The 288,358-nt window shown below is 41.3% G+C and overlaps 3 protein-coding genes and 2 long non-coding RNA genes across 12 annotated transcripts; 1 reads left to right on the top strand and 4 right to left on the bottom strand.

Moving 5' to 3' along the window:
* Positions 1–100,826: 100,826 nt before the first annotated feature.
* Positions 100,827–117,775, bottom strand: LOC147584538 (uncharacterized). Of its 2 annotated transcripts, none has more exons than XR_015255552.1 (3): positions 117,041–117,774; positions 115,372–115,523; positions 100,827–101,596 (listed from the first exon to the last, which is right to left on the bottom strand). It is a non-coding gene; the product is annotated as an uncharacterized LOC147584538 (long non-coding RNA). The 2 variants fall into 2 exon arrangements; XR_015255555.1 differs by lacking the exon at positions 100,827–101,596 and adding an exon at positions 113,841–114,304 and having other exon boundaries at positions 117,041–117,775.
* Positions 117,776–145,736: 27,961 nt separating this feature from the next.
* CDO1 (cysteine dioxygenase type 1) lies at positions 145,737–159,611 on the bottom strand. The gene is made up of 5 exons (XM_025924509.2): positions 159,201–159,611; positions 155,608–155,685; positions 153,515–153,669; positions 147,890–148,059; positions 145,737–146,490 (listed from the first exon to the last, which is right to left on the bottom strand). Exons 1-5 carry the CDS (start codon positions 159,368–159,370, stop codon positions 146,461–146,463), a joined length of 603 nt encoding a protein of 200 aa, XP_025780294.2. The 5' UTR covers positions 159,371–159,611; the 3' UTR covers positions 145,737–146,460.
* A 7,106-nt stretch (positions 159,612–166,717) lies between these two features.
* ATG12 (autophagy related 12) lies at positions 166,718–179,876 on the bottom strand. 2 transcript variants are annotated; one of them, XM_025925036.2, is made up of 4 exons: positions 179,457–179,833; positions 175,625–175,761; positions 169,821–169,883; positions 166,718–168,490 (listed from the first exon to the last, which is right to left on the bottom strand). In XM_025925036.2, the coding sequence occupies exons 1-4, from the start codon at positions 179,617–179,619 to the stop codon at positions 168,431–168,433; spliced, it is 423 nt and encodes a 140-aa protein (XP_025780821.2). In that variant the 5' UTR covers positions 179,620–179,833; the 3' UTR covers positions 166,718–168,430. The 2 variants fall into 2 exon arrangements, with proteins under 2 accessions (XP_025780821.2, XP_086562030.1); XM_086705904.1 differs by lacking the exons at positions 166,718–168,490; positions 175,625–175,761 and having other exon boundaries at positions 169,822–169,883; positions 179,457–179,876.
* A 99-nt stretch (positions 179,877–179,975) lies between these two features.
* AP3S1 (adaptor related protein complex 3 subunit sigma 1) lies at positions 179,976–255,174 on the top strand. 6 transcript variants are annotated; one of them, XR_015250728.1, is made up of 8 exons: positions 179,989–180,173; positions 206,014–206,105; positions 207,992–208,103; positions 229,342–229,413; positions 245,496–245,603; positions 248,690–248,730; positions 253,099–253,146; positions 254,455–254,596. XR_015250728.1 is itself a non-coding variant. In XM_025923409.2 (7 exons), the coding sequence occupies exons 1-7, from the start codon at positions 180,105–180,107 to the stop codon at positions 254,581–254,583; spliced, it is 630 nt and encodes a 209-aa protein (XP_025779194.1). In that variant the 5' UTR covers positions 179,988–180,104; the 3' UTR covers positions 254,584–255,174. The 6 variants fall into 6 exon arrangements, 5 of the variants coding, with proteins under 5 accessions (XP_025779202.1, XP_025779196.1, XP_025779194.1 ...); XM_025923409.2 differs by lacking the exon at positions 248,690–248,730 and having other exon boundaries at positions 179,988–180,173; positions 254,455–255,174; XM_025923412.2 differs by lacking the exon at positions 253,099–253,146.
* Positions 255,175–255,740: 566 nt separating this feature from the next.
* Positions 255,741–287,905, bottom strand: LOC147584537 (uncharacterized). Its single transcript, XR_015250746.1, has 4 exons — positions 287,793–287,905; positions 276,751–276,968; positions 270,300–270,431; positions 255,741–256,058 (listed from the first exon to the last, which is right to left on the bottom strand). It is a non-coding gene; the product is annotated as an uncharacterized LOC147584537 (long non-coding RNA).
* Positions 287,906–288,358: the final 453 nt, after the last annotated feature.

Genomic DNA, 288,358 nt, shown 5'->3' with positions numbered 1-288,358 from the left:
GGTAACTTGACCTTGTCTCTTAATTCTTGCAACCTGTTGTGTTTACCTGACCAGTGTCCTTTCCCTCTTGTTTTGCTAATGTCCTATCATTTAGCCCTCTGGGAACCACTCCTCACACATGCTGACTACATATGGTTTTGTTTCCTGAGATACTGACCCAGTCCCCCAGTTCGATGTTGGACCCATGATCCAGGCACAGCTAAGTAAAACACAAGCTTACAGGTGGTTGGAGCAGGGATGGGCCCCTGCTCCACCGGGCCAATCAGTGTCATTCTTATGATTTTACAGGAAACCACTGGGAAGATGGTGACCTCTTTCCTTGAGGTTATTAGCCTGGTTGAATTAAGCCTAAAGTTACTGATGACCATCTTTCCAACACAATGCAAAGAATGCCTTGCCTGAGACTGATGCCCACAGAGGAGGAAAGCAGAGCAGACATGGAGAATAAGAAGGTGCAAGACAGGTTGAGAACAATATTGTTGGAGGTCCTGGATCCAGCAGTGGCTGCTCCCAAAAGCAATTGCTTTTTTGCTCAGACTAATTTGTTTTAGATTTCTGCATTTGCAATTCGATGTCCTAAAGTAAGATTAGACCAATACAAAAAAACAAAAAACAAAAAACAAAACCCTATCTCAACTACTTTGAAAGAATAAAAATGTCACTTCTCCAGGGCACCTGGGTGGCTCAGTTGGTTAAGCGTCTGACTTCAGCTCAGGTCACGGTCTCATGGTTAGTGGGTTTGAGCCCCACGTCGGGCTCTGTGCTGACAATGCCTGGAGCCTGCTTCAGATTCTGTGTCTCCCTCTCTCTCTGTCCCTCCCCCACCTCATGCTCTCTCCCTCTCTCTTTCAAAAATAAATATTTAAAAAAACTAAAAAAAGAAACCACTGTTCCTTTAGCAACCTCCAGGATCTCAACATAGGTTTTTCCTTAATGTTACACTTATTTTTTCCCTTTAAATGAGTGCTTAGAAGATAGTTTCTATAATATGCAACATGTACAAAATGTTTGCTGATTGTGTTTTCATTGGAACTTTTGGAAGACTCAGCCCGTGGTTTAAATTTAAATTTGGGAGATGAATACCCTCATTTGGCAGAGTTCATGTGCATTCAGTAGTTGTAAGAATTTAAGTACGCCTTCCCTGAAGAATTGTTCTCCTCTCTTCCTTGGAGCCTCCTGGACCGAAGCTGTTAAATTGAGATTTACAATTAGTGGTGCGATCGTAAAGCTCAGAAAGACGAGGGCTCTTAGAAACTGTGAAGAGCTCTCCCAAGTTTTCGAATACTCGGAATTAAAACCTTCTGAGTGTTATCCTTCATTTCCCCACACAGTCCGGGAGTAAAGGAAATCAGATCCCAGCAGTATCCACAATGAGAGCGGAGCTAATCTCCACTCTATCCTGTGATCTGCTCTGAGGCCAAGCCCTTGGCTCATACTGTGTGTGTGTGTGTGTGTGTGTGTGTGTGTGTGTCCTCTTTCAACAATGTGCTCTCCTCCAGAGAAAAGCCCGTATTCCTACACCATCAATACTGAAAGGATCATCTGGTGTTTTCAAAGCGCATGTCGTAGCACTAAGAAAGCTTGCAGTTTTCATTGGGATGGGTTTCAATTCCGGCTTTAGGAGAGTGAATTTTGACAGGAGATCCTTCTCGGTTAATGCTAATCAGTGGTTAATCGGACAGAGCTGTAGAGACTGCAGGTGGCTGGATCATTCTTGCCTCTCAATTAGAGTCTTAACTGACGAAATGGGCAGCGTCCCAAAGGAGGCGATTCAAACGACACCCTGCTGTCCTCGAGCAAACACATTCTCCAACTTTGGCCTTGATGGGTTTCGCCTAGAGATAGATTCTGTGCCGCCCCACCCCCCAACTGCCGCCCCCACGGAATCAAGCAAGATGCATTACTATTTTATGAGATGCTGAAAACAAAGCACTTTTCAGCAAACAAGCAATAGGAGTGTTTCTTTGGGCTTGCTGCCTGGCTCATTTTGTTTCTAAACACTGGCAGTGTTACATCAGTGTAAGACGATACACCAAGTCTGATTTACAAATATTTAATCATTGGAATAAATACAGATAACACTACATCTAAAGTTCTCCAGAGAACCGAGAAACAAGAAACACATCTGCCTCCTCCCGGGAGGATCTAGGACTTAAATACTTGCAAGTAACTTTTGCTAAAAATTCTTTTTCTTTCCCCTTATACTCTGGCGTCTGGCTTAAATACATCTTGAATGAGTGAATAAATGAGTGGATAAATTCTACTTCACCGTGGAGATCTTCCTTCTGTTATTTTTTTTTTAAAGATTTTATTTTTTGAGTAATCTCTACACCCAGTGTGGAGCTTGAACTCACAACCTGGAAATCGAGAGTCACACACTTCACTGACAGCCAGCCAGGCGCCTCTCCTCTCTTTTGTAACCAAATTCTGGCATTTGAAACACATTTTCCAGTATTTGGTCAATTTTAACAACCTTGGGGTCAAATAGCTTGCAATTAAACCTCTGATGCTTAAGGTCATGAGTAGACGCCTTTGGTTTATCTGTCAGGATGTCTTTTTAAAAAATTTTTTTTAGTGTTTATTATATTTTGAGAGAGAGAGCAAGAGAGAGAGAGAGAGAGAGAGAGAGAGAGCCAGGGAGGGGCAGAGAGAGAGGGAGACACAGAATCTGAAGCAGGCTCCAGGCTAACCCCAGGATGTCTTTTTTTTTTTTTTTTTTTTTTAGTTTATTTATTTTGAGAGAGAGATAGAGAAGGAGCAGGGGAGGTGCAGACAGTAAGGGAGACATAGAATCCCAAGCAGGGAGCCCCGGATGCAGGGCTTGAACTCACGAACCAGGAGATTATGACCTGAGCTGAAATCAAGAGACACATGCCTAACTGACTGAGCCACCCAGGTCCCCTGGATGTCTTTCTTTAAAGGAATTGTCCTTTCCTTCAATTTTGTCCCAGAAACCTAAAGAGTAGTGACTGAGAAGAAAAATACAATATTCACCTTCTTTCTTTCTGGCCAGTAATCGCACAGCCTGACAGATTTTCCCTGTTCGTTGATTTGTGGAACTTTTAAGGACGGGTAATATTTTTTTGTAAGATGCTGATCTGCCAAATCAAGCCAGGCACAGAGTGTCAGGTCAGAAGCAGAATTCCATGTCCCCAGAGGGACAATATGTTCTGAAGAAACAGAGCCAAAGTTTCCAGAGCTTTGACACTGTTCTACACATTGTGTCCAAGGATGCTCTCCTCTGTAATTTATCTCAGTAATTTCACTGTGAATTTTTAATCCAGAAAGAAAAACCTTTTTCAAGCACTTGCAAGTTATTTGTTTGGCCATCTAGCTCTTTTGCATGGTGACTGCCTTTCCATATGAGGATTACACCTCTGGTGCTGTGTGTGAGTGTGTATGGTTTTCAATGAGGGCATTTGTTTCCTTGGTTTTAGAGGAGCCTTCCTTCCTTGGACTATTTCAGTAACTTCCAACATCCATCACTACTGGGTTTTCCAAGAGCTCAACTTTGGCTAGCAGATCTCGACCCACTCTTTTTAACCTATACTAAAAAAAAAAAAAAAATCCCAAATCTGGACACACCAACCTATTGGGGTTTGGAGTTACGTCTTGATCATTTGAAGCATGAGAGTCGAACACTGTGGTCAACTTTTCTAACTTTTCTCTCCGCTGCCGTGCCACTCATTCTACTTTTTTCTCTCCCATGTCCTCCCTTGAGAGTCAACTCAGATTCCTATACAAAATTTGGTATTTATTCCGTGCAAATTATGACTTCACTTCAAGAGTTAAAATTCTTCTTGTGAAATTCTCACGTGTTTTTCTTCTCCTGCACAACTTTGTTAATGCCGTGTTCTGGCCTCCTGGCCATGTGGTCTGGGCATTTGGCTCAGTCTTCCTCTTCATGCTTCGCTGGCCCTGTCCTGAGACATCTAACTGTCCATTGCCAAGCAAACATCCTAGCTTCTGAGCACTTTGATCTTCTCAACGCCAGGGGTTTTCAACAACAGTCCACGAAAATCTATTCCCATGGACCACAGTCTGGGCTATGTCATGATTTATAGCTGATCTTCAGGGGATATCCTGTACATTAAGAGCGTATATAGCCTCTGTCAGCACTCTCTTATTCTTCCTGCTCACTCTTCTGCTCTCCATACGTCTAATCTCATCCACATCCAGTCCTTGGAGCCACTTAAGTGTCTCCCAATTTACCACATCCCCTTAGATGACATATTTGGTCCATCGCTGTCCTTGCTGACCTGCCTTCACGTCCTTCTGTTTTACTGGATTCACAAAACCACAGTCCACGAGCCGGGCCATCATACTTCTCATCTGCTCCTACCCATCGGTGGGTGTGTATGGCGGACAAGATTGTACAACGGGATAACCTGGAAATACTGGTCACAGATGATCTCCAGTCACCACGGTGAGCTACCACATGCAACAGTCAGCGGATGACGTTGATCCTGACTTCATTGAGAAGTTGCAAGTCATTGAACAGACATGCCCTCAGCTGACCACCCTTGCCGCCTACAAACCTACAAACATACCCTAACTGCACCGCCTCATCTTTTTCCATGCTCCCTCAGTAAAAGAGGCATCCTTTCTGCTGAAAAAGGGTGATCTTTTCATTTTAGTTTTTAATGCTAACCCAGTACCATCTCCTCTTTACCTGCCTGCTCCTAACTCATTCTTCCTCAGCAAATATTTACTAACCACTTAGCTTTTTGCCTACATTCCCATCACCTTCTCCTGGCGGCGGGGGGGGGGGGGGGGAGGGGCAGAAATCACTGCTTTCCTTGAGAAATGCTTTCACCACCCCCCCACCCCCCCCACCCCGCCATCTAGCCAGATAGCTCAGCAAGGGTTCCATGTTCTCACATAATCCTACATGCCAGTTATAGCTGATTCTCAAGGAAAAGTTCCTGGCTCAGCACCGGGAATAAGTTCAAGGTGGGATCCCAAGGACCTGAGTGAGCACTCAAGGTGTCATGTGGTCAGAGCAGTAAAGCTCTTCTCTTTCTGAGCATGGGGTGAATTGGTTTGTTGTTCTAAACAGAGGAGAGAAGAAAACCAAAAGCAGAGAGAATAGGAGAATCAGGATGAGCAAACCAGATGGAGATCGGCTGAGACTAGGTAGGAAGTGTTGATGGAACTCCAAAGCTGGGGGAAGAGGGCAGGCAGAAGTGGTGAGAAGGGAATGGAAGGAGAGGGAGGTGAACACTGTTCCCAACACGGGAAACCTATTCCTTTATTTGAAGGTGCTTCTGTTGTCCTTTCACCAATCATCCCCCATCTTCCCACATGTCCCCCAAAAACATCTTTTGAGGGGATTTTGTTGTCGGTGCTGGGATTTAAAGAGGGGACTGACTCTCACATCTCTGTCACTGTGATGCAGCACAGGGACCTCTCACATGGAAGAAAGGATCAAGACAAAGAGATCTTGAGATTGTAAAATGTGCCCACTTGCCCCCCACCCCTGAAACTTACAGAAATTATGGAAGAGCTTTGGACTTCCATGGGCTTGGGGTCCAAGTCAACTTTACCACTTGTTTTTTCTGAAAGACAAGAAGAAGGTCCTGCTGATGCTGGGTTATATGTTATATGCCCAAGTCCGTAAATGGCAATCGACACACAGTTACAAAGCAGTGATTCTGAAAATAAGACTTGCCAAACAATAATGGGATTTGGGACTCCTCTTTGTACAAACCCTTTAAAAAATCTTTTTAATGTTTATTTATCCTTGAGAGAGAGAGAGAGAGAGAGAGAGAGAGAGAGAGAGAGCATGAGCAGGGGAAGGAGAAGGGGGGAGAGAGAGGGAGACACAGAATCCAAAGCAGGCTCCAGGCTCTGAGTTGCCAGCACAGAGTCAGACGCGGGGCTCAAACCTGCAAACTGTGAGATCATGACCTGAGCTGAAGTCGGACGCTTAATTGAACCACCCAGGATTCCTGTGCAAGCCCTTTTAAAAATTATTATGGGGGCTCCTGGGTGGCTCAGCTGGTTGAGCACTGGACTCTTGATTTTGGCTCAGTTCATGATCCCACATTCCCAAGATCAAGCCCCATGTTGGGCTCTTGGCTGACAGTGCAGAGCCTGCTTGGAATTCCCTCTCTTTCCCTCTCTCTCTCGCCCTCCCTCTCTGTGTATGCATGCGTGCACTCTCACTCTCTCTCAAAATAAATTAAAAAAAACTTAAAAAATTATTATGGGTGACTCATGCACAATTATATAGACTTACTTTACTTTTTTGTTTTTTATTTTTTAAAAGTTTATTCCTTTATTTTGAGAGAGAGAGAGACAGAGACAGAGAGAGAGCATGAGCAGGGGAGGGGCAGAGAGAGAGGAAGACACAGAATCCCAAACAGGCTCCAGGCTCTGAGCTGTCAGCACAGACCAATGTAAGGCTTGAACCCATGAACCGTGAGATCATGACCTGAGCTGAAATCAAGAGTCAGATGCTTAACTGACAGAGCTACCCAGGCACCCCTAGACTTACTCTACTTTAAATGAAGACCAAAATTAGCCAGTTAGCAGAGTTTACTGAAGACCAGTACATGACATCTAGCTGCCACTGAGTGCTGTAAGATTCCCATTGCCCTTGACACAGGAAGAGCAGAATTTCCATTGATTCTCAGACTGCACTGCATTATCTGCACCATCAGTGCTGACCTGAGTGGGTCATGGTTTCCATTACTGCTGTTCCTGAAATAATTAATATAAATTAAGGATGTTTTCCTTCTGTGGATCATTTTGTTTTTATGTAATTGTAATTTTTTCTGTAATTGCTGAAATGTTACCATTTTTATTTTAATTTGGGTCCTCTCTAAGCCTGGGTTATCACCAAGTTCTTTTTTTCCAGTGGGAGATGGGAATAGCTGGGGTAGGTAGGCTGCAGCAACTTTTGTCCTGACTATGTTGGCAGAAGTCTAAGAAATTTTAAATCTCCTGAGCTTAGGGGCTTTCATTGGTCCCTTTGTAAGAAGCTTTTCATTCTATGCTTTAAAGATGTGGATTCTAAAGTATAGAAAAGTTGTGCTCACTTTCACTTTGGAAAGGTGGATTCTGATGCATCCTTTTATTTGTTTCTCTAGGGTCAGTAGTGATGTCTCCTCTTTTATTTCTAACTTTAGTAATTTGAGTTTTCTCTATTTTTTTTAACTTGTAATGTTTATTTAGTTTTAAGAGAGAGAAAGAGAGAGAGACAGAGTGCAAGTAGGGGAGGGGCAGAGAAAGAGAAAGACACAGAATCAGAGGCAGGCTCCAGGCTCTGAGCTGTCAGCACAGAGCCCAACGCGGGGCTCGAACCCACAAACTGTGACATCATAACCTGAGCCAAAGTTGGATGCTTAACCTACCGAGCCACCCAGGTGCCCCAAGTTTTCTCTATTCTTGATCAGTGTGGCTAAAGATTTACCAATTGCTTTTTAACCTTTTCAAAGAACCAACTTTTGTTTTATTGATTTTCTCTATTGCTTTTTTTAATTCTCTATTTCATTATTTTCTACTCTAAACATTATTATTTCCTTCCTTCTTTTGTTTTAGGTTTAGTTTGCTCTTAAGTGTCTTGAAGTGGAAGGTTAAGTTATGTATGTGAGATCTTATTTATTTTTTAATGTAGGCATTTACACCTATAACTATCTAAGTACTATATGAGTGGTGACTCATAAGTTTCAGTGTGTCATGTCTTCATTTTCATTCATCTCAAAGTATTTTTAACTTTCCGTTGTGACTTTTTTTGACTTATTGGCTATTTATGACTATGTTTTAAAATTTCCATAGATTTATCAATGTCCTCAATTTCTCTGTTACTGATTTCTAATTATATTCCACTGTGATTGAAGAATATACTTTGTATGATTTCAATTCTTTCGAATTTATTGAAACTTGTTTTAAGGTATATACTAGACAATGTTCCATGGACACTTGAGAAAAATATATATCATGCTGCTATTGGGTGGAGTATTCAATAGATATCTATCAGGTGTAGTGGTTTTTAGTGTTACTCAAGTCTTTTATTTTTTGTTGATCTTCTGCTGTGTTGTTTTATCCATTTTTTTTTCAGAGGAAAATGACTTTATTATTCACAACACAGCAAGCAGCATAAGTACCAGGGAACTGGGGTTCCCTGAGCCCCATTTCCCAAAGGACAATGTAAAGAGTGTCACGTGATACCCACAGAAGTAATAGAATGCATTACAGGGAGAGGTGCCCCAAACTTAGGGAAACTGTGTCTTTTATAACGGGCAGTATGTCTGTGTGAATTTTGTCCCAAAGGGAGACATTATCTTGTTTACTGGAGAGTAAATGAATCTGCTTTTTGCTCCAAGGAAAACATTATCTCTATCTTCGAAGACTTTTCACTATACGAACATTCTCAAGAGATAGTTCTGAAGAAAAGTAATCAGTACCTAGGCAAGGTATGTAAAAAAAGTGAGAGACCCATGAAGAATTGTTTCTCAACACTGAAAAAGAAAATACTCCCTGGTTCCTTCTCCCCTCTAGTTACTACACTATCACTACTCTTTCTTCCATAAGCAAATGTCTGAAAATGTTTCCATTTTCCCATCATCCAGTCACTTCTTAAGCCATTGCATTTTTAAGTTCACTGTCACTCATGAATACAAGAGACCCTTTGCCATTTTCATCTAACTTGTCTAACTTATGACAACTCCCTCCTTCTTGAGACTTTCTTTGCTTTGCTTTCCTAAAATGAAATGTCTGCACCCTTCTTCTCTTCTCCCTCCTTCTCCTCATTCTCCTCCTCTCCTTCTCCTGAGATAAAATTCACATATCAAAAATTTACCTTGTTAAAATGTGCAATTCGGTGGTTTTTCATATATTATCTATATCACACAATCGTCACCACTAATTCAGGACATTTCCTTCAACCTAAAAAGAAATCCCCTACTTATGAGCAATCGGTCTTGATTCCCTCCTACCCTTGTCCCTACACATTACTCATCTGCTTCCTGTCTCTATGGATTTACATATTCTGGAATTTTATATAAATGGAATCATGCAATGTATAGATATGGTCTTCTATAATTGGCTTCTTTCATTTTGCGAGATGGTTTCAAAGCTCACTGGTGTAGCATGTGTTGATATACATTCTTTTTTATGGCTGAATAACATTGCCTTGTATGGATACACTACATTTTGTTTATCCACCCATAAGGTGACAGATACTTGGGTTGTTTCCACCCTTTGGCTATTAAGGAACAATGCTGCTATGAACATTTGTGTACAGATTTTTTTTTTTTAATTTTTTTTTTCAACGTTTATTTATTTTTGGGACAGAGAGAGACAGAGCATGAACGGGGGAGGGGCAGAGAGAGGGAGACACAGAATCGGAAACAGGCTCCAGGCTCTGAGCCATCAGCCCGGAGCCTGACGCGGGGCTCGAACTCCCGGACCGCGAGATCGTGACCTGGCTGAAGTCGGACGCTTAACCGACTGCGCCACCCAGGCGCCCCGATTGTGTACACATTTTTATGGAAACATATATTTCAATTTTCTTGGGTTGAACCCATTATTGAAAAATAAAGTACTGAAGCCTCTATTATTATTGAATTGTTGATTTCTCTCTTCAATTCTGTCAGTGTTTGGGGCTCAGTTGGTTGAGTATCTGACTTAGATTCAGGTCATGATCTCACATCTCTTGAGTTCGAGCTCCGTGGCATGCTCTGTGCTGACAGCTTAGAGCCTCGAGCCTTGCTTTGGATTCTGTGTCTCTCTCTCTCTCTGCTACTCCCCCACTCACGTTCTGTCTCTCTCTGTCTCTCAAAAATGAATAAACATTAAAAAATTTTTTAAATTTTTTCAGTGTTTACTCCACGTATTATTTGTTAGTTTCATTTATAATTTTTATATCTTCCTAATGGATGGACCTATTTATCATTATAAAATGCCCATCTTGTCTTTTCTTTTCTTTTTAATGTTTATTTATTTTTGAGAGAGAGAGACAGAAAGACAGAGTGTGAGTGGGGGAGGGCAGAGAGACAGGAAGACACAGAATCTGAAGCAGGCTCCAGGCTCTGAGCTATCTGCACAGAGCTGGATGTGGGGTTCGAATTCACCAACCGTGAGATCATGACCTGAGCCCAAGTTGGACACTTAACGGACTGAGCCACCCAGGAGCCCCTAGAATGCCCATCTTTATTTCAGTAATATTTTTAATTGTCTAATTTGTCCACTATTATTATAGGCACTCAGTTTCTTTGATTGCTATTTGCATTGTACATCTAGTGTCCTTTTACTTTCAACCCATTTGTATCTTTGAATCTAAAGTATGTTTACTTTAGATAGTATATAGTTGGATCTTGTTTTTTTAATCCAATTTGACAATTTCTGCCTTTTTATCGGATTGTTTAATCCACTTACATTTAATGTTATTATTGATATACTTTTATTTACATCTGATATTTTACTTTTCGATCTCTATATACCTCATGTCTTCTTTGTTCTACTGTCCTCTTTTACTGCTTTTTTTTTTTTGCATTAAGAGAATATTTTTGTTATAACATATTATCCCTTTAATAATTTTTTTCATAGCTTTTGGAATATTTTCTTAATGACAGACTTACCATATGCGTTTTAACTTAACAGCATCTACTTCAGATTTATTCTAATTTAATTCCACTGAGATATAAAAATGTTACCCTATATAATTCTCTTCTTTTTCCCCTTTTTGGGCTATTATGATTATACATGCGCGTGTGTGTGTGTCTTACAAATTCAGCAATACATTATCATGATCATGACTTTGACTAATGTCATGTCTTTTAAAAAAGTTGAGAGAAAGTTGACATTTACAGAGTTTTCTATACTAACTTTATATACCATATATAGTTCTCTTCATTTGTTCTTGTGCATTTAAGTTACGATTTGGTATTACTCTCTTACTCCAATACAGCTTTACTGCCACCTGTATCTTTTGTGCTGTCATTTTCAAATATATTGCATTTCTGTAAGTTATAATTCCAACAATACAATTATATATGTATTGTTTTATACAAGTGCTTTTTATTTTTTTATTTATTTATTTATTTATTTTTTTAAATTTTTTTTTTCAACGTTTATTTATTTTTGGGACAGAGAGAGACAGAGCATGAACGGGGGAGGGGCAGAGAGAGAGGGAGACACAGAATCGGAAACAGGCTCCAGGCTCCGAGCCATCAGCCCAGAGCCCGACGCGGGGCTCGAACTCACGGATCGCGAGATCGTGACCTGGCTGAAGTCGGACGCTCAACCGACTGCGCCACCCAGGCGCCCCTACAAGTGCTTTTTAAAAAGACTTTTCGTTTAGGGGCGCCTGAGTGGTGCAGTCAGTTGAGCATCCGACTTCGGCTCAGGTCATGATCTCACGGTTTGTGAGTTCAAGCCCCGTGTCAGGCTCTGTGCTGTCCAGCTCAGAGCCTGGAACCTGCTTCAGATTCTGTGTCTCCTTCTCTCTCTGCCCCTCCCCTGTTCGTGCTCTGTCTCTCTCTGTCTCTCAAAAATAAATAAATGTAAAAAAAAAAAAAAAAAAAGACTTTTCGTTTAGAGCAATTGTAGATTCACAGCAAAATTAAGAGAAAGGCACAGAGATTTTTCATATAGTTTCTACCCTCACACACGCACAGCCTTCCCCATTAACAATGTTCCCTAACCCAAATGGCACATTTGTTACAATTGATAAACTACATCATTATCACCCGAAGTCCATGGTTTACCTTAGGGTTAACTCTTGGTATTGTACATTCCATAGGTTTGGATAAATATATAATGACATGTATCCATCATTGTGGTATCAAAATCACGGAGTATTTTCGCTGCCCTAGAAATTATTTGTGTTCCACTTATTCATCCTTACCTGCCCCCTGCCCCCAACCTTTGGCAACCACTGATCTTTTCACTGTCTCCATAGTTTTGCTTTTCTAAAATGTCATATAGTTGGAATTAGCACACAGCTTTTCAGATTGGCTTCTTTCACTTAGTAGTAATGTGCATTGAAGTTTCCTCCATATATTTTCATGCCATGAACTTTCCAAGCTCATTTCTTTTTAGTGCTGAGTAATATTCCATTGTCTGGATTTAATACTATTTTTTAATCTCCTCACCTACTGAAAGACATCTTGGTTGTTTCCAAGTTTTGGCCATTGTTAATAAAGCTGCTACAGACATCTGTGTGCAGGTGTTTGGGTGGATGAAAGTTTTCAGCTTCTTCGAGTAAACATCAAGGAGCATGACTGCAGGATTATATGGCATAATTCATTTTATAAGAAACTGCTCGGAACACCTGAGCGGCTCAGTCAGTTGAGCATCAGACTCTTGATTTTGGCTCAGGTCATGATCCCAGGGTGGTGGGATTGAGCCTATCATTGGGCTCTGTGCTGAGTGTGGAGCCTACTTAAGATTCTCCCCCCCACACTTTCTCTCTCTCTCTTTTCCTCTCTCTGTCCCTCTCCTTTGCTCGTGCTCTCTCTCTAAAAAAAAAAAAAAAAAAAAAAAAAAAAAAACCAAATATATATGTATATATTTATTTATTAAAAAATATATATGTATATTTTAAAAAGCCTGTTTTCAAAGGTAGCTTTACATTCTGCATTTCTACCAGTAAGGGGTGGGAGTTCCTCTTGGTCCACCTCCTCACCAGCATTTGGTGTTGTCTGTGTTCTGAATTTTGGCCATTCTAATAGGCGTGTAGTGGTACCACCCTGTTGTTTTAATTTGCAATTCTCTGATGACATGTGATGTTGAACATCTTTTCAGATGCTCACATGACCCCGGTATATATATATCTTTACTGAGGTGTCTCTTGGGTCTTTGGCCCATTTTTAAATTGACTTGTTTGTTTTCTTACTGTGGAGTTTAAAGAGTTCTTTGTATATTTTAGATAATAGTTCTTTATCAGATATGTCTTTTGCAATTATTTTCTCCCCATCTGTTTTCTCATCATCTTGGTATTGTCTTAAGTTTTTAATTTTAATGAAGTGCAGCTTTTTGGTTATTTTTTCAAGGATTGTACCTTTGGTGCTGTATCTAAAAAGTCATCACCATATGCAAGGTCATCTGAGTTTTACATTTGATCTATTATCCATATATTCTTCTCTATTTTTTAGTAGATTATATTATATTCTTCTATTTGATCTATTATCCATTTTTTATAGATTTATCTATTATTTATATTTTCTTCTATGGGTTTTGTAGTATCATACTTTAGCATTTAGGTCTCTGACCCATTTTGAGTTAATGTTTGTGCAGGGTGTAAGGTCTGTGTCTAAATTCAATTCTTTTTTTGCATGTGTACGTCCAGCTGTTCCAGCACCATTTGTTGAAAGACTCTCTTTGCACAATTGCATTAACAACCCCTAAAGAAGATCTGGAGTATAAGGTTAATTAATTCTGATAGTACGCTCAGAAATCTCATAGCTTCTGTTTGAACTTTGCAAATGAATTAAGGGAAAGTGTTCTTGTCTTAAAGTATCCAGACTGAGCTCCTAAGGGAATATTCTTCCATAAGTAGTTAAGAGTGTATGTTTTAGAGTCAAACCTTATTGCTGCACCATTTTCCAGTTCTGTGGACTTGGGCAAAGGGATTAATTGTATCGACCCTCAGTTTTCTCATCTTTAAATGAGGTCAATATTTTTCTAGATGCTTTTTGTAAAGTGCTTTCCAGATTAGTAAATAAATAATCAGCAAATAAGAATCGTTGCTAATATTTATACTCAAAGAGTGGCTCTTTAGTGAAGACACATCATAAAGGAAGTTTAAATATTGTTTTCTTCCCCTAGAAACTATAATAATTCAGAATTCCAGAGGAACCTAATATTACACTTGAGCCCAGATCCATGGGAACCACAAATTTCCCAGAGAACTCTGGCTGAAGAACCATATCCTTATGGAATACGTGAGACATTGTGTGGAAACTAAGAGCGGTCTATGTGCACAATATTTTGGTGATACTCTCGGTACAAAATGAAGGTAGGAGAGGACTATGATGAAAGACAAGAGGCTGCTGTTTCTGAAGTTTATTTCTGATGTTCGTATCATTCTGTTATTTTGCACCCAGCCTCCCTACCTCAGCCCTCCTTTCTCTGACTGCTTTGTCACTCTGGCCTGCTCTTTGTAGGGTTTCCTACAAACTACAAACTAGGGTTTCCTACAAAGAAGAGGTAACTGTAGCTGTTGTAGAAATTCTCCAGTTTCTACTCTTAATTAGGTCAAGGTTATGGATCAACCCTGAAATTTATCCATTCATTGAGCAGTTGTAATCTATTTAAGAGTCTCTATTTTGTGGGCACCTGGGGTGACTCAGTCAGTTGAGCGTTTGACTCTTGATTTCACTTCAGGTCATGATCCCAGGGTTGTGGGATCAAGCCCCACAGCGGGCTGAGCATGGAGTCTGCTTAAAATTGTCTCTCTTTCTCCCTCTGCCCCTCTCCCCTGCTTGCACTCTCTCTTAAAAAAAAAAAAAGCAAAAAAAAAAGAGTCTCTGTTTTTAAGGAAACTAATTGTATTAATTTGATTAATTAATTAATCAAATCTGATTAATTGATTAATTTGATTAATCTGATTAATTAATTAAGAAGCTAATGGGGCAGGATTGTTCTAGGCACTGGAGATAAATTGGTGAACAAGATAGACAGTGAGTTCATGAGGCTTTTATGATTTAATGTTATGAAATCATTAAAGTTGTTACAAATATTTTTTTTTGAAAATTTTTATTATTATGGGGCATCTGGATGGCTCAGTGGATTAAGCGCTGGACCCTTGATTTTGACTCAGCTCACAATCTCATGGTTCTTGAGATGAAGCCCTGAGTCAGGGCCTGAGCTGACAGCATGGAGCCTGCTTGGGATTCTCTCTCTCTCTCTCTCTCTCTCTCTAATCTGTCATAAATAAATGAATACAAATTTAAAAAATTTTATTACTATGGAAAATATAAAAAATCCAAAAGCAGGGAGAAACTGCAATACTCCAATTATTAACACATAGCCAAACTTATTTAATTCGTAACTTCCGTACTTAAAGACTTGTAGAAAGGTGCAGTAAAAATGCTCTGACTCTAGCCTATATGACCACCTTCTCTGGTTTGGGATTTTAAAAATCAGGATATAGCTCATAATTCTTCCATCCTTGGCATCATGAAAATAGCTTTTCATTTTTCTCACTAAGCCAGCCTCTCATGAGAAGCCCAGGAGCCGCCAAGGCTTAATCATCCAGACCCACATGGAGAGCCCCTAGAATACTAGATTGGCCTTATTCTCTGCTGCTTTGCTCCTGCCACATGATAAATTTTGGGAATAAGGTTAAACTTGGTAATATAACAACGTGATGTGATCCTGGCCTTAGGGCATGAGGACTCTCTCCGTGCAGTTAATTCTAGACATGGGAGCTAGGCCTTAAAAACTCACCACAAATAAAAACACAGTCACATAGTCATGCCCTCCACCTACCGCACTGAGCATAATCACGGAGCAAATGTGAGGGTTTCACTCCCCATGGCCTTGACTCTGCTTTCTTCTCTAGGAAGTCAACATTTTACGATTTCACTTGCTCCTGGTCTCTCCCCTGAACCCAAGCCTGTCATCTCAGTAGATGCAGTGGCTTAGGTTTGGGCATGTCCTGCTTCATGCAGGACAGTCACCTTTTGACCACCAAGTTTTTCTGCACCTTTGAGGTGGAGGTAATCTTGTCTCTCTAACCCCCAGGCCCACACCAGTTTCATTTCTCCAGATGAGTGACACTTCTTTTAAGGGCAAAACTACCCTGTTAGCTGAAACAGTTTGAAGAGGAAAAAATTATGCAAAAACTGGCATACTTTGATGTCAGCTTTTTCAAGGAATAATAATGATAAAAAAGTAAGAGAAAAGACTAATGGAAACTACAGCAGAACACTAGAATGATTTGTCCAAGCATGGTAAGATTTGGGATATTATTTCTAAGCATTTGTTTCCTAAGTTATGTAATTTTCCACATTTTCTAAAATTAACATATATCAACAGTCAGAAAAAAAATAAGGCAAAAATACTAAGAACCTCGCCAAAGTTATAGCATTAACATTTTGTAAACAAGACTAAAATGGTAGTAAACCATTTAAAGGTTTCATGGCCAGAGTCTTGTTCAAAAATCTAGTGTGATAGACATTTCACTGCGCAACAGGATAGGTCTAAAAAAACCTGGACATAGACACTTTTGGAATATGATTGTGCATATGTTTTAGCTTCTTCTCGTTTTAGAGATAATACGTGTGCACTTCAGAAATTTTGGGACACAGAGAACAGTACCAGAAAAGAATAAGCATCGCCCTAACGCACACACCATGGATCTGTCCTCCCTAACTGTGCAGGGACCGGCCACGCCTTCAGGATCCCCGAGGTCACGCCCCCTGCCCCCTCCCAGCCAATGGCTGAGCTAATCGAAGCGGGGGGGGGGGGGGGGAGGTGCTAGAGTCAGGTCCCGTCTACCTGACGCAAGACTCCCCTAACTGACAAGAATATTCATTTACTGTATCGTCTGAAGTGAGCTGGATCTTCTGGACATCTCACAGAACATCACCCTGATCCATTACGTCGATGACATCGTGCTGAGTGGACAGGTTAATAAAGTGGCGACTAATATGCTAGAAGCCTTGGGAAGACAACTATGCTCCACGGGGCGGGGGCCACGCCCCGGGAGACTAGAAACCTACTACTGGAGTAAATTTTTTCGAGGTTCTGTACTCCGGGGCTTGCCAAGACACCCTTTCCAAAGTAAAAGACAAATTTCTGAATCTTGCATTCCCTGCTTTACAGATGGAAGCATAACGCTTGGTGAGCCTTTTTGGGTCCTGAATGCAGCACGCTACACGTCTGGAAATACCTCTCTAGGTCCCTTACTGAGGGATATGTCAACCATGACTGGGGCCCAACCAAGAATGAGCTCTGCAGCAAATCTAGGCTGCTATGCAAGGGGCTCTTCTGTTGGGCCGTATGATTCAGGACACCCTATGGTGTCCATGACTTCAGGGATGGAAAAAGCTGCAGTGTGGCAAGGTCCGTGAGGGAATCACAGTGTGAGCCCTTGGAGCTCTAGAGCAAGGCCATGCCACCTGCAGGGCAGAATTATATGCCTTTTGAGAAATAGCTCCTGGCATGTTCCTGGGCCCCTGTGAGAGCTGGAGTGATTGACCATAGGGCACTGAGTGACTCTGCATGCACAATTGCCCATTATGAAGTGGCTTTTGTTAGACACACCAAGTCATAATGTGGAATAGGCCCAGCGGAAGTCCACAGCAAGATGGAAATGGAATGTCTGGGATTGAGACCAAGCAGGACCAGAGGGCATGAGCAGGCAGCCCCAAACACCCACGTCACCCACCCTGGTTACACCGGTGCCCCTCCTTCACCTTGCACATAGGACCACTTATGCGAGAAACTCATACAAACAGAATGAAGAGGGAAGAAAAAGCCAGCCTTTGGGATGAGTTGGCTTGGTCTGAATCTCAGCTGAAAATGGATAGCAGCTGCATTTACAGCCACATTCAGAGCTGGACTTGAAAGACCTTAGAGACAAAAATCTTTCCAATGGGCAAAGCTGGGAGCAGTGCATCCTGTCATTGACTTTGTGTGGAAGAAAAAGTAGCCCAAGTTGGGAATATATAGATTCCTAGGTGCCAATGGGCTCCGTTTCAGAGGCCTGGAAGGGAAAACAAAACAAAACAAAACTGGAGGACTAGAGTCAAGGGGGTCTGGGGCAATATTAGCCAACCTTCATCACGGACCATCCCAGAATTGGCACACTGTGCCCACTGAATGGAGTGGCCCAGACAAGGCCCGAGACAGAGGACGTGCATGAACTCAGCAGCATATACGCCCATTACCAAGACTGATTTAGGTACTTCCGCCTCTGAAGTTCCAACCTGCCAGCAACAGAGACCAAACTAAGTCCCCTAAATAGCACTGCTCTTTTAGGAGACCAACCCATCATTTTATGGCAAGTAAACTAGGCCGGTCCCCTTCTTTGCTAGAAGAGCCAGCCAGTAGTTATCTTCAACAGGAAAGATAACTATTTGGGCTATGGGTTTGTTTTTCTTGCTCACAGAGCTTCAGCCAACACTACTATCTAGGAACTCACAGAATGCCTGATTTACAAGCATAAAATCTCATACAACACAGCACCCAACCAGGGGACCCATTTCACCGCAAAGGAGATATGGAAGTGGGCTCATGACCATGGGATCCACGCATTACATCATCTACAGCACCATCCAAGAGAAGTGGCTTTTCACTGGTGGCCTTCCAAAGGTGCAACTGAGGTGCCACCTTGCTGACAGTACTCTGCAAAATGGGGTGCCTTCCTTTGGGATGCACTATAGACACTAAATCAGAGAACTTTGTATGGTGATGTGTCTTCTATAGGTAACAGAAGCATCTGAGACCCAAGGGATGGAAACAAGAGAGGCTTCACTTGTCATCACTGTCTGTGACCACTGAGAGACTTGGTGCTTCTTGGGCAACTCTGTGATCATGGATGGTAAAGTCCTGGTACCCAATGGGGCACACTCTTACCAGGGCACACAGCAAGGGTCCCACTGAACTATATGCTATGGCTACTGCCAGGGAACTGTGGACTCTTTATAACCATGTTCCAGCAAGTGAAAAGAGTCACCATCATGGCAGGGATAATGGACCCTTACCAGCAGAAGCAGACTGCCCGTCTCATGCTCTTACAGGAGAGCAGGGCAGAATAATGTGTAAGTCCAGGTAATCCATTTAGGTATTTCTTGGCAGACATTGCCCAGATGAAGCAGTGAACAGACGTGTAGCAAATGCAACCCGAAATGGGTATAATTACCAAGGCCTCAGACCCTGTAGGAATGAGGGTTTGGGTCACAGCACCAAGTAAGTCATCAAGACTTTCCCTCAGGAAGAGAGGTCCACAGTTCCTTGAATATGTGGAGCAAAGGATCTGAGCAGCACAAGGGGTGGACTGGGGAACTCATGAAGGTGTAATGCTCAGATCTTCCTTCATGAAAACCTGCTGTCCAAGCCGGGTCAATGCTCTACCCAGGCTGCCCCAGCCAGTGAGTGGGCATGGTGGGGGTACTGAAGGTGGTCCACTTCTGCCTGACGCAGGACTCGTCCAATGAGCAACCTTCTACTCCAGGGTTGCCTGGCTTTCTCAGAGCCGTACTGCAGACTAAAACTCTTCCATCCAATCTTCCTTCCCTGCCCCTCTCACAGGTGTTGGACCCGCATCTCAGCCTGAAGTCTCTCCCTGTGTATTCCGCCTCCCTCTCCCTTTTATCCGCTGCAGGCATTTCCCCCAACAAATCTCTTATTTTATTTTATTTTATTTTATTTTATTTTATTTTATTTATTTTATTTTATTATTTTTTTTCAATATATGAAATTTATTGTCAAATTGGTTTCCATACTCCAACAAATCTCTTGAACTTCTAATTCCATCTGGCATCTGCTCCCCAGAGGACTTGAACTGACATATTGGTGTACAAGAATAAACACGCACAATACTGTGAAGTATTTGCTTTGAGTGATAAAGTATTGTTTATTTGGGGGCCACACTCTCTACTGAATGAATGCCTATATAGGAGGGATCCCAATTCTACAAGCTGTTCAGGCTAGGGCACATAAAACCACCCTGATAGAATTCCACTGATATTACTGGCCGAGGAATAGGTTTCCACATTTGCCCTAGCTCTGTGGCCAGCACCCCATATTGAATATTTTAGGGTAAATTTTTTCATACTTCTAACATTTGGGTCTCTATTATCACAATATCTGAAATATTGGACCAGAGTCTACATCTAAAGTTGATTTTGCATTGGGGAGCCTGGGTGGCTGCATCAGTTGAACGACCAACTTCAGCTCAGGTCATGATCTCACACTCCATAAGTTCGAGCCCTGCGTCTGTCTCTGTGCTGACAGCTTAGAGCCTGGAGCCTGCTTCGGATTCTGTATCTCCCTCTCTCTCTGCCCCTCCCCTGCTCATGCTCTATCTCTATCTCAAAGATAAATAAAGACATTAAAGAAATTTTTTTAAGTTGATTTTGCATTGGGGCGCCTGGGTGGCTCAGCCGGTTAAGCGTCCGACTTCAGCTTAGGTCATGATCTCACAGTTCATGGTTCAAGGCCCGCGTCGGGCTCTGTGCTGACAGCTCAGAGCCTGGAGCCTGGTTCAGATTCTGTGTCTCCCTCTCTCTCTCTGCCCCTCCCCAGCTCATGCTCTGTCTCTCTCTGTCTGAAAAATAAATAAAAACATTAAAAAAAAAACTTTTTAAGTTGATTTTGCATTAAGTATTGAAGAACTGGAAATAACAAGCAGCTGTGGTCACAAACATGAGATATTTTACATTCATTCCTGATTCGTGATGCTAACAAGACAAGATTCTATTTTCGTTTTTGAAAAGTTATCAAGTTATTATATTGGGGCTCCAGGTTACAAGAGAGGTGGAATCTGAGGAGCAAGGGGTGGCAAGGATCAGGGATTCAGGTGAGGGTCAAGGGTAGAAGTAGGAATTGAGGATGAGGGTTTCTATTACACACATTATTTGATAATTTAAATTTAAGCTGAATGTTTAATGGTGATTGTTTAGTTCCAAAGCTGCTGCTTTTTTTTTTAAGTTTTTATGAGGGAGAGAGAGAGTGTGGAGCTTGAGGGGGGGCTGCAGAGAGAGGAGAGAGAGAATCTCAAGCAGGCTCCTCACTATCACCATAGAGCCCCACATGGGGTTTGATCTCACGAACCATGAGATCATGACCTGAACTGAAATTGAGAGTCAGATACTTAACCGATGGAGCCACCCAGGTACCTCTAGTTCCAAAGCTTCTTACACAGAGTTGAGATTGCAACAATTTTTAGATAAGACACACTTTTTTCCCCCATGTTTATTTTGAGAGAGAAAGAGCATGAGCAAGGGAGGGGCAGAGAGAAAGGGAGAGAGAGAATCCCAAGCAGGCTCTATGTTGGTGCTTGTTAGTGCAGAGCCCCATGCAGGGCTCGATCTCATGAATTGTGACATCATGACCTGAGCTGGAATCAAGAGTCAGAGGCTTAACCAACTGAGCCATCCAGTCGCCCTAGGATGAGACACACTTAACTACATCATCAATGTTGGTTTGAATGGGCCAAGGGTTCCAATTAATATATAAGGTTTATATTAGTAATATATTTGTATAATTATCAATAGGTTTCAGTTTGTTGATCCTTTTGTATTTTCCCCCCATTACTTCAATAAGACCATGGTAATTATAATCTTGGCCCTCTCTTAATTCTTTGGAATCCCCAAGTTCCTTTTCCCAGTGGGAGGTAGATCTAGGTGTGAACAAGGGGTTCCCTTATCTGAACAGAGTTGATTAAGGTAAAAAGAAGTTTGAGACTATTGATCCAAGAGACTTGCAGTTTTGCCTTTCTAAGTATTTTATTACCGTCCTTTAGGTAGACTAGTACTAGAAGAGGGTTAGGGTGTGCTCAGTGTTATTTGGGGAAGCTCCATTATGATGCAGTCTTTTCCCTCAAAGCCCCGCCCTATTTGTGATTGGGATCTGCACGGTAGCCCTGAGGCACTCAGTGCTGAAGGGACCTGTAAATCACTGTAGTGCACTGCCCCCTTTGATGGCCATTTTCTAATATGACAATACCTTTCTTCATATGTGGCCTGCCCAGAACCTACCCTTGTTAGAATCTTCAGGAAACACCCATAACCTACTATCATTAGAATTATCAGGAAACCGGAAAGTTTCATCTGTTTTGCTGCCAGGGCTGAGACTTCTACCTGCCCAAATGATGAATTTTGACAGCCAGTGACTTGATGTGTCCCTGTCTATTGCTCGGCTCAATCTTCTTCATGCAGACACCTGGATTTCACGAACAACCCTCTGAACACTCTTCACGTGCACAGGTCAAAGGCCATCGTTCCTTCCATCTTTGCCTACATGATTTTGGCTCAAAGACCTCTAGTGTCCACTTATCAAGGGTCGGGACTTAGCTCTGCCCTTTCTTTGAATTATTCACGCCCACAGTCATCTCCCCAGTTTGTCTAGATTACATGAGAATGGGCGGCCACCCTCTTAAGTCTCCAGAACCACACTTCTGTATCCCCCATTTCTCTCCTCCAGACTCTGAGGACAGAGACACTGTCTTCCTCTCTCAAGCATTAGAGACACTGCTGTTAGGTGACCAGACGCAATTAGATGACACAATTACTAATAAATGAAAACACAACTTGAAGTACAAATTGCATTCATAATTTTATCTGAGCTAGGTAAAGGAATGGACAGAGAAAGTTCTGGAAAGAAACATATCAAACTATGAATCACTATTTCTCTTGGGTGATAGGATTGTGGGTAATATTTCTAACTGCCTCTTAGCAGCATTGTGTACTTTACAAATTTTCTACCGTGACCATGTATCTTTGCTCATCAAGCAAAAGAAAATGGTGTGAAATGCTAGAAAACAATACAAAATGTGGTGTTGCCAATCACTGTAAGCCAGGCAAAGTTGTAGTGGCAGAGGGTGTGCACAGTTCCTACAATAAAGGCCTTTGTGTGTTTTTTTTTTAAGTTTATTTATTTTGAGAGAGAGAGCCTGAGCACAAGTTGGGGAGGGGCAGAGAGAAGGAGAGAGAGAATCCTAAGCAGGCTTAGTGCCACCAACACAGAGCCCGATGCAGGGCTCGAACACATGAAGCACACACGAGATCATGACCCGAGCCAAAACCAAGAGTCAGACACTCAACCGACTGAGCCACTCAGACGCCACTACAATAAAGGCCTTCGTAGCTAGATGTGATCATGTCCCTCCAGTGTGGTTAACACACTGTGAAAAGAAGCGGTGTGTCTTTTCCAGTGGTCATTTTTCCAGGGGTGTGGCATGCCACTTCTCCCTAGCTCCTGATGGCTGTGAGGTGGGGGTGCTCAGCGATGGGGGTGGGAGTCAAGAGTGGGTGAATTTCAGAGAAGACGGTGGAGCTCAGGGATGGGGGGAAGAATAGGATACAAGTCATGAACGAGGTGATCCCCAGAGACGAGGTGGGGCTCAGGGGTGGAGAGGCTGAGACAGAAGCTGGAAGTAGTGAAGAGATGTGTGGAAACAGACCTCTTCATTCACTCTTTCACACGCAGGCGGAGATCTGTTTTACACACGGTCATTAGAAAAACAAACAAGCAAAACAGAAAGACTATGCTTTAGGCCCACATTTTGGTAAGGCAGTCCTGGCAATGATATCAAAATGTCACCTTCCATTTGGATTTCAACTCCTTAAAACAAAATGGAATGGAATGTTGGTTGTTCAAAAGCGTACCTCAGGTAGCCTTCAGGGGAAGACGAGAGCGCTGCCTGGCCTGGTACAATGCTACCTCCTCAGGGGGGTCAAGATTGGAAAACAGGGGAAGAGACAAGGAAGTATTGACAGAAATCATTATAGGGAAGAAGGAAACCCTCTGTTTTAGATTATCTATTTATTTATATATTTATTTATTTAGAGACAGGGTGAGTGCGGAAGGGGCAGAGAGAGGGAGAAAGAGAGAATCCCAAGCAGGCACCACACTGTCAGCACACAGCCTGATGTGGGGCTCGAACTCACGAACTTTGAGATCATGACCTGAACCTAAATCAAGAGTCAGATGCTTAACCAACTGAGCCACCCAGGCACCTTCAGTGTTAAAGCTATTCTTCAATGTGTCAGCCTTGAACTATTTCCTCCAACCCTGTTCTAATTTCTATCCCTGTTTTTATTATATGATTTTATGAGTTCTTGTTAGAGTCCACTCCCAATCGTGAGTACAGTGAAGATGAATATTAGTACCTTAATCAACAAATCAACAACCCACCAATTAATATACATGCTTAAATAAAACCAAACTGACATAGAAAATGCAATCTTGATTATACCTTACCGGTGATTTAGAGTATTGAGGTTATATTAACTATATTAATATCTGTAGCTATTTAATATTCTAAAACAATAACTTACTAGGGGTGCCTGGGTTAAATGTCCGACCCTTGATTTTGGCTCAGGTCATGATCTCACAGTTCATGGGTTTGAGTCCCGCCTCGGGCTCTGCACTGACAGTGTGGAGCCTGTTTAGGATTCTCTCTCGCCCTCTCTCTCTCTGCCCCTCCCCTGCTCATGCTCTCTCTCTCTCCCAAGATAAATAAGTGAACATTAAAAAACAAAATAAAACAATAACTTACTAGCCAATACCATAATAATATTGTGAAGCAAAGAGAAATGACATGTTGGGTTTCATGCAAAAATATGGCAATATATCCCCACCTCCACAGCTGGTTAGCCAATGGAATAGGAGTAGTTAAAAGTAATAATCACGGGGCATCTGGGTGGCTCTGTTGGTTAAGTGTCCGAATGTGGCTCAAGTCATGATCTCCCATTCATGAGTTCGACCCCTGCGTCAGGCTCTTTGCTGACAGCGTGGAGTCTGCCTTGGATTCTGTGTCTCCCTCTCTTTGCCCCTTCCCTGCTCATGCTCTGTCTCTCTGTCTCTCTCTTAAAAATGAAGAAAACATTAGGGGTGCCTGAGTGGCTCAGTCAGTTAGCATCTGACTTTGGCTCAGATCATGATCTCGCAGTTCCTGAGTTTTGAGCCCCCCCCCGGCTCTGTGCTGACAGCTCAGAGCCTGGAGCCTGCTTCAGATTCTGTGTCTCCCTCTCTCTCTGCCCCTCCCCCTGCCTGCGCTCTGTCTCTGGAAATAATAAACATTAAAAAAAAGAATACAACATGAAAACAATAACAATAATAATAATAATTGTAACAATGATAACTCTACATCTTCCTTGACTTACATTGAAGCACTGTCCTGATAAACCCATCAAAAGTTGAAAATATTGAAAGTCAGAATAGATTTAATACACCTAACCTACTGAACATCATAGCTTAGCCCAACCTACCTTAAACATGCTCGGAACACATTAGTCTATAGTCGGGCAACATCATCTAACTCCAGGCCCATTTTAGCATAAAGTGTTGAATACCTTATATGATGTATTGAACACTGTACTGAAAGTGAAAAACAGGTGGTTGTCTGGTACAGAATCGTTCGAAGTTGTTTACCATCATGATTGGGTGGCTGCCTGGGAGTCTCAGCTCGTTGCTGCCCAGTATCGCGAGAGACTATCATACCCGTACCGCTAGCCCGGGAAAAGATCGAAACTCAAAATTTGAAGCATGGTTTCTATTGAATGTGTATCGCTCTCACACCAACGTACAGTTGAAAATTTGTAAGTCAAACCCTTGCAAGTTGGGGACCATCTGTGTAGGTGTTATGTCCTTAGAGTCTTTTTAAATTCTTACAACAGCTGTGAACTAAATGTCATCACATCCATTTTGTAGACGCGGATTGTGAAAACGTAGAGATTAAGTAGCCTCAGTAATGGGCACACATGGAGACCAAAGCCAAATCGGGCTGACTCCAAAGTCTGGACCATTCACCTCTACAGCCATGCTATCTGTCACCTGGAACTCTGAGACAGCATGCAACTGTGACAATAATTGTCTGTATCGTTGACAAACTCTCTCACGGTTCACAAAGTTCTTTCAAATTCATTGGTTCAGTTTTTTTTTTGTTTTTTGTTTTTTGTTTTTTTTCAGTTTGAGACAGAGCTGGTGGTGACGGGCAGAGAGAGAGGGAGAATCTTAGGCTGGCTCCACACCGAGCATGGAGACCAAGGCCGGGCTTGATCCCACAACCCAGGGATCATGACTTGAGCTGAAATCAAGAGTTGGACGCTCAACCAACTGAGCCACCCAGGCACCCTAGCTGCATGATTCTTTACATGAGGGCCAGCAGTTAAGATATAATCATGTCCTCACTTTCCAGATGAGCTAACAGAAGACCGGAAAGGTCATCTGACTTTCCCAGGATTATTAACGAGAACTGCAAAGTTAAGGAAATCCCCAAGACCACTTCGGACAACAATTGTGAGTTCAGGGGTCTCAGGTTTGATGATTCCCCAGGAGGACTCATAGAATTCCCTGGAAGCTGTTATATTTGTGGCTGTGGTTTGTTACAACGAAAGGGTACAGAGTAGAATCAGCTAGGACGAGAGGCACACGGGGCAGACTCCAGGAGAGGCCCATGAATGGTGAGCCGTGACCAGTGATTTGTTCAGGCAAAGTATGTCACAATACACATGGGGTAGTGCCAACAAAGGCCGAGTCTTCATGTCCGGAGTTCTTACTGGACCTTGGTCACATAGACACCGTTGAGTCTGACCTTTTAAGTTTTATCGTAAGGTCTGAGCACCTCTGATCTAAAGAGGAAAAAAAAAAAAAAGGCAGAAATCTGCTACAGACTCTATTGAGTTTTCATGTAGGTTTGGGGCTGTCTTATGGAAAACATAACCAGCGTCCTCATTTTGAGTCAAGACCAGAAGAGAGAGGAGAGAAGATGAAGGAGTTAAGAATGGAGTCAGAGAAGATTCCAGCGGCAGGGGGCAGGGGGGGCCCTCCTGGAATCTGACAGCAAGCCCTCAAGCCCAGACAGTAGCAAGTTGTAGGGTGCTAGATGTTTTGCCTTTTCAATCTTTTGTTTCTCTTGACAATGACTTCTCAGAGAAGTCTCTCTGCTGGAGTGCCTGCAACAGCAAATAGAAAAAAATAGAGGAGAGAAAATGATTTGTTTTCTTCCATTCTCCAAAGGTTCAACAGAAGGCAGGACCAACTAACACGACCTTGGCACAAAGACAAAGAACATCTGGTTCAGCGGTCACACTTGTGATTCTATAAACACAATGAATCCGGGGTCAGGTAGGATGTGGCTTTTTGGGTACTGATGAATGGATCTTTATCAGCAGCCTAGGGACAGAATCTGAAAGGTGCCAAGTGTGGATAACGGGACACAGCTGGATTGAGGGAGAAGCTAACTTTGCTGTTCTCTAGAACAATCAAGAAAATGTCTGGAATTCATAAATAACAGTGGCGGGGAGGGGGGGGGGGGCGGGGGGTAGAGCACAAATGGCCAGAAATGGCCAGAAAGCAGAAATCCCTCTGCTTGACGTCTAGCAGAGTCTGCGGAATTTGTGTGGGTTATTCGAGAAATTCTTGTGGTACTTATGATATATTCAGGCAGTATTTTCCAGAGCTCCGTTTGCCTTCCGGATGCTAACGACTGCTGGATGCAACGCGTATGCAGGAGATTTTAAATGGGTTTTCCTTTCACATGGTCTCTGGGGGTGTTTGGAAGTGAGTACCCTAACCAGAAGTATGCTGCAGGGAGGCACTAAATGCCCAGCCCCTTTTCTGCTCAGGAGACATGGAGATTAATCCCCAGTGCCCACGTGCCTCCCTGACACCGGCCAGACCCCAGAAAGGGTGAAGAGCGTTCAGCGGCGCTGGCCACTGAGGCTGAGCTAGGCCCCAGAAGGCTTTGTTGTCTTTTACCTCTGCCTCTTTTACCCTTCCCGGTCCTCAAGGGCTCTGGCCACAGTTTGCTCAGTCTCTCAGCAGCCTCAGAAGCAGCCAGTAGAGAAAACCATCAGAGCCTCAGCCACATGTGGAGAGACTCAGCCAAGTACACAGCCTGGAGAATACTAAGCATGCCTGTGTGTGTTCTAGCACTCAGCCACCAGCCTGCCCCTCACACAGCCCTCTGACCGCAGAAGTATAGTCTGGGATAGTGAGAAAAGAGGACCTGGGCTGGTGGTTTCTTTTTCTTTAAACAATTTTTTATTTTTATTTTATGTATGTATGTATGTATGTAATTTTTTAAATTGACATCCAAGTTAGTTAGCATATGGTGCGACAATGATTTCAGGAGTTGACTCCTTAGTGCCCCTTACCCACTTAGCCCACCCCCCCTCCCACAACCCCTCCAGGAACCCTCTGTTTGTTCTCCATATTTATATGTCTCTTCTGTTTTGGCCCCCTCCCTGTTTTTAGATTATTTTTGTTTCCCTTCCCTTATGTTCCTCTGTTTTGTCTCTTAAAGTCCTCATATGAGTGAAGTCATACTATATTTGTCTTTCTCTGACTGACTAATTTCACTCAGCATAATACCCTCCAGTTCCATCCACGTAGTTGCAAATGGCAAGATTTCATTCTTTTTGATTGCCAAGTAATACTCCATTGTGTACATATATATATATATATATATACACCACATCTTCTTTATCCATTCATCCATCGATGGACATTTGGGCCCTTTCCATACTTTGGCTATTGTGGATAGTGCTGCTATACACATGGGGGTGCATGTGCCCCTTCGAAACAGCATACCTGTATCCCTTGGGTAAATACCTAGTAGTGCAATTGCTGGGTCGTAGGGTAGTTCCGTTTTTAGTTTTTTGAGGAACCTCCATACTGTTTTCCAGAGTGGCTGCACCAGCTTGCATTCCCATTATTTTATATCTATTTATTTTAGAGAGAGAGACAGAGTGCGAGCAGAGGAGGGGCAGAAAGAGAAAAAGACACAGAATCTGAAGCAGGCTCCAGGCTCCGAGTTATCAGTCCAGAGCCTGACATGGGGCTCGAACCCACAAACCTCTAGATCATGACCTGAGCCGAAGTCAGATGTCTAACCAACTGAGCCACCCAGGCGCCACTGGGCTGGGGCTTTATAAGCCATCACCATGCTATCCACTCTAACCCGGAGGGGTGGGTCTCAATCCTGGCAGCACATTACTATCACTAGCCTGACACAGGGCTTGATCTCAGGACCATGAGATCATGACCTGAGCCGAAATCAAGAGTCAGACACTCAAATAACTGAGCCACCCAGGTGCCCCTAGCTGTATCCAGGGTTATCACATGTAAATTCACGTGTGTCTGTGACCACAACCAATGAGCAAAACACTTTCACTCCCACAAGGATTCCTGCGTTGCCTTTCTATAACCACACCAACTCTGCCCACCCCTCCTCCCTCTCCCCTCGCCCCTGGCAACCACTAGTCTGTTCTGCCTTTCTAAAACTTTGTCATTTCAAACTCTTCTATAAATGGAATCATACATTATGTAACCTTTTGGGATTGGCTCTTTTCCCTCAGTGTAATTCCCTGGAGAGTCACCCAAGTTGTCCCGTGTATCAACAGTATTCCATGGTCCAAGAGTGCGACAGTGCACTGAACTATTTTCCCACTGAAGAATCTCTGGACTGTTTCCAGATCTTAGCTCTTAGGAATACAGCTGCTACGAGCATTCATTTTTGCGCGAACCTAAGTTTTCACTTATTAGGAATAAATACGCAAGAGTACAATTTATAAGAAATTGGCAAATTATTTTCCTATGTAGCTGTGCCATAGCATATTCCCACCGGCCAAGGGGCCCAAGTTCTCCAAATCCTTGTCAGAATTTGATGTTTTCACTATTCTTTTTTTTAATGTTTTTTATTTTTGAGAGAGAGAGAGAGAGACAGTGCCAAATGGGGAAGAGCAGAGAGAGAGAGAGACACAGGATCCAAAGCAGACTCCAGTCTCCGAGCTGTCAGCACAGAGCCCAACACGGGGCTCAGACTCATAGACTGCGAGATCATGACCTGAGCCGAAGTCGGACACTTAATCACTGAACCACCCAGGCGCCCTTCACTAATCTTTGTTGAAGCCACTCTGATAGTTGTGTAGTGACATAGAACTGTAGTTTTAATTTTTTGTTTTTCTTATGTCTAATGACATCGGAAACCTTTTCATGTGCTAGTGGTCATCTGGATGGCAGTGAAATGTCTGTCATGTCTTTCGTGAATTTTCTAACCGGACTGGTTATTGCTTTTACTGTTGAGTTTTGAGAGTTCTTTATGTATTCTAGATATTAGCCCTTTGTCACGTTCAAGTACCTTTTAGCACGTTACTCATGAAATACAAGATGACATTTTCACCGTGGCAGTGATAGAATAGTAACAAGCAGAAAAATAGGAAAGTACCCCTCTAATTCCCACTTTCTAATCCTACTCATGCTCCCCAGGGCAACCATTTTTAACAATTTTAGTTCAGATCTCTTTTTAAGCTTCACATGCACAAAATGGGCTTGATTGCTATACATTTTTCTGCAACTTGCTTTTCTGACTTCACATCTTGCCATGACAGAAAATACATAATTGTGTGACCGTTTTGCCAATCATTCAGCTTTCCCATTCTCCTGTAATCCAGAAGAAACAACAAACAACACACCGCATCTCCAGAAATCTGGAAGTTTAGAACACTGCTTCTCTCAGTGTTTGAAATCTTAGGTTGGAACAGAAATGGGAGAACATTCGGATGAGGACTGCCATGCCAGCTGATGGGAAGAAAGTCTTACACCACCCGTGTGGAGACAAGAGACTCAATTTCCGTTAATGGGCTAACTGGATTCCTTGTCTATTAGAACTACTGTTTCTTCTCCAGTAAAACCACAAAATTGGACACAAAGCTTTCTCGGTGCCTTGCCATTTAAAAACATTTTTTTTCGTGTTTACTTATTTTTGAGTGACCTAGCAGGGGAGGAGCAGAGAGAGAGGGAAACACAGAATCCGAAGCAGGCTCCAGGCTCTGAGCTGTCGGCACAGAGCCCGACGTGGGGCTCGAACCCATGAACCGTGAGATCATGACCTGAGCTGAAGCCGGATGCTTAACGGACTCAGCCACCAGGTGCTCTGTGCCATGCCCCTTTTAACATACAGCCACTCAGTTCTCCATGGAGGGGAAGCAGGGTCTAGGGTCTAGTGCAGAATATCGATGGCTATGTTCCCTTTTTTTCTACCCATCCACAATAGAAACCGACTCCAGGCCAAAAAATGAGCCATTCTCTCTCACTGCCTGGGAAACATGTATTTCCAAGTGGAAATTTGAGACCCATGCAGTCTGTAACATAAGTGAAACTCGAGGAGAAAGATTTTTGTTCTCTGAGCTGCTCTGCTATTGTAGGAAATAGAGCAATATAGTAGTGACTGTGTTTACTAATTTGTCTTTCCAAAAAAGGTTAAAGGACTTTAAACAAAATCATTACCCTCTCGAGGCGCCTGGGTGGCTCAGTCGGTTAGGCGACCAACTGTTGATCTCGGCTCAGGTCATGATCTCACGATCTGTGGGTTCGAGCCTTGCATATCAGGCTCTGTGCTGAGAGCCTGGAGCTTGCTTGGGATTCTCTCTCTCCCTGTCTCTTGGCCCACCACCATTTGTGTCCTCTCTCTCTCTCTCTCTGTCTTTCAAAAGAAATACACTTTTAAGAAATTAAAAGAATAATTGTCCTTTCAGAGAAGTAGAATAAAGAACATGTGTGTGGGGAACTTTTACTTTGTGGAAGCTGCCATCGTCAGCAGCCTAGATTAAATACACACCCACCCACCCACACCCACACACCCTGATTTGATATATTTATTTACTTAACAAATATTACTGAGTGTCTGTGAGTGCCCTACCATGCAATTAGATTTGTATCTGCTAGATTTGAGACCCATGCAGTCTGTAATATAAGTGAAACTTGAGGAGAAAGATTTTTGTTCTCTGAGCTGCTCTGCTCTATGCATGGTAACCATACATAGAGGGTTCTAAAAACTTCAGTATCAGGAAGTGGACCAAACACTAGGCATTCTTGCCCTGTGGCTTATTAATGCCTTCTGAAAACTTCCACCAAGGAGAAAATCTGCAGGACAAGGTGGACTCCTATGAAAAGAGCAGAGTATCCACCAAAGAAGGTGCTTGCAAGCAAGCCTGATATTTCAAAGCTGTTCTCCTGGCCTTGCAGGGTGTTTAATTACAGACGAGCAGGGAGGTGAGACGGATGAGCCAGGGTTAACGGAGGCAAAAACGTCAAGCAGCCTGGGACTGAGCGCTGGACACTCTGGCAATCAACTCAGTCCTGCCCCTTTCCCCGTCGCCTGACATTTTGTCATTTGCTGAGCGGATGATCACAACCTCTGTGATGGGTTGATCTGACCTTGACTGAGAACGTTTGGTTTCCGTGATGTCATGAGGACAACTGCGAACGTCTGTCGCCCGCACAGATCCTTTTAAAGGACAAGGTGGGGCAAGAGTTGCTAACGTCCTAGGAAAACGTGAGAAGCTCTTGTGTCCCATGTTGTGTGGTTAATAAGTCCTGAAATGCTAACCGTCGTGCTCCAACAGTCCTACATAATGAACATAGGTTGTCTCGAGTTGGCTCGGTGTTTCCTCCTTCTATGTGGAACATACCACATTAAGCTCGCAGGGAAAGTTATTGGCAAACATCGCATCTATTTTTAACGAAAGGCAAGCTGCTGCAGATCAGGCCAGATGCTTGGCTAAAAACTGCCTGCCTATGTTCCAATCGCTTAATATACAACCGCTTGCAATACTGAAGTCCTCAGTATTTGCTTGTTCTTCTGGCCTGCCCTCCGGCTATAGGCATGAATTTGCCTGTGTTGGATTTTTTTTTTTAGATAATTCCCTTTTTAGATAATTATCCCTTAGAAAATTCCCAACCCTAACACTGAAGAAGTCAAGAGTTACTCAGGAACTGGCTGCTTTTGGAAGCTGATAGACAAAAAGTGTTGCTAGGGGGCAGCAATCGGACTCTTTGAGGGGGAAGAGCCGTTAGGTCAGAACATGTATTTGTTAAAAGGGTTTGGGGACTGGGTGGGGGGACATGGTGAGTGGACACGGTAGGTCTTTAAGAAGGGTGAGACAAGAGCTTGAACACATCTGTCCCCTAACGTTTTAATTGAGCTTCCAGCTCATTTGGAAAATTCTGGATACAGAAAAAGTACTCCTATGAATGCCACCGCAATTTCCATCTCCAAAATGTAGAATAATTTCATGTTTAACTCGACGTCAGGAAAATGTTTGAATGTTTTTCCTTATCGTTTTCTAGCGCTAACTGATTTCAAATCATCAGTTAGTTCAGAATAAAAGAGGAAATGATGTCTGATTATTCTTAAGAATTAATTGCAAAAACAGACTTTTTGTTGCTATTGTTGCCTGTAAAGTAATTCAATGGCATTCATTCTTAAGAATCTGATTTGTATTTCTCACATCCTTTTCCCCATTTTCTTTTGTTAAAAACTTACCTGTGGGCACCTGGGTGGCTCAGTCGGTTGAGCATCTGACTCTTGATTTCAGCTCAGGTCATGATCTCGCAGTTCATAGGTTCAAGCCCCGCATCAGGCTCTGCCCTGACAGTGTGGAGCCTGCTTGGGATTCTCTCTTTTTTCATTTTTCTCTGCCCCTCCCACATGCTCTCTCTCCCTCTCTCTCAAAATAAATAAATAATAATTTTAAAAAACGTACCTATTCTTCAAGGTCTTGGCTCAAATGCCACTCTCTTTCCTCATACGTTTCTCCTTTCCCGTGGCACACAGATGATTTTGTCTTAGGTAGGTAATTTTAATTTTAATCTTACCTGCTGTAAAGTAAGTTCTGTAAGACCTCATCTGTCTCATTTGCTTCTATGTCTCAGGGTCTAGAATAGGTGCCCAGAAAATAATTGTTTCCCCACTTCCTCGTCTTTGCCACTAAACTTTATTCAGAGTCGCCCTACAGACTGCTGAACCATTACAGCCCTGCTCAGCCAACCCAGAAAAATCTCCAAACTGCAGCAGATATACCCCAGGTGTACTCAGGATGGTCCACTGGGGTAAGGGAACATGATGGTTAATTTCATGTGTCCAGCATGGCCAGACTCTTCTGCCCAGATGACTTGCTCAAACGTCAGTCTAGATGTTCCTATGAGGGTTTTTGGGGTTTTTTTCTAAGTAGGCTTCATACCCATTGTGGAGTCCAACATGGGGCTTGATTTCAGCACCCTGGCTCAAGACCTGAGCTGAGATCAAGAGTCTGATGCTTAACCCCTGACCTGTGCCCTGTTATGAGGGTATTTTTGAGATGTGAGCAACATCTGAATCAGTAGACTGTGACTAAAGCAGATTACCCTCCATTCCATGATGAAGGTTGGCCCCATCCAATCAGCTGAAGGCCTTACAAAATAAAAAAGAATGAAGAAAGAATTCTGCATCCACAACGCCTTTCAACTCAAGATTGTAATATCAATTCTTCCTTACTAGACTCTTGCCCTATGACATTCAGACCTGTCAGTCCCCCCAACTGTGTGGGCCAGAAACTAGGGTCGGACTTCTAAGTATTAAGTCTGGCTACCTGTTGATATGTCATTAAAATGAGGACGTTTTTATTTTTTAACTAGAAATCTAACAATGTAGGATCTCCCCAGGAGTTATATGCAATGCTGTACCTCAGAAGAGGCTCCCAAAGACAATAGGAAAGTTTTCCTCTGCCATATAGTATTTATGATATTATTCACGCAGAGGTTGGGTCAAAGAGCATACTCTTTTTGAGTCTGTTCATAGTTTCTGCTGAGACTATTTCTTAAGGAAAATATGAGCTCCATACATTAACTGTCAGTTTTGTCCCAAATATATTATACTTACATTTTAAGGAATAAGTTCTTACTCTAGAAAAATGAACACTTATTAAAATGTGGTATAGTGAAAAGAGCTTGAGCCTTGAATTCAGAGCAATCTGGATTGAAATTCCAGTTCACCATTTCCCTGCCATGTAATCTTGGGCACGATGTCTAGCTTCTGTGAATCTAGGTACCCACATGATGTTCAAACTTTTGGTTTCATTTTTTTGGGGACTCAGTGAGATAATATATGTACCATTCAGCTTAGACACAAAATGCCCTCCTCACTTCAACTAAAATTTTAACCCCCATACATGATCTAGCCTTCTACATTTTTATGTTTTTCTTCATTGCATTTCTTATTTATTTACTTTATTATCTGTCTCTTTGACTACATTGAATGTAAAATGGTGCAGCCACTTTGGAAAGAATTTGGCACTTCCACAAATAGTTAAACATAGGATTAATTTATGACACAGAAATTCCACTCCTAGGTATATGCCCAAGAAAAATCAAAACATGTGGGGGCACCTGGGTGGCTCAGTCAGTTAAGTGTCTGACTTTGGCTTGCGTCATGATCTCACAGTTCCTGAGTTCAAGCCCCACGTCGGGCTCTGTGCTGCTTCACATTCTGTGTCTCCCTCTCTCTCTGTTCCTCCCCCACTTGCACTCTGTCTCTCTCTCAAAAATAAATAAAAGATTTAAAAAAAGAAAGAAAAACGTGTCCACAAAAAAATTTGCATGTGAGTGTTTTCTGCAGCATTTTTTAGAATAGTAAAAAAATAGTAAAAAATAGTATAATTTGGGTGCAAGCAACCCAAATGTCCATCAGTTGATGTATGACTAAACAAAATATTGCATATCCACACAATGGAATATTAACCAGCAATAAAAATGAGTGAAGTAATGGACACTTGGGTGGGTCAGTCGGTGAAACGTCCGACTTCAGCTCAGGTCATGATCTCATGGTTCATGGGTTCAAGCCCCACGTCGGGCTCTTCACTGACCGTGTGGAGCCTGCTTGGGATGCTCTGTCCTCCTTTCTGTCTGTCCCTACCCTGCGCATGCTCTCTCTCTTTCTCTCTCAAAAATAAACATTAAAGAAATGAATGAAATACTGATAACATGCTACAATACGAATTAGCCCTGAAAACATTATGCCACACGTATTAAAAAGAGTAAAATGAAAACACAGATGACACCAGATGCTGGCGAGGATGTGGAGCAAGAGTGACTCTCCTTCATTTGCTGGTGGGAGTGCAAAATGGTATGGCCACTTTGGAAGATAGTCAGGTAGGTGCTTACAAAAGTAAATATACTCTTTTCATATGATCCAGTCATCATGCCCCTTGGTATTTGCCCAAAGGAGTCGAAAACATGTTCACACATGAACATGTTTTATTTATTTTTAAAAAATGTTTATTTATTTTTGAGACAGAGAGAGACAGAGCCTGAGTGGGGGAGGGGCAGAGAGAGAGGGGACACAGAATCCGAAGCAGGTTCCAGGCTCCGAGCTGTCAGCACAGAGCTCAATGTGGGGCTCGAACTCACAAACCGTGAGATCATGACCTGAGCTGAAGTCAGACACTTAACCGACTGAGCCACCCAGGCGCCCCTATAGCAGCTTTACTAAGAACTGCTAGGACTTGTAAGCAACCAAGATGTTCTTCAGTGGTGAATGACAGATAAACTGTGTTACACCAGACAATGGAATATTATTCAGCGTGTAAAAGAAATGAGCTCTCAAGTCATGAGAAGACATAGAAGAAACTTAAATGCATATTACTAAAAGTGAAAGAAACCAATCTGAAAAGCCTATGTGCTATAGGATTCCAGGTATCTGATATTCTTTTTATTATTGTTATTTTTTTTAGAGAGAGAGACAGAGTGAGTGGGGAAGAGGGGCAGAGAGAGAGAATCTTAAGCAGGCTCCATGCTCAGTACAGAGCCTGACACGGAGCCCGATCCCACCATCTTGGGATCATGACCTGAGCTGAAATCAAGAGTCAGATGCTCAACCAACTGAGCCACCTTGGCGCTCCTGTATGGCATTCTTGAAAAAGCAAAACTATGAAGACAGTAAAAAGGTAAATGATTGCCAGTGGTCGGGGTGGGGAGAGGGATGAATAGGTCCAGCACAGAGGATTTTTAGGGTGCTGAATATACTTTGTATGATACTATGATGGATCCGTGTCTTCATACATTTGTCTAGACCCATAGACTGTACAACATCAAGTTTACCAGTTGTAAACTATGAGCTTTGAATTAAAAATGGCATGTCATTGTAGGTTCATCAGTGGTAACAAATGTACCATCCTGGTGGCAGATGTTGATAACAGGGAAGGCTAGGCAGGTGGGTGAAAGGGGGTTATGGGAAATCTCTGTAGCTCCCTTTCAATTTTGCCATGAACCTAAAACTGTTCTGAAACAATAAAGGTCTTCAAAAATTTATGCTACGTGAAATGAGCCAAGCACAAAAGGCCACATATTTGATAATTCCAATTATATGAAGAGTCTAGAATGGAAAAACCCATAGAGACATAAAATAGATTAGTGGTTGCTTAGGTCTTGGGGGGAACGAGGTAACTAAAGGGTTTGGGGTTTCTTTTGGGAATAATGAAAAAGTTCCAAAATGGACTGTGGTGATGGTTGCACATATCCGTGGATGAATGATAAGCTTTAAATTGGTGAACTATATGCTGTATGAATTGTGTCTAAATAAAGCTGTTAATAAAAACTATATGTCCCCTTGCTGATTTCATTGCAATAAAATGTAAAATAAGGTTACAATGTACATTCTCTTTTCTGTATGACTTAGGACTTGGTTACTCTTGAAGAAGACTAATTAAACTTTCAAAAATGTCTTGATGGTTTAATGGATCAGATAAGTTGATTCTTCCACAAAATATTTATGATCACAAAAATATAAACGTATGTGTCTGACTGAATTAAATTGTAATAAGTACTATCTTTTAAAAGGATCATGTCTTGTAAACACGAGACAATACTGCAATTCACTTTGAATGATTTCACTTTCTGCAAACTTTTAAAGACCATCTGTTCAAATTTTAATACCAATAGCAATTCTATTACTCCACACTGTTTCAACTTGAATATTCTTTCCAAGATCCTTAGGGCTTGGAGGAATATTAAATTAACTTATGGATAAACTTCAGTTGTCTGAAGTCTTTGGTTATCTGGATACTTCTAAAGACAGTAAAAGTTAGAAAGACAGAAATTACAAAAGCAGTATAAACAAGTAATAGGTATTTTGTCTTGGTAAAGGTGTTTATTATGATGACAAATGTGATATCATACATTCACAGTCTTATATAAATCAGTGACACAGTTAATATCTCTGAATGCCAAAATTTAAGCTTTAAAATCTTCATCTCATTTATATGGATTTGTGTATGTTTAAACCCACTTGGAGAGTTACATTAGAAATGGGAAAACCTGGAATCTTGTGAATAATTAAGATGAAAATAGAATTGAGTGACGGGGAAATGGTCCTTGAATATTCAGTCTGTTCTCTAAAAAAAAAAAAAAAAGCAAAAAAAATGCTATGTCTTATTTGGTGGCTTTTATGGAGAACAGACCTTCTTATCTCATAGACAGAGCACTTCCGGAGAGGCTCATAAATCTTCGTCATTTCGTGCTGACTTCTTGGTTCACTTTTTGACTAAAATCTCTTATTTCTGGAAAAAAGGTTAAAATGTATCACTTGTTACTTACTGTTTGATTTACTCGTTCCTTCTGATTATTTGTGTGGCTAAAATTCCAGTAATTTTTTTGTCTTAAATACCTATAATGTATATACTAATGCTATACAATGTTTCTTTTTTTTTTTTTAAGTTTATTGTGAGAGAGAGCATGTGCGTGAGAGAGGGGCAGAGAGAGAATCCGCGCTGACAGTGCAGAGCCTGATATGGGGCTCGAACTCACAAACTGTGAGATCATGACCTAAGTGGAAATGAAGAGTCAGATGCTTGACCGACTGAGACACATAGGCGTTCCCTAAAATGTTATTCTGGATATTGAATTTCTCAAATCTAGGCTCCAATTATGCATAATGAAAATGTTAAGGCATTATTTTGTCTAAGGGTGTTATTTTGTCTTTCGGGGCAAAGAGAACTACACTGTGCTAACTCACAGCATTCTGAGGTCCCGTATTCTGACTTTGGAATAGATACATGTCATTTATTTAAGGAACAAAGCGCTTTATTAAAAAAAAAAAAAAAAAACAGGTCTTGGTCTGGTCCTGAATAAAGATGCTATTTTGTCTATTTTGGGGGTTTCTCAGGAGGCTTCTAGGACATGCCAAATATTTGTTCCAGGAATTTATAAAATGCATATTACTATAAATGATTAAGAATATGTGTTATATGTGAATATGTGGAGCGTGCACAGATATATTGGTAATTAGCTCTACATGACAGTGAGAGCCATCCTGTTGCCAATTTCACATTATGAGACAAAGAAATGCTCTCAAATAAAAAACACATTACCTCTATAGATTAATTATATGCAAGTAAAATATTATGGATGTAAATATATTCTTTTAAAAAAATGTTTACTGATTTATTTTGAGAGAGAGTGAGAGAGCGTGTGTGCAAGTGGGAGAGGGGCAGAGAGAGAGAATTTCAAGCAGGCTCCTTGCTGTCAGTGCAGAGCTGGATGTGGGGCTCAATCCCACCAACTGTGAGATCATGACCTGAGCTGAAACCAGGAGCTGGATGCTTAACAGACTGAGCCACCCAGGGACCCTGAATGTAAATATATTTGTATTTTCAGGAGACCTATAGTCATATATATTAAAAGAAATTCCACTTTTTTCATTCTAATGATTCTGGAGAATATTAATATATTCTATAATATTAATTAATAGTTGATAATATTAGCTATTGCCCGGAGCCATTCAGTTGTGTCATCAATAAATAGTTCCTGCTTTTCCGTTCTCGTTGCCTAAAATCTCCTGCTACAAACCATGGATCAGAGATTCTAGGCAAAACTTCAAGAGATCTTCGGGAAAGAACTCTTGGCTATTTGAGTCCACAGGAAAAGAGTCATGGATCCAGACTTGCACAAAAAAGCTGGCTTCATTATTACAAAGATACACCTGTCAAACTTCACAAAGACTGACCTACAACTTCCATAACCATCAACCAGAAGCACTCAACCTCATAGAAGTAGGCTCTTGAACTAAGATTACCACACAAGATTTAATCACCTAGGGCTAAAACAACCAATTTCATTATGATTGATATTTTATTTATAACAAGCACATTCAAATTTAGTTTTTTTCTTCTTAATAACACATTAATAGCCTTAAGAACCATTTCCTACAAATCCTATCACTAATGATTGGTGAGATGTTTTCCACTATCACTCTTTGAGCTAATACGAATAGGAACTCAATCAGTGAAATTTATTAAGTGCCTCTTTGCACATGATATTTTTCTTTTCCTTTTTAAAAATTTTTAATTTTATTTTTTGAGAGAAAGACACACACAGAGCACAAGCGGGGAGGTGGCAGAGAGAGAGGGATACACAGAATTTGAAGCAGGCTCCAGGCTCTGAGCTGTCAGCACAGAGTCTGATATGGGGCTTGAACCCATGAACCGTGAGATCATGACCTGAGCGGAAGTTGGACGCTTAACTGACTGAGTCGCCCAGGTGCCCCTGTTCTGCTTGTTTAAACAAGGAAACTATGATTGTTAATTTTATGAGTAAAATTGGCTAAGCTATAGTACCCATTTATTCAAACAGTAATCTACGTGCTGCTGTGAAGATATTTTGAACACGTGATTACTAGCTACAATCACTTGACTTTGAGTAAAGGAAATTATGCTTGATAGTATGATAGGCCTCATTTAATCAGTTGAAGATCTTAAGAGCAAAATCTGAGGTTTCCCAGGAAGAAGAAATTCTGCCTCAAGACTGTAGTATCAGCTCCCGTCTGAGTGACAAGCAGGTCTGGCTGCCCTACAAATTCTAGACTTGCCAGTCCCCCTAATCATGTGAGCCAATCTCTTAAAATGAATTTCTTTGTATCCATATCTATCTTCTTTCCATCCATCCATCCGTCCCTCCATCCATCCAACCATCCATTCTATTGGTTTTATTTCTCTGGAAAACCCTGACTGATCCAAGAATGATTTGTATAGAAGTTAGCTAAAATTAGAAGTACTGTCCATGCCTGGAGAAAAGAGGTTTTCTCTACGGAAAGCTGACTAAAGCCATTTAAAAATCAAATCTATTAACTTGATCCCATAGGACCACCATGTTGTACAATAAGGACCCAAAGTGATAAGCCTACACCAAGGCCTTTTTCAAAAAAAAATAAATAAATAAAGCTTTTTGTTCTTTAAATAAATTATATGTATCTATTGGTTTCAAGGTCAGAATATGAGATCTCAAAACGCCTTGAGTTAGCACAGTGGACCTCTCTTTGCCCCAAATGTTCAGCTTAATTGCCGACCAGACATCTTATCCAGTGAGAGATGAGGCTGTCTGATGGATCACCTGCCAAGGAGTGAACCTTATTTTCCATATCAGACCCCTCTTCCAATATTGAATGCTCCAGAGAAACAAGGATTCCAAAGTCAGCAAGACAGTATAGAAAAAATGCATTTGTTTTAAAAGCCTAACCATATGGAGCGCCTGGGTGGCTCAGTTGGTTACGCAGCTGACTTCAGCTCAGGTCATGGTCTCACCGTCCGTGAGTTCGAGCTCCACGTCAGGCTCTCTGCTGACAGCTCAGAGCCTGGAGCCTGCTTCGGATTCTGTGTTTCCCTCTCTCTTGGCCCCTCCCCCATTCACACTCTGTCTCTCTCTCTCTCTTTCTCAAAAATTACACATTAAAAAATTTAAAATCATAACTGTACATGACCACAATACAAGTTTGTCTTCTTCAGGAGACCACATTTATTTTTGCTGCAACCACCAACCCCCGTTAAAATGCTATTTCCTTTGTTCTCAGTGGAAGAAGCTTTTTCAAATTCATATTCATGTGTATTCAAAACCTTCATATAAAAAAATATCTGGAAACCTTTTCTCACAACAGTGCTGTGCAGTTAGTTAATTCCACGAAATACACAAAAGAAAGGGAGCAATGGGAGTTTGAATGACTTACCCAGTTTCAAAGGATTTCTACCTCTCAGAGCTCCTCTCAGTACCCCAGTAGAACAAGACTTCATTTCTAGCCTGTTGCTTTCTTTCTGTTGTTATTTGCATTTAACACACTTATGTTCAATGGGGCACCTGGCTGGGCTCTGTTGGTTGAGACTCCGACTTTGGCTCAGCTCGTTTTCTCACGGTTTGTGAGTTTGAGCCCCACGTGGGGCTCTCTGCTGTCAGCGCAGAGCCCGCTTTCCAATCCTCTGTCTCCCTCTCTCTTCCCCTCCCTCCTTCTCTCTCTCAAAAATAAATAGACATAAAAAAAAAATACAAATGTTCAAGCAGTGAAGAAAAGTTTAGAAGACAATTAGCATGTTCATTTGCTAATGTGCCTCCCATCGAGTCATTTCCAGATCTGTATAAGCATTTTTTTAAGTTTATTTATTCATTTTGAGAGAGATAGAAACAGCACCAGTGGGGGACAGGCAGAGAGAGGGAGAGAGAGAGAATCTGTTGGTGCAGAGCCCAATGTGGGGCTGGAACTCACAAATTGTGAGAACATGACCTGAGCCGAAACCAAGAGTCAGACGCTTAACCGACTGAGCCACCCAGGTGCCCCAATCTGTATGAACATTTTGAAACAAAATCAGAGAAATGGCTTCTCTGCTTTACCATTCCCTAGGTTTTGATGCCTTGAACATCAACCACAGAAGTTTCTCTATTTAGAACATACTTTATCCTTTCCAAGGTATACAAATGCTACATTAAACATTCTACATCCTATCATAAGAAAAAAATCACTAAATCAAATACATGAATAAAAGCATGAATAAAAGCAAGTTGCCAACAATATTTATGTTAGTATATAATGGATATGTTGGTATGTGTATTTTTTTTAAGTAGGAAAAAATCTGGAAGAATACAGAAGAGTTATCAGTGGTTATCTCAAAGGAAGGTGCTAAAACTAAGGTTAAGGGTAAAAGAGAATTTCTTTTTCAATTCTACATCAAAAACAGTTGGGAGATAACTAATTAATACTCTTCAGAAGAGTCAAGGTCACATGAAGGGTAAGGAAAGACCAAAATACTGTTCCAGATTGAGGGAGAGATAGGAGCAGTGGTAACTGAAGGTAACATGGTATTCTAGATTGAATCCTGAAACAGAAAAGACTTTAGTACAGTCTGTAGTTTAATTAATAGTATTGCAGTAAGGTTTATTTCTTAGTCGTGATTGAGTGCATCATGGTTATGTAAGATGTTTGAAGCCAGATGAAGGATAGAGGGGAATTCTCTGCAACGCTTATGTAAATACAAACTTATTTCAAATTAAAGACTTTCGTTCAAAAGGCAAAAGGGAGAGGGTGGCCTGGGTGGCTCTGTCAGTTAGCCTCCAGCTTTGGCTCAGGTCATGATCTCACTGTTCGTGAGTTCGATCCCAGTGTCAGGCTCTGTGCCGCCAGCCTGCTTTGGATTCTGTGTCTCCCTCTCTCTCTCTCTCTGCCCCTCCCCTGCTCACAGTCTGTCTCTCTCTCTTTCAAAAATAAATAAACACTTAAAAAAGTGTCTTCTTTAAGGGAAAGGGGGGAGCTCGTAAAAAACCACACCTCCGAATCCCACCTCATACTTAATGAATCAGATCAAGCATGGAAGTCTGCACATTGAATATGCTCCTGGGTAATCGTGTTGCATGCCAGAGTTTTGAGAACCCCTGTTCCGTGTATTTTGAAAATTGTTTTAAACATTGAGAACCACATTTGAAAAAAAAAAACTCACAAGAACGTATTTATGCATTACTTGTATAACTAACAAGAATAGTAGAACAACGTAAGTGAGTGGTTCTCAATCTTGGCTGTAAGAGTCACCTGAGGAGGGGGCGCCTGGCTGGCTCAGTTGGTCGAGCATGTGACTGATGATCTTGGGGTCATGAGTTCAAGCCCCATATGAAGTGTGGAGCCTACTTAAAAAAAAAAAAAAGGCCGGGGCGCCTGGGTGGCGCAGTCGGTTAAGCGTCCGACTTCAGCCAGGTCACGATCTCGCGGTCCGTGAGTTCAAGCCCCGCGTCGGGCTCTGGGCTGATGGCTCAGAGCCTGGAGCCTGTTTCCGATGCTGTGTCTCCCTCTCTCTCTGCCCCTCCCCCGTTCATGCTCTGTCTCTCTCTGTCCCAAAGATAAAAAAAAACAAAAAACAAAAAACAAAAAACGTTAAAAAAAAAAAAAAAAAGGCCAAGAATCACCTGAGGGGTTTAAAAGCAACAACAACAACAACACCCCAATGAACAGGGCACACCCCAAATCAATCATGTCAGAATCTCTGGGATGGGACCCAGGCACGAGTAGTGTTAAACGTTCTCCAGGTGATTCTTTTTTATGTTTATTTATTCATTTTTGACAGAGAAAGAGAGGAAGAGCATGGAAAGGGGAGGGGCAGAGAGAGAGGGACACAGAGAATCCCAAGCAGGCTTTGCTCTGTCAATCAATGCAGAGCTCGAGGTGGGGTGCAATCTCAGGACTGTGCGATCATGACCTGAGAAGCTGCAACCAAGAGTCAGAGGCTTAATGACTAAGCCACCCAGGCGCCCCTCCCTAGGAGATTCTAATATGAAGTCAAGGGTAATAACCACTGACTTAAACATTCAAATCCAAACAGTCAAAGGACAAAGGCAAGAAGAAAATATAGCCCACATAGTTGGCAGACCTTATCTTAAAGAAATGGGAGATACTTTTTTTTTTTTTTACTTCTTACTGCACTTAAAAAAAAAAAAAAAACGAAACTTCCCCAATTCTCAGTTTCTTGTGCATTACTTTATATTCAGAAAAAGATTATTTTTAAAAAGAATGATTCCTTGTTCATAACAAAAATAAAGTTCTCTCATTTTCCATAAAGGCTTCCATTCTGTTGAGGCCAAGGACAAAGCACTAACGAGTCTTCTAAAGATTGGTTGGTGGAGGCATCTGCTCGGTAATTCTAGAAGGACAAAATTGCCCAATCCACCTATTTACACGACTACAGCAGAAATACTCATGAATTAACTTAATCCAACACCCAGCCGGGTGACTGGACCAAGAGTTGGCATCTGACTCAAGGTAGCTTTGAGAAAACCTCCCTGGGATTTTTGGCATATGAGAGAAAATATAGCTAATCTCTCTTTGGGAGCCTGAACCATCAGATATTAAACTTGCTGAAATAAATTGAGTACTTTGCTTTTTGCCAGTTACTGCTAAGTACAATAATACCTCCATGTTCCCTTTGGCGTATGAAGATCAGAGAATTATGAAGTATGTATCCCATAAATTCATTGTCAACAGAGATTCCCTTCTGGGCAAGAGAGTAGAAGTGGAGGCTGAGGAGAATAAATTTCTTTCTTTTTTTCTCTTATTTTGTATATGTATTTCAATGTTTTTTAGAAAATTTTCAAAGACATTGGATCAGTTTGCTGCTGAAATAATTAAAACTCCATGAGGTCAGTGACTTTGATCATTATACTTCCTGGAATTCTGTTGGAAGCTTTGAAATGTTCCCTACAAAAAGACAACGGCCTTCATTTGTTACAGAAATCCTTTTCTTGAAATCATTACAACTTAGAGTTGATGAAAAGAAGCTCAGAGGGAGAAGAGACATTAAAGTTGGGGTGTTTTACATCTGGCTGGCTCTGCTGGAAGAGCATGTGACCTTGATCTCAGGGTCGTGAGTTCGAGGTCCACCCTGGGTATAGAGATTACTAAAAAAAATAAGAAAGAGAGAAAGAGAGAGAGAGAGAGAGAGAAAGAAAGGGAGAGAGAGAGAGAGAGAGGGAGGGAGGGAAGGGAAGGAAGGGAAGGAAGGGAAGGGAAGGGAAGGGAAGGGAAGGGAAGGGAAGGGAAGGGAAGGGAAGGGAAGGGAAGGGAAGGAAGTCGGGATGCTTTAGGGAGATTTTCTCATTCTGTGGTCCAATGACTCCCAAGGATATATACAGACAGAATTCACGGAGTCCATAAACCTGGACGGGAATAACTGTCCCTTTATTTTCACTAACACCTATCTGAAATTAGAATCTCCTTCAGTTAAGAGTGTAGACAGCAAACCACAGTACTAGACAAGAGAGTCTATCTCCAGTGGAAATCACAGATCTATTCATACACATTACACTTGTTGCAGTATCTCAAAATACTATTACTGTCCATTGCTACTTCAAAATTAGAGTAGGTCATGGGCCTGCTAGACTGTAATTAATAAATTAATAAAGAAGCATGTATTATCATATTACAAATTTGACTTAATATTTGAGTATCTATTTATTAGTGATTGTTTTTATTTGTAGCTTTCTGGGTGGTGTTTTTAATGCATTTAAAACATTATTCTTGTTTGTTTGACTATAGCTGACACACAATGTGACATGAGTTTCAGGTGTACAACATTGCAACTGGACGTTATGCTGTGCTCACCACAAGTGTAGCCACCACCTGTCACCATTCAACGTTATTACAATACCATTGACCATATTCCCTGCGCTGCGCCTTTAATTCCCATGACTTATTCATTCCATAACTGGAAGCCTGTATCTCATGCTCCCCTTCACTTATTTTGCCCATTCCCTGACCCCCCGTCTCCCCATCTGTCCTTCCCTCTGGAAACCATCAGTTTATTCTCTGAATGCATGGGTCTATTTCTCCTTTTCATTTGTTTGTTACAACAGTATTCTTAAAAGGGGTGTGTAGGCATCACCAGATGTCCAGAGAGGTTCATGGCACAAAATAAGCTAAGAAGCCCTGCCTTAGAGCAAAACGAAACTAAACATTTAACAAATAAAAGCAATAATGGTCTTTTAGTCTCACTAAAAGAAAAGAGATGCACATCAAACAAATCTTTTTCATTTTGCAGAGACCTGGAACAAAGGAAAGAATTTTACCACAGTCGTCTGGAGAGACACCATTTTCCTAAAGCTCTGGAAAGATCTCTGGTTTAGAAAGGGGACCTAAGGGAAAACCAATTTCAACAACAAGGCTGGTATTTTTCCTTTTAATCCAGCAAGCACTATTGGGCAAATTTTTGATTTATGATGCTTCTGTTCTTTCAAACCATGGAGAGGATGCTTTGCAATTCCAGTTGGATTTTTCCAAACAATGGACTCAAACCCCATCTTATCTTTCTGAATCTTAAAAAGGGGAACCAGGATCCACACGGCCAAAGTGATGTTACAGGTGCAAGTACTCAGTTTGGGAGTTCAAGCAAGATCATTGCCTGGAATCACCGTGTTGAGGTTTATGGCCACGTCACAGCTCGCATGAAAGATCTGTAGAGGGACAACGTTAGAGGACCCAGTAGTAAGTCATTAGCACCTGTATGTCAGTACATCTCTTTGGCTTGAAAGAGTTCATGGAAGGGGGCGCCTGGGTGGCGCAGTCGGTTAAGCGTCCGGCTTCAGCCAGGTCACGATCTCGCGGTCCTTGAGTTCGAGCCCCGCGTCAGGCTCTGGGCTGATGGCTCGGAGCCTGGAGCCTGTTTCCGATTCTGTGTCTCCCTCTCTCTCTGCCCCTCCCCCGTTCATGCTCTGTCTCTCTCTGTCCCAAAAATAAATAAAAACGTTGAAAAAAAAAAAAAAAAAAAAAAAAGAGTTCATGGAAGGATGGCAGAGAGGGAAATCAAGGACAACAGAATTTGGGGAGAGGATATTGGAGGAGGCAGGTGGGGAGAAGCGGCAATATCATGTGATGCCCTCAGTGTCCCCAGAGCACATTGTGCAATTGCTTTGCCTGCCCCTCGAGTAGGACACATGGTCTGTTCTTATGCTGAGTTGCACAATGAGAGATTGCGACACTTTGTTTTTACCTTCTCCAGGAGGACGCTGTGTATGATGGCAAGGGCCCCAGGCCCCACCAAAGACTCTCAGAGTGTGCCCTGTGGACAGGAAGCACCATCTGGGAAACTTAGAAATTCAGATTCTCAGACCCAAACCTAGATCTACTGAATTGGATTTTCTGGGCTGGGGGCCCAGATGTCTGTATTTTAATAAGGCTTCCAGGTGATTTTTAGACACACCAAGCTTTGGGAAGCCCTGGCCTGGGCAAGAAGATGCCGCTGCGTCACCTGGAAGCAGCAGTGTGATGTGGGTGTTTACTAAGTGGCCGCAGCTCTACAACCAAGGGCACCAAAGCCATGTTCTCACTGGACACAGGCCAAGGGGGGAAAATCCATTCGTTTTTCTTGAGCTGGCCCATACTACATTCATGCCAATGAGTTTGCAAAACACGACACACCCCCACTGTGACTAACTGTTTTGAAACTGTGGGCAGGAGGAAAGGTTGAGCAGTTCAGAGAATTAAGGCAGAACAAGTTGTTTGCAAAGTCTGAAACCTTTTTCTGCTCATTCGACTGGCTTCCTATAATATGTTGAGAGTCGGGACTGGCTATCACTCATGCTTTTATGACCAGCAACTGGCTCAGGGCCTCGTTGGCTAAAGCTGCTCAGTGATTGCTTGAAAAATGAATAAGTGAGCGAATGAATGAATAAATGGAATTAAATGGACTTTTTGTCTTTACCTTTGTGCGTTAGTGTTATATTGCCCCCAAAACAAATTACCACTAACTTAGTGGCTCAAACAACAAAATGCATTATCTTACATTTCTCCATGTCAGAAGCCCAGCATGGGCCTCACTGGGCTGAAATCAAGGTGTCAATAGGACCACATTTCTTTCTGGAGCCTCCAGGGGACAATTCGTTCCCTGGATCCTGCAGGTTGTTGGCAGAATTCAGTTCTTTCTGGTTGTGGGACCATGCCCCCATTTCCTGGCTGGCTGGCTGGCTGGCTGGCTGTCAGTTGAGGCCTCACCGAGGTTCTAGACGCAGCCTGGATTCCTTGGCTCATGGCTTCCTTCCTCCAGCTTCAAGCCAGCAATAGGGGGTCGAGTGCCTCTCAGGCACTGAATCTCTCCTCTTTATCTCCACATCCTTCTGACTGACCCTTCTGCCTTCTTCTGCTTTTAAGAACTTATATGGGTAGATGGGTATTACTCAGATAAACCGGGATAATTTCCCCATATCAAGGCTTATAATCTTCATCACATCTGCAAAATCCCTTCTCCCATGTTAGGTAACATACTTAAAAATGCTAGAAATTAGGACATGTGCAGTTTTGGTGGACCATTATTCTGCCTACCACACTTTATTGGAAAACATATATTAAATGCATCTGGGGGTGCCTGGCTGGCCCAGTCGATAGAGCATCCAACTCTTGATCTCAGCATCATGAGTTCAAGCCCCATGTTGGTTGTGGAACTTACTTTAAAAAAAAAGGGGGGGGGGGCATTTGAATCCCAGGAATTTGATGGGGAACAAGTATGATATTCTTGCAGCATGCATTAGCACAAAGTGTAAACACCTAGAATTGGCCTTTTGTGAGATGAGGAGTTTAGAGAAATATGTAGCTCTCCATCAACACCATTTTTAACCACTCACTCCTGCACCCTCTCCCCTCCCCCTTCCATACAGTGTCAGACCGCGCCTGAGTTCTTTTTTTTTTTTTTTTTAATTTTTTTTTCAACGTTTATTTATTTTTAGGGGGACAGAGAGAGACAGAGCATGAACGGGGGAGGGGCAGAGAGAGAGGGAGACACAGAATCGGAAACAGGCTCCAGGCTCTGAGCCATCAGCCCAGAGCCTGACGCGGGGCTCGAACTCACGCACCGCGAGATTGTGACCTGGCTGAAGTCGGACGCTCAACCGACTGCGCCACCCGGCGCCCCAGCGCCTGAGTTCTTAATCCTTCCTCCTCTCTCCTTTTCCTGAGTCCCAATCAAAACACAGCAGGAATAGTTAATGATTACTGACTGCTTTACTTGTATGCCGAGTATTTTCACAGAAACCATCTCATTGAATTATATGATCTCGATTAAGTAATTGTATTCTCATTTTACAAGAAGAGGAGGCTTAGAAAGTTTACCTTATTCAAGATAGTAGTAGAGCTTAGATTCTAGCACAAGCCCTTCTTTTTAATCGTGACAGACACTACCTCCTTGTGACATCCCATTTTCACATGTCATCCACTGCAAGAAATAAACAGCGAAGCTAATTCAAATTCAAATATTCATTTAGCAAAGCTATTTTTTCACTAGCTGATATATGAAGAAGTCTGTAAAAGTCAGGGTTCTCAGAAAAACAGAACCTATAGGAGACAAATAGATGGAGGTAAAGAGAGAGAATTCATTATAGGAATGAGCTCGTGCAATTATGGTGTACGAGATGCACGATATGCAATCTGCAAACCGGAGAACCAGGAATACCAGTGGTGTCATTCAGTCCAAATCAAAGGCCTGAGATTCAGAGGGGCTGATGACACAAACCCCACACAGAGTCTGAAGGTCTGTGCTCTGGAAGAACCAGGAGTGCCGATATCTGAGGGCAGCAGAAGATGAATGAATGTCCCAGCTCAAGCAAAATGAGCAAGTTTGCCCCTCGCCCACCATTTTGTTCTATCCAGTCCCTCAGTGGATTGGATGAGGCCTGCCCACACCGTTGAAGGCTCTCTTTACGCAGTCTTCCAACGCAAATGTGACTGTCTTCCCGAAACACCCTCACAGACACACCCAGATATAATGTTTCACCATCTGGGCATGCCTTCGCCCAGTCAAGTTGGGACTTTCATAACAATTTCTCAAGCTGTAAAAACCCCAGTGGTAAAAATCCAGGCATCGTGTGATAGACCAGGAGAGGAAATCAAAATATCTGGTTTTACTCAGTATGCAAACATTTATAAATCCTGGCAGAGTCAGAGTTTAGGAGAAAAGCACCAGACAATTCTTCTCCATCCTTTCTATGCCAGAAAGACAAAGTGCTAGTTGTACAGAGTTGTTAGGGAAAGGTCTCAAGAAACTGATGATTGCTATAGACTCAATACTGGTACAAAGTCCCTCACTTTGAGATTGCAATTCTATCCTTACCAAAATTGTATCCAAATTGGTCAAAATGCTCCCTCAAGGTGGGAGCCCACAAATGGGAATGAGAACCTATTGGGTAATGAGTTGTTTTGCCCCTCTTTTGAATATTTAACCATTCCTGTCTAGTTCCTTTTTAAAAATTTTTTTAAATGTTTTATTTATTTTTGAGAGAGAGAGAGAGAGAGAGAGAGAGAGAGAACACGTGGGGGAGGGGCAGAGAGAGAGAGACAGAATCCACAAAGCAGGCTCCAGGCTCTGAGCTGTCAGCACAGAGCCCGAAGTGAGGCTCGAACCTGTGAACCACAAGATCGTGACTTGAGCTGAAGCTGGACGCTTAACCGACTGAGCCACCCAGGCACCCTTCTCTTTTTTTTTTTTTAAATGTTTTGTTTATTTTTGAAAGAGAGCATTCGTGTCTAGTTCCATTAATTCAGTGACTCCTTATTCGTAAACATAGACTATTTTGCTGTTCGCAGACACCATGCTAGGAACAGAGGTAAAAGGAAGGAATACAAAGTTCAACCACAGATTGAGACACGCTCACCAGCCACTGATCTCATAAGGATACAGTCTCATTTTTATTCTTATCCTGGATGCTACCTCGATCAAGAAACCCCCAAGGAAACATGGATTTATTTCTGAATACCTTGTTTGTTTGGAGGCCAAGTCTTGTCCCTGAGGTTCATTTTTTACAACTGTCCCATACGGCACAGGGAAGCTCACTCTGCCTTTGCTTCATCAGGTTTTATTCAGGAAAAGGAACTATGTTCCCAGAAAAGAGGGAACAGACTAGTCTCAGCACCCTGCTCCTGCCCGCCACCAAAGACTGTTGACCCTTAGATTCCCCACTAGTTTTCCTGAAAGACGAGCAGGGATATCTAACTTTCCTGATACTTCAGACTTTTATTGAAGCCATAAATAACTACTTATTGTACCATGTGTTTACCATGTATATAATTTGCCAGGAGCAATAATCCCATAGCTGTGGTGAGTGTTTGCAGTTTAAAAAAATTACTTTTTTTGCATTAGCAGCACTGACCCTGTGAAAAATAATATACATGGGCTTTTCTTCATCCATCTCTTCTCTTTCAGCACTGACTGACCTCTAAGAGACCAAGAGGACATAGGATGCTGTTGGATGCATTTTTTCTAACTCCCAACTCCAAGCTCTACCTGCTCTAGAATGTGTTTTTCCAGGATGCATTATGTGCTTCTGGAATTAGTATTGCTAATTTCAAGCCCCTGCTTCATGACACTTCCTGTCCCGTTTGCCTCTCTGTTCAGAACTTAGCTTACTAACTCGATAGATAAGGAGCCAGCTAAAGGGCAAGGTCATGTCTTATTTATATCTGTATTCCTCGTGTCTAGGTTACTGCCTGGCTATACTAATAAACAATGCTGAAAACTACATCAATGATAATAGCATCATCATAATAACGTACAGTTATATAGTGTTTACAGGGGTGCTAAGCAATTATTTATGCGATTTATAGAAACTAATTCATTTCCTCTCATGGCAACTATATGAGACTGGCACTATTATCACACTCATTTTACAGATGAGTAAATTAAATCTGTGTGTTGAACTCATGGGGCAGCTGGGTAGCTCAGTTGGTTAAGTGTGGGACTTCAGCTCAGGTCATTATCTCGTGCTTTGTGGGTTCGAGCCCCAAGTCAGGCTCTCTGCTGGATTCTGTGTTTCCCTCTGTCTCTCTCTGTCCCTCCCCCACTAGCACTCTGTCTCTCTCTCCCTCAAAAAAAATAAATAACAAATTTTAAAAATATTTTTAAAAATCTGTGTGTTGAACTCATGAATGAAAGAAGGGAAAGTTATCACATCCTTGAGACAAACCCTCCAACGGTGGGAATATGGAGTCTAGAAAGTACTTGAGAGTGAGGGGATGGGAGAGTACATGTCTTCAAAAACTGCAGTGACATAGTGCTCAAACAGTTTTCCAGGGATTTCCCTTTATCCATGGTCTTGCTGCAGACAACTCTGCTCCATCATTTTTCTGATTTTAAGGAGGTCCAGGAGCCATGGAGGTTGTAAATGCATTAGCTCAGGGAAGTGTTGTGGAGAGCTTACAACCAGCAATCCAAGGACCCAAAGGGAAGCCACCCTAGCCAGCTCTCAGGGTCGGTGGGGCTGTGCTAGGCCAGCTTACTCCACTTGTCCACAGGGCCTCTGTATTAGTCCGCTCTGCTACTTAACAAATTACCACAAATTAGCAGCTTAAAACACACCCATGTATTACCTCATGGTTTTGGGGAGTCAGGAGCCTAGGAATGGCTTATCTGGATCTCACAAGACTAGAGTCAGAGCGTTGGGCGGCCTGCGTTCTCATCTGGAGGCCCGACAGGGGAAGACTCCGCCTCCCTGCTCATTCAGGTGGTCGCAGAATTCAGTTCCTTGCAGCTGTAGGCCCGAGGGCCCGGCTGCTTGCTGGCTGTTGGCTGGCACCTGCCCTCAGCCCCTTGCCACGTGGGCGTCCCACTAAAGTCCCATACCTCTTCCAAGTCAGTTCAGAATTTCTAGAGTGAGTATGCAAGCAAGATGAAATCTTGTATATCGTGCTATAACCCGTGAAGGGACATCCCATGATCTTTGTCACGTTCTATCGCTAGAGGTCACAGGTCCGACCCGCACTCAAGCCAAGGACCTGAGTAACAGAAGATGGGATTGTCGGGCACTACCTGACAGCCTGTTTGCTACGGGACCCTCTGGAAGGAGGTTCCATGAGGTTAGGCAAAACTGTTAAGGGCCTTGCACTCACCCAGCAGGTGAGCGGGTGGGATCAGGGGCCCTGTCCAACGTACTCATAGAGGCATCTTGAGTCTAAAACAGTGCCCCTTCCTTGATTCATGTCTGTCCATGAATGGCTGAGCGAATAACTTCTGGTATCACGCCTGTCGTAAACGGAATAAACATGATGGGCAGGCGTGAGGCTGCAAAACACGCTTGCCCTTAGTGTGATGTGCAAAAGACGGTTCCTTGCCACTCTTCACTCCTAGTTAACTCATCTGTTTTCTGCGACAGAAAGTCTGGAAAGACATTGCTTAGAAAAGTGAGCCAGGAGATAAGGGAGGAGGACAAAGACCTGGTGTGAGGACACACTCTGTGGTGGACAGAACCCCAGTCTGCTCTCAGAGGGGACTGGCGCCCAGGTGTCTGGGGGGTTGTAGTCCACTCTGCTCTTCAGGAATTTTGGAGGTGCTGCAAAAAATGTTAACAAGGGTGCTATGCGGTTCTTTTTAAAGTACTTTTTCTAAAAGTTTATTTATTTGTTTTGAGAGAGAAAGAGAGTTCAAGCGGGGAAGGGGGAGAGAGAGAGAGAGAGAGAGAGAGAGAGAGAGAGAGAGAGAATCCCAGGAAGGCTCCACACTGACAGCAGAGAGCCCAATGTAGGGCTCGAACTCATGAACCAAGATCATGACCCGGGCTGAAGTCGGACATTCAACCCACTGAGACACCCAGGTGCCCCAAAACGAGCAGCTCTTTAAGAGGTAAAAGAAAACACAAGACTTTTCCCACAGGGCCACCAAAGGTCTGTGAGGAGAAATACAGGGTTCAGAACTCAGCACATTTTTGAAACTCCAGCTGCAAAGAAACTTTCAGGCAGGATAAAGGATCTATTCACAGGCTGAGATTTCACAAAAATGTATGAACCAGAACACATTGTGTAACTAAGAGATAGGCCCTGCAATCAGGCCAGGAAAACCTCTCAGAGGGAGGGATTTATTCCCAAGAAGAAAAACGGTGGCCACATGAAACAAAAAAAGGCAAAAAAAACCAGGGAGTAATCAGTTGCCTTTTCAGCCAGGATGTGGAGCCGCTTTTCATACCCGGGGTTTCTAACATGCAGTCCTCATCTTCCCTGTCACGGGCACATCACACGAAATTATTAGAGGCTCCTGGGACTTGAGGGACCCACCATTTATCCAGAGGTCTGACGGCAGCTTTTTTATCTTGTTCTTTTTCCCCCTGCCCCTGCCTCGTGGCTGAGGAGGAGATATGTTACTCATTTCTAGCATGCTGCCATTACTCCTGGATGAACGTGTTGGATGTGGTCCTCAAAGACTGGCCTGTCTGGCCTAGGTTTATGATTATAGAAGATATCCAAATACAAGTTCCATGTGAACCTTGGATACATGGGGATAGAAGAACTTTTCTCAAGAAACAGAATGTACAATGGCCCACGCTTCACAAACTAACTGGGGACAGTCTGAATTCCGGCAGCTAGCCGCAAAGGTACACAGTCACCGGGAGAATTTACCCTGCGCTCTAGGAAGGAAAGCCTTTGAGATGCTGGCTGTGCTGAATTCTTTGGGTACGCCATAAGCAGAAAGAATATATAATGAGCTTGATGGACTTAAATATTAACTGGCATTTTAGCAGAGTGTCATGCACGTCAGAGATGCTCAGAAAGGCCTGGGAGCGAGGGGGAAGATGGTGGTCAATGCTTGAAGTTACAGCCTTAAAAAAAAAAAAAAAAAAGTTTATTTATTTTTGAGAGAGAGAGAAAGAGACACAGAATCCCAAGCAGATCCCACTCTGTTAGCACAGAGGCAGACTCAGGGCTCTAACTCACAAACCGTGAAATCATGACCTAAACTGAAGTCAGATGCTTAACCAACTGAGCCACCCAGGCACCCCAAAGTTAGAGCCTTCTGGTGACACAGTGATGACAGTAAGGAGGCAGAGGAAAAGCGGGAAAGAGGAAAGAATGTAAGTGGGCATCCCTTTAGGACTTCCGCACAGGACGGAGCTACCACAAAGAGGAAATGCTATTTTTGTGCTTAAGAAGTACAAGTGAGGAGGGGCGCCTGGGTGGCTCAGTCGGTTGAGCGTCCTACCTCGGCTCAGGTCATGATCTCGAGGTTGTGAGTTCGAGCCCCACGTTGGGCTCTGTGCTGACACTTCGGAGCCTGGAGCCTGCTTCTGATTCTGCCTCCCTATCTCTCTGCTCCTCCCCTGTTCACTCTCTCTCTCTCTCTCTCTCCTTCTCTTTCAAAAATTAATAAACATTAAAAAAATTTTTTAAAAAAAGGAAGTACAAGTGAGGGGAAGGTCAAAGGAGGGGAAATAAGCTTATCTGGGACTTGAGCAGGCTAAGAAAGAGATTTCTCTTTTGTCATTTAAGATAATCCAATGTATCGATCTCTTACCAAGATTACATAAAACTTCACTAAAATCTGTCCTCTAAGCTGACAAAATAACCAAGACTTTTCTGGACTCCCCTCTCCCAACCATTTGTCTTTGTTTGCTTGTTTGTTTGTTTTGTCACGGGAAGAATTTGGGTGGCCAGATTGAGGGGATGGTAAATGAGAAGACAGACGATTAAAGTCAGACAATCCTGGCTCTCTCAAACACACCAGCCTGTGCACGGCATTGGGTGTCACTGTCCATGGGCCCCAGACTGGGGGGCAGGAGGGGGGATGCCTATACAACATAAATTCATCATCTCCCAGTTCTGGAAGCTCAAAGTTCGAGATCAGGTGTGAGCAAGGTTGGTTTCTCCTGAGGCCTCTCTCAGGTGTGCCGTGACCCTCTTCTGCCTGTGTGTGTGTCCATGTCCTAATCTTTTCTTCTAAGACACAACTCATATGAGACCTCATTTTACCTTAATTACCTAAGGACCCTGTCTCCATGTACAGTCACAATCTGAGGTATGGGCGGCGGGGGGGGGGGGGGGGGGGGGTCATTCGGCCCCTGGTCATTTGGAGGTGGAGACTAGTATGGGTTTTGAGTTTTGAAAAGTGCTTCTCCTTCCTTGTTTCCTTCCATTATCCTTGGAACACAGCCAGCAGCCGAGAGCTCTGTAGATGTGTGAGCGTTCTCAGTCTTCCTGGAGGCCAGGAGTGATTTCCGAGTTTGAGAACCCACTGCTAAATTAGGAATTGACCTCTTGTCCTGTGTGGAAGTTCAGAAATAGCCAGCAGGGTTCCAGAGAAGTGTTTCCCTCCTTCCCTTCTATGCTAAACTACACTTTCTAAGCAGATAGTGTTCCTACACAGGACCCTGTACAGCTGTCTCTTTGATGTACATCTGTCCTTTCACTGAGAAACACAAAATCTTCAGAAATGGTATCTCGGTTTCCTAAAAGGTGATGCACCAGCCATTGGCGATATCTGAGACAATATTACGAGGCACAAAAGCAGAGTATTAAGTTACATCGAGTGCAAGAGTGAAAAAGTTCCTTTCCATCATTTTTTTTCAGTTCTTTGGATTAAATAAAAAAGAAAGTGTCAGGTCAGGGCGGTTATACCTTTAACACCTGACCGAAATCGTTCTTTTGGACCAACAGAACAGACCTCAGGACAGAGACTTTTGCAGGCAAAAACATCCAGGCGGAATTAATAATGCTGGTTGCTCTCCATTACGTTTATTGTTCCATTTAAATTCTACCACTCTATCACCAGGGAGGTGATAAGTGTCCATTTATCTTCTGAAATTGATCTGTCTTAAAAACTGAGCTAAAGAAAACGTTAAGGGAATAGTGGCATAGGCAAAAATGTGCAAGCAAGTTGCAAATGACTGAAATTTGGGGACACCTGCTTTATTTCATTTAATTCTTCTAACAACCCTATAAGGTAGGTTCCATTGAACACATGGGTTTTTTTTTTTCCATATGCTTTTTTTAAAGTTTTTAATTCCAATTAGTTAACGTAGTGTTATATTAGTTTCAGGTGTATGATATGGTGATTCAACACTTCCATACATCACCCAGTGCTCATCATGACAGGTACACCCTTAATCCCCATCACTTATTTCACCCCTCCCCCACCCACCTTCCCTCCTGCAACCATTGGTTTGTTCTCTAGAGTTAAGAGTCTGTTCCTTGGTTTCTCTCTCTCTCTCCACACCCCCCCCCCCAACCCCTCTACCTTTGCTCATTTGTTTTGTTTCTTAAATTCCACATATGAGTGAAATCAGATGGTATTTGTCTTTCCCTGACTGGCTCTAGTTCCATCCATGTCATTGCAAATGGCAAGATTTCATTCTTTTTTTATGGCTGAATTTTTTATGTTCATCAATCAGTGGACACTTGGGTTGCTTCCATATGTTGGCTATTATAAATAATGTTGCTATAAACATCCAGGTGCATGTATCCTTTTGAATTAGTGTTTTTGTATTCTTTGGGTAAATACCTGGTAGTGTGATTGCTGGATCATAAAGAGGTTCTATTTGTAACTTTTTGAGGAAGCTCCATACTGTCTTCCACAGTGGCTGCACCAGTTTGCATTCCCACCAACAGTGCAAGAAGGTTCTTTTTTCTCCACATCCTTGCCAACACCTGCTGTTTCTTGTGCTGTTAATTTTTGACATTCTGACAGATGTAAGGTGATATCTCATTGTGGTTTTGATTTGCATTTCCCTGATGACAAGACGGTGATCATCTTTTCAGGTATTTGTTGGCCATCTGTATGTCTTTGGAGAAACATCTGTACATGTCTTCTGTCCATTTTTTAATTGGATTATTTGTCTTTTGGGTGTTGAATTGTATAAGTTCTTTATGTATTTTGGATACTAGCCCTTTATCAATTATGTCATTTGCAAATATCTTCTCCCGTTCCATTGGTTGCCCTTTAGCGTTGTTGACGAAGGGCAACAGTGAAGAAGAAACTGAGGCTCAAGAGTTGTTTGTTCATCTGGTTTCCCATCTGGTTATCTGCAGAACCAGAATCAACCTGTGGGTGTGTTTGACTGCAAACGTTAAGCTCTTAGCTGCAAAACAATACCACTTGTTCATTGGGCCCATAGCAGCTTTTTGAGTAAAAGAAGGCAAGTGCTTGAAGGAAAATACTTCAGATATGAGAATGTGACTAAGGAGGGCTAACACTGCTTGGTATGTGAAAAATCATTTCTTTTCTTTTTTTTTTAATGTTCATGTATTTTTTATACAGAGAGAAAGAGAGAGGGCAAGCAGGGGAGGGGCAGAGAGTGAGGGAGAGAGGATCCAAAGCAGGCTGTGTGATGACAGCAGAGAGCCCAAAACGGGGCTCAAACTCTCCAACCACGAGGTCATGACCTAAGCAGACGCTTCACCAACTGAGTCACCCAGGTGCCCTGAAAAATCATTTCTTTAGTCAATCAATAAACTCATAGTGAGGGTCTGCTATCTGCCAGCCAATAAACTTGGTGCTGCATTACAGCACTGTGATTTTTCTGGGAGTAACCAAAGATGTTAGTTCCCAGACTAGAAAAACAAAAATCAAACAAAGCAAAACAGGACACAAAAACAGGGAGGTTTCTTTTTCCATGGAGATCACCAAGTGCCTTGAGAATGAAATAAATATCAAGGGAACACCAAGACCTGTCTGCAGCAAAGTGTACTGACTTTTCACTCTGGCTCAGAATGTAAATATTAATGAACTTCTTTATAAAGGAATATTGCACCATAACTATTTTTCAAGCATGGGACTTTAAAGAAAAAGGGAGGAGGTTTGCTCATATCCAATCTCTGAGTTTCCGAGTATGAGTTTCTTAGCATCGGCAACGCTTCCTGGTGATTTTGCCAGAGAAGTAAGTCATTGTGGTCTTTTAAAGACTTTACCTAGGAGGATTGCCAAGACAGAAAATTCAAACCGTAATGGGGACCAGCATCCAAACCCCTCATGCTTCCTGCACCCCCACCCACCACATCTTGTCTGTCATCCATTATAAAAAGAGGTGATCTAAGAACTTAAACCTGCTGGTTAGCAACTGACCACACGAGAATGAACAATTCCTAATTCCCTAAAGTACCAGATCAGCAGCAGGAAGAAGGGAATCAAATGCTTCTCTGCAAACCCTGTCTCTTTAGGGAAACTTACATTGGTAACCGTGCCCACAAGGCATCCACACAAGTCCAGCATTTAATGGCCACAAGTTGGTTGCCCCCTCTGATTTTGGGAACCTTGGAGACCTTCTCCTTCCTCACCTGGATCAAAGAAACAGTAGAATTTGCTCCTGAACAGAAGCCCTCTCTGTGTGGTCATTTTGGGAGTTTACTTCTACATCTTCTTCTTTTTTTTTTTTTTAAGTTGTTAAAAAAATATCTATTTATTTTTGAGAGAGAGAGAGCCTGCACGAGTAGGGTAGGGGCAGAGAGAGACAGAGAGAGAGAATCCCAAGCAGGCTCCCAGCTATCCACACAGAACTTGACTCTAGGCTTAAATCCATGAACCATGAGATCATGGCCTGAGCCAAAATCAAGAGTACGACTTTTAACCAGTTAAGCCACCCAGGCACCCCCTACATCTTCCTTTTGTGTGAAGGGTTCCCAACTTTTTTGCATGTACCTGAAAACTTTTGGTTAAACATTCCCTGAGAGTCAGTCTCTATCCTGCAGTATCTTGGTACAGACTGCCACTCTTCAGGGGCAGAATTTTCTCTGCCTAAGCAAACATAATTATTTGGGTTTCTATCACACCATACTGTCCACTCGAATGGTAGATCCAGACTATTTAATCATAAGAAGCTATTTTTAATACTCTCCAAAAAATGTTGGGAACCACCATATGATCACATTTGTGACCTACCATCAGTTGAGATAATATAGAATGACCAAAAATATGAAATAAGGAGTCTTTCTAAATGATTTTGACAGGTATTAAGCACAAAGTAACTACATACATTTTAAACAATAAAGCATAGGGGTGTCTGGGTGGCTCACTTGTTAAGCATCCGGCTCTTGATTTCAGCTCAGGTCATGATCTCACAGTTCATGGGATCAAGCCCCACATCGGGCTCTGCACTGACACTAAAGAGCCTGCTTGGGATTCTCTCTCTCCCTCTCTCTCTTCCCTTTCTGTGCTCATGCACTCTCTCCCTCTCTCAATAAATAAATAAGCTTAAAAAAAATAAAGCATGTATGTCTGAGGCAAATTATTTATTCAGTCTGATGAACAAATAGATTCTCAGGAAAAAAGCCTTCCAAAGGAATCTCCAGCCTACAGATTGAAAGCCATTATATTATGTTATGAACTCCTTGAGGAAAAAAGCTATGTTTTGTTCAGCTTTATATAACCTGATGCCTAACCCAGTGCCTAGCCCACAGTAGGTGCTTGGATAGGAAATAGATATTTGGGAGGTGTCTTGTTTTAGCTAGCACTGGTGACATTCCTTGAGCGCTTACCATGTACCAGGCACTGTTCTAAGCGCGGTACATGTATTAAGTCATGTAACCATCAAATAACCCTGGGGGGTAGATATTATTACCACCCATATTTTACAGATGACAAAATGGAGGCTCAGAGATCTTCAGTAATTTATTCAAGGTCACGCTGCAAAGCATTTCTAAAACCAGGATACAAGGTAAGGTTTTATTATTTTTCATGCCTTTAAATGTAACTTTATGGAGTCCACAGCTAGGGGGATGCCATGGGGCCTTGGGCGCTGCTGACCAGCCATATTAATAGAATGCTCTTTGGACACATTCACGCCATAAGAGGAAGAATGAGTGCTCTTCATGAAGAGGCGTTCATTTCCTTGTTTCTAGGCTACTAAGAAACAGTTTCACAAGCTTGTGTCACAGGGTGTACATCCTGCCCATCCTTGCCTGATGTATTTCATACAGTAAGCCCTCACCTGGTTTCTAAGGGATTATAGGCATGAATGATAGAATGACTGAATATCCATTCCTAGAGGAAGACTTTCAAGGACATCGATTACTTTTTGGGCTGGGAGGTTTGTGATCACACTGTAAGCCCTTCCATGAATGAAGGACCTAAGTCTTTAGTTCTCATTCTAGATTTAGAACCCATACGTAAAGACAAAGACCTAAGGCAGAGAGAGGCGAGGAGGCAGAGGCCGGCTGCATACGATTAGCCTGACCCGACCGTGTCCCCTCAGCTCTGTGCACACAGAGCTGCAAAGAGCAAGAAACGTGGCCGTGCCCTGGCATCCAAGACCTCACGATGGATTAGAGCAGGTGGAACATGAACATTAGTAAACACAATACAAGCCAAGACGTGACCTGTGCTTAAAAATAAGTAAATAAATAAAAGAACACAGAGAAGGATTCGAACCACGGACAAGGGCCAGAAGACTTCCAGCTAGGGGAAGCAGGAAATGCCAACTTCTGAACTAGCTGTGTTTTGATTAATGGAGATTAGAGGGGAGGGGCTTTCTACATAAGGGGAACTCTCTGTGGATGTGGCAGGGGAGGGCGGGAGAAAGGAACTGGCAGTGCATTCTGGTTGATTAAAGAGTAGTTGTACACTGACCAACTCTGGGCTAATCTTGATTTGGCTAGTACATTACTATATTTAAAAAAAAAAAAAAGTTTTCTCTGAACGTCTAGAGCAAAGACATGGGCTCTGTGTCCATCGTTATGGTCCTCCGCTGTCTGACTCTCCTACCCATTCACATATTCATGTTACCTGCTGTCTCTGCAGCTTCAGGATGGGGACCCCTCCACTAGGGCAGAGGGTGTCTTGGGGCCTGTTGGGAAACTCAGGAATTGGTAGGTATTTTTAACTTGGAATGAAGGCAGGGAAGGAGTGGGGGGAGGGAGTGCGTGCAGGGAGGTTGAATTTGATAGGGAAAAAAACCGCACCTTTATTTTCATTGACTTCCAACTGAAATTGAGCATTTCCTGTCATTGTGAATGTGGGCAAAACTCCCATAAAACTATAAGCAGTATGTGTTACTTCCTCACCAATAAAACTCACAGATTATTTCATTTCACATTACAGTTGCAGACATCTTAAGCCATCATTTAGGCTTGTTGGCACTTTGAAATTATGTAGTAACAAGATTTATGCTAGATCTTGTTATGTCATGAGTTAAGAAAGAAGAACATATACTACGATCACAAATTGTGTAGGTATTTTGATATAATTTCCAGATAATCAGTTTACTTTGTATGTGTTTTCCTATGCGTTTTGTTTTATGCATTGAAAAACATTACTCTCGGAAGGAGTCCATAGTTTTTACCAGACCACCAAAAAGATTCATAACACACAATTAGTTAAAAACCTTTATTGGGGCGCCTGGGTGGCGCAGTCGGTTAAGCGTCCGACTTCAGCCAGGTCACGATCTCGCGATCCGTGAGTTCGAGCCCCGCGTCAGGCTCTGGGCTGATGGCTTGGAGCCTGGAGCCTGTTTCCGATTCTGTGTCTCCCTCTCTCTCTGCCCCTCCCCTGTTCATGCTCTGTCTCTCTCTGTCCCAAAAATAAATAAAAACAAAAAAAAAAAATTAAAAAAAAAAAATAAAAAAATAAAAAAAAAAAACCTTTACTGAAGGTAGCTTGGGGTCATACAGTAGAGAGCTTTAAATATCTTCTTCAGCAGTGTGAATTTAATCTTATAGGTAAATGGGAGCCACTGAAGGGTTTTGTTTTCAATGTCAATTATTATTTCATCAAAAAGTAATTAAAAACAATTTGATTGTAGCATAATCATTTTTAATCAGTTGTACTGAGATATAATTCAGTGCATCCCTTTAGTGAGTTTTAAAGTGAGTTTTTTTTTTTTTTCAATAAATGTTTATTCACTTTTGAGAGAGAGAGCGGGAGCAGGGGAGGGGTAGAGAGAGATGGGACAGAGGATCTGAAGCAGGCTCTGCACTGACAGCACAGAGCCCGATGTGGGGCTTGAACTCATGAACCTCAAGATCACGACCTGAACTGAAGTTGGACACTCAACCGACAGAGTCGCCCAGGTGCTCCAAATTCAGTGAGTTTGGACATATGTGTGTATGTGTGTGTGTGTGTACACATGTAACTACCACTACAATCAAGATCAACTTGGGTAGTAGGAAATAAAATCCCAGAATTGTACGTCCTGTTTTCTCATCCTCAAAGGACCCCCACTCTGGGCTCCCAAGGGTACCAGCACTTCACTGAGGGCCCCAGAACCCAAGCTCTGAGGAGGAAGCACAGTCTCAAAGGAGTTCAAACAGACAAAGGAATGGCATCTTGAAAATCAGGGACTTCGTTATAGATAGGACACATGAATGGTCTAAATGCCAGTCCTCAAATATCTACTTATGTAATGATTTATGGAACCACAAGATCACAACATTTTACCGGTAAAGAAAGGGACAGCTTCTGCTCATCCATTCTTATCGGCCGATGTCATGGCTGCCATTAACTGTACTGGCACAGGAGTAATGGTATTTCTTCTATCGGCCACAACTTAAGCTATATCTTGTCGAAACTTCTAAAAACTACACACACTCATATAAATTTTTTTTTACAGTTACACCCCCTGAGATTCTGGGAAATCGTCCCAATTTGGTTTGTCAGGTCCTACAAATATTTACCAAGATGGCACAGGACCAAAAGTCATGAAACTGTTTGCATGAGAGCTTGCCACTTCAGCTGTGGGAGGGCGGGCCTCCACCACCCTAAAATAATTCAGCCTTTTCTCTTTTAAAGACAGAGAAGCTGGGGGGGGGGGGATCACTCACTCTCAAACAACTCTTCTAATCTTCTTAAGGAATCTTATTATTGAGACCCTCCCAACATATCTTTAGGGTGTGAAATAAACTCAGAAAAAGGTGATTTTCTAGGAGAGTACATGTGGAGGTCTTTCCAGGTGTATTATACGAGTCTTCTGTCTTGTACTCCCTTAATAGTCCCATAAGGCAGGCAGGTTACACTCAATAAACTATTTTTTCTCCTATAAAATCTATGCGAGAATGTTCATAAGCCTTCCATTGCACAATAATGTAACAACAATGATATAACAACATAATGACGATATAATGACAACAAAATAATGATGATAACGATAGAAGTGCTTTTCTTAACGTGGATGGTGCATTTTCCAGCATTTTTTTTGAGTTTGTCTATTTATTTTGGGAGAGAGAGGGGGAGAGAGAAAACCCCAAGCAGGCTTCACATTCAGCGCAGGGCCTGACATGGAGCTGGATCCCAGGACCTCGAGATCACGACCTGAGCCGATATCAAGAGTTGGATGCTCAACCGACTGAGCCACCCAGGCATCCCTTTTTTTCACATTCTCATTAAGCTATTCTCTTTAGTGTTTTTTCCCAAGAGCAGGTTTTCTAGATAATTTAACAAGAATTGCAGAGACTGGTCATAGGATTACTGCAGCGTCTGCTTCAGCTTTGGTTAATTAGGACACAGAACAAGAACGCTCATGACTCGAGCTTTATCTCCCACTATCCCTCTAAAATGTGTTTTGTTTCCCTTTCCCCTTCACAAAATCCAGCATGTTCCATGACTTTTCTGCCCACTCTTAGGAAATACGCTGTCCTAGGTCACTTTACATCACAAAACAGCTTTAATTGGACAATGAGAATGTCGATCCTATGTAACACGTAGAACTCTTTGTGTGCTCTAGAGGATCTTTCCCCTCTCCTAGCAAGGGCAGACTTCAAGGAGCGGATGTGGGCATTTGTTCTCTCTCTGCCTGCTAAACAAGGCTCCTCGGCCCCTGGGGTTAAAGGGAAGAAGGCAAAGGAGTACAAAAAGTTCTTCCTTGATTCCTGCCATTCTAAAGGGCTTTGTACTATCTGGCACAGCAGCAGTCTACATGGGATTCTCCCATCAGGACTACAGTGGGTGCCTTAGAAGTGCCCTTGATGGGTCCCTCCCACTACCCTGCTGGACAAACCAGTTCTCATACAGTTCCTTTGGCAGCTTGTGTTTTGATCTGCCTCGTTATCTCCTTTGTTCCCTGACAGCTACCCTACCTCAGAGCGTCCAGTCCAAATCTCCTATTTAACAAACTATAACATTCGCTGTTACATTAATCCTTTTATAGTATGGCTCCTTGTCACTTGGGTGGGTCTGAGCACAGAATGACATTTCCTTTCAACCAGTTAAATTGTATATAAAAAACGTTGGCTGGGGGCACCTGGGTGGCTCAGTTGGTTGAGTGTCTGACTTCAGCTCAGGTTGAGATCTCAGTTCGTGATCTCACAGCTTATGAGTTCAGGCCCCCCATCAGGCTCTGTGCTGATAGCCCGGAGCCTGGAACTTGCTTTGGATCCTGCGTCTCCCTCTCTCTCTGCCCCTTCCCTGCTCACGCTGTTTTTCTGTCTCTCGAAAAATAAATGAATGTTAAAAACAAACAAACAAACAAACACAAGGCTGGCCTTGTTACAGTATCTGGAAATTTTCTTAGAATTACTACTTTTTTAAAAATGTTTATTTAGTTTTGAGAGAAAAAGAGAGAATGCAAGTGGGGAGAGGCACAGAGAGAGAAGAGAAAGAGTTCCAAGCTGGCCCTGCGCCATCAGCACAGAGCCTGATGCGGGGCTCGAACCCACAAACTGTGAGATCATGACCTGAGCCAAAATCAAGAGCTGGACGCTTAACCGACTAAGCCACCCAGGTGTGCCTAGAATTAACTAATTTTCATTCAAGGTTTTGCTTTGACTTCAATTAGAAACGGGTTATATGAGTTCATTTTGAGATGGGTTATAATGTCTCTGGCACAGACATTGATTCTATTTCCAATTTGTTCCACATTTTAGGTGCTCGTCTCTAAATAGGCATTCTCAACTTGGATCATCCTGGGCCTAGGCTTGAAATCAATTCTGTCTCTCCTCGCTGATGGAAATTTTCACATTAAGCTCATCATATTTTATATTTTTCAATGTAAAAATACAGAAGAGAGGGGCGCCTGGGTGGCTTAGTCGGTTAAGCGTCCGACTTCAGCTCAGGTCATGATCTCGCGGTCCGTGAGTTTGAGCCCCGCATCAGGTTCTGTGCTAATGGCTCAGAGCCTGGAGCCTGTTTCGGATTCTGTGTCTCCCTCTCTCTCTGCCCCTCCCCTGCTCATGCTGTCTTCTCTGTCTCTCAAAAATAAATAAACGTTTAAAAATTTTTAAAAGAAAATACAGAAGAGAGTATGAATTCCAGTGCCCAATCCTGAGAAGAAATGTGTTCTAGCTGAAGATCACTATACCATTCTTAGTCAAGATTATCTGTGCATCTTCAAGGCTCATCGGAGCTGTATGTTTTTAAATAAGAGTAGTATATGAGTTTTTAGACGTTCCAATCCATTTTCCTGTCTCTCACCCTGCCCTCAGCATCGTGTCAGCAACCACTGTGGTAAGTGCATCAGCTGGGCTGTGGCTAAGGTGAGGAGGGTGTGGCCTCTAGGATGTAAAATTTATTTACCTTTTAATTTTTTTAATGTTTACTTATTTTTAGACAGAGAGAGAGAATGGGGGAGGGGCAGAAAGAGAGGAAGACACAGAATCTGAAGCAGGCTCCAGGCTCTGAGCTGTCAGCACAGAGCCCGATGCGGGGCTCGAACTCACAAATGGAGATATTGTGACCTGAGCCGAAGTTGGACGCTTAACTGACTGAGCTGCCCAGGTGCCCCTAGGATATACAATGTAAGGAGGTGCTCACTCTGGTGGTCCTGCAAGATCCGTGCCCATGGGCCTTGCTTACCTTACTCTAGTGCTGTCTCTGTGTGTCAGACCTGCATTTATTCAAAAACATTCCTGAGGACCTTCTGTGGTCCAAATACTGTTCCTGATGCTGGACATCCAGAAAAGAAGCAATGGGAGAGAAGTTTCTGCCCTCAGTGGGCAGCAGCAGGTGCCATGCAGAAAGATAAGGCAGAGGAAGGGAACAAGGAAATGCCAGACTGAGGCAGGGAGCGTCACCGGAAACAGGGGCACCCTTAGTGACAAAGCAACATTTGAGTGATGGCCTGAAGGATGTGACATGTTTTGGACCACGTGATGACAGGTTGAAAATATCTTATGAATTTGTTGCCAACAGTTTATGATGCCTCCTTCCCGTAAATATCCGGCTTCTCTTGACAAACCCAAAGATCTTGCAACATGGGAGTCCTATTCCTGGGTGACACAAGTGACATGGAGCAGAGAGGTGCTGGCTACTTTAAACCAAGCCAGGGCCTTTATATTGGGCAAGAGTGCCGTGGTTCCCCGAGTCTCCACGTGCCTGCCTTCCTCACTTGTATCACATACCTGTCCCCTGCAGACACTGGACGTTGCAAACCTTGCCTCAAATCCTTGAGAGAGATTCTCAAACCTGCCACCCTCCAAGCGGTAACTCGGAGGCTTGGTGGCTACTGAAATGAGAAGTGAGCTCACCGGATCACAGTGAAGTCACTCCACTTACTGAGGCAAGGAGGGCCTTGACATTGGACTCCAGCGATGAGTGGTGTTTACCTACTGCTTGTGGCTGGGGGAGACCCAGATACCAATGGGCTGTTCTCTTGCACAATGACTGATATTCCCAGAACTGTGGTAAACTCCACAGTCCTAATCTAGACACGCGCTAACTTTCCACCAGTCTTTTTTTTTTTTTTTTTTTTTGGAGCAAAAGGAAAAAAATAAATAAATGAATTCTGGGATGTGCAAGGCATGATTTTCTGCCCTAGCGGTATTTCAAGAAAACAAGCAGTCATGGGTCTTAGGGACCCCACCTACCTGCTGGCTTGTGTCAAGGACAGAAATTTTTCACGTGGGTGAGATGCCCATATCCTTCACTGAAACTACCCCGAGGAAGAAATCCGTGGTGACAGCACCGCAGAGATGAGGTGATGACCGAGTGCCATTCCCAGCTCACCAGGGGAGGGAAAGGTGTGTTGCCGTAGTAACTAACCATCTCTCCTAATCTGAACTGGTTCAGAGGTGTTTTTGTGTCTGCAACTCTGCCTAAATTATAAGAGGGTTTTAAACTGAAGCCAGGTAGGTAGGAATGAGCTAAGACTTCTCGTCTCCACTTGTGTAAAAATCTCAAGTGTGAAACTGCATGAAACTGGTTTTGTTGTAAAAGGCACAGAGCTGGGGCACTGGGACTTTGAAGCAGATGCGCCACAAGTGACAAACGGTGTGGGAATCTGGATGTATTCGCATCCACTGACTTTATTTGCAATGGATTTAAAAACCTCAAACCCTGCCTAGTGTATGGAGAACATTATGTCTCTGCATTATTTCACAATCCGTTGGGGAAAAAAAAAGAAAGAAATAGGACAGCATATTTTCAAATCTTAACTCCAGGTGAGGTGCAGGAAAACTGAATTTTGATGTTAGTAGAAATAAAAACCACGGATTAAAACATTAGAACTATTTGTTTTTGGTTTTGTTTTTGTTTTCCAGAGGGAGTGTGCTAGCTGGAGAAGAGGGGCAGAGGGAGAGAGAGAAAAATTTTTTCTAATGTTTATTTTTGAGAGAGAGAGAGAAAGATAATGAGCGAGGGAGGTGTAGAGAGAGAAGGGGATAGAGGTTCCGAAGCAGGCTGTATGCAGGTAGCCTGATTTGGGGCTTGAACTCACAAATTGTGAGATCATGACCTGAGCCAAAGTCAGATGCTTAATCAGCTGAGCCACCCAGGCGCCCAGAGAAGGGGAGAATCATAAGCAGGCTCCACGCTCCAGGCTCAGCTTGGAGCCCGACATGGGGCTCCATCCCATGACCCTGGGATCATGACCTGAGCCAAAATCAAGAGCCCAACGCTTAACTGACCCAGCCACCCAGGTGCCCCTAGAACCATTTTTAAAACAAGTTTGCAAATAACTCCTCGGCCATTCCTACAGCTTGAATGCTAAACTCACATGAATTGAAGGGAAGTTTATTTTAAGGTGACCCCTAGAAAGCTTGTGAAACGGGAGAAATTTCTCTTTGGTGTGCAAAATCTCTGTATTTTCCTTCACCTTTGGCAGGTTCCTCTCCGCCCTGCTCACCACACTGTTCTCGTGATCACACTCTCTCATGCTTCTGGCTCCCTGTATCAAAATATGGGCCAACAGGGAGACATGAGAAACTTCTCTTATCTTTTTAAAGAAGTTCTGGTTCTAAAGATTGCTTCTGATTTTAAGAGTGTGAGGGAAAGAAGGTCAAGGGAAGAAAGACTTTGTCCCCTTTGCACATTCTTATGACCTGTTTCTCCTCTTGAGCAAATGTTTCAAAGGATGCTAATCATTTCTACAATGAAACGTTTTTGTGGTTTGCTTTTGGAAATCAAACATCAAGTAGCAGCATCTGTTCTATTAACTCACACCTGCTTGTTACATCCATCGTATCAGTACAGGAGCTTGACAAATGTGTTCTTGTGACATCCTGAATAAATATATGCTTTAAGGGGTGCCTGGGTGTCTCAGTCAGTTAAGCATCTGACTCTTGGTTTTGGCTCAGGTCACCATCTCACAGTTCCGTGAGTTCAAGCCCTGCATCAGGCTCTGTGCTGGCAGTGTAGAGCCTGCTTGGGATTCTGTCTCCCTCTCTTTCTCTGCCCCTCCCTCCCACACACTATCTCTGTCTCTCTCAAAATAAGTAAATAAACTTAAAAAAAAAGTATGTTTTAATTATGCAGTAAACTTGAATTTGCAAAGAAAAGACAAAAGAAACCTTATTTTATCTTTTAATTTTTATTTATTTATTTATTACTATTTTTTAAGATTTTATTTTTAAATAATCTCTATACCCATTGCGGAGCTTGAACTTACAGTGCACAGATAAAGAGTCACATGCTCTAGTGAGTGAGCCGGTCAGGCGCCCCCAAGAACCCCTATTTTAATTTTTCCATTAAAAAAAAAAACCTTATCAGAGTTCTTTTTTAACCTGTATGCCTTTTCACTCTTTTTCATTTCGCCTGAAAACAAGTTTGCAAAACAAGTTTAGGGGCCCACACACATAGCTTGAATACTAAACTCATATCAACAGCAGGACAACTTAATTTTAGTGTGACCTTCCACTTTAAGAAAGCCACACGTGAGAGACCTTAATTTATTTTATTTTATTTTTCAACGTTTTTTTATTTATTTTTGGGACAGAGAGAGACAGAGCATGAACGGGGGAGGGGCAGAGAGAGAGGGAGACACAGAATCGGAAACAGGCTCCAGGCTCCGAGCCATCAGCCCAGAGCCTGACGCGGGGCTCGAACTCACGGACCGCGAGATCGTGACCTGGCTGAAGTCGGACGCTTAACCACTGTGCCACCCAGGCGCCCCTATTTTAAAATATCACTTAAGATGAATAAACCCATTGGGGCACCTGGGTGGCTCAGTTGGTTAAGCCTCTGACTCTTCAGCTCAGGTCACGATCTCATGGTTTGTGGGATCGAGCCCCGAGTCGGGCCCTGTGCTGACAGTGCTGAGCCTGCTTGGGATTCTCTGTCTCCCTCTCCCTCTGTCTCCTTCCCCAGCTCATTCTCAATCTCTCTGTTTAAAAAAAAAAAAAAAAAAAAAAAAAAAAGCAATAAAGCGATTTAACAAGAACCAAATTTTAAAGATTGAGGAAATAACTTTGGGGGAGAGTCCCCTTCCAGTGTCCTGGAAATCACAATGACAACAGCAGGGAATTCTGCTTTTGCTGAGGTTTATCCTATTCACTTGTTTCCCTCCATGAATCATTACTAAGGGGCAGCAGTGTCTCAGGATGGCCCAAAAGCAGGTGACCCAGGACAGCCCCTGTCCTCGAGGCTGTGCATTATGTGAGAAAACGACCACCTTTCCTCCACCTTCTGTGCCCGCACCCCTCCCCCTCCACTTCCTGCAGAGGGAGAAGCTTCTCTCCTCACTGCTGGTTCCATCCACTTGCTTTCTTCAACTCTCTCTCCTCCTTTTGAATCTCTTCCCCATTCCTGTTCCCTTCCTTTCCAGCCAAAACCTGTGCACATCTCCCCTATTCTGAAAAACCCCTCTTTGCAATATGCTGTCACCTCGAGTTACTACTGTCCACGTTCTGTCCCTACCAATCACCTTGAACAAATACCCTGAGGCTTCTCAAACACGATCGTGCATGTGAATCACCTGGGAAACAGTGTTAGAACACATATTCTGAGGGTACCCGGGTGGATCAGTCAGTTAAATAGCAGACTCTTGATTTCCCCACAGGTCATGATCTCATGGTTTCTGGGTTCCCGCCCCGTGATGGGCTCTGCACTGACAGTACATAGGCTGCTTGGGATTCTCTCTCTCCCTCTCTGTGCCTCCCTGGCTCATGCCCACACACTCTCTTTCTCAAAATAAATACATAAACTTTAAAAAAAAAAAAAAAAAGAGGGGCAGGCAGCTTCCATATGTGTCTCTTACATGTCTCTATCTCTGCCAATCTGGGGCCAAAATAAGATGGTCATAAATTAGACATATGAAGTCTGAGAACACGGTGGTGCTGGGACAACTAGCTAGTTATCTGCAAGATATAAACAGTGAAAGTTAAGGGGCGCCTGGGTGGCTCGGTTGGTTAAGCGTCTGACTCTTGATTTCAGCTCATGTCGTGACCTCACGGTTAGCGGCCATCAAGCCCCCCACCGGGCTCTGTGCTGACAGTGCAGAGCCTGTTCGGGATTCTCTCTCTCCCTCTCTGTCTCTGCCCCTCCCCTGTATGCAAGTGTGTGCACACACCCTCTCAAAATAAATAAACATTAAAAGAAAATTATATAGATATGTATGTATATATATTTACACATATGTATGTGCTGATATATATCAACACAGAGGTATTAACATATACATATGCATGGAAAGAGTGAGAGAGCCAAGTAGTAGCTAAGGTGCCCACTGGGGTTGAACTGGCTTTGGACCTCATGACAGCTGGATTGGATTCACACCAACGCACTTTGAGAATTGACTCCTTCCCGGAGGTTTACTTATTCATCTCTCCAGCTGCCTCTGCACTTCTGTGCCCGGGTGCACTGGTCTTGTTTCATTTCCTAGAACTAGGACTTCAATGTAAAACTTACTCCTTCACAATAACTCTGTTCCCTGTCAGCCTTTTGTGAGTTTTTGCTGACTTTATTCAAGGCTTCAGGGGCACTGTGATGATCCCTTAGATTCCCTCAGTCTTTTTGCTGCCTGATTTCCAGAAAGCCTTGGTGCCAGCCAACATCCAGCCCTGTGCATGTCTCTGTCATGAGATGTTGTATGTCTATGTATGGATGTGTATATGTATGTACACATAAATGTGTATATAGTATATTACGTATTATATACTATATTTTATATTATAGATATACTAGATTCTGTCTCCCTGAATATTGAAAACTCTAGGAAGATATTCTTCAAAAAGTTAACAGTGGCTATCTCTATATAGTAGAGGCTCCAATGACTTTTATATTGGTCTTCATGCTTTTCTGAATTTTCTGAAATTGTTGCAAGTGTGTACTACTATTATAATAAGAGAAAAAAATTAGAGTTTTTTTAATTTTATTTTTTTCTTATTTATTGTTATTTTTTATTTTATAGAGAGAGTGCATGCACACAAGCGGGGAGAGGGGCAGAAAGAGAGAGGGAGAAAATCCCGAGCAGGCTCTGTGCTTTGTGCGTGTGGAGCCCGACACAGGGCTTGAACTCACAGACCTTGAGATCATGACCTGAGCCAAAATCAAGAGTCGGGTGCTCAACCAGCTGAGCCACCCAGGCGTCCCTGGCTATTGTTTTCAATTTTAAAGGAGAGAGGCATACTAGTGATAACAACGTAATATTTCTCCGGGCCTGTCCACACCCCCTCTGCAGAATCTCAGCTCAAATTCATCCCACACTGAGGAGTATGCAGGCAGTGTTCCACATGGGACCTGAAACCACTATCTTGGCTACCATGTGGGTCTCCTATTTGCTGCCTCTCCTGCGGGGATGTCCCCTGCCAGTATCCCCAAGGGAAGCCCTCCTCACACGGTCCTGAAAGAGCTCTGCACTGTTGCTGGGTTCCTGCCAGCCTCTCAGCCAAGGGACTGAAGGTCTCACAAGGCCACTATCCCCTATCTTTACCCAAATTGACCTTCTCTGTTGACCTGCCCTTTGTGCAGAGGACAGTGCGACCTTCCAGAGCCGGGAGTGACCTCTTCTCCCCTTTCTCTACCTCTGATAGAAAGGAAGTGAAAGATAAATAAACAGGATTAATGTCCAAACCAGTCCTGCAGTTCTCCCTCCTCCTCGTGTCAAAGAGAACAAAAGATCCCTGTGTTCCTGCCTTCCTGGAAATGTCACTGCAGAGCCCTTAAGAGACTACCTGTGGGAGCTAAGAGCTGGGGGGGACCACACAGTCAGAGATGAAAGAAAGCTGTCTGGCTCCCGGTCAGCTACTTTGGTGGAGTTGGGGGGGGGGGGGGTGGGACCAGACTGAAGTACCCCAAGGAGGCACCCCGAACTGACTATGACAATTGTCCTGACAGTTCCAGTTCATCGGAGGAGATGTACCAGGATACCCTCCCATCCCTAGAACCCAAGCTTGCTGTGTATGGTCAGCCCCTTTCGGCGGACTCCCAATGAGGGTGTCCAGGCAGAAGAACACTACCAACGCCGGAAATTATGGCCTCATATCATGGTCTCTGCATGACTGAACAACCTCAGGATGGTGAATGCAGGTATCTGGGCTCAAGCCTCGGAAAGCTTACACTAAAAAACCACTGGATACGTCTGTTACCAAAAAGAAAAACATAACACTTCAGTATCTACTACAAACTGGCCAGCCACAGGCTGGACCTGCTGGCTTACAGCTACATTTTATTTAAACTACTCATTAGTGGCCTGCTTGGGCTTAAAATTAAAAAAAAAAATTTTTTTAACGTTTATTTATTGTTGAGAGACAACAAGACACAGAGCATGAGCAGGGGAAGGGCCAAGAGATGGAGAGACACAGAATCCGAAGCAGGGTCCAGGCTCTGAGCTGTCAGCACAGAGCCCGACGCAGGGCTCGAACTCACAAACCGCGAGATCGTGACCTGAGCTGAAGTCGGATGCTTAACTGACTGAGCCACCCAGGCGCCCCTAAATTTCTTTTTTTTATATTATTTACCAATATTTAAAAATCAGGAGAATTGGGCACCTGGGTAGCTGAGTTGGTTAAGCGTCTCTTTTTTAAAATGTTTATTTAAATCTGAGAGAGAGAGAGGCAGTGCACAAGCAAAGGAGGGGCAGAGAGACAGAGAGAGAATCAGAAGGAGGTTCCAGGTTGTCAGCACAGAGCCTGATGCGGGACTCGAACTCACAAACTGTGAGATCATGACCTGTGCCGAAGTCAGCCATTTAACTGACTGGGCCACCCAAGTACCTGATGCATCTGACTCTTGATTTCGGCTCAGGTCCTGATCTCAGAGTTCGTGGGATGGAGCCCCACAGGAGGCTCTCCGCTGACGGTGAGGAGACTGCTTGGGATTCTCTCTCTCCCTTTTTCTCTGCCCCTTCCCTGCTGGTGCACGCACTCTCTCCTTGTCTCTAAATAAATAAATGAACATTGAAAAAAATAAAAGGAGAATTAAAGAGAAATGAAAACATAGTCCCCACAAAGACCGGTGCGTGAATATTTACAGTAGCTTTGTCTTTGCCAAAACAAAGAACCCGAATCCATCGACAGGTGGATGGATCAACAAATCGTGGTATATTCATCCCAGAAAGCACTACCTGACATTTTTTTTAAATGAATTATACACACATTATGATTTGAGTCTCAAGGCCATTACGCTGAGTGAAAGGCACCAGAAAATAAAAGCATATACCACATGATTCCATTTGTATGGTATTCTAGAAAATGCAAGCCAGTGTGTTTTGACAGAAAGCTGATCAGTGACTTAAGGGTGGAGGGGAGGGAGTAAAGGACTGGAAAATGCACAGGGAAAACTTCCAGGGCAATGGAAATGTCTTTCTTTCTTTCTTTCTTTCTTTCTTTCTTTCTTTCTTTCTTTCTTTCTTTCTTCTTCCTTTCTTCCTCTCTCTAAATGTTTTTTTAACATACATTTAAAAAAATTTTTTTTAACGTTTATTTATTTTTGAGAGAGAGGGAGAGACAGAGTGCAAGCGGGGGAGAGGCAGAGGGAGAGGGAGACAGAATCTGAAGCAGGCTCCAAGCTCCGAGCAGTCAGCATAGAGCAAGCAGTCAGCATAGAGCCCGACAGGAGGCTCAAACCCACAAACTGCAAGATTATGACCTGAGCTGAAGTTGGACCCTTAACTGACTGAGCCACCAAGGCACCCTTTTATTCATTTTTGAGAGACACAGAGAGACAGAGCAGCAGTGGGGTAGGGACAGAGAGAGAGGGAGACACAGAATCTGAAGCAGGCTCCAGGCTCTGAGCTGTCAGCACAGAGCCTGACGCAGATTTCAAACTCATGAACTGCTAGCTCATGACCTGAGCTCAAGCCAGACGCCTAACTGACTGAGCCACCCAAGCAACCCAGAAATGTTCTGTTTTTAAATTGTAGTGATGGTTGTATACATACATCAAAATTCATCCCTGGCTGGCTCAGTCAGTTGAGCATGTGACTCTTGATCTTGGGGTTGTAAATTTGAGGCCCACATTGGGTATAAAGATTGCTTAAAAAAAAAATCTTAAAAAAAAAAAAACTCGGAAGATGGCGGCCTAGGAGGATGCTGAGCTCACCGCGTCCTACAGATCACTTAGATTCCACCCACACCTGCCTAAATAACCCAGAAAATTGCCAGAAGACTAGTGGAACGGAGTCTCCGGAGCCAAGCGCAGACGAGAGGCCCACGGAAGAGGGTAGGAAGGGCGGAGAGGCGGTGCATGCTACACGGACTGGCAGGAGGGAGCAGGGGCGGAGGGGCAGCCGCAGGCAAAGCAGAGCCCCGGAGTCTGGCTTACAAGAGCGGAGGGGCCAGATCGAGTGTGTTCCGACAGCAAGCGGGACTTGACATCTGGAAGGTTATAAGTTAACAGCTCTGCTCAGAGAGCGGGAAGGCTAGAGGACAACGGGAGGGAGAGTTGTTGAGCCCCGGATGACAGAGCACAGCTTGGCAGGGTACAAAGGCGCTTGCCAATGCCATCTCCCTCGCCCATCCGCCAGCCAAAATCCCAAAGGGAATCGGGTCCTGCCAGGGAACTGGCTTACACTGCGCAAACACCGAACGCTGTGCTTCTGCGGATCTGACTCCCTCCTGGTGCTGCAGGGCCCCTCCTGAAGCGGATCACCGAAGGATAAGTGAGCTGAGTCTGCCCCTCCCGCCCCCAGGCAACTTGCCGATCCACCCCAGCTAATACACCAGATCCCCAGCACCACAAGCCTGGCAATGTGCAAGTAGCCCAGACGGGCCATGCCACCCCACAGTGAGGTAGAGAAAGAGAAAGTACACACCAGTCTGACTGTGGCCCCAGCGGTGGGCTGGGGACAGACATCAGGTCTGACTGCGGCCCCGCCCACCAACGCAAGTTACTCAAGACAGCACAGGGGAAGTGCCCTGCAGGTCTGCACCACTCCAGGGACTATCCAAAATGATGAAACGGAAGAATTCCCCTCAAAAAAACCTCCAGGAAATAACGACAGCTAACAAACTGATGAAAAACGATTTAAACGATATAACAGAAAGTGAATTTAGAATAATAGTCATAAAATTAATCGCTGGGCTTGAAAACAGTATAAAGGACAGCAGAGAATCTATTGCTACAGAGATCAAGGGACTAAGGAACAGCCAGGAGGAGCTAAAAAATGCTATTAACGAGCTGCAAAATAAAATGGAGATGACCACAGCTCGGATTGAAGAGGCAGAGAGAATAGGTGAACTAGAAGATAAAGTTATGGAAAAAGAGAAGCTGAGAAAAAGAGAGATAAAAAAAAATCCAGGAGTATGAGGGGAAAATTAGATAACTAAGTGATGCACTAAAGAGAAATAATCTACGCATAACTGGTATTCCAGAGGAGGAAAACAGAGGGAAAGGTGCTGAAAGTATACTTGAAGAAATAATAGCTGAGAACTTCCCTGATCTGGGGAAGGAAAAAGGCATTGAAATCCAAGAGGCACAGAGAACTCCCTTCAGACGGAACTTGAATCGATCTTCTGCACGACATATCATAGTGAAACTGGAAAAATACAAGGATAAAGAAAAAATTCTGAAAGCAGCTAGGGATAAACATGCTCTAACATATAAAGCGAGACCGATAAGACTCGTGACGGATCTCTCTACTGAAACTTGGCAGGCCAGAAAGGAATGGCAGGAAATCTTCAATGTGATGAACAGAAAAAACATGCAGCCGAGAATCCTTTATCCAGCAAGTTTGTCATTTAGAATAGAAGGAGAGATAAAGGTCTTCCCAAACAAACAAAAACTGAAGGAATTCGTCACCACTAAACCAGCCCTACAAGAGATCCTAAGGGGGATCCTGTGAGACAAAGTACGAGAGTCATCGCTACAAGCATGAAACCTACAGTCATCACAATGACTCTAAACCCATATCTTTCTATAAGAACACTGAACGTAAATGGACTAAATGCACCAACCAAAAGACATAGGGTATCAGAATGGATAAAAAAACAAGACCCATCTATTTGCTGTCTACAAGAGACTCATTTTAGACTTGAGGACACCTTCAGATTTAAAGTGAGGGGATAGAGAACTATTTATCATGCTACTGGAAGTCAAAAGAAAGCTGGAGTAGCCATACTTATATCAGACAAACTAGACTTTAAATTAAAGGCTGTAACAAGAGATGAAGAAGGGCATTATATAATAATCACAGGGTCTATCCATCAAGAAGAACTAACAGTTATAAATGTCTATGCGCCAAATACAGGAGCCCCCAAATATATAAAACAATTACTCACAAACATAAGCAACCTTATTGACAAGAATGTGGTAATTGCAGGGGACTTTAACACCCCACTCACAGCAATGGATAGATCACCTAGACACATGGTCAATAAAGAAACAAGGGCCCTGAATGATACATTGGATCAGATGGACTTGACAGATATATTTACAACTCTGCATCCCAAAGCAACAGAATATACTTTCTTCTCGAGTGCACATGGAACATTCTCCAAGATAGATCACATACTGGGTCACAAAACAGCCCTTCATAAGTATACAAGAATTGAGATCATACCATGCATACTTTCAGACCACAATGCGATGAAGCTTGAAATCAACCACAGGAAAAAGTCTGGAAAACCCCCAAAAGCATGGAGGTTGAAGAACACCCTACAAAAGAATGAATGGGTCAACCAGGCAATTAGAGAAGAAATTAAAAAATATATGGAAACAAACGATAATGAAGATACAACAATCCAAACGCTTTGGGATGCAGCGAAGGCAGTCCTGAGAGGAAAATATATTGCAATCCAGGCCTGTCTCAAGAAACAAGAAAAATCCCAAGTACAAAATCTAACAGCACACCTAAAGGAACTAGAAGCAGAACAGCAAAGACACCCCAAACCCAGCAGAAGAAGAGAAATAATAAAGATCAGAGCAGAAATAAACAATATAGAATCTAAAAAAAGTGTAGAGCAGATCAATGAAACCTAGAGTTGGTTTTTTGAAAAAATAAACAAAATTGATAAACCTCTAGTCAGGCTCTCAAAAAGAAAAGGGAGATGACCCAAATAGATAAAATCATGAATGAAAACGGAATCATTACAACCAATCCCTTAGAGATACAAGTAATTATCAGGGAATACTATGAACAATTATATGCCAACAAATTGGACAACCTGGAAGAAATGGACAAATTCCTAAACACCCACACACTTCCAAAACTCAAACAGGAGGAAATAGAAAGCTTGAACAGACACATAACCAGTGAAGAAATTGAATCAGTTATCAAAAATCTCCCAACAAATAAGAGTCCAGGACCAGATGGCTTCCCTGGGGAATTCTACCAGACGTTTAAAGCAGAGATAATACCTATCCTTCTCAAGCTATTCCAAAAGATAGAAAGGGAAGGAAAACTTGCAGACTCATTCTATGAAGCCAGTATTGCTTTGATTCCTAAACCAGACAGAGACTCAGTAAAAAAAGAGAACTACAGGCCAATATCCCTGATGAATATGGATGCAAAAATTCTCAATAAGATACTAGCAAATTGAATTCAACAGCATATAAAAAGAATTATTCACCATGATCAAGTGGGATTCATTCCTGTGATGCAGGGCTGGTTCAACATTCGCAAATCAATCAATGTGATACATCACATTAATAAAAGAAAAGATAACCATATGATCCTGTCAATCGATGCAGAAAAAGCATTTGACAAAATTCAGCATCCTTTCTTAATAAAAACCCTTGAGAAAGTCGGGGTAGAAGGAATATACTTAAACATCATAAAAGCCATTTATGAAAAGCCCACAGCTAATATCATCCTCAACGGGGAAAAACTGAGAGCTTTCCCCCTGAGATCAGGAACACGACAGGGATGTCCACTCTCACCGCTGTTGTTTAACATAGTGTTGGAAGTGCTAGCATCAGCAATTGGACAACAAAAGGAAATCAAAGGCATCAAAATTGGCAAAGATGAAGTTAAGCTTTCACTTTTTGCAGATGACATGATATTATACATGGAAAATCCGATAGACTCCACCAAAAGTCTGCTAGAACTGATACATGAATTCAGCAAAGTTGCAGGATACAAAATCAGTGTACAGAAATCAGTTGCATTCTTATACACTAATAATGAAGCAACAGAAAGACAAATAAAGAAACTGATCCCATTCACAATTGCACCAAGAAGCATAAAATACCTAGGAATAAATCTAACCAAAGATGTACAAGATCTGTATGCTGAAAACTATAGAAAGCTTATGAAGGAAATTGAAGAAGATATAAAGAAATGGAAAAACATTCCATGCTCATGCGTTGGAAGAATAAATATTGTTAAAATGTCAATACTACCCAAAGCTATCTACACATTCAATGCAATCCCAATCAAAATTGCACCAGCATTCTTCTCGAAGAGAGAACAAGCAATCCTAAAATTCATATGGAACCACAAAAGGCCCCGAATAGCCAAAGTAATCTTGAAGAAGAAGACCAAAGCAGGAGGCATCACAATCCCAGACTTTAGCCTCTACTACAAAGCTGTAATCATCAAGACAGCATGGTTTTGGCATAAAAACAGACACATAGACCAATGGAATAGAATAGAAACCCCAGAACTAGACCCACAAAAGTATGGCCAACTTATCTCTGCCAAAGCAGGAAAGAACATCCAATGGAAAAAAGACAGTCTCTTTAACAAATGGTGCTGGGAGAACTGGACAGCAACATATAGAAGAATGAAACTAGACCACTTTCTTACATCATTCACAAAAATTAACTCAAAATGGATAAAGGACTTGAATGTGAGACAGGAAACCATCAAAACACTAGAGGAGAAAGCAGGAAAAGACCTCTCTGACCTCAGCCGTAGCAATTTCTTACTTGACACATCCCCAAAGGCAAGGGAATTAAAAGCAAAAATGAACTATTGGGACCTCATGAAGATAAAAAGCTTCTGCACAGCAAAGGAAACAATCAACAAAACTAAAAGGCGGCCAACGGAATGGGAAAAGATATTTGCAAATGACATATCAGACAAAGGGCTAGTATCCAAAATCTATAAAGAGCTCACCAAACTCCACACCCAAAAAACAAATAATCTAGTGAAGAAATGGGCAGAAAACATGAATAGACACTTCTCTAAAGAAGACATCCGGATGGCCAACAGGCACATGAAAAGATGCTCAACGTCGCTCCTCATCAGGGAAATACAAATCAAAACCACACTCAGATATCACCTCACGCCAGTCAGAATGGCCAAAATGAACAAATCAGAAGACTATAGATGCTGGAGAGGATGTGGAGAAATGGGAACCCTCTTACATTGTTAGTGGGAATGTAAACTGGTGCAGCCACTCTGGAAAACAGTGTGGAGGTTCCTCAAAAAATTAAAAATAAAGCTACCCTACAACCCAGCAATAGCACTGCTAGGAATTTACCCAAGGGATACTGGAGTACTGATGCATAGGGGCACTTGTACCCCAATGTTTATAGCAGCACTCTCAACAATAGCCAAATTGTGGAAAAAGCCTAAATGTCCATCAACTGATGAATGGATAAATTGTGGTTTATATACACAATGGAGTACTACGTGGCAATGAGAAAGAATGAAATATGGCTCTTTGTAGCAACGTGGATGGAACTGGAAAGTCTTATACTAAGTGAAATAAGCCAAACAGAGGAAGACAGATACCATATGTTTTCACTCTTATGTGGATCCTGAGAAACTTAACAGAAACCCATAAGGGAGGGGAAGGAAAAAACAAAGAAAAAAAAGAGGCTAGAGTGGGAGAGAGAGCCAAAGCATACGAGACTCTTAAAAACTGAGAACAAACTGAGGGTTGATGGGGGGTGGGAGGGAGGGGGGGTAGGTGATGGGTATTGAAGAGGGCATCTTTTGGGATGAGCCCTGGGTGTTGTATGGAAACTAACTTGACAATAAATTTCATATAATAATAAAAAAACTCATCAAGTTGAACACTTAAATAAATGCACTTTATTATACATAGTCTACCTCAATAAGATAGAAAAATTAAAAATTGGCAACATTTTTATATGACTTGAGATGTTTAGTTTTCCCTGAAGATCAAAATGTCTGGCATTATTTGATCTGTATTTTCACAAGCCCCAAATCACAGGAAATAGGTATTAGCTGCCCTTTAGAAGAAGTATACCTTTTCCACTTTGCCGAAGGGTCCTGCACTTACGACCCTTTTCCCAACGCTCGTTACATGTTCCTTGTCATTCATTTAACACCTGTGCGTCTATTGAGACCCTTCATTCTAGGTATTGAAGATAAAGCAGCAACTGAACAGGCAAAAATGCCTAAGCATCGTGAAGTTACATGAAGTCTCCATTTTAGAGGGTATGGAGAAAGAGAGACAAACAATGTAATGAGTAAAATATATAGTTTGCTGGATGGCATAAGTACAAAGTAAAAAGATGAAATCCAGAAAGAAATGTAGATGTTAACTAGGGAGTCAGGGAAGCCCTGGGTCACAGGTGACTTTCGTTTCTTTTAGTTTAGAATTTGCTTTTTTTTTTAATTTCAAGGTTTTTTTTAATTTTTTTTAATGTTTATTTATTTCTGAGACAGAGAGAGACAGAGTATGAGTGGGGGAGGGGCAGAGAGAGAGGGAGACACAGAACCCAAAGCAGGCTCCAGGCTCTGAGCTGTCAGCACAGAGCCCGACGCGGGGCTCAAACTCATGAACCGTGAAATCATGACCTGAGCCGAAGTTGGTCGCTCAACCAACTGAGCCACCCAGGTGCCCCTAATTTCAAGTTTTTATTTAAATTCTAGCCAGTTAACATATACAGTACAACTGGTTTCAGGTTTAGAATTTAATGAGTCATCACTTACATACAACACCCAGTGCTCGTCATAACAAGTGCCCTCCTAATACCTTACACCCATGTAGGCCAACCCCCCATCAACCCTCAGGTTGTTCTCTACAGTTAAGAGTCTCTTATGATTTGCTTCCTTATTTTTCCCCCTTTCTTCTGTGTTCATCTGTGTTGTTTCTTAAATTCCACATGTGAGTGAAATCATGGTAATCACCTTCCTCTGACTGACTTACTTTGCTTCGCATTATACACTCTAGCTCCATCCACATCAATGCAAATGGCAAGATTTCATTCTTTTTGATGATATATTCCATTATATTTATATATACCACATCTTTTTTATCCATTCATTAGTCGATGGACATTTGGTCCCTCTCCACAGTTTGGCTATGGTTGATAATACTGCTATAAACATTGGGGGGCATGCGCCCCTTGAAGTCAGTATTTTTGTATTCTTTAGGTAAATCCCCAGTAGTGCAATTGCTGTAGGGTAGTTCTATTTTTAACTTTCTGGGGAACCTCCGTCTTGTTTTCCAGAGTGACTGCACCAGTTTGCATTCCCACCAGCAGAGCATGAAGATTCCTGTTTCTCTGCATCCTCGCCAACATTCGTCGCTTCCTGAGTTGTTAGTTTTAGCCATTCTTACTGGTGTGAGGTGGTATCTCATTGTGGTTTTGATTTATATTTCCTTGATGATGAGTGATGTTGAGCATCTTTTCATGTGTCTGTTAGCCATCTGGATGTCTTCTTTGGAAATTGAGACGTGACTTTTGAGAAAAAAAACCTGAATGAATAAGGGAGCGAGCCCTATATGCAGCTCAGGGAAGAGCATTCTAGCCAGAGGCAACTGCCCGGGGGAGATCCCAAACAAGGGAGTTGACCTGGCATCCTCAACGAACAGCAATTCTCGTTTGGAGCAGAATACACAAGAGATCAGAGAGATAGCAGGGAAGAGAAAGAAAAGGGTCTTGCAGACTACTGACAGGAATCTATCATTTACTGGGTGACACAGGAAGCCTCTGTAGTGTTTTATTAATTATAATCAGGCTGGAGTTACTGATTTTATTATGGTAGAGCTAAGAAGGAAGGGAAATAGTTTTCATAACCATGTCATCACCGTGGTCCCTGTACCCATCTGAGTTTGCAATTCCTGTCATAGTTAATCTGATTATCATAATACAGCACAAAATCCCTGGCTTCCGCCACCCTGATAGGCAAAGTCAGTCACGTGACTAGCTCTCAGGAATATGCCACTTTGGGTGGCCTTTCTCTAACCTTTGGGGCTTCACCCACACACTGGTTCTCCCACACCTTATACCACACCCTTCTCTCCTTTTCTTTGTCATCCCCTGGGCTCTTCCTCGATCCCCTTAGCCAAGGCCTCCACTCTGGTGACTCCCTCCAGGAACATACTCTAGGTTCTCAATCTGGAGCTGCCTTACTCTAGAACCCGCATCACTCACAATGAGATTTAAGTTCCCTTGAAAATTTACTCAGCAACCACACCTCACAGGTAAACTCTGTCAATGGAGCTCATATCGGAAATGAGCTGTGAGATTAGAGAAAGTGGCTTGGTAGCCAGGGAGCAGAGATGTAAGAGCACTGGCCTCAGGGTCCCAAACAGACCAGGTTTAGCCACTGGCCCCTGACAAAATCCAAAGGCAGAGAGATGAGGGGTGGTGAAACAAGAAAGGAATGTACTTCAGCGAGGCCAACAGTGGGAAGATGAAAATACTTCCAGGTTTATATAAGGAGAATGTGGGGCGAAGGTGGCTGGGTACCTGCAGATGGGCAGTGAAGGGCAAATTGATCACTGTCTCCGAGTCAACCTTAGGTGGGGTCTTGCAGGCTCAGGGCAGCCCTTATTACTGAAGGGGTTAGTTTCGGTTCCATCAGGGGATGCTTTCCCTCAGGATTTTCCACCTGAGCCCAGAGACAAGTTGGAAGGAGAAACCAGCTAGAAAGTTTGAGATCAAAATGGAGGCAGCTGAGGTCATCTTTCAGTTTCACTGCTAAATCCAAAGCAAACGTCTCTGAAATTATTTCACCAATTGGGAAAAGAAGTCAATACTCACTCAGGAAGTTAAACTTTGCCTATGATTTGGCAAAAGAAAGAAACGTGGCCAAAAGTAATCTGGCAGAATGCAATTCGAAAAGACAAATTAGGGCGTCTGCATGGCTCGGTGGGTTAAGCATCTGACTTTTGATTTCAGCTTAGGTCATGATCTCATGGTTCATGAGATTGAGCCCTGCACTGGGGTCTGCACTGATAGGGCAGAGCCTGCTTGGGATTCTCTCTCCCTCTCTCTTTGCCCCTCCCGTGCTCACATTCTCTAGGGTGGGATTGGTGGGGGGGGGGGGGGGGAGGAAGGAAAAGAAAAGAAAAGAAGAAAAGAAAAGAAAAGAAAAGAAAAGAAAAGAAAAGAAAAGAAGAGAAAGGAAAAGAAAAGGCAAATTTGACCAAGGTAAGTCAGTCAATGTAAATCTTCTCCTAAATTAATATCCCTTCACAATGACATCACACAATGACATACACAAAGGTATACAAATATTTGATGGAACCAGCTGACACAGGGATCCACATTTCCACCTTGGCAATAGAACTTTCTGGAGCTCAGAGTTTTTTCAAAATATTTGGACCATGAGAGTGCATAAAATGAGTTAGAAGATTATAGCTACAAGATAGAATGGACATACTTCTTCCAGTCTTCGCCTCTAGGTATAGCTAAAGCCCTGTACATTATACAGAAAAAAAGCATAAGAATACTTGGAGAGATTGAGAGAAGAAAAGAGATCAGCCAGAGACTTTGAAACCTTAGAAAAAAACATGGCAGTGCATTTTCTGGATTTTCTTTTGCATTGCATACTCTGGACTGGGTGCCGGAAGAGCCTGGAACCCAGAAACACCAACAGGCACAGACAAAGAAAAAAATAAAGCCCAGGGAAACCCTTTATTCTCTAGCCAAAGGACCAAGAAAGGGCCAGCCTGGCAAGATGGAAAAATTTTTTTTAATTTTTTTTAAAGTTTATTTATTTTTGAGATAGAGAGAGAGACAGAGTGTGAGCAGGGGAGGGCAGAGAGAGAGGGAAACACAGAATCTGAAGCAGGCTCCAGACTCCAGGCTGTCAGCACAGGACCCAATCCAGGGCTTAAACCCACGAACCAAGAGATCATGACCTGAGCCAAAGCCAGATGCTCAACCGACTGAGCCACCCAGATGGAAAATTTCCCGCAAGATGGAAAATTTTTGACAATGACCACCCAACTTCAGCCAAACACCATGGAGAAAACTGGAGTCCCACCCAATCCTGTCAGCAAAGTCCAAATGGGGAGCCTAGACTTCCATCCTCACCCAGCTGTAATGAGGTGCTCTCTCCCTCTCCTGAAGACATCAAAAGAGGCTGAACTAAGAACCTAGATCTCTAACCCGACCCAGCACCTCCTTCCTTCTTCTGCTGGTGTGATGGGCGGTACCCCCTTGCCCTGCTGGTGTGATGTCAGAAGAGGTCTGCCAAAGCAGAAGATTTAAATACGATCCAGAGTCTCATAATACCTCAAAAGTCCAAAATACTCACTAAGAAAATGACCCTTTGTACCAAAATAAGGAAGACCTCAACTCGAATGAGAAAAAGAAATAAACAGATGCCAATACTGAGATGATACAAATGCTGCTTGAGTTATATGACAAGGATTTTAAAACAGCTATCATAAAATTGCATCAGTAAAAGGGCACCTCGGTGGCTCAGTCAGTTAAGCATCTGACATCGGCTCAGGTCATGATCTCACCACTTGTGGGTTCGAGCCCTGCATGGGGTTCTGTGCTGAGAGTTTGGAGCCTGGACCTGGCTTCGGATTCTGTCCCCCTCTCTCTGCCCCTCCCCCACTCCCACTCTGTCTGTCTCTCTCTCAAAATAAACATAATAAAAAGAAATTTTTTATAAAGTTGTGTCAATGAGGAGCACCTGGGTGACTCCATCAGTTAAGCACCCGACTTTGGTTCAGGTTATGATCTCGTGGTTCAAGAGTTCAAGCCCATGTCCAGCTATGTGCTGACAGCTCAGAGCCAGGAGCCTGCTTTGGATTCTGTGTCTCCCTCTCTCTCTGCCCTTCCCCTGCTTGCACTTTCTCTGTCTCTCAAAAATAAATAAACATTAATAAAATAAATAAATTGCATCAATGAGGTTCACAAACATACTTGAAACAAATGGAAAAAAGAGAACGTCTCAGGGGGAAAAAGATATAAAGAAAAACTGCATAGATATTTTACAGATACAAATACAATAACTAAAATTAAAAACTCAGTGTATGGGCTCAACAGCACAATGAAGAAGAAAGAGGAAAGAATCAGTAAACTTGAAGACAGAACAATAGAATTACCCAATGTGATCTGCAGAGAGAAAATAAACTGGATAACAAACAAACAAACAAACAAAAAAGAGCCCCAGGGACCTATGTGATTGCAACAAAATTTCTAACATTTGAAGAGATAATAGCTGAAAAATGTCCCCAATTTGGCAAGACAGAGAAGCACATCTATGTGTAAGCAGTCAAGAAGCTACATGAATTCCAAGTAGAATAAACCTAAAGAAAACATCAACAACAGGGGCGCCTGGGAGGCTCAGTGGTTAAGTGTCCGACTTTGGCTCAGGTCATGATCTCGCAGTCCATGAGTTCAAGCCCCACGTCGGGCTCTGTGCTGACAGCTCAGAGCCTGGAGCCTGCTTTGGATTCTGTGTCTCCCTCTCTCTCTGCCCCTCCCCCACTTATGCTCTGTCTCTCTCTGTCTCTCTCTCAAAAACGAATAAATGTTAAAAAAAATTTTAAGAAAACCCCAACAACACATCATAATCAAACTTCTAAAACCTAAAGACAAGGAGAAATCTTGAAATCCACCATAAAGAAGCATCACCTCACCAATAAAAGAAAAACAATTTGACTGATGTTAGATTTCCCATCAGAACCCTGGAGGCCCGAAGGAAGGGGCTAATATTTCTCAAGTGCTAAAAGAACTGTCAACCCAGACTCCTATACTCAGGAAAACATTCTTCAGAAATGACGCAGAAATCAAGACATTGTCAGATGAAGGAAAAGGATGAGGATCTGTCACCCGCAGAACTGCCCTTAAAAAGTGGCGACAGGAAGTTCCTGAAACAGAAAGGAAATGAAAGAAGGAGGAATCTTGGAAGATCAAGGAAGAAGGAAGAGCAATAGAAAGGGTACAAATATGGGTAAATACGATACATTCTCCTTCTCTTGAGTTCCTCAATTATGTTTGACATAATTATGACAAAAATTAGGATATTGTGTTTCATTGTTTACAGAGGAAGTATTTAAGGCAATTATATAGGGAAGAAACTAGAAGGACTCAAAGGGAAGTAAAATTTCTACACTTCTATAGAACTGATAAAATGTTGTCACTAGTAGACTAAGATTATTTACGCATCTGTAATGTTATAACTAGAACAATCATTAAAAAAATTTGTAATAGGAATATACTCCAAAAATGCTAGATGAATCCAAATGGATTTCCAAAAAATGCTGACAGGCAAGGAAGGCAAGACAAATGAAACAGAAATGAAAAAACCACAGGGAAAAAAACAATAGACAAAAAACAAAATGGTTTAAGCCCTAGCATACCAATACATTTTTTTTAATGTTTATGTATGGACAGAGTGCTATCCCACATTCCTCAGAATCCTATGATTTTGTGTCTAAACCTTCACTTGTCCAAATGAAGGCTTACATTCTTTGATACACCCAGAATGGTTAAAGACACATTTTTTTCCCCATAATTTTCCATTCCTTTGCCTATTACATGCGTGAAAATGTTCTTCAAAGCCACAGACCTTGGAAAATGGAGCAATAGTTAGTCAGGTAGGGTTTTAGTTAACTAAAGCCATGATATAATATTTAGCACTTCCTCAAATCAAAGCTCGCCATATATTTCAGAATTAAATTAAGGCTTTTTTTTTTCCTGCCCTACCTCTGCCCCTTAACCAAGTGTGAGGACGATGTTATATATAATATTACCAAGAAGAGGCACATTGTGATTGGAAAGGAATGAAAGAATCTGATCTAAATCCACCTGCAGTGCAAAACTTTTCTTTCCCTTTCTTGTGTCATCCCTGAGGTTTGTGAGCTAATTCTCGAAGACTCATTTCACATAAAAGGGAATTATATCTATCCTAAGGATTAAACAGATTTGGTAAGGTTGAAGGTATCCAACAAAGAGCAATGTAAACAGGGGGTATTAATAGTAGTTTTCTTTCTTCCACCTCAGTGTTCTGTTGGGCAGACAAATCTAGAAATGTTTAGAATGAAACGTGACTTTATGTTTTCACATTTTCTTTTTAATTTTTTAGGAACCTAAGTAAAATTCTGATCCATGGATCACTTAGAGAAGAAATTAGCATATAGTGTTTAGTCTTGTTGATGCTGTCATTCATCTGTATGGTGACCATTTAAATTTTTTTAAAATATTTAGTTATTTTTGAGAGAGAGAGAGAGACAGACTGTGAGGGAGAGGTAGAGAGAGAGAGGGAGACAGATTCTGAAGCAGGCTCCAGGCTCCGTGCTGTCAGCAGAGACTCTGATGCGGGGCTCGAAGCCATGAACCGCGAGATCATGACCTGAGCCAAAGTCGGACGCTCAACCGACTGAGCCACCCAGGCGCCCCTGTATGGTGACCATTTAATCTCTTCTATCTGGAATAATTTTGAGAATGAAAGAGAAGAGTATTAATATATTACTCTAGGACATCAGGACTATCATAGAAAAATCAGGATGTATAGTCACACATCAGAAATTGAGCTGTCCCCCAAGAGATAAATCACAAGACATCAGAGTAGCTGAAACAGAGAGCCCAAAACAAAGACTCCCTAAATTCACTCAAGGTCATGCATTTATGGGAAAAGTCCAGGATTTTTCAGTAGAGCCCATTTACTCTTTGGAATGTGATTGGTTTGTTTTGAATAATTAAGAGATAATTTTTAAATAAAATGTATTAACCATGAAAAATATGAATGTACAATATAGGGATTTGAGGAAAGTCCAAAAATTACACCCTTCTTCTCCTTGAGTTGTTTTGAAATAAAGTTACCAAAAAAAGGGGGCACCTGGGTGGCTCAGCTGGTTAAGCATCCGACTTCGGCTCAGGTCATGATCTCACAGTCTGTGAGTTTGAGCCCCACATCAGGCTCACTGCTGTCAGTGTGGGGCCTGCTTTGGATGTGATCCCAATATCACCTTTGTTACTAATAAAGCCGATGCTGGCGCTGATGATGCCTAAGGGAGCTTGTATCTATGGATAAGGAGGCTTCCAGATACCAGAACCAGAATTAGATGGCTCCTCTCCCGACAGCACTGGACAGGGCTGTCCTCTGTACAAGGAAGAGGAAGGTGCATGTTCTCTTTGGCAGCTCACCCTCAGGAGGAGGGGAAAATGAATAATGTACGCTATGCAGGCCCATTTTCTCCTTCCGAACTCATGAATCTGATTAAGTGAGGGAGCGGAGAGTTACCTAATGACTGTCTTTCACAAGGAAGACACATCAGGAGTGTTTCCCAAACATAGTCTCTAGTTTTGTGCTCTATGAGCCATTAATCCTGAGGTGCAGCCACCTGCTTGGGGGAAAACAGCAGCAGTCCCGTGAGTGACTCAATACCAAAGCCTTCCGCTTCGAATAGCATGCTGGGACCACCTATGGGCAGTTTTGATTTAGCCTCCAGAAGGCTCATAAATGCATCACAACAATACATTGGGTAGATTAAGGCCAAGGCCACTTTCTACCCAATTCTACCAGGTAACAACCTGTTCTGTTACCCATCACAAATTCTGAGCAGCCTCATTGTCCAACATAGTCCAACAATGATAGGAAATGACAACGTGAGTATAGTCCAACCAAAAATGGTCAACATGTTGGTATGAATATAAACTCCCTTCCAGTAACAGTTCTCAAAGAACAACTGAGGTCTACACACGAAGCCCCACTTACAAGGCAAATAGAAAGCCTCTGTGGTTCAAAGGAATTAAAAGTCCAGAATCAATTTCCCTTGCCTTTCAGTGTGAAAGTTCAAAGACATTAAAGTTCACAATATACCCCTTCCAATTTCTTATTTTATTCAGTCTTGAGAAATGGATTCTCCATCTTCAGTAAAGTTATGACTCTTCCAGCAGCTATAGCTTAGGCTGCTCCCTGCCATAATTAATGTAGTTCGTAAGAAGGGGTACCACTTAACGCTAAATCTCTCACAAACCACCCTTGAAAAAGTCTAGAGTTAATCATTAGTAGGACACATAAGACTACCCTAGCATTGGCCCCACACCTACCAAATTTAGAAAATGATTCAATCCCCAGTCTCCATGGCAGTTAGCCCAGAGCCAAATTACATTCCCTGGACTCAGTACTTAGTTTAAACCAAAGAGAGTTGGCAAGGATCACTGTAGAAATTCAGTGGCACTGAAAAAGAGGAGGATACCTCCTCGGGTTGAGCTACAACAATGTGCCAGAATTTCTTCCACTCGTCGAAAATCTGTGCTCTGTGATCTTCAAATCAGTTGGGAAATGTCTCTTGGCAGGAAATTAGTTTTGCAACTCATGAATTTTCTAGATTGGGAGAAAAATCCACTTGCGCAGACTGTCTTTTGTCACAGGAGGGCATTTAAGATATTGCTGCTTTCAGCAAAGTCTAGAAATGTGACCTGGTGGCATCCTCAGTCTTATTTAAGATGTCTTTCTTTCCTATCCAATATATTGAAAACTTCTAAACTTTCATTCCTCCTATAAACTCCATGTTTCTAGTGTTAAAAGATATTTTGAAAAGAAGCAAATACACGACTGACATACAGATATAAAATGAACAGGTCTTAAAGATTTTATATAACTCCTAGATTAAACGGAAGAGGCAGACAACTGGCTGAGAGAAAGAAGTCAAGGAAGCACAAATTTTTACAGAGTAAGTAATGTTGAAATGAGTATACAAACGGATACAAACCTGGCTTTTGCGTAGGATCCTTTCCATGACCGTAGACAGGAATTCTTTGGTACTGCCCTCCACTATTTGCAACTTACAAAGTTGTAAAATAGCCACTGGAGAATCAGAATCAGGGAACCATGAAAAGTGTGTGCTAGCTGGATCGTGACAAAGTTACATGGGTTTCATAGTTTGGAGCATACATTTTTCCTCACTAGAACCCCATGTGAATTGAAGGCCAGCCCCAGCCAGTTACATAGCATTTACATTCTTTTTTTTTTTTTAATTTTGTTAACATTCATTTATTTTTGAGAGACAGGGGAGTGGGAGAAGGGCAGAGAGAGAGGGAGGCAAAGAATCCGAAGCAGGCTCCAGGCTCTGAGCTATCAGTACAGAGCCCGAATCAGGGCTGGAACCCACGAACTGCGAGATCATGACCTGAGCCGAAGTCAGACGCTCAACAGACATAGCCACCCAGGCATCCCAGCATTTGCATTCTTATAAGAGCGGACCTCTTCTGTCTTTGGCCATCGAGGCTGTTTGTACCACCTCTTGCTGTTGGTCCGCTAGTCCCCAGAACCTTGCCTTCTAATTTGAGCCACATTAAGATCACATGGTTAGGGAAATTCTTGCATCTGTGCTCCAGGCCTGTGAATCCAAGGTTAGCCCCTTCACAGATCACTCCTTGGGCCTGGATACAGAATGGAATTGAGACAGCGCGGCCGGTGCTCCCTAGGAAGGTCTGGCACAGTTGAGACCCTCTGTGGCACGTGCGCGCGCACACACGCACAACTCGGCTGCGTCGCACTTCAAAGCAGCTGAAGAACGCTGCTTTAAAAGTATGGCCAAAGAATCGTCTTCCTAAAATTGGATGGCTGCCTCCGCTCCTCCAGCTTTTAATCCCTCTGAGACCTACTGATATTGCCAGAAGCCCAGGAGGCCAGAGCACACGTGCCTCTGTAACCCAAGGACCAGCTACAGCCTGCACAGTCAAGCCACCGTTTGGGGACAGTACCTTTGCTGAGGACAATAAGGTCAGTGCCTGCCTGTTCACCAGCCCCCTCGTGGCTGTCTGCTGAGGCCAACTGTGGCCCTCATGTGTTTGCTGGATTCTCCTCCATTAAAGACAACCACTGGCCTGCGAATAGAGCCTCATATGCAGCAGTAACCAGCAAGTTCAAAATACACAAGGATTGGGGAGCCTGGGTGGCTCAGTCAGTTAAGCGTCTGACAGCATGGAGCCTACTTGGGATTCTCTTCCCCTCTCTCTCTGCCCCCCCCCCACTCCTGCTTGCAAGAGCATTAGCACTCTCTCCCTTCCTCTCTCTCAAAATAAATAAACATTAAAAAAAACCCAAAAAACAAACAGGGGCGCCTGGGTGGCTCAGTCGGTTAAGAATCTGACTTTGGCTCGGGTCATGATCTCACAATCCATGGGTTCAAGCCCCGCGTAGCGATCTGTGCTGACAGCTCAGAGCCTGGAGCCTGCTTCGGATTCTTTGTCTCCCTCTCTCTCTGCCCTTTTCCCACTACTGTTTCTCAAAAATAAATAAATCTTAAAAAAATTTTAATAAAAAAATAAACAAAAATAAAATACACAAGAGAAAGAGATGCTCACTTATGTGCAGCAGTTAAAAGTTAATTGTACAATTTTTCAGACTTACTGTATGAAACCACCGTGGTCAAAAATCTGTGCAACCCAGCTTCACCTAAAACTTCTAATACTGCCACTTTGCCACCCAAGTCAATTCTCCTTCTTATCTATTATTCCAGGTGTGCTGCAAACATGTTTTTGCATTCAACTCGCCCTCTCCAAACTGTAGTCTCATGAGGACCAGGCAAGAAAGGAGTCTCTTCAGCCCAGTTTCTGCCATACCCTTTGGTTGGGGAGGTACTTCCTGCTTCTGAGAGGCCAGAAGTATCAGAGCTAAATGCGATTTCCTCATATCCTTCACTGGAAATACAATGGGAAATAACTACTCATGCAACACAAAGTAATACCATCAGCTAATGATGCATTTCTGTTTTATGTATCACCAAGGTTACCAAAAAAAAAAAAAAAATTCTGCCTGGTAAGCCATTTATTCCATCAAGGGTAAAGATGCATCCTAATTAGTAGGAAGTAATAAGTTAGAAAGAGAAACAAAGTGAGTTTTAGGATCAGTGAAGGCTAGTAGGCATCGGAATAACAGCTAAGATTTGGGTGTAGTTACTATGTGCCAGTATTGTCTTATTTAATCCTCATAAGAGCCTCATGGGGGCAGACACTATTAGTGCTGTTATCCCCATTTTATAGAAGGAAATGAAATAGAGTGGGATTAGTACCTTGCCCAAGGCCAGGTGGGCATTAGATAGTGGAGCCACCTGTCTGAGTCTAAATCCTGGCTCTTGCATCATGAGAGCTCATTCGGAAAGCACAGGAAACATATAGAAGCAGGAAAGAAAAAACATCATTTGTCATCCTACCACTGAAAATCATCACAGATTCGATGCTGTTCCTTCTGGTAATAAGAATAACAAATTTTCTATGAGATGTTTAATCATCAGTCTTGTTGAAGCAACAGTTTTTATAGGAACCAAATGGAACTGCTAATAAATATAACTCTGAAAGTTCTGTCCAACATTTTGGAACAGTTCTACGATGAGTCCTTTGAATCACTAGGTTTTGGTGGGGAATCCCGGCAGATTTTTCCCTTGAGTTGCTCCTCAATGGGTAAATCCGTGCCTTCATTTCCGTGGCTTGCCCCATTTCTATGTGGGCTTTTCAGAAGGTCACCCGTTCATTTGTCAGTACCGAGTGCATCTCCTGAGACCATGGACACTGTAACACGATTCTGCTGAATTCTTGCAGGAAAGGATCCCAGACCCCTTGCAACACCATATGGCATACAACCACATGTCATCACAAACGCAGATTTCTGGGCAGCCAGTAGCCTCAGAGGACAAAGCTCTCCCAAGGCCTTGGCACTCTTGCAACACTGGCCACTGATAGAATGGGCATCTTCATGTGAGACAACTACCCCAGAGGGCATCTGATGCTTGAAAATGCAAATGTGGCTCAAAAGCTTGTGCAACACACCCAGCAAACCCAGAGGATGGAATGCAGACTAACTATATTTTACAGGGACTAAGTTGAAAGCGTTATGCTGGGTTATTTCCCCCTTGAGTGCACATAGAAGGAAATCTGCATGGTACCTTACCTGCCAGGGCCTCCAAAGTCCCATACGTGATTGGAAATGGTTTTGTATAGAAATAATCTTGTGGTTGGGCATACGTTTTCCCAAACTGGGAGGCAGTGGGAGGGACCTACTCAAATCTTAAAGGCTTGGGAGTTTGGTGAAGAATTTTAATGTGGAGTTTCCATTGTAAAGAAGAGTATAAAAACCATCTTACTGGTTATAAAGAAATAATCCATCTGTAGTGATAATTCACACCTGAAAAACTTTTGTAGAAGACTTTCGTTCTTTTTTTGGTTTTGTCTCCTTTTTTCCCTTTGTTCATTTGTTTTATCGCTTAAAGTCACATACGAGTGAAACCATATGGTATTTGTCTTTCTCTGAATGGTTTATTTTACTTAGTGTTATACTGTCTAGCTCCTTCCATGTTTTAAAAAATGGCAAGATTTCATTCTTTTTGATAGCTGAATAATATATATAATAATATATAATATATATATATATATATATATATATATATATATATATAGGACACTTGAGCTGCTTCTATAATTTGGCTATTGTAAATAATGCTGCAATAAACAGGGGTGCATATATTCCTTTGAATTAGTGTTCTTGTATTCTTTGGGTAAATACCCAGTAGTACAAATCCTGGGTCATAGGGTTGTTGTTTTTTCAATTTTTTGAGGAACCTCCATACTGTCTTCCACAGTGGCTGCACCAGCGTGCATTCCCACCAACAGTGCAAGAGGGTGGCATTTTCTCCACACCCTTGCCAACACCTCGTGTTTCTTACGTTTTTGATTTGAGCCATTCTGACAGGTGTGAGGTGATATCTGATTGTGGTTTTGATTTGCATTTCCCTGGTGTTAAGTGACAATAAACATCTGTTCGTGTGTCTGTTGGCCACCTGGATGTCTTCTTTGGAGAAATGTCTTCTGCACATTTTTAACTGGATTATTTGGGGGATTTTGGGGGGTTGAGTTTTATAAGTTCTTGGTATATTTTGGATACTAACAACTTTTATTTCTTAAAGTAGTGTTTCTCCCACTGAGGTAAGTGGGTCTAGTCTTGGGATTTTATGAGAATTTTTTCCCCTTGGAAAGGTTAATACTATTTTAAAATTTTTTAAATTTAAAAACTTTTAAAAATTTAAATTAAAACTTACATTAAAATTATTTTTAAATTACAAAATAATTTAATAAAGTTGATATAATTCTTAAATTTGAGAAACATCAGTGTCATACATTACACAAATTTTTTAAACTACAATATCTAACTATAATCTGGGATTAGTCCCCCTTTACCTCAGTTTTTCTGTTAAATGAGAACTAATTCCCCTGAGTGAGATGTAAATTCAGGTGAAATTAATATGCTATTGCTCTTTCAGTGGAAAGATGTGGAATTAGTGAAGGGTGTTAGTCGTTTTAGGCATAAATGTAGTCTTTTTTTTTTTTTTTACTTTATTTATTTTTATTTAATTTATTTTTTAAATTTATATCCAAGTTAGTTAGCCTATAGTGCAAAATGATTTTAGGAGTAGATTCCTTAATGCCCCTTACCCATTTACCCCACCCCGCCTCCCACACTCCCTCCATTAACCCTCTGTTTGTTCTCCATATTTAAGAGACTCTTATGTTTTGTCCCCTTCCCTCTTTTTATATTATTTTTGCTTGCCTTCCCTTGTGTTCATCTGTTCTGTGTCTTAAAGTCCTCCTATGAGTGAAGTCATATGATATGCGGCTTTCTCTGACTAATTTCATTTACCATAATCCCCTCCAGTTCCAGCTACATAGTTGCAAATGGCAAGATTTCATTCTTTTTGATTGCCAAGTAATACTCCATTGTATATATATACCACATCTTCTTTATCCATTCATCTCTCGATGGACATTTGGGCTCTTTCCATACTTTGGCTATTGTTGATAGTGCTGCTATTAACATGGAGGTGCATGTGTCCCTTCGAAACAGCACACCTGTATCCCTTGGATAAATACCTAGTAGTGCAATTGCTGGGTCGTAGGGTAGTTCTAGTTTTAATTTTTTGAGGAACCTCCATCCTGTTTTCCAGTAAATGTAGTTCTTGAGTAGGAATGCACAGCCCTACAGAGAACTGAACAATTCAATCTTTTAGAAAAAAAATTTTTAATGTTTATTTTTTTGAGAGGGAGAGGCAAAGCACAAGCAGGGGAGGAGCAGAGAGAGAGGGAGACACAGAACCGGAAGCAGGCTCTAGGCTCTGACCTGTCAGCACAGAGCCCGATGTGGGGCTCGAATCCACGAACCATGAGATCATGACCTGAGCTGAAGTCAGATGCTTAACCAACTGAACCACCCAGGCACTCCTTCCTTCTTCTTTTTTTTTTTTTTTTTTAAGATTTTTCTTATCTTTAAGTAATCTCTACACCCGATGTGGGGCTTGAACTTACAACCCTAAGATTAAGAGTCACATGCTCTACTGAACGAGCCAGCCAGGTGCCCCACAAATAATTCACTCTTACCCAGAAGCCTTGTGGGGAGAGGGAGACATGGAATACATGCTCAGAGCCAGCGGGTCAGCTCCTCTGCAGGGGCAGAACATCCTGGGCTTGAGCAACACAGGACCTTGCCAAGTGTAGCAGTGGGGCTTCTGTTTTAGCCAACTGAGCAGAGGAAACCTCTAAGGCAAGGACTGTTGCAAGGAGTGGGTGAACATGCACGTGAAAATTCCAAGCACAGTGCGTGGCACAAAGCAGAGGCTCCTTAAGTGTTCATTCGGAATCTTGAATTCAATTCTGGAGATTTATACAGAACACTTGGCTTGACAGGACCGTTGTTTTGATTTACATTCCCGATAAGCTTTTATACTGTATTGAACCTAGCTTGGGTATAGTCGAATGAATGTGTTCACATTTGACAAGCCTGTGGTGGCTATCTACCATATGCTAGACACATGTGCTAGGTGATTTTCCAGATGAAACCTCAGTCCTTTCCAAACCTCCAGTGTTCTAGGGTCAACTTGTCTATTAACACCCAAGTGAATAATTGCAGTCCCATGTCATGCTACTCTGGAAACCCAAAATCCAGTCTCTGGGAGGAAACTCCCATTCTTCTAGAATTTTCTGTTCAGTTCACTTTATGTTGAAATGAAGATCCAGCCTCTTCTACACCATGTTTCAAAACACACCATAAATAGGGCTCTTGTGCCCATAAAGTGAATTCAACTGCTTCTCTAGAAATCTCCCTCTGCCTTAGGATTTTTATCCCAAACTCCAAGAGCATTTTTCCATTAAAAAAAATTTTTTTTGGATGTTTATTTATTTTGAGAGAGAGAGAGAGAGACAGCATGAGCAGGGGTGGGGCAGAGAGAGGAGAGGCAGAATCCCAAGCAAGCTCCATGCTCCCAGGACAGAACCTGACACGGGGCTTGAACCCACAAACCATGAGATCATGACCTTAGTTGAAACCAAGAGTCAGACGCTTAACCGAATGAGCTACCCAAGTACCCCCTTACTTTAAAAAAAAAAAAATTAATGTTTAGCATTTTCCCATTTTTAACTCTACCTTTAATTCCCATTCCCAAGGAAGCTGCCCTGGCTAGAAAGAGAGAAGACCTTAAGGGCTCAGGTCAACCTCCATAATATTGACCGTACCTAGATTCAGACTACCAGATACCCAGATTTATTCTGATGCTTCTCAATGCCTAAGTAGAAGTTAAGGATTATCAGAAAAGAGGAAGTTGCCTTACATTTAAGCTTTCATGAAGTTTTTCTATTTTAAAGTCGTAATTCAGTTGTTCCACTTTGGAAAACAAAGTATTATTTGGGTAAGCGCTCAAGCCATGCTAATTTTGGCTGCTTATAGAGGTCACCTGATCGACTCAGTTAAAAACAAAGGAAGAAAATAAATTAACATAGCTTTAGTCATTATTCCCGGTATATCACCACACAGTTACAATTAAACATTCTTATAAACAACGTTTTATTTTGTTTTTGTTTTGTTTTTTCCTATAAACTTTTTTCTAAAATTTATTTATTTTTGAGAGAGAGAATGTGAGTGGGAGAGGGGCAGAGAGAGAGAGTGTGTTAGGGTACCCTCCCTAAGGAAAGGAAATAAAAAAACAAACCTCAAGGCAACCTTGCCATTTGTGTACTTAACAACAGCCCTCGCGACCTTGTAACATGAGACCACTTAATCAGACTACATGTTTGTGTGTTATTGTATGTGGGAGACAAAGAAGTAAACAGTGGCCACATGGCGTTAAGGGCTCAGTTCTTTGGGTACGAACCCATCTGGGTGGTACCGGCAGGAATTAAGTTGCTTCCTGGAAAGAAAAGCCTCGGTGTCACGACTCTCTGTGCAAGAATCCTGCTACAAGAGGGAGAGACAGAATCCTAAGCAGGCTCCACACTGTCAGCACAAAGCTGGACATGAGGCTCCAACTCATGAGCTATGAGATCATGACCTGAGCCAAACCAAGGGTCAGACACTTAACTGACTGAGCCACCCAGGGGCCCCAAAATTACTTTTATTGTTTAATTAAAAAGTTTTTTTAATGTTTATTTATTTTTGAGAGAGACAGAGACAGAGCTTGGGGGGGGGGGGCAGAGAAAGAGGGAGACACAGAATCCGAAGCAGGCTCCAGGCTCTGAGCTGTCAGCACAGAGCCGGATGCGAACTCGAGCCCACCAACAGTGAGATCATGACCTGAGCCAAAGTCGGACACCCAACCGACTGAGCCACCCAGGCGCCCCCAAAATTACTTTTTTTTTTTTTTAATTTTTTTTTCAACATTTATTTATTTTTGGGACAGAGAGAGACAGAGCATGAACGGGGGAGGGGCAGAGAGAGAGGGAGACACAGAATCGGAAACAGGCTCCAGGCTCTGAGCCATCAGCCCAGAGCCTGACGCGGGGCTCGAACTCACGGACCGCGAGATCGTGACCTGGCTGAAGTCGGACGCCCAACCGACTGAGCCACCCAGGCGCCCCTAAAATTACTTTTAAGAGCAGTATAGTGAGGGGTTAAATTTTGGCAAGCAGGGAAATACACACCTACAGAAGGAATGCGGAACAATACGGGCCTGCTGTTATGTGAACATGGGCTTGTGACTTGCTTCTGGATTGTGTTCAGCTGCATGTAACAGAAGCCTGACTACAATGGCTTAATCAAAAAAGGACTGAATTTTTTCCACATGGCAAGAAGTTCAGACATAAGCAGACTAAATCCACATGAGGCAGGACAGCCAACCCATTGGGCTCCTTTTCACTTTTCCTTCCCCGGCTCCACTGTGTGTTTTTAGTCGCTGTGATTATAAGACAACAGCTCCACCTCCCCCGGTGCTCATCCACATTTCGGGCAGAAATACAAGGAAGGGTTAGGACTAGATGAGAAAGTCTAAAAAGGGCATGCAAACAGAGTTCCCTTTTCATAAAGAATTTTCCTAAAGACCCAGCCAGCATTTAATTTCTGCTTCCCTCTCGTGGGTCAGAAGTTAAACTGTGCTATGTGGTCAAGTCTAGCTGCAAAGAAATCCGGGAAGCTGAGTTTTTTCTATCGGAGCCCATCGGTCTACCCAAACACAACTGGAGTTCCACAGTTAGGGGGAAGGGGAAGGGCTGGTGGGAGAGCAATGAGCAGTATCCACCATGACATCATCGGAGGTTCAAAGCATGTTATATTGCAAGCAGTTTACATGGCAGTGAAGATTATGTGTTCTGGAAAACAGATGACACAAGTGATGACAAGATGGTTCTCTAGATCAGTGCATCTCAAACTTTAGTGTGCACACTGACGACTTGAGGAATCTTGTTAAAATGTGTAGTTGGGGGGCACCCGGGTGGCTCAGGTGGTTAAGCATCCCACTCTTGATTTTCAGCTCAGACCATGATCTCATGGTTCATGAGATTGAGCCCCACATCGGGCTCTGCACTTGTCAGCAGAGAGACTACTTGGGATTCTCTCTCTCTCTCTGACCCTCCCCCACATGCAAGTGTACACTCTCTCTCATTCTCTCTTTCTCTCAAAATAAATAAAAAATTTTTTAAATGCCTATTTTGATTCAAGGCAGTCTGGGGCATTTTGCATTTCTAGCAAGTTCTCAGGGCATGCCAATGCTGTTGATCCATGGGTATTTGTAGCAGGGATGTAAAAGATGCATACGGAACGTATGGATAAAATGGTTGATTTGTTAAATAACATTTCTAAGCCAGTGCATTATTCTACATAGTATTAATTTAAAATATACACAGCAGATTTAATAAGTGACATTGTATAAGTAAGCATTTAAAATTGTCTTCTGCTTCAGTAAAAATGTATATACTCAAGATGGCCCCTTGAAACTTAAAAAAAAAAAAATCAATCTCAATGACAAATTAGGAAAACAACCTTTTATTTGGAGTTGAAGGTTGAAGCTACAATTGTTAGCTTTCTAACTGGGGCATATTGAGTGGTTTTAGAATCAAATACTCTCCTGGATTCCATACTTTACTCCTGGGGCTACTGTTTGAGTCACACTCAGCAAGACAAGCTATTTTATAACATATAGGTAGTAAGGGGGGAAAAAATAGTAAGAGATATGGTTCTCAGGTCAGACAAATCTGAGCTCTGATCCCAATTGTATAAATGATCTAGTTCTACATATTAAATTGCTTCAAAATTTAGTGGCTTAACACAACTGTAATCATTTATTCTCGCATGTATTTCTGTGGGTCAGGAATTTAGGTGTGGCTTGGCTGGGCAGTTCTGGCTTGGGGTCTCTCGTGAAGTTACCGTCAGGTGTCCATATTTGGGGCTGACGTCATCTGAAGGCTTGACCCTGGTTGCAAATCTACTTCCAAGGTGTTCATTTGGTTGGTGCTGGCTCTTCATGGGAGATCTCAGTTCCTTTTCACAGAACTTCTTGACCACAGCATAGCAACTGGTTTCATCCAAAGTCAGTAATTCAAAAGATCAACGTTGAGGGGTGCCTGGGTGGCTTAGTTGGCTAAGCTTTCGGATCTTGATCTCAGCTCATGTCATGATCTCATGGGTTTGTGAGTTCAAGCCCCACAACTGAGCTCTGCAGAGACTGTGGAGAGACTCCTTGGGATTCTGTCTCTTCCTCTCTCTGCCCCTTCCCTTCTTGCTCTCTCTCCAAATAAACCTAAAAAAAATTTTTTTTAATTAAAAAAACAAAAGATCAAGGTTGAAGCTGTACTTGGTAGCTGGGACACAATGGGAAGTTACTCAAATAAGAGGGCTGAAAGCTACCAGCAGAAAGGAGGAGGGCAAGGGGCAAAAGCAGGGAAGGAATGTGTTTTGTTTTGTAGAATCAGCAGGAGACATCCAATCGGGTATTTCGCCATTTAGCCCTTTCCATGAGCCAGTTTGAGCCAGATTGGATTGAGGATCTCTACAGAAGTCCCCTTCATTTGTCCTGAAGTTACCTTTAGCTCATTACACAATAAGATCTCCTCCTATGGGCACTTTGTAGCCATTTTTTGAACATATGATGTATGTATATACTAACATGTTGACCTTCTAGGCATATGCAATTGAACCAAAGAGTCTATGCAGGCTCCCTGCCCCCTGCCCCTAATACACTGAATAAAAGCTTCCTGTACAAACCCCAAGGCTGGGCAGTGTTTTGAGAGCTGTCTCCTTACTTGTAACAATACAAAGTTCTTTGTTTTCAATACGATGGTGACAAACCCCTTGAGTTCAGTTAGCCTCTGAAGTCATACACAATCGCTTGTACCATGCTCTATTGATGGTAATCAGATCAACTCTGATTTTATTTTATTTATTTAGAAAGAGAGCAAGAGAATGCGAGTGGGAGAAGGAAAGAGAGAGAGAATTTTAAGTAGGCTCCTCGCTCAGGGCAGAGCCCGACTCAGGGTTTGATCTCATGACCAGGCCATGAGATCATGACTTAAGTTGAAATCAAGAGTCAGATGCTTAACCAGCTGAGCCCCCCAGGTGCCCCAGAATCAGCTCTGATTTGAATATGAGGGGAAACTACACAAGGTTGGGAATGTCCCAAGGTAAAGATCATTGAGAGCCTTCTTAGACACTTGCCGTCATAGTTCAGCTCTGACACTTATTTTGGGAAGGTCCCATAGACCCTCCCTGCACTAATGTCCTTATCTATGAAACCGGGAATTCATAATAGTCTCTGATTCATGAAGTTGTTTGAAGATAATATAGGTCAAGTGCTTTTCACTTAGTAAGGACTCATTATGCATTAGCCATAATCATAATAACGATGTTATCAACATTGTTAGATGATGCCTGTGATATTGTGATTTATAAGAAATATAAACTTGGTCTCCCTCTTCTACACACAGCTCCTAAAACTCTAGTAATTTCCTAAGTAATCTGAGAAGTGAGGGCATCTTTTGTTCTTTTATACTGGTTCCTGAAATAGCTCCAGAGCATAAAGGTAAAAGGAGTGTCTTTTGTGATTCACAAAGATCCCCTTTCAACAGTGTCTGAGTTTATGTTACTGAAAAGGATTTTGGAAAGCCCTTCGATGAGAGAGAGAGAGAAAGAGAGAGAGAGAGAGGGTTGGTTGCTAGGGAAACCAACTGTGTGAATAGAGAGGTTGAACTTTCAGCCTGCCCTCCAACCTCCAGGAAGGGAGACGGGTTGAAGGTTGATTAAGTCACCAATGGCCAAAGATTCCATCAATGGTGCTTCAATAAGGAAGCCCCCATAAAAATCCCTAAAGTATGAAGCTTGGAGTTCAGAAAGACTCTGGGCTGGTGAGCATGTGGAGGTGCTGGGTGGGTGGTAGGACTCAAGGGGACATGGAAACTCTCTGTCCTGTTTCCACAGACCTTGCCCTATGCATCTCTTACACTCAGCCATTCCTGAGGTGTATCCCTTGTGTAGTAAACCAGTAGCCTAGTAAGTAAACTGTTTTCCTGAGTCCTGTGAGCCATTCTAGCAAATTACCACACCCGAGGAGGAGGTCGTGGGGCCCTCCAATTTACAGCCAATCAGAAGCTTAGCCTTGCAGTTGGTGTCTGAAGTGAGGTGGCAGTCTTGTGGGCCTGGTCCCTTTAATTTGTGGGATCTCTCCAAGTAGATAGTGTCAGTAGGAAGTTGAATGTAGGACACCAGCTGGTGTTGGAGAATTGGTCAGTGGGAGAGAAAACTCCACACATTTGGGGACTAGAAGTGAAGTAGTGAGAGTATTGAGTGTGGAGAAGGGAAACAATGGAGTTTTTTCCTTTCAACAGCTAACAACCTTCCCATACAAAAACCGTATCTATCAGTCAAGATCCACATCATATAGGTAGTCATGTAGAAGGGTGACAGAAAGCCACTCATTCTTTGATAGATTCAGAGAGTATTAGAACTTCCCATCACTTCCATGCCTCCCCTTGCCTACAGATCACACATTTCAGCTGTCTTTATTATTTTTTTTAATGTTTATTTTTTAGAGAGAGAGAGACAGAGTGTGAGCAGGGGAGGGGTAGAGAGAGAGGGAGACACAGAATCTGAAGCGTCAGCACAGAGCCTGACGCGGGGCTCGAACTCAAGAACCACGAGATTATGACCTGAGCTGAAGTCAGACGCTCAACCGACTGAACCACCCAGGCGCCCCTTCGGCTGTCTTTATTGAACAACTCACATTTGTTATTCCATACTTTATGTCTTTGTAGATGCTCTTCCTGCCGCCTAGAATACTTTCTGTCTCCCCAAAACTTCACCTAACAGCAACTAATTCTTCTTTTTTCAATAAATATATTGATTTGTTTTCCTCTACATTCTCTTTCTTTCTCTTTCTTCTTTCTTCCCCCCATATATGTACTTACCCTCTTCTCCCTCCCCCCTTCTTTTTTTTTCACTCATTCAACAAATATTTACTGAATGTCACCCATATGCCAGGAAACACATTGGTCAACAAGATAAAGTCCCTGCATCCCTGGAACTCAAGGTTTGATGAGGAAGATAGATAATAAGTATCCTCCCCCCAAAATAAATACAGAAACATATAAAACGTCATGTGATGATAAGGGCTATGAAGAGATACTTAGTGGGATACAGACAAACAGTTGTGAGGGGCGCCAGGGTGGCTCATTCGGTTAAGCGTCAGACTTCGGCTCAGGTCATGATCTCATGGTTTATGAGTTTGAGCCCCACATAGAGCTCTGTGCTGACAGCTCAGAGCCTGGAGGCTGCTTGAGATTCTCTCTCTCTCTCTCTCTCTCTCTCTCTCTCTCTCTCCCTCTCTCTCTGCCCCTCCCCCACTTGTGCTGTCTCTCTCTGTCTCTCAAAAATAAATAAATGTAAAAACAAACAAACAAAAGACTTAAACAGTTGTGGACATGTGGAGCTATTTTAAGTCAGAGTAACTTAAATAATTTAAATACATTGATGTTCTATGCTCATATACGGTGAAAACCTCATAGTCAGAAATAAAATTATTCAGCGCTGTATCTCCAGTACTTAATAGGTCTGGATCCAAGGAGATATTTAGTCAGTATTTGTTGAATAAAAAAAGAAAAAATAATAAAATGTGTGAATAAATGAATGAACACATGAATTTTAGATGAGGAGATGACAGCCCAGAGGTTTAACTTGCCCAAGACCAAACAGAGAGCAAGAAATAGAAATCTTAACTCCAAGAAGGCCTGCTTCAAGGACAATGCTGTTTTTATTGTGTCATATTATGCCTGCCTAAAACATCTTTGTTTTAATAATGCCCCATCTGTTCCTCTTTCAGTGTTGACTAGACTCAGCTACTTGAATGGAATTCTGAGAGTTTGCTTTTCTAGTTTTTTATTTAGTCTTCATGGAAACCATCACTGTTTGCTTTTGAATAGACAAAGAGCTTCACCATATATTTGTCCACCTGGGCAAGCAGTTGGTTGGTTATAAATCACATGGATTCGGAATGCACCACAGATCAGGAACCAGAAAAGAGTTCCCACTGAGATCCCCAAAGATTCTTAAAAAACATTTTTTTAACGTTCATTTACTTTTGAGAGAGAAAGAAATGGAGGCATGAGTGGGGGAGGGGCAGAGAGAGAGGAACACACAGAATCCAAAGCAGGCTCCAGGCTCTGAGCTGTCAGCACAGAGCCCTACATGGGGCTCTAACTCACGGAACACAAGATCATGACCTGAGCTGAAGTCAGACCCTTAACCAACTGAGCCACCCAGGCGCCCCGAGATCCCCTAAGATTCTTTTATAGAGGAAAATAAATCTGGGACAAGACTTCTAAAATTTTTTGGCTCAGGAAAACCGTCTTAAAAAAATACTGAACATCCCAAACAGCTTTTGGGTGTGTATTATATCTATTGATATTTGGTGTGTTAGAAATTAAAACTGTAACTTAAAAAACATTTATTCATTTATTTTAAAATAACAATCAATGATGCATTACGTGTTAGCCTAAATAAAAAATTTATGAGAAGTAACTGCATTTTTCAAAACAAAAAAGATACTTAATGAGGAGAGTGGCATTGTTTTACATTTTGAAAATCTCTTTAATGTCTAGCTTAATAGAAGCAAGCTGGATCCTCCTATCTGCTTCTGTATTCAGTTTGTTGTGATACCATTCATCATTTAACCTCTGTGAAACTGCAGTGCACATCCATAAGAGAATGAGTAATAACATCTTAGTATTATAACAAAAGTAGTTTTGATTTGTGGACTGCATGCAAAGTCTTGGGAGACCCTAGGGGTCCCTTGCACCATACTTTGAGAACCGCTAGTTTTAAGAGCCATCCGGGCACCCGGGTGGCTCAGTCGGTTGAGCGTCCGACTCGGCTCAGGTCATGATCTCGTGGTCTGTGAGTTTGGCCCCACGTCAGGCTCTGTGCTGACAGCTGGCAGCCTGGAGCCTGCTTCCCATTCTGGGTCTCCCTCTCTCTCTGCCCCTCCCCCGCTCATGCTCTGTGTCTCTCTCTCTCTCTCTCTCTCTCTCTCTGTCAAAAATAAATAAACATTTAAGAGCCATAAATTTGTATTAAGAAACAAACAAGGAGAGGCTCCTGGGTGGCTTAGTTGGTTGAGCATCCAACTGTTGATTTCAGCTCGGTCATGATCCCAGGGTTGTGGGATGGAGTCCCAAGCTGACCAAGTTCAGCACAGAGCCTGCTTGGGATTTTCTCTCTCTCTGCCCCTCTCCTCCACTTGTGCTCCCTCTCTTAAAAAAAACAAAAACAAAAACAAAAAAACTCCAAGAAAATGAAATCAAACTATGCTTTGAGTTTTTATTCTAAAAATCTACGTTTTCATATTTCTGTAGTAGTCTTCAACTTTTAGGGCACGTGCTCGAGAATCATGTAGGCCTATTTAAAATGCTGGTCCTGGGTTTCCATACCCAAAATTGCTGATGTATTAAGTTTCCGCTAAGACCTAGGACTGTGCACTTTTTAACAAGTCTCCACACCAGTTCCTCTGCCTCTGAGCTAATACTAATCCATCGTGGATAGTTTGAGGAAAATTGTGTGTGTGTGTGTGTGTGTGTGTGTGTGTGTGAAAGTCATGGGCCCATTCTGTAGTTATTGCACCAAGAATGTGTATTTTTGGTAGCACGTAGCATGTGGAATTTTCCTGTTCATTAGATTTCACTATAGTCTGAAGTCCTTCCTAAGCTCATCCAAACACAGTTCCTCAAACTATTAAGATATTTACTTTATACCATGAAAGAAAAAAACACATTTTTTTCCTCGAAGGAGCTAAAGACATCATCAAAACATCATTAAAACAAACAAAAAAAAACACATTAAAAAACAGGAAATGTAAAATAAGGACTTGAAAATCAGTGAACATTAAGGCAGCTGCCTTTGGCTAAAAACAGTGATGGAAATTAAATTCACCATTTCATCCATTCACTTATCAAATAGTCATAAAGCTTGTAGGCTGGGTTTTGGGAATACCAAAATGTTTCCCCTGTAGACTCTTCCATTTCTGCCACTGGTATCACGATCTACCTTGTTTTTTAGGCAGGAAAACTGTGAGCCACTGGACTTCCTTTTTTACATCACACTTCTCATCTGTCAACCAGTGCTACTGACTAACTCCAGAAGTATCTCAAACCCGTGACCCTTCTCTCACCTCATCACTTCCACTTTAACCAAACGATCACCACCTTTTGCCTGGACTCCTGCAACTGTTCCTAACTGTCGTAACTATTCATTCATTCATTCATTCATTCATTCATTCATTCATTCAAGCATTCATGCATTCATGCATTCAAGTATTCATTCATTTAATATTTATGAGTACCTGCTAAGTACCAGGAACTTTTCAACACAGTTGAAAGCAGACCTGGGAAACAAACAGACAGAACTTCTGCCTTTATGGAACTTTCATTTAGTGAGGGGAGAGAGACAAAAAACTAGTTACACAAATATATGCAGGTATGCCAAATAGATGATTGGTAGAGTACCAGAGTTTCAAGAGAGAAGTCAGAAACATTACTTTTCAGTCATCTGGTAATTCCAGGAAGAGGTCAAGGACTCACCTGATTCCAGGGCCTTTGCACATACCGTTCCCGCTACCTAGGACCCTCTTTGCATGTTTCAAGGCTGATGCCATCTCACACTTCACCTGATACATCATCTCCCTAGAGAGGCCATCCCTGACTACCTGGTTTAAATTAGGAAAAATAATTTCCATTCAATGACCTGTTTGTCTTCCTTCTTGGCGCATACAACAACTTGAAAATACATACTTACCTACTTACTATTTCTCCCAATATTAAACTGTAAATTGCATCTTTGTTTTGTTTATCATTGACTATTTAGGGCCCGTCACATCATGGACATGTGTATTAGTCATGTTTCTACCAGAGAATAGAATCAATAGGAGAATATAGATCATATATATGAGATTTATTGCAAGGAATTTATTTATATAAGATATATGCAAGAAGCAAATATGTAAGTAAACTACTACAAAATAACAAAGCAACTATGATGTCCTAAAGGCTGCAGTCAGTACCATGGTATCCTGAATAGGACAAAAAAAAGTCACTGAAGCTAAAGTGCTAGTTCTTACATAATTAGCTATGAGATTAGCAATAATACCCATTAGTATCAGGGGAAGCTGAAATTCGTTTATTCCTAAAATCAGCTAGATACATACAGCTTGCTCCGGAACCTTTTCTTTTTTTTTTCTTTTTTCTTTTTTCTTAAAAAAATTTTTTTTTAATTTTTTTCAGACAGAGTGAGAGCCTGAGCAGGGGAGGGGCAGAGAGAGAGACACAGAATCTGAAGCAGGCTCCAGGCTCTGAGCTGTCAGCACACAGATTTACCTTATTTTAGTGACTACGTAATATTCGTGATAAGCAAAGTACTGTAATTTATTTAACCACTCCCTTGCTTAGAAGCATTTAGATTGGTTGGCTGTTTTCTGCTATTGCTAGCAGTGCTGCCTGTATGAAGGACGCGTTTGGCTGAAAGTAATAGAAACTCTGATTCAATCTGCCTGAACCATTAAGAAATCTTTAGCTCACAGAACTAGAACTTGAGAGATAAAGAGGCTTTGTTGCTGATATATTCACGTCTGGGCTCAACAAAGCCACCATTTAGCCAGGTGCTTTCCATCCTTCTTCCCTGCCATTCTCAGAATCCATTCCATCCCAAGGCTGGCTCACCTCTGCACATATAATGACTGAAAGAACTGCACGCTTTTTTTTTTTTTTTAATTTTTTAATGTTTACTTATTTTTGAGAGAGAGAGAGAGAGAGAGAGAGAGCGAGCGCTAGTGGGGGAGAGGCAGAGACAGGGAGGCAGAGGGAGGGGCAGAGACGACCTGAGCTCAAGTCAGACGCTTAACCAACTGAACCACCCAGGCACCCCTGCATGCTTTTTTATTTGCAAAGCCAAATGGACAAAGAGATTTGGCGCCCTCAGTTCTCAAGGGTAGAAAAAAACTTTCCCAGAAGTCTTCGCTAAAGGTAACTCACATCTGATTGGCTAAATTTGGGCCACATGCCCATTTCTGAACCAATCAATGGCAATGGGGTTGGGACTACTCTTAGACCATTCAGACACCCTGTTTGTCTTGGGGTCAGTTCCCCAAATTGCTCTGCTGCTTTCAACAGTAGAGAGATGGGATGGATATTGCAAAAATGGAATCAAAATGTCCAAATTTTCAAGCTGTTATCTCACTGAACTATATACACTTTTGAGAATTCGTACAATTAGAATCTCTTTAGGATAGATTCCTATTAGTACAGTTGGTGACTCAAAAGGTATGCATATTTAATGTGTTGATAGATTCAGCCAAATTGCCCCCAAAACAAGAACCACAATAAAAACGAAAATGGAAAAAACGGAATCCATTTGAAAGAACAAGTGAATACCTCTTACGCCATGCATGTGCCAAAATGGCCTGTCTTAAATCTTGCTCAAGTGATGTCTTTCTCACCTCAAGATCATAAAATTAATTCTCTATGATCTCTTACTGTTGTAAATAACAGTAATATGTCTTCTAATAGGGGCTCATCCTTGCATTCCTGAGATAAACTGTACTTGCTAATACAATGATGCATTTCATTTGCTAATATTTCATTTGTGCTTTTTACAGCTGGGTACCCAACTGAGGCTGGCCTACAGTTTTGTTTGTTTTTCTTTCGTGGTGGTGGTGGTATACCAGCCTAACAGAATGAAGTAGGGAACTTTTCACCTTTGTCTGGATCACTTTCTATAACCTGAATTACCTGTTCCTTGAAGGTTTGGGATAATCTGGCCACAGAATAATGTGGCTTGGTGACACTTTTGTGGATAAATGTTTGGCCCTAGCAATGTTTTTTGCTATTTTTCCTGTAAATACTAGTGTATTCAGATTTTCTATTTCTCTACCCTTTCTACTGTTTTCTGTAGAGAAACACTACATTTAAAGTATTAATGTCATAAAATTATATGTAATACTCTCCTAATACATAAAAGATCCTTAATATTTAGTATATATGTGTAAAGTCCCATACTTTATTTCTATACTTTTTCCTTTCCTCTTTATCAGATTTTTCAAAATTGGATTCTTCAACTTTTTTCTCTTACTCATTTGCTAACTTATTACAAAACAAAAATAAAGCCTTACATATTTTCCCCCAAGAAGCACCTGGGCCTGGTTTTATCTGACCATTTTATCCAATAAAGGTGAATGTGTCACCAATAATATAGGACAATGCCTGTTAACTTATATTGTCACTTGAGAGGTGTTGTGTGACAATATGTATAAGGCTTGCAGCATTTCTGATAATTTATTTTCTTAATCTTTTATAAATTAAGCTTTGAGTTTCTGAAGCACATTATGTTAAACCCCCATCACCTACAATGAACTAAATTCAAGATATTAAAATGTTTATCAAAATAATATTTTCCTGATGGCTTTACCTAATCAGATATCTAAAAAGTTTTAATATATTAAAAATAACGGGGGGGGGGGGGCACCTTAGTGGGTTAGTTGGTTGAGCATCTGATTTAGGCTCAGGTCATGATCTCCTAGTTTCTAAGTTCGAGCCCTGCACAGAGCCCACTTCAGACCCTCTGTCCAACTCTCTCTCTCTACCCCTCCCTTTCTCTCTCTCAAGTATAAATAAACATTAAAAAATAATGATAATCAAAACATTGGTAAGAAAGGTGACACTGTAGAAGAAATGAGAATGTCACAGTGGAGGGAAGTTCTATTAGGCTATAAAATTGGAATAAAATCCTCCAGTCATGAAGGTGGGCAAGAGAATCCTGAAGAAAGAGAGAACACATTAGAAAGGAGAAGAATAGGGACAAATGGGTAGCTCAGTTGGTTAGGTGTCCAACCGTTGATTTCAGCTCAGGTCATGATCTCACACTTTGTGAGATCGAGCCCTGCATCGAACCTTGTGTCAAGCTCCCCTGGGCATGGAACTTGCTTAAGATTCTCTGTCTCCCTCTCCTTCTTCTCTCCCCCTGCTAGCATGTGCTCTCTCTCTCTTTCAAAAAAGAAGAAAGAAAGAAAGAAAGAAAGAAAGAAAGAAAGAAAGAAAGAAAGAAAGAAAAAAGAAAGGAAGAGAAAAGAAAGGAAAAAGAAAAAAGAAAGGAGAAGAATATGCTAGAACTCATCAAACAGAAGTATAGGATGAGACACTTGACAGGAAAGGAAGAAGCTTAGGAATTAACTGTTTCATCTGTGAGCACTCAAGGGTCTGGAATCTGTTCTCATATAACACACACTTCTCATTTCATCTGACCCATGTATTTTCCCCATTCAAAAAAAGCATTCATCCCCAGCATCTAATTAGACTTCAATATCTGTCAACAAGTCCTAGAGGCACAATTTGACAGAATCTGCTCAGACCTCTCCAAAATGCTTCATTTTATATATTATTCCCACCTCAGTCTGGTCATTTGACTCTTCCATTTATCTGAGAAGAATAATAGGTTGTGTTAAAGGTAAGTCTATGAATAAATATATACAATGTGTTAATATTTGCTAATATCTACTAAAGACTGCTTATTTATTTTATTTTTTTATCAATTCTTTACTTAAATCTTTCTTTGAAGACTTGATTTTTTTAGATACTTCCTACCTCTGGCAGCCCTCCCTCTTCTTTCCCTCCCATCTTCCCTCCTCTGAGGTAGACATCAGAACTTCTGGACTGTGCTAGGTTATAAGCAAATTCTTCATTTAGATCTTCTTACCCAGAGTTAATCTTCAACTCTGCCCATTCTTCTATAAAACTCACTTATTGAAGTTTTAAAGGTTCTATGATTATGTTCTTGATTTCTAAGATTGTTTTCATAATTGGGTATGTTGTTACATATGAATATATACCTGTATTCCTCTTTTATTACCCAAAGATATTCATTAGACCTGAGGTTGCATGGGTGGCTCAGTCAGTTAAACATCTATCTGCATCTTGGTTTGGGCTCAGGTCATGATCTCACAACTCATGAGTTCAAACCCCTCATCAGGCTCTGGACTGACAGGGAGGGGCCTGCTTGGGATTCTCTCTCTCCCTCTCTCTCTGTGCCTCCCCTGTTCTCTCTCTCTCAAAATAAATTAAATAAACTTGAAAAAAGAACTATCTTGCAGTCTTTTCTTCAAGTGTTGATTCTTGTATTCAACTTGTAAAGTGTTGATGCTTTTCTTTCCCAGTATTACTCCAATGGTGACTCTTGGTTGTGTGCTTATCTTTGTATCTGTGGTTCTGTGTATACATGTCTGTGGATTCAGCTTCTGTTTCCTACATCTTGTCTCCAGGGATCGTGGGGTGGGGCAGTACATGTAGCTGGAGGAGGTGTTCCAACAGCGTCTTCTGTGTGAGTCCTTCCTACCCCTCCCAAGAGTCATCAGCTCTCTAGGGCACTGCTCTGCGGTTTCAGACCTAGGGTCCACTGTGGGGGTCAAGAGCTGCTCCCTCTGCTTTATATTAAGTGGGGAAAAGGGGGAAGGGCCAACCTGCTCAGCTGCTTTGCACAGGATTCCCCAATTAAAAATAAAAAATTTTTTAATGTTTATTTTTGAGAGAGAGAGAGAGAGAGCATGAGTGGGGGAGGGACAAAAAGAGAAAGAGACCCAAAATCCGAAGCAGGCTCCAGGCTCTAAGCTGTCCGCACAGAGCCCAAGGCGAGGCTCAAACTCACAAGCTGAGAGACCATGACCTGAGCTGAAGTTGGACGCTTAACCGACTGAGCCACCCAGGCACCCCAGGATCCCCTAGTAACTATGACCCCCCCTTTGCTCCATTGAATCTGCTGAATGGGCTTGCAGGTTCCTGGAATTACAGTTGGGTCTCACAAAATTACTTATAATAGATTTCCATTAAACCACAACTCTTATTTTAGATTATTTACATACAGCATAAAATGAAGCACATTTATATCCACATTGTTATGATTTGATCTCCATTAAGAGATCTATGAGAGATTTCTTGAAGCCTATGTAAAAATGCTTTTGCTTTACGATCTGCATAAACTGTTTTAAGAAACATCTAAAGAAATATGAAATGGGGCGCCTGGATGGCTCAGTAAGTTAGGTGTCCGACTTTGGCCTGGGGTCATGATCTCATAGTTTGTGGGTTTGAGCCCCGTACTGGGCTCTGGGCTGACAGCTCAGAGCCTGGAGCCTGCTTCAGATTCTGTGTCTCCCTCTTTCTCTGCCCCTGCCCCGCTCACACTCTGTCTCTCTTTCTCTCAAAAATAAACAAACATTAAAATCTTTTTTTTTTAAAAAAGAAAAAGAAATATGAAATTCTTGACTTGCTGTTTTTAAAATGCAGCACTACCCATTAATCATATTCCTGGTGGTATTTATTGATCTAATAGAGACGATGGAATCATAGTTTTGAAAAAGGCAAAGAGGTAAACAAAGCAGAAGCGTTAAGTGCAAAGTCAGACCTCATGTTAAGAATCTTTTAGTGGGAAATTATTACCATCGTCATCAGAAGAGAAACTAAGTGCCTCCTTTTACAGAAGAGATCTTAAATATCTCTATATTGTTTGGGGAGATTCAAGGAGAAAGAGGAAAAAAAAGAAGACATCAGCTCAATATAACTTATGTTTTTAAAGGAACCCAGACCATTGAGATGATATTTTTAAGTTTTTTTTTAAATTTGGAAAGCAAGTCTTTTGCTGTTATATTTAATGTTATAGCTAGAATATTACATTTAGGTGCGGTTGCCAGTATCCTGTATATACAGGACATGCCCCGTATTTGTGTTGTACTGTGCCCGTGTACTGACTTTGTCATGACCCCTTAAGTGCCCTGTATTCAACTTTTTAAAAGAAATTACAAAAATCAGCAGCTAGAGCTATCTTTCTGCCCCAGTAAATGGTACTTACATCACTGACATGGCAATACCAGCTGCAAACCATACTCCACAAACATCTCAACCATCTCTTATGGCCTCTCCTGCAGGTTTGGCTGCAGGGAGATCAAAGAGAGGAACTGAGAATGAAAAGTATTTCTTTTTCATACTCAAGAAAAGACTATTCTTCGACCAAATTCCCAAGCTGTGAACAAGTAAGCATTGTTAATTCGAGTTAACTTCGTATGAGTGCACATGCTCTGAAAATCAGCCAAACAGTTGTAGCCTCCCTCCTGTGGCCTGTTTCTGGAAAGCAGCCAGTTAGCAGCCTTACTCCAAGTGTCTAAAAGCGAGCAAATCAGTAACAGCCCAAGCTTCTGAAAGACATTCGGTGATAAACCTCCAGTCCTGAATGTCAGCAAGCTGGGACAATGCACGCTTCGAGACAACAGCCATTCAAAAAAATACCCCACTCCAGCAGCCAAGCTCCTGAAAGGTCATGGTTAGCTGGTGGACAGCAGCCTTTCTCCAGTGAACACACTAACACAGCTGAAAATCTTTCAATCTGTACACACTCCACTTCTGAAAACCCACCGATCCCCGAATGTCAAGCTTCTCAAAACCTTACACAAGATCAACTCTGGCTTTCTCAAGAAAACAATGTCTTACAAACACAGTTGACTCTTGAACAATCCAGGGGTGAGTGGCGCTGACCCTGCGGTCGAAAATCTGTACATAACTTTTGAATCCTCAATACCTTAATGGCTAATAGCCTACTGTTGACCAGAAGCCTTATGGCTATCATATACGGTAAATAAGCACCTATTCTTATGGTATGTATTCTATATACTATAATCTTACAAGAAAATAAGCTAGAGAAAAAATATTATTAAGAACACCATAAGGGGGCGCCTGGCTGGCTCAGTCGGAAGAGCGTGGGACTCTTGACCTCAGGGTTGTGAATTCAAGCCCCACATTGGGGGTAGAGGTTACTTACAAATAAAATCTTTAAAAAAAAAAAAAAAAAAAAAGAAGAAAACCATAAGGAAAAGATAATACATTTACAGTACCACACTGTATTTATCTTTAAAAATCTGCATGTAAATGGACACGTGCAGTTCCAACCCATGTTGTTCAAGAGTCAGCTGTATAGATTTCCCCTGTAGGCAAACAGAACGTTTACCTTTTCTGCATCAGAGTTCAACTGAGTTCAATTCATTGCTAGTTGGCAAGTTTGCAACTCTTCGTTCCTGGTTACAGGTCATGATGAGTTGATTTGTAAGTGATGGATGGCAGCAACATGGTCAGAAGACTACCAAATTCAATCTTCAAATTCTGCAGTGATTGATAAAGCAAATTGGTAATTTCATAATTTGCACAGAATTAAAACCCCAAATGTGAGAATAAAAAAGTTTTATGACCAATTTCTGAACAGTGGACATTTATTAAATGAGAAAACAAAAATCCTTTGAAGCTTTTTGTATAAGATACAATTGTTCACTCACTATAAATACTGTCAGATACAAAGCAACATATCCTAGCAGCTGAGCACAAGAGATGTATGACTTCCTCAATCAGTAAGAAAGAAAAGGATAAAGTAACTTTTTAAAAATGATTTAGAGAGATTCAGATGAAGAATAATCACAGCAGAGGCTGTAATGGCCTTCCATGGTCTATATCCTCATTCAGCTCAAATGTTTAAATGTACTGCTATCAGAAATATTTTCTCATTTCAAAATTGCAAGCAAATACTAAACAAACATCAAATCAAGGGCCAGGACAAAATCTACAGCAATGCTAAAAAGTGTAAAAACCACATTCATTAATGCAAGTAACCACAATCAGAAAACGCTTTTCTCTTGATTGGGCAATATTTTTGTGAAAGAGGATTGCTTACAAGGCCATTGTCCATGAAATCCCTTCCAGATGAGACTTCAGAAACATTAGGAAATTGTAGCAAAGACTCTCTTATAAGCCAGAGTTAATGAGATACATTGAATTGGAGGTAGACCACGCAGTTGTTTGCGTAAAGGTGCTGAAAAGTCAAAGTTGAAGCAAAGCATACAATGATTCCATAAAGTGTTGGCTGTCCTGCCCTAGTCTGCCTAATGCTGCTCAGATAGCATATGATGTTCTTTCTTTGGACACTGTCATGACACTGTTATGAAACCGTTCTCCTACTTCAGCATGTATACTAATGCCATCAGCATCAATACCCTCTTTGTACTGAGCAATTAAAAACGTCATGATTTTGTTGGCATTATTCAGTTCTAACAAACACATTTGAAGGAATTCTCAGTTTATCACTTAAAGCATAAAATCATACTTTAATTATGAAGAAAAGGACCCCTTAATTCTTGTTGAGGTTTTTTTTTTTAAATGTTTATTTATTTTTGAGAGAGACAGACTGCGAGCGGGAGAGGGGCACAGGGAGAAGGAAACAGAATTGGAAGCAGGCTCCAGGCAACAAGCCGTCAGCACAGAGCCCAGCGAGGGGCCTGAACCCACCAACCCTGAGATCATGACCTGAGCAGAAGTCGGAGGCTTAACTGACTGGGCCCCCCCAGGTACCCCTCTTATTGAGTTTTAATAGTGTAGTTTCCCCACCCTTATCCATACGGGATACATCCTACGACCTCCCATCTGAATCCGCAAATAGGACCGAAGCCTACATATACTATGTTTTTCCAATACGTACGAACCTACGATAAAGTTTAATTTATAAGTTAGGCACGGTAAGAGAGTAACAACAATAACAAATAACAAAAGGGAACAATCATAGCAGTATACGTAATAAAAGTTATGTGAACGTGGTCGCTGGCTCTCAAAACATCTTGTCGCACTGTACTCACCCCTCCTGTGATGATGTGAGATGATAAAATGCCTGTGTGAGGGATCACGGAAGGGGCGTGTCGCAGACTTTGTGACGTCACCGAATGGGATAAGTGAGGGGCGTGTCGCAGACTTTGTGACCTCACTGACGTGGCGTCAGGCTACGGATTGACCTTCTGATGCCCCTGCTTCTGATCGGGGTTGACTGCCTGGAGCTGGAACTGCGGAAAAGCCAAATCCCAGAGAAGGGGGAACTAGTGTAATTTATTCTGTAAAAGCTCCCTATTTCTTGGTCATTGTCTTCAATCAGTTTGGTAAGAGGATTATGCAAAGTGAAAGAAGAGCTACAAGGTTTTCAACGGTACTCCACTGTTTAAAGGAATTTGCTGAGTGTATTAAGGAAGAAGTTGGCATCAACTTTATCCCTTTTGTTAGCAAGGCTGCTGGTGAAAAGGTCAACCGTACTTTTGAACAGGAAGAGAAATTCCAACTTCAGGTAGATAATTACTACAGCACTTGTAACTAGGTTTTGAAGTCAATATTATCCTTTGAGGAGTTTGGTTTTTTGTTGTTTTGTTTTGTTTTGTTTTTTTACTGGATGTTGCTAAATAGTCTTCTAGCATGGGAATAAGTAGAATCACCTATATTATCGAAGAAGGAACTAAAAAAGGACAACAATGGGCATCCGGGTGGCCCAGTCAGTAAGCAATGGACTCTTGATTATGGCTCAAGTCATGATCTCATGGTTCTTGAGATCTAGCCCACCTGGCTCTGAACTGACAGCCCAGAACCTGGTTGGGATTCTCTCTCTGCCCCTCCCCTCCTTGTGCTATGCTTAAAAAAAAAAAAAACAAGTTATGGGGGCACCTGGCTGGCTCAGTCAGTAGAGCATGTGGCTCTTTATTGAAAGGTTGTGAGTTCAAGCCCATGTTGGGTGTGGAGCCTACTGAAACAAACAAACACATAAATAAATAAATAAATAAATAAATAAATAAATAAATAAATAAAAGACAAGTCATGCCATGAAAGATGGTATGTGCTTCAACCAATCAAATTTGAAGAGCAATCATCAGAACTTTAGCTTTATGCTGGTATATGTTTACATTACTGTCTTATAATGATAATATTGAGCATGTTTTCTCATTAATGGATGTTAAATAGGTGGACAAAATAATAATAAACTGAATGTGACCACTGTAGATGATATGTTACAGTGTAAGTGGAACATAGACTGTGACCACAGGAACTTTATAAGCAAATTTGGCAAAGCAAGGAAGTATTAAGGAGAGCCAATCATCCGGGAAATAAAATTAAGGAAAGTGGTATATAATTTAGGTGGTTAAAATTTATTTCAGATAAATAACAAATACTGTTATAGTAAAATATGTCCCATGCCATATTTTTCATTTAATCTAAATGTATATATACATAAAGGCAATTAGATGTAAATCAAATTTAAATGGGGATTTATTTACATGACCGTGAGATCATGACCTGAGCTGAAGTCGGACACTTAACTGACTGAGCCACCCAGGCCCCCCTGCAACCACAATTTTAGAACATTTTCAGCACTTTAAAAGAAACCTTCACCCTCGAGCTATTTGCTTTTGTCCCCCTCCTCTTCTTTTTCCACTGCTCCCAACCCCCAACAATCAACCAGCCCTGGGCACCACTAATCTATTTTCTGTCTCTATAGATTTGTCAATTTCATTCTATAGATTTGTCACATTTCATATGAATGGAATCACATAATAAGCCATCTTTTGTAACTGGATTCTTTCACTTCTTTTCTTTTTCTTTTTTTCTTTTTTTAAGTTTACTTATTTATTTTTTGAGAGAGGAATAGAGTGCACGCTCATAGGAAGGGGCAGAAAGAAAGGGAGAGAGAGAATCCCAGGTAGACGCCACAGCACGGAGCCCAACTCAGGGCTTGAACCTACGAACCATGAGATCATGACTTGAGCCAAAATTAAGAGTTGGATGCTCAAATGACTGAGCCACCCAAGGCACTCCAGTTAGCATAATATTTTCAAGGTCATCCGTGCTGCAGCAAGTATAAGTATTTTATTCCTTTGTAGGGCTAAGTAATATTCCATTGTATGGATATATCCCATTTTGTTTATCCGTTCATCACCTGATGGGTATTTGGGTTGTTCCCATCTAGGTTGTTACTTAGGAGTAGATGTCCTGGGTCAAATGGAAACTCTAAATTTAATTATTTGAGAAGCTGCCAGACTGCTTTCCTAAGTGGCTGCATCATTTCACATTCCCACCAGCAGTGTATGAGGGTTCTGATTTAGCCACATCTTCACTTGTCATTATCAGACTTTTTTTTTTTAACTTTATTTATGTATTTTGAGAGAAAGAGAGAGCAATAGAGCACGGGCCAGGGAGGGGCAGAGAAAAAAGGGGAGAGAGAATCCCAAGCAGGCTCTGTGATGTCAGTGCAGAGCTTTACCCGGGGCTTGATCTCACAAACCATGAGATCATGACCCCGAGCTGAGATCAAGAGTCAGACACTTAACCAGCTGAGTCCCCCAGGCCCCCCTGATTTTTTGATTCTAGCCATTCTAGCAAGTGTAAAATGGTATTTCATTGTGGCTTTGATTTGCATTTCTCTGATGATTGATGATATCCAGCATCCTTTCACGTTTATTGGTCATTTGTAGATTTTCTTTGGAGAAATGTCTATTCAGATCATTTCCTCATTTAAAAAAATGTGTGATTTGTGTGTTTATTATCAAGTTGTAAGAGCTCTTTATGTAATCCAGCTACACGTCTCTCATCAGATGTATTATTTCCAAATATTTTCTTCCATTCTGTATGTGGTCTTTTTACTTTCTTGATTATGACCCTAGAAGCATAGAAGTCTTTAATTTTTGATTAAACCCAATGTTTGGATGTTTTTTCATTTGTTGCATGTGCTTTTGGTGTCATACCTAAGAATGCATTGCCAAATTCAAGGTACTACAGATTTACCCCTCAGTTTTTTCTAAGAATTTTATAGTTTCAGCTCTTACATTTAGGTCTTTGATCCACTTTGAGCTAATTTTTATATATTGTGTGAGGTAAGCATTCAATTTCATTCCTTTTTTAAAAAAAATCTGTTTAATGTTTATTTATTTTTGAGAGATAGAGCATAGGTGGGGGAGGCAGAGAAAGAGGGAGACAAAAGGATCTGAAGTGGGCACTGCGCTTCAGATGCGGGACTCAAAGTCACAAACCGTGAGCTGAAGTTGGACCGTGAGCCACCCAGGTGCCCCTCAATTTCACTCCTTTGCTTGTGGCTATGTCATTTTTCAGTACCATTTGTTGAAAAGGTTCCTCTTTTCTCATTGAATAGTCTTGGCACCATTGTTAAACATCCGACCAGCATCTCTGAAGTATAGGGGAAGAACTGTAGGATAAGGATTGGCTCTTAGGGAGAGATTGCCTTGAAACGATCTGTGGATCTCCATTCGAGAAGATGACCAAAAGGCTTCCAAGTGGGCCAGGAAGTACTGCCAGACACCCTGGGGCAGCTGAACTGGATACATCCTCTTTCCATGAGGAACACTAGCCTTTACTGATGAGAAGAAAGGGAGCAGGAAGTTCCTCACTGACGCTTGACCAAGGAACGAGTTACAGCTTGTCTGCCTGTCCCCTGCAGATCTACCCCTGCATCTGCGGTATCACTCATAGCTTCCCCTCTGCTTAACGCACCTCCATAGCTTGACCAACCCTCGGGGGCAGTTAGAGCCAAGAGCAAATGAAGAAATGTTCTTAGCATCTTGATGAGCACTGAGAAATGTACAGAATTGTTGAATCACTATATATTGTACACTGTATTTACTAACATAACACTGTCTATTCATTATACTTGAAGTTTAAAAAAGCAAGAAAGAAATGGTCTTAGGCAACCCAACAGCCAAAAAAAAAAAAAAAAAAAAAAAACTAATAAAGAGCAACCAGAACATCCAGAATTGGGTTAGCTTCTACTGTACTAGTTGGCAGAGGAGACAGAAGACGACTATAATAATGAATAAACAAGTAATAAATACATAAGCATGCACTCAAGAACTCTCTGGACCTAGCCAGCATTATTCTGAAGCTAAATTATTCAGTGAAAACATAAAAAAGGGAGAGACGATGAAATTGAGGATCTAATTAATGGTGTGATGATCAAACAGAAGAAATATCTGAAGAAGAGAAAGAAGAGAAACAAGGAGGAGGAGGAGGAGGAAGACGAAGAGGAGGAAGAAGAGGAGAGAAGAAAGGAGGGGGGAGGGGAAAGGGAGGGGGGAAGGAGAAGGTGGAGGAAAAACATCTCAAAACAAAGAACAAAAGTTCTGATTTAAATAAACTGAAGTCATCACCTTGAAAAGATTTAGCAAGTTCCAGGCAGGATTAAAAAATAAATAATACATCTATTCCTAGATATCTCCTGGTTAGTTTTCTGAATTGCAAAGATAAAGGGAAATCTTACAGGCTTCCAGACAAAGGACAAAGTATCTGATTGGCCCTAGACTAGGACTCCATGGCAACAATGGAAGGCAGGAGACTGTGGAATATCTATTACACATTCAAAGAAAGGAATGTAATCAGAAAACCCTGCTCTCAGCCAAGATGCCCTTCGCCTCCCAGAGTAAAAATAAACCTACTGATGAATATGTGATGATTGAGATGATTTATCCCACATGTATCCTAGCTGAGGAAAACACTAAGGAAGAGTGTTGAACACTTCCTTGAACACTAAAGGAAGTTCAAGAAAATATGTAAGAACGCTATGCAACGCGCTCTCCAACACACATCGTTAAATCTAAATACATGGCAGTGGAAAGCTTGGGAATGTGTAATCTAAGTGTCGAAGAGTCTCAAAACTGAAGAGTTGAAGACTTATATGGCAAAGGAAAATGTAATAATAGTTCAGAAGTAAAGTTACCAGAGGATCTCAGCAAGCAGGAATTAAGAGTGGGAGAGGGGGAAGGATTAGCATTCGAAAGCTCTCCTTTAGAAAGGAAGGAAGCAAAAACATCATGAGGACTGGTAGAAAGACAGTAGAATCCTGTAGCTTGTTTTCACACAACAGTAGAAAAATACTGATTTTATGATGAGCGAGAGAAATCAGAAAAATAACCTCCAGTGGAATGGAAAAGTAAAAACCGCTAAAATGAAGGTGCTTTGCCAGAAGAACTTGGAAAGGACCTCAGTTTTATGCCCAAGGGCTCAGTTTCCTGGCCCTCAGCATCTGAACAGCTCAGCCCGCAGCCAGGATTCTTAATTGGACTCTTGCTCAAGTGTGTGAGAAAAGCTTTCTGGAGAGACGGGCACACAATTTGGAGGCAGGCGAACTGTCTGGATCATAAATCTGACACTTTGCAGCTTGCTCTGAGCCTTTGATGTCCTTATCTGTAACATGACGATTAAAAACACCCCTCGTGGGGGTGTTGCAAACAGTACGGAATAACATTGTGAATACGCTGTGCCCAGCCTAAGTAGACACATTTACAGCAGTGATGGTTACTTTTATTACCGTTCTTATTATTTCTTGGGATAACCCCAGCCCACAGATGCTCTGCAGTCCTGGAGCCCAGGGGCATGGTTTCAGCTCTGCAACCTGTTTTACCTCTTTTCTATGTGATTTTGCTCAGCAATCCCAAAGGCACCCTCTAGAACTCTCATCCTGAGACCCAAGGTATACTAGACTGACCTTTTGGATCTGTTTACTCAAATCTTTGAACTATCTTGAGATGAATTTGTTTATCAGTTTCTTTACAAAGGGAGTAAAAAGATTCTTTTATGGGGCACCTGGGTGAGCGTCCGGCTTCGGTTCAGGTCATGATCTCGCAGTTTGTGAGTTCGAGCCCCGCGTTGGGCTCTGTGCTGACAGCTCAGAGCCTGGAGCCTGCTTCTGGTTCTGTGCCTCCCTCTCTCTCTGCTCCTCCTCCACTCCTGCTCTGTCTCTGTCTCTCTCAAAAATAAATAAACATTAAAAAAAAAAAAAAAGATTCTTTTCTGGCTATTTTGGGAAAAAATATGTGAAAATTGCTTCCTGAAATAAAAAAGTCAGCCATTTGTATTTTGAAGTTTAAAAAATTGAATTTAGGTTTGGACCTTCCCAGACTAACATTGAAACCTATAAACTAAAGGCAAATTACTTTCTCCCAGTTGAGACCCATTGCAAATTCCTGCCAATATCTGATGTGGGTAAAGAAAGAGTATTTGATCAGAATCAAATGTAGTTTGTTTTTTGTTTTCTCTCTCTCTTTTTTAATTTTTATTCTTATTTTTTTTGGTTAAAGTAGACTTCATGCCCAGCGTGGAGCCCAACATGGGGCTTGAACTCAAGTTCCCTTAGATCAAGATCAAGACCTGAGCTGAAATCAAGAGTCAGAGGCCCAACTGACTGAGCCATTCAGGTGCCCCAGGAATCAAAAGCAGCTTAATTGCATTGATCTTAAAATATTGTAGATGGGAAAAAATCTTGAGGTTCTTGCACATAATGGCTGAATTAACATATACAGACAAATTTATATCTTGGAAGAAGAAATAGCATAGAAAAATATGTAGAACTAGATTTCCATGCAGCATTAAAAACAACCTTAATGACTCACACAGAGATGGTTTTTTTCTGAAACTAACATGACAGTTCTTCCCATTGTGTGCCCAAGAAGTAGACTTTGTTATGTTCCCTTCATAACAATTTATTTAAATTAAGTGAAATCTGCTTCTGTATGGGATATAAGTTGTTTTGTTTTTGGTTTTGGTTTTGTTTTTTAAGTTGAACTCAAGAGAAACAGAGAGTGGAATAATGGTTGCCAGGGCCTTGGGAGTAAAGAAATAGGGAGAGGCTGGTAAAGGGTATTAGCTTTTAATTATAGGATGAATAAAGTCTGAGGATATAATGTGTAACATGCTGATTATCGTTGATAATACTGAACAGTATAATTGAAATTCACTAAGACGGTAGATCTTTATTTTGTCTTAAGTTTATTTTTGAGAGACAGAGACAGAGCATGAGTGCAGAAGGGGCAGAGAGAGAGGGAGACACAGAATATGAAGCAACCTCCAGGCTCTGAGCTGTCAGCACAGAGCCTGAGGCGGGGCTTGAACTCATGAACTGCGAGATCATGACCTGAGCCGAAGTCAGATGCTTAAACCGACTGAGCCACCCGGGCGCTCCAAGAGGGTAGATCTTTAAAGTTTATTTATTAATTTTGAGAAAAAGAGAGAAAGTGCGCGTGCACAAGTGCGGGAGGGGAAGAGAGAGAGAATCCCAAGCAGATTCCACGCTGTCAGCACAGAGCCCGAATTGGGGGGGCTCCATCCCAGGGATCATCCCAGAGAACCCTGAGATCATGATGTGAGCCGAAATCAAGAGTCGGATGCTTAACCGACTGAGTCACACAGGTGCCCCTAGGAGGGTAGATCTTTAGTGTTCTCACTCCTCCACCAATCTCATCCAAGAAAAGGTATAGATGTGAAGTGATGGAGGCATTAATTAAATCATGATGGAAATTCCTTCAGTGTATACGTGTATCAAATCAGCACGTTGTACACTTTAAGTATATTACAGTTGTATTCATCAATTATACCTCAGTAAAATTGAAACAAGTTATTAATAGAATGGAAAAAATGGATTAAATGAATCTGCACATTCTTATCTGGGCAAATCACACAGGATAGACTGTCCCTGTAAAGCATTTTTCATTCCTTCAGGGGCTGCATGGATTTTCCTACCTCAGTCATGTTTCCCTTCGGGCTCTATTCTGATGGTGGTGCCATTCAGTCTGATAAGAGAATTAAAAGAAGGCAGGTCAATTCACACATTCTATTTTCCTAAGAAACTCCCCAAATCAAACTTAATTTTATCTTCCCAGGATATGTTTCTTCCTGACTTGTCAGACCCTTCTCCCCGGAGCCTGGTAGAGCGTTCAGTTGTCTCTGATTACTTGCTTCCTCCAGCCAGTCCACAACCAAGTCCTGAGCATTCAGCCTGAGCAATGGCTCCTCTGTCCCTTGCATCCTGTCCATTTTGGTGGCCAACTCTTGATCCAGACCTCCCCATCAGGGCCCTCTAAAATGACATTTCTGCCTTCACTTCTGTCCTTCCCACAACCCAACTCACACCAAGAACCAGGTCAAATTTCCTGGTACCCAGCTCTGATCACATAACTGTTCCATTTGAATCACTCTCCATTGCTTTCAGTATTATGCCCGAAGTCCTCAGCCTTTGCCCACTGCTTTTTCCCTCTGCCTTCCACTCCCACCCTGCCCTGTAGTCAAATTGTATCCACAATTTTCCTAAAAATGTCTCCTTAAACATATGCAACTCAGAAGGTTGTGAGCCTTGGCTATGGGGTAGCTTTTCTTCTCCCTACTATACACTGTCCTCCGTGTCTACCTGTAAAAATCCTACCTATCCTTTGGGCAAAAGACCTCTCCATTCTGAATTTCCACAGTGCCTGGCTCATATCTTTCATGACATAGTTATTAGTTTGATATTCTGTGTGTGTGTGTGTGTGTGTGTGTGTGTGTGTGTTACATATTCCTCTTCAGGACGGGGGCCGTGTTCTATTTGGACTTCCTGCAACTCCCCACACAAAGTCTGGCACCTAAGAGGCGCCGATAGATGTCCATTGAATAAATGAATAAGTGAATTCATTTGTTGGATTGGGTTTTGCCAAAGCAGACTTGCTTTGTGCAATTTATTTAATTAGAAGTTTAGTTTCCTATAGGGTTCCTTGAAATTTGGGCAAAGCTTACTGCATTATAAAGTTTTCATTTATAAATAAGCAGAGTTTTTACATACAGGTGGTAGCTCTATAATTTTTTTTTCTATTGATGGCAATCTGAACAGCCACCTTAGGGGTACCTATGATGATATATGTCCTACTGGCCAGGAGATGATTAGAGTGGTGTGAGCACATGTTAGTCCAGGGTTTGGTGAGTGCCTGTGACTTCCAGGCTGTGTTCTGGAGAGAAGATGTCTGATGTGGAGGACAGAGCATTTCCCAGCAGACCATGATGCCAACCATCTGGAGCAGGTGGCATTTGTGTCTTCCAACATGTCCAGAGATATTTCTTTGTACTGCACTGTCCTTATTTATACACACGAATGGGAAGGATACCTACTGATTCTTCAATTAATGGAAGTCGTTAATCCCTTCAGTACTTCAATCCCTTTGGCCAAAGAACTTTGTCTGCTCCTGCCACATTACAGGCGCCTGACCCTTTCTGGTTAGCACGTTAATGGCTGAACATGGTCACTGCTGCCCAACCTGGGAGGAGCAAACCTCCCTTGTTTGCTGCTCTCGTTGCTGGGGTGATAGCACATTGTCCTGGAACAGAGAGAAAGAACTCAAAGGGATTATCTTATCTTGTTTTGAGATGATATGATGCCTTTCAGGGCAACTGTACCTTTCAAATGCTCTGGCAGTCCTCTGCACAGTCTGTTGTCGTTGTCCATACCACAACTTGTAGATAGTTTATCAGGGGCATCACTGTGATGGGGGTAACAGGGAGGGGGAGACGTAACTCTGGTAGAGACGGAGCAGAATTGGATGGACCATTGTCCTTGGATAATTAGGCTTAAGTGACTCTTTTCTACAATTTTTTTCTTTTAATGTTTTTACTTATTTTTGAGAGTGTGCACATGCGAGCGGTGGAGGGGCGGGGACAGAGGATCTGAATCAGGATCTGTGTTGATAGCAGCTAGCCTGATGCGAGGCTTGAACTCACAAACTGCAAGATCATGACCTGAGCAGGAGTTGAATGCTTAACCGACTGAGCCACCCAGGTGTCCCCAGACTTAAGTGACTCTTGAGTTGATTCTCTGGTAAGCACTGATTGCCATAATGCTCGTATAAACCTCTGGCTCTTATAAAACATGCTTCCCAGAAGTGAATCCTTTCTCCCCAGTTTAATAAAACTGGGCATAGCATGGGACCAAAAAAAAAAAAAAAATATCCTACAGAGAAGGATTTGTGTCATGGATTCCATCCAGGGTTTCTGGAATCGTAGACACCAGAGATCAAAGGGACTCTTTAAAGACCTCTTTAAATCCTGTGGATTAAAAAATAAAAACAGCAGTGGGGTCTCTTTCCAGACCAAACAAAACCATTATTAGAATTCCTAGATATAGAGTAAAAATTCAAAGCCAAGCTGGTTTGATTGTTGGAGGAGTTGGGTGTTGTATGTGTGGGGACATGTGTGTGATGGGAGGATGTGCTTTATTCCAGACTATCAGTCTATCCTTTGCCCTTCATTAAATCTTTGAGTCTGGGGAAAATATAGATACCCTAGGGTTCTGTGGAGCTCAGTATGAAAAAAACTCCTTTCAATGAAAGATGGGGAAACCAAGGCCCAAAGAAATTAGAAGCCTAATATTCCAGTATAAGCTGATAGCAGAGCAGAGTTAGAACCCAGGTCTCCTAAGTGTTCATTCTGTTCCTCCTAGAATAGGTCTGTTATTGGCAGAGGCTGGGAAACAAAGTCAAAGGAAACTCACTCAGACTGAACTTCAGAAGAGTTACTAAGAAATAGTTTAGGCCTGGGGCGCCTGGGTGGCTCACCCCGTTAAGCAACCAGCTCTTGATTTCACCTCACGTCGTGATCTCATGGTTTGTGAGATCAATTCTCTCTCTCTTCCTCTCTCTGCCCCAACCCCACTTGTGCACACACACTCTCTCTCCCAAAATAAACAAATAAACTTAAAAAAAGGGTTGAAGCATATGCGTTCTAGCACAAGTCTCAAAGATAGTGATGTGAGCGAGTGTTTCTCTAAGTGTGTTCTGTACATCTTCTGCACCAGAATACCCTGGGGTTGCTGGGAAATTGTTCCAAGTGTAGTGGTCCTGACTCCTGCCCCGAAGGATTGGATTCTCTAGGGATATGGGTCCAGGACACTACATACATTTTTCCACAAGCTTCCCCAGTGGATTCTTACACTTGACTACTGCATAATCCATCCCTTCAAGAGCCACCTTCATACCAATGGGGGCAGAGTGCAGCACATAGTGGGATGTGTCACCTGCACGCCACTTCTAGTAGCTGCTGCTACTTGGTTTCTGACTTTTTTCAGAGGCATAAAGAGAGGGATAGATCATGTAAGCAGGGGGAGGGGGAGAGGGAGAGAGAGAGAATCCCAGTCGGACTCTGTGCTCCTCACAGAGCCCGACACAGGGCTTGATCCCATGACCCTGGGATCATGAGCTGAGCTGAAATCAAGAGTCAGATGCTCAACCAACTGAGCCTCCCAGGCACCTCTCCTGTTTCTGACTTCTAAAGGACCTTTGGGGGCACCTGGGTGGCTCAGTTGGTGTGTCTGACTTCCGCTCAGGTCATGATCTCATGTTTGTGAGCTCGAGCCCCACGTCAGGCTCTGTGCTGACAGCTCAGAGCCTGGAGCCTGCTTTGGATTCTGTGTCTCTCCCTGTCTCTGCCCCTCCCATGCTCATGCTCTGTCTCTCTCTGTCTCTCAATAATAAATAAATGTTAAAAAAAAAATTAAAAACAAATAAAAGTACCTTTGGTAATCTGGGAGGGAGGCAGAGTGGTCCCAAATTTCCTGTTCTCACAGTTCTCACAGTTGCTTTAGCTGGACGAGCTTCATAACTGTTTCCACACTTCCTCCGATAGTGTCCTTGAAGAAACAGTGATCTGACCTTCAGCTGAGGAGGTCCTTTTTGGTGAAGTAAGGTTGTTGGTACAAGAAGGCATTTTCCAGCTCTTGCTACCACTGTTTTCTGCTGCTGTGGCCTTGCTGGCTTCCAGCACTCCCCCTCTTTGTGCAGGGAATCAGGAAACCAAGTGAGAAGGACATTCCCATATGGGTGCTCAGGATGACAGGAAATAATTGGCTCTTTCAAATTGATATTTAAATCACAGATGGCGGTTCCTGGCTGGCTCAGTTGGTTAAGCATCTGACTCTTGATCTCGGTTCAGGTCCTGATCTCACGGTCCAAGGGTTCGGGCCCTGCATTGGGCTCAGGGTTGACAGCACAGAGCATGCTTGGGATCCTCTCTCTCTGCCACTCCCCAGCTCTCTTGCTTTCTCTCTCTCAAAATAAAAAATAAACATTAAAAATCAATCAATCACATATGGAAACAGCACTAACAGACCACCCACTATTAGCAACCAAGAACATGCTAACTACCAACCTGCTGTGGTTTTGTGACTACACTCTAGGCTGGCATCCCCCACCCTGGCTCTCTCCAGTGGGCTCTAGGAATGAGAAAAGGAGGAAAGGGAGCGAAAAAAAATGGGACAGCAGCTGTTGTCACCAAGTGTGAGGAGAACACATGTAAGGCAACAAACTTTTGCCTCAAAGGCTCATAGCATGGCAGTTGGCATGTGAATGCGCCAAGGTTCAGAATCCAGAATCATACAGAATCATTCTGAATCATCCCACAATACTGGAATTATAGGAAGAATCAGGAGACCCCATTGTAACGTTATATGATTTCCTGTTTCATGAGGCTTCAGCTACCATCCTCCCTATGGATTGCACTGTTGCAAAAAAAAAATGGGAACATGCAATCTTCTCTAATTTTTTTTCATTTAACATCACTTTTCATGTAGTCTTTGAGCAGACAGTGAATTATATACCTGCCTGAGTTGGAGCTTACTTTTTCTGTGGAGTGATATGTACTTGTTTCTTTTTATATGTATATAATTTTATGTATGTATGTATGTATGTATGTATGTATTTTTGAGAGAGAGCACAGACAGCAGAGGAGCAGAGGGAGAAGGAGAGACAGAATCTTAAGCAGACTCCATGCTCAGCACAAAGCCCATCATGGGGCTTGATCTCAGAATCATGAGATCATGAACTGAGCCAAAATCGAGTCAGATGCTTAACTGCCTGAGCTATGCAAGAGCCTATGTCAGTTTCTTATAGTATGATTTCCCCAAGTGTGATATACACCCATTGATATATGTGAAATTATTTTTTATTTAAAAAAATGTTTATTTATTTATTTTGAGAGAGAGAGAGCAGAGGAGCAGAGGAGGGGCAAAGAGAGGGAGAGACAGAATCCCAAGCAGGATCTGAACTGTGAGCGCATAGCTAAACGTGGGGCTCAATCTCACCAACTGGGAGATCATGACCTGTGCCGAAATCAAGAGTCAAGTGCTTAAATGACTGAGCCACCCAGGTGCCCCATGTGTAATTATTTTAAGTGGTACATGGACAATTTTTAATAGTTGAGTGCTTATTTTAATGCATGTTGGAAAAATACATAATTGGAAATCAAACCCATGCTTTCATGGAGTGTTTGCTTAGGACAAGGCTAAAGTAGCAAAAAATCAAAGAAACATAAATATTTAATAATAACGTGGTGAGAGGTAGGACATTCACATTTCCGCATGGAAGTGTTTTTCCCCACCCCTCATTCTGCCAGCAGGAGGCGGGGAGTGGTCTGATTGGTCAGTTTGGGAAAAGGAACTGGCATGCTCACTTAGCCACTTTCTCAGTGTTAGAGACTTCCCTGCCTTGCAACAAGGGATTTATGATGAGGTGGGGGAGTGGTCTGCAGTTATTACTGCTGGGCCAGTGCCTAGGGGTGATTTACCATGTCAAACTGAGGAGTAAGATATTAGCAAACCCACCTGGCCATAGTTTTGAAGCCACGTTTACCAATCAACATGCCAATAACAAAATTGATATTTTCCAACTCTATGTGTCTGACTCCGCAGAAATATCTCTGGACTTGTTTGTTCCAAACTCAGGGCCCCTGAAACTCCCACAATGTGTGCAGCTCTAAAAGGAATCTCAGAAATAGTGGAGTGTAAATGCTATGAGGGAAATAAATATGGAAGTCAGTCACTATCAGTATCTGCAATCCACTGACATGTTCTAATTATGGCTGGGTAACAAATTACCCCAAAGTGTAATGGTATAAAGCCACTGTTTGCTATGCAAATGATTATGATGGTCATGAATTCCAACAGGGCACAGAGAGGGTGCTTTTTCTTTGCTCTATGATACCTGGAATCATCTGAGAGCTTAGTCTATGATATATACAGCTGCTTGGCCAGGTGGCCTGCCTCCTCGGGGACACTGCTCGGGTAATAAGCCCACAGAAGCTCTTGCCAGCCTGCAACTGTAACCTTCGATCATCATGTTTCTATTAATATTCTTATGAAGAGTCCAGACCCCACCAGTATGATCTTGGGCCCTAGTCCTTGCAAAGCAACCCCCAGGCATGTTTGAGACTGTGCAGGATGCCGTCTCTTGTGTGTGCAACAAGCCCCCTCGTTGCTTTCCTTGCTGCCTTGCCTAATGCTGTTGCCAACGATTTCCGGGGGTGACTGGTCCTTGGGCTCATCACTGTGTCCCCAACTCTGGCCTCAAGGAGGAGACATCATGGCCCCTTTGTGGATCCAACTCAAACCTTCCCTTGATCCCTCACAATCCCACAAAGACTAAGCTGAAATGAAAACAGCATCTCTCAGGGGTTGGGCACAGTCTATACAACACACAACCTCATAGTCCTGCTGGACGTGGCTTCTCTGAGGCCTCAGATCTGCTCTGGGATTTCTCAAAGCGCTGCCTCCTGCCTCCACCTGGAGGGGATAGCCCTGCCCCTGCTACAAAACCCCAGATTCACACCACATTTTGCAACCATCTGCTGGGGAAAAGGAGAGACTTTTTCACCCCCTTCCAGTCTGTAGACCACCTCCTCTTTCCTTCAACCAGAATCTGCATCTTCCCAGAATGACACCCCCCTTCGGGGAAAGCCTGCCCCAACCTATCCTCCACCCCCTACATCTGGGTATTACTGGCCCTCTGGCTGCAGCAGGACACTCACAACAGAAAACGATCCAAGGGGCGCCTGGGTGGTGCAGTCGGTTAAGCGTCCGACTTCAGCCAGGTCACGATCTCGCGGTCCGTGAGTTCGAGCCCCGCGTCAGGCTCTGGGCTGATGGCTCAGAGCCTGGAGCCTGTTTCCGATTCTGTGTCTCTCTCTCTCTCTGCCCCTCCCCCGTTCATGCTCTGTCTCTCTCTGTCCCAAAAAAAATAAATAAAAACGTTGAAAAAAAAATTAAAAAAAAAAAAAAAAAAAAAAAAGAAAACGATCCAACAGCAATGCTTACTGAAGTTGGACTCATTGGTTTTGAACAACACTGAGAGAGGATCACATGCAGGATTATTCCAAGCCAGTCCAGGGCCTTCCCAAGTCTCTTCTGCAGAGTGAGGGGACCCTGAAGCTATCTTGTATCCTCCTACAAATCTCTGCAACTAGTCTTCTGTGGGCCAAAGTGTGACCACACACACGACCCATCCAGAGAGAAGATCCCTTTGTTCCAAAGTAACAACAAAGTCTGTGGAGAGACATACATCCAATTCATATGATCACCCAGAGCATTTGGCTTATTTATCTCAACATTGGTGTAGAGATAAACAATGACATCACAGTTTTCCCAAAAGGAAGGGGTGGGGGCCCCTTGGTTCCTTGATTTATATTTGTTACTCCAAGATAGAAAATATTTTCCAAGAACAAAGCATTAGTGTTTCCTAAAAGTAATTCAGAAGGTGCTTGCCAGCACTGTTGACAACAGCCAAAGTATGGAAAGAGCCCAAATGTCCATCAACAGATGAATGGATAAAGAAGATGTGGTATATATATACAATGGAGTATTACTCGGCAATCAAAAAGAATGAAATCTTGCCATTTGCAACTACGTGGATGGAACTAGAGGGTATTATGCTAAGCGAAATTAGTCAGAGAAAGACAAAAATCATATGACTTCACCCATATGAGGACTTTAAGAGACAAACCAGATGAACATAAGGGAAGGGAAGCAAAAATAATATAAAAACAAGGAGGAGGACAAAACATAAGAGACTCTTAAATACAGAGAACATGGGGCACCTGGGTGGCTCAGTCGGATTAGGCATCCGACTTCAGCTCAGGTCACAATCTCGCGGTCCGTGAGTTCGAGCCCCGTGTCGGGCTCTGGGCTGATGGCTCAGAGCCTGGAGCCTGCTTAGGATTCTGTGTCTCCCTCTCTCTCCGCCCCTCCCCCGTTCATGCTCTGTCTCTCTCTGTCTCAAAAATAAATAAACGTTAAAAAAAATACAGAGAACAAATTAAGGGTTGCTGGAGGGGTTGTGGGGGGCGGGGGATTGACTAAATGGGCAAGGGGCATTAAGGAGGACACTTGTTGGGATGAGCACTGGGTGTTATACGCAGGGGATGAATCACTGGCATCTACTCCCGAAGTCACTATTGCACTATATGCTAACTAACTTGGATGTAAATGAAAAAAATTAAAAAAAGAAGGTGCTTGCAACTCTCAATCATACTCCCTCCCTTTTTTTTTGTTATCCACATTTCTAAAAATACTAGGGCATCCCATAACACTTATCTCCTACCTGAGAAAAATGTGGAGGCTTCCCTGTGTCGTGTATGTTTAAAGGAAGTACTTCACTTATGTGTGTGTTGATGACAATGATGCACATTTGGAACCTTTGGTAAGTGCCTGTTGCCTGCCAAGGACCAAGAATGACTAATTTCTTTATTTTATTTTCTTTCTTTATTTTTAAATTTACATCCAAGTTAGCATATAGTGCAACAATGATTTCAGGAGTAGATTCCTTCGTGCCCCTTACCCATTTGGCCCATCCCCCCTCCCACCATCCCTCCCGTAACCCTCTGTTTGTTCTCCATATTTAAGAGTCTCTTCTGTTGTCCCACTCCCTGTTTTTATATTATTCTTGTTTCCCTTCCCTTATGTTCATATGTTTTGTCTCTTAATGTCCTCATGTGAGTGAAGTCCTATGATATTTGTCTTTCTCTGACTAATTTCGCTTAGCATAATACCCTCTAGTTCCATTCACTTGGTTGCAAATGGCAAGATTTCATTCTTTTTGATTGCCGAGTAATACTCCATTGTATATACATATCACATCTTCTTTATTGTTCATCCATCGATGGACATTTGAGCTCTTTCCACACTTTGGATATTGTAGATAGTGCTGCTATAAACATTGGGGTGCATGTGTCCCTTTGAAACAGCACACCTGTATCCCTTGGATAAATACCTAGTAGTGCAATTGCTGGGTCGTAGGGTAGTTCTGTTTTTAGTTTTTTGAGGAAACTCCATACTGTTTTCCAGAATGGCTGCACCAGCTTGCATTCCCAAGAATGACTAATTTCTAAGCTGCCGTAATGTAAGACACATATTTGCAGAAGGAGGCCAAACAAAGTGCATCTCTCAGCTAGCTCCACAGCTTGCAACGGGCTCACCTCATCCCTAAATGACACTGACCTCTGTATTCTTACACCACCTGTCTGTGCCCTTTTGCTCCAGACTTGAACTTATTTTGAATTAGAAAGCAAAGTGTTTTTAGCAGATTCTTGCCCTGGGGTCCAGTGGAGGGCAAGTCAATGAATCTGATCCCAGCTTACAGAAAATCCCTTTTCGAACTCAGCGTTGGCTTCAGCAGCCAGGATCTTATCCAACGTTGAAAGCGTTTTATTTTTCTGTAAGTCAAATTTAATTCCACCTCTTGGCCAATATCCTGCCAGGCTTTTCGTTTTTATTGGAGGGAGTGCCTTCCCCCTCTCACGATTATACTGGAATGCAAGTAGGTGCAGGCTGAGAAAATAACTGTCTCTGGGATCCAGTTCATCTTTGTTGTGACTGATAGGCTTAGTGCTTAAATCTGTATGGTCCCTGGAAAGACCTGCTTTGTGCCACAGCTGGGGGCACTAGTCCCTAGAGTCTGACCTGCTTTTATTTAAAAAAAATTTTTTTTAACGTTCATTACTTTTGAGAGAGAGGGTTCTCTCAGAACACATGGGAGAGGCTTCTGCTCCCATGGGAGCAGGGGAGGGGCAGAAAGAGAGGGAGATACAGAATCCAAAGCAGGCTCCAGGCTCTGAGCTGTCAGCATAGAGCCAGACACGGGGCTTGAACCCATGAACCACGAGATCATGACCTGAGCGAAGTGAGACACTCAACCGACTAAGCCACCCAGGCACCCCTAAGAGACTGACCTTCCTAGGTGCACCAGAAATTTGCTCTTTTTGGAAATACTTCTTCTTTTTTTTTTTTTTTTTTTATGAAATTTATTGTCAAACTGGTTTCCACACAATACCCAGTGCTCATCCCAGCAGGTGCCCTCCTCAATGCCCATCACCCACTTTCCTCTCCCTCCCACCAACCCCCAGTTTATTCTCAGTTTTTAAGAGTCTCTTATGGTTTGGCTCCTTCCCTCTCTAACTTTATGGAAATACTTCTAAGAAAGGAGTCACAGGTCCTACTAAAAGAAACCATGTCCTTTTCTATTCAGCTAGTATCCGCAAAGACTTCTAAGAGCCTGCCTGCCCCCCCCCCCGAACATCCACCATAATTTCCTCAATCAGTTTACGCTTTAGGGGGAGAAAAAGACCAGGAGGAAAGGTTGTTCCGAAGCCACGTGGTGGGGCGCCTGGGTGGCTCAGCTGGTTGAGCATCCAACTTCAGCTCAGGTCATGATCTCACGGTTCATGAGTTCGAGCTCTATGTCAGGCTTGCTGCTGTCAGTGTGGAGCCTGCTTAGGGTTCTCTCTCTCTCTCTCTCTGCACCTCCCCCATTCGCATGCTGTCTCTAAAAAATGAACATTTAAAAAAAAAAAAGAAGCCACTTCTTTACATCCCGAGGCAAGAGTTTTCAAAGGCCACTACTCTCTTGGAGTGAGGGAAGGAAAATACAAGCAGAAAAAAAGCCAGTGCCTGATATTCTTTCTGATTTCTGTAAAGCAGCCTAAGCAAGATACAAACAAATATTCTTTTAAAAAAATTGTCTTGCTTAGTACAAGGAGAATAAGCTGGGGCCCACAGAATCAGGTTCTGTCCAGCCCTCGGGAGTCTATTATCTGGTAGTAGATCAAACACAAATTCCTGCGGCAGAACAGAACGTGCAAACAGCTGCAAGAAAGTGAAAATGAAATTCTATGGAATCCCAGAGATGGAGAGATTCCCTCCCATGGGGGTAGCTTATGAAAGACATGGTACTTGAGCTGGGGAAGTATCACCTTGAGAGGAGTTGCTATTTCTACCAGAAGGCAGGGTACTGGGGCAAGGTGCGTTTCAGGAAGGAGATGGGAGAACAGAGCCAGTGAGGTAGGAAAGTGTGATTTGGCCAAAGCTCAGGAATGCCTAAGATCTGAATGGAAAACCTGGCTCTGTTGTGAGCTGGGGGGCGGGGGAGTGAAGTGTGGTCACAACAGGAGCTGGGATGTGGTTCTAACAGACTTTACTGTGGTTCCAGTCTGGGAATGAATGTTACAAGAGTGATCTGGTCAATTCACAATGGCGGCGAAAAGACTCCCAACTCCCTAGCCTTATTTTATGTAGACTGGGGAGTAGATGGAATGGGGTTGCTGCTAGGACAGCAGGATCTGCCAACTCCTGATAAGTCTTGAACAGAAATGCCTGTCGCCAACCTCTGAGTGACTTTTGGCAGTCCTTTTTAACATAGGTATTTGATACCTTGTTTTCAGCCTTAAGACTTCACTAGATTCTGGGACGATGGAAAATTACAAAATGTGGTAATTCTAGTGGAAAAATTTTGATATGGGCTTGATGGAGGATATTTAGATATTGGAGTTTTCTTTAAAAAAAAAATAAGTTTATTTACTTATTTTTGAGAGGGGGGAAGGGCAGAGAGAGAAGGATAGAGAGGATTCCAAGAAGGAAGCACAGAACCTGAGGTGGGGCTCGAACCCCTGAACGGTGAGATCATGACCTGAGCCAAAACCAGGAGTTGGACACTTAACCAACTGAGCCACCCAGGCGCCCCTGGATACTGGAGCTTTCTTTGGAAAATACCCGTGAGTCGATCTGTAAAGTCCTCTGTCTTTGGAGCGATGGAGTGTTTTATAAGTTTCACCAGTAAAAGAAGAGAAAGAAAAACAATTAGTCTTGCATTGTTTAAAATGGTGTTATCAGGGGTAAAAAGGTGATGATTTAGTTGCCGTGATCTTTCATTCTGCACCCTTGGTTCCTTGATTTATATTTATGTTACTCCATATTCATTTATTCATTAATTCAACACATACCTATCGGGCTCCTATGTAATGGACATCTGTTGATTTTCTGCTTACCTACCGTATATAGTCTCCTCTTTCTTCTTTCTTCTCATAGCAGAATTCTAATTTTCCTCGGTGACCCCAACCCCCACACCAAGCTGTTTGATTTGGTGGACCTTGTTCCAGCCTTGACTCCAGAGGCAAACACATGACTCAGGCCAGGGCAGAGATCACACCCTGCTGGCCGCAGCAAATGGGTCAGGGATGGGTGTGTGATGTAATCAGAGTCCATATACCTACATTCCTTAACTTCTATCGAGAGATTGTGAAGAAATAACCCCTAATCCTACCAAAATTGAAATGGAAGTTGTGAATCTGGAGATATTAATGCCACAAGGGTAGACTTTAGAGTCAAAAAATATGGAGAGCAAGATAGAGTCCTAAAAATCAGTTTGGATCCCTTGATACAGCCTTGCCTGAATTACATGAGCTTGTTTTGTTCAAGTCGGTTTGAGTTACATTTTGTCAATTGCATTTGAGCGAGTCTTTATCAAAATAATGTGGAATCCTGGTCTGGTGCCATGTGGTAGAACTAACATAAAAGTGACATAACCCTAAGAATTATAACCTGTACCCTGTCACATAAGTAAGAATAAAGCACAACCCAGTCCCAACCTTTGCTACGACATGAGAACTAATTGGATCCACTTGGGGAAAAAAGACTCTTAACTGACCCATCCAGACTGAGTGCCTCATGAGTGTTTTTTTTTTTTAAACTACAACGTCTCAACCAGTTGACAGGTTTCGGACAGAAGAGCCATAGCAACACCATTGCATGGGGCACCTTGTTGATTTTCTGTCCTTGCTCAATAGCTTTTCTCTTTTGCCAAAGTTCCAACGTGTCCTGAGCAGAACCAATGTCTGTTTTTGTTTTTCCACTACCTAGCTGTGTGTCCTTGGGTAAACTATTTCATCTGCATTGTGCCTAAATGTCCTTACCTCTGAAGTGGGGTGGGGAGAAATAATATTGCTGTCTAACCTTAAAGGATTTCTCTGAAGTGACAACAACATATATCTATATATACAAAAAGCGATTTAAATTTTTAAGGTGCAGGGGTGCCTGGGTGGCTCAGTTAGTTAAGCGATCAACTTTGGCTCAGGTCATAGTCTCTGGGTTTGTGGGTTCGACCCCCGTGTGGGGAGGTGGGCTGACAGTTAACAGCCTGCCTTGGATTCTGTGTCTCCCTCTCTCTATGCCCCTCCCCCGCTCATTCTCTCTCTCTCTCTCTCTCTCTCTCTCTCTCTCTCTCTCTCTCAAAAATAAACATTAGAAAAAATTAAAAAAAAATAAATAAAAGTGAAATAAAAATGAAAGGGTAAGAATGTATACTTAAATAGTCCAGGCAAACATTGTCTTTGTTTTGAAATGACTGAATGGCCTTAGACCCAGTGGAATGTCGGCAAATGTCTAACAGGCTCTTTGAGGGAAGAAAACTACCCTGATTTATAGCATTGACAGATTCCCACAATGTAAATACTCCTGCTGTGATCAATTTTCATCTACCAATCAGCTTGCAGAATTCCTGGATATCAGCTCTCATGTGTGAACCTGCACTGGTATAGCATTGCTTGGGCATATTGGTTAACTTTCACCTCACTTGCCTCAGTTTCTCTATTTATAATACGACTTGTTTGGATCAGTGGTCACTCAAGTACATTTCATCTTCATGATTGCTTAATATCATCATTTTATATTTATCAGTTAGATGAACCACAGATGCATAAATTTACAATCATACAGCTTTTGCCAGAAGCTACATTGCAGTGATCTGTAGTGTAACGACACTTTTTCTCTTTGCTATGGCATGCCGAGGACGACTCTTGGCATTGAAGGCTAATCCACCATCCTCAATTGCATTTGATTAATTTCTAGTTCTATAATATTTCGACCCCTGCTGTGCAAGGAATTTTTCTGGTCGCACTTTTAGGTAAACATTATACATATCACTATAGTGTATGGATATATAAATATAAATATATTAAACAGACCACCGCTTTTCGAGCTTGTATAAGGAAGGATGTCCCTCAGACCACTGCTTTTGGTTTAACTCAGTGTTTGGAACCACGTTTCAGTAGCTCTGAGTCTCTCACGGCTTCTTCTTGTGAATTACTTTTCTTTTTGTGAATTACTTGAAAAAGAAACAAAATGCCCCGGCATTAAACAACTGGAGAGGCGTTTTTTGAAAGCTACCACCTCTTCTCGCATCTTCATTACCCAAAAAGCTCAGTGATAAAAAAAACAAAACAAAACAAAACTCAATGACCACATCAGGAAAGCATTGACTCCCCCATTGAGTGCAGGAGGAATTCTAAACTGACCATGACCAGATCACTAATTTTCTCACGAACACGTGGACTTTCTTGCCTGTGGTAAGTAATCTCTGTGAGTCTCAAGCTTCCGAGAGCATTGGAGGCTTCACATGAATGCATGTGACCACTTCACAGGGTGGAAGCCCTAAAATGGAAAGCAGTGACATTGGGGGACAGCCCCTGCACGGTGGGGGTACTCTTCAGCAAGGGCAATTTGCCACAACCTTGTGCTGTCACCTCATTTCCTGGGGCCGAGTTATCTCGTTTGCTTTGTAATAAAGGAGTGTGTCAACTGATACTTGTGAAATGACATTATGCACACGGTTGTCATTGTGGAGCAGTTTGTAATTGTAGAAGGCTGGAAATCATGTCAAAGTCCAGTGACAGGGGATTGGTGAACTAAACCAGGGTACGTTTGTGTGATGGAAATACCATGACCCGTGGCTACAAAAGAACGAAGGACATGTTTGTATTCCAGTGTGGAAAGCTCTCCTTGTAAGTGCACAACGTGGACTTCAGAATGTTACCCTACGTATAAATGATAAAAAATAAACAAATAAGCAAACACAGAAAGTGGTAATATAGGTTACCTCTAAAGAGGGAAACTCCATATAATTTTTTTTAAGTTTAGTTTTTTTTTGAGAGAGAGAAAGAGCGCATGTGCAGATGTGCAAGTGGGAGAGGGGCCGAGAGAGACAGAGAGAGAGAGAATCCCAAGCAGGTCCCACACTGTCAGCACAGAGCCCGACATAGGGCTTGAACCCATGAACCAGGAGATCATAACCTGAGTGGAAATCAAGAGTTGGATGCTTAACCAACTGAGCCAGCCAGCTGCCCACACCAAATTCTTTTCATGTCTTTATGTTTTCCATGACAGTATGTCTCACCTATTTCAACATACACACGTATCTGTATGCATTTTTTCCTCACATTTGCTCTTTTTTTTAAAAGATATTAGAGCTTTCTGGAAAAAAAAAAAAAGATATTAGAGCTTTCTTTGGGGAATACCCATGAGTCTATCTGTAAACTCCTCTGCCTTTGAAGTGATGTTTTTTAAAAATTCAAGTATAAGGGCACCTTATACTCAGTTGGTAGATCATGTGACTCTTGGTCTCAGGGTTGTGAGTTTGAGCCCCACATTGTGTCTAGAGATTCCTTAAAAGTAAAAGCTTAAAAAAAATTCAAGTATAATTAACATACAGTGTTATATTAGTTTCAGGTGCATAATACCATGATTCAACAATTCTATACATTACTCAGTGCCCATCACAATAAATGTACCTTTTTTTAAAACTCATTCCTTCATTGTCCTCTCCTCAGCAGCAACCTCCCCATTGTGTGCCACAATGAGTGTACTCTTAATCCCCTTAACCTATTCCATGATGGGGCATTTTGTAAGTTTCACCAGTAAAAATATTCATAATTATGGAAAAATATACATAATATTTATTATATTAACCAGCCACAAAGGTACAATTTAGTGGCATCAGATATATTCACAATGGTGTGTACCTATCACCAGTATCTACAAGCAAATCATTTTCTAAATATATAATTTTATTTTAATATAAATATATATTTATATAATATAAATGAATATATTAATGTTTAATTATATTATAATTACACTATATTAGAATATATGAATGTTATATGAATATTTATGTAATATAAATCAATATCTATTAATATAAATATTTTATTTTATTATTTTTTTAATGTTTATTTATTTTTGAGAGAGAGAGAGAGAGAGAGAGCATGAACAGACAGGGGGCAAAGAGAGAAGGAGACACAGAATGTGAAGCAGGCTCCAGGCTCTGAGCTGCTAACACAGAGCCTGATGTGGGGCTTGAACTCACGAACCACAAGATCATGACCTGAGCTGAAGTCAGCTGCTTAACCGATGGAGCCACCCAGGCACCCAAATATATATTTTATACAAATACTTAAATATATATACGTATATTACTTTAGAGAGAGAGAAAGAGCACAAACAGTAGAGGGGCAGAGGGAGAGACAGAGAGAGGGAGAAAGAGAGAGAATCTTAAGCAGGCTCCACATTTAGCACAGACTCTGACACGAAGCTCCATCCCACGACCCTGGGATCATGACCTCAGCCGAAATCAAGAGTTGGTCCCTCAACTGACTGGGCTACTAAGGCAGCCCCAAGCACATCGCTTTCATGACTCCCAACTCTGTACCCATGAAACACTAACTCCCTCTCCCCCCAGCCCCTTCCCTCCAGGAACCTCCAGTCTATTTTTTGTCTCTATGGATTGGCTAAGTCCTTATCTAAGAGTGGAATCATACGATATTTGTTTTTTTCTGTGTCTGGCTTATTTCACTATTTTATACACTTTTTCTTTTCTTCTTTTTTTCATATATACTTTTTAAAGAAAACATCTACCAACTGGATACACAAAGTTGTGAAAGTCTAAAACGTCCTTCATGTTTTTAGAAACAAAGAGAACAGAACTTGTGAAATATGTGGACCTGCCTGGGACAAGGTAGCACCAGTTTCTGGTGTTTCCTGGAACCCCCCCTCGCCCCCCCCCTTCTAACTTTTAAAATGTTAACTAGTAGCCTAGCTTGCCAATGCCCTCCTATCTCAGAAAATGAACTCAAATAGCCATCACTTCCCACAAGCTTTGGCTCAGTAAGACAGGGTTCCTGGGGCGCCTGCGTGGCTCAATTAAGCGTCTGACTCTTGATTTAGGCTCAGGTCATGATCTCACGATTCTGAGATCAAATCCCACATCAGGCTCAGAGCAGAGTGTAGGGCCTGCTTAAGATTCTCTCACTCTCTCTCTCTCTCTCTCTCTCTCTCTCTCTGCCCCTCCCTGGCTCATGTGCTCTCTTGCTCTCAAAATAAATAAAATAATCTTAAAAAAAAAAAAAAAAAAAAAAGACAAGCTTCTTTAATGGGGATCCAGGGACCTAGGAATCTAGGAATCTAGACCCTAGGAGGGTCCAGGAATCTTTTCTGAAATTGTATGCAAATTTATGGTGTGCTGGGATTTCTGGAGAGAACTTTATCATTCAGATATCATTCAGGTTTTCAAAGTGGTCTGTGAATCAGTAAAAAATAAATAAATAAATAAATAAATAAAGGCTCGGCACCTTTGCTAAGTGGGATAATTAATGCTGTCCCCACCCATGAAATGTATCTAAAAGCCTTTTCTTCATCAACTGGTTTGTCTAAGTACGTAGTCAATGAACTCACACCAAAAGATAAGCCACTGACATGGGCCTAATGAAAGAAGTCTCTGGCTTCAAAATATGATTCTCAGAATTTCCATACTTAACAGAAAATAATATAACACATGTGTTTTGGTAACACAAGGAAACGACCGCAGCATTGGGGTACATTAATGCAAAATTGTTATATGAGGAGATTGAGAGTTTTTTAATTAAGTCTGTTTATTTTGAGAGAGAGAGTGGGAAAGGGGGCGGAGAAGAAGGAAGAGAGAATCCCAGGCAGGATCTGCACCGATGCAGGGCTCGAACTCACAAGCCAGGAGATCAAGACCTGAGCCAAGCCAGATGCTTAACCCAATGAGCCACCCAGTCACCCCAAGCCTTTTTTCATTCACTTCATACGTATTTATTGAGTACCTGCTCTGTGTCAGGTCTGACCTAAGGTCTGATAAAGCAGTAAATGAAATCCACCCATTGGGGCTTCCATCTTATTGGTAGGGAGTAAAAAAAGGAAGAACACTTTTCAGATAATCCTAAGTGGTTCAGTGAAATCATATGGAGAGTCGCTGGGTTTTGCTTTTTTCTTTTAAAGTTCATTTATTTTGAGAGAGAGAGAGAGAAGTACGAGCAAATGCACAAGTAGGGGAGGGGCAGAGAGAGAATCCCAGGCAAGCAGCGCACTTTCAGCGCAGAGCCTGAGGGGGAGCTCAATTTCACGATCAAGAAGAGACCATGACCTGGGCTGAAATCAAGAGTCGGTCGCTTAACCAACTGAGCCACCCAGAGGCCCTGAGAAGGAGTTTTAAAGGAAGTGGGTTGGGGTCAAATCCTAGCTCTGTAACATCTTGGCTGGATGAATTCAGCACATGTCTAAACCATGCTGAACAATTCAAAATGTGGGGAACAACGGAGTCCCAGGGATTATGATAGAGCCTTACGCATTCCTGATTTAAATGATGAGATTTGGTCAAAATTTTGGACTTTCAGTTGACACTGTGATGGGGACCCTGGGATGGGGTGAATCTAGTTTGCATGTGGGATGGACACAGCAGTCTGGGAAGACGGGGGTAGACTGTGGTAGGGTGACCCCCCCCCCCAAAATCCACATCCTGACCCCCAGCACCTATAAATACATTATCTCACATGCCAAGAGACTTTACAGATGGAAGGGTAAAATCTAGAGATACAGATACTTTCTGGTTGTTTGAGTGAGGAGAGAGTAGCAAAGAATGGGTCAGAGTGCCTAGATACAGAACTCAGTCTGCCATTGCTGGCTTAAAGATGGACAAGGGGATCTGGAGCCGGGCATTCCGACTAGTTTCTAGAAGCTGGGGGAAAACACTCAATAAAACAGACCCCACACAAAACTCACACAAAGGAAATGCAAGCCTGCCGTTATTATGGATTTTAAGGCCGTGAAAGTCAGACTTCCAACCCATGGAGCTGTAGGATAATAAACTGGTGTTGCTTTAAGCCACTAAGTCTGTAGTGAAATACATTCAAGCAGCAGTAGAAAGCCAATATAGGACCTAATTCATGAAGAAACATTCCAGGAGTTTGTTAGTACGTCTGGACAACTGGTTAACAATGCCTACTACGTAGTAAGCACTCACTAAATGAGAGGAAGCAAGATGTAAATAATTCTATAGATGGTGATGTGGTGTAAACAACACAGTGACCAATATAGAACCATCTTCAAAGGACTTTTTTTAAGAGAGAGAGAATGAGTGTGCATGCACAAGTGAGTGAGTGCAGGAGAGGGAGAGAGAGGGAGATAGAATCTTAAGCAGGCTCCAGGCTCAGTGTGGATCCCAACATGGGTCTTGATCTCACCATCCTGGGATCATGACCTGAGCCAAAATTCAGAGTCGGACACTCAAACGACTGAGCCACCCAGGCAACCCAAAGGACTTTACTTTCTAATTAAGCTTCTGGAGATAATGAATTCCAAGATTATGACAGATATTCCTAAAATGACTGCCTGAAGCAGGGGCAGAAAGCCGAAACGCATATGTGGTCTCTGCAAGTAACATCAACAGAGAGACAGGTAAGCCGGACACGGACTGGAGAGGTGGTCCCATCCAGGAGGCAGAGCTGAGCCCAGCTAACGGACATCCGTGAAAATGCTGAAAAGGAACTAAAAATGTTCAAGAAGCTAGAAATCTACACCTTCTTCTAGGAAATCTCGTTTTTAAATGCTGGAAACCAATTCGCACTTGAACACCTACAGAACACCCACAGACCCACCCACAATTCTCAGGCAAAACTGTTTATGTCAGTGAATCCCAAGAGAGCCAAGGGCCTCTGGGGTTGGGACTTCTGGGCAATTCATGAACAACTGTAAAACACAAAAAGGTGAGCTCTTTTGAACTCATTTTTTGGCACTCTCACAACCGTAAGGGTTAGACCATAAAAGTATCTTTTTTAAAAATTTAAGGGGCACCTGGGTGGCTCAGTCGGTTAAGCATCCGACTTTGGCTCAGGTCATGATCTCTCAGTTCGTGAATTTGAGCCCCGCATCAGGCTCTGTGCTGACGGCTCAGAGCCTGGAACCTGCTTCAAATTCTTTGTCTCCTTCTCTCTCTCTCTCAAAAAAAAATAAACACAGGGGCGCCTGGGTGGCTCAGTCGGTTGAGCAACTGAGTTCAGCTCAGGCCATGATCTCACAGCTCATGAGTTTGAGCCCCGCGTCGGGCTCTATGCTGACAGCTCAGAGCCTGGAGCCTGCTTCTGTTTCTGTCTCCCTCTCTCTCTGCCCCTAACCCACTCGCATTCTGTCTCTCTCTCAAAAATAAACATTACAAATAAATAAATAAACATTAAAAAAAATTAAAAATTTAGTTTTTATTTTTGAGCGAGAGAATACACGACCTGGGCAGAAGGGGAGAGACAGAGAGAGGGAGAGAGAGAATGAATCTCAAGCAGGTTCCACACTGTCAGTGCAGAGCCTGAGATGGGACTCGAACTCACGAACCATGAGATCATGACCTGAGCTAAAATCAAGAGTCGGACCCTTAACTGACTGGGCCACCCAGGCACCCCCATCAAAGTATCTTTTGTCGTGCTTTTGGTACTTCATGTAAATCTAAGAAAGTATGAATTGTAGGAAATTCTTATCAAGTTAAACAGAAAGACAACACTGAATTGTATTCAAATCCAGTTTTATTAAAATTATTTGGCGATTTCAGGAGCAGTACAAAGTCTTTGACTATGACCGCTGCACACGTTTAGACAGGAGTTTAATGTTTTTTGGTCTGGTTTGTGTTTGGGTATGTGTACTTTTCTAAACCTTCTGTCCTTCCTTTCGTTACCAAATGACAAAGTTCCTTACGTTTTTCTCTGTCTACAATACCTTACTCCGTATAGGACAGGAATTTGTAAAGTAAGACTGAAAAAATAAAATCCATAGATCCAAAAATTTCTCTGCAAATATTAAGAACATACAAAGGATACTAAAGGCATCTACATTTAGTCCTCCAAGTAGCAAGGCGAGCATTTGACGTCTGTGGTTTCTTGTTTTTATTTATCGCTAATTACAGTTCAGGGACCAAAGCGTTTCCAAAAGCATCCTTCATTGACATTCCCACTGTGGTTCCCCTGAATTTAGAGGATAAAACCAAGAGAGTACTTGATTTGGCCCTTGCAATTATGATGCTTATTTTCCCTTTAGTGGGATTTTTCTTCTGCAGTAGCTCAGGGCACTATTTGCTTGCTCAATGCCTTACAATCAGCGTCTGCTTTGTAGTAGATCTGGGTATTGGCTTTGTAAAACGTGTATTGTTGGACAGCAGATGGTGGGGAGGCCTCCCTGTCCAAGGCAAAACTTTTAGCAGACCTTAGAGTAAAACCTTAGAGGATTTGGTGCGTCTTAGTTGTTCTCCAGGGATCCTGAAACTGTCTGTAAGAAAGAAAGAAAGTTGTGTAAGAATCTTTTACACAAGACCTTTTCGGCTTGTTCCTAAGGAGTCCTGCTTTTTTAGCAGCGTACGTAAACTTGGCTTTGGCAGTGGAGCCCTGGAGTTTCATTCCTGTGATAAGACTATCTCTTGGGGATCAGAATGCAGAAAACCAAGCGGGGCAATCACCTGAGAAATTTCTGCCCTTGTTTCCCTCCAAGGCTGTGCTTTAAGATTTGTAAGGATGGCTTCCAGTATTGGATTTTCACGCACTGTCTATTTCTGGACATTCCTGTTATTAATTCAACATCATTCCCCCCTAAATGGCCATTTTATTTCACCACAGGTAGAACACTGCCATAAGGTGTCACTGGTGGCTGCCTTATTATTTTCAGGAGGAAAAACACTTAGTTCTTGAGAGGAAACATGTCATTAGAGCCTACTCTCATTTTATTTGTGGTCTAAATAGTATCACCACTCTTTGGCAATCAAAACAGACCAGTGTATTTATAGCACCGGAACAGGGCCTTGACTTTGTGAAGGTTAACTATGCTAATGACTTGTGTTGTCGTAGTCAATCAGGTCTATGAATATTAAGTCCCAGCAATAACAGTTAGATCAAATAATATAGTTTTTATTCTTATTTCTCTAATAAATGAAGAAACATTTTCTTTTCTGTTTTTTTTGAGAGAGCGCCTGCATGCGTGAGCAGGGGAGGGGCACAGGGAGAGGGAGAGAGAACCCCAAGCAGGTTCCCTGCTCAGCGTGGAGCTTGATGCAGGGTTTGATCTCAAGACCATGAGATCATGACCTGAGCCAAAATCAAGAGTCAGATGTTTCACCGACTGAGCCACCCAGGCACTCTGAAAAAACATTTTCTTTAGTAGTGAGCTTACATTTTTAAATTTGTCAATAAACAATTCTTTGCATCTAATTTACATTATTTTATTTAATTCATTTATTAAAAATTTCTTTCTATTTATTTATTTTTGAGAGAGAGACAGCGTGGGAGCAAGGGAGGGGCAGACAGGGAGACACAGAATCCGAGGCAGGCTCCAGGCTCCAAGCTGTCAGCACAGAGCCCAATGTGGGGCTCGAACTCAGGAACTGTGAGATCACGACCTGAGCCAAGTGGGATGCTTAACTGGCTGAGCCACCCAGGTGCCCCAAATCTATGTTATTTTAAAGAAACTGAAAACATTGTCATATCGTCTCCAAAGAAGAAAAGAATTAGGATGTCAGGCGCCTTTGCACCAAGTTAAGGTTCATCTCATTCTTCACTTTGAGAAAACTTACTTACAGCAAGACATACAAACAATATCTAGAACAAGCAACACGTACAGTGTGTAATGTTGCCAACAGACAAAGCACTTAAGCCGAGAAGAGAGAAATTATACTTACAAATGGAATCCTGATTCCAAATTTGCTGTGGAATGTCATGGTGACTTTGTTTTTATGTCCTGTTCTTTGATCAAAGGCGTGGCATGTATCAAAAGGAGGGCTGTACAAGTGAAGGCTGACGGCAGGCTCTGTATGGCTGATATTCTCTACTCGATGTAAACCAATGGAATCTATACAATACCCAAGAAGGAAAAGCAGATGAAGGAGCTTAAATGACAAGTGCAGGTGAAAATCTGTCATCCTCCTAAGACCGTAAATCAATTTGATAAGGCTGGAATTAACAGAAATTACTCACTAGGGACTTTCCAGTTTAAGATAATAAGTGACATGTACTCTACTTTCCTGAAACCCCTCTACAATTACACCTGAAGAATTTTAAAAAGGCATCAATCCACAAAGACAAAAAAAAAAAAACAAAGGGACAAGATAAAGCATCAATAAAAGTTTTAGAGCTTGAAAGAAGATGAATAGCTTTACCAAGGACAGAGAGAGAAATCCTTAGCTACCCATGGGGAGAGCCAAAAATTAACCTGACATCTATCCTGATATCATATCTATATCTACATATCTATATACACACAATATATATATGTAAATGAACCTCACTGTTATCTTTAAAAAGAGTTTTTTTCATTTTTTGAGAGACAGAGAATGAGTGGGGAAGGGGACAGAGAGGGAGACACAGAATCCAAAGCAGGCTCCAGGTGCTGAGCTGTCAGCACAGAGCCTGACGAGGGGCTTGAACTCATGGACTGCGAGATCATGACCTGAAGTTGGACGCTTAATCGACTGAGCCACCCAGGCGCCCCATAACCTCACTTATATCTTGATATCATAAATATGTATACATAAATATATAATATCTGTATCTAAATCTGTATCTGGCTCAAAAGCTTAGGGACTGGCAGCACAGATACTTCTGGAAATGAGGATGAAGACAGGGCTAAAAATTCAAGACCTGGTTGAAAAGCCTATTTAAGTAGAGGCTCAGATCTCTTTTACTTTTCCCCCATTCCCCAGAGTAGAAGTCTGAGATCTCTAGTCTAGAAGGAGTAGAATACATGAACTCAGGACTGGTGAAAAACAAGTGACTTAACATACTGAATGGTGAGATCCCTGCTTTCTTCACCACCTAGCTGCAGGAATGCTGCCAGACAGGATTGTTTTCTCAGCCGGTGGAGGGTGGAAATTCGAAGCAACTTCTCAGAGAATCTGATTGGCTCCAGAATAAAGCTCTTAAAGACACTGCCATTGGCTGTTCCTCAAGGAAAAAGCTCTGCCAGATTATTCTAGAGTGAAGGCCAGTTGACAGACACCATTCTTGTGTTCAGAGCTATCAGTTAACTTTTTTTTTTTTGTCCCTGGTTTTCAAATATTAGCCCACAGCCAAGGCCCCTAGATATTTGAGCAAGATCTCTAGTATTGGAGCACGTGGGTGGCTTAGTGGGTTAAGCATCCAACTTCCACTCAGGTCATGATCTCAGAGTTCATGAGTCTGAGCTCTGCATCGTAGGGCTCTATGCTAAAAACAGCTCAGAGCCTGAAGGTGCTTCAGATTCTCCGTCCTCCTCTCCCTCTGCCCCTCCCCCGCTTGCGCTCTCTCAGAAATAAATTTAAAATGTTCAAAAAAAAAAAAAGATCTCTAGTATTAAAAAGGGCCAGAGCAAACCTCCCAAAAAACAACCTGAACAAACACTACTCAGGAGAAGACTTTAAAAAATCAGACAACCAGTTCAGGAGGTTTCCTAACTGAGCAACAGGAGTTTCAGAAATAGAACGAAACCAAACCCCAAAGAAATAACCTGAAAATATTTCCTGGATTAGGACAGAGGTTTCCAGAATGAAAGAACCCAAGGAGTACCAAACACAATCAATGACTGGGAGTCGTGAAACAAGGGACATGATTGTAATGCTCGGGACAGGAAAAGATACCAAAGGAGAAGATCCCAAAATTTCTAGAAAGAAAAAAATAGTTTCATAGAACGATTTAAGAATCAGAGTGGCAGCAGGCTTTCACAAAGACAACTGGAAACTAAAAGTCAAGGGATTACCTTTCATAGTTCTGGGAAAAGATTCTAGGCCCTAATTCCATATCAATCATGTTGTACCAATGGACTATAGAGACTTTCAGGTGAATGAGGTCTCAGAAATTTACTTTCCACGAACCCTTTCTCACCAAGGGAGATGAGACTGAGGAGATGTTCCACCAAAATAAGGGCATGAACCAAGAAGGAAGCAGACAGCATATCAGGAAATAAGGGTATCAGCAAAAGGAGGAAACAGAGGGAAAGACTGAATGATGTGAAGGTACTCCAGGATGACAGCTGAGCCCTGGCTCGGAAACAAACCAATTCAAACTGAAGCAAGTCTAGGGGCCCTGGGGGAGAGGAAGGAAGGTAGAGAGGAAGGACGGAAGGAAGGAAGGAAGGAAGGAAGGAAGGAAGGAAGGAAGGAAGGAAGGAAGGAGAAAAGGAAGGAAGGAGAAAGAGAAGACAAAAACAATTTAAAAATATGTTGAGAAGAAATTTATAGTTAGGATAGAGTTTAAAGAATAATCAAGGAAGGAATTCAGGGTAATTTGTGTCGTTAATGTAGGCACCCAATTTGGTGCCTATTTTATGATTTGTGATTCATGATCTGGCTCCACGAGCTTGCGAGAGAGAACAGAAAAGCCTTTAAGCGGAAGACTGAAGTTCTCCTCCCAGCCAGATAATAGCCAAGACCGCCTTCCCCCAACTCACAACTTCTGGGATCTTCAGCAGTTTTCCTCACTTCCAAAAATGGGACATAATTCTCACAGGTGCAACCTCTTTGGTTCTATAGCTTACTGCTCATAAGACGCTGGCTTAAGAACAATCTTGAACACAAGTTCCACCTTCTTAAGGAATGACTGTCCCTTATGCAAATTATTATTTGTTTCTCCAGGTGCACATGCGTATGCTACCCAATGCAAGCCATACAACCCTGCAAGCACAGAGCCCACAAATCCTAGCCACCATCCTTTAGAGAAACCCTGGAAACTCCTGTCTGATACCTATTGTTAACAATCCCAGGATCCATCCATCCATCCATCCATCCATCCATCCATCCGCCCATCTGTCCATCCGCCTCTGCCTCCTTTCCTTTATGCCCATGGGGTACCATCTTTCACAATAACCTTGAATCTTTCTTGGTGGTAGTTATGGACGCCAGACATGTCTACCATGTGCCTTTACGATAAGTAACTTGGTCTCCTTGTCCCAGTTTTCTCTTTCCTCCACCCTGTGTTGCATACTGCTACGGAATCCATGAAGACACTCCTGACAGAATTCTACTGACCAAAGCGGGCTCTTACATCAGCAGGTCGTGGGAGGCCCAGGCCCTGATCTCACTTTACTCTCCTACTACTCCTGTCCAAGCCCTCTGTCCCTTCTTCCCTCTGGCAAGACCATTCCTGAACAGTTTTCATTCTTTGCAATCATTGTGCCTCCCCGCCCTCACACTGTTTCCTGTGTAGGAAACATCCTTCCCGCTGACCACTGTTCACCTGCACCCCTTCTCCTGCGTCTGTAAAAATCAAAGGTTGAATTTTTGAGGCCTTTGCTCTTACGGGAAATTCATCCACAGACCCATTCAGCTTATCCCACCCAATATTTTACCAATTGGCAATATTTCCCATAAAAAGGGGAATTTCCCACTTTGGTGGAAAAAGAAATCAGAACAAAGGGCTGGAAACAGACGGCGGCCACTGCCCCTTGGACAGTGTGGCTTGCACACACCAGTACCCCAGCCTTATTCCTGCCCTGCGTCACTCACTGCTTGGCTCTGGTAGGTTCTGCATCAAAGACCCTTGAAAAAAGCTTGCTTATTCTTTTTTTTTAAAATTTTTTTTTTTTTCAACGTTTATTTATTTTTGGGACAGAGAGAGACAGAGCATGAACGGGGGAGGGGCAGAGAGAGAGGGAGACACAGAATCGGAAACAGGCTCCAGGCTCTGAGCCATCAGCCCAGAGCCTGACGCGGGGCTCGAACTCACGGACCGCGAGATCGTGACCTGGCTGAAGTCGGACGCTTAACCGACTGCGCCACCCAGGCGCCCCAAAGCTTGCTTATTCTTTAAGATCTAATCTAGTTTTGTAGACTCTGTGACTCCAGCTGAAAGTATTTATTCTGAAAGGCTCTGGGCTTTATTGTGAGTGATAGAGGCAACAAAATCGCTCTTGGAAATCTGATGTGCCTTATACATACAGCAAGCCTCAAATAAAAGCTTCCTGTCACCTAAGAAACAAACATCTCTGTGTTTTGTGAATGGGAGAGAAAAGTTCCCATACAATCTGACCTTTGTAACTGGCTTGCATTCTTAAACTAATGAACTAATTCAGGCCAAGTATTAAAGCCAAAATGGGACTTTAAGATATAAGAAGAAAGGAGGCGCCTGGGTGGCTCAGTTGGTTAAGCCACAGGCTCTTGGTTTTGGCTCAGGTCACAGTTTCACGGTTCGTGAGTTCGAGCCCCACATCAGGCTCTGCACTGACAGTGCTTGGGATTCTCTCTCTCCTTCTCTCAAAATAAATAAATAAACTTAAAAAAAAAAAAAAAGATACAAGAAGCAGCTACATGACCAGAAAATCTCTGTAATATTTTACATCATTGGGATAGTATCCCAATTAAGAGTATGGTCTTTGGAATCGAATGGCTTGAGTTCAAATCCTGACTTGCACTAAGAGCTGAGGGACCTTGGCTGCATTACTTATTCTTCCTATGTGTTGGCAATCTCATCTATAAATGGGAATTAAAAATGATCTCCTATAATAATTAACAGGCTATTTGGAAAGGTACTATCCTCTTTAGAAATACGATGTTAGGGGCACCTGGGTGGCTCAGTCAGTTAAATGTCCGAACTCGGCTCAGGTCGTGATCTCGCGGTTTGTGAGGTCCACCCCGCGTCAGGCTCTGTGCTGACAGCTCAGCGCCTGGAGCCTGCTTCGGATTCTGTGTCTCCTTCTCTCTCTGTCCACACCCCCACCCTCTGCTCGCACTCTGTCTCTCTCTCTCTCTCTCTCAAAATAAATAAATAAACAACATTAAAAAAAAATACAGATGTTAATCACAGACTGTTCTTGAAAAGCATTTGGCTCTGCCAAATCACCTTTAGGAAAAAGAATGAATTCTTGGTTAGAGAGCTAGAAATCACTGCTAAATAACGTGCTTTGTTAAAGCTCCCTTGAGAATACTCTTAAGTATGCTGTATACATTTTATAAACAACAAGGACTATAGCTCACATTTCTAATTGTTTCCAGAACGTTTCTAACACAAAGACTAATATTTTCCACATAGCCTCACTCCCTTATTCAAACAATCTACTTTTGTAAATTCATATTCGATTCTAACTGTCCTAAGACTTGGCAGGAAATGCCTTTTCAGTGGACGCTAATCTACGTGCATATATTTTGAGTAAGTGATTCCAATTCAGACGCAAAACTTTAAAAACAAAACCAACTGCTTTTTAGGCCATTTTCCAAGTATCTGAAGTCACGACTCCATGATCCAAATTCAGCTGTACATGTGCAAGTAAGCAATATTGCAGATGGGGGTTCAAGGCTTTTCCCGCTCGCCCTTAAAGAAAGAAAGGTGTTGGATGTTACCGTTGATGTAGGCACACTGGTTTTCTCTCAAGATCCTTTCAGACTTCTTGATCATCTCGTTGGATTTTTTGTCAGGCCAGGCAAATAATGTCTCCTTTAGATTTCCCTGCAGCATCTTCAGAAAGCAGTGGGAGTCAGTGTGATCATGGATGCTGCTATATATACACAAAGAGACAACTGAGCTCAGTAAATGGTCCAGGCCCCATGCGTAGAGTAAGTCTGCCCAGAACTTCCCGCCACATCCTATCATGAGGACAGGTCACAAACCACTTCAGCTGTATTTGTAAAGGTCATCAATTTATAATTAACATTGTTCAGGGCGACATATAAGATACAGTAAGACCTTGGATTGCGAGGAACTTGTTCTAGGAGTGCTCTGCAAGATGAGCGAATATTTTTCTTTTTTAATGTTTATTTTTGAGAGCCAGAGAGAGACACAGTGTGAGCGGGGAAGGGGCAGAGAGAGAAGGAGACACAGAATCTGAAGCACGCTCCAGGTTCTGAGCTGTCAGCACAGAGCCTGACGCAGGGCTCGAACTCGTGAACCGTGAGATCATGACGTGAGCTGAAGTCGGAAGCTTAACCGACTGAGCCACCCAGGCGACCCAACGAGTGAACATTTCTAATAAATTTTAACTTGATAAACAAGAAATGTCTTGCAATACATATCACATGATCACAAGTGAGCCAATGGTTCTTGAAATTGGCTGTGATATACAAGTGCTTTGGATTATACGCATGTTTCCAAAATGAATTATATTCACAAACCAAGGTTTTACTGTACTATGGCTTTCGTATCAATGTACATATGGCATTTTTATCTTCTTTTATCTTCCCCAAGACATAGCTTTTAATAACTTGGTTAATCTGGGCTACAACTTGATTATACAATTACATTAGGGAAAATCTGGAAAGAATAAAGATAATTATCTATAATAACTGTGTCTCACTTGTAAGATCATGTAGCATATAGTGTTTTTTTCTCACCCCAGGCCTTTTCTCTCTTTTCCTTCGAGGGACAAAAGATATGTATATGGATGTTAACACCCAGAAGTTATACTGTAATAATGTTAACATTTTGTAGGTTTAAAGTATTCCACCTGTGATTAACTCCCAATAACGGAGGGAGAAAGAAAGGACATTGGATTTGCAGGAAATATTTATTCATGTAATCGTAAACGGTATTTCAGTTTAATAAGTAGCATTAGCCGTAGGGTTGATTAAAAGATAGGAAGCCATATATGTCATTAGCATTTAATGCCTATGTTGAATCCATTAAACTGTAAGAATTCATAAAACTGTAAGAACTCATTTCCTAAACCCACAGAGCCTAGTCCCACTTTCGACATATAATCTACTTTCAAAATATATTGGAAGAATGGATGCAACCAACTCCATTCCATAGGAGTAAATAAATGTCCTCGAGATAGACCTGACTCGCCCCCAAATCTCATAAATTCAGGTTTCCTTTCTCCCATCAAAAATGGGTCTGCCATTTTTGTTTGTACCATTCTCAAAAGCCTGAGAAGGATCTGTTTACAGAGATAGCAACTCACAAATGTATCAACTAAAGACAAATGAAGGAACCAAGTTTCAAAGAATTGGAATTAGTTTAAGCTGCCTTACCCTCTACATAAAAAATTAAAAAGAAAACTAAAAAAATAACAGTCAACAATTAACTTGACGCAGAAAGAAATCTTCGGAACTGGTGAACTCCTTTTCTAGGTCCAGATGTGGACACTTTGGTCTTTGGTCCTGCAATTCATTGCATATCTCAAAGCACCACAAAGGTCAAGTTTTAGCAAAATTCCATATATACTTAACTCCACAGAAGACAGAGATGAAGTTAAACCGGTTACATACATCTTTTGATTTGCGACTCATTTTGGGGGGGCTGGTTTTGACACTCAGGGTGTATGCCTAACTCCCTGACCCTAATTCCCGTAAAAAATTTTTGTTGGGACGTTGTAAACAAAATAATTGTAACATGAGATGTGTTAGTGCTCCCAAGACCTGTGACCATTCTGGCACTGTACTTTCCTTACGCTGGAACAGAGAATTAATAAGTATCTGCAAATGAATAATTGTATTACCTGCCATGTCCTTCACCCCAACAGAGAATCATTAGATTAAATTTTCCATTTCCTTCATCCACAAGATTTCGGGTATACCTAAAAGGAAGGTATTCAGAAGTTTGAATCTGGTTGATGAAATATGCACTGGGAAAAAGAAGTGTGTCACAAAGTATGGCTGGTTGACAAATGCTAACATTTCCTCCTCCAAACAACTTAAAATGAAAACAAATAATTTTTCACAGTTCAACATTTTGGACATTTTTTGTATTTTGAACCACCATGTTTATAGATGTTCCGTTTTAATTAATGGCACAGAAAAGATAACGGGGAAAAAAAGGAAATTCTTTGTTTCTCCACATGACAGCCTTGAGCTGATAAAAAGAATCAGTTTCTCACAGAGGTATTTGCAGAGTGCATTGCTGCTGTATATGCAAAAAAGTTGCTATTGCTTTATTTTTTCTCTTGTAAGCTAAACCATAAGAAACAAGGTTTCATTACACAGCTGTTTTTAGAATTCTCCATAATTTTTGCTATAGCCCAGACACAAACCACATTCAAAAGCACTCATGATTTAAAGTCCTCCACAAATAGGGTGGGGATTGATTTAAGTATACAACAAAGGAAATTTACATGAGCATAGTAAGTAACACTCTAAAAGTTTTCCAGGAGAAACCAGCAAGTGGCCCCCTCAAAAAAATCCCAAATCAAAACCACCACAAGCCCATCATCAGGGGGAAAAAAAAAACAAAAAAACACAACAACCCACTTTCAAGTTCCTATTGATCAAAGGGGTACCATCCAGGGGTGCGTGGGTGGGTCAGTCAGTTAAGCCACAGACTTCCCTTAGGTCATGATCTTGCCCTCCAGGAGCTCAAGCCCCAGGCGGGACTCTGGGCTGACAGCTCAGAGCCTGGAGCCTGGTTCCGATTCTGTCTCCCTCTCTCTCTCTCTGCCCCTCCCCTGCTCATGCTGTCTCAGTTTCTCAAAAGTAAAACATTTAAAAAAAAAAGGGGGGGTGGTATCACCCATACCATCTAATTAGTAAAGTTTGATAATTATGACATTCATTTAGATTTATTTTTTTTTTTTCATTTAGATTTATTTTTTAAGAGAAGGAATCTTTACCCCATATTTGGGGTACTGTTTGATCACAGAGTCATCTGTTCACTTATGTTCCTAATGCTCCTTCCTCCCCTTTCTTCCAGCAAGGCAGGAAGCCAGGTGCTGGCAGAGGGAGAGAGTGGATTAGTAAGTGCTATTCAGATGTCAGTCATCCTAAATTTGTAGCCCTTGAGGACCTACCAAGAGGCTGTGCACACAGCCTTTAATTCACAATAAACTACATTTTGTTACACACACACACACACACACACACACACACACAGACTCTTTCTCCCTCTACCAGTCTTAGGGGCCCCCCTCTTGCTTCTCTGGGACTGTTCCCAGAGAAATTACTGTCTGGCTCACACTAGAATATATTCTTAATTTTTTTTTTTTTTTTGTAGTGTTTATTTTTGAGAGAGAGAGAGAGAGAGAGAGAGACAGACAGAGAGTGCCAGCAGGGGGAGGGGCAGACAGAGAGGGAGACACTGAAACTGAAGCAGGCTCCAGGCTCTGAGCTGTCAGCACAGAGCTTGACGTGAACCTACAAACTGACATGAACCCATGACCCGAGCAGAAGTCCAGTGCTAACCCACTGAGCCACCCAGGCGCCCCACACTGCAACATATTCTGTCCTGGTTCTTCTGTACTGGCCTTCCCAAGGTCAGAGATCAGAATCCTTTGCAGTGCTAGGATACCTATTCCACACACACACAAATACTGCCCAAATGATTTCTGCTCTCCCACCTTTCTCCAAGTGCCCACCCATTTATCCTCATTAGTTGCGACCCGCATACCCATGCAATAGATCAATCCAAATGCTTGCATCTCAAGTGATTTAATTAGAGCTTGTCGGTCAAGATGAACTCAAAGCCTGGGGAAATGGCATTGTTCTATACATAAAGAGCCCTCAGCCTACCCAGGTTGATGAATTTCACTTGATCAATAATCTACCCTGAAAGCAAACTATTACCACATCATCTGTCTGCAGTAAGTTTCGTAGTTGTTTGGAGGGAGGCCTCTGGGCTGTGGGACAACAACGCTAATTTGAATCCTGGAGCTGCTACCTGATAGAAGTATGACCTGACGCAGGTAATCCAACCTTTTTATTAATGCCTACCACTCATCATCTGCAAAAAAAAAAAAAAAAAAAAAAAAAAAAAGGGTAAGAAATTGTACCTATCTCACAGGGCTGTCATGAGGTACATGAGTTAATACAAAAATAAGGTAAGGAGTATATGGGCCATAATAAGCCCTTGCTTACTTGGAGCTAATGGCAAAATTAAAAAGTGGCCTCCGGTAGCTTTACTGGCAACCACTTCAGGATAGGAACCGAAGGAATTTCCTGGAGCCACTGCAAACAGCGAATGGGATCTTACAAAGGCTTCACATTTTTATTTCAAGCCCTAAAATGCAGAGGAAACTGCCCTTGCTGACAAACACGCTATGTTTAGGTGAGGGGACTAACAAAAACTGTTCCCAAGGAATACACAATCTCGGTTTATTCTGATCTTTCAGGGATCCTCCTCTCCCTACCCTCAGCCCGACTAACCAGAAAGACTGAATCGCGAGCTGCCCGTCGGCAAAGAAGCCCTCACCCTTCAGGGTGATTCAGGTTTACTTCTGGCCCCGGACGACTGGTAGGGAGATTCATTTGTATTGGTACCACCGAGCGAGGGCTGCCACGGGCCCCCTCGCTCCATCACATGTGGTAAAGGCAGCGGTCTTCAACTGACATTCCGGAGGGCCTCAGAACTGAGGATTCGAGAAAGCGCAACTGCTTGGGGGGGCTCAAAGAGAAGCAGCCCTTCAACGCACACCCCTGATCGTGGGTTGAAACAAACCCGCAGTCCGGGAAGTTAAATGGGTTTGGGAGGGGCGGCACAAGTTGAAAAACAGCAGCAGCTGGGAACCCCACGACGCTATTTTCTATCGGTAAATAAATAAATAAATAAATAAATAAATAAATAAATAAAAAAAATGCGCGTTGGCAGGTGCCTGGCTGCAGGCGATCGAGTGATGGAGAACTGGAGGGAGGGAATCGAGTCCTCCAGCCGCCACCCCTGTCTCCCGGGGGCACGCTCCGACATTCCGGCCAGTCGGTCCCCCCCGGGCGGCGGGCCCGGCGGAGAATGAGTGCTTGGGGCCACCGGGGGTCCCCCCACCCCGCGCCGCGGCGGCCAGGGCGAGCGACTGCGCCGGAGGGCAGGGCAGTGCTCCCGGGGCCCGGAGAAGGCGGTGCACCGGCACGAAGAGGACAAAACCCTCTGCGGCCGCGCGGTGGCCTCCGCACCCGGAGCCTGCCGCAGTCTCCGGCCAGGCGGGGATGATCCAGGTTTGGCCCAAAGCGCCGAGCCGCGGGCGAGCAGGCGTAGCGCGGGGGGTGCGGGAAAGGCTGACGAGCGGCGGGCCCGGAGCGGCCAGACCCCTCCTCCGCCGCGCCCTCGGATCCCTCTTCGGACCCGGATCCCGCGCCGGGGCTCCCGCGGCCAGGGCTAGGGCGCGCTCACCTGTACTGGTCAAACTTGGCGTACACTGCCCACTCGGCGGGGTCGCTCTCGTAGGCTTCCATGACGGCCTGCACCTCCTCCACGTTGACCTCCTCGCCGGCGAAGAGCTGGTGCAAGATGCGGATCAGATCCGCCAGGGTCCGCGGCTTTAGCACCTCGGTCTGCTCCATCCCTCGCCGAGCTGGCGGCGCGCGCGGCTCTCCGGTGCGGGAGCTGAGCGAACCGAGGAGCCGGCGGCGAGGGGCCTTAGCTGCTGGCTGGACGGCTACACACGCTCGAGCGCCGCAGCCGAAGGAACGCCCCCCACCAAGACGGCAAGAGACCCCCCCTCCGACGTCCTCCAGCTGCGTGGCGGATCCGGGCTCGCAAGAGACGCGCCGCGCACACAAATCAGGACCAAATCGGCTGGCTTGGGAGGCCCCGGCCCTTTTTAAGCTCTCGGAGTCAGCGGGACTGTACCAACGGCTCTCGGAGGGTGGGGAGAGGCGGGGAGCGAGCTGGGCAGCCGGGCGGAGGCGGCGAGAGCGTGCGGACAAGGTCCACGCAGGCGGCCCCGCGCCCCCCGACAACGCAGCGCTCTCGGGAGCCCCCGTCTCGGCGTCCGCGCGCTCGCGGTGGGCTTCGCGCGGGGTGTCCGCCACCTTCGCGCGGCGCCTTGTGTCCGCCCATCCCAGCCCCTCTGCCCGCGCCCCCTCCCTCCGCCCCCAGCTACTCTGGGAGGCTCCCCTCCGCCGCTGTGGTTGGCGACACTGGGACGTAGACAGAAGGGATCGGGAGGACGCTGGGGGGACCCGGCGGAGGGCGAAGGAAAGCGATCCTCGCTTCCAAACGGAGCTGAGGTTATGAAGAGCTTGCGAAGGTTGACGATGGAGTGCACTCTCTAGCTGGAGAGCTACTGTTTTGTCGATTGACACTGTCCATAATATGCTCCAGGCTAGGTGGGGGGAAAAATGGAAGTCTTTCTTGAAAAAAAAAAAAAAATGAAATGTACTATATTGAAAGTACATTTTTCACAAAGGACACTCGGGACTCTGGCAAGACTAGTGAAACGAAGGAAGGCCAGGTAACCCTGTCTGATTTTAAAATCAAACATTTCCTTTCAGATAATATATATTCAGTGCAAAGACCTGATGTGTCAATTAATGGTGAAAAGAAATGCTCTTCCGGGCTCCTAATGCAATAATTTATAGGGTTCTAATTATACTATTAAACTCAAATCTAGGCGTGCGCATGAATGAGCCTACTGGTTAGGGAAACATTTTCTGTGCTGTGCAGGGCACTTGGCATGCTTTGTGAACAACACAAATTGAGTAGGAATGAAAATAAATGTGAGGGACGGGAGAAATGCAAGTCTAGATTCATTCTCATTATAAATGGACCCAGGGAAGAGTTCAAATTCAGTGTTATTAAAGGCGTAAATTTATGAAAGACTGCTCTTTGCATCAATGTATGTGTGTCTATTTTAAATTTACTTGTGCCGCCTAAGGTCTTATTTTGTAAGTTTATTTTTCGAGAAAGAGAGAGACAGCACCAGTTGGGGAGGGGCACAGAGAGAGAGAGAGAGGGAGAGAGAGAATCCCAAGCAGACTCCATGTCAACAGCTCAGAGATCAGGAGTCTGAAGCTTAACCTTCAGAGCCATTGAGGTGCCCCATAAGGTCTAATTTTGTTTTTTTAAGTTTATTTTTTGAGAGAGAGAGGGAGAGAGATAGCACCAAATGGTGAGGAGGAGAGAGAGAGAGAGAGAGAGAGAGAGAGAGAGAGAGAGAGAGAATCCCAAGCAGACTCCATGCTATCAGCTCAAAGATTGGAAGTCTGAAGCTTAACCTTCAGAGCCACTGAGGTGCCCCATAAGGTCTTATTTTAAACATCCCTGGTTAAACTGATTATACTGCAAGTATTCTAACAATGTTGTTAGGAAATAAAAATAACAGTTCCATCCCCATTGTTCAAAAAAAGGTAGAAGGCACTCCAGAACCCAACGTTTGGTGATATACGTTGCTGAGAGGTGGTTAGCTGGGGACAGAGTACATTGTACAGTTTCTATTGTTTACTCAAAATTATTTTTTTTATTCTTGTCAGTGTTTTCTATTGGGTCTCTTAATTGCTTCATTTCAGCTATCCTAATCTACGTTCACTGGCTCTTCTTCTGGACTTTCAAAGACTTCTAGAATCTACCTAATATACCCATATTCACACATTCATATTCATTGCCTCTTTTCTCTAAACCTTCCCGCAAACTCACAATTTCATTGGTCACTTCTGTGCGGATGCCTCCCACATCTCCCTAATTTTACATACTGAAAGCAATCTCTATTTAACATCTTTTGGCATCTAAAATGCAAGATATTTGGAACTCCTTCCAAGCAAGCTTTTCAACTCCTGGAGTTTCTATTTCTTTTCTTCTTCTTCTTCTTTTTTTTTTTTTTAAGTTTTTATTTATTTATTTTGAGATAGAGAGTGATGGAGGGGCAGAGAGAGAAGGAGAGAGAGAATCCCAAGCAGGCTCAGCACTGCCAGCACAGAGCCCTATGTGGGGCTCGAGCCGTAAGACCTAACCTGAGCCGAAACCAAGAGTCAGATGCTTAACCGACTGAGCCACATAGGTGCCCCTGGAGTTTCTATTTCTGCAGTGAGGCTACCTTGACTCAAAAGCCACATCCACTACTGCCTACCCTTTCTTTGCTTCATTCTGAAATCCTTCAACCCAATGCCAAATTTTGTACCTCCATATCTTTTGTGATTTCCTGCTTTTCTATTCTTAACTGCTACTGCACTTGCTCAAGCTGAATAATTTTGGCTGGATAATTGTACTGACCTCCTAAACTGTATTCCTTAGTTCCAGCTCTGCCCCCACCCCTCATGCCTTGTCAAAGCTTTTCTTCACAGCCACCAGATTCATTATCCTAAGGCAACAACTAAGGATGTTGTTTCCCAGATACTTTCAATAACTCTTATTTCCAACACATATGGTTTGTCAGGCTGGCATTCAAAGTTCTACACCTTTGGTTCTAAATAACGTTTTTCATCTTTCACCTTTTGCCATTCTTCCCCCCCCCCCCCCAATATATCTTCCAGTGAAATGGGATTAGTGACTATTTCTGGTGCTTACCCAATCCATTCTTTTGCTTTAGCTTTTCCTTTTGACTAGATTCTAGAAGGCTGTTTCTATGTCCAAATCTTAAGGACTTAGCTCAAATTCCTTCCTTCAAATAAGCTGTAGTATTTCTCCCTGAACTGGTACAATAATCAGTATCTTTTTTAGGGCACTTAACTATGTCAGGGCATGTATCCCAGTTGCTATGTGCATCATCTCAACAGGGAGAACCTTTAGGACAGACTCTGTTTACGTTTTATTTTCATGTCCCCCTCACTGCCCAGCACACATTGCATTGTGTATGCAGGAATGGCAAAGTTAGGAAAAGCATAGGTAATTGGCTAGGGCAATTGAATTGCTAGTTTTTCTTTAGGGATCCTGGGGTAGTGAATTCAAATCCAAGAGACTTGTTTCTTTCAAGTATTTTTGGATTCTTTGCAAAGGACACCCGAATTCTTCAAGGGGGCGGAGGAGGAGGAAAGAAGGAGAAGGAAAAAAGAGGAAGAGGGGGAGGAGGAGGAAAGGAGGAGGAGGGGAAGGAGGAGAAAGTGATTGCCATTACAGGCTCTGTTAACAGAAGTAGAATACCCAGGTCCAGGAATGTAGGTTCACTGCACTTTGCATCGCGAAGGGCAAGGATTATCACATTTTCAGACATTGACATAGGGTAGATATCCAGAGAAAGGAATACGAATTACTACAGGTCTGGAAATAATGGTCTATCCATTCATTGAACACATTTTTAAAAGCATGTGCTATATACCAGGCACTCTTCACAAAACTAAGTCTTTACCCTTTTAGGGCTTATGCTCTAATAAGGTTGGGAGGGGGGTAGGTAGACACTGCCAACAAATATAGTATATAGGGAGAAATGGATACATAATGTACACAGATATATAATGGAGAAAAATAAGGCAGAAGCGGGGTGGGATGTGCTGAAGAATTGTCATTTTAGGGGAGTTTAGGGGAACACTTCTTGATGAAGTGGTATGTCAGCCGGGACTGAAGGAAGTCAAACTGCAGGTGTCTGGGTGAAGTTTCCAGGTAGAGGAAACAGTTAAGTGCACAAGCCCTGGGAGGAAACACTAAGTGTTTGAAGAACATGGATGTGGGTGGCAGGGTGTGGAAGTAGGGAGAACAATGGAAGCCATTCAGGGATTTTGGCCAGAGAGCAAGCAAATCAAGGGAAGCCAATTAGCTGGCTATTACCAGCAATGGGAGTGAGAGATAACTGTGGGCTGTGGCCAGAGCAGGGGCAGAAGAGGAGAAATGGTTGCACCAATGACACGTTTTGAAGGTAAAGCTGTCAGGATTTGCAGAGATTTGGAAGTGGGTTGTTCAAGAGGGATCGAGAATGAGTCTCACTGGAAGGAATAGATGTGCTATTGACTAAGAGAAGATTTAGGAGGACTGGGGGTGGGGATGTGGAAAAAGATAATCTTCAGAGATCTAGATACTAAAACTGGGAGCAAACAGTTGGAGGAGGCAGGGAGGACCACAGAAGACAGGTTTCTAAGGAACTGAGCATTGTCAAAATGAATAGGGCCTTCTTTGTGGCAACCATGACAGGTGATCAACTTAAGCTTCCAGTGTTATCTGCTAGGACACAGAAGGGACTGTGGATTTATAACCTGAGATTTTACCCACTCATAAACATACATGGTTTACTTTTCATTATTATGAAAGAAAACAGAGGTAAATCTAGTATCTGGTATAAATTCTTTTTGCTTTCTATCATTTCTAAAAATTCAGTGTAAAAATTTTCAAGATTTCAGTTTCCATCTAAAAACCTGCCTAATTAGAACAAAAGTGCTGAGAATATAGATCCTGTCTTACTCTAGAGCTGAGGGCTTAATAGGCACTTGGTATGTGAATGAACCAAGGGAAGGTACAAATAAGAGTTTAGCCTAGGCTTTTGATAGGTTTTGCTTAACTGCCCCTTGAAAATGTAGTGTCCATTCATATTCCGTGCACCAAGAATAGGACAGGATTTATTTCCCCACAACTTTGCCAGTACTGACAACGACAGTGCTTTCTGATGGCCACTATGATAGGTGACAAGTGGCATCTCATAGTTTTTATTTGCAAAATGGAGTTTTGCACTTAAGCATCTATATTTTTAATGTTTGAAAAATTTTAACTCCAGTATAGTTAACATACAGTGCAATATTAGTTTCAGGTGTACAACATAGTGATTCAACTCTTCCATACATCACTGGATGCTTATCACAAGTGTCCTCCTTAATCCCCATCATCTATTTCATCCACTCCTCCACGTTGTATTCTTTCTTTTTAATTGCATTTTAAGGTTTTTTTGCCCATTTTCCAGGTGGTTCTTTTATTCTCATCAATTGAAATCAGTTCTTTATGCATACTGAGTATTAAAACCCTACACGTTGCAAATAATTTCCTTTACCTCCCCCCATACAAAAATGTAAAATATATTTCCTTTAATGTTGTTTTGCTAAATTGAATATTTTAAAGCCACATTTAGGGGCGCCTGGGTGGTGCAGTCGGTTAAGCGTCCGACTTCAGCCAGGTCACGATCTCGCGGTCCGTGAGTTCGAGCCCCGCGTCAGGCTCTGGGCTGATGGCTCGGAGCCTGGAGCCTGTTTCCGATTCTGTGTCTCCCTCTCTCTCTGCCCCTCCCCTGTTCATGCTCTGTCTCTCTCTGTCCCAAAAATAAATAAACGTTGAAAAAAAAAAATTAAAGCCACATTTAAAAAGTTCGTTCACTCAGGCCACTTGGGTGGCTCAGTCAGTTAAGTGCCCAATTCTCGATTTTGACTCAGGTCATGATATCAGGTTTTGTGGGATAGAGCCCTGCATCAGGCTCTGCGCTGGGCTGTCCATTGAGCCTGCTTAAGATTCTCTCTCCCCCTGCCACTCCCCCACTTGTGTGCATGCACGGGCTCTCTCTCCCTCTCTCAAAAAAATTCATTCATTCAATATACAGTAAAACCTTGGTTTGCAAGCATAATTTGTTCCAGAAACATGCTTATAATCCTAACCACTTGTCTATCAAAGCGAATTTCAAGAACCATTGGCTCAGTTGTGATCATGTGACATTTGGCGTTGCGTACTACGTATCGCAAGACATCACTCATTTATCAAGTTAAGATTTATTAGAGACGTCTGCCTGTCTTGCGGAACACTCGCAGAACAAGTGACTCGCAATCCAAAGTTGTATTGTATAATCAATTACTGATTATATATGTATAAGGAAACATACTGAATATTATGCATGGAGACCAAATAAAACACCAAAAAGCATCCCTGTTTTCAGAGACATGACAATCATGAAAGGTGTTATAATATAGCTTATAAGTTGAAAGGTGCTTATAATATAGCATACAGTAAGTGCTAAAAGAGTGGGAGTTTGCTGTGAGTGTTCTTATGAGGGAGAGTATCCTGAATGATTTAGACAGGCTTTGAGGAAAAGTTAAAATCTGAATTAGGCAGAGAGGTAGGATTTTCAGAGGGGAAGGTGTCAGTATACTTCTAGAAGTGGACTGCATAAGTAGATGTAGGAAACAAAGCACAAGGCCTGTTCAGGAAACAGTGAGTAGTCCAGTGTGGGTTGGATAATGTAGGGAAAGAGCAAGACACCTGCTGAACTATTTTGAATCCTTTTCTTCCACCATGAGGTCTGTAATTGACTTCCCTACTGCCAGATGCTTACCCATTGTATTATGATCTTTGGAAAATGAAGAAGGTGCAGGAAAGGGGATTTTCATCTCCATAGTCCTTCAACACCGAGACCCCTCAGGCTCTGGGTTGAGCACAAATGAATCCAGCTGACTAGCGCCATACAATCTAAGGAGCAGTTTGCACTTGGTTTTCTAATCTGATTAGAGTAGTAGATGTTTAAGGTCCCTTGAGGGTTAAAACTTCTACAAAATCATTGATTCCACGATGTAGCAAATCTTATTTTGACTACAGATAAAATTCTCAGCATACATTATACCCTAAATGTGGGGGGGCTCATTATGAAATCCTTGGCACTGGGACCTCCAAAGACGGAAGCACAATATTCCATTACTATGTATGTTGTGTGTGCTGTGGGTCATCTTCGCACAGCAAGGTAAGGCATGAAGTTACTGACATTGATTTTCTCATAAAGATGCAAAACTTAAAGTACAACTGGAAGGTTTGGTGCTCCCCGCCCCAGACTCAGTTACAATTAAGGCAGTTTAAACCAGATAATTGTAAAAATACTTGTGAAGTGTGTTTTAGTTTCTAGCCACTCAATAACTTATGAGATCCAGGCTTAAAAGTTAACTGTTGCAAAGTTAGCACAGAATGACTAAATCCTTTGGGCAAGGATTTAAGAGATAATAATGTAAATATGGTTTGAAAAATACGTAAAGCCCCATATACTTTCAAGGTTATTAGGGATGAAAACAAATAAGGTATGTATATTTAGCTAACCTTAGATTTAATTGTTATTTAGATCAAAAAAGAATAATTAAGTTGATGTCACAAAGTCAAACTCAAGCAGTTTTCAATGCTGAGGTAGTAAATATTCTATCCGAAACCTCAATGGCAAATTTAATGTAATTTAAACACATTTTTGCTACATACACGCATATAAATAAATATATCCACACCCTTCAGTAACTGTAAGTGGATAAAGCTAGAGAATAGATCTTTTCCATATCCAACTTATTTGACTCAAAAATAATACCCTTCCCAGCTTTCAACATATATATAAATTTCTTCCCCAGTCTTACAAGATAAATTTGCATAATTCACCCTGTATTATTCCAGAGCGAACTCCTAGCTATATTAATTTAGTACACAGGGACATCGGTATACGGAGACTTAAGAATTCATTCTTGGGCAGAAAAATGAGTACCGAAGAGTGATTGCATCACTGTAAACTGAATTGTTCCTTAGCATACCCTGATGCTAACATATGGCAGATCATTAACCATAAAGTACATTGTGGGATTTAAGGGACAGAAGTGTAGTTCAAAGTCTTTTGACAAAATCATAATTACTTTTGAAAATAAGCACTCAGAATTCTCATCCATGTATTAGCTCCTGTTTGAACATTCCAATCCATTTATTGGAATGCTTTTTTGAAATGCTGCATTACCATTATAGTACAGAATGATAAAATACAGAATCTCACCTGTAAGAATTACCAGTCTTACGGCATCAGGAAAAATGGTACTTTTAGTCATAGAATGAAATACACAAAAAACCTAAGGCTATCCATTATTCTTTGAGCATTTTCAGGGTAGAAAATGGATTATAAAAAACTCAAAGATGTTCCTGGCTTTACTCATTAAATGCTTTTGACATTGTAAAAATAAGACACAAAATGACACCACAGTTACAACCATTAGGACTCACACTCCTTAAATGATAGGACTGAAGTGCTGTATGACTCAGTTGTCCAGAATTTGTAAAATTCCTTCCGTTTCCCACTAAAATAATTGTAAACCAGGCACATTCTCTAAAGCAGCCTTCCAGTGTGTCAACATGCCTGCTCTCTTGGCTAGATGTTTGCTACAAAGTAGCAGGAGACGCTTTTTCCCTCCATTATCATCCGGAAAAAATGTAAAACCAAGCTGCTGAAATCTTTCTGCCAGCTAGGCTGCCACCTACTGGACCATGTGAGATATAAAGCCAGCCAGTCTCTGTTCCTACTTCCTAACACCGTAGGTCTAAATGCACATGAGAAAAGGCATAACCCATACCTCAAACTGAACTTCCCTGAATGCACACAAAAAGAATCCCTTAGTAAACTGCCTTTTACAGTGGAAAAAATCAGCAGAGTGTTCATTCGACAAGTAAACCATTTCAGTCACTGAGAACTGGTAACGAAGAAGCTTTCTACAGTCTTAGTCTACTTTTCAACACACTGGAGGCAGATTTGGAGCAAGAGCTGTAGTAATGGGTATACTCTAAAGTCAATCTTCTATGATGATTTGTGTATTAATACAAATCACATTTTTGTGAGCCCATCTACTCTATGGATATCCTTAGGCATAAACAGAAGTCATGGTAGATACATGCTAACTAGATCACATACACAAGTCTCTTGTCACAAGTATCAAAACTTTTTCCAAGGCTGTTTCCTTTGTGAAGATTCATTTGGGTAGCAAGATCTTTTTCTCTGTACTTCATCCCCAGGCCTGAGATTTGCAGTAATGTAGGACCAGTTTACCATCACTGCCAAAACACTACAAAAAAAAAAGAAAAAAAGGCAGTAAATTAAACTCAATTTTTGATATTCCTGGATAAAACTAAGAAAAAAGTTACATGTATTATAAATCTCCTCATACACGTAAGTTATCTATAAGACTATTTCTTTCCACAGGTCCAGGTTACTCTCAGACACATATCAGTAATCATAAATATTTAATAAAACCTAGTATTTTAGGCATGGCTGGGCTTGCATAGTACCTTGTCCATCTCTGACTATAAGGTATGTACTGTTTTCCAGTAGTGGTGCTAGTATGCACACTTGAGTGATTAGGACCAGTAACCCCCGTAAGAATGCGGGATAAGAAAGTCATTCTTGGGTTGTCTTCCTTTTCAGTGTCTTGGGAGGCAGATCTGGATTTACTGTACTTCACAGTCATCTTCTGTTTGTATTATGTGTTTCCTAATTCCCCCATCACTATAATTTGAGATCCAACTATGTTCAAAGTGTTAGATATGACAAGAAAGTAATCTCTCCTTTCACGCCGACTAAGAATGGCCTATCATCTCTTCAGATGTTGTCAGTTAATGATCACATAATATATACAGACGTGCAGACTCCATCAAGAAAACAAAGCGCTGGGGCGCCTGGTAGGCCCAGTCGGTTAGGTATCCACCTTCAGCTCAGGTCATGATCTCACAGTGCTGAGTTCGCAGGCTCCGTGCTGTCAGTGCAGAGCCTGCTTCAGATCCTCTGTCCCCCTCGCTCTTTGCTCCTGTCCCCGTGCACAAGCGCACAGGCCCACGTATGCTCCCTCTTAAAAATAAACAAACTTAAAAAAAAATTATTAGGGGCGCCTGGGTGGCTCAGTCAGTTAAGCGTCCGACTTCGGCTCAGGTCGTGATCTCGTGGTCCGTGAGTTCGAGCCCCGCGTTGGGCTCTGTGCTGACAGCTCAGAGCCTGGAGCCTGTTTAGGATTCTGTGTCTTCCTCTCTCTGACCCTCCCCCGTTCATGCTCTGTCTCTGTCTCAAAAATAAATAAACATTAAAAAAAAAATTAAGGGGTGCCTGGGTGGCTCAGTCGGTTAAACCTCTGACTTTGGCTCAGGTCATGATATTGCAGTTCATGAGTTCAAGCCCCACGTTGGGCTCTGTGCTGACAGCTCAGAGCCTGGAGTCAGCTTCAGAGTCTGTGTCTCCCTCTCTCTCTGCCCCTCCCTTGCTAGTACTCTGTCTCTGTCTCTCTCTTTCTCTCAAAAATAAAGACATGCAAAAAATTAAAAAATATATATGCCATGCTGTAAAAAAAGGATTAAAAAATTATTAAAGAAAAAAGAAAGAAAGAAAACAAAGCACTGACGTTTTACCTCATAGAGGGTTCCAACCTCCTGGTCTGGGGAGGGAGCAAAGGACTGATTCACATAAATAAACTGCAAGAGAGAAGAAAAAAGGTGACTCATGTTCAGTGATATCCTGATTAATCTATACTTTTTTGTGCTCCAATCAATCAGCTATTTCAAGGTGTCTTCACAAGTAAAAAAGCTTCCCTAAACTCCTTCTAATACTAATAAGTTAGTCAACCCAATGAAAGCTTTATAAAGATCAATCACCTCTTTCCTCTGGGTGAACACACACATAACAAAATTTCTGGTCCTACAACAGTGGCTCCCAACTTTTTATAACTGAGAAACTTTTAAATACTGTCTTTACAAATAGCATTTGAAGGTTTATTCAAGGAATTGCTGGAAATACAAATTTTCCCATTTACTCTAATAATTAAAGACAGGCTTTCTCCTAAGGAAATTCCACACAGATACAGCCCCAAATCAAGAAATCTAGTATTTGAGCTACTCTGTGCATTTTGGGATGGGAGTATAAATGCCACACATGTTTGGATTTAAACACTTTTTTTTTTTTTTTTACCTTTATCACCTTTGAAGACTCTCAAAAGTACTGAACATCAGTGGAGTACCACTACTGTTAAGTCACACTTCCAGCCATATGAGATTTAAAAAAAGTAACGTAACTGAAACCTAGTATCCTTACAGCCTGTTCTTTAAAGGATTCACTGTTCAATGCTTCAGTGGTCTGTTCTTACTAAAACATTTCTAGTACTTAAAACATTTCTGAAGATAACTGAAACAAAAGGCCTTGGTGTCAAAGTGGGTTTTGATAATTTTCTTTTTAGAAAACAAACAACATTATTTGCAGGTAACATATTCAATTTTCCTTTGTAATCAAACTTGAAGACTAAAATTTCCTGGGCTTAGCATAGTCTTAACTGGAAAAAAAAAAGACAACCAAACCTCAGATCCTATGTGGATCACCAGCTATAGCAAGAATAAACGTTCCTTCCATTTCTCCCTTAGGCAATACAGTGTGGCAACTAAGAACAGAGGCTCTACAGAGATGGATCTAGGTTTGAATCTTGGCTCCAAATACAAATAACCTTTCTCACCCTGTTTCTTTATCTGCAAATGTGGAAAATAACAGTACTTGTGCTTCATGGGACTGTTGGAAAAGATAAAATGAGATAAGACACATCACCTATCAGTGCCTAGTACATATACTTATACATACACATACACATACACACATACACATACACATACATATACTGTGCTGACAGCACAGAGCCTGCTTGGGATTCTCTCTCTCTCCTTCTCTCTCTACCCCTAACCCTGGCTTGTGCACTCTCTCTCTCAAAATAAATAAACTTAAAAAAAATTCCACAAAAGTAAAATGTGAAAAATGCAATCTTTTGGGAGCACCTGGGTGGCTCAGTTGGTTAAGCATCTGACTTTGGCTCTGGTCATGATCTCGCAGTTCATGAGTTCGAGCTCTGCATCAGGCTCCGTGCTCACAGCTTGGAGCCTGGAGCCTGGAGCCTGCTTTGGATTCTGTGTCTCCCTCTCTCTCTGCTCCTCCCCTGCTTGCACTCTGTCTCTGTCTCTCTCTCAAAAATAAATAAACATTAAAAAAAAAAAAACAACTTAAAATGCAATCTTTTGTTAAATGCTACATCTTCAGAAGATAAATTTTTTTTTCAAGAAACATTTAAGATTGTATTTATTTTATTTGAGAGAGAGAGAGAGAGAGAGCAAATGAGCACACAGAGGAGGGGGGCAGAGGGACAGAGAGAGAGAATCCCAAGCAGGCTCCATACCCAGCACAGAGTGTGATGCAGGGCCTGGGGTCATGACCTGAGCTGAAATCAAGAATCAGATGCTCAACTGACTAAGCTGGCCAGACGCCCTGGGAAGATTAAAAATTGATTTTGTTTTTAAATCACTAGTCTTTCATTGTTATGAAGTTTTTTTTTTTCTAGTAGCTTCCGCAGGAAGGGTTCATGGGGACAATTCCAAATTCTTGCACATTGCTAATAGTTTGTGCCTATTAAAAGTCAGTTTTGTTGCATATAAAATCCTTATCTCACATTTTCTTTCTTTGTAACTTTGGTGTCAAAGCTTGATGATAAACTAATTTTCTTTCAAAGTCATGTCCTCTTTTTCTTCCCTGTATGTGCAAAGGAGTTCTTTCTTTTAGTTTCAAGTGTAGTACAATCTTACCAGAATGTTTCTTGGGTACTTGTTATTCTTTGTTGATATTCTCAGGCACTTTTTCACTATGTAGTTTCAAATCTTTTTAAGACATTTTCCTCAGGGCTCCTGGGTGGCTCACTCAATTAAGTGTCCGACTTCGGCTCAGGTCATGGTCTCATGGCTCATGGGTTCAGGCCCAGTGTCAGGCTCCGTGCCAACAGCTCAAGCCTGAAGGCTACTTTGGATTCTGCTTCTCCCTCTCTCTCTGTCCCTACCCTGCTCGTGCTCTCTCTCTCAAAAATAAGTAAAAACATTAATAAAAAAATTTATGGTTTCAAATTATTGTTTTGATTTATAGTTTTAAATTATTTGTTTTGTTCCTTTGCTTTGCTTTCTCAGGGACCCCTGTTAACCGTATGTTCACTCTCCTTTGCTCATACTCACCATTTGCCACCTTTTCTTAATTTTTTTTATGTTTGAGAGAGAGAGAGAGAGAGAACGCAAGTAGGGGAGGGCGAGAGAGGGAGACACAAAATCTGAAGCAGGCCCCAGGCTCTGAGCTGTCAGCACAGAGCCTGACGCGGGGCTCGAACTCATGAACCACGAGACCCTCAACCGACTGAACCACCTAGGCGCCCTTGCCACCTTTTCTGAAACCTTTTCTACCTTCCATTTTTTTCTTTGTTTAAAAAATTGGTTTTTGCCTTCTACTTTTCCTAAAGCATTATCTGTTATTTGCTTTTATGTTTCTTCTACTTAAATCTCCATTTCTGAAATAACTTTTATTTATAAATCTTTTCCTTAGCTCTGTCACTTGAGTTTTACTGATGCTGATTATGGTTTTCTTAATGTCTTTTAGCTCGTTTTGAAATAAGTTAGTTATTGACTTCTATCACAGGCACATCTTTCTGGCATGCCTTGGTCTTCAGGAATGTCATTATTTTCTTGTAACATTGTATGGGACTTGAGCTTTGTACTTCTCTATTGCTTACTTTTATATATAATTTGTTTTCTTCAACTTTGAGCTTTTCCACTGTTCCTCTCCACTTTGATCTGGTCTTTCTCTCTTCTCTCAGGTTGTTACCCTGCTCAATTTTGTTTCACTTCTAGAAACTCTTCCTCAGTAGAGGAGCCCCACTGAGTCTGTTTTGACAGCTCTTTGGAGCTAGACTGTTCCAGCCCCTTCAGTCCTCCTTAGCACTGATACATATGTAATCACCTTCTACTGGAGACGACCCTCTCAGGTTCAGCTACCATTCTTAAACTGACCTGCTCCACTTTCCAGGGAATACTTGTTGGCTATTTTCAGGTTCTCCTTTTCCCAGTGCTGTCAGATACCAATCTGTTCCTTCCATGCTTCTCTCGGCATATTTGCTGATACCATGCATTTTAGGGTTCATGAGGATACTCTGTCATCCAGTTTTTTTTTTTTTTTTTAATTTTTTTTTAATTTAAAAAAAAAAATTTTTTTTTTTTTCAACGTTTATTTATTTTTGGGACAGAGAGAGACAGAGCATGAATGCGGAAGGGGCAGAGAGAGAGGGAGACACAGAATCGGAAACAGGCTCCAGGCTCTGAGCCATCAGCCCAGAGCCTGACGCGGGGCTCGAACTCACGGACCGCGAGATCGTGACCTGGCTGAAGTCGGACGCTTAACCGACTGCGCCACCCAGGCGCCCCAAATTTTTAAAAATGTTTTTATTTATTTTTGAGAGAGAGAGCGAGCATGGGGGAAGGGCAGAAAGAGAGGGAGACACAGAATCTGAAGCAGGGTCCAGCTCTGAGCTGTCAGCACGGAGCCTGACATGGGGTTCGAACTCACGAACCGTGAGATCAAGACCTGAGCCGAAGTCAGACGCTCAACCAACTAAGCCACCTAATTTTTTTTTTTTTTTTTTTTTTACTGTTTGTTTATTTTTGAGAGAGAGAGGCAGGCAGAGCATGAGTCAGGGAGGGACAGACCTGAGCTGAAGCTGGAAACTTAACCGACTAAGCCACCCAGGGGCCCGTCATCCAATTTTGTTATAAATACTGATCAATGTTTTTTGGTTTTGGTAGCTAGTCGACTCTGTTTTTGTGGGAATTTGGAAACTTGATGACACCTCTGACACCACTTTGCTTAAAATAACATCCATTTTACTTAAAATAATGTGGGGTACACCCGGATGAAAGCCAGATGTGAGTTCTACTTTAACTGAGGAAAGTGACAAATGATTCTACTTTTTTTTTCCTACTGCTGAAATGGGAAGAACTAATCAGATTCACTACAAAGGTTTAAAGTCGAACCATATGAAACTGCTATTTTTACATGTTACAGTGGTTGACTGATGACAATTTTATGTGGTTCAACCTAATACATACTGATATCTATCAGGTCCTTTCAGATTACTGGATATAGGCAATACAAAGAGTCAAGAGTCTAACATTAACATAGAACACAGAATCATTTCATTTTGTATTCATTAATTTCTAATAGTAATGCCTTATTTGGTACTCCTCTGGGTTTCTATTTCACCATCCCTTCAGGCTGCACCCTTAGTAGAGACAGCCTCTGCTCATTTCTTTTAAGTATTAGGTCCTCATTCCCCTAATTTTTCCATTTAGACTTAGAGTCTAGGCAAGGTCCTCTGCTACCATATGCATGTGGATGACATGCATCTTGTGCCCATCTCTGGCATTTATTTAATTAAATTCTATATGGCATTCTTATAAAACAGATGCTTTACGCACTCTCATTGGTCACAAAGGCAACTTCCTCTGGAAGAATCCTTGGTTTTATGCTATTCCTGTCTCAAATAACTTCTAGTGATTGACCTACCTTGCACTTACTTTTGTGCCTATAAACCTTTCATGAGAGCCACTTCTAGCCAAACTCTTAGTCTGTTTCTTCCTCTTTAATGGCAGAAATATATTCCAACACAATCCACTTTAATAAATTAATTCAATCATCTTATACATTCTCACTCCTAAGTTTACAAGCAACTCTATCCCTCCCCAACACTAATACATACAAACTCTTAATTTGTATTTTAAAAATACTTAGTGATTCTTCAATTACCTATCCACTCATACACTATCTGTATTAATACTAAGATTGTGATATGCAGATAAAGGGATCTTATATACTACTATGTGACAAAAAAATAACAGATGCCTGGAGACATTTAAATTTCTGTAGTCAAATACTAAGTTAAAAACCAGTGGCATTTAAAATATTAATCCTTACAAATGCTACCACAAAGTACTGTATTATGAAATAGGTATCTCTCTTAGTTCTTCGATGATATGTAGCAAAAATATATTGCTTAGCTCAAGAATACTGGGAAGAAAGGAACATTGATAACAAAATAAATTAAAAAAAAACAAACCCAGAATTTTTCTGTACTAATGTTCTATGAGAGATCTTTCTGCATGGGCATTCAGTGACTGAGAAAAACCACCAATATAGTAGGTACAAAAGTGGTTCACAATGTAAAAGCAAATCTAAAATTCATTTCATTTTGGGGTTCCCCAGAGAATTTAATAAAGTACAGAAATTCCACCAACATCTCAGTATACAACAATTATTTGTGGTTGCCTAGGAACTAATGTGAATTTATGTAGGCAAATGATCACTGTTGCTTTCATACCAACTGTTCAGAGGCCACAAGCTTAAGGAATTTTTTGATGAAGTCAATGAGTCCTTGAATGGTTCGGGTTCGCTCTACAGCCCACTTCTTTGTTTTCATTATAGGGGTGTCTCCCACAGCCTTCAAGAGGACATCAACTGTCAAAGAAAAAAAAAATACTGGCAATTATACTGAGCTTCCAAAGAGAATGTGATATAAAAGACTTCAGAAAACTTAAATCTTTAGTCTACACACGTTTGTGTATTTATGATACTGGAGGGATGTCCAAGACGTAGAAATGTTAGGCGATATTCTTTTTCATCATACTTTTGTGGATTCTTTTCCGTGATTCTACAGTCCCACAAAGGTTTCCCCATGAAACTGACCTTTAAAATGTATTTGGACATAACGGGCAATTCCAAAGAGAATAAATGTAAATATTTGGTTAATAAAGATACGAAAAAATCTTTATGATAAGGTCATGGCCTTTTTCATCGACCAAACTAGTAAAATTACAGTAGCTGTGTAGACATTATTACGGTTGGGAAAACAAAATGGTACCTATACCTTTTCTGGAAAGTATTATGGTAATACAAATCAAAGTGCTTAAGATAGGTTTTGACTCAGCAAAACTTCTAGGAATCTAATCTAAGAAAATATAAGATGTGAAAAGAGTCATTTAGAAGGATTTCACCTTTGCTGAAGAACTCATTTTTATAGAAACAAACAAAAAAATCTGGTAAACCTAAATATGTAGCAAGGATATTTAGAAGAGATTGGCTAAATAAAGGATATTACACTCTCTGATAAAATTTAAATAATATAGTAAAGGATACACATTCTCAACTCCTTGGATTCAAAATCCTGGCTCTGCTACTTGCTAGGTATATATATCTGGATAAGCTTTTATTTATTTATTTATTTTGAGAGAGAGAAGGTGAGAGAGAGAGAACACACAGGGAAGGGGCAGAGACTGAGAGGGAGAGAGAGAATCCAAGGCAGGCACCACACTGTCAACACAGAGCCTGACACAGGGCTTGAACCCACAAACTGTGAGATCATTACCTGAGCTGAGATCAAGAGTCAGACGCTCAATCTACTGAGTCACTCAGGCGCCCCATGGATAAGCTTTTTAATCTCTCTGTGACACAGTTTCTCCATTTGTAAAACGATATCATCATCTACCTCATAAGGTTGGCAGGATTAAATGAGTTAATATGTGTAAATTACTCAGAGCAATATCAGCTCATACTTACTGAACCTTAGGATTAAGCAGCCATTAGAGAAACATATTATAAAAGCATATTTAACAGTATGACTTACCAAATGCACTAAATATAAAACAGCATGTATAATAGGATATTGATTTCATTAAAACCATCACACATATTCACGTAAATGTGAAATATGCACCAAAATGCTACTTCTCAGTAGTGACATTATAGACGATCATTTGATTTGATTTGTGCTTTTTGTAACCACCAACTTTTCCACAATAAACTTAATAAAGGAAAGTAATAGTATTAAAATGAAAGTACTAGATAATTTCAGATAGAGAAATCGTTTCAATAATCCAAAATACAACAGTGCTAATAATGCAAAGACTATGAACCTTTTTCCTAAAGTTACTTTGCTTACAACAAAAAAACAAAACACAAACAAAACCCAGACATCTACAATCAAAAGTAACACTGGAAGCAAAGTAGTGTACTGCTGCCCCCTAAAGTTAGCTCTCTTCTATTACATCCTTCTTGTCTCATTCTTTGGTATTAAAAATGGATGGAGATTTCCACCAGGTCACTGAAATCAATTTCTCAAGCTTACCCCTGGAATGAAGGCACCTAGAACACAGAACACATACAACTTATCTTCCTGATAAAGTTTATCTTCCTTTTTCCATATAATAGATTATGGCTTCAGTTACCTAAATAGGGATGAATTGGGAGGTAACAGAAGATTTTGGTGGATTCACCTTCCACACCTCCCCTAATTCCGTGGGGACTATCAATAACTCAGTTGTAATTGGGAATTTCAGTAAAGTGAAGCAGAAAATATTGTGAGTTACATACACTGCTGAAGAAACAAGAGTGGGAGGGCAAGAAGCTAGAGAAGGGAAAGTTACTTATTGTAGTTATACCTTAACTTTTTCTTTTTTAAAATTCTAAATGTGATTTGCCTAGAGTTCTCAACCCTAGCTATATATTAGAATCAACTAGGAGAACATTTACAAGAATACAGGTATCTAATATCAATTAAATGAGAATCTTTTGAAAGCAGGACATTGGTATGTTCAAAAGCTCTCCCAGGACATCCTGATGAGTTCCTAAGGACCAACAACCTTGGTGAGCTTCAAGAATCTTTATTCTTCTGTAGATTAAAACAAAGTGGATCATATGAAATACTGAAGCTTCTTTCACCAGAAGAGATCCTCAAAAAAAGGACAACTTCAGGGTAGAAATTCAACAGCTAGCAGCTAAGTTTTACATCACAGAGGCAAACTCCAATGTTTCCAAGAGCCAGAAAATGAAAATAGGATCTTCCAAAGGTGGTTTAAAGAAAAACAAAACAAAACAAAAACCACCCACCCAACTATGTAGACCAAAGAAAACATGCCATATAACCCCGAGTCCGTATCTGGGTTGTGAGCCATTGTTTTTTTCGCCTGTTTTACTCAGCTATCTTCAAGATCAAGTAGTAAGCTTTTGACTAAGGTTGTTAAAGCCAAAAAACAAAAGAACCTTTGAAAAGTCTGTTCCTGCTTACAGTAAAAATGAAGGAAAAAAATAGCAAGAATCCATAAAAACCACGCAATTCTTCATTAATAAAGATTCTACCAGTAATCTACACAATCTTAGGTTTCTGTTTCTCTGCTAATGTATCATGCAGAAATAACAGAACAAGTTTTCCACAAATGTAAAGGCGATCTGTCTTAAAAGGGAGACAGTGCTGGGAGAGTCAATTCTCCAAAAGCAACAGCAACTGAATGAAGTTCTATTGAGAGGCTGTGAGATCAGGAAGTAGAAAACATACCATACCCATATTTAAAATTCTGGAGTGAGAAAAACGGTCTGAGGGCCAGGGTCAAACGATCCGAATCGTAATTGCTGATTTTAAGTCCTTTTTCATCTGCAAGTCTACATACAGTGCTCGAGGACAAGTGATTTCGTTAGGATTTTCCGTATTTTACAATGACAAACCAATTCTCAAGCAATGAAGGGTTAAGAGTTCAAGCAATGAAATGACTCGCTTATAAAGGTTCCAAAATGGGCTGTGGGGGGGGGGGGGGCGGGGGAGGCGATGCTTATGCCTTTGGTTTTCTTTGAACATTCTTTATCCTTGATCAAATTTTAGTTTTTTGGTACAAGGAGTGAATTCGCGCGCCGTTGGTACAAAAAATAGCGAACCGGCCGGAAGGCGTGGATTCGAATCCAGGCTTGCTACCGACCATCCCTATCACCGTCCATCCCTATCACCATAAGTCGTTAATCAAATGATTAGGTCCCATACATACTAAGAGCCTGGAGCCACCGAGATCCCACTCGGCTACCATCTTGAACGACCTCGCAGTCTGGACAACTGAAAGGAAGAGTCGAAGGCAGTGTAGTAAGTACCGTGGCAGCCAAGAACCGGTACCACACTGCTAAGGTGCGTCCAGAGATGGCTTTCTAGAGAAGGACTCGACTCAAAGGTCTCGAAAGCCGAAAACGACACTTCCTCTCTCCTGACAGGTCAAAAGCCACGCCTGGGACCAGCCCTCCTCTAAATTTTGCTTCTTTATTGGCCGCCAGGGACCTAGTCGGACGCACTCTAAGCCTCCCGCCACTGCCTAGAAAGAAACTGCTCTCAAAATTACTTTTTTTCTTGGTGTCGCCAGCAGGTTCCTCTGTTCCCGGGGAGACTGCAGGGGAAGAAGGAGGCTCCGGAGTGGCTGTTTCTGGGGAGACCTCCGTAGGTCCTTCTCCATCAGTAGTACTTGAAGGAGGGAGCTGCAGCGCAGACTCCGGCTCCTCAGCCATCTTGCTCAGTGGAAGGCGAGGGCGGAAGTGGTGGCTCAGCGCGTGCAGTGGGCGGGCTTTACGCCGAGGGCGTCGCTACGGAGGCGCCAGAGTAGGCGGGGACGACCCAACCCAACGGGGCTAGTTGGAGTTGCCGGTTGGTCCTCTATGTGGAACCTGTCGCAGAGCCCTGACTCTTAATACCGCAACTACGGTTTTCTCACAGCAACAGCCCCCGGAAGGAGTCACTGAACCACGTACCCGCGCCCCGCCAAGCGCGCAAGCGCCTGTCCGACAAGCGGGCTCGGGGCTGGAGATGTTTCCGCTTCCCTTCACGCCGGCCCCGCCCCGGCCCCGCCCAGACCCTGCCCCGCGGCTCTGGAGCGCGCGCGCGCGCGTGCGGGAGGGGGCGGGTGGGGAAGATCGCCGGCGAGATCCCGAGGCGAGGCTCGCGCGCCCGCCCCCGCCCTGGCCCCCAGCGCCCACCCGGTCGGCCCGGCTCAGCCATGATCAAGGCGATCCTCATCTTCAACAACCACGGGAAGCCGCGGCTCTCCAAGTTCTACCAGCCCTACGTGAGTATCCCGCCGCCGCCGATCCGCGAGAGGGGGAGTCGTTGGCGGTTGGCAGCGCCCTCAGGGCGACCCCCTCAGGCGCGCCTCGGCCCGTCGCGCGCCCCGGCCGCCTCGCGCTTCCCGGGCTGTCAGCTTCCCGCCGGGCGTGAGCTAGGTGCTCACCTCCCTCCGCGCTCCCGTGCTCCGACGGGGCTCTGCCCAGGCGGCTCCTCCGCCCGTCTGTGGGCTGGGTGTCTCCCCGGCGGCGCGGGCGAGGCCCGGGGGACTGCCCGGCGCGGGGCCCTCGGCGGTGGGGCGGCCGCAGCCCACCTGTGCCTTCGAGCCCACCCGGCTGAGCCCCGGCCTTCCTGCCGCCCGCGGCTTCTGTGCGCGCCGAGCCCCACCTCCCCGACTCGCAGCCTTTCCTGGTCGACTTCTTTCTCTCCTCCTGTGCACAGAGAGGCTTCTGTTTTCCCCCCGTAATCCTCTGGTCGCGCAGGAACTTGGGCTTCCTGCGATCAGCCGGGCGCTCGCTCTGTGCGGTCTCTCCCTTGTGTTGCCATACAGCCAACGGCCGCCCGGTGTGACTTTCAGGTGTCTCCTTATTAAAGAAGAGAAGAGAAGTGAGGACCTAACCTTTCGCTCGGGCTTCTCCCCTAGTGGCTGTAAATTAGGTCCTGCAATAACCGGCGACGTTTGGCCGCTGAGAACGGTTGACTCTCTCTACCTGAAAGTTACGATGTCAGCCTGCTAGTCTGGCAGTTCCCGGCCGAAGGGAATTTGCCCTGGTTTGTAGCTTTTCTCCCATTTAGGAGGAATAGTCATATTCCTGAAAACTCTTTGACAAGTGTAAATGTTGTTGAAGAAAACGCAGGAGGTTTTAAGGGAGTAAGGATAAGTAATTTATCAATGATTGAGGAAGGGTTACAGACATATGTGCCCATCTGGGGGCAAAATTCACCCCCAGGTAAAACATAACATTGAGCTGTCAGGGTAAGGATTAATGTAGGGGTACAACTATCGGGGCGCTTTGCTTATAGTCAGAAATGGACTTTCAACTAAAGATTGAACTTGTGCCAAGGCTAACACTTCTCTGCAGATAAAGCCCAGATGGAAAGGATTGCTGCTGTTAAAAATTAAATGTGAAAATGTCACTTTGCTGAAAATGATAATGCAGTCTGTGGAGGTGTTAGTCGAAGTGAGAAATCTTGAGCTTATTCCTCATTTTCTTAAGTGGTTTTGCTTTTGCTAGCGAGAAAGAATATTTTCTCCTTTTCCTGTTTGGTTTTAGTGTAGTATAATTCAAATACTCGTGCTCTAGTCGCGAACTCAACATTGTTTGTTAACCCAGAATAAAATGGTAGTCGATCCTTCTGACTGGGGGAAAAAAAATGCCCTTAACTTTACATTGTTACCCATCTTTTTCTTAACCATATTGCGTTGGCTGTCCATTTGCAGCATAGAAAAGCTACGTTGCAATAGAGAAACAGAAATCAAAGATGTGTTTTTTCATACTTACACTTAATAATCATTATTTAAAACAGTTAGGTTTCTTGCAAATCCGTAATGTCAGTGTAACCACTCATGTGGTGCAGTATTTAAGCATCTGCAGAAAAATGTATTTAATTTGGAAATCCAGGAATACAGGTTTCTCTGATCCAAAAATGGATCAGAAATACTTTTTGCTTTTGCTTAGGGGTAACAGTGAAGGTTAATGTGGGAAGAGACACTTCTGGCAGCAGTGGCAACTCTGGTGCCATTTTTGGCCATTGCATTAGTGACAGTGTTCCTGGGGGAAGGGAGCTAAGAGGTGTGCACAGAAGAGCCTAGCGCTCTCTGGACATGTAGAAGTGGGGATGCCAGGAGCTGCTTCTGTGCATCAGTCTTTTAGAAGTTGGGTTCTGCCAACTATGTTTTTGTCTTTCAAGAATAATGTAACATGGGGGCACCTGGGCAGCTCAGTCAGTTAAGCGTGTGGCTTCAGCCCAGGTCATGATCTCGCGGTCAGCAGATTCGAGCCCGTGTCAGGCTCTGTGCTGGCAGCTCAGAGCCTGGATGGAGCCTGCTTTGGATTCTGTGTCTCCGTCTCTATCCCTCCCCCACTTGTGTGCTCTCTCTCTCTCTCTCTCTCTCTCTCTCAAAAATAAACATTAAAAAAGAAAAGAATGATGTAACATAATTATTTGCTTCTACTAGATCATAACCTGTTTGAGGGCAGAAATCTTTTTTATGCGTTTATTCCATTAGCCAGTTTGTCAGCATATATTCATTTCATGCCTACCGTGTCCAGGTGGTGTTTTAAAATCTGGAAATGAACAACTTCTCTTTTGGCAGGGGGCGGACAAAGCCAATACATAGAGTACATACTGTGTCAGATGGTAGTAAGTGCTGTGGAAAAAATAAAGCAGGGAAGGGTGATAGGGGTGATAGGGAACACAAGGATGACTGTTTAAAATAGGGTAGTTGTGGAACTTCTCACTGAGAGGGTGATGTTTGAGCAAAGCCTTGAAGGAGTTAAGAAGGCCAGCCTTGTGGGTATCTGAGGGAAGATCATTCCTGGCAGAGGAAGCAGCAGATGCAAAGGCCCTGAGGATGGAATGCCTATTTAAAGATCCAGAACACCAAGAAAACTGGTGTGGCCCAAGCAGACTGTGCAAGGAAAGAGTCCTTGGAAACAAGGTGTATTTTTGTAGGGCTTCCGAGTTTCTTCTTTTCTCACTGCCTGGAATGTCCTTCTCTTCTATTGCCAGATGTCCAGACTTGACCTCTTGTTCCCCATTTAACTCAAACATCACTTAAACATTTCCTGAACCTTTTTTATCTTGCTGGATGACTCCGCGTGGTTCTTAGGATTTTATTTTTATCTTAATGGTATAATATTTAGTTTCACAGCCTGTAATTCCTTGGAGGCATCCTATAGGTTCCTTGAGTGAAGGGATCAGGTTTGAGATATATTTGTGTCACCCCCAGCAATCACCATTGAATTTTGAATATAGAAAGTTCTCAAAAATCTTTGTTTAACGGATTCATTAGATTCTCCTAGCTTAATATGGAGTCTGGATTAGAAGTGACTTCCTAGGGCTCCTTCCAACTTTTAACGTTTTGTCCTTCATTAACTAGAGGTTTTAAGAATCCATGCCTTCAGGGCCACCTGGGTGACTCGTTTAAGCCTCTGACTTTGGCTCTGGTCATGATCTCACAGTTCGGGAGTTTGAGCCCTACGTTAGACTCTGTGTTGACAGCTCAGAGTCCGGAGCCTGCTTTGGATTCTGTGTCTCCCTCTCTCCCTTTCCCTTCCCCACTCTCGCTCTGTATCTGTCTCTCAAAAATAAATAAGCCTTAAAAAAAAAAAAAAGAAAAGAATTCATGCCTTCAGGATAAAAGCAATGGTGGAATAGCTGTTACTTAAACTATTTCTGTTTTAAGTTGAAGAAGTTTCTGAGAAGTGTATATTCAATAAGATTGACAGTTTTGAGTTTAATTTATTAAGCAGTACCTACGAGTGTGGTCCTGATAAGATGCAGAGATTTGAGGGGCGCCTGGGTGGCGCAGTCGGTTAAGCGTCCGACTTCAGCCAGGTCGCGATCTTGCGGTCCGTGAGTTCGAGCCCCGCGTCGGGCTCTGGGCTGATGGCTCAGAGCCTGGAGCCTGTTTCCGATTCCGTGTCTCCCTCTCTCTCTGCCCCTCCCCCGTTCATGCTCTGTCTCTCTCTGTCCCAAAAATAAATAAAAAAAGTTGAAAGATGCAGAGATTTGAGTCCAACAGTAAAGGGGTTTAGCAGTGAGCAGTTTGAAAACTGTTGAACCATTTGCCAACCCGTTTCCCTTACTGCACTGAATTTCCATTTCCTGTTTATCATTTCTCATGATACAACAATTTATTTGTTCATCTTTACCCTTTAGTAGTGCAGACTTCCGTTTCCTGCTGTAGTAGATTTTTAGATTTGATTGTTCCTTCACAGTGCTGTGAGGTTTGATGTATATGAAGTCACACACCTGTTTTGCTAAACTGAAGTTTTTGATTCATTCTGCTGGAGTCACATATTAAGAATTCAAGGGTGGACTCAGAATATCATCATTTCTTGTTTTTGCCCTCTGTATCCTTGAGCTATGACTGCAGAAGTTCAAACGTTTTCCTTGGTTTAATTGTTTCTTTAATTGATGTTTAGCCCCAGCAACTTGGCAACAATAAACTTTAGTCTTTTAATATTTGCCTGGCGGTATTTGTGTATTACTATAAATGACTAATGGGATGTATAGTTCATAAGCCAGATATCTTTTTACATAGCCATCAAACAAATAAAACCCTTGGGTTTTCATTCCTGTGTTATTAATAAACCCTGACATATCGCTTTAAGTAAAGTAAAAGTGGGTTTTTTTTGTATGAATTATAGTGGTTGTTTCCGCAGATACAAAAGATTGTGCATGTAGAGCATGCACTGTTCATACTGAGTTACAAACTGTTGTGTAGGTGAGTTGCCTTAATTGTCATATGAACTAAATCTGATTATTATTGTTTGTCAACTAAATGCAGGCCCTAGAAGGAACCTAAGATTGTTCTTTCCTTTGTTGAATTGGTTTACATGAAAAGTAAAAATTATAAGTATGTGTAAATTTTTGTTTAAATTTTTTAGAAAATATTTATTTATTTTTGAGAGCACACAAGGGTGTGTGCCAGCACACGTGCACGAGTGCGGTACAGGCAGAGAGAGAGAGAGAGAGAGAGAGAGAGAGAGAGAGAGAATCCCAAGCAGGCTCTGCACTGTTGTGCAGATTCCGATGCAGGCCTGCATCTCGCGGTTTGTGAGATCGTGACCTGAGCTGAAATCAAGAGTCAGACGCTTAACCGGACTGAGTCACACAGGCGCTCCCTCCTTTTTAAATTTTTAGAAAGATGCATCAATGTTTACCGATACCTTTTCCTAGTGACTCTTAAGACAGTGTGGCAGATGGGATAGTTAAACTTCTTTTTATGATCAAAATGTAATTTTCAACGGTTGTAAGGATTAAGGTGTTAATACATAATAATGTATACCATTGGAGCTCTTTTTGTTCAGAAAAGAATTCCAAATGACTTGATTTCTTTCCATATTAATTGGGATGCTTTGGCTATATAATTAGGGTTTTATGTAGCCTGACTTAAATTTGCTTGTAAAGAATCACGTTAGGTTACATAATAGGAAGCGCAAAATAGTAGACAGGTTCCAGAGTTATTTGTTTCAGCAAATTGATGACTTCATCGTAGATCCAGTTTCTCTCTCTTTGTCTGCCTTGCCTCTTCACAAAATTGATACCCAAAGGTTGGTTTCCTCATTGAAATCAGTGGTAATCAGTGTAGTCCACAAGGACAGTGTGATCTATTCCTGCAGTCTTAGAGTATGTCTTCCCCTTCAGTCTGGTTAGTTCCACCCAAGATAAATAACAGCTCATACTATCAAGATCCACCCTTGGAGCTGAGGATAAGGGTAGAAACATGAATGAAATGAGTATTCTGTTGGAAACGTGTAAGAGAAGAGTGGATGTTGGGTAGGCAAACAAGTGTCACTATTCCCACTTGATTAGTGGACGTTATTTCTTTTGAATAAATACTATTATTTCTTTCCCTGTAATTTTACATTGCTTCTGAGGTTGTTAATATCGGGAAACACATATTGATAATATGTGATTCTGAACACTGTACCATAAAAGATCTGAGTTCAAGGTATTCCTTATATCAAAGTATCATTGAAAAATTCAAATTCTAATATCATCGTTTTTGTAGGTAGTATCCTTGAAATCTTCCTTTAAAAAATTAATATTAAATCTGTTGAAAATTCAGAAGAAGGAAATAAAATGCTCAAAATTACAGTGATTTTTCAGGGGAGCCTGGGTGGCTCAGTCAGTTAAGTGTCCGAATTCAGCTCAGGTCATGATCTCACAGTTCATAGGTTCAAGCCCTATATCGGGCTCTGTGGTGACAGCTCAGAGCCTGGAGCCTGCTTCAAATACTGTGTATCCGTCTCTCTCTGCCCCTCCCCAACTAGCGCTCTGTCTCTGTCTCTCAAAAAATAAAATAAAAACTTAAAAAAAAATTTTAAAAAATACAGTGGTTTTCAGTTTTCATGAGAAGGTTGTAAACAATATTATAGGGCATTCCTCTGCCTGTCAGAAAAGTGGAACGCTCTGTATAGGGTGGTTGTGTTATGTTTCTTTAGTAAAGTTGTTGATTATTAAATTACTTATTTTGATTTTTAAATACATTTCCTTTTTGTGATTCCATGGAAAATATTTAAGTGTTAAGATCAACTGAGGTCATCCTTGATTTCACCATTCATAGTTAACTGTTAACGTTTATTGTATTTCCTCCCATAACGTAATAGCGAAAAATATGTACCTTTTAGACATTAATAACATAAAATGAATGCATTGAAGCTATTGGTGGATTTGTCGAATGTTTGTGGCCTTAAGATAACCAAATATATTAATGTCTGGCTGTCGTTAAAATGTTTAAAAATAACGTTAATGTAAATCGCACTTTAATAATTTGCGTGCATTTTTTTCCTCCGTGTATATCTTTTTTCACAAATTGAACTTATCCCTTCCATTTCTTATCCCAAAGGGAAATCTTTGCTAATTTTTTTGGAAAGTCCAAGAATTCTTTTGTGTCGTTAGCACTTGGAATTGTCTTTGTACTTGTGGGTTATGGATTTCTTCACTGCTGCTGCTGAGCAAGGTGATTCTGAGTTGTCGTCTACCCAGATGAGCCAGTCTTCTTCCAGCCTCTGGTCACGTAAAACTCTTACATTGGGATAAATTATACATGGGCTTTCCTTGCCCATTCTGCCTTATCAGCCTTCCCTTACCACATCCTTTGAACTGAAGTACAGATATGCATGCACGTTTTTTCACAGAAAGATCAGGCAAGGTAGAAGGATATTGCAGTGTAGGAGGAATAAAGGCCTGCATTCTAGCTAATGGGTGTGAGATTCTTAAGACCCTGAGGGGAGGCACTTCGTGACAGTGCTTTGAGAGGAGGAATGGTCTTTTTGGAGACTACCTGACCTGTCCATTGCACTCTGCTTTCTCTCTTTCCCAGCCCGTGTTCCTTCCACAAATATCTGCTTTTTGTTTGTATAGCCCTGTCCTAAACAGCAGGTAACGTTGTCGTGACTAAGACAGTTACCATCCTTGTGCTATGAGTTTTACGTTCTAGTGATAGGGAATAGATAATAAACAAATCATGTGGGATTGTGATCAGTCTGTGAAGAAAAATCAAACAATGAAAAGGGAGAAAGAGTGTTGGGGGAGAGATTATTAGATAAGATCATCAAGGAAAGCCTCTTTCAGGACGTGACATTTGAGAAGAGAACCGAATGAGGTAAGGGAGTATATGAGAACAGCTGAGGAAAGACTGTTTCAGGCAGAAAATGGTGCAGGATCTCTCACATGGGACCAAAGTTGGTGCCGAGGAATAAATAGCAAGAAGGAGAGCTGAGTGATTCCAGGGAAGAGTGGCAGGAGATGAGGCTGGAGACAAAGGCAGGGGCAGATCACGCCTGTATACCAAATCCTACAGCCCCTTTCCCCCCAAACTCTTTCAGTCTCATGACGTCACCCCCAACACGCTGTCCACAAGAAGAGATATTTCTCCTTGAATCCTACTTGTAGTTTGCACGATTGAGCAGTGCCTCTGGCCTCTACAGGATAGGCAGTGATGCTTTCTTCTGCTCAATTATTCTTTTCTCTACCCAGTCTACGATAGGCTCCAGAGAGGTGGGAGTGCCAACCCAATGAGTGCCCCAATTCTGTGCAGCCTCTATACTGCTGAGATGTGTGATCAAGCTGGCTCCATTTCCTAAGTCACCTGTGAACTCAAAAAAGCATTTATTTTTCTCAGACATCTCACAACTTTAATTATAGGTGAGCAAAGTTTAGGTGAAGCCCAGTAGACCACCTCTATTATTGTGCTGAGAAGCATTTACATCTTTCCTGCCTTGTTTGAAGCCTGGTGTAATTCAAGAGTCACTAGCTGTCAGTCATTGTTGTCTTTGTTACCCAGGCGAAAAGGGCTCTTTTTCAATGTGCCAGACCCATTGAATTGTTTTGATTTCTGTGTGCTAACTAAACGGGGAAGATTGCCAGTTCGTCCCACCGCAAATATATTCTATTTCCTGTCATTAATATATCTTAGTGTGATGGTTATAAGTTTTTTAAGATGGAAAAATATACGGGGGCGCCTGGATGGCTCATTTGGTTGAGCACCCGAACTCTTGATTTTGGCTCAGGTCATTATTCCAGGGTCATGGGACTGAGCCCTGTGTTGGGCTCCATACTGAGCACGGAGCCTGCTTAAGATTCTCTCTGTCCCTCTGCCCTGTCCCCTGTGCGCCCCCCCCAATTAAAAAAAAAAGATTGAAAACTATACATAAAATTCACCATTTTAAGCATACAGTTTTGTGGCATTATGTCCATTCACATTGTTGTAGAATGGACACCACCATCCATCCCTGGAACTTCTTCATCTTTAGGAATTGAAACTTTGTACACGTTAAACTCTAACTCCTCATTCTCCTCTTTTCCCAGCCACTGACAACCACCATTCTGTTTTTTGTCTCTGAATTTGACTACTCTAAGAACCTCATGAAAGAGGAATCATGTAATATTTGTCCTTTTGGACTGGCTTATTTCACTAGTATAATGTCTTCAAGGTTCACCTGTGTTGTAGCCTGTGTCAAAATTTCCTTATTTTTTAAAACTAGATAATCCATTATACTTCTTTTACTTCTTTTTCTACCCAGTGGAATCATGTGACTGGATCATGTGACAATTCTGTGTTTCATGTTTTTGAAGATTTGCTGTACCATTTTCCACGGTAGCTGTACCATTTTACATTCCCATCAGCAGTGCACAAGAGTTCTAATTTGTCTACATCCTTGCTGATGCTTGTTATTTTCTGTTTTTTCATTACATTTATCCATACAGCTATGAAGTGGTATCTCCTTGTGGTTTTGTTTTACATTTGTGTAATGACAGCGATGTTAAGCATGTTTATCATGTGCTCACTGACTATTTATATATCTTTGGAGAAATGTATATCAAGTCCTTTTCCCATTTTTTAACCTGGTTGGTTGTTTTCTTGTTGTTGAGTTTGAGGAGTTCTTTACGTATTCCGGATATCAGTCCCTTATCAGATACATAATTTGCACATATTATCTCCCAATCCATGCACAGCCTTTTCACCCAAACTGCAGTATCTTTTTTCAAAGGGATAATGTCCTTTGATGCACAAACGCTATAAATTTGGTAAGGTCCAACTTATCTTTTATTTGGTCTCCTGTGCTTTTAGTGTCATATCCAGAAAATGATTTGTAATGACTTCATAATAGTTCATTGTATAATGTATCATAATTTATCTACCACAGCCTACTACTGTGGACTTTTGTTTTGAATAAGGTTTTATTTTATTTTATTTTTTTTAAGATTAAATAAGGAAATACTGTATAAAGTCTGACACATAATACAGATAAGTAATAAATAACAACAAAGTTAGTACTAACAATTATTTTTCTTATTACTAGTACTTGCTACTTCCTACCATTGGTTGGAAGATTATATAGCTAAAGAACTGTAGAATATTCCAGAGATTGTTCTGAGATATTTTTTTGCATTTCCGCAGAATGAATTGTCTTTTTGTAGGCTTTGTTTTAGAATGAACTTCTTTCTTATTACAGAATACAGAGTCCTCCAAAATTATTCCAGAGAGCAGTTTTGTAAGACTTTTTAGGAGAAAGTTAGTTATAAAACTTGCCCCAGCTTTTAATTTTTTTGTTTTTTTTTATTTTTTATTTTTTTAAAGAATGTCCTAATCTTTAAAATATAAAATTCACATGCTATAAAACTCACCCATTGAAAGTGTACAGTTCAACACAATTTATAGTATTCACAGTTGTGTGTATGACTGGCACCATAATCTAAATTTGGAACATTTCCATCAAACCAGATGAAACCTAGTACCCGTTGACAGTTCCTTCCCACTCCCTTCTACCCCCCCAGTCCCTGGCAACCACTAATCCATTTTCTGTGTCTACAAGTTTGTCATTTCTAGATTTCTCATTTAATGAAATCGTGAAATATGTAGTCTTTTGTGACTGGCTTTTTTCACTTACCATGATGCTTTAAGATTCACTGTTATAGCATGTGTTAGTACTGCATTCCTTTTAATGGCCAAATAATGCCCCATTGTATTGCCATACCACCTTTGTTTGTTTATCTCTTTATCAGGTGATGGGTGTCTGGGTTGTTTCCACTTTGACTACTATGAATAATGCTATGAACATGCATGTACAAATTTTTGCATGGCCATTTGTTTTCATTTCTCTTGGCATATATCTAGATGTGGAATTGCTAGGTCATATGATAACTCTATTTTTAATTGTTTGGAGAACTGCCAGAGTGTTTTCCAAATTTTCTGTTCCATTTTACATTCTCATCAGAAGTGTACGAATGGTTCCAATTTTTCCATATCTTCATTAACTAATTCTTGTTATTGTCCCTTTTTGATTGTGGCCATCTTGGTGGATGTCCAGTGCATCTATTGTGATTTTGATTTGTATTTTCCTAATGACAAATGATGTTGAGCATCTTTTCATGTGATTACTATTTGCATATCTTCTTCGAAAAAAAGTCTTTTAAAATTGTTTGCCCATTTGTAAGTTGGGTTGTGTTTTTATCACTGAGTTGTAAGAGTCCTTTGTATATTCTGAATGCAAGTGCCGTATCAGATATATGATTTGCAGATAATTGCTTCTCTTCTGGTTGTTGTCATTTTCCTGCTGATACCGTTTGTAGCTCAAAGATGTTTAATTTCGATGTCCAGGGGCGCCTGGGTGGCGCAGTCGGTTAAGCGTCCGACTTCAGCCAGGTCACGATCTCGCGGTCCGTGAGTTCGAGCCCCGCGTCAGGCTCTGGGCTGATGGCTCAGAGCCTGGAGCCTGTTTCCGATTCTGTGTCTCCCTCTCTCTCTGCCCCTCCCCCGTTCATGCTCTGTCTCTCTCTGTCCCAAAAAAAATAAATAAACGTTAAAAAAAAAAAAAAATTAATTTCGATGTCCAGTTTACCTATTTTCTTTGCTTGTGCTTTTGGTGTTACATTTATTTATTTATTTATTTATTTATTTATTTATTTTATTTTTTTAAAGTTTTTTTTTTTTCAACATTTATTTATTTTTGGGACAGAGAGAGACAGAGCATGAACGGGGAAGGGGCAGAGAGAGAGGGAGACACAGAATCGGAAACAGGCTCCAGGCTCTGAGCCATCAGCCCAGAGCCTGACGCGGGGCTCGAACTCACGGACCGCGAGATCGTGACCTGGCTGAAGTCGGACGCTTAACCGACTGCGCCACCCAGGCGCCCCTTGGTGTTACGTTTAAGAAAGATTTGTCTAATCCAAGATCATGAAGATTAATACCTGGGTTTTCTTCCAAGAGTTCTGTAGTTTTAGTTTTTACATTTAGGTCTCTGATCCATTTTGAGTTAGTTTTATATATGACATGAGGTAGGGATCTAACTTCATTCTTTTTGCACGTGGCTATCTGGTTTTCTCAGTATCATTTGTTGAAAAGACTGTTCTTGGGGCGCCTGGGTGGCGCAGTCGGTTAAGCGTCCGACTTCAGCCAGGTCGCGATCTCGCGGTCCGTGAGTTCGAGCCCCGCGTCAGGCTCTGGGCTGATGGCTCAGAGCCTGGAGCCTGTTTCTGATTCTGTGTCTCCCTCTCTCTCTGCCCCTCCCCCGTTCATGCTCTGTCTCTCTCTGTCCCAAAAATAAATAAACGTTGAAAAAAAAAATTAAAAAAAAAAAAAAAAAGACTGTTCTTTACTCATTGAATTGTCTTGGTCTCTGACTCCAACTCCCCCTGCCCCCCACCCTGGCCAATTTGGCCTTGTTCTTGAGTTCTCAGACCTTTTAGCAGCCATATGTTATATGTTATTTAAATTCTCAGCTATATGTTATTTAAATTAAAAAAACAAAACAAAACAAAGAACTAGGATCTTTGCCACCAAAACTGGGTAATGTCTTACTATAGTGGAAGGGAAGTTTCAGAGTGTCAATTAACAGCTGCCATTTATTGAGCACTTTCCTTGTGCTAAGTGGTTTTCATACATTTTTATACGTTGTGAGGGAAGATGCCAGAGGGTTTTTGGGCAAGAACTAATACTCCTCCCTCCTTGTTTGGGATTTAAGTGTTGCACCATCCCAATGGCTCATTCTTCATGCACTCAGGCTAACGTAAGGCCTGCTCACATACACCAAGTCTCCAGCCAGACTTCCTACTTGGGAGAGGCCTGGCAGAAAAACCACACTCCCTGAATTATCTTTGCTGGGATCTTTTCTTTTTCATGGTTTCTAAATGTTGGGCTGCTCTGAGGCTTAGTCTTCCAACCTCCCTTACTTTTAAAATTATTTCTTTATTATTTTTTTATTTTTGAGAGAGAGACAGAGCGCAAGTTGGGAAGGGGGAGAGAGAGAGAGATACAGAGACAGACACATAGAATCTGAAGCAGGCTCCAGGCTCTGAGCTGTCAGCACAGAGCCCTATGCGGGGTTCAAACCCACAAACTGTGATGTCATGACCTGAGCCGAAGCTTAACCCACTGAGCCACCCAGGTGCCCCAATACCTCTCTTGCCTTTAATGAACAGTGAACTAATTGTGATTCCTTATATATGCTCCTTGTTTTCCTGATCCCCAGTGTTTGTCCATTTTTTTTTTCTGCTTTAAATGTCTTGCAACTTCACATTCTCTATTCTCTGAATTTCTAAATTTTACTTACTAAGTTTTTTTGTAGATACCTGTCTCTTTTTTTTTGAAGATGATGATCTTGCTACTGAAAATCATTGTTCCCCTTCACCTCTTGTAGCTTGTTGTGTGTACTGTTCTTATGTCAGGAAATGATCTCTAACTTTTATTATAAAGACGTCTACTTCTTTTGGGGAATGTTAAAAAAAAATAAGATACAGAACACTAAATAAAAATTTTAGATGGTTATATTCATTTTATTTCTTGTTTTAAGCTCTCTGAGAAAAAGATCTGTTTCTTGGTAATCTTTGATATTCTAGCATCTAGCAGAGTGAGTGAATGCGTTTTAAGAAAACATTCTCCGAGTGTGTGTAGGAGGGAGGGATGAGGATTATGACATATTTACTGTTTGATTAGAGGCATGTTTTGGTTTTAAAATTGCCATTATGACAAAAGCACAGGAACAGGAAAGGAGCGTTGAGAAAGAGAATGTTTTATTAGTAGGTTACTGAATCTTTAAAATTTAGTTTTGATTAATTCATTAAGAAGTATTTAATAAAAGTTGTTGCCTTTATGCAACTCTAATTATCTTTAGACTGATGTAATCTAGGCGTTGTGACCAACTAAAATGTATCTGTTGACTTCTGTGATGGAGCTACAGTGTTAGGAAATCTGATCAGCCTGAAGCAAGCTCCAGGCTTCTTTTTGAAAGCCATTAAATTAAATTGATTATTAAAGAAAGGGAAATTATCTTATGTCAGCAGAGACTTGATTTGTTTAATCTTAGACTTTGGATGTTTGATTAAAATTTTAAGGCATTCTTTCCAGTATTGATTTTCTCAGATGAGTATTGCTGGCATTTTAAGAAAGGTAATTACGAGTGGCATTCTTAAAGTTTATATGAGGAATTTTTTTCACTGATAAAATAATAAAACATCCTTAAGGTTTAGCTTATGTAATCTGTAATTTGTTTATAAACAAAACATAATGCAAAAAGATAATTTTCCTTTTCTTTTCAAAAAGAAAACTCCTATAAGGTCTTTACACTCATCATTAGAATTCAAGAGCTTATTTCACAGACAATCCCAGACACAGATATTTTAAAATAAGTCATTGTTAATCAATACTTATTATGTGCCAGGCATTGTTTTTAAGAGCTTTATGTGTATTAACTCAATCCTCCCAACAACTCTATGAGGTAGATATTGTTATTCATGCTACAAATGTTGCCTTATTCAGGCTCAGAGAGATTAAGTAACTTGTTCAAAGTCACACAGTTAATAAAGAGCGTGTCCAGGAATAAACCCATGTAGTCTGCCTGCAGACTTCATACTCTTTCCTTCCTTCTTTATTTTTACTTTGTTTAACAAAGTTATACATACACATGGGTTAAAGAATCTAATGGTTCTTCTATAAGGTTTATTATAAAAAGTAATATTCTTTGATTTCCCCCTTCCTACAGGTAAGTACTTTGAGCTGCTTACTCAGTATTTATGTGCATGTCTCTAAATAACACGCTTGTTTTCCTGCCTGATTTTTCAGTTGTCGGCATAATCTATTGACTTATGCTATTGAAAATGCTTATTTAGCTCCCCACCCGTCCTGCCCAGTGTCTGTATCCTTGCCAGTCTTCTCAGTGTTACTTCATAATATTGCTTAGAGCAGTATTCAGTGTTTTCTTTAATTTACTGTGTAAAATGCTTTTCTCACCTGAACCGTGTGGTAAATTGTGCTTGTTTTTTTCTCTCCTGACAGTTCATTTTCCTTGTAAATAAACAAGTGCCTTTTCCTTTGATGGGTTTTTTTACTTACCACTAATTCACGTCTTTGTCAGTTGTGTCAGTCATATGCTTCTATTGGTTTCACGTTCCTGGAGAAATAGCTTCTGGAGCCTTTTGCAAACTAGACCCAGTTTAGACCTGTTGGATGGCAGATGTGTCTGTTATCTTTTGCCTGTTTTTACATTGGGCCTCCTGTTGCTTGATGGCATTGTTTAGTACCTTACCACGGTGAAACATGTCTTCCAGCAGCTTGTTGAGAAAGGCCATACGGAGATTTTTTGAGACCTTGCTTGTCTGCAAAGAGTCTTACTCCTAACTTCACATTGTCTGCCTACAGAATTCTAGGTTGGAAACAACTTTCCCCGGTATTTTGATGGCATCACTCCATTACCTTTTAGTTTCCAGTATTGCTATCAAAAAGCTTAAAGCAATTTTGATTACTTTTTCTTTGTGTATGGTCGATTTTTACTGTCCAGAAAGTATGTACACTCTCGTTTTTCTGCATTTTCTAAAGTGTCACAGACCCTTTGTCTGAGGCTGTTTTTACCAGCTGTGCTGAGTACTTGATGAGCCTTTTATTTTGGAAATTCTTTTTCTCTCTGCTTGAAAAATTTCTCTGTTTTCTCTGTTCTCTTTTTGAATCTGCTTTTATTCAGCATCCCTCTGGACTATTCTGTTTTTCTTATTCTTTCTCTTCTGTTTTCTATCATTTTGTCCTTTGGCTCTATTTTCTGGTTGATTCTTTTTTTTTTCTCAGCTTTATTTTCCAGTCTTTCTCCTGAATTAAAAGATTTATCCTTATATTTTTAATTTCCATGAGCTTCTTCTAAAATTTCTGAATGTTGGCATCTTATAGTATGCTGTTCTTGTTTCACAGGTGCATTTTCTTTATTACTTCTCTTATGTTAATTATAAGTATTTTACAATTTTCTTTGCCCTATGTGGTGTGTTTTCTATGAGTTGCTTTCACTCACTATTTTGTCCTTAGTTTTTATGTTAGAACTGTCTTCCGATGTCCAGTAATGCTTGGTAGACTGATCCTGTCTAAGGGTGGCATACTGAAAGCTATAATTTAGAAGCTCTGAATTCATGATCAGAGGTTGCCCATGTGAGCTGTTCTTGAGTTGATCTGAGTTGGCAGTTTAGTTGGTTTAAAAATGACAGTTGCTGTAACAATTCCCCAAATCTTAGTGGCTTTAACACAATAAAAGTGCATTTTTCACATAAAGTCCAGTATTGGTGAACCTGATCAGCTAGAAACTTCTGTGTTTGTTCTTTGTTTTTGAGGAAGGGCTTATCAAAGGAAGCCGCTTCTAGTTAACATGGGAGATTGTGCAGGAATTTTATGGGTGAAGCTTGGACGGCATATTTTTAACAACCAGCTCACCTGGGAGGAAAAAGTGGTAGCATTTGCTGCGTGGGGTCAGTACTCCCATAAGGGCCACGTTTCAGGCTGTCAACATGGTGTCACATAATGCAGAGTTGGGAAGAGATGGGACAGTTGTGTTTCACTTGTGGCAGCTCTGGCAAACCACTGGCAGCCACATTTCACTGGCCAGAACCAGTTTGTGTGGGTCAACCTTAATTCAAGAGAGTATGAAAATCATTGTTGACTTGTGTGTCTGGGAAGTAAAGGAGCTATATTTTGGTGAACAGGTAACTGTTTCCGCCATTGTTAGAGCTTCCAGTGTCATTCTCTTTAGATTTAGGTAGAGTTTCTGGAGAAGTTTGGGCCAGGCTCCTGCCTGCAGGGTGAAGAAGGCCTGGCCCAGGTATTCTGGGACCTGATTGAAAAAAGGGCTAGCATCAGGTATGTGTACATTTTCCTCAACTCCCTGTTTTCAGTATGATGCCTGTATTTGCTTTTTACTGCTGCTCTAACAAATGACTGCAAACTTAGTGGCTTAAAACAATACAAACTTCTTACCACGCAGTTCGGTGAGCTATAAGTCTGACGTGGGATTTACTGGGCTAAAATCAGGGTATCGTCAGAACTGCATCCCCTTCTGAAGACTAGAGGAGAATCCATTTCTTTGCCTTTCCCAGCCCCCACAGGCTGCCTCTCTTCCTCAGCTCATGACCCTCTTCCTCCATCATCATAGCCAACTGAATAGCATCTGTTTGACCACTCTCTAGTCACATCTCCCTCTGACCACAGCCCAGGAAAACGGTTCTCTGATATTAAGGAGCCATGTGATTAGATTAGGTAATGAGATAATCTGGATATTCTCCCCAACTCAAGGTCTGTACTTTAATCAAACCTGTAAAGTCCTCTTTGTCATGTAAGGGGATAATTCATAGTTTCCAGGGATTAGGAAGTTGTCATCTTTGGTGAGCAATGCATTATTCTGCCTACCATAGTACCACTTGTTCTCCAAAGACCCTTTGCTTTATCTGCTCCTTGAAATAAGTTTACAGACTTTTCTTCAGGATGAAAAAGGGAACTTAGGGTCCTTCTACTTCTTAAGCTCATTATTTTACACTCCTCTTTTCATCTTCCCTTTCAGAAGTACCCAAAAGCACCAATTCTTGAGGCTTTGGCTAATTTTGTGATACATATTGGGTTAGCTCTTGGGTTTCTCTGTAACCAATTTGGGATTAAATTTTCTGAGGTTCACTTAATGCTTGACCACTCATTTAGCCCTTTGCTAAATTTTGTTGCCCTTGCCTTCCTTTCCTATTTTCCTCATCCTTGTGATTTATGCCTTTAAAAAAGGTGTCAGGGGGGCGGGGGGAAGATTTTGATATTGTTTGAGCTGAGATTTGGCAAGGCAACAAAATAGATGTTTTTGTGCATTTAGTCTCTTTTTTTTTTTTTTTTTCCAACGTTTATTTATTTTTGGGACAGAGAGAGACAGAGCATGAACGGGGGAGGGGCAGAGAGAGAGGGAGACACAGAATCGGAAACAGGCTCCAGGCTCTGAGCCATCAGCCCAGAGCCCGACGCGGGGCTCGAACTCACGGACCGCGAGATCGTGACCTGGCTGAAGTCGGACGCTTAACCGACTGCGCCACCCAGGCGCCCCTGCATTTAGTCTCTTAATTAGAACAGAGCTCGTACCTTTAACTACTATACCATCCTGCATTTACTTTATTCCCCCCACCTTTTTTTGAGTATGTAACGTAACCCATGTATCTGACAATATAATTGGATGTGGATCCCATCTTCTACATTAGATATTCATTTATTCAGTGTACTCTTACTGGTGACTCTGTGCCAGCCACTCTTAAGCATTTCAGATTTAAAGAGATTTGTAGGGGTCAGAGTCTAATAGAACTCAGCTGCAAAGGAAATTTGAGCACACCATTAAAAGTATGCTGTAGGGGTCATCTGGGTGGCTCAGTTAAGCGTCGGACTCCGATTTTGGCTCAGGTCATTTTGGCTCAGGTCATGTTCTCATGGTTTGAGAGATCAAGCTGAGGGTTGGGCTCTGCACTGACAGAGTGGAACCTGCTTGGGATTCTCATTCTCATTCTCTCTCTCTCTCAAAATAAATAGGTAAACTTATTAAAAATATATCATAGGAATAGAAACAGTACAAAGGAAGCACTGGGGAATAAGGAACTAATTTTTCTTGGGAAAGTAAGAAAAGACTTCACAGAAGTTATCACATTTGATCTGAGTCTTCAAACGGTGTTGTTAGAGAATGGGAGAGAGTAGGAAAATGGAAGGGAGTGAATGGTGAGAAGTTCAGTGTGGTTGAAGGTGGGTTGTGTAGGGAGGAGAAATAGATGATGAAAGCTCAGAGTAGATCTGGATTCGATTTTGGAAGGCTTTGTGTATGGCGTGGTAGGGAGTTTGGATGTTAGGTCAGATGGAAACTGGGCAACTTTAAGAAAAGGATGGAACAGGGGCGCCTGGGTGGCGCAGTCGGTTAAGCGTCCGACTTCAGCCAGGTCACGATCTCCCGGTCCGTGAGTTCGAGCCCCGCGTTGGGCTCTGGGCTGATGGCTCAGAGCCTGGAGCCTGTTTCTGGTTCTGTGTCTCCCTCTCTCTCTGCCCCTCCCCCATTCATGCTCTGTCTCTCTCTGTCCCAAAAAAATAAATAAACGTTAAAAAAAAAAAGAAAAGGATGGAACAAATACTGTTTATTAGGAAGCAATTCTAGTGGCATATGTGGGGTGGTTTGGAGTGGAGAGACAGGTGGCAGAGCGAATGTTTAAGGTTTTGTTTTTGTTTTTTAATTTTATTTTGAGAGAGAGGGAGAGAGAGAATCCCAAACAGGCTCCACATCATCAGCGCAGAGCCCGACATGGGGCTGGATCTCAGGAAGTGTAAAATCATGATGTGAGCCAAAACGAAGAGTAGGACACTTGACCAATTGAGCCACCCAGGTGCCCCTAGGTGGTTCTTAGAGTATCCTGGGTAAGAAGAATGTGAGTTGAGACAGTATCTTCGAATCCAGGTTTACTGTTGTTTCTGTGGTTGAATTAACAGGATTTGGTGAGTGAAAGACTTGGGAGGTGAAAGAAAAGGAATCATCAAGATTTTTGACTTAAGAGACTAAATGAATGGTAATGTTATTAACTGAAATTAGAAATATAGGAGGGGCGCCTGGGTGGCTCAGTTGGTTAAGCCTGCGACTTCGGCTCAGGTCATGATCTTGTGGTTCATGAGTACGAGCCCCGTGTCGGGCTCTGTGCTGATAGCTCAGAGCCTGGAGCCTGCTTCGGATTTTGTGTCTCCCTCTGTCTCTGCCTCACACTCTGTCTGTCTCTCTCTCTCTCCAAAATAAATAAACATTAAAAAAATTTTAAATAAGTTAATTAAAAAAAGAAATATAGGAATAAAAATGGGTTTTGTTATGAGGTACAGACTTCTAGGTAAAATAAATGCATTGTGAAAAATGATGAGAAAAATGAGATGAAAAATACAGCTGAGGGAATATAGGCAATAACATCGTAAGGATGTTGAATGGTGACAGATGGCGATTGCGCTTAAGTGTGCTGAACATTAAGCAGTGCATAGACCTGTCGAATCACTATGTCCTCCGTCTGAAACTGATATAACAATGTATGTTAGTTATGAAAGTCTTTCACAAGTTTTAGTATCTCTTTATGGAATATAAATGGAGATGTCTGTTTGCAAGCTGGAAACATCTGTCTGTCACCAACTCAGAAAAGAAGATAGGCTTCTTTTAAGCACTGGGGATGTAGGAGAATTAAAGATTAGGGAGATCTCTAAAAAAAAAAAAAAAAAAAAAAAAAATTAAAAAAAGACGTTTGTCAAGCAAAAAAAGAAAGGGGAGATTAACAAGGTTGAAGCTACATGAATAAGTCAGGTCATTCAAGGGACACCGTTTAGCTCTAGATGAAGAGTAGGAGGAGGTGATGGAGATGATAAAGGAAGAGGGTAGTGGTCTTCTACAGTGGTTTTTCTTCCTCCCTCACTCTTTTCGATATTTTTCTGAAATATTGAATAGATGAAACATAAATGTGCCTATTAAATATCCACAGGGTACAAGAAATGCTACTCTAATTGCTGTGTGTTCACTATCCTCTTTCAAGAAAAATTACCAGTATCCTTGAAGTCTTTCTGCACCTCTCCCATTCTATCCTGTTACCCCTGTACTTAGATAACCACCACCTTGAATTTTTAAAATCATTCTCCTATTTTTGTTTTACCACGTTTTTGCCCTCAAATAGTTCACTGGTTAGTTTTACGTGTTTTTGAGCTTTTAAAAAACAGAATCATAGTATTCGTATTCTTCTGTGACTTGAATTTTTTTTTTTTAATTCAACATTTCTAACATCATTACAGGTGTTTGGTCATTCATTTTCATTGCTGTGTAGTATTCCATGCAAGACTAAAACACAGTTTATTTCTACATTTTGCACTGATGGACATTTTACTTTGTAATTGTTTTTGCTATTACAAACAGTGCTGCTGCTCTAAGCATTCTTATAGATGTCTTTTTGAAACTCCTTAGGGTATAACTAGGAGTTGGGTCTGTTCATGTTCAACTTTACGAGGTAGTGCTGGTCTGTTTCCAGAAGTGGTTGTATCAGCTTACAGTTCTTTTAGCAGTATTGGTGCTTTGTTGCTCCGTATTCTTGCCCACACTTCATATTGTTAGACATATTTATATATCTTCCCTGATAGCATGAGTACTTAATGTTGTCATTATAGGTTTAACTATAAGTTTTTTTTTTCCTTTTTCCCCTGTATGAAGTTGAATATCTTTCATAGTTTATTTACCATTTTAGTTTCCTTTTTTTGATGGTTTCCTAAGTCTTCTGTTTTGCTAAGTCATTTTTATGTTGAGATGTTTTTCTTATTGACATCTAAGTGTTTTTTATATATACTGGGTATTATTCCTTTGCCGTTTTTATGTATTGTGGCTATGTTCTTTGTGTTTGTAGCTCTCCTTTCTTTTTCTGGTGTCTTCTGAATATTAGGCATGCTTGCTTTTGATATCAAATATCAAATTTGTCAGTCTTTTTTTTTTTTTTTTTCTTTCTTGTTACCCCCCCCCCCCTTCCCTTCCCCGACCAGTCTTTTTCTTATGGTTAGCCTTAATTTGTGTCTTACTTAAAAGTTCGGCACTATTACAAAGTCATATAGGTATTTTCTGATTACGTCTTCAAAGCTTTTGTAGCTTGAGCATTGCCATTCATTTTTAACCAACCTGGGAGTGATTTTTCTTAGCATAATGTAAGAGGTCAAAGTTTATTATAATAAAACAATGAAAACAACAACTGACTCTGGCACAATTCATGGAAATGTCTTTCTCTGTTGATCTACAGTGCCTACTTCGTTTTAAATTAAATTACCTTATATTTGCGTGGGTGTGTTTAAGGTTCAGTTCCATTAGTCACTTTCCCTATTTCTGTACCAATATCATGTTATCTTAATTACTGTGGCTTTATAATAATTCTTACCTGCTCAGCAGGTCCTCTTAACAAATTATTGTGGTTTTATAATAATTCTTACCTGCTCAGCACGTCCTCTTAACATTCTACTTGAGAGTGTCTTGTCATTCTTGTCTTCTGATCTAATATATATGTTTTGGAATCAGATTCAGGTTTTCAAGTTTCCCTCAGTCTCTCTCTCTCTCTCTCTCTTTCTCTCTCTCTCTCTCTGTCTCTCTCGGGATTTTCATTAGAATTACCTTGACCCTTTGGAGCATTTTGGAGATATAGAACATCTTCTTACTGTTGAATCATTCATTCTGTAATCACTGTACATTTCTCCATTTATTTGGCTCCTTTTTAATTTTTTTCAGTAAAGTTTTATATTTTCTCCATAGTAGTCTTGCATGTTTTGTTTCATTTATTCCTACACACTGCATATTTTTTTGATGGTATTGTATGTGGTATCTTTTTTTTTTTTTTTTTTTAATTTTTTTTTTCAACGTTTATTTATTTTTGGGACAGAGAGAGACAGAGCATGAACGGGGGAGGGGCAGAGAGAGAGGGAGACACAGAATCGGAAACAGGCTCCAGGCTCCGAGCCATCAGCCCAGAGCCCGACGCGGGGCTCGAACTCACGGACCGCGAGATCGTGACCTGGCTGAAGTCGGACGCTTAACCGACTGCGCCACCCAGGCGCCCCTGTGGTATCTTTTTTAATTATACTTTCCAACTGATAGTTGGAGAAATTTAGAATTGCAATAGAATTTTATGTGCTGGCTATGTCTTGTTATATCTATTAGTTTCAACATTTTTGTGTAAGCTGTGTTAGATTTTCTACATGGAAAATCTTGTGGTCTTTGAATGACAGTTTTCTTTCTTTCTTTCAAATTCTTTTATCTTTTATTTTTCTTGTTTTTCTGATACTGATGACAGCTGGTATGGTGCTGAATAGGAAAACCATTGTTAGTTATCTTGCTTCTGATCTTAAAAGAGAGACTCTGTAAACATTTTCTTTGTGACTATGTTTGCAAAAGGTGTTTGATAGGATAGTCTTAATTAGAGGAAGTTCTCTCTTTTTTTTTTTAATTTACTGAGAGTTTTCTTTTTAATTCAAGAGTTGATGTTATTTTATCAGATGCTTTTTCTTCACCCATTGAAATGACCTATTTTTTCTCCCTAAATCTGTTAATATAGAAAATTACATCAATATGTTTTCTAATATTAAATCAACCTTGCATCACCAGGATAAACACGTTTATTTGGGTCATGTTATGTTAGTTTTTTTAAATATTAATTTTTGTATCTCTGGTCTTCAGTGAGATTGGCCTGCAGTGTTCATTTCTCATACATTCCTTGTCTCATTTTGTGTCATGTTAACCTCATAAAAATGAATTGAGGATGTTAATTCTTTGTGCTCTGGAGAGTTGTGTTAAATTGGGATGATCTGTCTCTTGAATCATTGGTCAAACTTGGTGTTAAAGTCATCAGGGCTTGATTTATTTTTGGTAGAGATCTTTTAAATTACTGTTTATTCTCTTTATGATAATAGGATTAATAAAGTTTTTCTATTTCTCCTTTGGAGTGTTTTACTAATTTTTTGAAGGCATTTTTTGCCACTTCATCTTAGATTTTTAAATTTATTGGCTTAAGATCTTCATCATACTAACTTATTATCTATTAAATTTCTGCAGCATCTGTAACTAGGTCTCCCTTTTGGATTATATATTGCTAGTGTATAGAAATACAGCTGATTTTTGAGTGTTAATTTTGTATCTTGAACTTTGGTAGATTTATTAACTTTAGTAGTTTTTTATGGATTCTTTTGAGTTTTGTAGACATATGATAAGTCTATCACAGATGTCATCTGTGAATAGAAATTCTACTTCTTTCCAATTTGAACACCTGTTTGTGATTTTTAAAAAACATTCTTTTGGGGCGCCTGGGTGGCTCGGTCAGTTGAGCATCCGACTTCGGCTCAGGTCACAATCTCGCGGTCCGTGAGTTTGAGCCCCGCGTCGGGCTCCGTGCTGACAGCTCGGAGCCTGGAGCCTGTTTCGGATTCTGTGTCTCCCTCTCTCTCTGCCCCTCCCCTGTTCATGCTCTGTCTCTCTCTGTCTCAAAAATAAATAAACGTTAAAAAAAAAACACACAAAAAAACATTCTTTTAATATTTTTTAAAAAAATTATTTAAGTAATCTCTACACCCAACGTGGGGCTCAAACTCACGACCCCAAGATCAATAGTCACATGGTCTTCTGCCCCCCCGTCGGGCTCTGTGCTGACAGCTCAGAGCCTGGAACCTGCTTCGGATTCTGTCTCCCTCACTCTGCCCCTCCCCTGCTCATGCTCTGTCTCAGAAATGAATAAATGTTAAAAAAGAATTGTAAAAAGTCATATGCTCTTCTTACTGAGCCAGCCAGGCGCCCTAAAACATCCTTTTAGTTATTGATTATATTATCCAATTGCAATGTGGTTAAAGAATACAGTCTTTATAAAACCAATCCTTTGAAACATGATAATCATTCACTTGATTTTCTTTATAGCTTTATTTTTATTACTTATATGCGTGTCACTAAATAAGATATTTTTATTTAGTTTTGCATTTTTTTGGAATTTATATTAGTGGAATGATTACATGTCATTCTGGTATTTGCTTTCTTCCCCCTGCTATAGACTGAATTCTGTCCCCCCACCTCCCAAATTCATATATTGAAGCCCTAACCCCCAATTTGATGGTGTTTGGTATTGGGGCTTTGGGAGATACTTAGGTCTAGATTAAGTCATGAGGTGGGGCCCTCGTGATACTAGTGCGCTTATAAGAAGAGACCCCAGAGAGCTCGTTCCTGTTCTCTTTCCCTATCATGTGAGGCCCCGATGAAAAGAAACTGTCCTCAAGCCAGGAAGAGAGCACTCACCAGAAATCAACTATGCCAGCATTTTTTGTTTGTTTGTTTTAATGCTGGCACTTTGATCTTGAATCACTAGTTTCCACAGTAATGAAAAAATAAATTTCTGTTAAAGCCACCGAGTCTGTGGTATTTTGTTATGGTAACCTGAGCTCAGATAAAGGGAAGGCCCTTTTCCACATTAAGTTTTTGACAATCCTTCATATAATGGGTATAATTTATTTCTTTACATTTTGCTTCTTGGGGCGCCTGGGGGTCTTTGTTGGTTAAGTGCCGACTTCGGCTCAGGTCATGATCTCATGGTTCTTGGGTCTGAGCCCCACGTCAGGCTCTGTGCTGACAGCTCGGAGCCTGGAGCCTGCTTCGGATTCTGTGTCTCCCTCTCTCTCTGCTCCTCGCCTGCTCGCACTCTGCCTTTCTGTCTCTCAAAAATAAATAAACATTAAAAAAAAATTTTTTTTAAATAAAAAAAGAAGTGTTCTTGTTACAGGATTCCATTGTGTGGACGTACCATAATTTATCCATTCTGGAATTGGTGGACATTTGGGTAATTTCAGGGTTTTTTTTGGTCATTACAGTGCTTTGATGAACATCTACCTGTCTTTTGCTACACAGGTTAAGAGTTTATTGTGTATATGTAATTGCCAACACTGCTTTGTTTTTGATCTTCAAAAACAATGATTTCATATGGTTTAGTATAGTATCTAGGAGTGGAAATGCTGGACTATAAAACTGTTTTCTCAAGTGATTATGCCATTTACCCTCCCACTTGGTGTGATGAGTTTCTTTGGTCCCACATTTGGTACTGACAGACTTTTATGCTTGGCTACTGTGGTGCATGTGGAGTTATTTCCTTGTACTTTAATTTGTATTTCACTTTGTTACATTTTAACTTCTTTTCATTTATTTATGGACCATCATATTTCCTTTCCTGTGAAGTTCCTATTTGTGATTTTCCCCCGTTTTCTATTGCAGTGTTTGAGAGCTGGCTCTTTTTTACTGGGATGTGAATTGCTTGGTGAATTTAAAATCTTTTGAGCCAAATCTTGGTTTTAGGCTGTGCTTACATGACTAATATGGATGAATTCATCTCAGTTTGCATTTAAACAATTGGAAGCTCTAAACTACCGTGTTTTTCTTCCAATAAAATATAGATCAGGTACATGAATTATTTATAATTTTCCCTCTCTGTTTCAGTTTACTCATTTGTAAAACAATGGGCTTTGACTGGTTAATACCTAGTATCCCTTTTACTAGTGTCTTTAATTCATCTAATATTTTTCTTCTTGGTTTTTGAAACTTAGAAATGTTAGTTTTATTATAGTACCAAACTGTAAAATGTTGGTTTTGTTTTGTTTTTTCCTTTTTGTTTTTCATCAGAAAATGGTGGATTTTGTTTCTGTGAGATGTGATGTTAGCTCTCCAAGGACCGCTCCTTAAGTTAATGTCCCTGAGAGATACTACTGCCTTTTACTTTTTTTTTTAATTCTTAAAATGCTGTTAAACCTAGAAATTTAATCCTAACATGTATGAATTATTCTTTCTCAGAGTGAAGATACACAACAGCAAATCATCAGGGAGACATTCCATTTGGTATCTAAGAGAGATGAAAATGTTTGTAATTTCCTAGAAGGAGGATTGTAAGTAAAGCATTTCATGAACATTTCTAATCTTTGGCTATATGATTAAAATATATGCTGTTTAATTGGTTAATGGTAAAAATTTCCTACTTTTTATGAATTGGATTAGGAGATTACCACCTATGTTAGCTGTAAATCTAACTTGGAATTTTTTGAAGATATGCAGTCTTTGTTGTTTTTTTAAAAATTTTTGTGGAGTCATTTTATATAAAGGTCATGGCAACAATTCACATGTTGCAGGGACATGTAAAATTATAAACTAAGTTTCCCTTTCCTGACTTTAGTCTTTCTCGATTTCTTGTGTATCCTTCTAGAAAATTAAGTTTTTTATGACTAACATATAAAAGTAAAATCTTATGGGATGCGTGGGTGGCTCAGTTGGTTAAGCATCCAGCTTCTGCTCAGGTCATGATCTTGTGGTCCGTGAATTCGAGCCCACTTTGGGCTCTGTGCTGACAGCTCAGAGCCTGGAGCCTGCTTTAGATTCTGTGTCTCCCTCTCTCTCTGCCCCTCCCCTGCTCGCACTCTGTCTCTCTCTCTCAAAAATAAAGAAACATTAAAAAACAAACAAAAAAAAAACCCCAAAACTTTTACTTATGGGATCACACTAGGTATGCTTGTTTGCATGTTACTTGTTTTCACTTAATATTTTGAAAAGCATATAAGCACATTTAGAACAGCCTAGGTAAATGGACCTGTTCATAGAAATTTAGATTACATTCTTTATCTTATTATTGTAAACAAGCCTGAAGTCTGCTTTTCGCATATATATCAGTGTGAATGTATATGTATCTATATATAGGCATATGTATATAGATAGAATTCAGCTAATACAGTTTTCTGTTTTTTAAAATGAATAAATAAAAATCAGTTATAATTATCTTGCCAACTATTATAAATACTTTTAAATTAATAGATTCCATGAAAGCAGTGTGTTCTCAAAATAGCTTTATAAATGTTCCCTCTAGTGTTTATATAATCAATTTCTTAATATTTCCTCATTGACAATTCAAACACTAAACTAGCTGAGCCCCATTATGAATAATCAGAGATTAGTCAGAGAAACCCACACTTTTCTGTATTTTAATGTGTATGATTTATATTATGAAAAAGAGTTTGGGTAATAAAAAATTCATTCTTTGTTGATCATAAATTATTTTTTAATCATGTAGAAAGTTTACTTGAATTTCTTAAAAGGGTATATCATGCTCCAGTTAAATTTTTCAAATACACATTTACAATTTATAAACTTACTTTTTTTTTTTTTTTTTTTTTTTTTTTTTTTGCGAGAGAGTGAGGGAGCTTGAGCAGGGGAGGGGCAGAGAGAGAGGGAGAGGGAGCATCCCAAGCAGGCTCCGTCTGTCAACGTAGAGCCCAGCATGGGGCTGGATCCCAGGAGGCGTGAGACCATGACCCGAGCCAAAATCAAGAGTCAGACGCTCAACGTATCACTCAGCTTAACCAGCTGAGCTACCCAGCAGCCCCTCTCAGCCTCTTAATGTCACTCTTAAGAATCCGTCTTAAGTAGCAAATCCATCAATATGGTATCCCCCTATTTTGAATCTCTTTGTAGTGTTTTCTACTCTGATAATTTTTTCTTATTTGTTTATTGTTTCTTACCCACTCTCAGTACCTGGCAAATGGTAGGTACTCAGTAGATAGCTTAATGAATTAATGAACTAAAATTAAGCACCAGCTTCTTTTACTTATTATCTCTGAAGAAAACAGCCACGATAATTTACTTAGTCTCCCAAGTTCACTTGAATGCTATGCCCAGACATTTTATAAAGGGTTTTACACACATTGTCAGTTTGCTTGAGCTAATGAAAATGTGTTTCATTTTATCCCTATACCATTCCATTTTTTGGTTTTGTTTTGTCATTTAGGTTAATTGGAGGATCTGACAACAAACTGATTTATAGACATTATGCAACATTATACTTTGTCTTCTGTGTGGATTCTTCAGAAAGTGAACTTGGCATTTTAGATCTAATTCAAGTAAGTTAACACTTATTGTCTTAATACCATTTTTGGCATTTATATATTTTAAAACTTGTATGCTCTAAATTTTCTAAAATGATGTTCTGTTTGGTAAGAAATAAATTGTTGCATAGTAGATATTAGATGAGTGAAATGGGGACTAAGGTGCTAAAACACATGGGTAAATTTAATCAGATTAAGACTAATCACAATTAATTTAATCATGCCCTTTTTTCTTGTTAACGTAAGTCATGCAAGAAGCCCATGATTCCGGATCTCTTACCGTGTGTATCCAGATCTGATCCCCAAACCCACCCCTCCCTGCCTCCTGAAAATCTTTCTTAATGTCCCTGGAACTCAAGGTCGGTCATAAGCACATTCCCCTGTATCTTCAACCTCTTTGTTAATGTTGCCTTCACTTTTTTCCTGTAATAAATTACATCTGGCTTCCCTGCTGACACTACCTGTAACCCTCTCAAGTAATAACAGTCCTGCTCTCTTCTCTTCATACTGCTGAGCCTGCTAGTGTTTTCTTTGCTTCTTGTTGCTTTTTCCAGACCATTCTCTTGTTTAAAATGCCTCCAAACTTTATTTCTTGTTTGTAAACTATACCACCTTCTCTGCCCATCCTGTTTGAGTAACCTCTCATCCCCACCTCCTATTTGTTGGGGATTTTATCAAAAACTTTCAAAGGTCTGAGATTCTACCCCACTTGCAAGCTAACAAGTTCACTACCACAGTGTCGTGGATGCCGGCAGAGGACAGGAGACTTCTGGATTAGAAACAAAGGACTTATTCCGAACAGCACAAACAGTAGACATAGTAACAGCATTTGCTTACTCTGGATCCCCATGCCAATCTCCAAAGTTGCCAAAGGGTGACGTTAAGAGGGCCAGATGATACCTGTACAAACAGTGGATTGAGTTATAGAAGAGGAACTGGAATCTTTTATACTGGACACTAATCATGTCGGCCCATGTCCTGGAGGAAAAGAATATCTTCCATGGGTATAGATAAACCTACCTGTTGCTTTGGAGAGAAATACTCTCTATTTTCTGGGGCTGTTTTCTTATACAGGCTTGCTTAAAAAGATAGTCCGCAAAAATAGCAGTCTGTACCTCTGCTTTTATTATATGCAGAAATGGCAGACCCATGGGGTCTCCTAAAAAGTTTACTCTTAGCTCACTGGCAGTCACTGGTACTACTTGTGTTCTAATTCTTGGTGATTTCAGTATTCAGTATTCATGTGGATAATTCTCCCAGTACCCTGGTGTCTTCAGACTAGTATTCCCTTTCATTGAACTTTTGCCCTCTGCTGCACCTGGTGTTCATTTCTAGACCTTGTTTTTGTCCAAACTGCCATTCTCCATAATCTCCATTTCAGTTTCCCCTCTGTCTACCACCTTTCTCCATATCGCAGTTTCTATTAATGCAATAATTCCTTGAGCCTGTTGGGACCTTCAGTCTTTTGAATCTTAGCTTTTTTTTTTTTTTTTTTTTTTTACTGTCCATCTTCCTGATGTCTTATATTCCTTACCCCACTTCAATTCCATGGTCAGTCGTGATAAATCATAGTCTGGTATACACTTAGCTCCTTTGTATCCAAATGTCTGAATGTACTTGTAGAAAAAAAACAAACATAGCCATTCCACAGGTCTCACTTTTTTTTTTTCGAGAAAGAACAGAATATGGGTATAGTTTTTAGAAATACAGAGGTATATATATGAGAAGAAAGATCTAAAAGAGTAAAAAGTGGTTTATTCCCCACTGAAAGTACCCATCAGGTGCCTAGTACAATAAAGTTCAGAATGGTGGATCCCTGGGGCACCTGGGTGTCTCCGTCAGTTAAGTGTCTGTCTCCGGCTAGTGCATGATCTCATGGTTCATGAATTCCAGCCCTGCTTTGGGCTCTGTGCTGACAGCTTGGAGCCTGGAGCCTGCTTCAGATTCTGTCTCTCCCTCTCTCTTCTCCCTCCCTCTCTCTCTCTCTCTCTCTCTCTCTCTCTCTCTGTCTCCCCTTCCCCTGCTTGCACTCTGTGTCTCTCTCCCTCTCAAAAATAAATAAATATTAAAAAAAATTTTTTTTTTAAAAAGAATGGTGGCTCCTCACCTGTATCCCCACTGAAAGCAGAAGTCAGTGCTGGAGTGGGGGCTAGACCCCACAGCTGCTCTTATTTTCATTTCATTTCATTTTTTTAATTTACATCCAAGTTAGTTAGCATATAGTGTGAACAATGATTTCAGGAGTAGATTCCTTAGTGCCCCTTACCCATTTAGCCCACCCTCCCTCTCCCACATCCCCTCCAGCAACACTCAGTTTGTTCTCGATATTTATGAGTCTCTTATGTGTTGTACCCCCTCCCTGTTTTTATATTATTTTTGTTTCCCTTCCCTTACGTTCATCTGTTCTGTGTCTTAAAGTCCTCATGAGCAAAGTCATATGATAATTGTCTTTCTCTGACTGACTAATTTCACTTAGCCTAATACCCTCCAGTTCCATCCACGTAGTTGCAAGTGGCAAGATTTCATTCTTTTTGATCACCGAGTAATACTCCATTGTATCTATGTACCACATCTTCTTTATCCATTCATCCATCGATGGACATTTGGGCTCTTTCCATACTTTGGCTATTGTTGATAGTGCTGCTATAAACATTGGGGTGCATGTGCCCCTTTGAAACAGCATAACTGTATCCCTTGGATAATTACCTAGTAGTGCAATTGCTGGATTGTAGGGTAGTTCTAATTTTAATTTTTTGAGGAACCTCCATACTGTTTTCCAGAGTGGCTTGCACCAGTTTGCATTCCCACCAGTAGTGCAAAAGGGTTCCTCTTTGTCCACATCCTCATCAACATCTGTTGTTGCCTGAGTTGTTAATGGTAGCCATTCTGACAGATGTGAGGTGGTATCTCATTGTGGTTTTGATTTCTGTTTCCCTGATGATGAGTGATGTTGAGCATTTTTTATGTGTCAGTTGGCCATCTGGATGTTGTCTTCTTTGGAGAAGTGTCTATTCATGTCTTTTGCCCATTTCTTCACTGGATTATTTGTTTTTTGGGTGTTGAGTTTGATGAGTTCTTTATAGATTTTGGATACTACTCCTTTGATACGTCGTTTGCAAATATCTGTTCCCATTCCGTCAGTTGCCTTTTAGTTTTGCTGATTGTTTCCTTCATTGTGCAGAAGCTTTTTATTTTGGTGAGGTCCCAATAGTTCATGTTTGCTTTGGTTTCCCTTGCCTCTGGAGACATGTTGAGTAAGAAGTTGCTGCAGCCAAGATCAAAGAGGTTTTTGCCTGCTTTCTCCTTGAGGATTTTGATGGCTTCCTGTCTTATATTTAGGTCTTTCATCCATTTTGAGTTTATTTTTGTGCATGGTGTAAGAAAGTGGTCCAGGTTCATTTTTCTGCATGTTGCTGTCCAGTTTTCCCAGCATCACTTGCTGAAGTGACTGTCTTGATTCCATTGGGTATTCTTTCCTGCTTTGTCAAAGATTAGTTGGCCATACGTTTGTGGGTCCGTTTCTGGGTTCTCTATTCTGTTCCATTGATCTGAGTGTCTGTTGTTGTGCCAGTACCATACTGTCTTGATGATTACAGTTTTGTAAGACAGCTTGAAGTCTGGGATTGTGATGCCTCCAGCTTTGTTTTTCTTTTTCAAGATTGCTTTGGCTATTTGGGGTCTTTTCTGGTTCCATACAAATTTTAGGATTGTTTGTTCTAGCTCTGTGAAGCTACAGGTCTCACTTTAAATTTATGATCTCCAACCTCGGTGAGTCCTTAATGCTACCCAGTAATCATATTTCCCTGATCCCTCCATCTCCCAGACTCCTGGTCAACTGGTAGGTTCTCCTTTGTCAAAGTTCTGGCACTTCTGGCGTCTTGCTTCCTCCTTCACTGAGAGAACTGAAGCCATCAGAAGAGAACTTTCATAGACTCCACATCTGGGTCCATGCACTCTGCTTTCTCTCCTGTGAGGGAGGAACTCCCCATGCTCCTGCCTAAGACCAGCTCACCCACTTACGAAGCAGTCTCCTCCCCATGGCTCTAGCACTTCTCCCTCTCTCTCCTGAATCCTTTTCCCTCTCTCTCCCCAGTCATTCCCACCAGTTCTAGTACGTTCTCCCATCTTGAAAGAAGTCCTACCCCTACTTCCCCCTTCAGCCACTGCCCCCTGTCTTTCCCTCCCTTTCTGTCAGAATGTCTTAAACAAGGTGTCAGCACACACGGTTTCAGATTTTTCTTCTCTTCTTCACTCTTTTTAAACATACTCCATTCAGGTTTTCAGCTCTGTTGTTGCTAAATCCAGAGGTTCTCATCAGTCCTCCTTTATTTGATTAAGATTCTTTACTTCCTAACCTGGCTTCTGGGACACTGCACTCGCCTGCTTTTCACCTGCCCCTAGAGGTGCTTCATTTCAGTCGCCTGGTTTCTCTGACCTCTTCTTCGGCAAGTCCTGTAGGAGACACAGAATGTGACCACACACTATCTGCACGGCCACCACACTGGTCCAGGCCTCCGTTGGCTCTTGCCTAGACTGTTAACATAGGTTCCTGATGTTCTTCCTGCTTCCACTGTCTTTTCTGTCTCATTTTTTCTTAGCAAAACAGCTGGCGATACTGTTGAAATAGGTCACCTCTTACATTCTGAATTCTCTGGTGGCTTTCCTTCTAGCTCCGAGTAAAATCCAGATTCCTTACGATTGACCCATGAGGCCCCACAGGCTCTGACTCCTCTCCCCGTACCCTTCTGCTTCTCTTACTTCATCTTCTCTCTTTCTCCCTTTTGCTCCAGCCCCTGTGGCCAGCTTGCTGTTTCTCAAATAACACCAGCCGTGCCTCCACCTCAGAGCCTTTGTGTTTGTTCTTTTTTTTTTCTTTTTTAATTTTTAAAAAATGTTTGCTTACTTATTTTGGGACAGAGCATGAGCAGGGGAGGGGCACAAGGAGTTTGCTAGAAAAATAAAATTTAGTTGCTATGTGCTAGTGATATTTTATTTTGTTTATGTATTTTTTTTATCTGAGCACTGATTCCATTGGCGAAAGTCATGAAGCTGTGTATACACTTGAGATTTTTGTACCTTTTGTTTGTGATAGTTAAAACTAACTCTGGCACAATAAACAAATGTAACTGCTACAAATAATTGTGCTGGAGTAAGATTATCATGAAGGAATGCTCTGAACATACATTTTCTTTCTCTTCCTTGGCCCCAGACAGGGCAAAACATAGGGGCATGGTATAGGCACATGGTAGTCAATTGGAGAAAGCTGCATGTAAAAAAGAAGTTTTTTTGTGCCAAATAAGTTTCATGGTTTTGCAGTCAGCACAAAGGGGGCATGCTTAGAGATCTAGTTAGTATGATAGGGTAATGAGAAATTAACCAAAGCAGAAAACTTTGGCAGTAATTCTGAGTTCCAAAGTTTAAGAACAGTAAAAGTGGCCAGATTAAGGCTTTTGGTATCAAATATTGTTAATAATGGAAGAAAAAAAAGGACAAGTGATAAATGGAGCATTTCATATGCCAAATTACTCTTGATCCATAATTTTAAACTAGGTTTTGAGAAAGAGGTGGGTGTCTGAATTCCATGAAGCCACAAAGTGATCATAGCAGACATTCTTGCTCTTTTTTTTTTTTTTTTTTCCACTTTTTAAAAATTTGTTTTTGAGAGAGAGAGAGCACAAGCAGGGGTGGGACAGAAAGAGGGGGAGACACAGAATCCAAAGCAGACTCGGCTGTCAGCACAGAGCCCTATGTGGGGCTCGAACCCACGAACTGTGAGATCATGACCTGAGCTGAAGTCCAACGGTCAACTGACTGAGCCACCCAGTAGCCCCTGCTCTTTCATTTTTTAATTGGTGGTGAGGAAATGATGCCTTTAAGATATATATGTTTGTAATATGAGGTAGAATAGAAATTTTTATAATATTTAAAGCTGTAAGAGGAAACTTCAAAGAAATTTTGAGTTTGAGGTGAATATGCCTCACGAGCCCTTAGATAGATACTTAATTTCCTCCTGGGGCCTCCGTGAGAAACACTGCTAAGTTTTATTGTGTTTTGTTTTCCCAAAGGCTTTTCTAGTAAAGAAAGAAGCAAACTTACTTATGTATGAATTAGGTAACAGTTAAGGGTTAATCAGAACCCAGTATTGCATTGCCTTTTAACTTTGTTCATTAACACATTTCTTGGTTTATCCCATATAGGTAGTAGTTAATTCATTGCACTATTATTTCATAGAAACTTTGTGTTTTTTTAGAAAATGATTTGTTAACATGAAACTGTGGTTTCTATTTCTCTCTCACTTGTCCACAACTGAAGGGAGTGGTAGACATACACACTACATTCCAAAACACTTTTTTATTTCCTTGAGCTAGCTAATGTTACAAGAGGAAAAAAAGGAGAAAAGGAATCTGTTTCAAATTTACTCTGTAAGAGAAAGATTGCAGTTGAGAAAGACTAAAACAAATATGAATTTTCCTAGAGACCAATCAGAAGTATTTTATATTTGTGTCCTGGGATTTAAGCCATCATCATTATTTCTTTGTTTCTGTGACTGATCTTAATGGTTACGATAGTTTAGTGGTTATATCTCAGAAGAGAATTATACGGGGAGTTGTCAAAGAACAAATATCCTGCATCAAATCTGAAATGAATTCTATCACACCTTTCTGGAAAGTGGAAACTGGGTCTGTGTTTTGTAAGATATTTTAGCCATTACTGTTCAAATGTTGATAATTTGTCTTGATACTAGGTAAGACACAGAAAAGAAGATTTCAGGAGTATTGTGTCACTTTCCTATTACTAATGTGGGTTAGAGCTGTTATTCTAAGAGAGTCCAATTGAGTTATCAAATGTGGATCTGTCATGTCATAAAAAAAGTTCTGTAACTTCCCTTACAGGGACAATTAAATTTACTGCTTACCACCAAAATGTTGGAGGTTCTGTGGTTGCTGTCTTTCCCCTGCGATTACCAGGGGTCGTTAAATACTTCAGAGGGAGTGCTGAGCATGCACAAGGCAGTCACTTTAAAAATGTTGGTTGAATGAACAAAGGTGGAAGGGAATAGCTTATAGCTTCTTCTGTTTCATGAAACAGCTAATCAGAAGCTTAGTTAGAGCTGATTTTCTTGCTTCGTCCATCCTCTCTCTAGCTTCAAGAAAGTCAAGTGTAATGTCAAAAGTAGAAATGGAAAATTATAAATCAAGAGAGTTTAGATCAAAACTTCTTGGTCTTGTATATTCTTTAAAGAATTGATCAGGAAAACAAAACATCTATCTATCTATCTATCTATCTATCTATCTATTTTATTTTATTTTATTTTTTTTTTCAACGTTTATTTATTTATTTTTGGGACAGAGAGAGACAGAGCATGAACGGGGGAGGGGCAGAGAGAGAGGGAGACACAGAATCGGAAACAGGCTCCAGGCTCCGAGCCATCAGCCCAGAGCCTGACGCGGGGCTCGAACTCACGGACCGCAAGATCGTGACCTGGCTGAAGTCGGACGCTTAACCGACTTGCGCCACCCAGGCGCCCCTCTATCTATCTATTTTAAATAAGTTTATTGATTTATTTTGAGAGAGAGAGCCCAAGCAGGGGAGGGGCAGAGAGGGATGGGGGACAGAGGATCCCAAGCAGGCTCTGTGCTGATAGCAGACAGCCCAATGTGGGGCTCGAACTCATGAACCGTGAGACCATAACCTGAGCCGAAATCGGAAGCTTAACTGACTGAGCCCCCCAGATGTCCCAAACGTCATCATATAATTCAGGAACATGCTAAATTTTGCTTTTTTTTCAATGTTGAAGATGATACCATTCAAATGATCATTGGGAGCATGTATTTTTATGCAGAGGTTTTGTGTTTCTGAGGTATGCATATGCTGTCCCAGATTTGACTTTTTATCTTTTGTGAAATCTGAGAGAAGGCATCATCACTAACTTCCCTGTGGAATTTAGGCCACTGTATCACCAAATTGAGTACCATCAGCCTCTGTTTTCTTTTGTTTCTTTTTTTAATTCTTTGTAAGTAAGTTGGGGAAATGGTGATCCTTTTTTGTTTCTGATATGTACTATTTGAGTGTGATATTGACTGCCATATAAGCAAATTTCAGACTTGATACCTGGCTTTTTTTAGTCTTTCTGTTGTAGCATGTCTTCATTGGCAGTGTTAAAATATTTACAGAGTGAGAATGAGAGGTTCATTAAATATTGACAGTGGTTGGTTGAGTTATTTATAAGCAGCCATATTGTCCTCAATTAATTTATTATGCCAAGCTGATAATAAATGGAGGCATAAAAGTTCACTAGATAATTCCAAATTCTGTTACAGTTTTCTGTACCGCGTGTAGCAATTACATCAGCATCAGGTCTTGTTTGGTTGTAGTCAGGACAAAATTGAGTACTAATGTTGCAGGATTTTCTACCTCAATACTCGGGATTCGTTGTCTTGCCACTTTGCAGGATGAAAGAGGTGGACAAAAATTGAGGAGCAGGCAAAAGTTATTAGAGTGCAAGAAAAGACGAGTATTAGGAGAGCTCTCTTTACAGAGAGGGGAGCATTAGAAAATGAATACCTGGAACATAAGGCCAGGGTCCTTGTTTTATAAGGTTCTGATCAGCCCCCCTTCGTGCCTTCCCCCTAGTTCCTTCTCAGGTTCTACCCTTATTGGCTTGATAGCTCTAGGTGCTGGGTTGTCCATTCCTGATTGGCTCAACTCCATTGTGTGAGGGGTCAGACTGGTCGTACTGTCCCTCGTATAACATAAGTTTCATGGTTTACTTTTTTTAGTTAGGTACCTTGATTGTCAAATTCCTGAGGGGAACCTGAGGCGGGGAGTAGGTGGGCTCTCTTACATTCTTAAGAGGAACCTTACACCCAAGGGGGTTTGCTGTGGTTAGACACTCCTAGTACTGTTACAAAATACGTGTTTTTCCCCACCCAGGGACCTCAGGTTCTAACCTTTCCCTCTCTGCCTATTTTATCCTGTCCTTCCCTATTACACTAACAGCTGAACTTTTCTTTAGGTTAAAAAAGATGTTTGATCATACATGGTGTTATAATATGTATATAAACCAGAGCTCCATGTGTAGCATTTGTTGTTGCTGTGGTACTGAACGTTAGACCGACGTTTGTGAAATTATTTTACTTATGGCTGCTGATGCTGATTGAACCAAATACTGAGCTTGTCATTTGATTTTAATAGACCTTGAATTTTTTCACCTGTATAAAGCATGCCTATTTAATTTACTTATTTATTCCTTCCTTCCTTCCTTCATTCATCCATTTATATTTTAGAGAGGGAGAAAGTGTGTGTGCACACGAGTTGGAGGAGGGGCAGAGAGACAGAGAGAGAGAGAGAGAGAGAGAGAGAGAGAGAGAGTGTCTTAAGCAGGCTCCACGCTCAGCATGGAGCCAGATATAGGGCTTGATCCCACAATGCTGGGATCATGACCTGAGCTGAAATCGAGTCAGATGCTCAACCAACTGAGCCACCCAGGTGCCCCAAGGGTGCCTATTTTAATTTGCTGCCTATAAACTTCATGAGGTTGTTAGAAAGATCAGTGAATTAAAGCAAGCTAGTTATGGTTAACATCATTCAGCCTCTGCCCCTGTACTGGCTGTATAACTTTGTTCAAGTTACTTAACCTCTTTGACCTTCATTGACCTCATCTACAAAATGGAGTGATAATAATAATGCCAACCTATAGAGTAGGTATAAGCATCAAAAAAGATACATGAAGCTTATGGCTAAATGACTGACGTGTAGTAGACAGTGGTTTTTAGCTAACTTTACCATTAAAGCGTATATTTATAAGGAAGGCATACAAAGTATTATTCCATTAGTATGCAAATTGAATTGGATAAGGAAGTTCTATTTTATCTTATTTTTATGAGAATTTGTTAATCTTTTTATCCTCTATGTTGTGTGCTTAGAATGAATTTTATATGGTGATAGAGTTAGCCACTAAGAAATTGACCTAATTGGAGGAACTTGTAAGTCAAGAATACTTAAGTGAAGAAAGATCCTGTGATCTTCCCTTTATCACATAGGAAATTGTGCTAGGTGGGTGCTGCTGGACATAGAATGGTGCCAGTGGAAGCCTCACTGCCTACCACCCCATGTCATTGTTCTCTTTTATTATAAGGCTATGCTTGAAAGCACCTTGTTAAGTAGCATACTGCATCAACTTTGGGCTCTCTAGGTTATTTTTAAGAATTATCTAGGAAGATCAGCTGACCAGCACTTAGGGACTATGGGAAGTTGCAGCTCCCCTGGGCGGCGGGTGCCGGGAGATAAACCGCTGGTCCATGGGAGGATGAGTTCTGGTGCAGTTCCTCTTCTGACGAAAGAGGGAGCCCTGGCCCAGTTGGCTTATTGTGCCAGCAATCCAGAGTGATTACTTGGGATCATTTCAGGAAAATTTACACTTGCTACACCATACTTTAACCTGAGTATTAAAAGTTTCTGTTTTCAGTAAGAGTCATTTCTCATATACATGTAAGAAACCAAAAAATGTTTCTATAAACAATTCGTTTTCTATCTTATTTTTACTGAGAAGTCTATTTGCCAATAATTGGAAATATATTCACTTTTCACTTATTTACACTGCTGCTTCGTGATAAATCTTGGTATTGAATTTGAAGATTCTTTTCTAATTTACCTGTTAACTTTTCAGCCACCCTCTAGGGAGGCATCATAGAGTCAGGTTGGTGTTTGGAGTCAAATGGCATGGATTTGAATACTGCCTCTTGCCATCTAACAGTTATATAACTTTGAGCAAATTACTTAACCGTATCCACTTATCCATTCCCAATTCTCTCGTCTGTAGGTGCTGATAGGCATACCTACCTTATCAACATTGTTGTAAGAATGAGAGCTAATGTTTATAGTTGGCATAGGGCCTAGAACATGGTAGATATGTTATTATGTAATTTCTAGTGGTGAAGAAAGTATTTAAAAAATTTTTTTAATGTTTGTTTATTTTTGAGAGAGAAAGTGTGAGTGGGGGAGGGGCAGAGAGAGAGGGCGACAGAAGATCTGATGTGGGCTCCCTGCTGACAGCCGCGAGCCCGAAGTGGGGCTCAAACTCACCGTGAGATCATGACCTGAGCTGACGTCGGATGCTCAGCCAACTGAGCCACTCAGGCACACCTGTAAAGAAAGTATTTTGGAACTCAGGTACTTAAAGTCAGAATTTTGGAACTAGAAAAAAATAAAATTTATTTTTTTCTCCTTTTAAAGTAGGTTTGAGAGAGAGAAAAAAACTCAACTTATCTTGGTGTTTTTCTTTGACTTAAGGTGAATTCCTAATTTGCCAGGGTAGGATGGTTGGTTTTCAGGGAGGGATTGGTAATACAGGAGGAGACTCATTAAGCTTGGGTTTTCAAATTTTCTTCTTCTTTAAAGTTTTCAAAAACATATGTTGAAATTATTTCATACTTACAAAAGAGTGACAAATACAATACAAAGAATTCTTGCATATCATACCTTCACCCAGATTCCCTAAATTTAACATCTTCTATAACCACAGTATAATGACTAAAATCGGGAAATCAACATCGATATAATACTATTATTTAATCTGCAGACCTCATTCAAAACTGGCCAGTTGTCCCGTGTATTGTCATTTTTCTCATTCAGAGTTTAATTCAAGTCACGTACTGCTTTTAGTTTTCACGTCTCCTGAGCCTCCCTGACTCTGTAATAGTTCATCTTTGTCTTTCATGCATTCCATGTCTTTCATATCTGGAGCCTTTGAAGAGTACAAGCCCATTATTTTATAGAATATTACTCAGTTTGAGTATACCACAGAAGCGCTGTTAACATCCTTTGCAGTGCATTGTGTCAAGAGGGACACCATCTCATTTTCTCACTATAATATTTATTCCGACCCCTTGGTTAAGACCGTGCCTGCCAGGTTTGTCTACTGTAAACTTCTGTTATCTCTTTGTGCTTGAAAGTATCTTATGGGGAATAATTTTGAGATGATGTAAATATCCTTTATCTAATCATCTTTTTGGTCATTAATTTCAGTTTGTTTCAGTGATTCTTGCCTGAAGAATTAGTGTTGTGGCGTTTGCCAAATGGTGATTTTCCAGTATGCCCTCTGTATTGACTAGTTAAAATTATATAAGGAAAATCTTTCTAGGTTTTGCATTTATTTTATTTTGTTCTAAGTCGTATCAATTGTACCATATACATGGAAGAACATTTTTTAATTATATGTGGGAGAATATTTTTCAAGATCAGATATGATTTTTAGATCAGCTTTTGCTTGTAAGTTTAAATATAATTTTAATAATCTCTCACGAGTCGCTTTTGTGCACAGAAGGAAATGACTCAGAGGCTATTTTCATTTTCAAAATTAGTATTTTGGGCACCTGGGTGGCTCAGTTGGTTGATTGTCCAACTTTGGCTCAGGTCTATGAGTTTGTGAGGTTGGCTCACAGTTTGTGAATTTGAGCCCTGCATCAGGCTTTCTGCTGTCAGCACGGAGCCTGCTTAGAATCCTCTGTCCCTCTGTCTCTGCCCCTCCCCTGCTTGTGTGTATATACGCTCTCTCTCTCTCTCTCTTAAAAATAAACATTAAAAAAACAAAATTAATATTTGGTTGAAAACCCTGATTCTTCCTTAGACTTCTAAATCCAACATACAAATCATATTAAGTCATTTTAATGGAGGGGCTCCAATATAATTAAGTTTCCTATGGTACAAGAAGTCCGCTTTGCACAATTCTGTGTTCACGTGGGTGGTAGAAGTATTGAAAGTTAGTTTTTGCTTTATACTATTCTGTATTTTCCAAATTTTCTAAGTAACTACTTACTACATTAAAATCAAGTATTATTTCCTATTGTTGGAGGCAGTATGCCTAGTGAATAAGAATTTGGGTTCTGCAGTGAGACTTTCTTCTACTTACCCGTGTTAGTAGTTAGTTGACTTTTTGCTAATTTAGAACCTTTCTTGCTGTAAGTGGCCGATAATAAAAGTATCTGCCTTATGACTTACCATGAAGGAGTAAATAAAATAATATATTTAAAGCACCTGGAACCATAGCAATGACATAATAACATGTACTCAATAGATTTTGGCTATTATCATTAACCTTTTTTTTTTTTTTTTAAGAAAAACAGAAATAAGTCACATAGAAAGAATCCTTGATGTGAACTCTTTTAGAATCATTTTGATGTGAGAGTAGAAGACAGCTTGCCCTCTCATCAACTTTTAATTTTTACATGCTGAGGTTGAGAGTTTAATCTGTGTAAAGTACTGGTATGAGGTAAATGCACAATAAATGGCTCTGTTTTTACTAAGACTGTCCTCCTCGGCATGTTAGCGTCCGGGTCAGGTTTGGTGGAAATTCGGTCCAGAACCCAGTCATATTCCAAGTCGAGTGCCATTTACACACCTTAAGCACTGTATTTTGAAGATCCTGAATCTCCATGCAGTAGTACGTACTGGAGAGTGTCCCTAGGCTGTATTCATTGTGTTCTTCAAAGGCCGTTGATCTGGTTTTAAGTTCAGTTTGCCTTCCCCAGCTCTTCTGGTACATTTTTTTTTAATGTTTTTATTTATTTATTATTGAGACAGAGAAAGAGCATGAGCAGGGGAGGGGCAGAGAGAGAGGGAGACACAGAATCCAAAGCAGGCTCCAGGCTCTAAGCTGTCAGCACAGAGCCCAACGCGGGGCTCAAACTCATGGAGTGTGAGATCATGACCTGAGCTGAAGTTGGATGCTCAGCCAACTGAGCCACCCAGGCGCCCCTCTTCTGGTACATTTTTAGTGGCGTTTTTTGGATTCTTGGCTTGAGCTAAACCAGTATCTCTCTAGAACATCTTGCTGCTGACTAAAAACAATTTTTTTTTTAGATCTCTTGCCATATTATTAGTATTCTTAAATTTGTGCCTCCTAGTTTGGGGTTTAAGACTTTTTCTATCTTATGATATGTCAATTTAACATTTACATATTTCATTTAATGTTCTAGATTTCCTGCTGAAATCTGATAGAAGTCCTCAAACTCAGAAAAAAATAATTATATTTTACCTAGAAACAAAACTCTAAAGGGAGGGTGGGGGGCTCCTGGGTGACTCGATTAGTTAAGTGTCTGACTTCAGCTCAGGTCATGATCTTATTGTCTATGAGTTTGAGCCCCTCGTCAGGCTCTGTGCTGACAGCTCAGAGCCTGGAGCCTGCTTTGGATTCTGTGACTCCTTCTCTCTCTGCCTCTCCCCCACACATGCTCTGTCTCTTAAAAAATATGTATTTTTTTAAATAAAGTGGGGGGTGGGTCTGCCATGTAAGTGATACTGCTTAAGGATATTTTGTGGCTTCTGTTTTACCTAAGGCATATTTTTATTTCTCCATATGTGTATATTATAATACTAGCCAACATACATATTCTTGAAGGGAGACATTGTTCTAAGCCCTTTATGTGTATTCATTTTTTTTGATGTTTTATTTTATTTTTGAGAGAGAGGCAACACAAGTGGGGTAGCGGCAGAGAGAGAGGGAGACACAGAATTTGAAGCAGGCTCCAGGCTCTGAGCTGTCAGCACAGAGCCTGATGCGGGGCTCGAACTCATGAGCTGTGAGATCATGACCTGAGCCGAAGTTGGACGCTCAACTGACTGAGCCACCCAGGTGCCCCGATTTTTTATTGTTTTATGTGCTTGAATTCTCTCATGAGAGTCTCAACTTAATACCCTGCTTATGTATTCCCAAGATAGCTTCAACTTGATTTCTTTGGCCTTTGTCCTCCAAGAGTTCATTTTCTTGTCATTGAGTGTGGCTTTATTTTCATCAATATATGTTTAATTTTTTTTTTTTAATTTTTTTTTTTTTAACGTTTATTTTTGAGACAGAGAGAGACAGAGCATGAATGGGGGAGGGTCAGAGAGAGGGAGACACAGAATCTGAAACAGGCTCCAGGCTCTGAGCTGTCAGCACAGAGCCCGACACGGGGCTCGAACTCACAGACCGCGAGATCATGACCTGAGCTGAAGTCGGACGCTCAACCGACTGAGCCACCCAGGCACCCCTGTTTAATTTTTTTTTTAATGTTTATTTTTGAGATAGGGAGAGACAGAGACAGCATGAGTGGGGAAGGGGCAGAGAGAGAGAGGGAGACAGAATCTGAAGCAGGCTCCAGGCTCTGAGCTGTCAGCACTGAGCTGATAGGGGGCTCAAATTCACAGACTGTGATATCATGACCTGAGCCAAAGTTGGATGCTTAACCTCCTGAGCCCCCCAGGCACCCCTATATATATTCATCACTAAAACGACTGTATGGCATAGGTACCATTATTATGTCCAGATGAAGAAACTAAGATTTAGAGCTAAATAACTTGCCCTAGATTTCATAGAGGCTAAGCTGGAATTTTAATAGAGACATGCTTGCCAAAGCTTATGCTCTTACGTTCTAAGCACTGTTAAATACTTAGCTGCCTCATAACAGATTCCAGTTACCTTTGTGGCCCAGACCCAGGTTTGTAATTAAAGATAAAGGAAACACAAGAAAATTTTGTTACAAGGGCGCTGGGAAGGGAGAGTATTTCTGTGTGGATGTGAATCTGTTTTTTTTGTTTCTTTTTGGAAAATTAGATAATTATTAAAATGAAGGAAAACTTAAAATATGATTCTCTTAGTAAATTAATATTTTCCCCATTAACCTTTGAATTTTTGGAGGGCAGAGATTATTGAGTTACTGCTTAGTAGATAACCGTTCTATTTAAATTGACCTTAAAACTTGTATCATTTTTATTTTTTTTATTTGTATTATTTTTGTTAAGCTTATTTATTTTGAGAGAGAAAGAGAGAGAGAAGGAAGTGGGAGAGGGACAGAGAGAGAGGGAGAAAGAATCCCAAGCAGATTTCACCATGGCAGCACGGAGCCTGACGTGGGGCTCGATCTCTTGAACCGTGAGATCATTACCTGAGCCAAAATCGAGAGTCAGACACAAATGACTGAGCCACCTAGGCACCCCAGAATTTTTATCATTTTGAAAATGAAACATAAAAGTGGTGCCTGGGGTCAGTTGGTTAAGTGTGTGGCTTGATTTCAGCTCAGATCATGATCTCACGGTTTGAGAGGTCCAGCACTGCATTGGGCTCTGCGCTGACAGTGCAGAACCTGCTTGGGCTCCTCTCTCTGCCCTTCCCCCACTTGTGCTCACTTTCTCCCTCTTCCTCTATCTCAAATAAACTTAAAAAAAAAAAAAAAGAAACGTAAGAGAGTGGGATTTACCATGTCACTTTTAGTACTTGGTTCTTTTTATCTATCTCCTTGTGAAATATAATGCAATCGCAACTTTGTTACTATTTTTTATTCTGGCTAGAACCCCAGAGGCCCATTAATTTGTTGTTCTTAATTTCTTTACTTCAGTTTGTAGATTATTAGTTTTGTCTTGGCCTTGTCCATATGACACATCAGTGTGTGTATCTACATACAAAGCTCCAGATTTCTAACTATATTAAGAATTTTTGCTAAATCAAAATAAGATTAATGGAAACTTTTTTTTAAGATTTATTTTTTAAGTAATCTCTACACACAACATGGTGCTCAGACTCGCAACCCCGAAGAGTTGTGTGCTCTATGACTGAACCAGCCAGGCACCCAGTGGAAGAGGGGTTTTTTGAAGAGGGTTTTTGATTTGTTTAGACCAGACTTAGCATTTAAATGTCTTAAATCTTAAGAATTCTTTTCCTAAATTAAGAACCTGTAGTTATAATGACATTTTACTGCAGGACACTTTTTTTTTGTATTTATATTTTTCAAAGGTGGTATTGTTCTGGTTTAAATATAGGCAACATTTTTCTTTCTATATTAATAAGCATATCACAAAGGCCTGCCAGCCTCAGCAGGTAGTCACCTTGCTTTTATATCAGTGTTTACCTGCAGAATTAGACTTTTCTATTTCTATTTCAATTTTATAATCCTTGCATGTTTTGAACAGCCAGATGAACAGTACTGGTTTCCTTTTATTAGATGTGTTACGCACTTTATCAAAATTATCGAACTAGATCTGTGAGGTAATCCAAAAAGGTAGGTAGTTTTATCACTGTTTTCTAGTTCTGAGATTTGGGGGAGTAAGTGGTGCTGAAGCTCACATAGCAAGGTAGCAACAGAGGTGGTTTCCTCACAGCTAGACCCTACTGTCTCTTTGACAGCCCATAGTTTTTTGCTACTCCATGGTTTGCCAGTGGCTCACTTAAAGCTACCAGGAAAATTGTTTTTCACTTTGCCCAACATAGTCTGCACATTGATTCAGTGGGTTCATCTTTTATAAGTGTACATAAATGGAGGGGAAGTATTTAGACAGCATTTTCACCAGGATAGTCATCTTCTGATGGCTAAAAACCAATGGCTTATAGTATATGGGTAATGAAACCAGGTGATTTGGAAAAAGTAAGCATGGAAAAATAAAGACATATTAGAAACTTTTGACTCTGATGGGTAGGTCTAATAATGATTTTATTTATTATTTTTTAAATTTTTAGTAGGCTCCACACCCACTTGGGGCTTGAACTCATGACCCTGAGATGAAGAGTCGCATGCTTTACCAACTGAGCCAGGCATCCCTAATAATGATTTTAAATTAAAGAAGATTAAATTAAACCACACCATACACAAAAATCTGCTCCACTAGATTTAGTCGAAACATGAAAGATAAAACAGTAAAGCTTTTGTTTTCTTCTGGGAGAATATCTTCTTGATGTTACTATAGGCTAAGATTTCTTAAATTGGACATAAAAAAAAGATTAACCTTAGAGACGATGATAAATTGGAAAATATTGAAAGTGAAAACTTCCAAGAACATTGGTAGAATAAAAAGGCAGGCCACAGAGTAGGAGAAGATATCTGTAATATGTATAGATGACAAGACTGTATCTAGGATAATTTAAGAATTTTTAGACACTAGCAAGAAAGACCAATACAAAAATGAGCAGAAATCTTGAACAGACATCACAAAGAAAGATATCTAAATGGCTGATAAATATGAAACAGCGCTCAGTGTCATTACAGCTATCAGGGAAATACAAATTGATGTTACAATGACTTACTGCCACATACCCATGAGATTGGTTAAAATTAAGAGATGGACAACATATAACGCTCTGACAAGGGTGTGTGATTGTGGGAACTCTCATATACTGCTCTTTGGGGTATCCATCTTTAGAATTGCTTTGGAAGTCTGTTTGAAGCCGTCTGCTACCCTGTGACCCCACAGTTCTCCTCTGTGTGTGCACTCAGTGGGTATGTGTGCATCCATTCAGTAATAGACACGAGTAAGAATATTCCTAGCAGTGCTAACTGTAATGGCTCCATACTGGAAACAACCCAAACTGTCAACAGCGAAATGGATAAATATGTTGTGGTATATTCATGCAATGGCATACAGTAGATGAGAATGAATGAGCTATTAGGTAATAGTTGAATCTCACAAAAATATTGATGAATAAAAGGCACCACTCACAAAAGATTGCATACTGTATGATCTCATATAGTTCAGAAATAGGCAAAACGGATCTGTCGTATTAGAAAGAAAGTGGTTACCTTTGATGGTGATGGTGACTTACTGAAGTATGAGAAGCTTCTACAGTGCAGGTAATATTTCAACACCTGATTTGGGTGTTGGTTACACAGGTATGTTTACTTTGTGAAAATTCATCAGGTTATATACATTGTTGTGATTTGTGTACTCCTGTGTATGTATGTTATGCTTCAGGAAAAATTTCCTGGAGCCGGGGAGCAGAAGTGAAATGGCTTTACTTACTATAACTTATTTAAATATGATGTTATAAATTGGAATTCAGACCATTTCCAACTTAAAGGTACGGTTTCAGAAGTAATATTTTCTAATTTATCAATGGGAAAAGTTTTTTTCTTCTCACATTCTTCTAAGAAGTTCAAGTTTGTTAAGCTTGTTCAACTCTTTGTTCAAGCAGCATTATCCCATTCAGTGCTTATAAGCGAGAATCTGCTATAAAAAGAAGGAAAATGAATCTGAATTAGTTTCAAGTAGAGTGAATAAAGTCATTCCAGGTACCATGTCACTAAGACCTTGAGGAGAAATTAAGATAAAGTTGGGAGTTTGAGTGGATATTCTTTGTTTCCTACCTACCTCAAAAAAATTGGAATTAACTGGAAACTTTGAGGCTGACCCCTGTATGCCCCCACACTTGGTCATCTGAATAATTTGCCTTCTCACAAATGAAATTGTCGAGTAAAACTGCATATTCTTTGTTACTTATAGACCTCTTACTTCTAGTGACTTTGGTCTAAGCCAGGGGCCAATAAACTACAGCAGGTCAAGTGCAGCTTGCTGCACCTTTTTGTAAAGTTTTGTTGGAGCAGAGCCATGCTCATTAAAACAGTTTTTTTTTTTTTTTAATGTTTATTTATTTTGAGAGATAAGAGTATGAGCCGGGGGGGGGGGGGGGGGGGGGGCGGGGGCAGAGAGAGAGGGAGACACAGAATCTGACGCAGACTTTTGTTAGCACAGAGCCCTACAGGGGGCTCGAACTCATGAGCCATGAGATCATGACCTGAGCCGAAGTCTGACGCTTAACCAACTGAGCCAGCCAGGCACCCCCATGCTCATTGTTTATATATCTATATAGTTGCTTTTTGTTGCACCATATGGCCCACAAAGCTAAAATATTCACTCTATGGTCCTTTGTGGAGAAAGTTTGCCAACTCTTGGTCTGAGAGATATTGATTATAGTCCTACAGTTCCTTGTTTGTAATGTTTCACCTATCTTACCATCTGCATGGATGGAAGGAACCTTGGGTTAGAGATCTGTATAAATTGGCCTGAGATATGAGTAGTTTAGCAAGACGCCTGCTGTTTGCATTTTACTCCTTGTCCTATAGGATCACCTGTGAATAAAGTAACCATATGTTTCCGTTTGTGAGTAAGTCCTTCTTTATATCTTTTGTTCCAGGCTGTTAAGAAATTATGATAACATTGCATACTATGATAGCTTAATAATCATAAAATTTTAGCTGCTCCTTTTTACTCCTCATGCCCCCAGTTTGTATGATAAATTTTGTGGTCATCCTGTCTGTGACAGTAACCTTTGAGAAGGGTGGTGGGAATAGAGATAGAAACAGAGTGACAACCTATCCAAGGGAATTTAAGAAATTAATTTTTGAAAGTTTGTGTCAAAGGTCTTCAAGACCATCTCATTGATTTGCTAGGATTCACAGGACTCCACAGTTGCTGTGCTCATGGTTAGGGTTTAGTACAGTGGTAAGAAACAGGAAAAGCACATGAGGGGATGTCTGGAGAAAACCAGGCGCAAGCTTCGATGTGTCCCTTCCCACTGGAGTCACACAGGATATGTTTTAATTCCCCCAGAAATGGTATGTGTAATGTGTTCACAATCAGGGACAGTCACTCCTAGCCTGTGTGTCAGGATTTTTGTTGGGGGTCAGTCACATAGGCATGTGGCACCATCGTGACTTGACCTTGCTTACTTAAGCTCTAGAACCTCAGAGGTAAGGAGTTGTTCATCATAAATCACATTGTTAGCATAAACTGTTTGTTCAGACTGGTATACAGTGCAGCCCAAGGACTCAGGCATGCCAGAACATACTTATCAGAACTGTACAGGGGCTCAGAGCTCAGTTCCCAGGAGCTAGTCAAGGGCTAGTCTGGTAAACAGGCCATTTTGGGGGATGTGTAGGTTTTGAGCCTCACAGGCCTGCTGCGTTAACCCTTTCCCCCGCAAGGCCCTACAAGGTATTCAAACCAGAGCTTGAACTGAGGTGAGTTTGATTCCAAAGTCTTTTTTGCTTTTTCCATAGATAATTTTGAGTGATCTTTTATCCTGAATTAATTGCTTATTACAAACTGGATGCATTAGATGTGGTAGATACTTGGACTATGTCCATCTATCGTGATAAATCTTTCCAGTAAGCTTTCTTTTTTCCTCACATGAAGATAGGGAGCCTGATTTGATTATTTTTTTTTTCAGCACTTTTTAAAGTAATGGTGCTAAGAATTTCTAGTTTTAGTTATTTTCAGCAAAGTTTATTTTGTTTTGTATGTTAATGTATTGAAACATAGTTATGAACAATAGTGTATAATTATTCCTGTTGCACTTAATGCAGTATTTAATTTAAAACAAATGTGATAGCGGAGTTTAGAAAAGTGTTTGTTCACAGTTAAGAATTGTCTCCTTTGTAGATGATAGGTTTGAATGAATTTATACAGTTCTCAAGAGCTCTTAACCTTTTTTTCTTTTTTTTTTCTTCAGGTGTTTGTGGAAACGTTAGACAAGTGTTTTGAAAATGTCTGTGAACTGGATTTAATTTTCCATGTAGACAAGGTACTCTTTCTGTATTGTTAAATCTTCTGAGCTCTGTATCTAAGAAAAATGTTATTTTGTATTTGTCAAAGTAAAAATGGATTTAGTGAATAATACTATTTTTATTCCTTATTTATTTAGTATAACTAATAAATTATGTTTACTATGAACCAGGCACTGCGCTTGGTGCCGAAGATTCAGACCCTGGCCAGAGGAATCCACATCTAGAGGAGGAGACGGTGGCATTCATTAAGTAGCAGTGTGTTGAGTGTTAATGGGAACACAGCTGTCCCACCTGCCCCTGCCCAGGGGGATGTGAGTGGAGGAGATTACATTAAAGTTGGATTTTTAAGGATTAGTAGATATTTCACTGACCGAAGTGGAGAGGATGGCTCTAGAGGCAGAGATATAAAATACAGGCCTTTGGTGTGTGTGTTGTGGGGGTGGGGGTGGGGTGGTATTGATTGAGAGGCCTAATTTAAGTGTCTTCAGTGCACGGATTTTGGACTTTGTTCTGACGCACTTTAATTTTTTTAATAAAAATATGTATTGGCATTTATTGTTGCCTTATTTGTACATTGGTTTTTGTTTTGTTTTGTTTTGGCAAGATCAGTTTTTTCTACATTACGAAGATTGGATTGGATCGGATTGGTGGTAGGTGGGAGATTAAAGGCGGGGAAATCCGCTAGAAATCTTTTTGAGGAGTTCCAGAAAGAAGAGAAGTAAGACAGTACAGTAGGGATGCAGGAGGGTGAATTGATAAGACATGATGGTCTGCTAAAAAGCTCCACTTACCTACAGATTCCATACATGAGAGGAGGGAAGGATTGCTGAACTTTGTAGCCTGTATTTATTACCTGGTGCTGGTGATAGGGAATTTGGGAGGAAGAGAGTACACTTTTACCACACAAAGGTTTTTTTCTTTATTAAGCTTATATAATGTAGCAAGGTTTTTTGTTTTGGTTTGGTTTTAGTGTTTGTTTCTTTTTGAAAGAGACAGAGTGCAAGTGGGGGAGGGGCAGAGAGAGGGGAAACAGAATCCAAAGCTCACCAACTGAGCCACACAGGCATCAGTAACAAGTTGTTTTGAATAATTAATCCATTGAATAAAATAGTCTGAAATAATGTGCTGAAAATTTTAGCGGAAAAGGTGATTTTTAAAAATCAGCTTTATCGAGGTATAATTTACACACACCAAAATTCAGTTTTTAAAATTTTTTTTTTATTTATTCTTTTTAACATTTATTTATTTTTGAGAGAGAGAGACAGAGCACGAGCTGGGGAGGGGCAGAGAGAGAGGGAGACACCGAATCTGAAACAGGCTCCAGGTTCCATGCTGACAGCACAGAGCCAGAAGTGGGGCTCAAACCGACAAACTGCAAGATTGTGACCTGAGCCAAAGTCGAACACTCAACCAACTGAGCCATCCAGGCGCCCCCAAAATTCGGCAGTTTTTTTTTTTTAAATTTTTTTTTTCAACGTTTTTTATTTATTTTTGGGATAGAGAGAGACAGAGCATGAACGGGGGAGGGGCAGAGAGAGAGGGAGACACAGAATCGGAAACAGGCTCCAGGCTCCGAGCCATCAGCCCAGAGCCCGATGCGGGGCTCGAACTCACGGACCGCGAGATCGTGACCTGGCTGAAGTCAGACGCTTAACCGACTGCGCCACCCAGGCGCCCCAAAATTCGGCAGTTTTAAGCACACATTTAGTTAGTCCCAGAAGATGTATATAATTATGTGACTGCTACCACATTCACGATATAGCACAACGAAGGAATGCATTTTATTATTTCTGAATAATCAAAGAATACTTTTATTATTAGCCAGTTTTCTAGGTCATATTTCTTATTTACTAAATGACTTGATTTTGGGCAGAAGACTTAAACTTGATATTTTTAAGAGTCAGTTTTTAGTTTTTCTCTAATTACGGTACCTTGCACTTTTTCACAATTACAAAGGCTTCTGTTATTTTTAGGCATTAGGGTTTGCAATATTCAAAATTATGTTTTGGTACATGATTAAAATGCTTAAATATGATTAAAATGCTTAAAAAAGACTGTTCAAAATCATTAGTTTGTGTAATACATCTAGCAGTTTAAGAAAATTGAGGAATCTCTTAGAAACATTGTAGTAAGAGTAAAGTTCTCACGTTTGTCCTAGAGAATAAGAGATCTGTAAGAGGGAAATTAAGCTCCTCTTATCTACAGATTCCGTACATGGTACACAATGTTTTTAAAATTTCCTCTTTTTTTTTTTCCAATGTTTATTTATTTATTTTTTTTTTATTTTTATTTTTTATTTTTGGGACAGAGAGAGAGCATGAACGGGGGAGGGGCAGAGGGAGAGGGAGACACAGAATCGGAAACAGGCTCCAGGCTCCGAGCCATCAGCCCAGAGCCTGACGCGGGGCTCGAACTCACGGACCGCGAGATCGTGACCTGGCTGAAGTCGGACGCTTAACCGACTGCGCCACCCAGGCGCCCGAAATTTCCTCTTTTTTTTAATGTTTATTTTTGAGAGAGAGAAACAGAGCGCAAGGGGGGGAGGGGCAGAGAGAGAGGGAGACACAGAATCCGAAGCAGGCTCCAGGCTCCAAGCTGTCAGCCCAGAGCCCATCTTGGGGCTTGAACTCACGAATCGTGAGATCATGACCTGAGCCGAAGTCGATGATCAACCAACTGAGCCACCCAGGCGCCCCTTAAAACTTCTAATTTACATTGATTGATATACATTCACTTAAGAAAAATCAGAAAATACAGATTAGTGGAAAATAAGTAGAAGCCATTCAACTTCAGAGGTTGCCTTATGTTAAAAGAAAAGCTGAGGCATATTAAGAGTTTTATCAGGGGCGCCTGGGTGGCTCAGTCGGTTGGGCGTCCGACTCCAGCTCAGGTCATGATCTCGCGGTCCGTGAGTTCGAGCCCCGCGTCGGGCTCTGTGTTGACAGCTCAGAGCCTGGAGCCTGTTTCAGATTCTGTGTCTCCCTCTCTCTCTGACCTTCCCCCATTCATGCTCTGTCGCTCTCTGTCTCAAAAATGAATAAACGTTAAAAAAAAATTAAAAAAAAGAAAGAGTTTTATCAGTTTATTTGAACAATACTGATTCAAATTGGGCGGTGCCAAACCAGGAATGTTTAGGAGTATTCCAACAGGAGCGAGGGGAGAGGCTTCTATAGAGAAAAGGCGGAAGCAAAGCAAGGGAATTAACTGATTATAACTCAAGCAGTTGTATTATTTGAGAAAGTCGAGTTTGCTGTGATGGGTTGTCTTTAGGCTTTTATTTCTTAACCTTGAGACATTTACAGGCTTAGGTTTTAGTTTGCTTACTTAGGCTGTTAGATATTAGAACCACCTCACTCTACTTGTTTAATGAACATTAGTGTTAACATTTTAATTTTTTTTTTTTTTCAACTTTTATTTATTTTTTGGGACAGAGAGAGACAGAGCATGAACGGGGGAGGGGCAGAGAGAGAGGGAGACACAGAATCGGAAACAGGCTCCAGGCTCCGAGCCATCAGCCCAGAGCCTGACGCGGGGCTCGAACTCACGGACCGCGAGATCGTGACCTGGCTGAAGTCGGACGCTTAACCGACTGCGCCACCCAGGCGCCCCTAGTGTTAACATTTTAGAGTGTTAGAGTTGTAGATTGTTTTGTACAAGCAAGTACAGAAACAAATACGTCTTCTTTTTTTTTTTTTTAGTTTCTTTTTTAACGTTTATTTATTTTTGAGACAGAGAGAGACAGAGCATGAACGGGGAGGGTCAGAGAGAGGGAGACACAGAATCCGAAACAGGCTCCAGGCTCTGAGCCATCAGCACAGAGCCTGACGCGGGGCTTGAACTCACGAACTGCGAGATCATGACCTGAGCCGAAGTCGGCCGCTTAACCGACTAAGCCACCCAGGCGCCCCAACAAATACGTCTTTAAGACCAACAAAAATGGAATCCTGCAGTATATAGTATGTGTAGCCTATACCTTCGTACAACAGTGTATCACTATTTTATTTTATTTTATTTTATTTTTTTTCAACGTTTATTTATTTTTGGGACAGAGAGAGACAGAGCATGAACGGGGGAGGGGCAGAGAGAGAGGGAGACACAGAATCGGAAACAGGCTCCAGGCTCTGAGCCATCAGCCCAGAGCCTGACGCGGGGCTCGAACTCACGGACCGCGAGATCGTGACCTGGCTGAAGTCGGATGCTTAACCGACTGCGCCACCCAGGCGCCCCGTATCACTATTTTAGAACCTGCCAAAATTAACTAGATCTGTTCTTTCTGGGCTAAGCTCTTGTTTTAATTTTTTTCAGTGCAGTGAGATAAAAGCTTCAGGATAGCAGGACCTTTCCTATCCCTCCCTTCTCTGTCTAAAACAATGCTAGTCTTGTTTTGAGCCCTTCTATGAAAGTAGGATTGTTTTCAACTCTTAAGCAGCCCTGGACCTTCCCCAGCCAGGGATCTCCTAACCAGCTCAGCTCATTTTTTCTTAGGGGCAGGTACAAAATTTTGCACGCAGCCCTCAGCCTCCTTTTGGACCACAGCTGGTTCAGTGAAAGGGGGAAGTTGTAAAGATTACCCCTTCTGTTTTCAATCGGGATGGGCTAGTTTATGCTACAGTTTAAGAAATAGCAGAATACCTCTCATTCATGCAGTATGTTTATCTTGTTCCATATACCTTAATTCTGGGATCCACGGTAACAAAGCTGTCACTGTCCGGAGCATCGTCAGTTTCTATGTCAGAGAGAAGAGCTTTCGTGGGCAAATTTATCTGCTTTTCAAAGTGTCACAGGTGATAGCTTTACCAAATGTTTTGCTACTGCATACATCGATCACTCATTTTCTAGCCTCAGTATACCACTTTCCATGTGGCCCAATGCCCAGCCCTTAAGCTAGTGTCTTTTCCTTTACTGTCTTTATTGTATCTTATTATGAATCTTTAAGTACTTATTTCTGTATCAGCCACATAAACTAACATTGTAGACACCCTGAGGTAGAGATAGCCCCCCGCTACCCAGAATTGGTCTGGATGTGAAGACTAAAGATGGCACACACACACACACCAAGACGTTCTGATCTGAAACAGTTTCTCGCTCACATAGGAAGGTTTTACAAGTAATAGTAAAGTCATTTATTTGATTAAGAGAAAATAGAAAGAAATCATAATCATTATTATAAACAGTAGAATCTTTGGTTTAAAAGAGGAGGGGGAGAATATAAGTAAAATTTGATCAAACCAACCAACTTTGTGATGAAAAATGAAAGTAACTTAAATGAAATTTTAAAGTAGGTATTTAGTACAATAAGTGTGAACTAAATGAATTAAAAGACAGAGATGATAGGTTTAAAAGGTACAGTTTGTATAGGAAAGGCAGGTAAATTCTTGACCAGTTTTCATAACCATTTGGTTCCCTAATACCCACCAAAAATGATTGTCTTTCTTTCTTTCTTTCTTTCTTTCTTTCTTTCTTTCTTTCTTTCTTTCTTTCTTTCTTTCTTTCTTTTTCTTTCTTTCTTTCTTTTTCTTTCTTTCTTTCTTTCAAGTACCCTGTAACGTAGGAGTTTGAACAGAATTTGTTTTATTTTTTTATTTATTTTTTTCTAACGTTTATTTATTTTTGAGGAGGGGCAGAGAGAGGGAGACACAGAATCTGAAACAGGCTCCAGGCTCTGAGCTGTCCGCACAGAGCCCGACGCAGGGCTCGAACTCACAGCCTGCGAGATCACGACCTGAGCCAAAGTTGGACGCTTAACCGACTGAGCCACCCAGGCGCCCCAGAATTCATTTGTTTTAATCCACTGGAGATAATACTTTTTTGGATGCTCAGATTGACCTTTCTTGACCCATGGGAGCCTCTTCAGGTCGTCTTCTGGGTCCTTTTGCCGTTCCCTCCTCTCCATGGACTCTGATAGCTGTTTTGTGTTCTGGCACAACTAGATGTTAGACTCGCTTTCTTCATTTCTTCCTCTACAGACATATTGTCAGCCATTGCATGTAGGAGCCCTGATTCCTTTTAGTGGGAAATGGTGTATGGAAACCACAGTCTGGAGGTGCTCATAATTATGAGGCTGGTCATTGTTTCTAGGCCTTTTCTATGGAGAGAGCATGTTTTCTGTCCAGCCCTTGAGTCACCTATTTCTTCAAGGAATGCTGGTTCCTTTTAGGGGACAGTGATATTTAGAAATGACAGTCTTGGCATCATGTAACTCCTGGTTCTCTGAACCAAGCAGGGAAATAGATGTAGGTATGTGTGCACGCACACATGCACCCTAACCTATTTCTAAATATTTATGTATATCAAAAATCACTGAGTTCTTCTTAATGCCTCAGAGTCTAGTGCAATGCTACAGAATTTATTCCAGCCTTCTCCTTTTCTGTATTTGCAACTTGCTACTCTGACAGTGAAAGATTATGCCGATTATTCTCATACTTAGTATTCCCATTATTTATTATGCATTTACTTACTTGCTCAATTCTTCCTTTCTGTAACCAAATTCCTGGCCGGGCTGTTGGAAAGCTAAACTCCAGACATGCCAGTCTCCACTCTTCCCTGCCAGCACCAGCCAAAAGGTTGGTTCCAGACCCACCAGCCCCTATCCCATCAACTGAGCGAGTTGTTAGAAAGTCAATTCTGATAAAATTTGTAATGAATAAAGTATTACAAAAAAGAGTCTAGATGATTGAAAAACAACTCCATAGAATTTCTAGAAGAGGCAGAACTGTCAAAATTAAAAATTTCAGTGGATGGGTATATAAAGGTAGATTACACATATCTGAGTAAATGGAAAAATAGAACACGTTGTCCAAAATGCAGCATAAAAAACTTCTTAAGAAAGAGTGAAAATATGGAAGACAGTTTATAGGTCAGGGAAGATAGAGCAAGAAAGGTCTAATGGACATTTATTCTCGGTTTCAGAAGAATAAGTTCTTATTTATTTCATAACATCTGAAATTATGGGAATTTGCCAGAATTGAGGAAAGATACCAATCCACACGTTAAAGAATCACAAGTAGAATAAATAAAAATAAATCTACATTTAGACTAATTATAGTACAGTTGAAGAACAGAGAAAGAGCTCTTAAAATCATCCAGAAATAAACATTACCTTCACAAGAGCAGTGGTTAAATTGGGAAATGACTTCTCAACGGCAGTCACGGAAGTTAGAAGGCGATGTATTGAGAAAATAGCTGTCCAACTGTAATTCTAAAGCTGGCAAAAATATCTTACAAGAAAATAAAATAAAGACTTTGTCAAAGAAAACTAATGAGGGAGTTTGCTTCAAGCCTTTCTCAAAAGAAATTCTTAAAGAAGGTACTTGACACAGAAGGAAGTGTCAGATATCAGGAGTGAGTTATAGAAGGAAGAAGAACAAAGAAAGTTGCAAATGTGTGGGTGAGGGTAAAAGAACATTGACTGTTAAAGTACTTGTGGAATTAATATGAAAAGAGTTTGTAGCATTAAAATACAAGTCGCCAAGAAAACATAAGCCAGGAAGGGGGGAAAAGGCAGTTGGAATAGTTTAAGATCTTTTAATGAGCAGCTCTGACTTTTATAATAAGCAGTTTTTAAAAAGGATATCTTGATATTCAGCCCAGAATATAGAACAGAAAGTAGAACAGCTTTCCAGTTTTTCAGACTTGAATATTTTGAATTTTCAGATTTTGAAATATTCAGTGTTAGTATAACATGCATCATGTACCAAAATAGGTTTACTCTTATCCGTTACTTTGAATTACTATATCCCTGTTGCTTTCCATTTGTTAATTGGTCAGCAGTTAACAAATGTCTTCATTATTATTAATAAGTTACATGCTTTTCATTTCTACTTTTGTCTTGAAAATTGTACCAAAATTTTGATAGGCTGACAAAATATACTCCTAATTCCTTTCAGAATTATTTCCCAAATTGTCATACTTTAGAATGTTGTTTTATAACATGATATATGTTAGATTGATACATTATAATGATAAGTCATTATGATAACATAGTATGAAAGACATCAGTAGTTTGGGGGAGGATATATTATTTAGCAACAGCATCTGCTTAACTGACTCAATCTCAAGATAATATTAACCAGATGACTATAAAACTGATTATTTTCTTAGCAAATACTTTATTTTTTTTTAAATGTTTATTTTGTGTGTGTGTGTGTGTGTGTGTGTGTGAGAGAGAGAGAGAGAGAGAGAGAGAGAGAGAACATGCATGTGAGCAGGGGAGGCGTAGAACATGAGGGAAAGAGACAATACCAAGCAGGCTCCACGCTCAGCACAGAGCCCAGTGTGGCACTCAATCTCACTACCTGAGCTGAAATCAAGAGTCGGACACTCAACCTACTGAACCCCCCGGGTGCCCCAGCAAATACTTTCGTAAGGTTAATAACATCAACTGTAAGTTTTGATTTGTATAACACTTTGGTATGTCACCCTGTTGGAGAATAATTATAGCAAAATTTAAAAATACTTTTATTTTTATTTATTTATTTTCTTAATGTTTATTTTTGAGAGAAACAGAGACAGAACGGGGGAGGGGTAGAGAGGCTGAAGCAGGCTCCAGGCTCTGAGCTGTCAGCACAGAGCCTGACTCGGAACTCAAACTCAGGAACAGTCAGATCATGACCAGAGCCAAAGTCAGACACTTAACCAACTGAGCTACCCAGGCGCCCCTAGTCACTTCTTTCATTTTTTTTTTTTAATGTTTATTTATTTTTTGAAGGAGAGAGGGAGAGACAGAGCATGAGCGGGGGAGGGGCAGAGAGAGGGGGAGACACAGAATCCGAAGCAGGCTCCTGGCTCTGAGCTGTCAGCACAGAGCCCAGTGTGAGCCTCAAACTCATGGACCACAAGGTCATGACCTGAGCTGAAGTCAGACGCTTAACCGACTGAGCCATCCAGGAACCCCTTAAAATAACTTTTAAATTGGGGTGCCTGAGAGACGCAGTTGGTTGAGCATCCGATTCTTGACTTGGGCTGAGGCCATGATCTCACGGTCGTGGGATCGAACCCCCACATTGGGCTCTGCGCTAACAGCATGGAGCCTGCTTGGGATTCTCTCTCTCTTTCTTTCTCTGCCCCTCCCCCACTTGCTCTCTCTCTCCCTCCCTCTTTCTCAAAATAAATAAAAACTTAAAAAAATATTTTTAGATTTAATTAAATTGTGATAAATCCATTTTGAGAGGGTATATCTCTGAAGCTAAGCTTTTTTTTTTCTCTTTAACTTAGAATCATTTCTAATGAATCTTTCTCTATCATAGATCCAGTTAATCAGGAAACTCTAATGCATTTACTTTCAAAATACATCCAGAATTAAACGTTTTTCTAATGTTGACAGTACACCAGTAAACCCCCAAAACATTCATTTTTTTACTTAAATTTTTTCGTTGTAGCTTTTATTTTATTTAGCAACCCTCATGGGGCTAAAATTGAGGAGAAAATACCATATTTCGTTGCCTCTAAAATTGCAGATTTCTCTCACATTTTAATACTTTTGAGATTGGGATGCATGTTATATTCTACAGCTTGTCATAATTTAATTGGCAGTGTTTTTCCTTTTCAGTAGTATGTAACATAATGGTTTTTTAAATAATCAGTTGTAGCTTAGATTTGAAGAAATACCAAAATATGAAGAGTGATCTATTTACAACAGTTAGAATTACAAATACAGGTGTTAATAGATTACTTTAGTGTTTAAAATTTTTATTAGCAAATGTATGTATTTAAGTTTTATTATCAAATCAGTAACAACAGTATGACCCACAGAAGTACATAAATTGAAATTTTCTAACAATTTAAAATCGGTCATTTCATCATAATTGGCTATTCTGTCATAATAGTTAAAAAGTCATGATTTACAGCATTACAGTTTTTAGAGTAGACCAGTACTCCCTCTCCATCCATACTTTTAAAACTCCTGTTCAGTTTCCTTTTGCCTCAAGCGAGAGAAGGAGGAGGTGTTCCTTGCAAAACACATTAAAAATACATATATTTATTGAGCCCTTAACCCTCTGCAGGGTGATGAGAAGACGGTGCTCTTATCCTTGTCTTCCTGTAGCTTGTCGTTTTCGAGCAGACACCTGTCTGTGTCTCTGTTTCTCTGACAGACATAAAACCATTATAGAACATTACAGTGTTATGTATAGCAAACTATTTTATTATTTTAAAATTACATGAATAATACTTCCCTTTCTTTAGAAACAAGCCCAACAATACTAAAGACTGTATGCTTAAACATTAAAGTTCTTCTTTTCTTGTCCCCTTCCTCATATCCACTCAACCTCATCCCACGCTGTTTCCCTACAGTCCTTTCTCTTCCTAGTTTGGCTAGGTAGGCTTCCAGACTTTTTTCCTATCTATTTTCAAAGATAGGCATAGTTCTCTTGGTCTAGTGAGTGATCAGGTTGGTTTTTATTTTACACAGTGTTTCTGTGCCTTGCTTTATTAACTTCATGTGTCTTTAGAGTCTCCCGTCAATATGTACATATCCGCTTTATTCTTAGGTGAAGAATTAAACAGAATGATCTGCCGTATTTTACTTGACCACCCCTATCATCAAATGTTAATGCAAAGTGAGAAATACTTGGTGCAGAGGACTTCATTTCTAACAGAAGTTAGAGCAAGTAACTTTGATACTCTGCAAACAAGTGACAGTCTGTAAAAAGGAATCTGTATAACTGGACCTCCTTTCCTTTTGTCATCTTTTGTTATATGCTTCATTCCATCCGGTGGAGGGCTGGGAACTGTTACAAGTGAAATGTGTTTGATTTAATCTTCATTTTAGTCTCCAGTGATTACGTGCACTTTCCTCAAACCAGGATGCTGCTGTCAGTGAACTCTTTACATAAATATTTAATAAATGTGTGAGAAGCACCGGGTAATGTGTGGAAGTGCTGAATCACTAACTTGTACACCTGAAATTACTATTACACTGTATATTAACTGGGATTTAAATCAACACTTAAGAAAATATTTAATAAACATGGTTTACTGATGGAGTGGTAAAAATTGCTAAAGAAAAACACATGGCTTGTTCTTCAACTTTTGAGTTTTAAGATAATTGAGATAAATAATTTTGAAGAAAATTTGTGTGTAACATTCATTAGATACCCACAATGTACATTATATTTTATAAATAATAATAATATAGAGACTATGTATTTTTTAGTGTTTGTTTATTTTTGAGAGAGTATGATTGGGGGAGGGATAGAAGAAGAAGGGACAGAGGATCTGAAGCGGCCTCTGCACTGACAGCAGAGAGCCCGATACGGGGCTCGAACGCATGAACCGTGAGATCATGACCTGAGCCAACGTCGGACACTTAACCCACTGAGCCACCCAGGCGCCCCTAGAGAACATTTAATCTTAAATAAGTTAAAGTAGTTTTAAGCAAAAGTCTCCAAGTTCTGCACTGACACTTACAATGAGATAGAATTTTTACTATTTAAACGCATGGAAAAAGTGACACGCTTCTCTTATCACTTACAAATATCCAACACCTTTGGGCTGCCTCTTAAATTGACCCAAATATGTGCATGGCTATAACCTTTAATATTATTTCTCTGAATTACTATGTGACACTCTTTTATTTTTAGCAAGCTTTTGTTTGTTCGTTTTTGTTTTAGTATATGCACATGCTGAAAGTTTTCAGAACAAATAAACAAAAACTATAAAGCAAAAGACAAGTCTCTATTCTTCCTCAGTCCTCCATTTCCATTCTGTAGGTAACTACTATCCTTTAAAAATATTTGCAGAAAATTAAAACCACAGTGAAATACCACTATACACCTGTTATTAGAATGGCCCAAATCCTGAACACTGACAGCACCTAGTGGTGATAAAGAACTCTCTCATTTATTGCTGGTGGGAATGCAAAATGGGAAAGCCACTTTGGAAGACAGCATGGTGGTTTCTGAGAAAACTAAACATGTTCATACCATACAATCCAGCAACCATGCCCCTTGGTGTTTACCCAAAGGGGTTGCAAACTTAAGTCCACAAAAAAACCCGAACACATATGCGTATAGCAGCTTATTTCATAATTGCCAAAACTTGGAAGCAACCAAGATGTCCTTCAGTAGGTAGATGGATAAAAAGTATTTGCATGTCTTTCCAGGCATTTTCTGGGTATATCCAAGTAGGTGTGTACATGTAATTTTCTTGTATACCTCAGTGGGATCATATTATAGGTATTATTCTATCCCATCCATCTTTTCATTTAATAATCTGTATTACTAAGGAATCTGTAGATGTCTCTCATTAACAGGGTAGATTTCCAAGAAACAGACTCTTGGGGCGCCTGGGTGGCGCAGTCGGTTAAGCGTCTGACTTCAGCCAGGTCACGATCTCGCGGTCCATGAGTTCGAGCCCCGCGTCGGGCTCTGGGCTGATGGCTCAGAGCCTGGAGCCTGTTTCCAATTCTGTGTCTCCCTCTCTCTCTGCCCCTCCCCCGTTCATGCTCTCTCTCTGTCCCAAAAATAAATAAATGTTGAAAAAAAAAATTAAAAAAAAAAAAAAAAGAAACAGACTCTTAACTCTAGAGAACAAACTGATGGTTACCAGAGGGGTGGGGGTTGGGGGATGGGTTAAATAGGGGACCGGGATTAAGGAGTGTATGTGTTGTGATGAGCACCTGGTGAGGTCTGGAAGTGTTGAATCACTGTATTATACACCTGGAATTAATATTACACTAACTGGAATTTGAATACAATTTTTAAAAAAATGGTATAGATTTACCATTTTACAGTTTTGGTTTTTTGTCTTTTTACTGTTACCAACAAAGTTGCTTGATCATTCTTGCACATATATCTGTATCTTTTATTATTATCTTTTATTATTTTATTACTATCTTTTATTATTTTCTTAACTCACATCCTTAATTCCCTAGTGCCTCTTTAAGTCCATTCCTTATTCTCTTGCAGAACTGTGATTATAATGTATATTATATGATTGTATAAATTAGACTTAGATTTACACACACATAACAAGTATATGCATAAAAAGTTTTCAAGAAGGGTGTACAGGTTTTCCCTTGCTATCCAAAAAGTAGAGTGTTCCTATAAACCACTTCATAAGCCGAAGTGGCTTAAAGCACTGAAGCAGTACCATTTCATAGAAGTTGAAAATTCTCTTTGGATTTCTTGCAGTTAACAAAAACAGATATGAGCATAGGTCTTTTGTAAAAGTGAAAGGACTCAAAGGAAACTTTGCGGGAAGTGGGAGAAACCTGTATAAGATGCAATTAACTGTGACTATCTTTGGATAGAGGGACCTACAGAGGTTGAGGGTGGTGGAGACTGTTACTGTTCATACTTAAGTTTCGGTATAGCTTGAACTTTTAACAATTTCCTTATATTGTGATTTAAAAAAATTAAAATGAAATTAGAAATTCTGGTTTATGTCCATAAGAAGCTATGCGGTTGGATAGATAGGGTATATATAGTTAAATCCAAACAAAAAAGCAAAAATACATCATTAATGTGGTATTTGCTACTTTTAAAAACACTTAAATACCTATAAATATTCAGGAAAAGGGGATAAGAACCTATCGAACTCTTATTATAGGTGAACATCAAAGGATTTCAGTAGATGAGCTATGTTTCAAGCATATTGTCACCCTTTTATTTCCATTAAGTCTGTTTCAAGTAAAATTTAAAGACAAAATACTGGAATCTGTCATCCGTATGTGTTAAAGCTAAGCTAAAGCTTTTATCATCTTCTTTCTCTTACTAAGTCTGCCAGAAATTCCTCCCAATCAATTCTTGAAACGTGGAAGTTTTCGGTCACTGGACAGTTTCTAAGTGATCCCTCCATACCTTACTTGAAAACCATAACCTTGAAAATACTGAACTGGCCTCCCAATTAATACTTCTCATTCCCATATGGTTAATCTCCTGGGACTTTTACACATAGTACCTCCTTACCTAGAATACATTCTTTAGGCACTTACTATATTTCTAATAAGTGACATTGTGTTTAAGGATTTAGCTCACAGGCTCTTGTTTATTTATTTTCTCTGGATCTCTGAATTTGCTTTCATAGGAGTTATTTTTACTCTGAGGACAGATTTACATCCTAGACCTTATTAAATTATCATACATTCTTAGAATTTCTTGGGTATGACCCACATTTGCGGGCTTCTCATATTTTGATACCTTTAAACTTGGTAGACATTTCTATAATACCGAAATCGACAATTTCTACTAATCTGCTTGTGCTTCTGAGATGTTTCTGGAAAGGCAGGAGTAAGTATATGTAGGGGTGAGCCCCCCTAGAAAGCCTGAGCAAAGTCAGGTTGGTGGAGTTGCTACACTTTTATCAGCACTACAGTTTGTGCTTTCTCATGAGAATTTGTTTTAAAAAGAAGAGGGAGGGGCACCCGGGTGGCTCACTTGGTTAAACGTATGACTCTTGATTTTGGCTCAGGTCACAATCTTACGGTTGGTGAGTTCGAGCCCCATGTCGGGCTCTGCACTGACAGCCTGGAGCCACTTGGGATTCTCTCTCTGCCCTCTCTCTCCCTGCCCTTCCCCTGCTTGTGTTCTGTCTCTCAAAATAAATAAACTTAAAAAAAAATAATAAAAAGAAGAGGGGAAATTCTACTGTTAAAACAGAAGTTTTAATGAATCTTTTGCTGGCCATGGCCTTTCTTTCTGAATACTTTTCCTCTGGATAGTACCTGTTAGCTATTGTGAGGACATTATATTTTATCACCTAATCACCTTCTTGGCCTTAATTGAATCTTCATAGAATATGGCTAAAAATTAATTTGGTGTATCAGTTTCTTGTATTCTTGTTAGAAGAAAGCAAGGATTGGGACTTAGATTTGAATTGTTTGTTTGCTACGTATTAGTTTACGTGTCTTGAGGAAGCTGGTTTATTCTCTCAACTGTAACAAAGGTTAATATGAGAATTAAATTAGATACTGTTAAATGCAACACCAAAACATAGTTTTAATAAATGGTATCTAGTTGCAGAAGAGGTAGCAGTCAGAAGTAATGATAGCCCTAGTAGTTAAAACAGTTGTGACTTCTGGTTTTGTTTTGTTTGTAGGAAAAGTGATTTCTCTAATTCTTTCTTCAAGAATTGTACATCAGGTATCCATCTTTCCAAAATGGAAAATTAGTAAATAATGATAGGATTTAAAAATCATGAATACATTTGTATACAGTCTTGTAAAAGAATGAGAAATAATATAGGGGTGTCTGGGTGACTGAGTTGGTTAAGCATCCGACTTCAGCTCAGGTCATGATCTCATGGTCTGTGGGTTCAAGCCCCGTGTTGAACTGCGTGCTGACAGCTCGGAGGCTGGACCCTGCTCCAGATTCTGTATCTCCCGCTCTCTCTGCCCCTCCCCTGCTCTCTCTCTCTCTTTCTCTCAAAAAGAAACTTAAAAAAAAAAAAAAGAATGGAGACTCTGAAATTAGACTGGTATAAATACTGACTCTACCACTTATTACTTGTATGCCCTTTCATACATGTGTAACTACTACCTTATCTGTAAAATAGAGATAAAAACAGTATAGACACCTCATAGGGTTATCATAAGAATAATTCAGGCAGAGTATGTAGCATAGGACCTAAAAGGTATTATAAAGTAATTTTATTAAAAAAAAAACTTCTTTTGGTTAAATATATATTATTCAATTTTATTTATTTCTTTTTTTAATTTTTTAATTTTTTATTAAAAAAAATTTTTTTTAATGTTTATTTATTTTTGAGACAGAGAGACACAGAGCATGAACAGGGGAGGAGCAGAGAGAGAGGGAGACACAGAATCTGAAACGGGCTCCAGGCTCTGAGCTGTCAGCACAGAGCCCAACGCGGGGCTCGAACTCGCGGACCGTGAGATCATGACCTGAGCCGAAGTCGGACGCTTAACCGACTGAGCCACCCAGGCGCCCCTTCTTTCTTTTTTTTTAAATCAAATCAAGAGTTGGATGCTTAACCGACTGAGCCACCCAGGCACCCCCAAGTTATTATTTGTTGTTGTTGTTGTTGTTCACATTTCATACTTATAAAATAGCCACAGCAGTTTTGAAACAAAAAGTACTGGAATCATGAAACATTTTTGTAGTGAGTTTTCCTTATGGCCATGTATTATTTTTTCCTTTAGGTTCACAATATTCTTGCAGAAATGGTGATGGGGGGGATGGTGTTGGAGACCAACATGAATGAGATCGTTACACAAATTGACGCCCAGAATAAACTGGAGAAGTCTGAGGTAAGAATGGAAAGTGCTCTAGGTTTGGTAGAAAGCATGATCACGAATTATGCATGATGTGTAGCTTTCACCGTTTGTCCTTCAGTATCACCCTTTAAGGACAGCTGAGAGGCTTCTTCAGGTTATAAAAAATGGAATATGCATATCTTAGTATGTTCAGTGTTCTGTGACTATTATCCACCTGATAGTGTTGTCTATTCTCTTTTAGTCACAGTTGTAACTAACTGCCTTGGGTAATAAACAGTTCAGATTCTTGTTGCTTGAAAATTAAAGAGATTAGATATTCAAATAATGAAATCAGAATTTGCCCTACAAAACCTAATTCAGTAATTATCAAGGAAATCCAAGAACTGGTATTTTTAAAGACTTATAAATTTAGTGTCACAGAACTATTTCTGGGACAGGAGAGGAGAGGAAATGGGATTCTCATGAGGTATAGAGCATTTCATTTGTTATGGTTTCAGTTGGGGCTTAACAAGCCTGAGTGAACACTGAAAAAAATTCATTGCCTTAATTGCTTAATTCTGGATCCTTCTCAGAGGTCACTTACAAGTTGGCTAAGGCACGTATTTTGTACACTGATACATGCATTCATGGCTTTTACTGCATTCTAGATGAGAAAGATTTGGTTAGTCATATGTGCCTAACTTTGTTCTGTTAGATTAGGTGCATGAGAATCAACCAGCACTTTAGCATTGTATACAGTCCTGCTTGAGAATTTTAGTGATTCTTTCCTCAAGTACTGAATATCAATAACAGGTACTGTAGCTGAGCCACTCAAGTTCACACGATTTTGGTTGTTTCTTGTTATAATAGTGGAAGTTTAGAAAGATGAATAGTCTTGATATCTCATTCAACACTGTATTTGCTACCTTTGATATTTATAGTCATAACTCAGGTTAGAAAAACAAATTGTATATTTATAATTACTAGTTCAAGTTCAGGTGTTTGGTTGATTTAAAGTAAATATTACTATAAAAGCAGCAAGGTATTAAAAATATGCTAGCATTAATTTACAACAGGTGAGTTCTAAAGAGTTTTTATCTTGTTGGTACTTTAAAGGATCAGTTTAACATAATAATGCTGTGCTCATTGGAACAGAATGAAACATAGGATGATGGATAAATCCAGCATCTGAGAATTAGAAATAGTTGAAGCTTTGTTGAACATTTTCCAGTGTTTTCCAATAGCTCTGGATTTCTCTTTATCTCAATTTACCATCCCTATGATTGCCCAAAAGAGATACTTGTAATGGTGAAGAGCTTAAAATTATGATTCTTTTCAATGACTATGTATAGGCTGTGTGTTCTACGGCCATTTTTAAAATACTGGTTTTTGAAAAGGGAAAACAAACTAGATTAATACAGAAAGCTTTGTTTTAGGACAAGGTAAAGAGCCAGAATATTATTGACTATAGTTGGTTTGTCTTATTGTTTAGTATAGTAAGAGATTTACTATAACCTCTGAGCTGTAAAGTCTTAAGTGATAACTTGAAATTTATGTAATCTGTTAAAACTTGCTTTACAAAAATGTGTGGATATAGATTTTAAATGCCAAGAGACAGTGACGCAATCCATTAATAATCTGTCGGAAATGAATGGAAATGTGGTAATTGATGATTTCTGTGTGATTATCTGTAAAAATATATTGACCTTTTGTCTGGAATATTCACATTCCAGGTATTTCTTTAACTTCTTTTCATGGATGGTGTCCTCCTTTTTTTTTTTTTTTTTTTTTGGCCTTGGTTTGCTGTTTATAATACTGACAGAAGTCATGAAGGACCTATTATAATTGCATAATGGATATTTGTTTTCTGATTGTCCAGTACAACTTTGTTAATGAGGCAGTTTTTCTTATCTGTGAAAAGCAGTAAAATACAAAATTTACATTTTCAATGGAAATCATTATAAGAATACTGTAACTTACAAAAAAGTCTTTTCACAGAACCATTTCTATTTAAAATGGTTTTAAGTACTGGTGAAAAAGTACTGATATTTTTCATCCACTGATCATCTTTTAACTCGCACAATCTGCTGTTATCTGGTACAAATTAGGAGAAAAAGAAAATCTGGGAATAAACCACAACATTGTTTTTTATCAAGTATATCTCTAGATGTGATGTCTGCTAATGTTTTAAAGTAGGATTTTGAATTCAAGTGAGGCCATTTAGTCCTGATCATATTTTCAGAAAAATAATGTTGACTTGGTGTAATTTTTCCGTAGTTTTCATACGTATGTTTTGAAGACTACCACCTTTATTCCAGACACATTGAAATGTCGGAAGTTTTCATATGGGTTCCATTTCCCTGTTTCTCTTAACTGGGCATTTATACCAAATATATGAATGATTATAGAATCATCCAGAATTATTTGAGGACACACTATAAGCTTTTTTTATCTGATTCTTACTAACTTTTAGTTAAAATGCAAGCAAACACTTGCCAAGAAAGAATCAAATTCCAGAATATCATGGTTGATGAAAAGACCTGAGGGGTATCATTTTTAAGATTAATTTAAGTGATATTTAGAATATCATTTATCTTTTAGAAATCAGCCTAGGTATATTTAAGGTTAAACCTCTTGAGATGCAACATGGGTATATCTAGGTGCCTTTACCTTGTCAGAAATTGAAGAGTTTATTATTTTGGCTTAAAGGTAGTATATTTCCAGTGACAGTTGGAAGTGAACCACCTCAGTTCCCAGTGTAAGCGAAGATCAGCCAGATCTTTAAGGACAGTAGAAACAACCATATGCTCTGAATGTATTTTCATCTATCCTGATTTGACAGAAAAATGGTTTACTAACAATGGGGTCTGGGAAAAGGTTCAAGCTGGGAGGTTGATGGGTTTGGGAGAAGTTGTCCGAGGCACTCAGGAATCTGCCTGAGGAATACAGGACTCCCTGGGGGTGGGGGTAGAGGGGTGGAGTCGGGGAGACTTGTTAGCTTTTACGTATTTCATGTTATTTTTAAGATGAATAAATGGGATAAATGGGTCTGAATATAGTCACTACTTTTTTAAAGTCAGTCTTCTTTTTTTTCCGAACATCCTGATCTTTCTAGCTCTTTCCATTCTTCTCTCTTACAGACCTTTATCTTTCAATCTCCCAGACAGGACAGGTAGACAAGGTATTGCTGACTTTGAGAAAAATGTACTTTAACAAAGGGAAAGCAAAATGATGTCAAAGGCAATTAATTATTTAGGCCAGACTCAAAAATTCTTTGTGTTAATGAACCCATGTAGTCCCTGTAGCCAATTTTCCATTCTAGTTTCTCCTTGTAGTTTCTTCATCTTTTATTGGACTTACTGTATTTTACTAGTATCTCATCGATGTCATGTTTGTTGTGTTTTGTCTGCCTGCATTGTGAAAGGAAAGTAAATTTTTTGTTCTTTTTTTTTTAACATTGTCATTTAACTGACAAATTACATTTGTAGAAATGACAGTTTACTTTTATATAAAAATTTAGAGTTTATTTCGAGAATCATATGGTAGAATCAATCTTAATTTAACTCTCACAGCTAGTTTTTTCTCCATCTTTCAAATTAGAATTCTAACATAAAATTGCCTGCTGAATTTTGGAAGCTGTGCTTTGAAAACTAAAGGCTTCATGAACCTTTAAAGTTTTGCATACAAAGTGAGAAGCAGTGAAGGCTTAGAATAGTGACTTAAATAGTACTTTCTCTCTCCCCATAATGGTTTTCAGTTCCAAAGTCTTAACAATTGCTTTTATGTTTTTGACTAACAAGTACATATTAAAAGTGGCCAACAAAAAGTATCAGATAACAAGTCTCCTAAAATTGCACTAAATGTTCTAAAAATTGGAATTAAATATTTTGACCAAAATATAATGGCTTTCCAGCATAGCAACCTTCTGACATCCCAAACATATTAGAATAAGACTCAGTAGACTCCTAGCTTCATAAAACTCTATATTCTCTGACATTTCGTGTGCATTTTTTCACACCCTAAATTAACTGTGTAAAGAATTTTTTAGAAATTTCAATCTAAATGATGATGAACAGCTTTTTCTGTACAAAAATCAAAGTGCTTATAGGCCTCCATTAAAAAATTTCAAAGTGAAAATACTATATTGAGTCCCATAGAGGGAAAAAAAAATTTGAATTCACAAAATGCTACTGAGAATTTGGCATTGTTTTTCAGCCGTGAATTTATTACTTTCTGGATGGGTTTGAGAAGCTGCAGCATACAGGTGGCTTATCTTATCCCAAGATTGCGGGTTGTGTCATGAAGCTAGGAGTACGACGTTTGGTCCTTAGATCTGTATTACTTTATCCCTGGAATAGAAAATCCATAATGGTCTCATTTACTCCACTGATCCACGTCACTGCCAATTTCTACGTTCTAGTCTTTAATGTATGTCAGATTGTTATTTTCTAGCCAAGAACTGCTTGGGTCTGTTAACTTCCATCACGAGAACTAGTAATTAGATTTCTTCTCTTTTGAAATCAAGTTTCTATTTTCAAAGAGCAGAGAGTAAGAAAAGTGGCCCTGAGACACAGTGATGTTGGAAGGTCAGGTTGTGAGTTGGTCCCTGCTTCTTACCTTGACATGCAGTTATTCTATTCTTCTACAAAATTACAGTGAGGACCCCCTGAGGTCATTGGCACAGTCAGAACTAGTTCTGTTAAATCTGCGAATTGGGCACGAATCTGCTATATTTATCTCACACAGGCAAATCCTGTGCTTGAAATGAAAATATACCTGAAGATTATATAAAACGGATTATATGATTGGGACGGTTTATAAATTTTTAAATATTCTAATTATGATAAAACTTTTTGATAAAATGTTCCAGTTCTTGCTCCCTAAAGGACTGTCATTAGCAGCATTTCTAATCTGTTTGTTTCTAATTGTAATATTAAAGCACTGCCTTTAAAGCAAAGAACAAGCCTGTTACAAGATCCCAGATTAAGTTATTCTACCTTACGTTCAGAAAGTAAAATACTGACATTTCCTATTTTGCTCAAAATGTGCATTCAAGAACTGCCATTATTTTGTTAATGATTTTGAGTCTGAAACCATTTAATACTGTGTTTATTAATGTTGATGTTCTTTCACTTTGCTGTTAGGTCAAAATTATGAATGTGCATATAGCAGCTGCCAGCAGGAAGGGTGGGTAAAGGTTTCAGTAGGTACAAATTAATCCCCCTACCATCTTACTTGGCATTTCAAGCTGGGAAAAATATTTCAAGATGGTAGGATAGTATTTTATGTCTTAGATGAAATAAATATCTAGATTCTTTCCTTTTCCCTTCGAGAAAGTCAATTGCTTTATTGCATGAGGAGAAGGGAGCCTTTGAAATATATTTTAGCAATGCTGCTTTTTCACTTTTGCTTGCACATATTTTGTTTATTTTTGGGTCTGGCAATTTAAAAACAAAATCAAAAACAAATCATATCCATCCATTACTATCTTTGTGATTCAAGTGCTTGAAATTTTCGAGAGTATGTCTGTATAAGTCTTCTATCTGTTTGGCCTCATTTTGGTATACTTGCAGACTTCATTTTGTTTTCTTTCTCTTAATTCTGTTAATTTATTTAATCCCATGGGAGAGAAAACATGACCATCCTTTTATATACTGTACTTCATTCTCTCATCCAATTCATACTCTTAACTGCTTTGGAGTCACATATTTATTTTTGTTAGTGGAGTCGCTGCAGTCGGCCTGCCATGGTGGTGCTCGAGTACAATAACATAGACAGAAACAAGTTATTTCTCCAGTAGGGTTTCATTCTTTTTATTTCTGCTTTGTGTCAGCTGCGTAATCTCAGATCTTTAAGAGAGCTATGTTGTGCTGTCAGAGTATCTTAATTTTACATTTTACATTGTACACACTACTAACAAGTCAGGTAAGCCTAATTTCTGTAAATTTTAGTGTCCAAAAAAAACCAAACAAACTAGTACACATTATCTTGTTGCTTTGAATGTATGTTACTGAAGGAAAAATAATCTTAACTAAGATAAAATTTACTTTATACCTCTGTGTTGGCAAACTAATCTCCTGATGGCAAATTACCTCATTTATATTTTTTTCTTTAATAAAAATGTTTCAGACTTCACTGTCATGGAAGTCTGAAAAAGAAGTTTGTTTTACAGCACTTCTGGTATTGACCACCTGAATAGTCTTTTTTTTTTTTTAAAGCCCTTCATTTTTATATAGAGATATTGAAAGCTCATTTAAGCATCTGTTTACTGATCAGCAGTCCTACTTACATTTTTCTTATATTTCATATTCTGCAGAATCTGATTTCTTAAAATGTTAGTTTAATTAAAACTTAATTGAAGTACACATTACAGATTTTTTTTATTTCCTACCATTTAAATTCATGACGTACTACACAAAAGTGTTGAACATGCTTGAGAAATAATTTGATTCTCTTAATTCATTTGCGTGTTCCGAATAGTTACCATCCTTTGCATGTCTACGGCTTGCTGCTTATGTTTAGAGGAATTGTAGTTTGTTGTACTTAGAAACTTCTTTTGGTTTTACATAATAAGAACTTGGCACATATATGCTATTTAAATCAATTGCTATATTGACTTTATGTATTCTCATTAGCAGCTAACAGTCGACACCATCTTTGGTCACAAAGAAACGACTTAATCTAAAGAAATTTAACAGGACGCATTTTTATTCTCATTTTCTTTGCTCAGGTTCAGTCTAGAGCTGTTCATGGTACAGGGTGGTATGGAAAAGAAGGCTTTCTGACAATGACATTTAATACTGACAAAAATTATTTTCACTCTTTATAAAAGTTAAAACCTTTAACTTTTTTATAGCATCCAGTAAAACACACACACATATTTACTTTCTCTCTCTGTCTCAGTAATAAAGTCCTCTAATAATTCCTGCCTTTTAAAATATTTGTATTCAAATATCTTATCAATACTTTTTCATAATCTACTCATCATTTGTACCCTGTATAGACACATCCAAGTAAAAATGGTGGCAAGTGGTTTTTAATTAGAAAGATACGAGCTCCAGGATGGCTGTAATTCTGTAAAATAATTTTTGTTCCTTGGCAGACAACAGATTTTGGGCGAAAGGAAGAGAGCCTATAAGATGGATCCTTCTTTGGTCCTAAACCATTCTAAATTTTGGTAGCTAGACGTTGAACTTGAGATAATCAGGTTAAAGACCCTTTTGGATAAATATGCAATATTTATTCATATCTCCAACATCTTTTGGGGGTACACAAATTAACTGCATTGCTTCAGGTAGGTATAAATGTAGAGGTCAATGAAAAACAACTAACCTCTATTCACTTACAAAAATTGAATACTCCAGCCCTATTCATTTTCAATTGGATATGGAGTGTTTCATTTATATCACCCTATCACCCTTATCATTGCCTGTGTGGACCATAGCTATTATTAATATTATTTTACTGATTTTTCTATTATTTCCAATTCTGACTTGATAATCCATGGCTTTTATTTCATTGCTTAACAATGTTTGTATCCTTTATTCAGCAAATAGTTTACACTGGCCTATTTTGTATCAGTCAAGATTTTTCTCAGGTAACAGCTTTATTATTACTCTTATTTTAATTAACAAAAGAGGTAGGATTACATATAAGAAAAAGACCTAAAAGTTCAAAAAGGGACTTAAAACTAGTGTTTCTAATTACACAGACATTGTCTCATATGTTTAATTGAAGCAAAGTGGAAGATTTGTTTCTGTTACCTAATTGTCTGCTTTTGTGCAAGATGATGTGTGCCACTGAATTCAGACGTGTTTGTTGGCTTTCTTATATCACCTGAATAAAAATGGATGAAATCTAAATATAAATTAAATCCCAAAAGTATGAAGACTCTTGTAGCTATTTGAGAAAGATGATACATTTGCATTTTTCTTTTAAATTTTAAGCATATTTTCTTTGAAAATTATTTCACAGATTATAAATTTCCCTATTAAGAATAAAGCCAAATATCGTACACTAATGCTACTAGAAGCTTTAAAATTCAGTTATTTATAGAAATACTGCCTTTTGTATTCATGCTATTCTGTCTCTAAATTTGTATATTGTAAACTGAACATATGTCATTGAATCTACTTTATATGACAAAGTATTTTTAATCATTATATTGTCTCTAATGCATCGAAGGGTTGGAAAGATCCTCTTTGTTGCAGTCTCATTTTCAGGCAGAACTGTTCTCTTTGGACTGAGGCTTTACTTGAAAAGCCTGATTTTTTTTTTTCAATGTTTTAGAACTTTCCTAGAAAAGTTTAGAAGAGCCTCCACAATTACAAGAATTTTTTTAAAAAAATTTGTCGTTTTGAAATGTTTTAAGGAGTTGGCTCTAAGTAAAGAAACTAAGCAAGCATGATCTATTACTTTCAGTTTTTATTTCATAGCACAGTTTGATAATAAATGCTATTTCAAAAGCAAAAAGAAAACAAAAAACAATAACAACAAAAAACAAACCCAAATCCATCATGTTGTTGCAAGAGATGTTTAAAAAGGAACTAATGTAAAATATGCCTCATGCTTCTGTTATAAGTCAGTAAGTCAGGATATAGGTGAAGATGTAGTTTTTGTCATCTGCATATTGTATGTGGTATCTAAGCACAGGTTAATTTATTTGTATGTAAATCTTTCCGTTGTTATCATTGCATGTATTCGCTGTACTTTTTAATGTGTCAACTGTTTTCTCTTTATAGATTAGAATTTCAAAGTAACCATCCCATACCAATTCCAACTACCATCTGGTCTCTAAGCTTGTTATATGAAAATCTTTTATCATTGTCCTCCATTTTTAGTGTTTTTTGATGAGCTACACCTGAGTTGTACATTTTCTTTTTCTTTTATTTGCTTCTGTATACAGGCTGGCTTAGCGGGAGCTCCAGCCCGTGCTGTATCAGCTGTAAAGAATATGAATCTTCCTGAGATCCCAAGAAATATTAACATTGGTGACATCAGTATAAAAGTGCCAAACCTGCCCTCTTTTAAATAAAAAAAAATTAAAAAGGCCACTCCCAGGTAAAATCCAGGGGGAAAAGTCATCTAAGTTTACCATGCAGTTGTTTACCAAAAATAGAGGAGGAGAGTCTTAACTTTTGCTCTTGGATTGAAGTCAAGGTACTGTAGAGAAGTTGTGTAAAACCCGTACGGAAGTTCAATGTTGCTTTTCCTGCTCAGTGATTTTGAAGAAATGGGGTAGTTCCAGTGTGATACTTCACTTTCTTTTCTAAACTGCATTCCCGTGCCCACCTAAGGCATGCCTCTATGTATTGGCTACTACAGTATTTCAAAAGGTGTGTGAGACATTTCTTTCAACTATGTACAATCCAACTGTTGGTGTTTTGTATGGATCACAAGTGCAGCATTCCATAGTTCTTTCTGTTATTTGTCACACTTGTTATTTAAAGAACCAAGTATGTATTGCATGAAAACATTATGATCTTTTTCTCTTAGTTTAAATAAACTCCAAGGTAACTGGACTTCTAAAACACCTTTCTGTTTGCCTGATATCTACTTTAGCAATAATTTTTTTACGACCCTCTGACTCAACAAAGTAAATAAAAGTATATTTTATCACTGTTAAGCAGCTGTTGATGTTGATTTATTTAATTGAATAAATATTCAAAAACTGGTGAAATCATTCTAAAACTCCGTTATTTCAGAAGCCAAGTGTGTGAGGTCACACACTGTGTAGAGAACTGGGGTGGGAGATGACAGATTTTTTTCTAAAATCCGTAGTGAGAAATTGCAACATCTTGTTTTATACAGATAGCTTTAAGTCTTTCATCCGGTCCCTTCTCCCTTCTTGCTCAGATGACAAAAAACAGTTGTGGCAAATACCTCGTTGCTTTTGAACACAAACCCCTGTGGGGCTCCACTTGACTGTTGCACCCCAAAGTCAAGCTGTTTTCTTTTTTTTTTTTTTTTTTTAATGTTTATTCATTTTTGAGAGCGAGAGAGACAGAGCACGAGCCGGGGAGGGGCAGAGAGAGAGGGAGACGCAGAATCCAAAGTAGCCTCCAGGCTCCCAGCTGTCAGCACAGAGCCCAGAGCCCGAGGCGGGGCTCGAACTCACAGACCGTGAGGTCATGACCTGAGCCGAAGTCGGACGCTCAACCGACTGAGCCACCCAGGTGCCCTAACCTCATTGTTTTCTTAAGTTTCATCACTCATGTTCTGATTTGTCACTATTGGTCCACACTTTCTTATTTGCTCTTCTCTTCTGGACCGTGAATTGGGTTCCTCTTCCAGTTAGGCCGAAGTTTGTTTTTCTTGTTTTTTGTTTTCGTGATTTTTACAATTCTAGTCCTTCTCAGATGTTCTCTTCGACACATTTCCTTAGATTTGTGGCACGTGTGAATTTTACCCCATGAGCTCTGGGATGTAAGAAAAGTCATTTTTTTTTTGACGGAACTGTCAAAATGAGAACCATCTGTAATGTTGCTGCAAATTGATCCCTAGAATATACTGTTAAGTGAGAAAAGCAAGATGGAAAAACATATTAGTCAACAGTTGGGCAAAACCAGCTGACACAAGGCTAATTTTATAATAAACGGTTGGATGTCTTGTGTAGCTTATTGATACTGTATTGAGTGTGAAAAACAACCATCATATGGGTGTTTTTTTGCTTGTTTACCTTTGTGATTTCGTGGCTGACTGGAGCCGCCCAGCATCAGGAGAGAGTTTTGTGCCGCATATCCCTAGCCTGGGGAAAGGTAAATATTCAAAATGTGAAGTACAGTTTCTACTGCATGTATATTGCTTTTGCACCATCATGAAGTCAAACAGTTGTTAAGTTTGCACGATTGTAAGTTGGAGACTCCCTGTATAATGAGTTTAACATTTGAATCAGTAGGCTGAGTAAAGCAGATTTGGCCTTCCAAATGTGGGTGGGCCTTACCCAATCAGTTGAAGGTCTGAGTAGAATAAAAGTGCTCATTCTCATCCAAATAAGAGAGATTTCCTTCTACCTGACTGCTTTCAAATTGGAATCTCAGGGGCACCTGGGTGGCGCAGTCGGTTAGCGTCCGACTTCAGCCAGGTCACGATCTCGCGGTCCGTGGGTTTGAGCCCCGCATCAGGCTCTGGGCTGATGCCTCAGAGCCTGGAGCCTGTTTCCGATTCTGTGTCTCCCTCTCTCTCTGCCCCTCCCCCATTCATGCTCTGTCTCTCTCTGTCCCAAAAAAAATAAATAAAAAACATTGAAAAAAAATTGGAATCTCAGCTTTCTCCTGCCTTCAGACAAACTGAAACATCAGCTTATCCTGGGTCTCAAGTCTGCAAGCCTTCAGACCAGAATTACAGCATTGGCCCTCCTGGTTCTCGGGCATTCAGATTCGGACTGGAACTTCACCTTCGGCTCTCTTAGGTCTCCAGATTGCTGACTCACTCTGTAGATCTTGGGACTTGCCAGCCTTCATAATCACGTGGGCTAATCCTTTGTACTAAACCTCTTTACTTAAATAAAGTCATGGTGTTGGTGATATTTTTTAAATAACGTAAGACATTTATTATAAAACTCAGTTCAATTCTGAAAGCAGGAAAAAGCCAATGTCCCAGTTTGAAGACAGGCAGGAGGAATTTTCTCATACTTGGATGAGGGTCAGCCTTTTTATTTGATTCATGTCTTTGACTGATTGGGTGAGGCCCACCCTCATTAGGGAGAGCTGTCTGCTTCACTCAGTATAGTGATTTTAATGTTAATTTCATGCAAAAACCCTCAGAAACATCCTCAATGTTTAAGCAAATGTCTGGGTACCCCTGTGGCCCAGCCAACCATCACAGTAGGCTACCAATTATCTAAGAAAAAGAGAATGAGTGTGTTTGTGTGTGTGTGTGCATGTGTTTATGTATTTTTTATTTCTCTTTTTTTTTTTTTTTGAGAGAGAGAGAGAGGCAGAGTGTGAGTCGGGGAGTGGCAGAGACAAAGGGAGACACAGTTGAAGCGGGCTCCAGGTTCTGAGGTGTCAGCACGGAGCTCAACGCGCTGGAACCCACAAGCTGTGAGATGGTGACCGGAGCCGAAATTGGACACTCAACCAAATGAGCCACCCACGCGCTCCTGTATTTATAGTTAAAAAAAATTTTTTTTTTACGTTTGTTTATTATTGAGAGACAGAGAGAGACAGAGCATGAGCATGGGAGAGGCAGAGAGAGGGAGACACAGAATCTGAAGCAACCTCCAGGCACTGAGCTGTCAGCACAGAGCCCAACACAGGGCTCGAACTCACAAACCGCGAGATCATGACCGGGGCCGAAGTCGGACGTTTAACCAACTGAACTACCCAGGTGCCCTGCTCCTGTATTTACATTTTTAAATGGAAGGATACACTCTATAGTTTTTTAAATCTGTCTGTAGTGAGAGGGAGGACACAGAGCAGAAGTTGGGGGCTAGAAGCTGGACTTCTCATGATGTTCTAGGGTACATTTTTGGGGGCGAAGTACTCATTCCCTCCACTGCTGGCAGTGTTGGTGGCTGAGCACATTGAGCAGAGTTGCTGTTTGAGAACTGCCACCAGCCGAAGAGAGTTAACTCAACTTAAGTAATGACTTCTCTCCAAAGACCTACATCAAGGTTATCAAAGTGCAGCCCCCTTGGCTAAGGCAGGACAACTTTGGAAGGCCATCTCAGCCCCAGGGCTACCCATGACATCAGTTGAGGCCTTTGTTGTGAGTGCCTTGCTTATTTAACTACGTTTCTCTGCCTCATCCTCCTTCCTACAGACGCTTACAGGCTTTGATCCCAGTGGCGTACCACAGTGAATGTCTTGGATGCAGATCTCCATCTGAGACTTATTCAGGGCAGCCCATCTAAGGCAGCTGTATAGGCCAATTATGGTCTCAGGAGGCAGATCCTAAAATAACGGTTTGGAGCTGGATCACCCACTGACAGGCTGCCAACGGAGGACCCTATTATTGGGGGCACATGGAACGTGGATCACCACCAGCATGCCGTAGCAAGGTAATCGTTGAAACTTCCACTGGAATGAGTGGATACTAGAAATGCTCTGGTAGGGACAATGTCTTAGGCATTTGAGAAGTTCAAGAGAAGTAGTAATTACAAAGAGTACGGAATTGGAGGGTGGCTGCTGGGGGCAGTCCGTGCGTTAGAGAAACCTGAGGGTGATTAATCACCAATTAGAGGCTGTGTATGAAAGCCACAGGGCCTTCTTGATAGCATTTATATAAAAAGAGTGGGAGGGTGGAAGATGCCAAGGATCAGGGCCAGGACGTGACCCTAGGGTTGGCAGAACTCAAGAGAAGATTGGATTCAAGCAGCATCGTGTCTGCTAAGCCAAGGTCAGGGAGATGATCAGAAAGAAGGAGGACCTGAAACCTGGGATGAGGACATCTGGGCTTACCTGTGGAAGCAGCCCGCTTCTTCCGTTACGCTACCATTCACTGCCTTCCTGTTCCGTGCTGAAAGAGGATGTGTTAACTCCTGCCTCGCAGGATAACATGTACCCTCCTCGGGATTGCCTCCCCTGCTCTGACGCTAAGCCAGGAGGTAAGAAGAAGACACAACACAGGATCAAGTGCCGGCCTGCCAAAGTTGCTGCAGAACCTTGCCCAAATAAACTCGGAGGAGCCAGGAAGAGTATATACGAGCCAGGATCCTGAGGATTCTGGGTCAAGGGAGGAAGGAACATAAAGTTGGGTGAGAGAGTTTATTTATATGTAGGCACTTGCCAATGATAAAAGATTTAGCTCTGGCAGAGACCTGAGGAGACCGTGCCAGTACATGGCTAGGGTAGTTCTTGGAAGCTTGGAGAAAGCCTTAGTCACCTAGCTGGGCCCAGCTAAGTATCACAGAACTTCCAAGGCGAACAAGGAGAAGAAGGGATCAGAAAGCTCAGAGAAGGGGCGCCTGGGTGGCTTGGTCACTTAAGCATCTGACTTGGGCTCAGGTCATGATCCCATGGTTCATGAGTTCGAGTGCCGTTTTGGATTCTGTGTTTCCCTCTCTCTCTGCCCCTCCCCTTCCTTGTCTCTCTCTGTCTCAAATAAACATTAAAAAAAAAAAAAAAGCTCAGAGCAGTGTGTGTGTGTTAGACTGAAAATACTGTGTAATGTGAGACAGCACAGAGGTTCCTCCATTTACCAAAGCAGTAAGGAGTGTGCTGTGTAAAGGGACACCATCCTCAGTCCATAGAGTAAGAGCTGCGGTAGAAAGGAAGACTTAAGTGGGCACTTTGCAATTGCCCCCATACTCTCAGCCAAGATAGTCAGTAAATAGTGATATCGCATCTTGCGTAGAAGCGAGGGATTAAGTGCCACACTCGAAGACCTAAATGATGCAAGAACGGTGGCCTCTGCATACCCACTTAATTGTCTAGTGTGTTCCCTGCAGGTGGGTCTTGGAGGATGACAGAGAGCGCCTGCAAACTTGACCGAGTTGTAGGTCCAGCTGTAGCTGCTGCACCAGACACGGCATCTTTGTTAAGGGAGGTGAGCAAGGGCTCACATGGATGGAGTGCGGCCACTGATCTGGTAAACGCCTACTTTTTTGTCCCCTGTTCAGAGGGACAGAAAGTTGATGTTATGGCTACACAACACAGTGTGCTCTAAATATTTAACTCGCCTGCCCTCAATAATAATACAGTCCCGGGGCCCCTGGGTGGCTCAGTCAGCTGGGCATCCAAGTTTGGCTCAGGTCATGATCTCATGGTCCATGAGTTCGAGCCCCGTGTCGGGCTCTGTGCTGACAGCTCGGAGCCTGGAGCCTGCTTCGGCTTCTGTGTCTCCCTCTCTCTGCCCCTGCCGCCTCTCAAAAGTAAATAAACATTAAAAATTTTAATAATAATAATAATACAGTCCCAAGGGGTCTGGACCATGTGACATAGGATCACATTGGTTCATGGATAACACTCGGTTACGTGAGTTGGATGAATGAGGAGTTGCAAGCATGGTGAAGGCCTTGTTAAGACACATGCCCTCCACGGTAGGAGATAAGCCTACCGTAACATTTTTAGGGAGCCAGTGATCTAGGGTATTCCAGGGTGTCCCTTTCAAAGTAAAAAACAGTATTTCACAACTCCTACTCCGTGGCAAGCACAGTGGTTGGTAGGCGTCTTCAGACTCTGGAGGTGGCATATTCCAGACTGGGAACACTGTTCCGGTTCATTTACACAAATAGCATCTCATCTAGTTTTGAGAGTGGCCCAGAACACAAGAGGGATCTGGGTCCAGGTTGCAACGCAAGTGATCTTGCCTCTTGGACCATGCTGCCTGACATACCCAGTGATATTTGAGCTGTCAGCAATGGAAAAAGATGCCATGCAGTGTCCATGGCACGGCCCAGTTGGAGAGTTGACAACATAAACTTCCTATGAGTCTGCAACCATCCCTTGCCACCTGCAGTGTGAAATTATACATCATTGAAACCCAATTCCTTGGATGCCCCTGGGTTCTGGTTGAGACAAGCACGTGATCTTGGAAATGATCACGCATCCCGAACGGAGCTGGGATCTGCCAGGCGCAGAACCATAAGGTTCGGTGGACCCAGCAACAGTGTGTAGGAAGGTGCAAGTGATACATGGGAAAGAATGGGATCAGAGGGCACAGATCAGCTGCACAAATCCTGACACCCGTTTCCCTTTCTGCTGTTGACCAGTGCCTCTCCTTTGGCTCCGGGGAAGGATCATGGTGAGGAGAAATCCTTCCCTGGTGCAGAGCTTTGGGTGGTATACCCGGACATGTACTGTGTGCAAAGTGGCCCAAGACTCAAAGGTAATAGCTGATGGTATGGCTGGCTAGGCAAAGGCCTGGAAAGAGAGAGATTGGAAGATCAGGGGTGAGGAGATGTGAGGAGAGGCATGTGAATAGACCCATAGGAATGAGCATGAAAATATGAAGATTGTTGAATCACGTGTTCTATGTATCGCAGAAGAGACACTATACTACCAAACAGAATGACTCAGGAAAGTGTCCGTGTGCTTCTGTAATAGGCCACTGCAGTGTGGATACAGTGGGAGCTTGAACAGAGTAGCGAAAGGTGGTGGTTACACATGGGTCCAACAGTGTGAGCTCCTTCTCACCAAGGCTGATTTAGCTCCAGCTTGTGTCGAATGTTCTGTCTGCCAGTAACAGACCAACACTTAGCCCCTGATAACAGCACCTTCCTTTGTGGAAACCAAGAAGCCACTCGGTGACAAGTAACTTTGGACCCCTTCCATCTTAGAAAAGGGTGTGAGTTATCCTGACTAGAACTGACACATATTCTGGTTGTGAGTTTACCTTTTCTGGCTGCATCGTCTCTACCAACATCACAATGCAAGGATTTGCAGAGCATTTGACGGACCTACATAGGATCCTACATACCATCATAAAGAACCAAAGAATCCCCTTTACAACAAAGGAGACACAGCAATAAACACAGAACAATGAGATTGACTGATCCTGTCATTGGCTGCCAAACTCAGAAGCTGCTGGGCTCATAGAGTGATGGAATATCCTTTTTATTTTTATTTTTTAGTTTTGGAATATCCTCTTTAAAAGGCACACCTGAAGCAACAGGCAGGAGAGCCCACCCTGAAAAGATGGCACCGCATTCTCCAGGGTGTGACATATACTCTGAACCAACAATCATTATGTGGTGTTGTGTTGTCAGTAGATATACTACATGGATCCAGGTACCAAGGGATAGAAGTAAGCATAGCACTCCCAGTGACCCACCAGGGGAATCTGTTTCCTGTTCTCGCGACTCTAGGATCTGTGGATACAGAGGCCTTGGTTCCCGCCAGAGGCACAACAAGAGTTTTAAACGTTATAGCTGCCTTCCATTCATTTCAGGCTCCTCCTATCAAAAGACCAGTTGGCAAAGAAAAGAGCCTCTGTCCACCACTCCTCCATGGCTCCTTGACATCTGACCAAAAAAAGTCCTTCACAGCAATAGACCTACAACATACAATCAACATACAGAAATCAGTTGCATCTCTACACACTAACAATTGAAATGCTTAAAAAAGCAACAAAGAAAAATATCCTAGTCACAGTAACCTCAAAACTAACAAAATAAGAATAAATTTAACTAGGGAAGTGAAAGATCTATACAATGAAAACTGTAGGACTTCGCTGAAAGAAATCAAAGAAGGCACAAACAAATGGAAAGTCATTGCGTGTTCATCGATGGGAAGAATTAATATAGTTACAATGTCCAAACTACCCAAAGCCCCATTACCCATACTACCTTATTGTTTATTTTTACCTTTGCTAGAGTATTGTGCACTTTCATTTACTTCTATGTAAGTAATTAGCATCTTTTCATTTCAGCTTGAGGAACTTCTTTGAGCATTTCTTGCAAGGCAGGTCTCGTGGTGGTTAACTCCCTAAGTTTTGTCTGAGAAACCCTTTGTTTCTCCTTCATATTTGAAGGATAACATGACCATAAAAGTATTGTGGGCTGGCAGTTTTTATTTTTTAGCACGTAAAAATGTCATTCTATTCTCTCCCGGCTTGTAGCATTTCTGCTGAGAAATCTGATACTCTAATGGGGGTTTCTTTGTCAGTTGTGTTCTTTTTTCCCCTGGCTGCCTTTATGGTTCTTTATCATTGATTTTTGACAGTTTCATTGTAATGTGTCTTGGAGAAGATTTTTTGCACTGAGATAAGTTTGTTCTATAGGTTTCTTGGACTTGTATTTCCAGTTCCTTCCCCAGGGTTGGGAAATTCTCAGCTAGTATTTCTCTAAATATACTCTCTGCTCCCTTTACCCTCTCTTCTCTTTCAGGTAGACCAGTTATTGTTATATATGTACTTCTTACCTTATCCAATAGCTCTCATAGGATGCCTTCACTTTTTTAAAATCTTAGTTCTCTCTCTTCTTCTAACTGGATTATTTCTAAATATTTATCCTCCAGATCATTAATTCTTTTTTCAGTCTAATCTGTACTATTTCCTAGGCTCTAATGCATTCTTCCTTGGATTCACTGAATTCTTTAGCTCCAGAATGTCTGTCTGGTTCTTTTTAAAATTTTCCATTTCTTTGGTGCAGAACTCCTCTGAAGAACTCCTTAATTTTATTCCTGAGTTTCTTGAACTGCCTTTCTGAGTTTTCTTGTAATCTGTTGAATCTCTTCATAACAGCTATTTTGAATTCTTTATCACTCAGATCACTGTTCTATGTCTTTGGGTTTGATTGCCGGAGAATTATCACTTTCTTTTTGTGATACCATATTACCATGATGTTTCATAGTGTTTGATGAAACGTGCCTCTGTTGTTGCATCTGAAGTAGCACACACTTGTCTTGTTCTTTCTGACAATTCTACAGACTAGCAGTTAGAAACTTGGTTTTCCACAAGGTGGCAGTATATCTCAAATTTTTGGTTTCTCTTCCCCGGAACTGGCTCTGGGGCAGCACTGGGGAGGGCACACTTTAAAAAGCTGGTATAAAGAAAGGTGGTTGGGTGGGGGGAAAGGGTGTGAACTTAGCACCTGGGGATTTGTGGGTGCCCACTGCCTGAAAGAGGGATCCTTGAGTGGGGGTACTCCCAGAGTTTTATGGGCAGACCTTCCACTGAGATCTTAAAGCAGACAGCATGAAACTCCTACCTTCAAAGCCTTGGTTATTCTAGTCTGCCTCTTTCCTTTTCTCTCCTCTCCATCCCCCACTCCCCACCCCCTAGTAATGGAGGTCCCTCCTCAGAAACCATACTCCTGGAAGAAAACAGGTCCCTCTGTCTGAGACCTGCTCAGCCCGGTGGTCAGTTAGTCACACATCTTTTGCTTTCTACTTCTTCTGTGTGGGAGGTCACTGTCGTTGCTGCTGGCAAAACCCCAGGGCACTGCAGCGCCACCCTGGGGAATGGGACTGACTCCTTAATATCCTCCTTCCCCTCTGTCTCCATACTCATCTCTGTCCTGCTCCGATGGCGTGCCTGCTTCTCCATCAGGCTGCTAGAACTCCACGAATTTTCTACATCCCTTGCATGTCTGCTCTGTTTTGTATTCTCCACTTTTGCTTCCGCCACTCGCCCTTATTGTGTCAAGTGAGGGTGCGGAGACTCAGTGACTCCCTTGAATCCACAGCCCCCTTCAGAGTTCAGGCCTACTACTTTCTGAATCACAGTTGGTAGAAATCTCCTGTGTACTCTGGTGTAATGTCCAGAGGTACTTCTGTTTCATCATGAATGACAAATTAGTTGCAAATAAAAGGAAAAAGGAAAAAGGTATAACTTTTGCTGCCATGATGCTGACATCATCCTACCCAAAGCCATCTATAGGGTTAACGCAATCCCTACCAAAATTCCAATGGCATTTTTCACAGAAATAGATTAAAAACTTAAAATTTGTACAGAACCACAAAAGACCCCAGCTGTCCAAAGCAATCATGAAAAAGAAAACAAAGCCAGAGGCACTGCACTTTTAGGTTTCAAACTATACTACAAAGCTATAGTCATTAAAACAGTATGGTTCTCGCATAAAAATAGACACATAGACCAATGGAACAGAATAGAAAGCTCAGAATTAACCCCCTGCATATATCCTCAACTAATAATTGACTAGGAACCAAGAATGCCTAATGGGGAAAGAATTGTCTTTTCAACAAATGGTGCTGGGAAAACTGGGTAGACACATGCAGAAAAATGAAATTGAACCCCTATCTTACACCACTCACAAAAATCAACTTGAAGTGACTCTGGAAAACAATAAGGAATTTCCCCAAAAAGTTAAAACTAGAACTACCTATGATCCAGCAACTGCACTACTAGGTATTTAACCCAAAGAATACAAAAATACTATTTCAAAGAGATACATGCACCATGATGTTTACAGCAGCATTATTTACAATAGCCAATTATATGGAGACAGCCCAAGTGTCCATCAACTGATGAATGGATAAAGCAGATGTGGTATACATGTATACAATGGGATACTACTCAGCCATAAGAAACGAATGAAATCTTGTCATTTTCAAAAAATGGATGGAGCTAGGGAATGATATGCTAAGCTAAATAAGTCAGTCAGAGTAAGACTAATACCATATGATTTCATTCATATGAGGAATTTAAGAAATAAATGAGAAAAGGGGAAGAAGAGGCAGAGGCAGACCAAGAAAAAGACTCTTAACTATAGAGAACAAATTGATGGTTACCCATGGAGAGGTGGATAGGGAGATAGGTTAAATAGGTGATAGGGATTAAGGAGGGCACTGGTGATGAGCACAGGGTGATGTATGGAAGTGTTGAATCATTATTTTGTACACCTGAAACTATGCTGTATGTTAACTAACTGGAATTTAAATAAAAACTTAAAAAAAAATTAACCTGAAGTAGATCAAAGACTTAAAGATATGACCTGATACCATAAAACTCCTAGAAAAAAACACAGGAACAAAGCTCCTTGACATTGCTCTTGGCAATTATTTTTTGGATTGATACCAAGAGCGCAAACAACCAAAAGTAAAAATCAACAAGTAGGGGGCGCCTGGGTGGCGCAGTCGGTTAAGCGTCCGACTTCAGCCAGGTCACGATCTCGCGGCCTGTGAGTTCGAGCCCCGCATCGGGCTCTGGGCTGATGGCTCAGAGCCTGGAGCCTGTTTCCGATTCTGTGTCTCCCTCTCTCTCTGCCCCTCCCCCGTTCATGCTCTGTCTCTCTCTGTCCCAAAAATAAATAAACATTGAAAAAAAAATTAAAAAAAAAAAATCAACAGGTAGGACTAATGCTTCTCCACAGCAAAAGAAACAATCAACAAAATGAAAAAGGCAACCTACAGAGTGAGAGAAAATATTTGCAAACCATATATGAGACAAGGGGTTAATATCCAATATATATAAAGAATTCACAACTCAATAACAAAAAGGATTTAAAAATGGACATTGGAACTAAATAGATTTTTTCCTAAAGAAGACATCCAGATGGCCAACAGGTACATGAAAAGAGGCTCAACATTACTAATCATCAAATGCAAATCAAATGCAAATCAAAGCCGCAATAAGATATCACATTACACCTGTTAAAATGGCTGTCATCAAGAAGACAGAAGATAACAAGAACTGCCGAGGATGTAGAGAAAAGGGAACTCTGTGCACTGTTGGTAGGAACACACATTTTTTCACACCACCACAGAAAACAATAGGGTGGTTCCTCAAAAAAATAAGAACAAACCTATCATATGATCCAATAATTCCACATCTGGATATATACCTTAATAAAATAAAAACACAATATTTAAGAAACATAAGCAGTATTATGTTTATTGCAGTCTTCTGCACAACAGTCAACAGTCAAGATATAGAAACAATTTAAATGCCCATAAAGGAAGAATGGATAAGAAGATATATATAGATATATGTCATGAAATATTTGTGACAACATGAATGGACCTTGAGAGCATCATGCTAAGTGTGATAAGTCAGACAGGGAAAGAATTCTGTATGATATCACTTATATATGGAATCTAAAAAAAGCTGAACTCATGAAAACAGAGTAGAATGGTGGTTACAAGGGGCTGGTGGATAAGAGAATGGGAGAGATGTTTAATGGTACAAACTTGAAACTAGTATAAAATAAGTTCTGTACAAAATTAATACCCAGATATAAGTGGTGGGTTTTTTTTTTAATTTTTTTAACATTTATTTATTTCTGAGAGCCAGAGAGAGACTGAGTACAAGCCGGGCAGGGGCAGAGAGAGAGGGAAACACAGAATCCGAAGCAGGCTCCAGGCTCTGATCTGTCAGCACAGAGCCCGACACAGGACTCAAACCCACAAACCGTGAAATCATAAACTGAGCTGAAGTCAGATGCTTAACTGACTGAGCCACCCAGGTGCCCCTAAATCAGTAGTGTTTCTATACACTAATAATGAAGTAGCAGAGAGAGAAATTAAGAAAACAATTCCATTTACAATTGCACCAAAAATAACAAAATACCTAAGAATATACTTAACCAAAGAAGTGAAAGACTTGTACTCTGAAAACTATAAAACACCGATGAAAGAAATTGAAGACAACACAAACAAATGCAAAGATAGTCCATGATCATGGATTGGAGGAATTCATATCGTTAAAATATCCACAGTACCTAAAGCAACCTACAAATTCAACAATATCCCTATGAAAATGCCAATAGCATTCTTAACAGAATTAGAGCAAACAATACTAAAATTTGTACAAACTACAAAGACCCAAAATAGCCAAAGCAATCCTGAGAAAGAAGAACAATGCTGTGTATCACAATTCCAGACTTCAAGCTGTATTACAAAGCTGTAATCATGAAGACAGTACAGTACTGGCACAAAAATAGACACATAAATCAATGGAACAGAACACAGCCCAGACATAAACGCATGCTTATATGGTCAATTAATCTATGGCAAAGGAGCCAAGAATATACAATGGGGAAAATACAGTATTTTCAAAAAATGGTGCTGGAAAAAACTGGACAGCTACCTGCAAAAGAATAAAACTGGACCACTTTCTAACACCATACACAAAAATAAACTCAAAATAGATTGAAGATTTAAATGTGAGATCTGAAACCAAAAAAATTGTAGAGGAAAACACAGGCAGTAATTTCTTTGGCATTGGCAACATTTGTCCAGAAATGTCTCCTCAGGCAAGGAAGCAAAAACAAAAATAAACCATTAGGACTACATCAAAATTAAAAGTTTTGCACAGTGAAGGAAACCATCAACAAAACTAAAAAGCAACCTACTGAATGAGAGAAGATATTTGCTAATAATCTGTCCAATAAGGGATTGATACCCAGAATATATAAAGAACTTCTACAACTCAACACAAAGAAAACCAAATAGTCCACTTAAAAAATGGGCAGAGGACCTGAATAGACATTTTTCCAAAGAAGACATACAGATGGCCAATATACACATGAAAAGATGCTCAACATTACTCATCATCAGGGGTAGATGCAAAGTAAAACTGCAATGAAGTATTACCTCATACTTGTCAGAATGGCTAAAATAAAAAAGATAATCATAAGTGTTGCAAAGATGTGGAGAAAAAGGAATCTGTTGGTGGGAATGTAAACTGGCACAGCCACTGTGGAAAGCAATATAAAGTTCCTCAAAAAATTAAAAATAGTAATAACATAAGATCCAACAATTCTACTAATGGATATTTACCCAAAGAAATGAAACACTAATTTGTAAAGATATACGCACCCCTGTTTATTATAGCATTATTTACAGTAGCTAAGATATGGAACCAACCCAAGTGTCCATCAATAGATAAGTAAATGGAGAAGTTGTAGTTTAAATATACAATGGAATACTACACAGCCATAAAAAGAATGATATTTTTGCCACTTGGGACAAGACGGATGGACTTAGAGTGTGTTATGCTGAGTAAATAAGTCAGAGTAGGAAAGACAAATACCATATGATTCCACCCATATGTGAACTCTAGAAAGCAAAACAAATGAATAAACAAACAAAAAGCAGAATGAAGTCTATAAATACAGAGATCAAGCTGATGGTTGCCAGAGGGGAGGTCAGTGGTGGGGGGGGGGGTTGGAGGATGGACAAAATGGGTGGAGAAGAGTGGGAGATACAGGTTTCCATTTATGGAATGAATAAGTCATGGGAATAAAAGGAACAGCATGGGAATGATGGTCAATGATACTGTAATAGCATTGTATGGTGACAAATGGGGGCTACACTTGGGGTGAACACACCATATACAGAGAAGTTGAATCACTGTTGTGTACCTGAAACTAACGTAACACTGTATCAAATATGCTTAAATAAAAATTTTTTTAAAAAAGGACACTTGGGTGGTGGAGAAAAAAGAAAAAGAATCCTGGAAATCTATGTATAGTAGATATATATATACAGATATATATACAGATAACAAGATTGTATTACAAAAATCAAACTTGGGGCACCTGCGTGGCTCGGTTGGTTAAGTGTCCAACTTTGGCTCAGGTCATGATCTTGCGGTTTGTGAGTTCAAGCCCCGCATCAGGCTCTGCTGACAGCTCGGAGCCTGGAGCCTGCTTCAGATTCTGTGTCTCCTTCTCTCTCTGCCCCTTACTGTCTTGCTCTCTCTCTCTCTCTCTCAAAAATAAGTAAACATTTAAAAAAATCAGAAAAAAATCAAACTTGCCAAGAGCCCAGATTTTAGTTATTTCCACCACAGAAAACAAATGATATGTGATATGGTAGAGGTGCTAACAACATTGACAATCATCCTACATTATGTACATGTATAAAATCAACATGTACACCTTAAATTTACACAACGGTATATGTGAAATATATTTCGGTTAAAAAAATTGATAGGGGGGCTCCTGGGTGGCGCAGTCGGTTAAGCGTCCGACTTCAGCCAGGTCACGATCTCGCGGTCCGTGAGTTCGAGCCCCGCGTCAGGCTCTGGGCTGATGGCTCGGAGCCTGGAGCCTGTTTCCGATTCTGTGTCTCCTTCTCTCTCTGCCCCTCCCCCGTTCATGCTCTGCCTATCTCTGTCCCAAATAAAAAAAAAAAAAAAAAAAGTTGAAAAAAAAATTTGATAGGACTGGGAAAAGGAAAAAGAAACTCACAGACGTCTCTATTTCAGCTGTCCATATTTCAACCAGCCATTGCTTTCACCTTGAGACCACGCACTGCATGCTCCAGAACTGATTACCTGCATGGCCTCTAGAGTCAAATTGTCCCATTTCTAATCCTCGCATGGCCCCTTGTTAATCCAAACCCTCAGTCCCTGTGAGCCTCAATTTTCTCGTGTGTAAGCGGGAACGCCGATGGTACTTACCTCATTGAATTACTGTGATGGCTACACGAACTAATCCGTGTGTCACGCCCAGGTCACGTCAGCGCATAATGAAATCGTTGCTTTTTTTTTTTTTTTAATTATTAAATTTATTTGCCTTTGCTCCAGAGGGAACTATATACAAATATAGACTGGTTAGTAAAGAGTATTTTTCACTTGCAGGGGTTTGCTCTGCTTGGCACATTGCCCTTCTGGAACCCTGTCTCTCAGTCAACCTTCCTTCACCATTCGAGCTCCTCACCACTGCTCCAACCCAGCCCCCAACCCCTACCCTGGGGTGGGAGACGGGCTACATATTGCAACACAGAAATCAGAGTGCTTTCCACTGTAAAGCCATCTTAGTTTCAGAAGTCAGGAATTCTAATTATTATGTTTAAAACCCTCTTTGTAAATGTATCTCCCACTTCCTGCAGTTTATTTATAGGTGCTTTCATGCTCCTGTGAAACTACAAGAGACAATAATACCCAAACCACAAAACCATTCATTCTGGAATTAACAATGCATGTGACTCCTCTTTTCCAAAGACACCCCCACCCCATCACCACCAAATATGAAGGCTAAAATGGATTATTTTCACACTCCACCCTTTGACACTAAGCACCACCCATACCCCAGTGAGCTGGCCCCATGCATGTGGCCTGGGCCTCCCTCAGAGAATTGTCCTGTGTTGGCTTTAATTAGATGTTATTTCCTAAATATATGGTATTTTTTATACCAGTTATTTGTGGAAACAGCAGAAGCTGGTTACTGACTATGCCTTCTACCCTTAAGCTGCCTTCTTAGTGCCCTGCGAGAGAACATACAGAATCAGGGATGCTGGGAAAAATTATTTTTAGGGTGAAGGAAGCTCCTAAATGGCCTGATAATGCAGAAAGTCATCATCTTCTCAGTTTTCAAAGGGACCAGTGCTACCTGTGTCCTATTTGAATGAATTCCAAATGTACTTCACATCTGACTGAAGGAAAATCTAATAACCTAAACCAGTAGATTTTATTTTATTTTTTTACATTTTTTAAAAATGTTTACTTATTTTTTTGAGACAGGCAGAGCATGAACGGGGGAGGGGCAGAGAGAGAGGGAGACACAGAATCGGAAACAGGCTCCAGGCTCCGAGCTGTCAGCACAGAGCCCAACGCGGGGCTTGAACCCATGGACCGCAAGATCATGACCTGAGCCAAAGTCGGAGGCTTAACCAATTGAGCCAGCCAGCAGGTGCCCCAATTTATTTATTTTTGAGAGAGAGAGAGTGCATGCATGCGAGAGTTAGTGGGGGAAGGGCAGGAGGTGGGGAGAGAATCCCAAGCAGGCTCCATTCAGTCAGCACAGAGCCTGATGTGGGGCTTGAACTCACAAACTGTGAGATGGTTACCTGAGTCCGAAATCCAGAGTCAGATGCTCAACCAACTGAGCCACCCAAGTGCCCCAGTACTTTTGGAAGTTTGAAACAAAGAGTCTGCAGGTCTGGGTATGTAGTTCACTGAAAGTAGCAGCCTGAAATAAGCCACTGTGTGTCGACAGTATCCATTGAACGCCTCACCAATCACTGCTCTCAGATTCATTAATAAACTTTTTTTTAATATACGTATTTTTTATTTTAGAGAGAGTGCGTGCACGAAAGCGGAGGAGAGGGGCAGAGAGGGTGAGAGAGAGGAATCTAACCAGGCTCCATGCTCAGTGTGGAGCCCGACACAGAGCTAGATCCCATGACCCGGGGATCATGACCTTGAGCCGAAATCAAGAGTTGGACGCTCAACCGACTGAGCCACACAGGCACCCCTCAGATTCATTAATAAACTTTTAAAAAATACAGCTGTCACCTATCACAAGCTGCTGTGGTCTGAACGTTTGTGTCCTCCCCAAATTCATATGTTGAAATCTAATCCCCATGGTGATGTCATGAAAAGAAGTGATGAGGTCACAAGGGTAGAACCTTCATGAATGGGATTAGTGCCTTTGTATAAGAGACCCCAGACAGCTTGCTAGCCTCTTCCACCATGGGAAGCCACAAGAAGTCTGTGACCCAGAAGAGGGCCCTCGCTTGCCCACTCCGGCACCCGGATCTTGGACCTCCAGCCTCCAGAACTGTGAGAACTGTGAGAAATAAATTTCTGTTGTTTATAAGCGACCCAGTCTGTGGTATTTGTTACAGCAGTCCAAATGGACTAAAACACAAACCTAGTTCTCAAGAGCTTGTGAATGTTTTATGCTAGGTAGGAAAGGCATAATTGTGGACCACAGGACATAGTAAGGGAGGACAAACCTGGGGAAGCCAGAGAGGTGGAAAAAGTCAGTCTGGACACAGCTGACCAAGAGAAGATGCAACTAGAACTTGGTTTCTCCACTTTGGCACTGCTGACATTGGGGCTGGATAATTTAGTGTTGTACGGACTGTCCTTTGCCTTGTAGAATCCTTAGCCATAGTATCCCCAGCCTCTGCACATTTGGTGCTGGTAAGTAGCCTGTGTCCCAGTTGTAACAGAGAATGTCTCCAGACATCGCCTAACATCTCCTGGGCTGCAAAGTCACCCTCAGCTGAGAACCATTGAAGTAGAGGATTCAGAGTTTCAGAGGAAAACTTTGCACTGTTATCTGTTTAGGCCCCTGATGGGCAGTGCCACTAACTATGAGCTACTATGAAGCATTTGTCATGTTCTGTCAAGAGTTTGACTTTATTTTTTTTTAATGCTTATTTATTTTTGAGAAAGACAGAGCATGAACGGGGGAGGGGCAGAGAGAAAGGGAGACAGAGGATCCCAAGGAGGCCCCAGGCTCCAAGTTGTCAGCACAGAGCCCAACACAGGGCTTAAACCCACGAACCAAGAGATCATGACCTGAGCCAAAGTCGGACGTTTAACTGACTGAGACATCCAGGTGCCCCAAGAGTTTGACACTTAAAACCCATCTCAACTTGGGGCGCCTGGGTGGCTCAGTCAGTCAAGCGTCTGACTTCAGCTCAGGTCATGATCTCGCGGTTGGGTTCGACCCCCATGTCGGTCTCTGTGCTGACAGCTCAGAGCCTGGAGCCTGCTTTGGATTCTGTGTCTACCTCTTTCTCTGCCCTTCCTCTGTTCATGCTCTATCTCTCTCTGTCTCAAAATAAATAAAACATTAAAAAAAATTTTTTTTTAAACCCATCTCAACTTGATCCCGTCTATCCACTGTAGGGCCCTGAGCTCCAGCATTTTTCAAGATACTCATCAGGGGATTATGGAATCAATTTAGTGGGTCCTAACTAGCATTAAAAAGGAAGGGAGAAAGAAAGAAAGAAAGAAAGAAAGAAAGAAAGAAAGAAAGAAAGAGAATAAAACATTACAGAAAATATCAGAGTATACTTTGTAAAAATAAATGATTTGTAAAACTTTCAATTATGTTTTCCTGTGTGTACCACTGTGTTTGCTTGCTCATACTGGATATTGATATAAGACGTTTTTCCTTTTTCTTTTTTAATGTTTATTTTATTTTTGAGAGAGCACAAGTGAGGGAGGGGCAGAGAGAGAGAGGGAGACAGAGGATCTGAAGCTGGCTGTGCGCTGACAGCCGTGAGCCTGATGTAGGGCTCGAACTCACCAAATGTGAGGTCATGACCTGAGCCGAAGTCAGACACTTAACTGACTGAGCCACTCAGGTGCCCCAGCAAATGGTTTTCTTACCAAGAGTTGGCAATTAAAAGAGTTTGAGAATCTCTATTCTATTTTAACATATCCTATGCACATTTACTTCACTTCTTTTTTTTTTTAATGTTTATTTATTTTTGATAGAGAGATACAGAGTACGAGCAGGGGAGGGGCAGAGAGAGAGGGAGACACAGAATCTGAAGCAGCCTCCAGGCTCCGAGCTGTCAGCAGAGCCTGATGCGGGGCTTGAACTCACAAACTGTGAGATCATGACCTGAGCCAAAGTTGGACGCTTAACTGACTGAGCCACCCAGGTGCCCCAATTTACTTCACTTCTTTTTTTTTTTTTTTATTTATATATGAAATTTATTGTCAAATTGGTTTCCATACAACACCCAGTGCTCATCCCAAAAGGTGCCCTCCTCAATACCCATCACCCACCCTCTCCTCCCTCCCACCCCCATCAACCCTCAGTTTGCTCTCAGTTCTCAACAGTCTCTTATGCTTTGGCTCTCTCCCACTCTAACCTCTTTTTTTTTTTTTCTTCCCCTCCCCCATGGGTTCCTGTTAAGTTTCTCAGGATCCACATAAGAGTGAAACCATATGGTATCTGTCTTTCTCTGTATGGCTTATTTCACTTAGCATCACACTCTCCAGTTCCATCCACGTTGCTACAAAAGGCCATATTTCATTTTTTCTCATTGCCACGTAGTATTCCATTGTGTATATAAACCACAATTTCTTTATCCATTCATCAGTTGATGGACATTTAGGCTCTTTCCATAATTTGTGCTGCTATGTGCTGCTATGAACATTGGGGTACAAGTGCCCCTATGCATCAGTACTCCTGTGTCCCTTGGATAAATTCCTAGCAGTGCTATTGCTGGGTCATAGGGTAGGTCTATTTTTAATTTTCTGAGGAACCTCCACACTGCTTTCCAGAGCGGCTGCACCAATTTGCATTCCCACCAACAGTGCAAGAGGGTTCCCGTTTCTCCACATCCTCTCCAGCATCTATAGTCTCCCGATTTGTTCATTTTGGCCACTCTGACTGGCGTGAGGTGATACCTGAGTGTGGTTTTGATTTGTATTTCCCTGATAAGGAGCGACGCTGAACATCTTTTCATGTGCCTGTTGGCCATCCGGATGTCTTCTTTAGAGAAGTGTCTATTCATGTTTTCTGCCCATTTCTTCACTGGGTTATTTGCTTTTCGGGTGTGGAGTTTGGTGAGCTCTTTATAGATTTTGGATACTAGCCCTTTGTCCGATATGTCATTTGCAAATATCTTTTCCCATTCCGCTGGTTGCCTTTTAGTTTTGTTGGTTGTTTCCTTTGCTGTGCAGAAGCTTTTTATCTTCATGAGGTCCCAGTAATTCACTTTTGCTTTTAATTCCCTTGCCTTTGGGGATGTGTCGAGGAAGAGATTGCTACGGCTGAGGTCAGAGAGGTCTTTTCCTGTTTTCTCCTCTAAGGTTTTGATGGTTTCCTGTCTCACATTCAGGTCCTTTATCCATTTTGAGTTTATTTTTGTGAATGGTGTGAGAAAGTGATCTAGTTTCAACCTTCTGCATGTTGCTGTCCAGTTCTCCCAGCACCATTTGTTAAAGAGACTGTCTTTTTTCCATTGGATGTTCTTTCCTGCTTTGTCAAAGATGAGTTGGCCATACGTTTGTGGGTCTAGTTCTGGGGTTTCTATTCTATTCCATTGGTCTATGTGTCTGTTTTTGTGCCACAATTTACTTCACTTCTAATGTGCGATGTATTTATTCATTTTTCATTGCTGCTCTAACAAATTACCACAAACTTAGTGACTTAAAACAGACCACTTTCTTCTTTTACAGTTATGGAGGTCAGAAATCTGAAATCAGTTTCACTGCCCTACAGTCAATGTGCTGACAGGGCAAGGACCCCAATCTGATAGCTAGCTGCAAGGAACTGAATTCTACCCATAACCAGTGAGCTTACAGGAGGTTTGTAAGCCTCAGAGGAGGTAGCAGATGAGATGTTGTTTGCAGCCTTGTGAGACTCTCAACAGAAAGAAGACTTAGTCAAGATGTGCCTGGAGTCCAGACCCTTAGAAACTGTGAGTTAATAAATTGGTGTTTTAAGTCCCCAAGATTGTGGTCATTTGTTATGTAGCCTCAGGAAACTAATACAGACATTCAAGGGAATCACTAGTGCAAAAATCTAAACTATGTTGATGTAGTACCTGGATAGCAATATTAAAAGTAAGTGATTTTACGGGGCATCTGGGTGGCTCAGTCGGTTGAGTGTCCGACTTCGACTCAGGTCACGATCTCACAGCTTATGGGTTTGAGCCCCACATCGGGCTTTGTGCCTTCAATGTGGAGCCTGCTTGCGATTTTTCTCCCTCTCTCTCTGTTCATCCCGTTTGTGATCTCTGTCTCTCTCTCAGAATAAATAAATAAACTTAAAAAAAAAAAAGCAAGTGATTTTATGCAATAACATGGAGAAATCTCCAAGTATTTTTGCTAAGTGACATAAACCACATCCAAAAGGCTGCATACTATAAGATTCCATTTATGTGACATCTTGGAGATGACAAAACTATAGGGATGAAGAACAGGTCAGTGGTTAACAAAGGTTGGGGGGGTGTTGACTACAAAGGGCAACAGGACGGCATCTGGGCGGCACGTGGACTGTTCCCTATTGTGACTGTGGTCACAGGTACACTTCTCTATATGTTTGTCAAAGGCCATGGAACTGTATACCACACAGATAGTGACTTTTCCTTTGCACAAATTTAAACATAAATTTTAAAATTGAGTGACTTTGAAAGAATTACAGATTCCTTACTTGGAATTCCTTGCCCTAAGGTTTTCCCTCAGCTGGGCAGTAAGAAAGGCTGAAGTTAAGAATTCCTTGTCCCAAGATTTCAGCCACCACCGTGGGGCTCAGCTGGGAGTCATAGAGAAGGTGGCCTCCTGGGCTTGCCCTCTAAACACATCTGTCCATCTCATGGAGTCAGGGTCCAGTGATAATGATGAATTCCAATATATGGCCTGGTGAATTGGCTGAATTTCAAAGATAAGCAAAACTGTTAGGAAACGTGAATTATGTAGAAGGGCGGAAGTCAGGTTGGCTTTATATTTCTCCACAGTTGCAATGTCTAAAAATGTGTGGCAATGGATTAGAATTGGAGACATTAGTATGAACATTTAGTTTCCTCTAGATACAGATGGACATGTATAGTACTATTTCTAGATGCGTATATACATTAGTTGGCATGCCCACATACTTCTTTAGTCTGTCTGCTAAGAGGGTCCAGAAGAAGCAAAAGGAAAGAAGTGCCACACCCTGGTGGCAGTGAACACACCCAGCACCCAGATCTTGGATTCTAAACACCATTCTTCAATAAAAGGGAACAGGGCTCACTGGAGAAAGGGCTGGTCTTAGGGCTGGGGTTGGGAATATACAAGATGAGCCTGGAACATGTTGTGGTGCCAGGAAGTAAGGAAGGGCTCAAAAAAGATGGTGGGTGCATGTCAAGGGGACTCAAGAGCCAACTTAAAGGGGTGCCTGTGTGGCTCAGTCATTTAAGCATTTGACTCTTGATATTGGCTCAGGTCATGATTCCAGGATAGAGATTAAGCCCCACTCTCTCGCTCTCAAAATAAATAAAATAGAAAAACTTAAAAAAGAAAGAGCTGACTGAAAGAACTCAGAGAGGCCAAGCCTGAAACAATCTGAGCAACGAAATAAATAACTGAGTATTGGATTATAACCCAAAGTAGAAAATAAATATCTGAGTCCACCCTGACGCAATGAGTGGGTAAATAAAGAAATAAGAGTAGAGAAATCTGCTGTACAAAAGAAATTCACACAATTCATGTAGGGTCCTCTGCTCTTGAATCAATACTCTCAAAACGTCCTATCCCTTCAGCATGGGCTGTGCATAGCGACCTCTGTCCAGAGTACAACATGGAAAGGGGGGCACGGTTGGAGACCTCCCAATAAACACTGCCACTGCTATGTAATCAAGCTTGATGTCAGTGGACAGCATGAAACCTGCATGTGCTGTGGTGAGGATGGGACTTAGCCCTGGTGGTGTCCCTCTTAAGAACCCTGAACCTGACCATGAGGAAAACATCAGACAAACCCAAACCGAGGGCCAGTCTAGAAAGTAGCCTGACCCATACTCCTTCGAACTGCCAAGGTCAAAAACAAGAAAAATATGAGGACCTGTCCTGTCCAGAGGAGCCTAAGGAGAAAGGATGTTTCAATATAATATATCCTGGATGAGGTCCTGGGACAGAAGAGGATATCAGGTAAAAACTAAGGAAATTCAAATAAAGTATGGACTTTAGTTAATAATAATGTATTGACTCACTAGTTTTGGCAATTGTGCATACTAATGTAAGATATTGACACTGGGGACAACTTGATACTGGGTATAGAACCCTCTGTACTGGGTTGCCTGGGTGGCTCAGTCAGTTGACTGTCCGACACTTGATTTCAGCTCAGTCATGATCCCAGGGTTGTGGGATTGAGCCCCTGCATCGGGCACCAGGCTGGGCATTCCTTTATCCCCTTCCCTCTGCCCCTCCCCAACTCACACACACACTCTCATTCTCACTTAAAAAAACCCACCCTCTGTAGTACTCTTACAACTTTTCTGTAAATCTAAAACTACTTTAAATTTTATTTTTTAATTGAGCTCTTTGTCTTTTTTAAAAATTTATTTTAGAGAGAGAGAGAGAGAGCACAAGTGGAGGAGGTGGCAGAGGGAGACAGGGAGAGAAAGAATCTGAAACGGGTTCCACACTCAGCACTGAGCACGACGCACGGGACTGGAACTCACGGACAGTGAGATCATGACCTGATCTGAAGTCGGGCGCTTAATCGACTGAGCCACCCAGGAGCCCCAGAGCTCAGTTCTTTGTAGCCAAGAAAGCATATCAAAAAGCAAGCGATGAAACTAATCCAGAGTAGAGATGGGCATCATGTGAGAGGTGAATGTGGCTTACTACAAATAATTGCTATTTCAGGTGAACGTAACTGCAGTATGTGATGAGTAAATGGAAAGATGACAAAACTTGAGAAGAACCACTCTACTTATTTTCCCCTGTTGCTCAAAGCAGAAAAGGCAACCAGATCTCTCAATTTCTAAATCTTCATGTTAACTGGAAGTAGTTTCTAAGGCTTTATAATTGTAGCATTGGAAGGAATATCCAAAATTGCCGAGTCCTGTCCCATCACCTTGCAGAGGGGGAACAGAGCATCTGTGTGCTTGGTTTTTAAGGAAACCATACAAGCCTACTTCTGCTTATAAAACAAATCAGGAAGTGGATACTAATTTCACAAAATGAGCCAATGCAGTATTCCTTTCAATGTGCTCCCCATATGCTTTTAAAGTGCAATCCAGCTTATAAAAACGGAATCCACACGCACACACATGACCTTTAGGAATTCATCTAAATTTAGCAGATACACATTCCCAGAATGTCTAATGTGTGCAAGGCTTTGTACGGGGCACCATGGGCATCGTTGAGAGAGACACCCCCACCTCACTGTGAAGTGTTACATGACCTTGAAGAAAACTTCATTTATCCTGGAAACATACAAAACAGGTTGTGACCATTTTCAGAAATCTTCAGAGTCCAACTACAAGGAACAAAAACCATGGTCACACCCATTTCCTGATGCCCTCCTCCTCCTCTTCAGTTCTCTCTCCGTCATTGCTCTTCTGTGTGCCAGGCCAAGAGCCCACAAACATCTGATTAAAGCGAGTCAAGAGTTCCCTGGGAGGGACGGGAACTTGTCCCTGTCCTCCTCGTTTAAATACACTTGCATTTGGAGGAAGTAATGCTGAGTCTGCTCCACCCTGGTGTGACTGGGGCCCCATGTCCCTGGCAGGCCCCATGTCCCCATATGTCCCTTGGCAAATTCTGCCTCTTCTGGGAAGACCCGTTGCTGCCTGCGTTTCAGCCTCGCCCATTCCCTCCCCTTCCTGCCAGTCAGACCCATTTTCCTCAGCACACAGAGAACACCCCATCGGCGGTTGCTAGAAAGGGTCAGCGCCCAGCCAACAGTTATGGGTCTGGCCCACATCCATGTGCCCTCAGCAAACTGGAAACCTCCATAGGCTTGAGCGGAAGTTAATGGAATACACACTAACCACCCTAACATTTCACAACAAGGAAGGGCTCACAGAAAACAAAATTAAAATGTTAAACTGAATTAAAAATGTCCACACGGAGACTTAAAAGAAATTGGGAGAATAACATTGACAACACAAGTGGAAAGCCCACACGTATGTTCCGGTTCTTTTAGAAAGAGCCCGCAATCTGAGAGGGATGCTCACATCCAAATATTCTTTTTTTTTTTTTTAAATGTTTATTTGTTTTGAGAGAGAGAGGGCATGAGCATGAGTGGGCGAGAGGCAGAGAGAGAGAGAGAATCCCAAGCAGTCTCTGCACTGTCAGCGCAGAGCCCAACGCGGGGCTCAATCTCACCAACTGTGGGATCATGACTTGAGCTGAAATCAAGAGTTGGATGCTCAACCGACTGAGCCACCCAGGTGTCCCTCATAGCCAAATATTCTGAGCAACTTGCAAACTAGAGCCGGGGAAGGAGGGGCAGAAAAAGATGTGAACTATCAGCCTGAGTATTTCACGGCTGTCCATCTCACAAATGAGCTTCCAAGACTGATAGGAATCTTTTTTCTTTTTTCTTTTTTTTTTTTTTACAATTTTATTGTGAAGAAATATACATAACATTTATCCTTGTAATATTTGTAAGAATATACTCAGTGGCATTAATTACATTCAAAATTCTTTGTACCCATTACTATGAGTTACCCCAAATTGAAAATAACCTCTGTACTCATGAAGAGTATGAGTTACATCCAGATTGAAAATGTCTGCTGCACTCTTGAAGGAATAACTCCACCTTCCCCACCCCTGACTTTAGTCCTTGGTAATCTCTCCTTTCTTTTTTTTCCTTTTTAAATTTACATCTAAGTTAGTTAGCATATAGTGCAACAATGATTTTAGGAGTAGATTCCTTAGTGCCCCTTACCCATTTAGCCCATCCCTCCTCCCAAAACCCCTCCAGCAACTCTCTGTTTGTTCTCTATATTTAAGAGTCTCTTATGTTTTTGTCCCCCTCCCTGTTTTTATATTGTTTTTGCTTCCCTTCCCTTATGTTCATCTGTTTTATCTCTTAAAGTCCTCATATGAGTGAAGTCATATGATTTTTGTCTTTCTCTGACTGACTAATTTCACTTAGCATAATACCCTCCAGTTTTATCCACGTAGTTGCAAATGTCAAGATTTCCCTCTTTTTGATTGCTGAGTAATACTCCATTGTATATATATACCACATCTTCTATATCCATTCATCCATTGATGGACATTTGGGCTCTTTCCATACTTTGGCTATTGTGGATAGTGCTGCTATAAACATTGGGGTGCATGTGCCCCTTTGACACAGCACACCTGTATCCCTTGGGTAAATACCTAGTAGTACAATTTCTGGATTGTAGTGTAGTTCTATTTTAGTTTTTTGAGGAACCTTCATACTGTTTTCCAGAGTGGCTGCACCAGCTTGCATTCCCACCAACAATGCAAAAGAGATCCTCTTTCTCCACATCCTCACCAACATCTGTTGCTTGAGTTGTTAATGTGAGCCATCCTGACAGGTGTGAGGTGGTATCTCCATGTGGCTTTGATTTATGTTTCTCTGATGATGAGTGATGTTGAGCATTTTTTCATGTGTTGGTTGGCCATCCGGATGTCTTCTTTGGAGAAGTGTCTATTCATGTCTTTTGCCCATTTCTTCACTGGATTATTTGTTTTTTTGTGTGTGTTGAGTTTGATAAGTTCTTTATAGATCATGGATACTAACCCTTTATCTGATATGTCGTTTGCAAATATCCTCTCCCATCCTGTCAGTGGTCTTTTAGTTTTGCTGATTGTTTCCTTTGCTGAGCAGAAGCTTTTTATTTTGATGAGGTCCCAATAGTTCATTTTTGCTTTGGTTTCCCTTGCCTCTGGAGATGTGTTGAGTAAGAAGTTGCTGCAGCCAAGATCAAAGAGGTTTTTGCCTGCTTTTTCCTTGAGGATTTTGATGGTTTCCTGTCTTACGTTTAGGTCTTTCATCCATTTTGAGTTTATTTTCATGTATGGTGTAAGAAAGTGGTCCAGGTTCATTCTTCTGCATGTTGCTGTCCAGTTTTCCCAGCATCATTTGCTGAAGAGACTGTCTTGATTCCATTGGATATTCTTTCCTGCTTTGTCAAAGATTAGTTGGCCATATGTTTGTGGGTCCATTTCTGGGTTCTCTATTCTGTTCCATTGATCTGAGTGTCTGTTTTTGTGCCACTGATCGGAATCTTTAATCCAAGTTTAGTCACCTGAGCTGGCTCTTAAAATAACAACTTTTATGCATCATATTGTACTTAAATTTTAAGTTTTGACTGTTTAATGTAAAGTTCTCTTTCAAATGACATAATCTTGTCTTTGCAAGTAACGTGCAAGAAATTGCAAGAGGCTGAGTCTCAGGCTTCTGCTTCTTCTGTCAGTGCCTAGTGCACGTAAGCAGCTAATAGTAGGTGCACAATATGAAATGGAATTCGAGTTCCTCACAAAACTAACATCGCCCTCAGTAAAAATCTGCAATCCCCCTGTTAAAGCAGGTGCATTCCGGGGGGCACCTGGGTGGCTCAGTCAGTTAAGCATCTGACTTCAGCTCAGGTCATGATCTCACAGCTCGTGGGTTCGAGCCCTGCACTGGGGTTTGCGGTGACATCTGGGAGCCTAGAACCTGCTTCAGATTCTGTGTCTCCCTCTCTCTCTCTGCCCACCTCTGCTGCTCATGCTCTTTCTCTCTCTGTTAAAAATAAATATTAAAAGAAAAAAAAAACAGTGCATCCTTAACTCTCCAGAAAACTACTTCTCTCTCACCTTCTTACACATCCCTGGAAGTGAGACACTGTGAGCACCTCCTCCCCACCCCTGTGATCTTCCAGTCAGTCCAGACAATCAGCTTGTGTGCAAAGATATGGTCAAACTGATTGGAAAATACTGAACTGCTTTCATCCCTGTTGGTCAACAGACACTGCTCTGAGCCACCAAACGTTCTCCCTCTGCCATCCGTGCTCCACCCCTGGGACTCCCAGACCTCCTCACCAACTGTACCAGTTTGCTAGGATGGCTGTAACTCAAGTCCACACACTGGGAGGCTTATACAAAAGAAATGTGAGGTCTTACAATTCTGAGGGTAGACATCTGAAATGCAGGTGTTCCCTCTGAAGCTGTTTTTAGGGAAGGATCTATTCCAGACCTCTCCTCTAGCTTCTGGTAGTTTCCTGACAATCTTTGGTGTTTGTTGGGCTTGTAACCTGATCAGAGATCATCACCTTGGTCTCCACCTCCATGTTCACATGGTGTTCTTCCTGTGTGAGTCTCTGGGTCCAAATTCCCCCTTTTTATAAGCACAATAGTCATTTGGATTAGGGGTCCACCTACTCCAGTACGATGTCCTCTTAATACATCCACAGTGATCCTATTCCAAATAAGGTTACATTCTGAGGTTCTGAGTTAGGATTTCAACATATGACCCATCCTCCCCAAAGTGATGTGTTGAAATTCTACCCATAACATACAATTTTACCCATAACATCATCTACCAACTTGGGCAAACAGGAGGTCTCCAGGATTCACTCCAGCCCCTCATCGATTCTGATTTGTCCATTCATGTGATGTAGCACTTGGGAAATACTTTAAATATTACGTTACTCCCATAAAGTTCATTCAGTGCTAATTGGTTGACTGACTTCCCAAGGTATATATAAAGATTTGTATATTAGTGATTCTGAGCCAGCTGCATGCTTAGAATTCCACCTTTATGTTTTACAAGCTGGTGAATCAGGAGGCACCAAATGGATCTACCTAGCTCCCCTCCCCTGGTGTCTAAGGAAAACCAGACCCTCAGAAGCTATTGGCAGCATGCTGAAGGAGGTTCTTAGAGGCTGGAGGCCTTCGACATCCAGCCATGAAGGTCTCTGAATTCGTGATCTGTTAGGATGAGCCAAGGTGGAATGAAGGTGTCTTTCAATGATAGGAGGAAGACCTTCAAGGGACTGAAGAACTTTCTTGCAGAACAGAGGAGTCCTTGGTAACCTCGAGCAAACTGAGGATCTCAACTACAGAGCCATGCATAGGGTTCTCATTTCCTCCCATGCACTTTTTCTTCTCCTGTTTGTCAAGGGATTTCCAGCCATGGCCACATTTCAACTAATTGTCACAAAGCATGGCTTGGATCATGTTTCAGCTTTCTTCTCTCCCTCCAGGACAGAATAACAGTTCCAGTGTTTGAATATCACTTCACAACTTTAACACTCACCACCGCCACCCCCTCCTGCCTGTTGGGGGGAAAATTTCCTTTCAAAATAAGGTTGGATCTAGGCCACATGGTGGATAGAACACCATCTACCCTTTGGGGTGGGGAGTGCAGGGCATAAGACGGAGGCGCCCTTGGGCATTTCAGTCAGGGACTTGAGCAATTCTTTAGGCCATTAGTTTTCAATGGTCTCCTTTCCAAGTTCAACAACAGCAGCTTCCTTCTTTTTTTCAAAATCCATTTTGAATAAAGAGTGCTATGCCATAAAATAAACAACTTTAAAAATTTCTGATACAGGAAAACACTCTCCTTCTCAGAGCCGAGAACTCTGCAGTTCCAAGGAGTTTGGGCCTTACTTGGACACCCACAGTTGTCTCCCCATGGCAAGGACAGCCTGGATTCAAGTGGCCTCTTTCTCAGCCCCAGGCTCTTGCTCCTGCCCCCCCCCCCCCCACCCTGCCACCTTCAAATGAAGCTGGCCCTCCTCTTGTTTTCTCTCTCCTGCCCATTGGGGGACAAAATGTCCTTTCAAAATAATGTCTCTGACCACAGAATCCTGAAAGGAGCTATGGCCACAGGAGGAGAGAGCACGGGGAGTCCCAAGTCAGGAGACATCTGAGTGTAAACATCTGGACAGCTGTCTCGGGCTCTGTGCAATGGCAGCCTGACGTTTTGACAAGCCCTCTTGATCTCTTATTACGCCCTCTGAGCCTCATGCTGAATTCTGTGGTGAGGCTTCTGTTTCTGTCATGTTGGATGCTTGGAGGAGAGAGCAGAAGGAGACAAAGAGATCACAGAGCTTATGGCTGCTGTAGCTTTAGGCCATTCTAATGAATGCTGCCATCCTTCTCTTGGGTCCCAGCTCATCACTAGAGTATGGGTTCCTCACCTTCTGGCTGAGGGTAGCTGCAGGTTCTAACCAACCCCCATTGTCCCGGTGCATCAACACCCCATAGTATCTGGGGGCAGCCTGGAGGTATTTGGTAGTGTAACAATCTTGGACACCGAAAGGCTGATGATCCTGCTCTTTTTTCCAACAGTGAGACTGTGAAAGGTGATATAAAATGGAGTCGCTCATGCTGGGGTGGGGTGGGGGTTTAAAATGGAGCCAGGAGGCTACTAAGGAGTTGGGCCTTCCATATGTCCTCGCCAGGTGGAACCATGAATTTTTGAACTAGGCCAAACCACAAATACTCCAAGAACTCTGAAGACTTGCAAGTTGCTACAGTAACAGACCTTTGCGTAGAGAGAGCCTTAGCAACCACTTCTGTTTAGCTCTGATTTGTTTTCTTCTGCCAACACCCATCAAAATGTTTTGTAAACAACTTAAAATTTTTTTGTCTTTAAGAGCCCCTGATTTTTGCTCCCTAGTGGGATATTGTCTGGGTTGCTGCCCAAATCTGTGGACGCTGAATTGCAATTCTCTGATCACAAATAAACACTTCTGCTTAATCTTTGCCTCCTGACAATTTTTGGTTGACAGAACCCTAGCGCTATTCCAACATCAGCTACTCCAGCACTTCTGCCTTTAGGTGGAAAGGCTCTCCGTGACTTAAAGAGGGAGAAGCAGACACACTTAATCTCTAGCTGGTGATTCAGCTACATTATTGTGTATGTAGGTGCAAATCAACTGCTGAACTATGAGTGATGCTTGACAATAAGCCCATTGCCAAGAAGCTCCATTGGGCGCATCACATTGGTCTGGTAATATTTGGAATTGTAAACTGTACTGCTTGGTATAATAGACTTCAGTTTTCATTTGGCCCAGTCCATCATAGCCGCAAAGAATTCCTCAGGAAGGCACATCTGGAAGTGGTCTTGTAGGTGTGTTGGAGGCTGGATGTCTGACTGACATGGAAGCAATCCAATGGTAGCAATACCTCTCTATTGGACACCAGATACCAGAAAAAAGTTGGGGACATAGAAACGTTTTTGATCTCTATCTTCTTGAGTTCCTCACCTTCAAAGAAGAAACACAGGCATGCTTAGTAGTTCCAGCCTTCTGACTTGGGAAGAAAATGATTTAAGTATTTTCCTGAATTTTTAATTGTTTGGTCATAGTGAAAGGCAAGGTTTTAAGGCAAATTTGCATTCATTAAACCTCTGACTACAAGGGGCAAGATCAGAATCTAAATGTTCCCCATATGGGACTTGCTTTCTATACAGCAACAGTCTTGAGGTCTTGGACTATCCATAGCTATTCTTGCACATGCCTGGATGTTTTACTGCATGGGAAAATTTGGTCCTGACACATTTTGTCCTAAACTAAGAAATAAAGCTTCTTACGTGGGTTCTTTAAGAGGCAGGAGGTTATGTGCTATGGCTTTATTAGAGAATGCAATCAAAGGAGTCGGGGAAAGAGCAGAGATAGGGAGTTGGGAGAGCCAACGTGTCTTTTGAGAGAAGGGCAGAAGAATTTATATTTGGGCTGTCAAATAAGATCTTGCCCACCTCTGTCCCCATTCTGGATTGTATAAGTTGTGGGCACTGAGTGGTCCCATGCCTCACCAACCTTGAGGAAGTTGAGGCCCAGGTCAAGGGGATCATGTTGCAAGAGGTGAGGACTGTCAGGCTGTTGGAGGCTCCATGGAGCTGGTTGTTGCAGAGGAGGTTGGATGGGAACAAGTGACCTCTGACTCCGGTGTCTTCTAGGCTCAAGAGCAAGAGTGGGATTTGACCTTACACCACAGGTGGCTCTGTGTCCCATTCACATGTTTGCATCTTCTCATCTCTTTACCCTCCTCCTTGGTTTGGACTAACCCATCAGCATGGTAGACACCGATGTGCATGATGGAGAGATCCTTCTTCAAGGCAGGATTTGCTTACCAGCCTTGGGAAGTGCAATCAGCAGACAGCCTCCAGCTTCTTGTTTAGGCTCTGCCTCTGTTGCAGAGTTTCTTTGCCTGAGGTCACTCCCAGCCTGGGGCAGTCTGCATTTGGTGACTGAACATGGGCTGGCCATTTATTTCAAGGAGATAAAGTCCTACACATTTGTCTTGGGTCAGCTCCAGAGGTCCCCTCTGGGTTGGTCTATGTCACGGTTTGACTTCTCTCTCTGTCAGTCCTTCCATCCTGTCACAGGAGTTGATACCTAATAGAAATCTACCTAATACCCAAAACGCCATCTCAGCTTCTGCCCCTGGAGAACCCACGTTGCCACAACCAGCTGACAATATCAACACTATCACATGCCCACCATGTGTCAAGTATGTTTAATGAATTGGAAAAGTTAAGTCATTCAAGAATGTACAGTTTGTCTTTTACCTCCCACCTCTGACCCCCACCAGCCTCAAGGGACCTACGGGCCAGAGAACCCGGGGACAGAAAGCTTTGGAATTCCTGCTACTAAGTGCCCAAAGCAGTGCATTGGGAACATTACCATACATGTGACCTCATGATATATCCAAAGGCTAGGACATATAAGTACATTTATGTGCAATATTTGGTGGCTGTAGACGACCTGAACCCTTGTATTTGCTCTCTAGGTTACTTACCACTGTCCTGGTTTCCACATTTATTAGTCCATGGGGGAGGCAGAGAGCCCTGTATCCTTCTTTTCTGCTTCTCCCCCACCCCCGGTCTTCTAGGGTGGTCCCATCTAGCATCACGATAGCATTCTGTTTGCCCATGTCATAAACTATGGGGTGACGTCACAGGGGGCATGCCCTGTGCAGCATTACAGCCTCCATTATTCTATGAATGAGACTCACAGAACATGTAGTGTGTACTTATGTGGTCTCACACCTATGCGCTCCAGCACACCCTCCAGACAAGGCTCATCCCTCTTTCCATCAAGTTGTACCTGGAATCTCTTTGGCAGTCTTCTCTCCCAGTGAAAATAATGTATACTTCTTTTTTTTTTTTTTCAGTTCTTTTTTAATGTTTATTTATTTTTAAAAGTGAGACAGAGTGTGAGTGGGGAGGGGCAGAGAGATATAAGGAGACACAGAATCTGAAGCAGGCTTAAGGCTCTGAACCTGACAGCAGAGAGCCTGACGTGGAGCTTGAACTCATGGACAGTGAGATCATGCCTTGAGCCAAAGTCGGAGCTTAACTGACT

Source organism: Puma concolor, chromosome A1 (assembly GCF_028749965.1).
Source record: "Puma concolor isolate L17-30 chromosome A1, mPumCon1.1.hap2, whole genome shotgun sequence".
Lineage (NCBI taxonomy): Eukaryota > Metazoa > Chordata > Mammalia > Carnivora > Felidae > Puma > Puma concolor.
Note: the sequence above shows the minus strand (reverse complement) of the source record. Positions and strands in the feature narration are given on the sequence as shown.

Bases quoted from the DNA above. Each gene is read 5' to 3' on its own strand.
- CDO1 (XM_025924509.2), bottom strand. From the start codon at position 159,370: ATGGAGCAGACCGAGGTGCTAAAGCCGCGGACCCTGGCGGATCTGATC. The intron at 153,670-155,607 runs GTAATACAATTA...GTGTATATATAG, and splicing joins TGGGGTGAAGGACATGGCAG to CAGCATCCATGATCACACTG. The intron at 148,060-153,514 runs GTAACATCCAAC...GGTATTGTATAG, and splicing joins CCAGTGTGCCTACATCAACG to ATTCCATTGGTTTACATCGA.
- ATG12 (XM_025925036.2), bottom strand. From the start codon at position 179,619: ATGGCTGAGGAGCCGGAGTCTGCGCTGCAGCTCCCTCCTTCAAGTACT. The intron at 169,884-175,624 runs GTATGAAAGCAA...TCTCTCTTGCAG, and splicing joins TTGTGGCCTCTGAACAGTTG to TTTATTTATGTGAATCAGTC. The intron at 168,491-169,820 runs GTAAAACGTCAG...TTTTTTTTGTAG, and splicing joins AGGTTGGAACCCTCTATGAG to TGTTTTGGCAGTGATGGTAA.
- AP3S1 (XM_025923409.2), top strand. From the start codon at position 180,105: ATGATCAAGGCGATCCTCATCTTCAACAACCACGGGAAGCCGCGGCTC. The intron at 206,106-207,991 runs GTAAGTAAAGCA...TTTGTCATTTAG, and splicing joins AATTTCCTAGAAGGAGGATT to GTTAATTGGAGGATCTGACA. The intron at 245,604-253,098 runs GTAAGAATGGAA...TCCTTTATTCAG, and splicing joins ATAAACTGGAGAAGTCTGAG to CAAATAGTTTACACTGGCCT.